The 288,358-nt window shown below is 41.7% G+C and overlaps 9 protein-coding genes, 4 long non-coding RNA genes and 1 pseudogene across 22 annotated transcripts; 8 read left to right on the plus strand and 6 right to left on the minus strand.

The window, feature by feature from the left end:
* Positions 1 to 2,135: 2,135 nt before the first annotated feature.
* LOC139439043 (uncharacterized) lies at positions 2,136 to 88,130 on the minus strand. The gene is made up of 4 exons (XR_011648884.1): positions 87,996 to 88,130; positions 48,237 to 48,429; positions 26,153 to 26,243; positions 2,136 to 7,344 (listed from the first exon to the last, which is right to left on the minus strand). It is a non-coding gene; the product is annotated as an uncharacterized lncRNA (long non-coding RNA).
* TAS2R39 (taste 2 receptor member 39) lies at positions 8,890 to 9,874 on the plus strand. Its single transcript, XM_023583375.1, is given in 3 exon segments — positions 8,890 to 8,959; positions 8,962 to 9,561; positions 9,564 to 9,874. Coding segments are annotated over 3 exon segments (981 nt in total).
* TAS2R40 (taste 2 receptor member 40) lies at positions 65,051 to 66,155 on the plus strand. Its single transcript, XM_012531219.1, is given in 3 exon segments — positions 65,051 to 65,393; positions 65,396 to 65,791; positions 65,794 to 66,155. Coding segments are annotated over 3 exon segments (1,101 nt in total).
* A 22-nt stretch (positions 88,131 to 88,152) lies between the features above and the next one.
* Positions 88,153 to 93,176, plus strand: GSTK1 (glutathione S-transferase kappa 1). The gene is made up of 8 exons (XM_004474119.5): positions 88,153 to 88,286; positions 88,829 to 88,910; positions 89,092 to 89,220; positions 89,535 to 89,635; positions 89,842 to 89,877; positions 91,953 to 92,069; positions 92,451 to 92,544; positions 92,832 to 93,176. Exons 1-8 carry the CDS (start codon positions 88,215 to 88,217, stop codon positions 92,879 to 92,881), a joined length of 681 nt encoding a protein of 226 aa, XP_004474176.1. The 5' UTR covers positions 88,153 to 88,214; the 3' UTR covers positions 92,882 to 93,176.
* Positions 93,177 to 105,314: 12,138 nt separating this feature from the next.
* LOC131278544 (uncharacterized) lies at positions 105,315 to 115,215 on the minus strand. The gene is made up of 5 exons (XR_011648885.1): positions 115,066 to 115,215; positions 112,832 to 112,870; positions 111,824 to 112,029; positions 110,349 to 110,437; positions 105,315 to 106,575 (listed from the first exon to the last, which is right to left on the minus strand). It is a non-coding gene; the product is annotated as an uncharacterized lncRNA (long non-coding RNA).
* On the plus strand, positions 105,706 to 108,226 carry LOC111759333 (uncharacterized). The gene is made up of 2 exons (XR_009185904.2): positions 105,706 to 105,836; positions 108,028 to 108,226. It is a non-coding gene; the product is annotated as an uncharacterized lncRNA (long non-coding RNA).
* Positions 115,216 to 117,134: 1,919 nt separating the features above from the next.
* On the plus strand, positions 117,135 to 122,887 carry TMEM139 (transmembrane protein 139). Its single transcript, XM_023583379.3, has 2 exons — positions 117,135 to 120,903; positions 121,123 to 122,887. Exons 1-2 carry the CDS (start codon positions 120,578 to 120,580, stop codon positions 121,517 to 121,519), a joined length of 723 nt encoding a protein of 240 aa, XP_023439147.1. The 5' UTR covers positions 117,135 to 120,577; the 3' UTR covers positions 121,520 to 122,887.
* Positions 122,888 to 123,166: 279 nt separating this feature from the next.
* Positions 123,167 to 144,243, plus strand: CASP2 (caspase 2). Of its 4 annotated transcripts, none has more exons than XR_011648886.1 (12): positions 123,167 to 123,354; positions 125,932 to 126,082; positions 126,810 to 126,977; positions 127,128 to 127,209; positions 127,755 to 127,849; positions 128,117 to 128,293; positions 134,347 to 134,475; positions 134,629 to 134,719; positions 134,805 to 134,865; positions 138,085 to 138,234; positions 138,432 to 138,541; positions 138,700 to 141,007. XR_011648886.1 is itself a non-coding variant. In XM_012531227.4 (12 exons), the coding sequence occupies exons 1-11, from the start codon at positions 123,200 to 123,202 to the stop codon at positions 138,829 to 138,831; spliced, it is 1,440 nt and encodes a 479-aa protein (XP_012386681.1). In that variant the 5' UTR covers positions 123,170 to 123,199; the 3' UTR covers positions 138,832 to 138,878; positions 143,985 to 144,121. The 4 variants fall into 4 exon arrangements, 3 of the variants coding, with proteins under 3 accessions (XP_012386681.1, XP_004474182.1, XP_004474181.1); XM_012531227.4 differs by lacking the exon at positions 134,805 to 134,865 and adding an exon at positions 143,985 to 144,121 and having other exon boundaries at positions 123,170 to 123,354; positions 138,700 to 138,878; XM_004474125.5 differs by lacking the exon at positions 134,805 to 134,865 and adding an exon at positions 143,988 to 144,243 and having other exon boundaries at positions 123,171 to 123,354; positions 138,700 to 138,878.
* Positions 144,244 to 147,952: 3,709 nt separating this feature from the next.
* CLCN1 (chloride voltage-gated channel 1) lies at positions 147,953 to 186,054 on the plus strand. The gene is made up of 23 exons (XM_004474133.3): positions 147,953 to 148,213; positions 150,991 to 151,111; positions 151,535 to 151,666; positions 152,285 to 152,413; positions 152,648 to 152,781; positions 154,406 to 154,483; positions 155,597 to 155,675; positions 161,494 to 161,619; positions 162,000 to 162,084; positions 162,324 to 162,425; positions 162,855 to 162,939; positions 163,191 to 163,340; positions 168,494 to 168,563; positions 168,760 to 168,870; positions 170,542 to 170,755; positions 171,007 to 171,140; positions 179,063 to 179,307; positions 179,669 to 179,789; positions 180,115 to 180,197; positions 180,442 to 180,480; positions 183,488 to 183,592; positions 183,688 to 183,774; positions 184,382 to 186,054. The coding sequence occupies exons 1-23, from the start codon at positions 148,034 to 148,036 to the stop codon at positions 184,751 to 184,753; spliced, it is 2,982 nt and encodes a 993-aa protein (XP_004474190.1). The 5' UTR covers positions 147,953 to 148,033; the 3' UTR covers positions 184,754 to 186,054.
* On the minus strand, positions 177,074 to 182,103 carry LOC131278546 (uncharacterized). Its single transcript, XR_009185905.1, has 2 exons — positions 181,971 to 182,103; positions 177,074 to 179,311 (listed from the first exon to the last, which is right to left on the minus strand). It is a non-coding gene; the product is annotated as an uncharacterized lncRNA (long non-coding RNA).
* Positions 186,055 to 186,107: 53 nt separating the features above from the next.
* On the minus strand, positions 186,108 to 217,217 carry FAM131B (family with sequence similarity 131 member B). 3 transcript variants are annotated; one of them, XM_023583378.3, is made up of 8 exons: positions 216,941 to 217,217; positions 216,742 to 216,796; positions 192,823 to 192,932; positions 192,457 to 192,492; positions 192,050 to 192,143; positions 191,568 to 191,765; positions 190,117 to 190,260; positions 186,108 to 189,893 (listed from the first exon to the last, which is right to left on the minus strand). In XM_023583378.3, exons 3-8 carry the CDS (start codon positions 192,874 to 192,876, stop codon positions 189,421 to 189,423), a joined length of 999 nt encoding a protein of 332 aa, XP_023439146.1. In that variant the 5' UTR covers positions 192,877 to 192,932; positions 216,742 to 216,796; positions 216,941 to 217,217; the 3' UTR covers positions 186,108 to 189,420. The 3 variants fall into 3 exon arrangements, with proteins under 3 accessions (XP_023439146.1, XP_012386680.1, XP_004474187.1); XM_012531226.4 differs by lacking the exons at positions 216,742 to 216,796; positions 216,941 to 217,217 and adding an exon at positions 195,447 to 195,629 and having other exon boundaries at positions 186,108 to 188,981; positions 189,465 to 189,893; XM_004474130.4 differs by lacking the exons at positions 216,742 to 216,796; positions 216,941 to 217,217 and adding an exon at positions 195,447 to 195,628.
* Positions 202,412 to 208,178, minus strand: LOC131278545 (transmembrane protein 126A pseudogene; annotated as a pseudogene).
* Positions 216,403 to 226,449, plus strand: ZYX (zyxin). Of its 3 annotated transcripts, none has more exons than XM_058297505.1 (10): positions 216,403 to 216,568; positions 217,554 to 217,773; positions 218,242 to 218,441; positions 218,572 to 218,664; positions 218,779 to 219,300; positions 223,525 to 223,645; positions 223,796 to 223,965; positions 224,090 to 224,268; positions 225,126 to 225,246; positions 225,889 to 226,449. In XM_058297505.1, exons 2-10 carry the CDS (start codon positions 217,566 to 217,568, stop codon positions 225,991 to 225,993), a joined length of 1,719 nt encoding a protein of 572 aa, XP_058153488.1. In that variant the 5' UTR covers positions 216,403 to 216,568; positions 217,554 to 217,565; the 3' UTR covers positions 225,994 to 226,449. The 3 variants fall into 3 exon arrangements, with proteins under 3 accessions (XP_058153488.1, XP_004474197.1, XP_004474198.1); XM_004474140.4 differs by lacking the exon at positions 216,403 to 216,568 and adding an exon at positions 217,194 to 217,402; XM_004474141.5 differs by lacking the exon at positions 216,403 to 216,568 and adding an exon at positions 217,304 to 217,402 and having other exon boundaries at positions 217,551 to 217,773.
* A 79-nt stretch (positions 226,450 to 226,528) lies between these two features.
* Positions 226,529 to 242,403, minus strand: EPHA1 (EPH receptor A1). 3 transcript variants are annotated; one of them, XM_004474137.4, is made up of 18 exons: positions 242,259 to 242,403; positions 241,152 to 241,219; positions 236,861 to 237,142; positions 235,513 to 235,909; positions 235,120 to 235,275; positions 233,621 to 233,965; positions 233,336 to 233,463; positions 232,953 to 233,103; positions 232,440 to 232,536; positions 232,115 to 232,173; positions 231,137 to 231,262; positions 230,142 to 230,327; positions 229,911 to 229,972; positions 229,621 to 229,827; positions 229,274 to 229,423; positions 228,799 to 228,992; positions 227,019 to 227,174; positions 226,529 to 226,928 (listed from the first exon to the last, which is right to left on the minus strand). In XM_004474137.4, the coding sequence occupies exons 1-18, from the start codon at positions 242,338 to 242,340 to the stop codon at positions 226,850 to 226,852; spliced, it is 2,925 nt and encodes a 974-aa protein (XP_004474194.1). In that variant the 5' UTR covers positions 242,341 to 242,403; the 3' UTR covers positions 226,529 to 226,849. The 3 variants fall into 3 exon arrangements, with proteins under 3 accessions (XP_004474194.1, XP_058153487.1, XP_071071425.1); XM_058297504.2 differs by having other exon boundaries at positions 232,440 to 232,578; XM_071215324.1 differs by lacking the exon at positions 233,621 to 233,965 and having other exon boundaries at positions 232,440 to 232,578.
* Positions 242,404 to 288,358: the final 45,955 nt, after the last annotated feature.

Genomic DNA, 288,358 nt, shown 5'->3' on the forward strand with positions numbered 1-288,358 from the left:
TTTATATGGCTACGAGTCTCTAAAAAAGAGTCTGGAGGCTGTCAGAAGGATTGCCCTTATGCACAACTGAGCAGAGCCTAAGAGACAGATAAAGTAGATACAATCCCCAGGTATTGGTTCCTTGGAGGGCTAAAGAGACCCACAGGTTCTATGGTCATGGCAGATGGGGTTCACTGCCATGTCAGATGGCCCTTCTTTGGAGCTGGTGTTTCTGTGTGATGAAACTGGACTCAGCCCCCCAGCGTGGGACATGACACCCGGGGATGAGCCTCCCTGGCACCGAGGGATCACTACCACATATCAGCTGAAGATGCAAATAGAAAAGGACCTTGAATTAAAGGTTCAACACGGATCAGCAGAATATCCCTGTCTACATATAATAACATGACTTCAAAATGCTCTTTGACCTAATGTAAGGGGGAAATGGAAAGGAGAAATGAGAATATAAGGCTATGAGTCTCTAAAAAAGAGTCTGGAGGTTGTCAGAAGGAATGCCCTTATGCACAAATGAGCAGAGTCTGAGAGACAGATAAAGTAGATACAACCCCAGGTATTGGTTCTTTTGAGGAATAAAGAGGCCCACGGGTTCTATGATCATGGCAGATGGGGTTCACTACCATGGCAGATGGCCCTTCTTTGGAGCTGGTGTTTCTGCATGATGGAATTGGACTCCGAGGGGATCTCTTTTCACAAGACTTGCATGCTACTTTAATGGAATTGTAGTTGGTGCTGGGGTTTTACATATATTTAGGGGATTTGAATCTCTGGACTGATAATATGACACCCAGGCCCAGAGCCTCAACAGACTTCAGCTCCTACACTTTGATTTATTGGACTTACCCCACTCAGCTAACATCGAGTTGAAGAAGGTCAACCACCACACCATGGAGCCTAGAGTGTCTACAACTGAAAGCAGGAGGAGTGCATCCAGTATCCATGTGGAATCTAAGCCCCCACTTGACATAGATGTGCAATGGACAAAACCAACCCAATGTCCACAGAGAAAATGTGGAACGGGTGTGGGAAGGGTAGCCATGGTGGCTGCTGGGTTTGGGGAATGGGAGGAAGAGACGAGATGTGGAGGCGTTTTCGGGACGAGGAGATGTCCTGGGCGGTGCTTCATGGACAATTACGGGACATTGTAGATCCACCCAGGGCCCACTGGATGGAACGTGGGAGAGTGTGGGCTATGATGTGGACCACTGACTAGGGGTGCAGTGATACTCAGAGATGTACTTACCAGGTGCAATGGATGAGTCACGAAGATGGGAGAGAGTGTTGCTGTGGGGGGAGTGGGGGGTGGGGGCGGTGGGGTTGAATGGGACTTCATATTTTTTTAATGTAATTTTTAAAAATAAATAAATAATCTATTAAAAAAAAAAAAGAAACTGGACTCAGATGGGATCTCTTTTCATAAGACCTTCATGCTACTTTACTGGAATTGTAGATGGTGTTGGGGTTTAAGATATATTTAGGGGATTTGAATCTCTGGACTGACAGTATGATAGCCAGGCCCTGAGCCTCAACAGACTCCAGATCCTACAATCTGATTTACTGGACTCACCTCACTCAGCTAAGATGGAGTTGAAGAAGGACAACCACCACACCATGGAGCCTAGAGTGCCTACAACTGAAAGCAGGAGGATTACATCCAGTATCCATGTGGAATCTGAGCCTCCTCTTGACATAGAGGTGCAACGGACACAACCAATCCAAGGTCCACAGAGAAAAGGTGGCATTGGAGTGGGAAAAGTGGACATGGTGGCTGATGGGTATGGGGAATGGCAAGAAGAGATGAGATGTGGAGGCGCCTTTGGGACTTGGAGTTGCCCTGGATGGTGCTTCAGGGGCAATCACCAGACATTGTAAATCCTCCCAGGGCCCACTGGATGGAATGGGGGAGAGTATGGGCCATGATGTGGACCGTTGACCATGAGGTGCAGAGATGCCCAGAGATGTACTTACCAAATGCAATGGATGTGTCACGATGATGGGAGTGAATGTTGCTGGGGGGGGGAGTGGTGGGGTGGGGGTGGTGGGGTTGAATGGGACCTCATATTTTTTTTAATGTAATATTTTTACAAAATCAATAAAAATAAAAAATAAAAAAATAAAAAGGCACATGGAACCACAGGGAGTTTATGCATATTGAGTTTATTCCATGCTCTTTCCCTTCCTCTGCTCTCTCTCTGTTTTCTCCTGCTCCTGCTCCACTCTTCTGTTTACATGAGAGCTGCTTTTATGTTACTACTATCAGAAAATATGATTAGTTTTTACAGTCACATACCTATCATGTTACATATACGGATTAGCGGGCTTGTGTGCCGGTTCAGATCAAGTCCATTCCCCAGAAGCTGAGGGCAATTATGCTGTGTCACTGTTTCCTGCATGTGGCCAAGAATTATCCAGCACACTTAGGCCGTTTAACTATTGGGCTCTAGCTCTCCCTACAAAGACACATCCTGACTGAGGTGGGCCACAACTGAATTGAAGTAACCTCATCAAAATATCCTGCTTATAATGGGTTCACCTACAAGAATGGATTAGATTTAAGAACATGTTTTTCTGGGTTATATACAGTTTCCCACCACAGTTACTTACACCTTACAGAGGACACAGATTAAGGAGGCAAGATATTTAAAAACATGAAATAACAGTTAAGACAAACTGAGTCTAAGAGGAATTTCAGGGGAAGGGAATGAAGGAAAAGTCTGAGAAGCAGTATTTAATGATATAATTGCTGGAAGTTTTCTAGTTTTAAACAATATATGTATAATATTAGATCTAAAGCCCCTTCTGAGTGCCAAGCAGAACAAATAAAAATAACAATAAAAGTCCAAAGTAGACACATAGTAGAAAAACTGCAGAAAATCTATACTTGATTACCTACCACAATAGAATTAAAAGAGGACAACTACTGTACCAGTTTGATATTGTCTATGAATTCCAAAAATAGATATTGGATTATGTTTTTAAACTGGTTTATTCCTCTGAGGATATTAGATTGTATTAACTTCAGAGATTTCACTTTTACTTGATTAAGTTATGATTAAGGCTTTGATTGGGCCACATCAGTAGGACGTTGAGGGGGTCAGGACTCACAGAAAAAATGACATGGCAGAGGAGAGGGTTGGAGTTTTTGATGCTAGAGGCCCCAGAAGTAAACACACAGGAGAAGAACACAGAACAGCGATGGTTCCGTGGACACAGCAGAAGCCCCAGGAAGAGAGAGAACCTGATAGTCTATAGCAGATCTTGTGGAGAGAACAGAGCAGCTGAGCCCAGAAATAAACGAGCCCAGGAAGAGAAACATTTAGAAGGAACTGGAAGGCTGAATCCTCACAGATACTGGCAGCCATCTTGCTCCAACACATGTCAACAGACTTTGGTATTGTAAGCAATAATTATTTAAAAATTTTAAAAAAAGCTAAGCAGGGGACTCTTTATGGATATATAAGTATGTTGTAACAATAAAAAAATACATGAGATTGAAAAAAATGACGTAATGAGAGTGATAAGGAATAGGCTTTCAAATTTACCTGCATTAATTTATTTTTAAAAGCCGAGAAAATATGGCATAATGTTAAGATTGATAAAGCTGGTGTTGGATCTATATGTATTCATTACATTATTCTAGGAGAAAATATTAGCAAAGATTATATCTGATAAAGGACTTGTAGCCAGAATATATAGAGTTTTTAAAATTCAGCAATAAGCAAACAACCCAATTAAAAGAGAGAAGGGCAAAAATCTCAATAAATACTTCACCAAAAACTATATTTGGAAAGCAAATAAGCATACAAAAAGATGCTCAACATCATAAGTTATTAGGGAAATGCAAATTATGTTTTTGGCTGTGTCACATTTAAGGGGGGAGGGGGGCATCCTGGGGCCCTGGTATCCCACAGTGGTTTCTAGGGGTTGGGTTTAGGGAAGAGGATGCATACGAAGGGGCAGGATGAAGGAACTTTTGGAGTAATGAAACTGTCCTCATGGTACTTGGGTCATGGATATATGGCTCTATGCATTTGTCAAATGCACAGAAGTGTACACCATAAAGAGTGAATTTTACTGCATGCAAATTTTTTTAAAAATCAGGAGAACACAAAATGGAATGCTGGCTATGAAAATTGAACCTAATTGTTTTAAAATTTTATGACAGGGTCACAATGAAGTGAGTAGAGAAGAACAGAGTTGACCTAAATAACTTTGGAAGCAATTGTTTTGACTAGATAATATAAGGACAAAAGAATTGTACACAAACGCTGGATTCTAGCTGGTAAATTTGTTTCTCATAGGAGTTTGGGTTAGCAATTCAGAAACTACTCTGCATCTGTACTAAGACTGAGCTTAAAATTTCACATACTATAGATGAGAGCCAGGTTTCTTGAGCTTAGAGAAAAAAGTTACAAATAAGCAAACGGGACAATGCCAGAATGAACCCATGGTGCCAGATTAGAGTCAGAAGTGCTACTCTCCAGTTCATTGGACTTACCCAGGTCAGTTAACAGGGAGGTGAGGATGGTCAACTACCACACCAGCGAATGGAGAGTCCACAACAGCAAGCAAGAAAATTCCATTCATCAGCCATGTGGGATCTAAGCCCCATCTTGATTAAGAGATGGAGTGGGCATCGCCATCCCAGGGTCCTCAGGATGAAGGAATAAAATGTGGATTAGAGTGGATTTACTGGTATTCTACTATAGAATTATTGTGACTCTAGCAATAAAAGCAATTATATCATTGCTGTGGAGACAGTGGCTATGGGAGTTGCTGAAGGCAGGGAGAGGGAAAAAGAGGTGTGATATTGGGGCATTTTCGGGACTTGGATTTGTCCTCAAAGATATTTCAGGGACAGATGCGGGACATTATATATCCTGCCATAACCCACTGAATGTACTGGGAGAGAGTGTAAACTACAACGCAAACTATAATCCATGCTGTGTAGTAATGCTCAAAAATGTATTCATCAAATGTAATGAATGTACCACACTAATGAAAGAAGTTGTTGATGTGGGAGGAGTGGGAGGTGTGGGGAGTGGGATATATTGGAAACTCTTATATTTTTAAATGTAACATTTTGTGTGAGCTATGTATCTTTAAAAAAATAATAAAGAGGTATTAGCAAGCACTCATGTATTTTAATATAGATGATGATAAATTTGATGATATATCATGATTAGAGAGGTAGATAGATAGACAGACAGACAGACAGACAGACAGACAGACAGACAGACAGACAGACAGACAGACAGACAGATAGATAGATAGATAGATAGATAGATAGATAGATAGATAGATAGATAGATAGATAGATAGATAGACAGACAGACAGACAGACAGACATATGTATTCATACCTGGGCTAGTATACTGCTGAGACCCTTGAAACAGTGACGTTCCAGAAGCAACAAGCACACCTAGCACACATCTTGTCCCTGAATACCATTCTCAAAAAATCAGAACCTTTTCCTTGGAGAAATGTTTAATTCTAGGGTTGGGACAAGAAAATATACAATAAGAGCCTGGTGTATCCTATGATACCAGAAAGTAAGGATGTGCTTAAGAAAAATGAAGCTATGTCAAAAAGATATTATAACCAACCTGAAAGAGTTTAACAATTGCCAAAGCTTAAACAATTTGAGCAACAAAATAAGTAGCAATAATACTGGATTGTAAACAAGAAAATAAAATATAAAATAAAAATTCATGAGTCACTACTAATACAAATAAAATTGAGTAAATAAATAGAATAGCAGAGAAGAACAACTCATCCTTATAAAAGAAGTGTAATTAATAAATGTGAAAGGAATGAGGAAAATAGAAAATTAGGATATCACAGTAATGTAATAACTCCTGCAGGCAACATCCACTGTTGAATGATAAAATTAGTGGGTAGGAATACTCTACAAAATACTTGACCAGTACTCTTCAAAACTCTCAAGATCACGAAAGAAAAGGAAAGATGAATCTGTAACAGATTTGAGGAGATTAAGGAAACAACTAATTACAATATGGTATCACAGATTGGACATTGGAGCAGAAAAAGGATATTAGTAAGAAAACTAGAGAATTTGAATAAAGGCTACAATTGAGCTTATAGTACTGTACTAGTGTTAATTTCTTAGTTTTGCTCCTTATACCATGGTTATGTAAAATGAGTGAAGGGCTTAAGGGAATTCTCTTTACATCTTTACAACTCTCTATATTTCTACTATGTTTATAATTCATCTCTAAGTCTAAATTATTTTTAAAATAGTAAGTTAAAAAGATAACCCCATAAACCAGACTTGTTTAAGCCATTCTCTGTGTTCTTGATGGTTCAGAGTCCTCTTCATGAGTTTTCCTTGGATACATTCAGGATTTAGTCAGAAAAAATTGGATATGCAATTTAAGATATGGTACAGCAGTTCTACTTTGTGATGATTATCTCTTCACCAGGAAAGCTTACTTCATTCTACCTCAAACTGTCTCTGGGCATTCTCATCAATACTCTCCTTTCCATTGCATGAAGCATCTCTGCCACATGCTGGGACAAGTTCCTTTTCTGAAATGCCTTCAGTGATCTCTGTGAGCCCTTCTCCTGCCCACTGCCTCTCTGCAGCCTCCCAAACACAGCAAAGCCTACCCCTGGCTCAGGTCATTCCAGTCACTGCCATCCCCTCTCTACTTACCCCCAGTATTTCCCTCACAAATGTTTTTACAATAGAACTGCTATGGGCTCACTCAACCTCACTCTTTATGCCTCCACTCTTGACAGAAGAGTAGGACCTGCAAAAAAACAAGATTGATGGAGAGCTAGAGCTACCATTTCTCCTCACATCTCTAATTGTAAAGAATTGTTCTGAGCTGAAGGATCATGAGTAAGGTCACTCCTTAATCTAGCAATATCTCTGTTCTGGCCAAGAGCTCGGTATGCAATACCATGATGAGCAAAACAAATGAAGAAAGGTATCATATTCTCAAGGGAACACATGCCATTTAACCTCACAGTCTTGGAAGCCTGGGTCTGTGGAAAGGGAGGAAAGCTAGCCATAAGCAAAGACCTTTCAATCAAATCAGAGATCCTGCAGCTCTCCAGGACTATTTGTACTAGTGAGTGGAAACAGAGTACAGCAGTTGTTTCATCGTGTGTTCAAGGGGAAATATTCGGAATTCAGAAATAGAGATTTAAAGATGAGACAGTAAAATTCATAATAACTTGTCCAAAACAACTAAACAGGCTTGAAAACTTTCATAAGATTTTTGTCTTGTATAAAGGAAGCGTTAAAGGGAGCAGATGTAGCTCAGTGGTTGAGCACCTGCTTCCCACGTACAAGGTCCTGGGTTCAATCCCTGGGACATCCTAAGGAAAAAAAAAAGAAGCTTTAATTAAAGAAAAGAACAAACATTGTGAGGCACCTCACCCACCAACCCTGCCGTTATTAGAAGTACTTTGTCATCATTATTTTAGATTTATGTACATCCATAAAAGTTAATTTACTCTGAATTGAGAAGTCTATTTTATTATTGTGTGTCCTATGCTTACATTTCAAAAATCAGAAACAACTCCCTCAAGATACAATTGTGATTTTTTTTCCTTACCTCTTTCGGTTTTAGTAGTCCAGAATAGATTGGATGATTTGGGGTATTGTTTTTATCCTAAGATTAGCCTAACTTGTAAAGAAACTGGAGAACTTTTCCTTCATCCCTTATTTTCCTACCATTTTAAAATGAAAGGGAAATTTATGTATGTTTTAATGTCCTTGTTGCTAAAGCAAATACCGTGCAATCAGTTGACTTAAACAACAGGAATTTACTGGCTCATGGTTTTGAGCCTAGAAGTCCAAATCAAGGCCTCATCAAGGCAAAGCTTTCTTCCCCAAAACTGGCATTCTGGGGCTGGCTGCCAGGGATCCTTAGTCCTTGGATCCTCTGCCACATAGCAATGCACATGGCAGCCTTTCTAGCCTCTCATTTCTTTTTTGGGTTCTATTGACCTTTAGCTTCTTGTTTCACATGGCTTTCCCTCTCTGAGTATGAATTTTATTCTGCTTATAAAGAACTCCAGTAATAATATTAAGAACCAACCTGACTGAGATGGGCCACACCTTAATTGAAGGAACTTCATCAAAAGGTCCTATTTAAAATGGCCCCACACACATATAAATGGATTAAGTTTTATAAAAATGTTTTTCTGGGGTACAAAGTTCCAAACCACCATAATGCATAACTAAGTAATTTATTATTTTTAATGGAATTTAATTTGTAAAGAAGGACCTTTCTTTTAATTATTCTTCCCTAAATGGTGAAGACAATATAAAAAATACCATAATAAAAATTGAAGCCACCCTGCATTTAATCTTTGGCATACACAAAATAACCCACCAATTTAGGCATTATCATGTAGTGGATAAGAATATGGACTCCAGGGCCAAATGGCTATTGTTTGAGTCCCAGTTCTAGCAATCTTCAGTGTGTAACATTGACAAAGTTATTTAACCTCTTTATGCCTGTTTCTCAACTGTAAAATGGAGATAATGAAAGTATTCCTTAAAAGGTTGTTGTGAGGTTTACATGTTGTAATAAAGTATCAATCACATAATAAAAGCTATGTATATCTTTGCAATTATTATTACTTTCACTCAATTCCCTTAAGTCAAAAATGAAACTAAGCTAAATGGCAACTTGGTGAATCAATTTAAAAATTAACTCGAGCTATTTGAACTAATAACAACATGTTAAAAAATAGGGAGATGATTAGGAAGAAAAACTTTTCCATCATTTGCATCTCCAGATTTAGAGCTCAGAAGATTTAGAGATAAACAAATACAATGAATTTGGAAATGATACATCAACCGCTTCTACCTATGACATGAATAGAGGGAGATATGAGGACTCTCCCCTTCACATGTTAGGGAAACATTTTCCCTCAGTCACCAAAGAGGAGCGACAACTCAGGATGATGGAAATCTCAACTCCCCAGAAAATGAATTGTCACCACTTCTCATCACCTTCATTTTAACAGCTTTAGGCACTGAATGCATCGTTGGAATCCTCACAAATGGATTCATCATGGCTATAAACGCAGTTGAATAGGTTCAGAAAAAGGCAATTTCCACAAGTGGCAGGATCCTGTTTTTCCTGAGTGTATCCAGAATAACTCTTCAAAGCTTCATGATGCTAGAAATTACCGTCAGCTAGACATTCCCCCGTTTTTATAACCAAGATGCTGTACGTAATGCATTCAAAGCAAGTTTCATGTTCTCAAATTATTGCAGCCTCTGGTTTGCAGCCTGGCTCAGTTTCTTCTACTTTGTGAAGATTGTAGATTTCTCCTATCACCTTTTCCTCAATCTGAAGAGGAGAATTTCTGAGTTGATGCCCTGGCTTCTGTGGCTGTCGGTGTCCATTTCCTTAGGCTACAGCATGCTCTTCCGTCAGGGTATCTACACTGTGTATTGTAATGATTCTTTTTCTATCCCCTCCTCCAACTCCACTATGAAGAAATACTTCACTGAGACCAATATGGTCAACCTGATTCTTCTCTACAACCTGGGGATCTTCATTCCTCTCGTCATGTTCGTCTTCTAGCCACCCTGCTGATTATCTCTCTCAAGAGACACACCCTACACATGGAAAGCAATGCCACTGCCCAGCATGAAGTTATCAAATTTATCAGCTACTTTCTCATTCTTTACATTTTCAATGCAATTGCTCTTTTTGTCTATATGTCCAATACCTTTGATAACAATAGTTCTCGGAATATTTTATGCAAAATCATCATGGCTGCCTACCCTCCTGGTCACTCAGTGCTGGTGATCTTGAACAACCCTGGGCTAAGAAGAGCCTGGAAGAAGCTTCAGCACCAAGTTCATCTTTACCTGAAAGGGTAGACCTGTGACCAACACCAAGGAGTATATAACACCTAGCTGATCAGTCTGCTTTCCCTCTTCTAGACCTCTCTCTTACCTCCTTTTTAGTCCCTGAGATCTGATCCTTTCACCTGATGGGTTTTGTTTTTTTTTTTTGGTATTGAAGATTGATCTTAACTTCTCTCTTATTTCTTTGTGATCCTTAAAATATTCTTTAGCTATGCCTTCTCTATCTACCTCCCATTGCTATTCCTAAACATTGATTCTCTAGGGGAGATTTTTTAAAATACTAATACCCAGGCCTTACCTTAGATCAATTAAGTCAGAGTTTCTGGTGTTGGAATTCAGACATTTTTAAATCTTTACCAAGTGATTCTAATGTTCATCCAGAGTTAATATAGGTACCAGTTTTGAGGCAGATTCTGCAATTTGGGCTCCTAATAACTCTTCTCTTTCCCCCTCCGTGTGTTTTTTTTTTAAAGATTTATTTATTTATTTATTTCCCCCTTCTCTCCCCTGCCCCCAGTTGTCTGCTTCTCTGTGTCTATTCACTGCGTAAAAAAGTTCTTCTATGATCACTTCTATCCTTATCAGCAGCACCAGGAATGTTTCTTTTTGTTGTGTCATCTTGTGTCAGCTCTCCATGTGTGTGGCACCATTTTTGGGCAGGCTGCACTTTCTTTCATGCTGGGCGGCTCTCCTCACAGGGTGCACTCCTTGCGCATGGGGCATCCTTATGTGGGGGACACCCCTGCGTGGTAGGGAACTCCTTGCGTGCATCAGCACTGCTCATGGGCCAGCTCCACACGGGTCAAGGAGGCCCAGAATTTGAACCGTAGACCTCCCATGGGGTAGGAATATGCCCTATCCATTGGGCCAAGTCTGCTTCCCCTCCATGTGCTTTTGGGAAAATGTCAGCTGAGGGTGGATACTGGACATAATAGATTCAAATTATTCAAGAAGCCGTCTGAGCAGAAGTTGGAAATGCATTTTTTTCCATCCTCCAAAGACATAATCTGAATAATTTGGAAATAGCTATCAAAATTATAGTGCATAAAACATGCTTCAACCTAAAAATCACTAAGAATTTTTCTATAAGATCTAGTCATACATATGCAAAAATAGGTATAGAAGGGTCTTCATTGCATGTTGTTCATTAATTAGGGAATTAGGGGACTAGTATATCCATGAAATAGACTATTACGTAACCACTTCTAAAATGAGATAAATTCACGTGTTCTGAAAGAAAAGGCCTCCAATATATTTTTAAGTGCCAAAATGAACTATTTCGTGATTCCATTTATGTTTCTTTTTTAAGGTAAAATATATGTATATTGTTTGTGTATGTGTGTAAAGTTTCTGGGGGGAATCCACCAAAATCAATTAACAGAGCACTTTTGACATTGTCTGGAGATCATTGAAGCATTTGTACTTAATTTTATACCTTTCTGCATTCTTTGAACTATTTAGAATATATATATATAAATGTCAAAATTTTAAAAGATTTATATTGTTTTTTTATTAGAGAGCTAATTAAGGAAAGGTTTGAGGAAGAGGACTATGCATCTTAATTTGTTGATTAAGGCTCTCACTATATTTTTATAAAAAATGCAAACTTCCAAAACTTGAAATTTAAATATCTCATTCATCTCACACTAGCTCCCATTTTTCCATTTTATTTGCTCAAGAACTGCCATGGAAAAGCCACAGACTTTCAATCCATTGACACTTCTACTGTCTCTGTCCATCTACCAGGCTCCTCCTGAAAAAAAACACTTGCAGTATTCACAGAGAAATAAGATATATCTGAGATTTGCTTTAAATAATCCAGTAGAGAGTAAGGAGTGGGGAGTGAAAAGGTTTAGGTTAGTCATACGTTGGTTTTTCAACAAGGTTTTAGGTACATGGGAATTCTATATACTATTCTTTCTACTTAGGGGTATGTTTTTTAAAGTGCTAATACTTTTTAAAATAAATGAACAATAAAATAATTTAATTTCCGAACTCCACCACCTCTCTACATCCTTCATATGGCATAATCCCATCTAGATGAACCCCATTGTTTAAATAACCAGATGAACCTATGTCTCTACAAATTCATGTTCTTCCATCTCAAATGAGTAGCAGCACGGGGTATTCCCACTCTGTATTTGCCTAGTGACGTCATCTGTTACTAAACATAATGACTATCTCATATCTTTTCTTTAATACTCAAACCTCCAATTTCTTTCCTCCCTTCCTCATTTTCAATTGATGAACTTGTATTTTCCCTCTTTAATAGAAGCCATTAAAAGGACATTCCTTGATCTTCCCATCAGCGAACCTACAAAACATCCCTGTAGGGGTTTGGAGCTATACATACCCCCAGAAAAACATGTCTGTAAGTTTAATCCATTCCTGTGGGTGTGAACCCATTTTAAGTAGGACCTTTTAATGATGTTACTTCCGTTAAGGCAAAGTCCATCTCAGTCTGGATGGGTCTTATTTCTACTATTGTAGTCCTTAATAAGCAGAATGAAATTCAGACAGAAAGAGAGAAAACCATAGGAAGAAGCTGAAATTCAATGGAACCCAGAAAAGAATGGAGACACCAGGAGAGGTCTCTTCAAATGGCAGTACTTTATTGTTTACTTAGCTTTTGTACTTATATTTTTCAGAGGAAAAAATACTACTGTAAATTGTAAATAGTCAATACAAAACTGTATTGTATGCAGACCTGTGACTGTTAGCATCCTCATCTTGGAAGAACAGATAAATAAAGTATATTTACTATATGAAAAAAAAAAAGCATGAGCAAATAAATTCCCATTGTTTAAGCTGAACCACTGCATGGTAGTTACTTGAGTAGCCTAGAAAGCTAAACAATCCCTAATATTTCAGTAGAAAAAGAACCCCCCTATGAGGAAATTAATTAGACATGTTTAAACTATTTTTCTTCTCCATTATTTCTTTTCCCTCCAAAGTTTCATTTTTCTTTGTATTTTACTTCCTTTCTTTTATGATTGAGGCCTTTCCCTCATTTCCTGAATTAATTTATAGGACAATCTGTAAACATGGACCCCTTTCCAGGAGTCCTCACTGAGCTAAAGACTTAGCTGCATTAGCCAGTATTCCTCACATGTGCCATCCTTAAAAATCTACCAAGAAATAATATGATTTTGTTGGTACTGTGCAAGCCTTCCAGGAAGGAAGGAACATGACTGTTTAAGGTATGAGTGTTAGACATCACTATTTGTGATTTGACTCCTGTACAGGATTTGGTGTAGTTAAAAAAAAGAAAAGAAAAAGATTTGATATCCAACTGATGGCATACCTCCTCGTACCTTAATAAAATGGATTTTGAATAATATATTGGATACTGAGAAAACTGGTTGGCATAATTCATAGACATCTTTTCCTATCTCCTCATTCTCAGGGGCTTAAGACATTAAATAAACAACTATCAAAACGTAGCCATGGGAAGCTGGAAACAGAACATCAAAGCTATCAGTAAACCCCCTGTGAGAAAAGATTTATGGGAAATGATTCTGTTTCTCATGGAACAGCTCCGAACCAACCTAGTAACAGATAATTTGGGAATAATTTTATATGTCACATATCACAATTGTCACTATTTTCTGATAATACTGTGATATTTTGTGTTCTTGTGAAATAGCCTCATTGTTAAAAAGCTATTAAAAGCATTGTAAATCAAATTCTCATATAGTGATTTTTTAAATGAGATTGTCAATACTTAGAAAAAATAATAATACTAATTTTTAAATCTCCCTTCCAAAGAAATTTACAGAAGTGAAATTAGAGGTGTTTGGAATTTTTTAAAAATTATTATTGTCAAAATAATATTGTCTTTTGTCCAAAAAAAAAATCAAATACTAAAAAGTATTTCATGAAAAAGCAACTATCTCCTGCCTCTCCCCAGTAACCCTCCCCAGAAGCAATATTTCTACCAATTTCCATCTTCCCAGAAGCAACATTTCTACCAATTTCCAGCTTCAGTTTTTGTGGTTCTTACTATGATAGCTCCAAATACATATAAAAATATGTAAATACGTCTACATTGATTTACCCATTTGCAGGTAATATTTATTGACTCATCACTGTAGACAATGAGGAGTTAAGTGCAAGTTACATTGCCTTCAAATTATTTGCCCTTGTCTTTCTCCCAAATTTTGAGAGTCACATTACTATTTTTAGTTCTTATTCTGGTTACCTTTAAATTGTTGAATGACAATTTTAGGTTTCAATTTCTTGTTCCACTAGTCAATTCCTCTTAACTCCACGATATGCAAAAAACTATATTAAATTCCATTTCTTTCCTACCACTTCTTTTTACTTCTCTACCTTTTAACTTCTGAAGCAATGTTTTCCTTCTACATTATCAGTTTATTTGATAACCATCATACACTATTGTGTAACTCTAGTTCAGTTGTGTGTGCTTAATCTGTAAATTTATTTTAAATTTGGAAAACCAATAAGCAGAATTTCTAATATTTTTACTAAAATTATTATTGGATTCAGGACCAAATATTGTTTTCCTCTAGTTCAAGGGCACAATCCATGGAACCAGCTAGAATGCTTCTAAAATAAAATCAAATGTACTTTATTTTCTTACACTACATCATTTACTCAGCAGTATGCAAGAGTTTAGTTAGGGTTTGTGATAATCCTCCTCAATTGCCTTCTTTTTCATTGTTTAGACCCTCACTTCTCACACACAAAAAAATAAGTATATGTCCTTACTGCATAAAAGTAATGCAGTTTTCAATGATGCTACTACCTATTGGATATAATACCCTTTTTTTCAAGAAACAATTTTTACAATCCTTTATTCTCTTGTTCCAATCTCTTTTTTTCATATAATAAACTTTATTTTAAAGAGGTTTTAGATTACAGAAAAATTGTATTGGAAGTATAAGGGATTCCCAAATAACCCACCCTCTTCACCCCCACATCTTCCCCTATTAATAACATCTTTTTATTTTAAGGAGGTACTGGGAATTGAACCCAGGACCTCATCATATGGGAAGCAGGCACTCAACAACTGAGCTACACCTGCAACCCTAACATCTTACAGTAGTGTGGTACAGTTGTTACAATTGATGAATTAATATTGAAGCATTGCTACTAACCAAGGTCTGTAGTTTACATTGTGGCTAACGCTTAATTCCAATATCCTAAAAATGCTCTATGTTCTACCTATTATTCCCTCAGAAACTCTGGTCTTTGTATCAATGTTATACATTCTTCTGTTACTACAATATTAATAAGTTTACTTTGTCCATGGTTGCATTCACCCCGTATGTTTGTTCATTCCTCAACCTTGAGGATTTGGGGATGAAGACACCTGCTCTGCCTCAGATTGAAAGAAGGCTTAGATTTTATGGGGCAGATGGATGGAACTCTTATTCCAATCTTGAATATTGGCTCCTATTCTGGACTCACAGCTGTTATCATTGGAAATTCCTTCACTGAATTTCTTGGTAACATTCAACTGTTTCCCAGATCCCATGTATAACGCTTTATTATTTCCTCCCTTTCTAACCAGAAAACATCCTTGAGTAACTTCCTCAGAAAGTTTACATGAGAAGGTAAACTCCCTGAGTCTTGAATATTCTGGAAATGTTTTTATTTTGCCCTCACTCGTTTTTGCTAGTTTGGCTGAGTATATAATTTTAGATCTGAAATCATTTCTCTTAAAAACTTAGAATAGAAGGGAAGCGGACTTGGCCCAATGGATGGGGCATCTGCCTACCACATGGCAGGTCTGCAGTTCAAACCCCGGGCCTCCTTGACCCGTGTGGAGCTGGCCCATGCGCAGTTCTAACGCGCGCAAGGAGTGCCCTGCCATGCAGGGGTGTCCCCCGCATAGGGGAGCCCCACGCGCAAGGAGTGCACCCTGTGAGGAGAGCAGCCCAGTGTGAAAGAAAGTGCAGCCTGCCCAAGAATGGCACCGCACACATGGAGAGCTGACACAACAAGATGACGCAACAAAAAGAAACACAGAATCCCAGTGCCGCTGATAAGGATAGAAGCAGTCATAGAAGAACACACACAGCAAATGGACACAGAGAGCAGACACAGACACAGACACAGAGAGAGCAGACAACTGGGGGGTGGGGGGAAAGGAAGAGAAATAAATAAAAAATCTTTTAAAAAAAAAACTTAGAAGAAATGTCTTCATTATCATCTAACATTCATTATTACTAAGTGGAATTCTGAAAGCAATCTGTGTGATATTCCTTTGTAGACATGTTTATTTTCTTTCTCTAGGAGTTTTTAGGATCTTCTCTTTATCATTGGTGATTCACTGGTTTGTATTAACACTGTATGGATGGGAGCCGATGTAGCTCAAGCAGTTGAGCACCTGCCTCCCACATGGGAGGCCCCAGGTTCAGTTCCTTGTACCTCCTAAAGAGAAAAGCAAACAAATGAAAAAACCAACACAAGAGAGCCAGTGTCTCAGTGGTTGAGCTCTGGCCTCCCACATAAGAGGTCCTTTGTTCTATCCCCAGTCCTGGTATCTCAAAAGCAAACAAACAAACAAAAACTACATGTAATGGGGAACAGATGTAGCTCAGCGGTTGAGCATCTGCTTCCCATGCACAAGGTCCTGAGTTCAATCTCTAGTACCTTCCTTAAAAAACAACAACAACAACAACAAAAAACCACTGCATGTAATAGTAATTTGGCTACAGCAATTACACAATACCCCATATTTTTTTTATGTAGCATGATGTTTGGAGGCTGGGGAAGGTGCTCCAGAAAGTTTCTAGGGACACATGATCCTGTCAGTCCTACCACCCTTATCATATGGCTCTCTCTTACTCATGCTCACAAGATGTCTGCCCCATATCTAGGTATCACATCTACATTCCAGGCAGAACAAAATCACATGGACACCTTAGCAAGGAAATCTGCAAGAAATTATTTTAACTTTTAATTGGGCATGTTGCCACTGTAAACAAAATTGGGATTTTTTTAAATGAGGAAGGGAGAATGAGAATGACTTAAGGAAATATCAGTGAATGCCTTACTTGATGAAAATTATATAAGATCAGTTTTGGTCCTATCACTCAAAAGACCATGTCTTTCAACAGCACAGAGAAATTTTCTTCTATCTTTAAAAAACTAATTACTTCCCCTCCATTTTCTCTAATCTCACTCCCAGGAACTCTTTTTAACCAGATTTTAGGCCTCCTGAATTAAACATCTGTGTCTCTTATCTTTTTTCTCAACACTGATTTTTGCTTAGAATTCTGGAAGTCCTCTTGACTTCATCATCATATTTTTATTGAAATCACATATTTGTTTAATTTTAGGTCATATTTTTAATTTCCAAAAGCTTCTTCCTATTTATGAATTATTTGTTTTTAATAACATCCTGTTCTTACCTTATCATCTGTAAATATCTTTACAGTTACAGAATACAATATCTTCTGTAACTTCTCTGAAGATATAAATTACTATTACATTTAAGTGGTATTCTTTGATTTTTATTTCTTCAGGGGTCATTTATTTTGAGTGTTTATCTTGGTCTTTCAGTCTGTGTGTGGACTTTGCTCCTATTTTTGATAACCTGTGCTTATAATTCATAAAGGAAAGTGAAAGACTGTATTCCATAAATAAGTATCCTTCTCCAACAGGACATTCTCCTGAATGGAAGGGCTGATTGGGAGCTCAGTGTGATACCGAGTCATCCTGATGTACTGGCTTCTCTTTTCTGTATATGTGTGGGGATTCCAACATGAGTCTGGAAACTCCAAATGCCATAGTAAGAAAATATTTAATCTACGTGACAATACCCACAGTAGAAGCCCTACCCTTTCCTGGAAATGTATTCCATTTCTCAAGAAAAAAATAGGAAAAACAGCAGAGTCCCAAAATATATGAAGCAAATACTGCTGTTTGAAGGGATAAAATAATAGTTATTCATTAATAGTAGATTTTAATATACCACTTTCAATAATGGGCAGAACATCTAAGCAGAAGATCAATAAGGAAATACAAGATTTAGACAATACTCTAAACCAACTAGACGCAACAAATATGTACAGACCACTTTATCCAACAACAGAATATATATCCTCCTCAAATTCAGAGGGATCATTTAGGATAGATCTTATCTTAGGTCACAAAAGGGTCTCAATAAATTAAAAAATATTGAAATCATACAATGTATCTTTTCTGGGCACAGTGGAATGAAGCTACAAATCAATAACACAGGAAGAAAAGGAAAATTCACTAATACATGGAAAGTAAACTATATATTCTCAAACGACCAATGGGTTAAAAAGGAAATCACTATGGAAATAAGGAAATATCAGGAGGCGAATGAAAATAAAAATACAACTTACTAAAACTTATGGGATATAGCAAAGGCAGTGCTAAGAGGGAAATTTATAGCTCTAAATGCTTATGTTAATAAGAAGAAAGATTTCAAATCTGAGACCTAACCTCAAAACTGGAAGAACTAGAAAAAGAAGAGTGAACTGAACCCAAAGCAAGCAGAAGGAAGGAAATAACAAAGGTAAAATTGGAGGTAATCAAAATGGGTAATGAAAAATACAATAGAATCAACAAAACCGAAAGTTGGTCCTTGGAAAAGACCAATAAAATTGACAAAACTTTAGCTAAACTGATGAAAAAAAGAGAGTGGGCACAGATGAATAAAATCAGAAATGAAAAAGGGGAACACTTCTACCAATCAGGCTGAAATAAAAAGGCACATAAGAGGATACTACGAACAACTGTATGACAATGAAGTAGATAACCTATATGAAATGGACATATTCCTAGAAATACACAAACTACTGACACTGACAAGAAGAAATAGAAGATCTCAACAAATCAGTCACTAGTAAAGAAACTGAATCAATAATCAAAAACTTCCCAGTAAAGAAAAGCCCAGACTAGATGGCTTCAGGTGAATTTTAGCAAATATTGTAAGAATTAACACCAATCCTGCTCAATCTCTTCTAAAAATTTGAAGAGGAGGAAACATTACCTAATTCATTCTATGAGGCCATCATCATCCTCATATCAAAGCCAGGTAAAGATACCACAAGATAAAATTACACACCAATATTTCTTATGAATATAGATACAAAAATTCTGAACAAAATCCTAGCAAACCAAATCCAACAGCACATTAAAAGAAGTATACATCATTATCAAGTGGGATTTATCTCAAGTGTGCAAGGGTAGTTCAACATATGAAAATCAATTATTGTTACACACCACATGAACAGAATGAAGGGAAAAAACCTACATGATAATCTCAGTTGATGCAGGAAAGGTACTTAACAAAATCCAGCACCCCTTCTTGATAATTCCATTTGCAATAGCAAATGAAAGAATCAAAGATTCAGGAATAAATCTAATGAAAACTATAAAGGACTTGCACACAGAAAACTATAAAACATTGCTAATAGAAATCAAAGAAGATCTGAATAGATGGAATCCATTTTCATAGATCAGAAGACTAAATATTGTTAAGATGTCAATTCTTACAGATGATTTACAGATTCAATGCAATCCCAATCAAAATTCCAGCAAACTTCTTTGCAGAAATCGAAAAATCTACCATCAAATTTATATTGAAAGGTACGGGGCTCCTGATAGTTAAAGCCATCTTGAAAAAAGAAGGTAAAAATTGGAGGAATCAGACTTCCTGATCTTAAAACATATTACAAGCCACAGTAATCATAACAACATGGTAATGGCATAAAAACAGACATATAGATCAATGGAATCAGACTGAGAGTTCAGAAATCAACCCTCATATTTATGGCCAACTGATTGTTTTATAAGGACACAAAGACTATTTGTGGTGGTCTGGAAATCTGTGTACCCCAGAAAATCATGTTTTTAACCTAATTCATTCCTGTGGGTGTAAACCTATTGTAAATAGACCTTTTGATGAGGTTCCTTCAGTTAACATGTGGCCCAGGGTGGGTCTTTTCCTCTTATTGGAGTCTTTTATAAATGGGATGAACACAATAAGAGGGAGAAAAAGCCACAGAAGCAAAAAGCTGAAATCAAAGAAACCTGGAAGAGAAGGGAGACACCAGCAAACACGACCATATGCTTTGCCATATGGCAGAGGAGCCAAGGATTGCTGAAAGCTGGTTTTGGGAAGAAGGCATTACCTGGATGATGCCTTGATTTGGACATTTTCCCAGACTCTAACCATAAGGAAATAAATTTCCTCTGTTTAAGCCAATGCATTTCACTGTATCTGCTATAAAAAGCCTAGGAAACTAAAACAACTTTCAATTGGGAAAAAAAATATTCTTTTCAACAAATGGTGCTGGGAAAATTGGATCTGCGTTTGCAAAAGAATGAATACCCCTATCTCATATCTTACACAAATCTCAACTTAAAATAGATCTAAGACCTAAATATAAAAGCAAGAACTATCAAATTTCTGGAAGAAAATGATGAGACACATGTTCAGGACTTTGTGTTAGAAAGGATTCCTTAGACTTTACACCCAAAGCACAAGCAAAAAAAAAAAAAGTAGATAAATGGGACCTCATCAAAATTTAAAATTTTTGAGTATCAAAAGATTTTATTGTGATTGTAAAACAGCAACCTATACAATGGGAGAAAATATTTGGAAACAACATTTCCAATAAGGGTTTAATATCCAGATTATGTAAATAAATCCTTCAACCAAACAACAAAAAGATAAACAACCCAATTTTCAAAATGGGCAAAAAGCTTGACTAGATATGTCTCTAAAAATGACATACAAATGGCCAAAAAGCACATGAAAAGATGATCAACATCATTAGCCATTAGAGAAATGAAAATCAAAACCATGATGAGAAAGCATTTCACACTCACTATACTGGCTACTATTTTTTTTATGGAAAATTACATGTATTGGAGAGGATGTAGAGAAATAGGAACAGTCATTCATTGCTGGTGATAGGTAAAACAATGCAGACACTGTGAAAGACAGTTTGGCAGTTCCTCAGCAAGTTAGGTATAGAATTGCCATATGATCCAACAAGCCCACATCTAAGTATACACTCAAAAGAATTATAAGCTAGAAACTAGAACAGATATTTGCACATCAACGTTCATAGCAACTTTGTTCACAATTGTCAAAAGATGGAAACAACCTAAGTGTTATCAACTGAAAAATGGGTAAATGTGGCATATATATACAACAGAATATTTTTCAGTCCTAAAAAGTAATGAAACTCTGATACAAGAGACAGCATGGATGAACCCTGAAAACACCATGTTCAGTAATAAGCTAGACACAAAAAACAAACATGGGAAGCAAATTTGGCTCAACTGATAGAATGTCCACCTACCATATGGGAGGTCCAGGGTTCAAACCCAGGGCCTCCTTGACCCATGTGGAGCTGGCCCATGCACAGTGCTGATATGTGCAAGGAGTGCCATGCCATGCAGGGGTGTCCCCCACCTAGGGGAGCCACACACACAAGGAGTGCGCCCTGCAAGAAGAGCCATCCCACGTAAAAAAGCACGGTCTGCCCAGGAGTAGCACCACACACATGGAGAGCTAATGCAGCAAGATGATGAAACAAAAAGATACAGACTCCCGGTGCCGCTGACAAGAATGCAAGCAGACACAGAAGAACACAAAGCGAAGGACACAGAGAGCAGACAATGGGTTGCGGGTGGGGGGGGGAATAAATTTAAAAATAAATCTTTAAAAAAAAAACACAAATATTGTATGATCTTACTGATATGAAATAATTAGAATAAGCAAACTCATAAGAGTCAGAACCTAGTATATAGGTCACCAGAGAATGAGGTCGGGAACAGGGTAGAAAGGCTTCAAATGTACAGAGTTTCCATTTGGGATAATAGAAAAGTTTGGTGGTAGATGGTGGTGATGGTAGCACAACACTGGAAAATAATTAACAGCACTAAATTATATATTTAAATGTGGTTAAAAGTTGAAACTTTAGGTTGTATGTATGTTACTAGAATAAAAACTTTTTAAACAAATACATGGAACTGAAGATGGAGGATTAGATAGACACAGGACTCACTTCTCTCCAAAAAAAAAAAAAAAAGATAGAAAACAGGTATAAATGGCCTAGAAAAAAAAAAAAAAATTAGGATTTAGGGCACCAGAGGAAAGCTGGACACCACCCAGAAGAGAGAAGGGCAAAGGAAAAGAATGTTGATTGGAAAACTCAGTGAGTGAGTAAAAGCTGCAGTTGCAGCTGCCAGTGTCCACCCACCCCCGCCCCTCCCCTCAGAGCAGGCAGCTTTGAATTCTCCAGCCTCTGGCAAGTGGCTGCAGACAGACAGGGGCCAGAGGGGGCTACCTCACCAGGAAAGGGAAGAAAGAGGGATGCAGCCTAAGGCTGACTCAGCTTTAGACCAACAAATTTGGTCTGCTGTGCCCCACAAGCCCTTCCAGATCAGGTGGGGCTGTGCTGTTGTTTGCCCTGGGAGCCAGAGGGGACAAATGAGAGCCAATGTTCACAGCACCTCCTTTACTGAACTGAACTGGTTGTTGAGGACACAGAGGAGAGTGGAATTATTTCCTACCTGGGAAAAGGGAGGGAGCTGCCAGCAAAGTTTGGAGAACAGGCTCTGAGCAAGCTTGATTTGCCAGGCTCTGAATAGCCTTGAAACAGGATTCTCTGTAACATTGTTACATGTGGCAGCAAACACATTCCACCCAGGGTTTGAACTGAGAGGGCTAATGCAGAGGTGAAGCAAGGAGGTGAATGCAAGGAAATTGAAAGTAAATAAATAAAGAGGCTTTTTCCCGCCTTTACAGCCTCTCTCCCCAGGCCCTTGGAAGTGAGTCTCGCCCATTACTGGGTCCATGGCCCAGATTTTAGCAACTAATTGGGTATAAACCTAAGGAGCTATAATAGGTTGAGCCAAGAATCAAAGAATAGGCAGGAACACACAGCCTCTTGCCACTAAATCCGTACACGAGAGAGAAATTGAGTATCAGAGTAGATGCCTAGACATCAGCATAAAATTACAAGCCATGCTAAAAACTTGGAAGATATGGCCAAAGCAAAGTAATATATCAAAGGCCCAGATGAGACACAGGATCTGAGACAACAAAGCTTAGGGCTAATCAGGGCAGAATTGTTAAAAACGTTGTAAATGTTTGGAAATGAATAGAAATGGTTAAAGCATATCATGGTGTTTATAGCAATGCTATTGTATGGGTAGGACAGTGGTTGGAAAAGGAAAGTCTAAGGTCATGTATATTACTAGAAGAGAAGCTAAAAAATGTAACTTGGGACTATACAGCATAGTGAAACTTAAAGTGAAATATAAATATGGGTAATATTGTATATATAAGATTGTTTTTCTTTGAAACTGAACAAATGTACATTAATGTTATAAAATGTTAATCTCAGGAAAAAAATACAACCAAAGCAAAATATGAAAAAAAAAGAATCATGGAACTTCACAGCACAAATAGTGAATTCTAAGTTAAATGATAGACTATGGTTAATAGTGTTGTGGAATTTAAGAGAAGTTTAATTATTTGAGTATAGAGAGGCCAGGACTCAGGAATGATTTTGAGAAGGAAAAATGTTTTATTGACGGCCGGCCGGACTCGGGAGCTTTCTGTTTGAATCCCGAGCCCCGAACAAGATTTTTAAACGTCTTTTATACAGAGAGGAAAGGCCAAATGGTCTCTTTGTTTCAGTTCTCAATAGGCTTCAATTAGCATATATCTCTTCTACATCTTAGGTAAGCTTTTAGCAAGGACTCTAGACATTTTAGATAAGCTTTGGTTTTTGCATTTCTCTTAAATACTTAAAGTTTATAGCCTTTGCTTTGTTAAACATTTCTTGGGACTGGAGCCTGCTGTCACTATCTCTAAGGGCAGGACTGCAGCCTCTTACCATTCTACACCCACAAGTCAAACAACTTAGTTATTTCTGAAGAGACACAAGTCAAACAGCTTAGTTATTTCTGAAGAGACAAAGAGCCTTCCACCCATAGCCTACATCATTAGTACAATTATAAAAATGTTTTTTCATCAATTGTATCAAATGTACCACACCATTGTAAGATGTTGATAATAGGGTGGTATATGAGAATCCTATATTTATACACAATTATTCTGTACACCTCACAACTTCTCTAATAAAATAATAGAATCAAAAACAATTGTCAAAGTGGGAACTGCGAATAGTTCTGAATAATCATTGATGCAGCTGTATGATAGGCAGAATTTTAATAATGCCTCTTGTTTAGCTCCATGCCTCTCTTCCACTATCCAAACCCATATACCCTATATCATGTGCCCTGAGCTTCCAGCAGGCTAATCAACCACCATATTTTCAGAAGCCCACCAGGAACATATTCTGAGCATCCTCTACTCTACCTCATGCACAGTAAACTTCCACTGACAGTCTACCTCCAAGAAATCTCTAGAGTGTTCTTGGCCAGCCTCGCTCCTTCCTCTTCATTATTGCCGGATTACTCCCCTTTGTACTATTTTACTTTTTACTTAGTGGCATCTCAGAAGAAAAGGGAGGCAAGTGGATTTTTCTGGTCTACTTTCTAATATCATAAATCTAAAGCATAACTTTTTTTTTTTAATTCTACAAGAACCTCTAGGTTTATTTCAGAATATTAATCTCTGGTGCCTAAAAAGTTTTATCATAAACCATCTTAATCTGGAGTCATAAAAATATCTCAAACTCATTTTTGTGAGTGAAGTCTTGAGCTGACACATTAACTCCATTGATAACAAGCTTGTTTTATGCTCGTGCATTTTCTCACCTGTTACTAGAACTGCTCTTTCCATTATGTTCCATTTCTGCCTCAAACTAATGATAAAATGGCAGTTCCCTTTTCTTACTGGCAAAAATTGGTTCCATGGGAAACTTCCAGAAAGCTTAAGTTAGTATAGGGCTGATGTAGGGCTTCAGAGGTAAGATTTCTATCAATAAGTATTCCTAAATACTTAGGAATTTTCAGAAGAAGAAAACATCTATATATGGGCACTCAGCATCCCCTCTATAAATCTATGTACATGCCTCTTGCCATTATCTCAGGAATTCTTTCACTGATAAGAACAAACACACACAAGAAAAATATTAAAGCAGAATATAGGTCACCTTAGCCAGCACTCACTTGTGACCAGTCACTAAGAAGACATGATGGCAGATTTTCTGGGAAAGCTTGCTCCTATTACCACAAAGACACTTCTCCAACCATCAAATGGATTGTAATGAAGAAGACAGCTACAGAATAAATTCTGTACAAAAGCGGAGCCAAATGACAGGGAGAACAATCAAGAGAAGGGGCAATCCAAGGGAAAAGATAAAGTGACATACTGAACATAGGTTTCACAAGTGATGGAAAAACGGATTGTAAGCAGTGAGTCCTCCAGGAAGAATCACATCTCTGGGAACTGGATTTTGGTCTGGAGACCATAACAAACAATCTTCTGCCTTTAGCAAGTAAGCCAGGCTCAAAGCAGAAGAGCAAAATCTTGAGTGGATGAGTGTAACATGAAATGACTGAGTTTACCCCGAACTACTAAATTGCATTTCCTCTCATTAGGTAGATGGGGGGGGGGTCACTATATGGAAATTAATTATTAAAATTTTTAAAAGTGTTTTTACACACTTGATTTGTAAATTGAAAATCTCATGCCTACTTTATGTGGAAGCTCATCAGGAATTTCAAAATATTCTCATGGTACTTATATCTGCACATAGACAATTCTAAACCCTAGTCTAGAATTTGGAGTAAAGATGTCTCTGGACAAGGCCCATGACTAGAAAGAGATGAGAAGTCCAAGAAGTGCTGTGCATAGGTGAATTTGGCAGGCTAAAGTCACTCGTATGAGAAATATAAATGAATTATCATGAAACTGAGTTTGAAAGAGAATAGCAGAATGCTTAAAATTCCCAAAGTAGATCCATTGCACACTTGTCTCTCACTCTGCATGCTCTTCCATGAACAATGTCCTCTACTCTTGTGGCTTCAATTCCCCCCCAACAAGCCAATAGCTTCCAAATCTCTCTGTACCCTAGACCACACTCCTGAGCTCCAGGCCCTCTCTACCTCTAGAGTTCTTTCTCCTAGAATCTTATTTTCTGGTCCCAGATTTTTGCTAACTTAATGACTCTGTCTCTACTGTCCTCTTCCTTCCAAATGAAAGCTCTTTCAGTTCTAAGAATTATTATGGGCTGGCATTTGCAACTGAGATTAAAAATAACCCCTACTAAACTGTCTGTAAAATATGCTTTCCTGAAAACCTGCAGGCCTCCAAATGCAAATCAGAGTAAGCCAACTGCCACCAACACTTACCAGGGAAAACTGCCATTTGCATCTGCTTTCCAAATATCCAAATGACTGCAAATAAATCAGTGGCTCATTCAAACCAGAACATGGCCGCAATCTGAAAGTGCAAGTAGAGGTAGATTTGTAAGGGGGAGTGAAAAGGACACAGAACTGGAAGTTGGGGCTCATGACTGCTAGCCCTCCCGCTTCACTCAAAGATATCTTCCTGTGCCCTTATTAATTACAGCCCTCATTTTAATAATGTCATCTTTGCCAGTGACACATTTTCAGGCCTGGGTGAAACAGAAGTGATTTTACTGAAAACTGCTGATATATTGTGTATATTTGTCAGCCAAATGGGTGCTGATGCAAAGTACCAGAAATCTCTTGGCTTTTTTAAAGCATTTTTATTTGGGGTAAAAGTTTACAGTTACAAGGCCCTCAAGAATTCAACTTAAGATACCAGAAGAGGCATTTTCCCACTCAAGTTCATTGTCATATGTTGAAGCAAGATGGTTGCCAATCTCTGGGAGGGTTTAGCCTTCCTCTTCCTCTTAAGAGCCCTCTGTGAGCTCATCATCTTTCTAACTCAGCTGTAGGCTGGAGGGTTCATTTCTTTTCAGGCCTTCTCAGCTGCTCAGGGCTCTGGTCTCTTCTGTTGCAAATAATCAGGCGAATGGCTCAGCTCTCCCCTCCCCGGGGCTTTAGCTGTTTGAGCCTTCTCCTTTCTGTCACATAACAGGACCGAAATTACCAAGTTCTCTCCTCTTCTTCTGTGTGTCTTCTTGAGTAAGTGTCCATTTATATAGTCCACCAAGGGTGTGGAGACTTAAACTGAGTTATACCCTACTGACATGGTCAAACCAAAGCCCTAACTTAACATAATTTAATCAAAGATATCTCAGCTGAATCTAATACAATCAAAGGGGCTCACACCCAGAAGAAAAGACCAGTTTATAAGCATTATCTTTCTTTTTGGAATTCATAAATAATATCAAACTTCTACATTGTGATAGAATAGCCAATCATTGACATCAAATAGAAACAAAATCCAGTTTGATCTCACTTAGGAAACAGATTTTCCTGAAAGCACCTCTATCCACACACTTTAATGCAATAATTCCCTTTGCATTAATTATCTGGTTCCCAAATATCATATCATATCATCATATCAAAAATAATTTTTAAAAACCTGTTTCCTTTCTAATATTTTAAATTCTGATCAGGCTTTCCCTAATGGACTATGAACCCTCTTCTGCAGCTTTAACTTCTTGTCTATACTTTCCCACTTAGCAACTCTCCAAAGTATCTGTATTGGTCTAGATTAGGTTAGGCTATGCTGCAAAACACACATGATCCTAATCCTAATGTCCTTGTTTTTAAGGAACATATTTGAAATATTTAGTGGTATTTAGTCAGAAACATATTCTCTTCAGCAAGAAATTTATTTTTTAATAAATAAATATATATATATACACACACATCTTTGTAGAGTCAGTAAAGAATCAAGCAATACAGTAAAATGTTAACTTTTGGGTAAACTGAGGGAAGGGTATATAGGAATCTTGATGCTTTTCTCGTAACTTCTCTGTAAGTCTGAAATTAAGTTAAAATAAAAAGTTAAAAGAAATATTACCTTAGTATTATGAATTTAATTTAAAAGGAAATATGATCTATGAGACCATACTCTATAGGTTATAAAGTGCTGTAAAATATTTTTAAACTTTTTAGTACTTGACATATCCTATTAGATTCATTTTTCCTTAAAAGAAAGCAGTTTGACATTACTTATGAATTCCAATAAGAAATATAGATCATGTTTGTAAATTGGTCTGTTCCTCTGGCATGATAACCCTTTAAATGAATTAGACCCCCTTGGGTATGAAACAGATGCTCATGGAGAAGGAGAACACAGAAGCAAATACACAGGAAGAGAGAGTGGCTCCATAGACATGGACCCCGGAAGAGAGATGAGACTGATAGTCTGCAGCTGACCTTGTGAAGAGAACAGAACAGCTGAGCCTAGAAAGAAACGAGTCCTGGAGAAAGAGATGAGCCTTATGCCAGCCTACAGCTGAGACTGGAAGAAGCTGGTACCGTGGAGCCTTAAGAGGAAGGAGAAAGGCTGAACCCTTGGAGACATTGCCCGCCATCTTGCATCAACACATGGCAACAGACTTTGGGTGAAAAAGTACCTCTAATAGTACCTTGAGTTGGATTCTTTAGGGCCTTGCAATTATAAGCTTCCACCCCAAATAAATACCATTTATAAGAGCCAACAGAATTCTGGTACTTTGCCTCAGCACCCCTTTTGGCTGACTAATACAGATATAAAGGAATCTTGGTGCTTTTCTGTTAAGTCTAAAATTAAGTCAAAATAAAAAGTTAAAATTTTACTTGGTGAACTTAAAAGGAAATATAATCTATGAGAACATGTTCTATAAGTTATAAAGTGGTATACAATGTTTTTAAATTTTTTAATATTTAACATATCCAATTAGATTCATTTTTCCTTAAAAGAAATCCTAATGTTTCAATAGCTTAAAAACACATTTAATTTTTGCTTATACAAATTCCTCTTCAGGTGCAGGAACTCTGAGGGCAGCTATGTTCCATATGGCATCTGAAAGATCCAGGCTTTTTAAAGCTAATGTCCCACCAACTCAATCGAGGCCCCAGCAGTCACTTTAGCTGGAGAAGGGAGCCTGTGGACCTGTCACACTTGCTGTTCTATGTGTTGGCATGAAAATTACAAATCTCCTTACACTTACAGCCCATTGGTCAAAGCTAATCACATGCCTCTACCTAACAGTAAAGGGATTGGGGAATGCAAAGAATGCCATGGAGTATTTGTCCTGTCTCTGCCCCAGTATCTTTTTTACACAGCCATTTTTGGTGCTCTAGTATCTAAAAAAGAAAAAGAAAAAATGTCCCTCACCCCAAATCTCTATATTCCTTCCTATGGAAGAACTGTTAATAGAATATATTTTCCATTTTTGAATTCTTAAAATGGTTATTAGAATTATGTACAAATACATCACCTTTAATTAAAAAATATAAATAATTTTGGTTTGGGCCTAATGCTTGGCACTACCGTTTTTAGTCTTTGTGATAACCTGCCCAACTGTATTCCCAGGCCAGTAGTGAAAGAAGCAGCCTTATTCAGCCACAAGTGAAGAAACTTAGCTTTAGCTATCCAACTGGTGTTCTGAGCAAAGTCACAAATGTTTTCTGGTTATAGTTTTAGGGCTTAGGAAAGCCATATATGTACAAGTTGAGAAGCATTTTAAAATTTGATACATAGCTGCAGAGATGCAAGCCCTGCCTCTCTCCTTGTGGTGACAGATGCCCAAGCTTTTCCTCCCAGCATAGATTTAAAATATTGTCTAGTTATTCTTCCCCACAAGAACATTGGTAGTTACTGGTCTGGTCTTCCCACCTGTCTCTCTTCTACCTCTTATCCCAATTTCTAAGCTAAGAGGAAAAATCAGTCAGTACTCCTGAGAAAATAGGGAAAACTGTGATTTTCCTGAGTCATCTCAGTCTCCTTATACAGATTAGCTTAACACCCAGCAACCTCTCCCTCTCTGGGCAGAAGGTCTTTCTGGTCAGAGAAGTGATGCAGTAGGATTGCAAAATTTGCTCTCCCCCAAATCATTTTGTACCAGATTTATTAAATGAGCTGGATTCTGGGACACCGGCAGGAATATTTTTTTCTCTTTCCATTATTGCCTTCATTTATACCTTTTAAGAACTTCATTTGGCAACCTTCCAGGTAGATCCCATGACTTTTCAAAAACATAAAATTGTTATTTCCAAGTGAAAAAGTTCAGTTCTGTTGTAATCAAAATCATTCTTCTCACATCTAATTTAAAGGGTCTCTCCCTCTCTAGTTAGGCCTGAGCCAGAGTCTACTCCTGTTCCAACAACGGAAAAGGGTGGGCGTGATCTGTTTTTCTCACCCTCCTTTCCCATTTGCTCAGCTGTTTCCAGTTCCTGGGAGGAGGCAAAGGGAAGACAGAAGTAGAAAGAATAGGGTATTACTTAACAAGTGCTAGTGTAATTTGGCTTCTCAATGCCTTCTGATAGGCATGTATTCAAATACTGACTATGGCAGAGCAGAAAAATGCCCTCCAAAGATGTTCATGCCTTAACCCCCAGAACCTATGAATGTGTTGCCTTATATTGATATAGCCTGTGCATTAAAATCAAAATTATTTCCAAGAGTACCTAGTCTCCAAGATGGCCAAATAAGTAATAAAGGCCCTACAGTCTTTGAATGTTCAGAAGGGATGTGAGACTGAATGTGTATTCAGGGCTGCCTCCAGACAATGTGGAGCTATGCTAATCCAAACTGGCTTGGATGTGGAGAATATGTAACTCACCTGGAGGAAATAACCTATCTGATACTAAGATCTGAAGAACCTAACCAAAGGTCTGTTTACCATCACTGTTAGTCTTCCTAATCCTATATCCTCTGTATAAAAGGGTCTGGAAAAGGCTGTTCGGGGCTCGGTTTTTATTAGGACAAGAGTCCGCCGAGCCCGGCCGGTCGAAATAAACCAACTTCCTTCTCAGTATTCTCTCGTGTCCTGGCCTTCGAAACCGCGCCTATCCGAATTTCTCCACTACAATATGGCAAAAGAGACTTTGCCTTTGTGATTAAATTAAGGAGCTTCAGATGGAAAAATTATCCTGGATTATCTGGACGGACCCAATGTAATCCCAAGGGCCCTTATAAGAAGATCAGAGTCAGAGAAGATGTGATGATAGAAGCAGAGGTTGAAGTGTTGCTGTTGCTAGAAGAAGGTCACATGACAAGGAATGAGAGCAACCTTGAGAAGATGGAAAAGAAATGGAAAGGAATTCTCCACTAGAGGTCCCAAAAGGAATACAGCCCTGCCAACCCATTAATTTTAGCCTACTGAAACCCATGATGGACTTCTGACCTTCAGAATTGTAAGATAATAAATTTGTGTTGTTTTAAGCCACTATGTTTGTGGAAATTGATTATGGCACTCATATGAAACTACTGATGTGGGCTATGGGAGGGAGGCTCTTTGTCTCTTCAGAGATAACCTAAACTATCTGTGATTTGTGGGTGTGGGGTGATAAAAAGTCTGCAGTCCTGCCCCTGGTGACTATGGCAAGGACTTCAGTCCCAGGAAACAGTTTAACAATGCAAGGTCTATAAAGTTTAAGTATTCAGGGGAAATGCAAACCAAATATGCTAAAAGCTTATCTAGAATGCCTGAGGTCCATGCTAAAAGCTTACCTAAGATACACTAATTCAAGCCTATTGAGAACTGAAACAAAAGGACCAGTTGGCCTTTGCTCTCTGTATAAAAGGGACTCAAAAATCTTGTTCCAGATTTGGGATTGAAACAGAAAGCTCCCGAGTCCGGCCAGCCGTCAATAAACCATTTTTCCTTCTCAAAATCATTCCTGAGTCCTGGCCTCTCTATACTCAAATAATTGAACCTCTCTCAAATTCTACAACACTACTAATACACTAACTTTTTTGTGAGGCACTTTTGCTTGTTTTTCCAGATCTCCATAGCAGGATTCTTGGTAACGCACCATTCTCTAAATTAGCCCTTCTCAACCAGGGACCATTTTGTCCCACCCTCTCCCCAGGGGATATTTGGCAATGTCTGGAGACATTCTGGGCAGTCACAACTCAAGGGAAGTATTACTCGCATCTAAAGGGTAGAGGCCAAAGATGTTGCTAAACAGCCTACAATGCGCAGGATAATCCCCCAACCCCCAATGAAGAATTAGCTGATCTGCAATGTAAATAATGCAAGATTGAAAAACCCTGATCTAAAGCAAGCAAAGAACACTGTGATCTCTTCCCTTCACGTCCAAAGGCAGACACCTTCAAGAAGATTCTTTCAAAATAACTTGAGCCTGATTAGCTTCTACAGAATGTGCCTGGAGGAAAAAAGCATTACCCTTCTTTGTTTGACCAAACCACAGAAGTTCAGGCAACCCCTATGCCACCTGTTGTTGTTCTTTGACATCAAAAACAGCTCCAGGCAGCCCCTTTCTTTCAGGTTTCACCAGGCAAGAGTTAGGCATCAATCTTTAGAATGATTCTGTCCTCCAAACTCTAGGACAGTGGTTCTCAACCAGAGGCCATTTGCCCCCAGGGGACATTTGACAATGTCTGGAGACATTTGAGCTGACACAACATGGGGAGGACTGTTGCTACTAACATTCTAGCAGGTAGTGGCCATTGATACAACTAAACATTCCACAAAACACAAGACAGCCCCCACAATTATCGAGAATTACCAAGCCCAAAGTATTAATCCCAAAGTTGAGAACCCCAGCTCTAGGGAATCCATGTCAGGTTCTCCCAAGAACTCTCTCATACTCAGATCAGTTAGCATACAGAGCAGGTCTGTGAATAAGACGCAGATCTCCCTTTCTGCCATGTGTCTTGACTTTACTAGTGATTTTCTTGAAGTTCCCAATCACACTTGTCTTTAAAGGAGTGGGCAGAGAGTAAAGCATTCTAGGGCAGAGGGTAAAGCATTCTAGGGCAGGGGTTCTTAACCAGGAGTCTGGAAGTTTGAAGTGAAATTAAAAAAAAAATTCTTGGGGGACATTGGTGTATGATTTATTTATTAAATAATACACAGTATAGTTTGGGCTTAGTAAGAGATCCATGGTTTTCATCTATCAAAGAGGTCCATGGAACAAAAAAGGTTAAGAACCCCTGTTCTAGGGAGAGGGACAGGAAAAGCTGTATTGCTCTCCTCTTATGCACTTTCCCTTTGAAGAATCCTCTCTTTTATGTAGATTGTAGGTAGGAGATGAACCAAGTATCCTCTTTCTAGATTATGTGACCACTTATCCCCAACTATCCTTAACTTGAGGAGCTCAGCAAAAACTGAATTTATGGTCAAAAGAGTTGTAAGGAAAATGCCAAGACCTAAAGAGAAAGAGTTTGGTGTGCAAATGATATTTTGGGGAAGCATGAAAAACGTAAAAGTCTCAGTGGAGGACACAGGGTTGCATAGTTCATGTTTGGGGAGCTAATATTATACCTTGATGGAAATATGACTGTATGTAAGCAGAGATGCTTCCATCACAAACAAAAAATAAAAATAAAAATTCTAGCCTTTTTCTCTTGTTAAAAAAAGAAAAAACTTCAGGAGTCCATTTACCATCCTATTGCATAACTTTCCTAACACATTACATTTAGGGTATTGTTAGAGTTCAAAGATGTCCCTGTTCACTAATTCTGCAGGGAAGAATTGTAGGCAAACATTTTTCTGGAGTAATGATGGTATTCATTTTCTGAATGTGTCTTTCACCAAAATTTGTAGAATTTAGGTGAGTAAAGACACTAATATTGTGTGGATAAGAGAAAGGTACATAAAAACAGAAGAGAGAACAAGAAAGGTTTGTGAGCTCCATTCATTCATTCAACAAATATTCTACTAAAATGTTATATTCTCACAGAAAACTTCCCTGACCACAAAGTTTAAATAACCCTACCACCGCTATGCCCAATTTCTCTATATCCCCTTTGTTGGGGAAAAACAGCGTTCGCTGGGACAGGGAGACTGACTGACCACAGGCAGAAAATGTATTTATTGAGAGGCTCTCCCAACAGAGAGGGTCTGAAGAGAGACTTCAGCCTACTCATGGAAGGTGCAGATGTGAATTTATACTTCAACCAGCCGGGAAATGCTAGTGCATAGGGAGGGGTTTTAGATCCAGAGTACAGCCTGGGGTCAATAAAGAGTTGTAAAAGTGAATTCTCTTTATGTATGGCTTGTGGGTGGTAGGCTAGGAAGTAGGGTTTTCTTGGAATGCAGGATGGTTTGGTGGCCTGGAAGGGATGGGGGTCCTTATCTACTCCATTCCCACTGCAATATGGCTCATTCTTGGGGGACGAGACCGCTGTCTTCCACACATAGGCAGCTTGCTCAGTCCATCGGAATGGAGCCACAACCTTACCACCTGGTAATCACTGCAAACCTCTAACACCCTCATACTACTTTTTTTAAATTGAGCTATATAACTCCATACCATTACATTCACCCTTTTAAAATCTACAATTCAGTGGCTTTTAGAATATTCATAGAGTTGTGCAACTGAGGCAGGCTAGTTTAGGCAAAAGGAAGACAAGTCTAAGACCTGGCAAAAAAACAAGGCCTTGAAACACAAGGCCATGGAACATCATCTGGAAACCCCCTGAGGGAAAGACACCACCTAGGAGGCTTCCAGAAGAACCCTAGGAGAAACCGTCCACAAGAACCCTGTTTGGAATAAGATTTTAACAGGGGTCAAGGGAAAGCCCCAGATATCCTCAGGGGGCTCATCATTGGGCCCCCTGGGGAACTGACGGGTGAGGTAACCAATCAGAACAGCAACAGCTGGGGCCCCTTCCCCAAACATTAGCAAGGGTAGCAGTAATTAATAGTTTAAAAAGTAACCACACAATCCAAATCTCTCTCTGCCTAGAGCAGCCCATGTCTATACCTGGGAATATATAATGTTATTTTCTCTCGTTTCTGTTCTCTTCTCCCATTTTCTCAATAAATTATTGGCCTAACTAAATTGGCATGTTCTTAATTTCTTTTGTGTAACATAACCAAGAACCTAGAGGAATCCAGCATCCCCCGATTTCCTCCAGTTTCATTTGGCATGCCCCCAGGAGTCCTAGAGGCAGGTAACTTTCCCCAACCCCAGAAATTATAGCCTGTTCAGTGCCCTATTTAGTTATCCATTTTAAATGGGATCCCCTACAAGCCCCGACAGGATGTAACCCCAGGCCCAGGGCGGGGGCTGGGGCATGAGACCCCTCCACATCTCAACCGCACACCCAGGCTTGTTGGGCCCAGACCCTGGCCCGGAGAGTGGGGATGCAGGATGGGGCCACAAAGCAGCGTCTGGCCAGGACAGGGTACTGGGTTGGGCTTTAGGAGCACTGGGGCTGCCTTTTCTGGCACTGACGGGGTGTCCCCACTCTAACGACCTGGCTTTTTGGGCAGCTGGCCCCACACTGAGCACTGGCAGCCACCATCTTCTCCTGCCATTGTCCCTTGGCAGCATCGGCAGTGATGGCAGAGAACCGGGAGCTTGTGCTCCTTCTGGGGACCTGGGCCTCATTCGCGTGCCTGCCCGGACCTTGTCAGCTCACCTTCCTACCTACCTCACCCAGCTCCCCGGTCTGGGATGGGGGAGAGAGCAGCGGCGGGCAGGGCTGAGATGGGTACCATGGGGCAGAGTTCCCTTTCCCTGGGGGCTCACAAGGCAGGGGGCTGCATCTATATTTCAACTCCAGTCCACTTTGAATCTTCTTACTATTGAATTCCTCATTTGGGGTTTGTAAAACACCTTGGAAAGTCTTAGAAACTGGAAATACATTTGCTAGGGACGCTTTGGTCCTACCCACAGCTCAGGGAGGTTCTGTTCCTTCCCCACCCCGGGAAGGCCCTGGTTTTGCCTCAGGGCTGCGAGGTTGTTGGCTGGAACAATTATTCCTTAATCTCTTAGTGAACCTTTAATGTTTGGTTTAACTGGGAAACTCCCAGCCAGGGCCATAAAATAAGGCTGCTTATATAGGCAAGCCAGCCTGTTTTCCAGAAAGAATCACGTTATTTTGGGAGCCTCAGTTGGGGGGGGGAGCAGCTCCAAACATCTCCTACTAACCCGGATTGGCAGCTTTAGTCCAAAACCCAGGTTTGGACATCTGCCAAGACCTAGTTCTGCCATGGGGATACCCAACGGTACAGCTGAATTCTCAGGATTCTGAGAGCAAAACAATGACTCAAAATATCCCCCAAACCCCATGCGACCCCTGAGCAGTCGGCATCCCTTACCTTCTTAGAGGGACAAGTATTTAGGGAGCCTCAGTTTGGAGTGTAAAAATTTAGTCAGACTCCAACTCTGGGATGCCAGATCGACTGACAAACTCTTCTTCATTCTTCCCAGAATAATGGGTATGGTCTCTAGCATTCCAGCAGACTTCCCACAGGGGTGTCTTTTCAGGAACTGGGAGGGACAACTTGACTACTGATAGCCTATGTGGCCACAGTATGGCTGAGAGTGGCCTCTGCATGGAATCCTGAATTCCAGTTAAACCTGTGTGAGAGAAAAGGAGAGGACAGGCAGATTTGAGGGCCAGAGACCAAGTGGTCATGTCTCCTTAAAGGGATGAGGAAATGCACTACCAAAACCAGTCAATTATAAATAAGCTCAGGGAGATTACTCAGGCAGAACCTAGAAATGCAGCCGGTCTATTTCAGATACCCATAGAAAGCTGCAGAAACTTACCCTGGGCCCTCGAACTTCCATTAACTCCCTTTTAGAAACAGCCTTCTCAGTAGAGTCCATGCCACCAAGATGGAGAGAGTGAGGAGTGCAGGCCTAGGGCCCAGAAACAGCTTCCTATGAAGGAGCCAATTACTTGGTCCTAGCCTGCGCCGGACCTTTCTAAACTCGGCTGTGCCTAATAAGAGGAGTAAATGGGGATCAAGATCTAGGCCGTTCCCTACACCTCTCTCCTGTAAAATAAGGAACCTCCTCATAAGTCTTTAATTAAGATTTAAAAGTTCCTAGAAAATGGCTTCCATCAGGTCTTTCTCCATGCTAAGGGTATAAAATTCTCTCTTCGGTTCTAATCTGAGCATAACTGTGTTTAACTTTTAAATCTGTGTTTAACTTTGTCAATCTGCTTGTGCTAGGGAATCAGATTTGGGGTTCACCTGTTACAAATTGGATAAGACTGAATTTATTTCCAATTGACAATGATAAAATAAGTCTTTAAATGCCAAAATTATCTTGCAGTTGGATTTGACATATAAGAGAAATCAAGTGAAATTAGCTCAACTGCTGGAAAAGCATGGAAACTTAGCAACATTGCTACCAATAAAATCATTTTAGTTAATAAACAAAAGTGCCCAATTTGCTTTAAAGTAAAAACTTACTGGAAACTGTAACTAAGGATTCAGGTCATTATAAAGATGCCTTTATATTATAAAACAGAAGAAGGATAACATCTGAAATTGCTATAACTGGGTGGGTTTAGCCTAGAATCTACTATAGTAATAGTAATTCTAAACTGAGTTGCCTTTGCTTATGGTTATTTCAAGGCTGGCCTCGCCTTTGACCGTAACTACTCTATTACCCAATTTGTAGCATGGCAACTTCTGCCCTCTATGGCTCGGGGGAAGGCAATTTTGATTCACCCCCATCTTTCTCCTGTCCTTCCATAGGTATTATAACCACGCTTTCTTTCAAACTCCAGATATGGACTAAATTGCTGCCTGATGGAATTTTCAACCTTTGGGGTTAGATATCCACTCTTCCAGTCCAGTGGCCACCAGAGTTCTGTTATCTCCAAAGCCTGGGGAGTGGGGAAGACCTCCAACCTTGAGTGTTGAGGTTCCTAAAAGCAGCAATTCATGAGATAACCAGTTTCCCTGAGGCTTCAATGACCTCAATGAGTATATACTAGAATTAGTGTTTTTCATCCAAGGTCTGCCAAAGTCAAAATGGGAAATAAGCAAAGTTCTGAAGTAGAGGAAAATTGTATTTTAAAGCATTAGGGACATTTTGGTTAGAAGTCAATAATTAAAGAATAAAATGCTTGTACAAAACTGCATGGTCACAGTGCAGATTAATTAGAAATAGCCTTCAAAGAGATCTTTTAAATGTTACCTGACAGTTAAACTTATATTGTAAGAGAATGAAAATTATAAGTAACATTAGTAAGCTGAGTGTTTCTCTAACTATTTGCATCTGCCTGTTTGTTCAGTGCATATCTTCATACATCAGGATGGTAATATCAAATTAACAAATGAAGATTCTTAAAAGACTTCTATGCAATTTGTAAAATTAAATATGTACTTACATGTGTGAATGGTATTCCTGGAGCCCAAATTAAGGTAAACAGGATGGAAAGGTCATAAAGAAATTTGGATATAGAAACTATTGGGAAAGGGGGAAAGTTTTTCCTAAGCTCTTTGACAGACCCAGCTCCCAGGGCCTTCTCTTTGCAAGAGCTCTGAGAGTTGGGCTAGGTGTGGCAGATTAAAACTCTATCTTCTAGACTAGGGAATTAAGAATCAGTTTGCCCTGTAGTTCCCCAATTTAAAACTTTTACCAGCCTTAAAATAAGGGCGGTTAATAATCTTATTACCAAATTTCAGTAAGTAAAGGAAAAGTCCTTGAAAGCTTTGGAAAGATCTTTTCTAAATTATAATTAAAACAAATTAAACAGTTTTAATACATTCCAGAACCTAGCAGTCAGTATGCTTTTAAGATTATTCACAGTTTTAGAATTTTATTAAAGAAAAGAGGTTTTAAGCTTCCTGTAAAGGAAGAAAAAAGAATATTCCTGGCATAAACTATAGTGGTTTTAATTTTATTTAGCTTGGGTGTAATCTCCCTAGGTTTATAGGATACTAATAAAATAAATCAACATTATATGTATTAAATCTTTATGATGATGAAAGCTGTAAATTGATGTTTAATATAATTAAGTTAAAAGAAAGAAAAGTCAATCTCTCCTCTCTTAAATGGATAAAGTCAGTTTCACTTGTTGCTAATTGTAATTTAATAAGCTTATTCTAAGGTAAAAACCAGTATATGTGGTTATGATTAATTATAAGGAGTTTGTAAAAGCATCTTCTAAACTGAAGCATATAAATGCTTCCAGGAAGCATTTTATTAATTATTAATTTTATTAATAATTAATTCCAGGAAGATATTATTAATTAGAAACCTAAATTGTTATTAACAAAAAGTAACTTCATAACAGGGAAACCTGCCAGAGACTACCTCAATCTGCATATTAAAGTGATGGTAAAGAAATGATAACCTTGATTCCATTGGGAATCTTAGGTTTTCACAAAATAATGGAGAAAGTAGTTTTTCCTGTGCCGCTAAAGTAAAATACCTGTTAATTAATGTAATCATGATGAAAGCATAGAAGTAAAAAGCAAATACTAAAATAGTTAAGTTCATTTGATATGTTATACATTGCATTGGCAGTGTTTACAAAGTGTACAAAAATTAAGAGATAAATTTCAATATTGTCAAACTTTCTTGTGCATTCGAGCCAAGCCCAAATACCCTGCATGGTGCCTCTCTATTTGAGCTATTGGCTAGGTTAGTCACTGACCCCTAAAACAATAAAAGTATCTACTGTGTCTCTGGTTATGCTCCTGCAGCAGCCAACAATGGCTCAATATGGCCAGAAAAACAATGGATATTGTATCCAACTGGTTATGTTTCATAGTGCTGAAGGGTGTTATGCACCAGGCTGGTGAAACACTGGAGCCTTACCTTCCTGTCCTCTCTCTACGATCAGCAGTGTTGTAGCATGCTGGCTATGTGAAGGGCATACCAAGTGGAGCAATGATTACCAGAGAAATGTAAGTAGAATGTAAACACAATTGGCATTATTGCCTGCCCCCATAGAGAGATAACATGTATGGTCTTGTAACCCTGGAGCTTAGAGCTATTAACTACAGCTCAGTTAATAGATCTATTAACTTGTGGATTAACTGGTATTAAGTACTGTACCTATATAACTGATGAATATAATGATATGTCTTCTATTCTAGATCATATGCAAAGGGATATTGAAGATGTTAAAGGTCTTGGTGAATTTAATTCATTTTATAAGTAATTAATGAATGTGCCTTAAGATAAAGGAATAGCTCTTGAATACTGTATTTTGCTTGCTGTATGCTTGTCTTGTTATTGTCTGTACTGTTTTTGTGAGTTTATGTCTAAGGCAGTGCCTCTCTTCATGCCTCTCCTAACTATCCTAAGCATAACCACTGCAATGGGAAAACTGGGGTTGGCAATTTATACCAAGCCCAGCTTGGTACCACAATCTCTCCCTAGAGTTAACCAATAGCATAAAAGAACTCAAAAAAAAAAAAAGAATGCTTTTTCCCATCAACTTCAGGGGGATGTAGTCTCTAAAAGGCACCTGGCCTTTCCTACACTTGTGGTCCAGTATCCTTTTAGTGGGACCATGTATCTTCAAAATCCTAATTAAGGTTTTTTCTTCCAGAATCAATACCTTATTAGCCACACAGGGATCTCATCCAGCTCCACAATGGTGCCAGATTCATCATCCACCAACCGTGATAGAGCATCAAGAGAGTTTTACACATTGTCAGGTAGGGTCTATGCCCCTAACCAGCAGAAAGTAGTTACAGAAGAATGACCATCATCCCTCAGCATTCCCTTAAGAATAAGGGTGTAAACCCTCTGAGGGGAGAGCTGAGGCAGGCTAGTTTAGGGAAAGGGAAGGTGAATCTAAGACTTGGCAGAAATATATGGCTGCAAAACCCATGGCCATGGAACCCCACGTGGAAACCCCCTGAGGGAAAGGCTGCCACCAAGTAGGCTGCCGGAAGAACCCCCTGAAAACTCAGCCACGAGAACCCCATTTGGAATAAGATTTCATCTGGGGTCAAAGAAAGCCCTGGATATCCTCAAGGGCCCCCATGGGGAACTGATGGGTGTAATCAATCAGAACAGCAACAGCTGGGGCCCCTCCCCCAAACATTAGCAAAGGGAAGACTAGTTAATAGCTTAAAAAGTAATCACACAAGGGAAGTGGCTACGGTTCAATCAGTTGGGCTCCTGTTTACCACATGGGAGGCCCTGGGTTCGCATCCCAGGACCTCTCTGTGAAGGCAGGGAGTGCTGCCAGCCTGCAAGCACCGTGGAGAGCCAACTCAGCAAGGTGATGCCACAAAAAAAGGGAGACAAGGAAAAAAAAACCACAGAAAAGCGCGCAGCAAATGGACACAGAACAGACAACAAGCAAGCCCCAAGGAGGGGGGAGTAAATAAAAAATTTTAAAAAGTAACCACACAAGCAAAATTTCTCTCTCTGCCTGGAGCAACCCGCACATACACCTGGGGATGCATAATCTGTTATTTTCTCCCATTTCTGTTCTCTTCTCCCATTTTCTCAATTAACTACTGGCCTAACTAAACCAGCATGTTCTTAAATTCTTTTATGGAACATAGCTATGGCAGTTTGGTATTGTTTATGAATTCCAAAAATAGATATTGGATTGTGTTTGTAAACTGGTCTGTTTATCTGGGCATACTAGATTGTATTAAATCCAGAGGTTTCACTTTTACTTGATTAAATTATGAATAGGGCTTTGATTCATCTACATTCCCTCTGTGAGTCTCTCCCTTTGGGCAGGGACTCACAGAGAAAATGACACAGCAGAGCTCCAGGAAGGAGAACACAGAGGAAGGAAGATATCTCATTAGACAAGAACCTCTGGTCCAGGAAGAGAGATGAGCATGATAGTCTATAGCTGACCTTGTAAAGAGAACAGAGTAGGTAAGCCCAGAAAGAGGCGAGTCCTGGGAAGAGAGACAAGCCTTATTCTAGCCTACAGCTGAGAATGGAAGGAGCTGGGATCGGGAGCCTTAGGAGGAAGAAGAAGGCTGAACCCATGCAGAGATCAGCAGTCATCTTGCTCCAACATGTGGCAACAGACTTTGGTGAGGGAAGTAACTCACATTTTAGGACCCTGTAACTGTAAGCTTCTATCCCAAATAAATACCCTTTATAAATGCCAACAATTTTCTGGTACTTTGCATCAACACCCCATTGGCTGACTAATGCAGTAGCCACGAACCTAGAGGAAACCATCATCCCCAACTTCCCCCAGCTTCACAACCATCACCACTATCTTAATTCCAGAACGTTTTCATTACTCCATAGCCTTAGCATTTACTACTCATTCTTCCCACCCCGCCCCGTCCCCAACCCCTGTCAACCACTAATCTACTTTCTGTCTATATGAATTTGCTTGTTCTGGACATTTCATTTAAATGGAAGAATAAATATGTGCATGGCATTTTGTGCCTAACATTTCACTTAGCATAAAGTTTTCAAGTTTCATCCATCTTGTACCATATATCAGTCAGTACTTCACTTCCTCTTATGACTGAATAACATTCCATTGTATGGGCATACCACATTTTGTTTATCCATTCTTGAGTTGATGGACATTTGATTTGTTTCCACTTCTTTGGCTATTTTGAATAATGCTGACTTGAACATTTGTATACAAGTTTTTGTGTGCACATATGTTTTCAATTGTCTTGTCCTACATAGGAGTGGAATCTCTGGGTGTCCCAACCCAACTCCTCAAGGGCACAAGTTGAGGCAGTCGTAAGACCAAAGAATGCACAAGGCATTGAGTCAGACATAAGCTTTATTTGGCCTTACGAACAGGAGAGAGTCTCCAGTGGTGGTAGGCTGGAGAACAGAAGTAGTGCTCCACAAAGAGGTAGGAAAATGAGGGGTAATATAAGGGTTTCAGAACAAAGGCATTCCATAGGTTATGGGAACAGTTTCTGCTAGGGTCCTGTGACATGCACATATGGGGCTTGGTGATATTATCACTATGTATGCAGGAAGGAAGTTCACCATTCTGAGGAGATTATGGTTTATGATACTTTCTATACCTCCTTACCTCTCTGGGAAGGGTTGTTAACCTTTGTCTTATGTCTGGGTCATGTAGGCAGTTACATGCTATGGGCTTCATAGGGGAGCCCAGGTCCTGGGTCCCCATAGTGGGTCATGTGGTAATTCTGTGTTAAATTTTGAGGAGCTGCCAAATTGTTTGCCAAAGCATATGCACCATTTTATATTCCACTAGCAATTTCTCTACATCTGCAAGAACACGTGTGTAGCAGTTTGATATTATTGATGAATTCCAAAAGAAACATTGGATTATGTTTGTAAACTGATTTCTCCTCTGGGCATATTAGATTATATTGGATTCATAGGTTTACTTGATTAAGGAATTATGTAAACCTCCTGTGCCAGTAGGGTGTTGAGTCCCTACCCTTTGGTGGGGTGGGGATTCACAGATAAAAGGCATGGCAAAGGACAGAGTTGAGGGTTTTTTGATGTTGGAGTTTTGACGTTGGAGTTTGATGCTGAAGCCTTAAGCTGAAGTCCCAGGAAGTAAGCACACAGAGGAAAAAGAAGCCAGCCCCAGGAAGGGAGGAATGCAGGAAGCCTGAACCCTCACAGATATTGGCAGCCATCTTGCTCCAACATGTGAAAGTAGACTTTGGTGAGGGAAGTAACATGCGTTATGGCCTGGTGTCTGTAAGCATCTACCCCAAATAAATACCCTTTATTAAAACCAACCAATTTATGGTATTTTCCATCAGCACCCCTCTGGCTGACTAATACAATGTGTTACTGTCTGTCTTTTTTCCTCATAGCCATTCTAGTGAGTATGAAGTGGTATTTCGTATGATTAACATTTCCATAATGATTAATGATGTTAAGCAAATTTTTATGTGCTCATTAGCAATTTGTATCTCTTCATTGGAAATATATCTATTCAAGTCCTTTGCCCATTTTTAAAATTGGGTTGTCTTTGCATTGTCGGATTGTAAGAATTCTTACCATATTCTGGATACAAGTCCCTTATCAGATATATGATTTGTAAATATTTTCTCGCATTCTATGGATTGTATTTTCACTTTCTTAATAGTGTCTTTTGAAGTAGAAAATTTGTTAATTTTGATAAGTCCAGTTTATCCAAGTTCACAAAAATCAAGATTTTTTTCTAAGAGCTTTATAGTTTTAGCTGTTTCATCTAGGGCTTTGATCCATTTTTGGTTAATTTTTGTATATGGTATAAGGTAAGTATCCTTTTTGTTCATTCTTTTGCATGTGGATACATTTCCTTTTTGTTCATTCTTTTGCATGTGGATACCAAATGGTACCCAACACCAATGGGTTGAAAAAACTTCTTTCCCCCATTGAATTGTCTTGGTACCCTTGTTGAAAATCAATACTTTATTCCTAAGCACCAAATGAAATTACATCATTTGTTTATTTTATTAAATGCCCTTCCCAACTCCCTCCATCCCCTTCCCCCACCCCCTCCACACACACACAAAGTGAACTGAAAATATTATGAAGACAGGAATTGGTCTCCTTTACTAATTACCTCCACTGCTTGAGACATAAGGAGCTCTTAATAAACATTTGTTGAATGACTGAAAAAAGGAGACTCCAGTTTTGTTTAGAAATAATGGCCTACAGCCATTCCTTAGGTCTTGCACCTCCAAATGGTGAATTCGTGTATTTATACCAGCTCTCAGGTCACCTGTGATACTAATAATATTCTATTATTTTGATGTTTTGGACTCTTTAGAAACAGGGTCTGTAGTCAAATAAAATTAAGCTATTTAAGGAACATTCATTTTATTTGCAATTTTGATTTCACAAACAAATATTCACCACTATTAATGAAAAAAGAAAGACTTTGGCAGTTTGATATGGTTTATGAATTCCAAAAGTAGATATCAGATTATGTTTGTAAACTGGTCTGTACCTGGGCATGTTTAAATTATGATTAGGGCTTTGAATGGGCCACATCAGATTGCTACCTGGCAGAACAGAGGAGTTTGTTGGAGTTTTGAGCTGGAGCTCAGGAAGTAACACACAGGAGAAGAGCACACAGGAGTAGAGACGGCTCATTAGATATGGCAGAAGCCCTGGGGAGAGAGACAGAACCATTGGCCTGATAGACTACAGCTGGCCTTGTGAATAAAGCACAGCAGCTGAGCCTGGAGGGAATCAGAGCCCCAGGAAGAGAGGAATCCAGGAAGCCTGAATTCTTGGCAGCTATTGGCAGCCATCTTGCTACAGCACATGGAAATAGACTTTGGTGAGGGAAGTAACTTATGCTTTATGGCCTGGTAACTTTAAGCTCCTACCCCAAATAAATACCCTTTATAAAAGCCAGCAGATTTCTAGTATTTTGTATCAGCACCCCTTTGGCTGACTAATACAAAGACACTTCCTTAAGAAATAATATGAGTTTTCTCATGAAAACTATCTGAAGTATCTCTGACCATGAGTGCAAAGATTCAGAGCACTCCCTAAAATCAGGTAGGTAAAACTTTTATTCAACTGCCTAAATTAAGACAGGTTTTCAACCGCCTCCTAGTCAGAAAAAAAAACAGTATGAGCTCCTACTGGTGGAAATATTACATAATTGTTCTCTTTTCTGAGAGAAATTCATAAGCTCCATCTTGTGGTGAAAAGTGTTAAGGCAGCTTTATAGCTATCAAAATGAATTACGAGCACAACACATCCATGTAAGAGATCATTGAAAACTCCAGAGACTACAGGACCAAGGACATAAATGGCTATGGGTGAACTTAGCAGATGCAAAAAAAAAAAAAAAAACCTACTGCCAGGAAAACAATCAAACATTACTTTTCTGAACTACAATTGTTACCATACCATATAATGTATACATGTCTGATATTGAAGATTGAATGTTAAATTCAAACTTGAAAAACATATAAGTGAAAAATTCAAACATTTACTTACAATATTTTATTTCACAATTTGTTAACTTTTGTTTCAGAACCAGAAATCTGTCACTTTTTCTTGTGCACCAATATGTCATTTTTAAACTTTATATTTCAAGCAGCAAAATCAATACTAGGAATCATTAAGTAGGAGTGAAATTCAGTTTTACTCAGTTTAGTAATGGAAAAGAGTAGTTCAAAAATATAGGTATTTTGAAACATGGATAGTATCTCTGCTCAATCATTAAGGTATTTGTAGGAGTTTTGGTATTCCGGTGTCACTGTGCTTAATTTTTGGTTTTGAATCACACTGCAAATCATCCTTCACATTAGAGGTAAAAATTGATAAAGGTGCACTGAATAATGGGAGGCTACCTTCACAAAGTTTGAATTCAATAGAACATTTTGAGAAGTCAGTTTTCAGTGGGGCAAAGTTTTACTACATGATTCAAGCCATGAGATATATTCCAGGAAACTAATTCTAACTCAGGAAAATAACTCCATGCCTAATAAATTTCCCCATTACGTTTTTATAACTACTTATGGATGTCTCGGCATTGAAATATTTCAGGTGTTTGTCAACCCAAAAGACCAATTGCTGGTTAACATAGGCAAAGGTTGTTTTCCTCAGATGATGTGAATAAGTTCATTTCTTTCAACCTTGAACAACTCTCCTTGGCACTGCGCTTATGACTAAGCTACCTACCCTACTTGTAGCAAGCAGACTGTGTTACGTGAACAATTCCTCAAACAGCTTCACCAAACTCTGTGGCTCAAGTCCCAGGAGGCGAATTAGTTCACAGGAGCAAGCATTGCGTCTGTGATGTGTTCCATTTTTAACTTCTAAAGAAAGCAATTCCTGCTGAATAATACAGATGGATAGATTTTCTGTGTCCCTCCATAACTTGCCCATGGAACTTAAGTTTATTGTGGCTTCTATCCCAAGAGCAGCCTCTGCAGGCCCACAAACCTCCTGCATTAAATTGTTCAAGTTTCCATTATTCACAAAAAAATAAATTACCTCCTGGTGTTGTGCCTGACATTAGGCATTCTGTCCAAAAGATTTTCAGTTGTAGAAAACTTCTCAGACCCCTAGTGAATAAATAGAGCTAATGGCTACATAACTATTTCTAAATATGGATCCTCATCAGCTGCAATAACAAATGCCACAGGTTTTTAACATTTTTCAACATAACATCTTTTTAATTTCATAGCCACATTTTCAGTACACCATGCAACAGTATTTCTCGTTACACTCATATTTGCATGTGCTTATATCTTTTCAGGATGCACAATTTCCACTACATTCAATAGACTCTCTTTTACAATTTGCTATCTGTGAAGGATTTGATGTCCCAGACAGATTTTTTGCACTCAAACACACAACTGCTTCTTTTATGAGCAACCAAAACAAACTCTATCAGCATTTCAATTCTCTTTTCAGGTTTTTATCATGCATCATTTCCACCAGTCTTTGTCTTACAATGGTTTGTTTCATAATGACATCCAAAATGTTTTCTTAAGTTACTGATGCCCTTTGCTATATAAACATATAGGAAAGGGCTTGACTTTTACAAAGTGGAACACGTGAACCTCATAGTCTATCATCTTTTTCCTACTTCTAATAGAAATATGGGTACAAGAAACATGTTGCTCTCTAACACTACATAGTGGATGTGATTTCCACCAGCCAAAAACTCAGTTTTGCAAAATACATAATTATTTTCTACAACTGAACCTCCAGATTGATTCCAACGTCAGGAATATGCCCTCTTAGTCTTCTCCAGAGAATCATTCAGTCACTTCTACAAGACTTCTAGTCTTCTATCACTCCAGAAATAACCCCAGAACCAGTACTAACCACAAGGGTAAATAGCTCCAAAGGGCAGTGGGTCTCAACACTTATCCCCTGCATAGTAGAATCAGAATGGGGAACTCCAGGGGAAAAAAAAAAAGCCTTAGTGCTTGAGCTCCACCTCAGACAACATTATTCAGAATCTTGGTGGGACATGGCTGTGGGTGTGTTTTAAAAGTCCTTCAACACAACCAATCCAGTGTCCACATAGAAGAGGTGGCATTGGATTGGGAAAAGTGGACATAATGGACAAAGGGTATGGGGAAAGGCAGGAAGAGATGAGAGGTGGAGGCATCTTCGGGACATGGAGCTGCCCTGGATGGTGCTTCAGAGGTAATCACCGGACATTGTAAATCCTCACAGGGCCTACATGATGGAATAGAGGAGAGTATGGGACATGATGTGAACCAATGTATATGAGGTGCAGAGGTGCCCAAAGATGTACTTACCAAATCCAATGGATGTGTCATGATGATGGGAACGAGTGTTGTTGGGGGGGGGGAGAGGGGGGTGGGGGGGTGGGGTTGAATGGGACCTCACATATATATTTTTAATGTAATATTATTACAAAGTCAATAAAAAAAATTAAAAAAAAAAAAAAAAAAAAGTCCTTCAAGTAATTTTAGTAATTTTAATGTGTAGACAGTGTTGAGAAGCATGTCTAAAGAATACAGACAAGAACAGGGGCCAAATACCTACCTGCAGATCTTACTAAGAGGCATCACTACCAGCCCTATTGCAAGCAGCCACCATCCCAACAGCAACCTATACATCTATAAAAGTATATATAAATTAGGGAAGGGAGAGAGGGAGAAGGAGAAAGTTGCTGGAATGGGTAGCAGAGTGGAGATTTCCCAAGAGCCTTCCCTAGAACTCACATGCTACTCACCAGAGAACCAAAAAACGCATGCCTGGTATCCAGATGGTGTGGAGAGCCAGATGGTATATAGGTCAAGGGAGTAACAGCAATCACAAGAAAATGTATACTGTAGCAGCTCAGTTTTGAAGAAGGAGAGAGATGTCTCAGGGCATCCTGTCCTTTCCTAATTCAATTAGATGGGAATCTCAGCTCAAAACTGTGCCTGGGAAAAAGGAGAAGATAAGGATTGAATTAAATATGAGACTAAACTGAACTGAGTATTAATAACCAAGAAAAACTTGGAAATTATGAAACTTGCCCAAGGTATCACTATGGTATGGCAAAGGAGAATCAGCAGCACAGAGCTGAAAACCACAATTGAATTTAAAAAAAGCATATTCATGTTGATTCCCCACTAAGTTGACACTGCTCCATCAACCAATTATACTTTACTGTTTACTTAGTCATATCAGGCTTAACCATTATCTTTGGAGGTTTTCTTAGGATTTCTCCTTCCTGTACTGCTGTGGTGACATCTGTGTCCTTTGGGGATCATGCAGACATAGCACAGGAGATGAGGTGGGGGAGTCTCTTCATGGCCATACATCTGTCCTACTGGCTGTCACTGAGTTGGCCTCACTTTACCTGAACCCACATTTGCAGTGTGATCACTAGAGCCCTTTGGAATCCACTAGCTCTGTCAGTGTTGTGAGATGAATTGTGTCCCCCAAAAGATATGATGTTCTAATTCTCAGTACCTCAGAATGTGACCTTATTTGGAAATGGAGTGGTTACTGATGGAATGAAAGTTAAAATGAGGTCATACAGGGGTAGGGTGGACCCTTAATCTGACTGTTGTCCCAAGAGAGAAGGGGAGAGAAGACACAGACAGACACAGATGGAGGAGACAGCTATGTGACAGCAGAGGCTGAGATTGGGTTATGATACAACCCAAGGAGCACCAAGGATTGCCTGCTAATGCCAGAAGTCTGGAGAGATACATGGAACAGAAACTTCCTTACAGACTTAAGAGAGTACACAGCCCTCTGAGCCCTTGATTTTGGACTTGTGGCTTTCAGAACTATAAGTCAATATATTTCTGTTGTTCTATGACATCCAGTTTGTGGTAATTTGTTGTGGCAGCCCTAGGAAAATAGGACACTCAGCAAACTTCCAAACATGTTCTGTGGCACAAGGAAGGTTTAACAGCTCTTGCAAGTGTGGATGGGCTGTAGAGGCACAGGAGTTTCTGAGTAGTCTTGTGTCTTCAACAGCCCCATGAAGCCATGGAGAGCTAACATGCAGTCTTAACCTGTGCTAACTCTTCCCTGCCTCCTCCTCTCTCATTCCTCTCCTACTTGGAAAAGCATTACTACTTTGTGGGGTTTGGGGGCTAAGAGCAAAGCGGAAAGAAAAATGGTTCCTCTAATCATATATTCCTCCAACTCCCTTCTGTCCTGGACCTGGACCAAAGCTTTTGAATGAAAGTCAAGAATTTGAGACTTCTGGGAAAACGGCATCAAAGTAGGTAGGCAGAGCTCAACTCACCCAGAAAAAAAATTATGGAGAAAGGGCAAAAAGTTACCTGAGGGAGCTGCTTTGGGGTTCTGCAGAACAGGAAAGTGCTGTGCATCATCCAGGAGGGAGTGGAACAGAGAGACAAAGGATTCAAAGGAAAACAGTTACACAGGAGTTCCTCACCCCTGTTGCTGGGAACAGTACATATATCCTACCCTCAAGATAAATAACCTTGGTAAAACCCCTGGATCACTGAAGCCAACTGAGAGGAATAGAATATTCCCTGGGAGGAAGAGGGCTCTGCAGAGGGTGGAGAGTGGTTTCTTTTCAGTGAGTCTGGTCAGCTGAGAACCCTTCGAATCTCAAAAACGAACACAGTCAGCACTGAAGTGGACCCAGGGAGATGGGAGGCAGAATCTGATCAGGCAGGCTATCACACCCAGCCACCCTGGTAGAGAGAGGAACTAAGTCAGTGAGGCAACGGAGACAAGCACCTAACCAGCCTGGATCAAGCAAACTGTTAGAAGACCAACTCCTGAGGGAACAGGGATGGGAAGAACCAGATAAGCTTTCAAAAGCCTACTAAAACTGTAGAGCAGGTATAGCTCAGTGTAGGAATACCTCCCTTACATATACAAGGTCCCTGGTTTGATTCCTGGTCGGTCCTAACAGAAGGGATCTGGGGAATGATTTGCTGGGTTATGAGGCACCCAACTGGCACTTTATGACATGGAACATATAGACTGAGGGTTTTTTTGTTTTAGGCTTTTTTGATGTATATATATTTTTATTCTTTATTTTATTTGCTAAAACCAGGTACCTCACTTGCAGAGGGCAGGTTGCAGGTTGATTAGCTGATGAGCACTGGCAGCCTGAGAAGCTCCCTTGTAGCCTAAGAGGGAAGTGTGTTTTTCCAGGGTTGTTTTGTTGTTGCTGTTTTCGCTCTTGTTTGTTGTCTTTTCCCTTTCTTTGTTTCCTTTTTTCTTTTACTTATTTTTCTATTAATACCTACTTTATTTCTTTTCCTTCCTTCATTTTTCCATCTTCTATCTTCTGTTGCTTTTCTTTCATTCCACCTCTTCTTGTTTGGTCTTCATTTTTTCTTGTTCTCTTTTTTTTTTGTTTTCTCACTCATATTTCTCACCTTTTAATTCATTTTGGTTTTTTTCAATTTTCTTTCTTTTTTAAAAAAATTTTTCTTCTTTAGTTTCTTTTAAATGTTATATTAAAAAGATATGAGGTCAAAAAAAAAAAAAAAGATATGAGGTCCCCATATACCCCTCTCCCCCGCTACCCCACTCCTCCCATATCAAAAACCTCTTCCATCATTGTGGCACATTCACTGCACCTGTGAATACATTTTGGAGCACTGCTGCACCACATGGACAGTGGTCTACATTGCAGTCTACACTCTCCCACAGTCTGCCCAGTGGACCATAGCAGGACACACAACGTCCAGCATCTGTCCCTGCAGCACCACCCAGGACAATTCCAAATCCTGAAAATGCCCCAACATCATGTCTCTTCTTCCCTCTCCCTACCATCAGCAGCTACTGTGGCCACTTTCTGTATCAATACTACAATTTCTTCTGTTACTAATCACAATATTCCCCAGCAGAACACCAGTAAGTCCACTCTAATCCCTACTCTATTCCTCCATCTTATGGACCCTGGGATGGTTATTTCCAGTCCCCCTCTACATCAAGAGGGGCTTAGATTCCACATGGATGATGGATGCAATTTTCCTACTTGCAGTTGTAGGCATTCTTGGCTCCCTGGTGTGGTGGCTGACCTTCACCTCCCTGTTAGCTGGCCAGCGTAAGTCCAATAAACCAGAGGGTAGGAGGTGCAAGTCTGCTGAGGCTCAGGGTCTGGCTGTCACATGGACAGTCCAGAGATTCAGGTATACACCTACCCAAACACCAACCACAGGTCTGGTAAAAGTAACAGAAGAGACATGTGTAGAAAGGTCATATCTGAGACCAACTCCATTACACTCAGGAACACAAACTCCAAAGTAGGGCCAAGTGACATGGCCAGAGCCATCTGCCATGACCACAGAAACTGTGGGTCTCTGTAGCCCTCAGGAGAACCAGTACCTGGGTTTCTATCTACTTTGGCTATGCCTATTTTCTTTCTTGTTTCATTTTTTCTATTCCAAGTTTTTACTCATATTCCACTGTGTTTTTTTATGATTTTTTACTCATATTACTTATTTTCCTGGCCCTTGTACAGTTCCTCTTCTACCTTTATTATTACTATTACTATTATTCTTTTTCTCTTATTATCTCTTTCCTTTTCTCTGGTCCCAACATATTTTTCGAGGGAACACAGACAATTATAAGGATATAGAATAAGGGGAACCAAGTGCCAAAAACAAATCTTACCACAAAATAAGCAACAAAATAAAACCCTAGAGTAGTAGCCATATGGGGTCAAAGTCCTCCCTCAATTAGAGGTGTAGTGGGCATTACCATCCCAGAATCCTCAGGATTGGGGAATGAACTATGGACTAAAGTAGACTTACTAGTATTCTACTATATACTTATTGTGAGCCTAAGAATGGAAGAAATATCATTGATGTGGAGGCAGTGGCCACTGGAGGCTCTGAGGGTAAGGAGAGGGAGGGGCAGGTGTAATGTGGGGGCATTTTTTGGCACTTGGGACTCATCCTGATTGACATTATAATAACAGATACAAGCCATTATATTCTTGCCATAACCTACGGAATTGAGTGGGAGAGAGTATAAACTATAATCCATACTTAGTGGCAATGCTCCAAAATGAGTTTATCAATTACAGTGAATGTACCACACCAATGAAAGATGTTGCTAATGTGGGAGAAAGTGGGAGCTGTGGGGAGCAGGGCAAATGGGAATGCCCTATATATTCTGTGTAACTTTTATGTAATATAAGTATCTTTAAAAAAAATTTTTTTTTAAATGAAAAGAAAAAAAAAAACTAGATAACCAACTTGAATACATCAGTCAGGATAAACAGACTCCAACAAAAATTTACAAGCCATACCAAGAAACAAAAAGATATGGCCCAGCCTAATGAACAAAAACAGGAGGAGATGAAGAACATGGAACAACTAATCAAGGATGTCCAAATAAATACCATCAATCAACTTAATGAAGTGAAGGAAGAGATAAAGGATATTAAGAAGACACTGGATGAACATACTGAGGAAACTGTAAACATAAACAAAAAGATAACAGATCTTGTGGTGATGAATGGCACAATGCAAGAAATAAAAAACACCCTGGAAACATGTAACAGTGGATTTGAACAGGCAGAGGAAAGAACCAGTGATGTCAAATACAGGACACCTGAAATAAGACAAAGCGTAGAACAGATAGATAAAAAGATAGAAAAATCCAGCAGGGACTCAGGGATTTACATGACAACATGAAACATACAAACAAATTCATTATAGGCATCCCAGAGGGAGAAGAGAAGGGAAAGGGAGCAGAAGGAATAATGGAGGAAATAATGCCTGGAAATTTCTCAACTATTTGAGGGACATGGACATACATGTTGTATTAGTCAGCGAAAGGTGTGCTGATGCAAAGTACCAGAAATCGGTTGGCTTTTATAAAGGGTATTTATTTGGGGTAAGAGTTTACAGTTACCAGGCCATAAATCATAAGTTACTTCCCTCACCAAAGTCTCTTGCCACTTGTTGGAACAAGATGGTTGCCAATGTTTGCCAGGGTTCAGGTTTCCTCAGTTCCTCTCTTCCTGGGATTCATTTCTCTCCAGGATTAGCTCCTCTGTTTTCCTCACAAGGTCAGCTGTAGACTGAGATTCTCTAGGCTTTGCCTCTCTCCAAAAGGCCAGCTGTAGACTACTAGGTGAACAACTCTGTCTCTCTCTCCAGGGCTTCTGCTATCTAATGAGTTATGTCTTTTCCTCTGTGTTCTACTCCTATGTGTTCACTTCTTGGGCTCCCACTCTTAAACTCCAACAGCAAAATTCCAACAGCAAAACCTCCAACTCTGTCCTTTGCCATGTCTTTTATCTGTGAGTCCACACCCACCAAGAGGTGGGGACTTAACACCCTACTAATGTGGCCCAATCAAAGCCATAATCATAATTTAATTATGCCCAGGTACAGACCAATCCAGTATCTATTTTTGGAAATCATAACTATATCAAACTGCTACAAATGTCCAGGAAGCACATCAAAAAGTATACCACAAACAGTATAAATGCTAATAGGGCTTCCCCAAGACATGTACTTACCAAATTGCCCAATGCTCAAGTCGAAGAGAGAATACTGAAAGCAGCAAGAGACAAGAGATCCATCACATACAAGGGAATCTTGACAAGGTTAAGTGCTAATTTCTAATTTGAAACCACAGAAGCAAGAAGGCAATGATATGATATAGTTAAGGCACTAAAAGAAAAAAAAAGGTCAGCCAAGAATTCTGTATCCAGCAAAGTTGTCATTCAAAAATGAGGGAGAGTTCAAAATACTCACAGCTAAACAGAAATTAAGAGAATTTGTCAAGAAGAAATCAGCCCTTCAAAAGAGAGTTCTGCAGGTTAACAGGAAAACAGGAGAAAAAGGGTAGGAAGAGAGTTTAGAAAGGAAGATTATTAATAAGAATAACTAAAAAGATAAAAAAAAGAAATTAAAACAACATGGTATTTATAAACCTAAAGAAAATAAAGCTAATGTAAGTAATGCTTTGACAGTAATAACATTAAATGTTAATGGATTAAACTCTCTAATCAAGAAACACAGACTGGCAGAATGGATAAGGAATATGACCTATCTATATGTTTTCTACAAGAAACTCACCTTAGACCCAAGGACAGATAGAGGTTCCAAGTGGATGGTTGCAAAAAGGATTCTACATGCAAATAATAACAAAAAAAGGGAAGGAGTAGCTATGCTAATACTGGACGAAATAGCTTTAAATGTAAAATGATTGTAAGAGACAAAGAATGATACTATATATTAATAAAAGGGGTAATCTATCAAGAAAGAAAAATCAAAAACATTTATGCACCTAACCAGGATGGCTCAAAATACATGAGGCAAACATTGGAAAAACTGATTGGAGAATTAGGTGCCTCTACAATTAAAGTGGGGGATTTTAATATACCATTATTACTGTTAGAACATCTCAACACAGGGTCAGTAAAAAAATAGAGATCTTGAATAATATGTTAGACGATCTAGACCTAATAGACATACATAGAACATTATAACCAAATACAGAGGGATAAATTATACATTCTTCTCAAGTGCACATGGATCATTCTCCAGATAGACCAAAGGCTAGGCCAAAGAAAAACTCTCAATGAATTTAGAAAGATTGAAATATTACAAGGTAATTTCTCTCATCACAGTGGAATGAGGCTGTAAATCAGTAAGGGGCAGAGAACCAGATTAGGCACAAAGATATGACAGTTAAATAACAAACTCTTAAACAACCAGTGGGCCAAGGAGGAAATTACAAAAGAAATCAGTAACTACTTTGAAATGGATGAAAATGACAATACAACATTTCAAAACCTATATGATACAGCAAAAGCAGTGCTGAGAGGGAAATTTATAGCAATAAATGCCTACATTTAAAAATAAGAAAGAGCTAAAATTAAAAAAAAACTAACTGTCTACCTGGAAGAACTAAAAAAAAAAAAAGACAACAAAATAATCCCAAAGCAAGCAAGACAAAAGGAAATAACAAAGATTAGAGCACAGCTAAATGACATTGAAGGTAAGAGAGCACTAGAAAAAATTAACAAACCAAAAGTTGGTTCTTTGAGAAGATTAAAACAATTGACAAACCCTTAGCTAATCTAACAAATTAAAAAAGAAAGAAGGTGCAAATACATAAAATAAGAAACAAGGAAGGGATACCACCACTGATCCCACAGAAATAAAGAGTATCATAAGAGGATAATTTGAAAAATTATATGCAAACAAGGAGAACAATTTAGAGGAAATGGACAAATTCCTAGAAACACACAAGCAGCACACACATTGATGAAAGAATAAATTTATGAACTCAACAGACCAGTCATGAGTAAAGAGATAGAATCAGTCATTAAAATCCTCCCAACTAAGAGCCCAGGATCAGACAGCTTCACAGATAAATTCTACCAAACATTCCAAAAAGAATTAACATCAATCCTGCTTAAACTCCTCCAAAAAACTGAAGTAGAAGGAACATTGCCTAACTCATTCTATGATGCCAACATTACTCTAATACCAAAGCCAAAGATGCCACAAGAAAGGAAAATTACAGACCAATCACTCTAATGACCCTAGATGCTAAAATCCTCAACAAAATATTTGCTAGTCATATTCAACAACACATGAAACAAATTATACACTGTGACCAAGTGGGTTTTATTCCGGGTATGCAAGGATGGTTCAACATAAGAAAATCAATCAATGTAATACACCACATAAGCAGATCGAAAGAAAAAAATTACATGATCATTTCTGTAGATACAGAAAAAGCATTCAACAAAATACAGCACACTTTCCTGATAAAAACACTGCAAAAGACAGGAATAGAAAGGAAACTTTCTGAACATGATAAAGGGTACATATGAAAAACCCACAGTTAAAATCATAAACAATGGTGAAATTCTAAAAGCTTTCCATCTAAGACTGAGAACAAGACAAGCATGCCCCACTATCACTGCTCATGTCTAACATTGTGTTAGAAGTGCTTGTTGAGCACTGAGGCAAGAAAAAGATATAAAATGCATCCAAATTGGAAAGGAAGGAGTGAAAATTTCACTCTTCACAGATGACGTGATCCTATACATAGAAAGCCTTGAGAAATCAACAACAAAGGTTCAAGAGTTGTTAAATGAGTTCAGTAAAATGGCAGGATATAAGATCAACATGCAAAAATCAGTAGCATTTCAGGACACCAATAATTAACAATCTGAGGAGGAATTCAAGGGAAAAAGTTCCATTTACAATAGCAACTAAAAGAATCAAATACCTAGGAATAAACTTAACTAAAGATGTAAAGGACTTGTACAGAGAAAACTACACAATATTGTTAAAGGTAATCAAAGAAGACCTAAAATAAATGGAAGAATATTCTCTGTTCATGGATTAGAAGACTAAACATCATCAAGATGTCTCTCCTACCCAAACTGATTTACAGATTTAACACAATCCCAATAAAAACTACAAAGGCATTTTTTGCTGAATTGGAAAAGCTAATTATGAAACTTATTTGAAGAACAAGGATCCCTGAATAGCCAAAGACATATTGAAAAAGAAAGACAAAATTGGAGGGATCACACTACCTGACTTCAAAACATATTACAAAGCTACAGTAGTGAAAACTGCATGGTATTGGCACAAGGATAGACATACTGACCAATAGAACAGAAATGAGAATTGTGATATAGATCCTTGAATATATGATCAAATGATATTCTAAAAGGCCACCAAGTCCAACAAAATGGGAGACAATGGTCTCTTCAACAAATGATGCTTGGAGATGGATATCCACATCCAAAAGAATGAGAAAGGATCACCATTTCACACGGTATACAAAAATCAACTCCAGATGGATCAAAGATCTAAATATAAGAGCCAAACCCACAAAGCTCCTGAAGGATAATGTAGGGAAGCTTCCATGAGATCTTAAGAAGAAAATGATTTCATAAACTTTACATCCAAAGCTCAAGCAATGAAAGAAAATATAGATAAATGGGACCGCCTCAAAATTAAAAACTTTTGTGCTTCAAAGGAATTTGTCAAGAAAGTGAAAAGGTAGCCTACTCGATGGGAGAAAATATTTGTGAACTATTTATCTGATAAGGGTCTAATATCCAGCATATATAAAGAAATCCTATATCTCAAAAAGAAAAAGAAAAACAACCCATTTTAAAAATGGGCAAGAGATTTGTATATTCACTTCTACAAAGAAGAAATAACAATGGCTAAAAAGCACATGAAAATATGCTCAACATCACTAGCTATTAGGGAAATAAAAATCAAAGCTACAAGGAGATATCATCTTAACATCCATTAGACTGTTGGCTATTAAATAAACAAAGGACTACAAGTGTTGGAGAGGATGTGGAGGAACGGGAACACTCATTCACTGCTGGTGGAATGTAGAATGGTGCAGCCACTGTGGAGTACAATTTGGCAGTTCCTCAGGAAGTTAACTATAGAACTGTCATATAATCCAGCAATCCCACTGCTGCGTATATACCCAGAAGAACTGAAAGCAGAAACTTGAACAGATATAGAACACCAATATTCATAGCAGAATTATTCACTATTGCCCAAAGTTGGAAACAACCCAAATGTCCATCAACAGATGAGTGGATAAGCAAACTGTGGTATATACATACGATGGAATATTACTCAGCTGTAAGAAGGAATGCAGTATTAACACACAGGATAACATGGATGAATCTTGAAGACCTTATGTCAAGTGAAGTAAGTCAAGCACTGATGGAGAAATATTACATGCCCTCAATAATATGACGTAAGCAAATCGAGCAGACTCACAGAGCTAGGTTTACAGGAAACAGAAGGGAAGTGGAGGGTGGTGAGCCGCTACCCATATGGGCAAAATCTATGATAAAGTGGAAGGGTGTGGTTGGGCAGTTGATGGGCATGAGAGTGGTGCAGTGATGTGACTGGGTTCAGCAGTGCTGGTCTGTGAGGGAGTGCGGGGTTCAGGGATTGGGTTGGACTATCCATGGAACTGGGGGGATGGTTGGAGGAAGGAACTGGTGAACTCTGGGGATTTGCAGGTCTGTGGTTAAAACTACAATGTTGAGAATGTATGTTCTTTTGGCAAATATGTCAGGGGAGGGCTACAGGTGTAGGGTATCAAGTGAATATATGAGATAATGCACGCCTGGAGCATGCGCCTATGGAATATGTAAGTGCTCATCTTGTCATAGTGTCCTGCTATGCTCTCAATTAGAGGGACAAGAATCCCTTGCGATTATAGGCACTGCCTAACAAAAGAAAACAGACCAATATGCCAAGTCCTCAATACTATTGCAAATAAGTATGAATCTTAGTCTCCAAAAATTGAAACTTAGTGGTACCATAGATTCCAAGAGGAGGGGGAGGGAAGAATAGAATAGAATAGATGAAATATAGGGCATTTTTAGGGCATTAGAATTATTCTGCATGATCTTGCAGTAACAGATACAAGCCATTTTAAATTTTGTCAAAATCTATAAAAGTGTACAGTCCAAACTGTAAACCACATGTAAATCACTGACCACAGTTAGTAGCAATATTTCAATATTTATACATCACTTGTAACCAATGTACCATTCATATATAAAATATTAATAGGGAAGAGTGGTAACGGGAGAGAGCATTGAGTATATGGAAATCCCCTATATTTTCTATGTGATTTTTCTGTAACCTAAAGTTTCTTTGAAGATAAAATGTAAAAAATAAGACACTGGGGGAATATACAGAAGAAATTGTCACGTACATACAAGACAACAGATCTTGCAATGATGAAAGACACAATGTAAAAATATTTTATATTATTTCAATTTTTATAAGTTTTTTATATTTTTTAAATGTTTATTATCTCATTTATTTATTCATTTTATTTGGTTATTTTGTTGGCTTTGTTTCTGGAAAGGTTTTGGGTCATAGAAGGGTCACAATATGGCTGGGTAGGATCACAGGTGTGGGGTGTTGGTGATGGAAGGACATGTGGGGAGGGGTGAACTTGGGGCATGCCTCTAAGGCATATGAATTTGTTCAAGTGTTCATGGGACATTGTCTTGGTGAGGGAAAACCCACACAATGACTGAAAGAACATTGAATTCCTATCCTGGGGAGTCCTGATACATTCTCTAATAGAATGGCAAGAATCCCCAGAGTACAAGGGCAGTGTCTAGTAAAGGAAGACTAACCATTAAGTCAAGCCCTTGATATTGATGATTGTACTTATGAACCTTTACTTGTGAAATTGAAATTTGGCCTAGTATTATATAGTGCCTAAGAGTTGCCTCCTGAAAATCTCCTTGTTTCTCAAATGTGGTCATTCTATAAGCCAAACCCAGCATATAAGTGCATTAATGACATGGGGCATGACTCTCAAGGATCAGCCTCCCTGGCACTGAGGGATTATTACCAAGCACCAACTAGCAATGCATCCAGAAAAAGACCTTGACCAAAAAGGGGAAATATTAAATGCAAATGAGTCTTTATGGCTAAGAGTTTTCAAAGTGAGTCAGGAGGTCATTCCAGAGGTTACATATATGCACTATTGACAGGATTTCATTGACTGCCACAGTAAACAGTGCCTCAAACAGCAGGGCTCCTGAGGGCTCTAGAGACATCCAGACACTATAAGCAGGATAGACACGCACAAGAATCCAGCACTCTGTCAGTGGGCCTTACTCTGGAATTTATGTTCTCCCATGCAAGAGTTAGATTCATTTATAGTTTCCTACACATGGGTCTTCTGCCCCTTTTATTTGAACCTATAATTAGCACTATACTTGTTAAATGTATGGCCCAGAGACTTAAATCTTTGCTTGGTTCATGTACCACTTGAGCCCTGAATCTCAGCAGAGTTGCAATACCTACTCTCCAGTTCACTGGACTCACCCAGGACAACTGACAAGGAGATGATGATGGACAACACCCATCCTAAAGAACAGACAATGTCTGTAATTGCAAGCAAGATAGTTCCATCCATCTGCCCCAAGAGATCTAAGCCCCTTCTCAATTAGAGAAAGAGTGTGTATTACCATCCCATAATCCTCAAGATTGCAGAATGAACAATGAACTAAAGGAGACTTATTATTATTCTATTATTATTCTAGCAATGGAAGAACTTTTATCATCAATATAAAGGCAGTAGCTACCAGAGGTTCTGGGGGGAGGGAGCGGAAAGAACAGGTGTAATATGAGAGCCTTTTCAGAACATTGGAGTTTGTCCTGCATGACATTGCAATGGTGGATTCATGCCATTACATATTTTGTCATAACCTAAAAAATTGTGTGGGATAGAGTATAAACTATAATGTAAACTATAGTCCACAGTTAGTAGCACTGCTTCAATATGTGTTTATCAATTGTAACAAATGTACCACACTAATGAAAGATGTCGTTAATGTGGGAAAGTGTGAGATGGGGAGAGGATGGAGTATATGGAAATGTTTTATATAACATTTTTTATGTAACATTTATGTACTGTAAAGCATGTTTCAAAATTTTAAAACTATAAATAAATAAATTAAAAATAAATAAATAAATAAATAAATAAATAACTAAATGCCAAGAATTTGAAACCTTTCTTCTTTGGGTCCCCTAAAGATGAGAAAGGAGTTGAGAAGGAAAGTGAATTGGCTCCACACCCCTATAAATATGGTGTTATGAGTGGCTCAGAGGTGGCAGCTTAGACCGTCAGCATGTGCAGAGCCTTAGTGTCTGTTTCCACCTCAATTAACTGCTTTGCTCTCTGCCCTTTCCTGCCCAAGCCTCTCAGGGCTGCTGCAGACACACTCTGTCCATCAGACCCTTCTGTTCTTGCCCCTTAAAATTACAGAATAAAATGAATGAAAAACAACAGAAAATTGTACCAGAACAGTAGAAATCAACACTGATGTGCAAGAAATTTGGGGGCATATTATGTATTGCAAAGTCACATAAGTTGGAACAAAATGAACAAAGAGAGGAGTTTGATGCATTGAAATATGTGAAAGCTGCTAGCAAATACTACCTTCCTCTGTTAGAAGAAGTAACAGAAGTTAATAAGTCTCTAACAGTCAAACCCCTGGCCTCCTTGACCCATGTGGAGCTGGCCCATGTGCAGTGCTGATGCGCGCAAGGAGTGCCATGCCATGCAGGGGTGTCCCCCGCGTAGGGGAGGCCCACACACAAGGAGTGTGCCCCGTAAGGAGAGCAGCCCAGTGCGAAAGAAAGTGCAGCCTGCCCAAGAATGGCACCACATAGATGGAGAGCTGACACAGCGAGATGATGCAAGAAAAACATGGATTCCCAGTGCTGCTGATAAGGATAAAAGAGGTCACAGAAGAACACACAGCAAATGGACACAGAGAGCAGACAACTTGGCGGGGGGGGGGGGGGGGGGGGGTAAGGGGAGAGAAATAAATAAAAAAATAAAATAATCTTTTAAAAAAATGTTCTTGTGCATATCTTTGTGTCAAAATGAGTTTTCATTTCTCTGAATTTTGCAATGGACTGCTTTGTCTGGTGCTAGTTTTATACAAATATGATTTAATAGTAAAAGACAATTTTATTATAACATATATATATATTATATATAATATAATAATAAAATAATAAGTCTCTGACTTCTTTCTTTTAAATAATATGAACCTGGTGTGGAAGAATCCATTTTTATCATCCCTCCATTAATATTAATAAATATATATATATATATAATAGGACAAGCATGCTGGTAAATGGCAACTGGCACTAGGTCTCTGTGTTAAGATACTAGGAACTGATCATTGGTGTGGGGTGTCAGTGATGGGGTATATATGGGAGGAAGTTCACCTGGGCATACATATAAAGTGTATAAATATATTCAAATGTTCATGGGGTATTAATATTGAATTCCCATCCTGTGGAACTCAGCTACATTCTCTAATGGAACAGCAACAATCCTCCATGTAAGTAGCAATGACTAGAGAAGAAGGATGATCCACTGATGGGCTTTTGATATTGAAAACTATTCTTATAAGTCTTTGCTCTTAAAATTGCAACTTAGCCCAGTGTTCTAGGGTACCTAAGAGTTACCTCCTGAGAGTCTCCATGTTGCTCAAATGTTGTCTCTCTCTAAGCCAAACTCAACATATAAATGCATTACCTTCCCCCCAGCATGGGACATGACTCCCAGGGATGAGCCTCCCTGGCACCACAGGATTACTACCAAGCACTGACTGGTGATGCAACTGGAAAAATATCTTAAATAAAAGGGGGGAAAGGTAAAGAGAAATGAGTTTATATGGCTAAGAGACTTCAAAGTGAGTCGAGAGGTCATCAGAGAGGCAAAGCTTATACACGTCTCAGCAGAATCTCATAGACTGCCAAAGTAGATACTACCCCAAATAGTGGGGCTCCTGAGGGCTCTAGAAACACCCAGGTCCTATGGTCATGGCAGACAGCGCCAGAGTTTGGTGCCTTGCCAGTGTGCCTTACTTTGGAGTTTGTGCTCCCAAGTGTGACATAGTTGGACTCAGATGTGACTTCTCTACACATGCCTCTTCTGTCCCTTTTATTTGAACCTATCATTGGTGCTGGAGTTTATAGGTGTACATCCAAGAGACTTGAATTTCTGGGCTATCCATGTGCCAGACAGGCCCTGAGTCTCAGTGTAGTCACAACACCCACTTTCCAGTTCATTGGACTCACCCAGGACAACTAACAAGGAGGTGAGGATGGACAAACACTACACCAAGGAACCAAGTAAGTCAACAACTGCAAGCAAGAAAGTCCCATTCATCAGTCATATGGGATTGAAGCACCATCTCAATTAGAGGTGGAATGGGCATCACCATCCCCAAATCCTCAGGATTGGGGAATAAAATATGAACTAGAGTGGACTCACTGGTATTCTGCTATAGACTTATTGTGATTCTATCAATGGAAGAAATTATATCATTAATATGGAGACAGTGGCCACTGGAGGTGCTGAAGTCAGGGAGAGGGAAAAAGAGGTGTGATATGGGAGCATTTTCAGGACTTAGAATTGTCCTGAATGATATTGCAACGACAGATACATGCCATTATATATCCAGCCATAGCCTACAGAATACAGTGGAAGAGAATGTAAACTACAATGTAAAATATAATCCATGCTTAGTGGCAATGCTCCAAAATGTGTTCATCAATTGCAATGAGTGTATCACACTAATAAAAGAAGTTGTTAATGCGGGGAAAACTGGGAAGTGTCAGGAGTGGGGCATATGGGAATCTCTTATATTTTTTTATGTAACATTTTATATAATCTAAGTATGTTCTAAAAATAAATAAAAAATACATTAGAAAAAAATGACTCTAGGAATTGATGGAGACCATACCAAACTGAAAAGTGAATACTTGTGTAAAATGGGTAGCTACTACTTAGCTTCAGCCAATTCACCATGCAGAATGCAGACCCAATATTGCCAAATTTTCTAATTTTTAAGAGAAGGTAGATTTTTTGTGTGCATGTTTGCAATCTCCTAAGTTTTAAATGTTGGCCAAAAATACACACACACACAAAATGCTGTATTAGGAGTACTGACGCCGTCCAATATTAGCTGGCAAAAAATTAAACACAAATACAGGCCAAATTTGGCCCAGTGGTCACCAGTCTTTAGCTAAGATTGGTTTCTCAATTCTGACTATAATCCATATGACATTTTAGCTTTTTAAAAATACTACATGCCCAGGCCCTATCCCAGATTCTGATTCAGTAGGTCTGGGATGACTCCTGCACACCAATAAATGTTTTTTTTAAGTATCAGAGTCAATTGTGTTTTCTTGCTAGGCTTAAGAAACATGCACCTAAATAAGGAAATTAAATTTCAAATTACAGCTTTTTTGCTACATTTCCCAAGTTCAATACCATGTTCAGAATATTCTAAGCTTTCCCAGGCTAACTTTATCTGATTCCAACCAGCGTTTTCCTTGAGCCTCAAATAACTGAGTGGATCTCAGAAAGCTGTAACTGGTGGTACACGTGCAAACAATAAAAACTTTCTTGTCCTCAGTTAGCCCAAATGACATCCAATTTGGGCCTTTCTGTACACTGCTTGAAGACATTATAATAGCTGCCCTCACTGAAAGAAACCTGATTTTAAGTAAAAGCCGACAGGAATTTCTTATCCATAAAAATGGTGACCATAGGAATATAGACATTTTCCCCTAAATTAGGGAATAAGAGGAAGCAGGAAAAAGCAGATAAAACAAACTTAGTTTTTACAGATAATTGAGCAGGTAACAGAGGTAAGACAAGTAAAAGAAAGGTCATGGGACAGTAGGATTCCTAACCTGGGATTCTTACCCCCGTCAAAAAAACATGGACCTAAAGTAAATAAGGTTTGAAAGTAGTGCAAGGGTGTTTCAAATTCTGTCCAATAAGCTCCTGAAAGCCCAAGACGAATGGGTCTATACAAAAAATGGAGATAGAGCCAGTGACCAGATCCTCTCTGCATTTATTTGCATTTCAAGCCTAACTTAGAGTCATGTGGTAAGCATGAATTAAAAAAATGAAATAACCATTAACTGAGAAAAAAACTTACAGTAACATCAAGTGAGAGTCAGATGATTGCAAAGCAGGTACCAGTTCTCACCGTTCCAACCTGAAAATCCACAGAGGATGGCAACGATGAACACTGACACCATGGATAAAAATACAACAAGGTTTAAAGTCATTTTCACTTTGGTGATCCCTGAAATAGAGTGTATCATTGGCATCATTGGCAACAGTTTCATCACAGTCATTCATGAGGTCAAGTGGGCCAGGGGCAAAAGACTTCCTGTTGGCGACTGCATTCTGTTCATGCTGAGCGTTTTTAGGCTCTTTCTACAAATATGGATGATGCTGGAGAATATTTACAGTCTGCTATTCCAAGACTCTTATAACCAAAATACAGTGTATATACTTTTCCAAGTCATTACTATGTTTCTAGACTATTCTAACATCTGGCTTGCTGCCTGGCTCATGTCTTCTATTGTGTTAGAATCACAAACTTAATTTACCCTTTGTTCCTCATGATGAAGAAGAAAATCATTGGGTGGATACTTTGGCTTCTGACGTTGTCAGTGCTTGTTTCTTTATGCTTCAGCTTTGTTTTCTCTAAAGATATATTCGATGCATATGTGAATAGTTCCATTTCTATCCCATCCTCCAACTCCACTGAGAAAAAGTACTTCTCTAAAACCAACATGCTCAACTTGGTTCTTCTTTATAACTTGGGAATCCTCATTCCTCTCATCTCGTTCATTCTCTCAGCCACCTGGCTGATCGTTTCCCTCAGGAGACACACCCTACACATGGAAAGCAATGCCAATGGCTCCAGGAACCCCACCATGGAGGCTCACAGAGGGGCCATCAAAATTATCACTACTTTCTCATTCTCTACATTTTTAATGCAATTGCTCTTTTTCACTATAAGACCAATATCTTTGATAACAAGAGTTCCTGGAATATTTTATGCAAAATCATCATGGCTGCCTACCCTGCTGGTCACTCAGTGCTGCTGATCTTGAGCAACCCTGGGCTAAGAAGAGCCTGGACACAGCTTCAGCACCAAGTTCATCTTTACCAGAAGGACAGACTCTGTGACTGGAACCCAGAGAGTACCATAGAACCAGGTCCAACCAGCCATGCCTTTTCTTCATCTAGACCTCTCTTCTCACTCATCTTTTCTCCCCCAAACCTGCCATGGCCTTTCTCCTCTGTTAACTGGATCTTACCATGAATATAAGTTGAATTTTTAACTTAAGATTTTATGCAGAAGCTAGACAATTTGAAGATGGATTTATGAAAACATCTTGACTTACGGTCAATCACACCTTGCCCAGGTGTTCTCTCCACTTTCCTCCTTTCTGACCTTAAAGAGAAGCTAACCAGGCATCTCAATTTTCCTGGGACAGCCTCAGTTTATGGCTGTCTGGCATGATTTTCAATTGAGCACCTCTTTAATTCTCCATGATATCCTGGTCTGGATGATAAATTATATGGCCTTGCTACTTAAGGATCACCCACAGTTAGGCAAAAGGAGGAACAAAGCTAGTGAGGAGCACAGCATGCTGTTCGAGAAGTAGGAAGGAAACCAGGATGCCTAAGGAGAAAAGGGATTCAGGAAAGAAGAATTGTACAAAATTATCAAGAGCTGCAGATGTCTCAAGGAAAATGAAGACAAAGAAAAGGCGTTTGTATTTGAATGAAAGGAGGCCATTCACATTAGAGGAGTGAGGGAGGTGGCATCCAGACTGCAGGAACTTCCAAACAGAGAAGGTAATGAAAAAATGGAAGAAGTTTGTAATTTTTGAAGTTTGTTTGGAGATCCTTAAGCATAGCAGGTGGATAGATAGATGGGCAATAAGGTAAATTCTTTTTTGCTTTTTTTTTTTCAAATGGGAAGAGATAAAGTGAGAAGAGAGAAAGGATAAATGAAGGAAAAAGAGTGAAGTGAGCAGAAGTCAAAGGAAAAAGGAAAGAGACCAGAGTGACTGAATCTGTGTTTTGCATAGCTCCTGGCTCTGTGACAATTAGTGCATGTGGCTCCTGTGCCTCCAGGTTTACCGTGTATGGGTTACCTGAAAGAAACTAGTGGGCATTACCTAGGAGTGGCTGCTTGGGAAGAAGGAAACCATTACTATTCATGGCCACTCGAGTGATATAGTCAACATTGTCTCAAAGGGCTATTCACAAAGTAAGACACCCCACCCCTGATATTTTGGAACTAGGAAATTAGAGATTTGGGATTTTCTTTTATTAGGTCATTTTAAAACCATAATTGCTGAGGAAAATGTGGAAAGAGTGTTATTGATCATACTGAACTCAAGTAATTGACAAATGAAAATGTAAGGTCAGTAGCAAAGGGATCTCAAGTACGTATTTCTAAGACAGTTCCTTATTTCCGTAAAATAAAAAAATAAAATTAAAATTCACACATACACACACACATGCATGCATTCCTTTATTGTTCAGGCAGCTTGGAATTTTAATTGGAAGGTAAAATATTTAGGAAAGAATACAATTTGACAGTTTTCTTAAGAAATATTTATTTATATGACTATTAAAGGTTGGCATAGTTGTTAAAACAAAGCAAATTAGATGTTGAAGTTGTGTTCCAACTTACAAAGAATAAAGAATAATAAATTGTTCATTGTTTTCCAAATAATACATACTGATAAAAACGTATACATACCTACTAAGGGTACTTTACTATATCACAGAGAAAAACAGAAAACAGATTTAAAGTTCCCATTTCATTAATATGAACCATGCCAAGATAACAAACCAGATAATCTCTATATATATTCATTATGAAGAAATATCTCATTGTTTGCAAGAGTCAAAGGCAGGCAACAGCTAACAGGAACTTCAAGGATGATGACATCCCTATCAATGATGTATACTGCCATACCTTCAACCAGATGAAGTGTCTCTTCTCCTTCATTATTTGTATAAAATCCACCTAAAGCTTCTAAAACAGGCCAGAATACTCGGTCACCAAATTCTGTCTTTAGACAGAAATCTGAAGTCTTAAATGAGGACAAAAACTGGACTCTCCTGGACTAAAGTCAATAACCAATGCAAAGCCAGGCTTTCTTTTGTGCCAATCTCTTTGCTGAGACTCACCATGCAGGCTCTACATGGCAACTCCCTCCCATCCCCAAGAAAGGCTGAAAGTTATAGCACAAAAGATTTCCTTTCCCCAGAAAGTCACTCTGGACATTCACCTACCATGTGGAATAGCTAAGGGGATTTTGATTGCCAAGAGACCCTATTGTTGAAGCCCAGCAGAGGCAGGGTGTGCCTTCTTTCCTAATGCCTGGGCAAGTCATCTCAAATGAAGACCAGACTCACAGCCAGAACCAATCTAAGGGCTGTGATGTGAAGGGCACCAGATTGTCCCAGAGTCCAACATGATCTTCCCCTTTCAGGTGTGATAAAACTCCACTGTGATTTCTGCTTCCCTTTTGGGTTTACTCTCTAGGAATTCTCTTTTTTTATTCTCTCAGGTAGTCTTTCTTTGGGGATTCTAGGACAGAAACATCCATTTAATAAGGGAATAGACAGCAATAAGTTCAATCAATCTACTAAAACAAGCCTCAGGTTGGGGTTGGAGAGCAGAAGCCAAGGTCAGAAAGTGAGAAGCAATAATGGAAGAAGGGAAGAAAGAAAAACTGAGATCTGGAGACCACCCATTCAATTTGTCTTTCACCATTCACTCTGAAGAGAAATGAAATCCTAACAATGGAAGTGAGAGAGTTGGAAATTCCTTACATACCCAGAAATACTGGTTTGTGGGAGAGGGAGAGGGGAGGATAGAAAGGCTAAGGAGCATCTCTTCAATGTTTGAAGAATGGGAGAGCTCTCTCTGTGTCCCTCTTCAAAATTGGGAAGGACTTCCCCAATAGAGAAGGTGCAAAACTTGTGGGAAAACGCTCACGTCAGGTGTCTTCTGGGTAGAGATAACATTATACTGTTAAAAGTTTCTCTTAGTAGAAGGAGGACACAAGCAATTTGGAGTCTAGGATGTGCCCGGGAAGGCAAGTCTGGGCAGAACACATCAGTAGATAGACCAGTAGTCTGGGATAGGACAAGGAACTGTGAAAGGGAAGGTGTGAAGGTGTTGCGTACTGAAGGCAAGATTGGCAGAGTAGGAGAATTACTCTACTTACAGCTCCTGTCTAGGTCTTTGGAGATTATCCCTGAAAGAATCAAATCAAAAAATCTTCCAAGAGCTTGCAAAAGGAACATTTCTGGGTGGGACTCTTCACAGTTCAGGGTGTGGCACTGAAAAGGTTCTCTGTCTTGTGACGCTAATCTCTCAACCAACCTCACTGGAGAGAAAAGAAAAAAATATATTTATATATATATTCTGATTTCTCTCTTTTGTTTATCCTTATGTTCTTAGTACATTAGTGTCTTGTGAACATTCCTCCCCAGGTGCATTAGGAGAAATAAGAGAAAAGTGATTTAGAAGATAGTACAAAGAGAACAGAATCAGCAAGTCCCTGGGTTTGGCTGTGATGGTGACAATGAGGGGGCCCAAGAGAAAGTACTCCAAGATAAAATGTTAATGGAAAACACTTGGGGCTGCTTGGGCCACTGGTCCCCCACACAGTCTCTGGAGTTAAGAGACATGGGTAAGACAATTCTCTAAAGAAAAAATAAAAATGTCCAAATAAGCACATGAAAAGATGCTGAATATTGTTAGGGAACTGCCAATCAAAATCACAATAAGATACCACTTCACACACACACACACACACACACACAAAGACAGCTAAACTGCAACAGACAAACAATAACAAGTATTGTTGAGTATGTGGAGAATTAGAACATTGCTAGTGGGACCGTGAAATGGTGCAGCCACTTTGGAAAACAGTTTGGCAGTTCCTCAAAAAGTTAAACATACCAATACAAGTCAACAATTCTACTCCTAGATATATACCCAAAAGAACTGAAAACATGCCCACACAAAAACTTTGCACATGAATGTTTATAGAAGCAATGTTCGTTACAGCCTAAAAGTGAAAATAACCCAAAGGTCCATCACCTGATCATTGGATTAGCAAATATGGTATATTCTTTCAATAGAATATTATCTGGCCATAAAAAGGAATGAAGTTCTGATACATGCTACAACATAGATAAACCCTGAAGACATCATGCTAAGTAAAAGAAACTGGAAACAAAGGCCACATATTGTATGATCTCATTTACATGAAATGTCCAGAATAGGCAAATTCATAGAGAAAGAAACTTGACTAGAAGTTGCCAGGGGCTGGGGGAAGAGAGAAATGGAGAGTGAATGCTTATGGTTATAGGGTGATGAGAATATTCTAAAATTAGTGGTTATAATTGTAAATTCTGTGAATATATTAAAAATCACTGAATCATATATCTTAAACAGGTGAATTTTAATGATATGTTAACTATATTTCAATAAAGCTATGATTAAAGAGAGAGAGAGAGAGACCTGGCTTCGGGTCCTGGCTCTGCTACTTACTGATTATGGGGCATGAGCATTTTATTGACTCTCTGAACCACAGTTTCTGTGTCTGTAAAATGGGAATAACAATAATACCTACCTCCTAGGATTATCTCATCTTGAGAAATAAGTGAGATAAAATATTCAGACCTTGTCTAAAACAAAGTAATTTCTCAATAAATATTACTTCTAAGGATTCAAAAGGTAATGGATTCACTAATCCCAAAGGTTTATAAAATAGATAGATAAATAAATAGATGATACATATAGATAGATGATGTCTAGATAGATAGATAGATAGATAGATAGATAAATAGATAGATAGATAATAGAATGATATGGCAAATGGAGCAAAATGTTAAAAGTTGGTGGCTCTGGGTATCTGGGTGGTGGTATGTTGGAATTCTCGCATAGGTTTTTATTACTTTTGCAACTGTCCTGTAAAATCTGAAATTATTTCAAAAAAAATTTTTTTAACTGATGACTGGTTGATTGTGAGAAAGGAAAACAGCTGGAGAACAGGAATATGAGGGAAGCCTACATTTTACTCTTTTGTGTTACATTAGTTTTAAAAACTGCATATACATATTATCTCTCTTGATAATTCTTTAAACATTAAAAAACAAAAAGTAATGGAAGTGAAGCTAAGAGGCAAGTATTCTGGAATACAGATATTCAAAGCAGTCCAGGTACAAAAATGCCTGAGGGCTTTTACAGTCTTATAGCCTGAGGGGCAGAACATGGCCTCTGGTTCAACAGCAGCTCAATAACGTGAGTGGCAGAGGAACCGAGAGGTGCCCTGCCCCGTTCAGCTCCCACATACCCTTCTGAAAGCACAGAAAAACACCTAGTATTCCACGTTTAATGCCTGGCAATTATTTGAGTGTCTATTTTGAACAAAGCAGGCCCCTAGGTCGAGGATCAGCAATCTTCTGTAAAGAGCAGATAATAGATATTTTAGGCTTTGCAGACCATATGCTGTGTCTGTAGCAACTCCTCAACCCTTCTGCAGTAGGGTAAAAGCTGCCACAGGCAATATGTAAATGAGTGGGCATGGCTATGTTCCAATAAAATTTTATTTATGGACACTGAAATTTGAATTTCATATCATTTTCACCTGTCATGAAATATTATTCTCTTTTGATTTTCTTTCAACCATTTAAAAATGCAAAAACCATTCTTGGCCCTTGTATACAAAAGCAAGTGACCAGCTGAATTTGGCCCACAAACTACAGTGTGCTAACTGCACTCAGTATGCTCTCCAAACCTAGGCAGAGTATGCCACCAAACCCCAGTTATGTTTCACTGTGAACCAGGAAAACTTACGAGGACAACATTTTACATGTTTGACCATTGCAACGTTCCCACTATTGTTGCCACTTTTAATCATTTCCCCCCATCTTCCCCCATCCCTTTACAGTCCCTAAAGCACAATCCTTTAGTTCTCTGTAAAAACAAAAAACTAAAACTAATGCACTAGTCCCCCATCCACCATCACCACCAGCACCATGCTGCTAAGGACAAGGACAGATACAGAGCCCCAAATTTGTTCTTAACTAAATTTGTGAAAGATACTACCCTGAAGCTACTCAATCAATAACAATGACTAAAAAGTGGTAAACAGATTCCTATAGGGTGCTTGAGAATGTTTTGAAGGCTACATCTCTTGCTTGGAAATAATCATGCCTCCATAAACCTTCACTGGCAGAAGCAGAACACGAGGCTGTAGGTTTTCCTCGTGGATCTGATCCCACATGGAAATGTTTAAATTGTTGAGTTCTTTTTAAACAATGAAGCAACTGACTGGTTTATCATATGGTGATGGGAAAGGCCTAGAGTCTCTATGACACACAGAAAGAACCTAGACTTTGGTGTCAAAGACCTAGATTTGAGTTCCCATTCTGGGTGATCGTGGAAAAGTCACTTAACCTTTCTCAACCTCAGTTTCTCCATCTGGAAAACAGAGGTAATCATAATGTCTACTTCCCAGAGTGGTTGTGAGGTTTATAGGAAATAATAAATATGCTTGTAATAAACTGTAAACCACCGTACAAATATTAGTGCAAAAATTACTCATTCAGCAAAAATTTATTGAGCATATGACTAAGCACTGGACTAGGTGCTGAGAACTGAGAATTCAAATATTAAGACAACAAAATTTTCACCTTCCAAGAAATTGCAGACTGGGAAGGAACAACCCATTAAATTACAGTGTGGGAAACTCTCCAGTGGAAGACTGCGTATTGTGCCATCAGGGATGTACCTCAAACTTCACTTGTTCACAGTTGAAACTCCTCCCCTCAAGAATGAAATCTGATCTTCTTCCTTTATCTCCTTTGAGAAAACAAAACCAAAAGCAAACACTCTCTCTGAAGTTTAGTCTCACTGGACCAGTTAGGAAAAACCAAGACTGAGAAAGGACGAACTTTTCCACTGAATATCCTTCAGGATTGTGATCAGAGCCTGAGGATGCAAAACAGAAAAGGGTCTCATTACATTCAGTCATCCCCAGGGAAATCTGCTGTTTACATCTCCTGCCTAGAACTCTCGGAGACTGCAAATAAATCCATGGTTTATTCAAACCAGATGTTGAATAAATTGTGGCTGGTGACCCTGAGTGCAGCTGGGACTGTGAGTGATAAAAATGTTTTGCAGAAAGGGGCAATGGGACTCTTATAAGAAGACAGGAGACCGCATCGGATTCCAGTCTGGTTTCTTCTCTGGTTTCTTCTCTTACCTCTTCTCAGTGAAATATGATCAAACATTCATTCTACATATAAAGGTAGTGAGAAAAATTTGCTTGCCTTTGGATTCCAAGTCCCAGAAAATGCCATGGAAAATGAACACTATCATTTGGATGCCTTGCCTAGGCCCTGCAATCACACTCCCACATTTCTTCCTAGCCCTGACCTGGCTCCCCAAGGCACAATGGAACAGCTGCTGGGAGGGTTCTGTGGGGAAGGGGCTGAGAACACTGGATTTTTTATTTGCTGAAACTGGAGATAGAAGGAGCCAGGTTTAAGTCCTCAGATTCCTTTCCCAGCAGTGGGCCTATCCCAGATTCCCTGTTAGCTTGAGGAGTGTCATAACTGGCAATGGGATCAGGAAATACAAAGGGAGGAAAGCATCTTCTCTTGCATTCTTTGAGTGTGTAGAAAGTTCAACCGGGAATAGATAAAAGCAAAGGTAAACACAGGTGGTAAAGAGATTCAGGCTCCAGAAAGCAAAGGTTGTGTGACTCTGCAGTGCTCTGATTTAGGTGTGTTTTAAACACCTAAAGGGCCCCGCCAGTGCCCAGAGAACCTCAGTGAATAAGCCCCAAAGTAGAAGCTGCAAACCTGAAAGTCAATTTACACATTGCGATCTGCTCTCCAAGCTGCTTTTGCCTTTACCTTTCACAAAAAGAAAATATTCATCACATTGGGAGACTAACTCATCTCTCTATTCCCCTGAAACCCTTACCCCAGGAACTCATTCATAGTGCAACATAACAAATGCAAATTGAATCAATCAATTAAAAATAGCAAGATGAGCAACTAGGTAAAGTTATTAGTGCTGAAGTACATTGTTAGCTACATGTTTATATTTTATATTTATATTTTTGACTCACTTGTCAATTCTTCTTAACAATTAGAGCCTAAAATGTATTCAACTTTATGTGAGATTTATCTTAATATAACAAAATTAAATATCACAAAATACTGTTAAATTGGAGATTGCTTTACCTTTTCATTAACTAATCAAATTGCTAAATAATTTTAAATGCCTTTGTCTTTTTACCTTTTCATGAGTTAACTAATTAATTCCTGTGTCTGCATTCTAATAGTTAAGAGTATAATATGCTCATCCAGGCACTGATCATATTAATTCTACTTGCTGACAGAAGTTTTTGTTTTTGTTTTTGTTTTCTGAAGGCTCAGTAAATGAAGAATATGTCTGGCAAGTACTGCTTTGAGGAAGTTATTTGGAAAAGTCAAATCCTATGGAAACAAACACTATCTGAAAAATACCAAAATATATATCATTCTTCTGGTAAAGGTTTATATATTTTCATATATTTCCTCAAATTTTCTTAGTCATGGATGACTTGGACATGAAAAATAAAAATCAACTCAAAGAAGCAGGAGTAAAAGGGAAAATTTTTTATATGATTCAGGGGCTCTCATGGTCCCCATTAAGTTAGTTGCAGGAAATAAGGCTGCGCTCCATGAAAACTGGAAAATCATTAGGCGGTCTCTCTCTCTCTCTCTCTCTCTCTCTCTCTCTCTCTCTCTCTCTCTCTCTCTCTCTCTCTCCTTTGCTCTCTCCCATACACAAACACACACACACACATACATGCCCTCAACTCTCTCACTAAACAGTCTTTAATCTCTCTTTCTCTCTCTGCATCTGTTCCAGGCTCCTCCCTTCAAATCCCTTCCACTGGAAGAACGGTCATTTTTCCATTTTCCCTGATAATTCCAGTTTGCCTGTAGTTTGAGGTTACCATGGTCCCACTCTAAGCAATCTTACAACCCAGTATGCAATACTGTCTGTGGTTTCTGTTCCTTTTAGTTGAAATTCTCATATGATAACCTCACCAGCCCATCTTGAATTAGGTGTCTACTCCTGGTCTAAGGAATTAAAATCAAGAATCCAGATGATATTATCTGAAGCATTATTCCTTCAGGAAGGGCTGTGGAGACATTTCAGTAAATGGGAACATGGGCTGGGATTCCAAACATATATCTTCCCCACCATGAATTCTGTGGGAAATAAACCTCAGGTGTATTCTTATTACACATTATAATATAAATATAGGTTGATAGATTACACTTATAATAACATTGTAATATCTCTCTCAGTTGTTTTTCCTAACTATATTCAATATGAATAAAGGATTTTCTTTTCCCAATTAGGAGTGTGTATGTGTGTGTTTTCTGGAAGAGGTAGGGGCTGAAATTTTAGCACTGTGACTGTGTCCTTTCTCCTAAATGCCACTGTCATTCTTGGTCTGTGATTTGATTCCTTCCAATTGGCCCAAATGTGTTGGTTCTCTGAATTTTACTCTTCCAAATCTGTTTGCCCATCTCAACCATCTTTGAGGCAGATCCTGCTGTGTTTATCTTAAATTCCTCAAAATGGTTCTGCTTGGGTTTTTTGTGGGTTTTTTTGTCTAACTCATCATTTTTAATTTGTGCTCTGTAACATAAACCCTGCGACTGTTTTGTTTTCTTTCTTTATAAAACAGTTGAGCAACCTCACATTTTAAACAGCTCTGATTTAGTCATAAACTACCTATTTCTGTTCAAATACTCATAAAATTTTTAAGTCTTCTTTCAAGACCTCTTTATCCTATTCTTTTCTCCAAAACCAGATTTTAATTACTTTTCAAATTTCTTTTCCAGGTCCCCTGAAGAAAGCCTATAACTGCCTCTGAACTCTTAGTCTTTCTCACCCAGTGAAGTGTTGACAAACTGGCTGGGACAGGAAAGGAGGGGGGTGGTTGGCGGGGTGGGGGTGGGGGTGGCAGTTGCCCTGATTTGTCGCTTTTGCTTATTTCTGTTCTATAAATACTCCACCATGATGGAATTCAAGCTGCCAAAATGATATCTGAATGGGAAGCTGGGAAGAAATGCACACAATCCACACTTTCTAGCTGGTAGGGGCTCCAGCACGCCAGTCCCTCTTCCTCCCAGGCATAATAGCAATATGGTTGAACGTATGGATCTAGAGTCAGACAGCTATTCCTTAGGAGCTATTCCTTGTATTGGCTTTGTGACCTTGGGAAATTTGCTTAACTTCTCTGAGCTTCAATCTTCTCTTCCGTAAAATAGGGATAATAATCTCTGCCTCACGGGGTTATTGTTGAAATGCGCAAAACTCATAAGAGTAGTGCCTGGCATGTAGTAAGTATTTAGGACTGAAAATCAGATTGTGTTCTTTGGATTTATTGCCACTAGATGGCATTCTCCTCATTTTTGTAGGGCAAACCTTTTCTGCAGAGGTATTTGCAACTTGATTTCCAATAAATCTCTACTTTGACTATATGAGTTTACTGAAACTGCTCTTTCATCTTCCAGTTTAAGCAACATAACTTCATTTGAAATTCCATTAGGAATTCAGCTAGTGATCCTTGTTGGTAGCCACATCTAAAGCTCTATGCAGAAGCTACTTTCAATCAAGAGTTGCTTATCTTATTTAGCGATTATAAAAATTAATAAAAGAAATAAAATTAATAAAATTAATAAAAATTAAAACCAAAGCTTCAGTTGTCCCTCTTACAGAAGGGTTAATTCACTGATCTTTGAAGACAAGATGGCTTTAAATCTGACCTTCATTATCATATAATAATTTTTTCCTGCCCAGTCAGTGAAAGGATAAATCAGTTGCACAACAGTTCAGTTCAATAAACACTTACCGAAGAGCTGTATATATGTCATATATTTTGCTAGGTAGTAGGATATAAAGGTTAATAACAATCATATAGAAGCAAGGAATTTTCCTATGAAAAAGTCCACTAGCCTTTCTATTACAAAATATTAAATTTTTAATGAGCCCAACAACTTATTCTAAAACTTAATTAGAATAATAATGGCTCCCAAATACCTCTATTCTCTTAATAATTATTATAACTATTATGTAATTCTATTACAACTATTAATAACTTAATAGCACTAGTATATTATTTAACATACTTAATATGCTGATATAACAGGAAAATGAACATAAAAGCAACCTCATTTATCTATGGGAATTTAAAATATTATAAAGATGAATGATATATAAGTGGGCAAATAATAGATTTTTTATTAAATGACACTGAGATAAAGGTTCACTGTTTGGAGAAAAATAAAATTGGATCCTTCCCTCTTACTTTAATATACAAAGGCAAATACAACTGGGAAAAAGACCTAAATGTAGAAGGTAAAATTATAAAACTAGTAAAAGAAAATATGGAATAACTTTGTGACCAAAGGGTGAGGGATGGCTTATTAATATTAAAACGCCAAAGCTCAAATCATAAGATAAAAATTGGATTTCTGTTCAATGAAAGATACAGGTGACAGTCTGGGAGAAAACATTTACAACATCTAAAAGCTACAAAAGGGAAGCAGGCGTGGCTTGACTGATAGAGTGTTCGTCTACCATATGGGAGGTCCAGGATTTAAACCCAGGGCCTCCTGGCCTGTGCGGTAAGGTGGCCCATGCACAACGCTGCCGTGTGCAAGGAGTGCCCTGCCAAGCAGGGGTGGCCTCCGCATAGGGGAGCCCCACACACAAGGAGTGCACCCCACATTGAGCTGCCCCATGCTACGGAGAGCTGACGCAGCAAGATGATGCAACAAAAAAGAGATACAGATTCCCAGTGCCATCAAGAATGCAAGTGGACACAAAAAAACACACAACAAATGGACACAGAGAACAGACAATGGAAGGGTATGAGAAATAAATAAAATAAATCTTTTTTAAAAAATAAAATAAATAAAAGCTGCAAAAGACCACTAGCTAGACTATACAAGGAAAATGGGCAAATACATACACACATACACACACATACTTACATACAGATAGGCAGAGAAAACCCAAATGGCCAACAAACAGAAGAAATGCTCATCCTCACTTGTAACCAGAAATATGCTAATTAAACAACAAGATACTATTTTACACGCATCAGAATAGCCACAAATTACCAAGTATTGGCAAAGATGTGAAGAAACAAGGACCATGGTGCTGCTGGTAGAAGTGTACAATCACATTGTCATTCTAGAAAGCAATCTGTCAGTACTTGATGAAATAAAATATTCATATATACTTTGACTCAGAGGTCCATCCTGGGTCTGTCCCTGAGGAGAACTCAAGGTTCATAAGGGGACCAAGAAATATAAGGATATTCCTTGAAGCATTATTTGTGGCAGCAGAGGGTTGACAGCACCCCAAACTGGGAGCCTGGATCAATAAAGTGTGAGTGCACACTATAGAATATTATGCAGCAGTTAGGAGCATTGAGCTGGATTAGAAATAGCAACATGGAGAGAATGTCAAGTGAAAAAGAAGCAGAACAAGATCTGTAGCCCAATGTGACATATATGAAATACACCTCAAAAACACACAAACAGCACTATACATTTTAGGAGGTGAAATTCATGTCCAGGGACATGAACAACCACAGTATTGCTAATGTCTGGGAGAGGCATCTAACATAGTAATTAAGAGCATGGCTTCTGGAGCCAGTTCAAATCCTGCCGCTGCCACTTACTTGCTCTGTCACCTTAGGGAAGTCATTTACCCTCTCTGAAAATCAGAAAATGGGAGATTACTATTATATTATTTGTTATTATTTATTATAATATTTAATGTGGTGCTGTTCATTGTTTATGATCATTGTTAATTAATGGTTAAATTAACTATTAATGGGTAATGCTCATTTAAATTGGAGGTAGTAAGGGGTTGCTGTGAGGATTACCTGAATTAATGCTCTTAACATACTTGCAACAGGACCTGACACTTAGTAAATGCTCAATAAATGGCTTTGTTAGTATCAATCAAAATATATGGCAGATCAATAATACAAGTGGGAGGATCAAAGGTTGAAAAGAAAAATATGAATTGGGGAATGATTAACTTAACTATCTCTGTTTCTGACATTAGAACACACACCTACACACACATGCAAACACAGAGCTTTCCCATGCAGACATTTACAATATGGTAAGGAAAACAAATAATAACAATATAATAAGGTAAGGGAATGCACAGGGTAGTACGAGAACACAGAGGAAGGACACCTAGGCTGGCTTGGAGGTCCACAAAGGGATTCTGGGGATAGCAGTCTTTGGGAACAGAATGGTATAGGGCTAAGATTGGGATCTGGGTTAGGATCACATTCTGCCTTTTACTGGTTTGCATGATTTTCAACAAGTTACACACCCACAGTAATGGCACCTAGGAAACATCCATTCCCTATGGATAATTTAGAATTCAAAGACCTAGGAGAACCTCACCATAACCTTGACCATGATTAAGCCTCCTCTCAGTATAGTTCATATCTTCTCAAGAACAATGGCAGGGGGGGGGATCACCAATCATTTATATGTTGTTAACCTAAAGGCCTAAAAGTGCATCTCCTTACTGGTTCCATTGTTTAGAACATGTTAGAGAGTGAGTTGTCTCATTCTTTTATAATCCTGAGCAAAGTAAGGATGCAGAGGATCATGTCCATATCAAATCTTGGAAGCCTTTGCTGACTTTTTTTTTTTAGAGGGTATGGGGGATTGGACCCAGGACCTTGTACATGGGAAGCAGATGCTCAACCACTGAGCTACATCCGCTCCCCACAATTGGGTTTTTTTGTTTGTTTGTTTTTAGGAGATACTGGGGCTTGAACCCAGGAACTTGTACATGGGAAGCAGGTGCTCAACTACTGAGCTACATCTACTCCCCTGTGCTAACTTTTAAAATCAGAAGAAAGTAATTATCAGTCTGAAGCAAAGGGTCTTTTGAACAATTGACTCACAAACTCCTGAAAGCCAGCCCACATGTTTGCACTGGTTCGTACGCTATAGGCTACCAGCTGCTGTGTCAAAAAGAAATCCACGAGGCACATACATTAAATCAGTAGCTAGAATGGTATTTTGTCCTAAGACAGTGGTTCTTGATCTAAGAAAGGGAACCTGGTCACAGAAGAGTTCACAAATCCCAGTTGCAAAACACTCACTAGGTTTGTTCATTTTTCTCATGGAAGGAGCACGAAGATAAAAATACTTGAGTGTCCTGAAATTTGCTTAGGGAGTGACCTCACGAGTAAAGGAGGAAAAGAACATCACAGATATTCCTTAAGGCACAATTCCCATGACCAGAACTGAATAATATGTTTTCTAACAGTTTTGAAGCCAAACTTACGTTAGGGAGAGTAGACAAGGTTCACTCTGAAATTGAGAACATTTCCAAAGTAAATGACCACTAAAGTTTAGTGCTAAGTCCACAGATGCTGGCACCAGATCGAACAGGTTCAACTTCCACCTCCACCACTTTATGGCCTTTTACAAGTTTCCTAATCTCTCCATGCCTCAAATTTCCCTTCAATAAAATGAGGATGGTAATGATAATAGTACTTACTGAACAGCTACTTTGGAGTACAATTTGCCAGTTCCCTAATGTTAAAATAAACTTATCACAGAGCCAGCAATTCCACTCCTAGGTATCTACCCAAGAAAAATGAAAAAATATGTCCACACCAAAATTGGTATGCAAATATTCATATCAGCATTGTTTATAATAGTCAACAAGTGGAAACAATACAAATGCCCATCAACTGGTGAACAGATAAACAGAATGCAGTACATCCATACAGTGGAATATCATTTAGAAATAAAAACTAAAACACTACTGATACATGCTAGATGAACCCAAAAAAAATTATGCTAAGAGAAAAATGCTAGATGCAAAGGAGTACGTATTATATGATTCCATTTATGTGAAATTTCCACACACAGAAAAGACAAATCTATATAGATCAGTAGTTTCCTAAGGATGGGTTTGGGAATGCAATTGATGCAAACTGACACGAAGGAAATTTTGAGGTGAAACATTCTAAGCCTGGATTGTGATGATGGGGTGATGGCTAAGCAAAGGAGAGCTGCCCAGCATGAAAGAAAGTGCAGCCTGCCCAGGAATGGCGCTGCGCACACACGGAGAGCTGACACAACAAGATGACGCAACAAAAAGAAACACAGATTCCCGTGCCGCTGACAACAACAGAAGTGGACAAAGAAGAACACGCAGCAAATAGACACAAAGAACAGACAACTGGGGCAGGGGGGAAGGGGAGAGAAATAAATAAATAAATCTTTTTTAAAAATTTACTAAAAATAATTGAATGGAACACTTACAATAGACGAATTTTTTTTTTTAAAGATTTATTTTTATTTATTTAATTCCCCTCCCCTCCACCGGTTGTCTGTTTTCTGTGTCTTTTTGCTGTGTCTTGTTTCTTGTTTCTTTGTCCGCTTCTGTTGTCGTCAGCGGCACGGGAAGTGTGGGTGGCACCATTCCTAGGCAGGCTGCTCCCTCCTTCGCGCTGGGCGGCTCTCCTTATGGGTGCACTCCCTGCGCGTGGGGCTCCCCTACGCGGGGGACACCCTGCGTGGCGCGGCACTCCTTGCGCGCATCAGCACTGCGCATGGGCCAGCTCCACACGGGTCAAGGAGGCCCGGGGCTTGAACCGCGGACCTCCCATATGGTAGACGGACGCCCTAACCACTGGGCCAAAGTCCGTTTCCCACAATAGACGAATTTTATGGTGTGTAAATTAAACCTCAACAAAGCTGTTTTTAAAAATAGTACCTATCTTACAGGGTTGTAATGATCATTAAATGAGTCAATAGTTATAAAGTGCTTAGAACAGTGTCTGATATGCAGTAAGTGCTATGTGTGTTTGCTAAGAAATAAAAATAAATATTTGTGGCTACATGATTCATCACATGAGTGATCTAGCAGGTCCTGTATGTATGTTCATACACACCACAGAAGGGACTTTTGAGTTACTTAAGCAATGGAATTAATTATCTTCTACAAAATACTTCTCTAAGATCATACTAAGTTTGAGGTCAATCAAGCAGAGCCACCGGTGGAAACTGTTTAATAGGACCCGGCCTCTACCTGCCCCTCTTCAGCCTCATCTCTTTCCATTTCCCTCCTCCCAAATCCTCTCAGCTCCTAGAGAGTCCATGCAATGGGCCTTTACACTTGTTGCTGGCTCTGTGTGGAATATCAGCCTGCTCTCCCTCTCAATGGCCTGACTCCTACATTCCTTCAGGTTCTCCTTTAGGGTCACTTCCCCTGGGAAGCTTACTCTGATTCTTTCTTATTGTAGCCTCCCCCACCACACGCACACACACACATACACACACATATCCATACTTTATATTGAATTTGCCAAACAACGTTTTACTTTTTGATTCCCTCATCAGAGGGTAAACCAAGTGTTTCTATCCCTAAACGCTCAGACCAGTACATGGGACATAAGAAACTCTCAATAAACACTAGTAGATCAATCAAGCAGGGTTGATTTTAACACCCCAGAAGATATTAGGCAATTTCATCATCTCAAAAAGTTTCCTGTAGTCAGTTTTCAATCAATCCCCTCTCTCAGGAGAAACCACTGATCTGCTTTCTGTCTACTCTGGAAATTTCATGCAAATGGAATCATAGAGAACGTAGTCCTTTGTGTCTGCCTTCTTTCATTTAGCATCATATTTGATTTTGACAACTGGGGGAGAGGAGGAATGTAGTTGGCCTCTAGTGAGTAGAGACCAGGGATACTGCTAAACACGCTTCCGTGCACAGAACAGCCCCTCATAACAAAGAATCATCCAATTCAGTATGTCAGCAGGGCAAAGGGTGAGAAACCCTGGGCTAGGAGAATCAAAATGTGACAATGAAACAAATGAATCCTTTTTAAGGCCTGAACGCAAGGGGACTGTTCTCACTAAAGTCTCTAAAAAATATTTCAAAATCCTTTCCCTTCCCACAGCTTGCACTTCATTTCTCTAATAATATTATTCTCAAAGAATTCCCCAAGATGGGAGAAGTATCATTTGGATAATTATCATATCAAGAGAAACTGGGATACTCTGCACAGATCCCCTTCAGAAATAGCCCCCAGCAGCTGGGGGCTGCCAGTAGACAGTCCTGGGCTGCCCACTCAGCTGAAGGGCATCACCTCATAGAAGGTCGGGCTCTGTTCCCAGGCAGCCCACATCCTATGGCTATATAAAGGCCATGCCTCTCACCCTAACTCAGAGCGACTCTAAAGGGCTTCGGAATTCCTGGTGGGGTCGGCTGAGGCCTTTGTGAAGTCTGGATCCCAGCCCAACTTCTCCTTCAGCCCGATCCTGTTCTTCCTTCCCCTTCCAGTCCCTTCCCCTTACAGGTAGTGATCACAAAAGCACTCCCTGCACTCAGACACTAATCTCTGAGTCTGCTTCCCAACTGGGACAGTGTGAAACAACAACTCTGGTTTCTAAAATTGATTGCAAAATGTGAAGATTTTAATATTTTTTCCAGACGTTCTCGACCAACTAATCTATAGTGACAGAATACAGTTCAATGACTGGTTGCATTTGGAGGGCAGGGAGAGGTAGGAGGCAGGGATTCCCAAGGGTCATGAGGAAACTCTGCAGTGATGGATATGTTCACTCTGTAGATAGTGGTAATGGTTTCACAAGTGTGGACATATAGTAAAACTAGTCGAAATATACTCTTTAAATATATGCAGTATTGTAATCAATTATACATCAAAAAGCTGTTTTATATAAAAAAGAAAAGAACAAAAGACATTATCAAAGACTTAAAGAAAGTCTGAGAAATTAAGAAAATGTGTGCATAATCCCTAATATGGCTCTTTTCATTTTTTCCATTTCTTTTGTTTTTGTCCTTATGCATACATAATTAATGAAAGTGTAATTACAGCATATATTAGCTATTCTCAGCTGCTGTCTTGTCACTCTGATGTGTTCTCATGAAATGTGAGATGTTTCAATTAAATTTATTAATCATATTTAAAGTGTCTCAGTTTGCAAAGGTTTACCTATTTTACCATATCACCATACATTCAGAATTAGAACTATAATAATGTTGATTTCACACCATACATTTTAGTATGGTTTCTTAACTGAGAAAGCTAGCACACTGAGACTTTCACAGAATCCTTGGAAAATGTCAAGCATTGAGATCCAGCTGTGTAAATACAGAGTGTATCATGGCAAATATTATATCTTAACTGTTGTGTTATACAAGTTGCTACATGACCTTCATCATTTTCATTTTTCCCTAAACCAAAGTATACAAATGGTAATAAATCATAAAAATAATACCAGTCTTCTTGCAATCCCCATCCCCTTCTGCCAGTACAAGTTCCTAAAGGCAATTTACTTTCTTCCTTCCTTATTTTTTCTTAATCCTTACTTTCTTCTTCATTTCTTCCTCCCTTCCTCTCTCCTTCCCTCCCTCTTCTCCCTTCCTTCCTCCCTCTCTTGCTTCCTCCTTCCCTTCCTTCCTCCCTCCCTTCCTTCCTTTGTACTTTCTCTTTTTTTCTTTCAACAATGTTTAAAAACTTCTAAAGTACAAAAGATATATATATTATTGTATATGTATAATGAAAACTGTCTCCTCTACCCTGTCCCCCAGTCACCTAACTATCCTCATGAAAAGCAACCAGCTTTATCAGGTTTTTATCAGCAATATCAACAAGGATATATGTACATGTGTAAACACAAACATTTACAGAGTGTTTCAACTCTTAAAAAAAGGATAGCAAACCATATGCACTGTCTTACCACTTTTTTTCACTTATTAATATATAGGGCAATAGTCAATACTAATTTATAAAGAACTTCCAAATTTTTTTTAAGTTGCAAAATATTTCATATATTGATTGTTTTGAATTAGTCATTAGTCTCCTATTAATGAACATTTAGCTAGTTTCCAATCTTTTGGCATTTAAATAACTTTATAATACATCATATTGCATGCAGGTAGGAATAGAGCATAAGTTCTAAAAAATGGATTGCTGGATCAAAGAATATGTGCATTTGTAAAGCAGAAAGATATTGCTAAACTCACAGGATAGCCAGAGGTTGTAACAAGTTACATTCTCACTAGTTACACAAAAGAATGACTTTCCACATAGCCCTGCCAACACAATGAGTCATCAAACTTTTTTATCTTTGTCAACTTACTAAACCTAATGCAATTTTAACTCACAATCTTCATAAGCATAGACAAACATTTTCCTAGGTTTGAGAGCCATCTACATGTCCATTTCTCTGAACTACTTTGTTCATATCATTTGCATATTTTTCCATTAGGCATCTGTCCTTTTTCCTCATTGATTTTTGGCTCTTTCCACTTTAGTCTAATTAGCTTTTTGACTGTGACATGGCTGCAACTATTTTTCCTATTGCTGTTTTTTTTGTTTATTGGATTTTGCCAAACAATTTTTTTATTTTATGTAACTGGATGTAATCATCTTTTCTTTTGAGGCTTCTGCACTTGGTATATCAGCTAGCAAGGCTGTTTATATTCCCAGATTTCTTTTTAAAAATTCTTTCCATATGTTCCTTGAGTACTTTGTTGGTTTCTTTATTTGTAATAGCTAAATAGTTGATCCATCTGGAGATGCTCCTGGTGTAAGTTTTGAGGTATGAGTCAAACTGCTTTTTTTAAACTACCCAGTTGTCCCAATTACATTTACTGAATAATCCATCTTTTACCAATTTGAAAAGGCAAGATATTTAAAGGATTTCTGGTTTTAATTATTTAATTCCAAGTTATATGATGATAGCTATATTTGCTGTGTTTCAAATATAGACAATATTCATAGACTTTCTTCTATGAAAGATGAAAAGTTGATTTACACACACATCACCACTTATCTTTTTCCACCAATGTTTGACAATTATATTATGTTTAATTCCTCTATTGGTTACTCTTACTCTTGCCACCTTAAATAATTTATTTACACCACTATTTCTTGTTCCTAAAAATATAATCAATATCTAGATAGCCCCTTGGCAACATGAAGATAATAGCACATAAAAGGGTATATCCTTTTTATTGTTGTCCCCACTCCATATTATCCACAACATAGCCTAGCCACATAATGATGATGATGATGATAATGATCGGGATGAGAATGTGTATGGAGACAGGGTATAGAGACTCAAATGAATGTTTTACAAGCCTATGATTCTTAAAAGAAATATCCATGAGTCTATACAGATATAAATAAATAATTGAATAAATAAATAAATGGGAAGAAGGGACAATTCTCCTTTCAAAAAAATTCCAATAAGCAAATACAGAAAGCACAAGGAAAATGGAAAATCACCACTAGAACCCCACAGTAATAGTTGCAGTAGGCAAAATCCAGTGACGAATGATAAAATTGGTGAGCAACAGTTTAAGGAGCAACAGATTATTGTATAGACTCAGTGTCTTAACCCCACATATTTATTAATTACCATGGTAGTTTTAATATATATCCATAAATTCTTTGCTATGTATCCCTTCAGGAAGTGGACCTAATATACACTCCCCCATCTCACTGACCTCCCTCCAGTGTGGGCTGCACTTAGTGACTTCCTTCCAAAGAATAGAGTATGTAAAGGGGGAAATAGTGAATTTACAGTGGAGAAACTTAGGAGACACCACTTTAACCAAGCCAACCAGGTTAACATCACCAGTAATAGGTCATGTTGATTCATGCACCCCCCTGACATGGTATAAGGAGAAGGAGACTGCCATCTGTATGATAGTTCCTTCAAATCCATAATCCAGTGTAATCACGAGACAACCACATCAGATAAACCCAAATTGAGGGACACTCTACAAAATACCTGACAAATACTGTTCCATAGTGTGGAAGTCATGAAAGACAAGTCATAGATTGGAGGATACTAAAGAGACATGGTGACTAAATTTAATGTGTTGTCCTGGATTAAATCTTCAAACAGAAAAATGACATTAGTGGAAAAACTGGTGAAACCCAAATAAAGTTTGTAATTTAATTAACATTAATATTCCAATGTTGATTTCTTAGTTGTGATCATTGTACCATGGTTACGTAAGATGTTAACATTAGGGGAAGCTGAGTGAAGGGTATAGGGAAATTCTTTTTAGTATCTTTAAAACACTTCTCTAAGTCTAAAATTATTTCCAAATATACAGGTTTTAAAGAATGTGGTCTACTTTTAAAATAAAATTTTCTATTATCAAGTGGAATTAATTCTTGGATACTCTAAAAATTAATATTACTAGATTAAAACAAAGTGTAATTTTTCAATTTCAGAATTGTCAACCAATTAAGTTTGATCTGCAAATAGGTAATGGTAGCATCATTTCTCATTCCATTTGATATGTTCTACTCTATGTACAGCTTTACATTGTGTCTTTGTATTCTGATAGCATGAAGTTATTCTTTTAATAAATACAAATGAGAAGTGGAATCTTTATGATGTGTTTTTCAATTTACAAAAATATTAAAAATAATTTTTTAAAATTGATTCTCATATAATACAAAACATTTTTGCAAATACAAATAGGGCAGACCTTGCCCCATTATCCCTCCAACTTGTTGCAGTGAGGTCTCCCCATCCCCTTCTAGATCTTCTCCCTTTCAGTCGCTTAATAAGATGTACTGTCTAACATGTTCAGGCATTGTGCTAACCTCTGAGAACAACTAACATTTACTGGAGTCATTTCATTCGATACTGCATTCAATCCCGACGACAGCAGATGAGGTAGGTGTTATCATTATCCCCCATTTTTATGAGGTGATGAGGAAACTGAAGTTTAGAGCGGTCAAGTGACTAGCCACAGACACACAGCTAAGAGGTACAACGAGCATCTCAAGCCACCACTTCATTCAAACTCAAACCCAATCCTGGGCAGAGACCCCAAAGCTCGCCTCCCACCGTGCGCGGCGCCAGGAGCTCCCACGCGGGGCCGTCCAGCGCCCTCCCCGCCCCCACCCCACCCCCACCCCACCCCCACCCCGCCTCCACCCCACCCCCACCCCACCCCACTCCCATCCCCACTCCAGCCGACCTGCTGCGCAGCCTCTTGGGCCCGACCTTCCACCTATTTCCCTGCGCCCGGAGGGGGCGTTCTCTCCGCCGAGGTTGCTCAACCAGCTCCGGGGGGCGGGCCAGCAGGGAGGGCCGCGCGCGCGGCGCGTTGTCTGCGCGCTCCGGGGAAAGGAAACTCGCTTCTCTGCGCTTCCGGAGCCGAGCTTGTGCAGCTGTCGCTTGCCTGGAACGGTGCAGCATGGGGCCCCTGCCGCGCACCTTGGAGCTGTTCTACGATGTGTTGTCCCCCTACTCCTGGATGGGTTTCGAGGTGACGCCGGGGGAGCCGCTTCGGCCGGGGCTCGAGGGACGAGGGCAGAGGGAAGGGTACAGGGACAGAGATCTCATGACATTCCTGGCAACTCCGGCGTTAGGGCAAGCAGAAAGCAAACTGGGGTTGAAGGTCACTTTGTGATTTTATACGGGATAGACCCGCTGACTCCAGACAGAGCCTTTATATCCTAGTTTTCCCACAACGCTTGGAAAGAAGAGGAGTAGCTCCAAGAATGGAGAAGAAGTGCGTGGCCTGGCCACCAGTCTTAGCTCACTGATGTCAGTGTTGGGGGATGGGGTGCAGCGCAAGATGGAAATAGCCCACAGGAACAAAGTGGTTTACACCCTATCCTGGATTAGATTTCTAAGAGTGGAAGGAGTTTTGTCATTTCAAACCAATTTAGAGTGGCCTCATAACCCCTGCTCGGCTCAAAGAGCCTCTAGGTAATCTGTTGTCATGAAACACCTCTTCCCCTTCCCTCTGCCACTTTGACTTTTCAGACACAGACAATGGTTCATTGTTTATGTCTGCCTCCGCAGATACTGTGCCGATATCAGAACATCTGGAACATCAAACTGCAGTTGCGCCCCAGCCTCATTGCAGGGATCATGAAAGACAGTGGTATGAAGGGAGCTGCATTTGGGGCAAGGGACAGGTGGAGGAAGAGGCCTGAGGGTGTTGCCCTCTACTGGGTCTTTATGCATGAGCACCTAGTGATTTGCCCTTTGCCTGAAGCCCAGGTAGGGTCCTCCAACGCTTCTTGGGTCTTCCCTCACCAGTGTGCCCAACGTTCCACTTGCAGGAAACACGCCACCAGCTCTGCTTCCCCGGAAAGCCAAATACTTGACTAATGACGTTAAACTCCTGAGTCAGCATATCAAGATCCCCCTCTCTTTCCCCAAGGATTTCTTCTCTGTGATCCTTGAAAAAGGTGAAGAGAGTAACATGCATGTGGGGTATCGGGTGGAGGGTGAGAGTCTTAGCTAGGGTTAGGAAAGAGGGCCTGGGGAGACAAAATTATCTTCTGCATACTTTGGGAAATCTCAGGATCAACTTCTAATGAGCAGAAGGTTGTGGGAAAATAAAGGGGAAAGAGACAAGGAAACATTGGTTGCACAAAATTTGATGAGAGGTTAAGGTTGAATGAGCTCTGAACATTGTCAGAGGTAGGATAGAGCTGATCTTCCACGAGGAAGCAAGCTTGCAAGGGTGGGGGGGCTACCTCTGTGTACCTCTGTCCCACAGGAAGTCTGTCTGCCATGCGTTTCCTCACGGCTGTGAACTTGGAGCACCCAGAGATGCTGGAGAAAGTGTCAAGGGAGCTATGGATGCGCGTCTGGTCACGGGTGATGGCAGGGCTCAGGGAACCCATTTGTTTCCCTGTCTAGACAATGTCCTGACTCAGGTCATCCTAGATGGCTTTCTGACCCTCCTCTGGGCCCATTTCCAGAGTCATGATCTGGTCCTACCCATGTGGCTCACCGCCCTTCTGCCCTTCACCCCCATCGCTTTCCTTGCCATTCCGTCCTGCTGAGTGTTCCCTCCTTCCCAGGATGAAGACATCACGGAGCCCCAGAGCATCCTGGCTGTGAGTATCCCACCTCTGAACCCTCTCCTCTCTTAGAGAGCTGAGAGCAGTTGGCATTTGGGAGCCAGAAGGACATGTTTGTGTTTTGTTTTGTTTTTTATCATTGGGTAGATGAGGTGATAGTTATTTGGGGAGAAAGGATGTCTGTGTTTGAGGGGACAAAATTACTGAAAAGTTGGAACTAAGAGGACTATCAAAAGAATATCTGAAAGGGAAAGTGCAAAAGGAACAAGTAAATAAAATTTATGTAACGAAAGAAGCCAATGGGAAAGAGATGATAAATGTTAAAACCCTCAGAAAGAAGGGAAGAAGTCTTAGCAAGTCTTAGCTCCAAAAACTACAATACAAACCTCACCATCATATCCAGAGTAGAAAGCAGGAGATGGCAGGAAGTTTTAAAAAGACAAAGAGCCAAAACTCAACAAAGCCAGAATGATTTAGATGCCTGAATGAGAACAAATGGAAGAAGCTCAAAACTTTGAAATTTGTGTTAGGCATAGAGAAGTAAATGTTTTCTTAGAAATAAAATCGCAAAATTCAAAACAATATTTTTCCTTTAGTTTGCAAAAGATAGTCTGGTATCTTCAAGTGAAACATATAAAATGGCAGTTAACACAAAAATTAAATATATAAAGTGAAGGCCAACTAATGTATCTTTCCGATTTTTTTTCCTGGAAAGTATATGTGTAATTTTTAGCTTGCCTTATCTCTTAATATTTAACAATCATTTTCCATGTGATTTTATATTTTAATCTCTTTGAATGTATAATTTTTAGTTGCTCCATAGAATTCCCTTCAGTGGACTTTTTTTTCTTTGCTTAATCATTTCCCTATTGTTGAACATTTGGTCTGGGAAACAATTCTCTGATTTAGTCAAGTCAAACGCAATGTTCCCTTACAATTGGCTGCATAACCTCTATTGTCCACGTTCAGGTTATCGTAGTTTTCAACCTTAGCTACACATTAAAATCACCCAGAGCACCTGGGTGCCATCTCCAGAAATTCTGGTGCAATCCTTCTGTGGAATGACCTGAGCACTGGGAATTGTTAAAAGCTCCCAGGGGGAAGCGGCTGTGGCTCAGTCAGATGAGCTCCGGTCTACCATATGGGAGGCCCTCAGTTCGCGTCCCAGCGCCTCCTTGTGAAGGCAGGCTCGCCTGCACTCTGCAGAGCGCTGCCAGGCCAATGCCACGGAGAGCCGACTCAGCAAGGTGATGCAACAAAAAAGAAGGGAAACAAGGGAGAACACAGAAGAGCCTGCAGCGAATGTACACAGAGAGCAGACAGCAAGCAAGCTGCAAGGGGGGAGGGGAAATAAAAATAAATAAGTACAGATGCAGAAGAACATGCAGCGAATGGACAGAGAGAGCAGACAGCACGCAAAAAGTCGCGGGGAGGGAGAATTAAAGAAAAAAAAGCTCCCAGGGAGATTCTAATGTACAGCCAAGGTTGAGAACAGTTGATTTAATAGAAGCAATAAGATCCCAAACTACAACAACACACCCCTTTATCATTTTCTTGAAGCCAGGCAGGTGGTTGCAGCCACCACACTCCCATCTTGGAAATCCTCAGGAAATTCCTCAGGGATCAGAGCCCTTTATTTTAAAAAGCATGAGTATTCAAGGATTCTGAGATGTAAGAAAGAAAGAGCTCTGGACTTGATTTCAGGGAACTTTGACTCTAGTGTTGACTGCTACTAACAAGCAGAGTATCATCTCTGGTCTCCTCATTTATGAAATAAAGTCAGGCTACTTGATTTTTAAGATACTTTCTGAGAAAAAAAAAAGTGGAGCAGCTCTAGCTCAGTGGTTGAGTGTATGCTTCACATGTACAAGGTCTTGGGTTCAATCTCCACTACCAAATTAAAAAATAATAATAATAGTAAGTTTCTCTGACTGTGACTCTGGCACCACTTGCTCTCTCCATCGATAGATAGACCTCCACATCATGGGTGGGTGAAGAACTGCAAGGAAAACTTAGGAGCAGAAATTGAAAGGCCAGAGTTTCCTCCTGAGATTCACACATAAACACATGCTAATGCAGACACAGCTATGTTCCCTGCCATATCCCTCTAGGCTGCAGGGAAGGCTGGAATGTCTGCAGAACAAGCACAAGGGCTTCTGGAAAAGATCTCAACTCCAAAGGTGAAGAATGAGCTCAGGGAAACCACAGAGAAAGCCTGCAAATATGGGGTGAGGAACTTTTTATGTGTTTCTAACTGCTGTCTTGAAAATAGAATCTCTGCTGGGTTTCCATGCTTCTGTCAAAGAGCTCACTCCCTATTTGATTACCCCCTGACTCCCTTAGCCAAACCTCATCCTCTTCCTTCCTTTCCCTGAGCCAAAGGAAAGGAAGGGTAGGAGGTAGACGGTGAGAGGAGAGTTAGGGCATCTGAAAATTTGAAACAGAAAAGTTGCCATGGAGTCATGGAGGCTCTTACCAAACACTTCTAAGCTGTCCTGGCTGCTTTGCTTCTGTGACCCCAAACAAGTATTGATTCCAACCCTTCGACCCCACCCTAATAACCACCTGCTGCATCAACACCCTTTCTATGCTGTAACTGCTTCCTCCAGGCCTTTGGGCTGCCTGTCACAGTGGCCCACATGGATGGCCAAACCCACATGTTATTTGGCTCTGACCGGATGGAGTTGCTGGCATACCTGCTGGGTAAGTTAAAGGCTCAACACTAAGCTGCCCTTGACCCTAACCCCAGCCCTACCCCCAGTACATCAGTTGACCAGAAGGAGGGGTTCAGTGAAAAACACAGTGCTGTTCTTGGTTGAATGGGGAGGGGACAGCTCTCACCTCCATGGGAGAGAAGGAAGCTTTTTGTACCTTAAAGCCAAAGAGGGCTCTTCCTAGAAAACCCCTAGGGCCCTTGAGGGGACAGCCTCTGCTCCCAATACACCTGTGAACAATGTGTGGGTGGGATGGGATTTTTTTTTTTCATCCAGAAGAAAAGTGGATGGGCCCAGTGCCTCCAGCCCCAAATGCCAGACTTTAAGAATACCAGAAGAGAGCAAAACTAGAAAAAAGCAAGTCATTCTCCTCCACCAACTTCTACTCTGGGGCCCTGGGGCCCTGGGGCTCCGATTTCCCTATCTGATTTGAAGTAGCCTCTGTGACCCTGGGATCTGTCTCCCTTTCCCTTAATCCCCGTGGGTTCCAGGGAGGGGGCTGTGTGGTGCATGGCCTTACCATTAGTCTTTGGCTTGCCTTACTTCTGGGCCTCACAAGTGCCTTTCACGGAGCCCCAAACTCTGCTTTCCTACAAAATAAACCTCATGCCATTAAGCAAAGTGTTTCTGGGTCTGTGACTGTCCTGGTGTTGGTATGCTCTTCTTTCTGCGGTCACATCCTGGCCACATCAGGGGTTCTTGAAGAAGGGCTGTTTTGATACTCCTGGCCAGCCCAGCTGCCAGTCTTGCCTCAGGGTTGTATGGATGGAGCAGGAAGCAGTCCCTGCTTCCCTTATACAAAACTCCCTCGGTCTCTCTGTCAGAGACAGAAAACTAAGCTAGATGGACTTTGCCAGCTAACTAATTTGGCATGTACTGTCTTCTGGCCAGTATGATGACTGTGGGACCAGACACTGGGCATGAACAGTAGAGGGAGCCAGAATATGGCGGAACTTTTGTCCAGGTATTTAAAAACTGAGCCCAGCTATTCTGACTATAAGAACTGGGCTGGGCAGCTCAGGGAGACTGGCTGGAGTGGCCATCACCTGGAGAAATGGCTCATCCTTCAACATTTCTTCTCTTGCCCACAGTGCAGAGCCTAAAGAAACCTCTCTGCTTCTTTCACAGGCCTCATGTAATAACCCCTTTTTCTCTCCCACACAGATTTACTGTTTTTCCATTCCCCTGATTATTTCTCTAAAGCTTGTGCCTCTGTGTGCCCACTGTGCATTAATCAGGATGCCTTATGTTTAAATAATATTTTGATTTTTTGAGAACACTTTACTCAGAAGCTGACCCCACATTTGAGAACCAGGTACAGAGCCTTAGGCATAGCTGAGGGGTTTGCAGAGCAGATGCCATCTTTCCCTTAGTCCCGTCCTCTGGCACTTACTCATCTCATATCCCATTTTCCTCTTTACCCCCATCACTTTCTATGTTCTTCCTCTCTCTCTTTTTCTATTATTCCAATATGTCCCAAGATTTGAGGTCATCTTTACCAAGCTTATCTGTGAAGTACATCACCAAATAAGTATTCCTTCCTTCAGATAAGATTTCCTGATATGTACAGGTAATATGCCCTAACTGAAAATATGGGGAAATGTCCAGCCTTTAAAAACATAAGGAAAAATTAAAACAAAATATAACTTGCCATACACACATACCTTGGAGATATTGCAGGTTCAGTGTCAGACCATTGCAATAAAGCGAGTTACAAATTTTTAGATTTCCCAGTGCATATAAAAGTTACGTTTACACTATACTGGAATCTATGTAATAGCATTATTATGCCTATATATATATATATATATATAAAAATCGGGAAACAGATTTGGCCCCAATGGATAGAGCATCCACCTATCACATGGGAAGTCCAGGGTTCAAAGCCAGGGCCTCCTGACCTGGGTGATGAACTGACCCACACGCAGTGCTGATGCGCGCAAGGAGTGTCATGCCACACGGGGGTGTCCCCCATGTAGGGGAGCCGCACATACGTATGTACAAGGAGTGCACCCCATAAGGAGAGCCGCCCAGTGCGAAAAAAGTGCAGCCTGCCCAGGAGTGGTGCCGCACACACGGAGAGCTGACACAGCAAGATGATGCAACAAAATGAGACACAGGGCGGCAGACTTGGCCCAGTGGTTAGGGCATCCATCCAGCACATGGGAGGTCCGTGGTTCAAACCCCGGGCCTCCTTGACCCATGTGGAGCTGGCCCATGTGCAGTGCTGATGCGCGCAAGGAGTGCCTTGCCACACAGGGATGTCCCCCGCATAGGGAGCCCACGCACAAGGAGTGTGCCCCATAGGGAGAGCCGCCCAGCGCGAAAGAAAGTGCAGCCTGCCCAGGAATGGTGCCGCATACAAGGAGAGCTGACACAACAAGATGACGCAACAAAAAGAAACACAGATTCCCCAGGCAGCTGACAACAACAGAAGCAGACGAAGAAGACACAGCAAATAGACACAGAGAACAGACAACCGGGGTGGGGGGGGAAGGGGAGAGAAATAAATAAATAAATAAATAAATAAATAAATAAATAAATCTTAAAAAAAAAAAAGAGACAGATTCCAGGTGCTGCTAACAAGAATACAAGTGGACACAGAAGAACACATAGTGAATGGACAAAGAGAGCAGACAACTGGGGGGCGTGGTGAGGGCATGAAGGGGAGAGAAATAAAAGTTAAAAACCTTTAAAAATATATATATAAAAATATATACATGCCTTAATTAAAATGTGACTCAGAAAACAAACACAAAAATACGACAGAGACACAAAGTGAGCACATGCTGTTGGAAATATGGGCAGAAAGACTTGCTTAACGTGGGGTCACCACAAACCATGAATTCGTAAAAAATGCAATATCTGCAAAATGCAATAAAGCAAAGTGCAATAAAAAGAGATATACCTGTATACCAAAGCTGCAAAAGCATGGTAAGATGAAGACAAGATTTTATGAATAAAGATGCTTAGCTCAGCAATATTTGTAAAAAAATTGTAAACAACTTAAATACCTAACAGCAGGAGGATACTTAAATAAATTATTCCACATCCAGGATGCAATGTTTCATAGCCATCAAAGACTGTATTTGTGAAGAATTTTTAAAACACTGGAAATTCTTAGGATTTCATTGTTACAGTTTCTGACTTCTAAAGCAAATACTATGCCATGGGTTGCTTTAAATTACGGAAATTTATTGGCTCATGGTTTTGAGGTTAGGATAAGTCCAAAATCAAGGTAGCATCAAGGTGATGCTTTCTCCCAGAAGACTGTGCCTTTCTGGAGTTGGCTGCCCAGCCTTGGCTTTTCTATGACACGGCAATACACATAGTGATCTCTCCTGGCGTCTCGTTTCTCTTTGCGGTTCTGTTTGCTTTTCAGCTTCTGGCTGCTCCCTCTGGATTTTTCCATCTTGATTTTAACTCTGCTTAAAAAGGGCTCCAGTTGTCCAGATTAAAGCCCAACCTGGTTCATCTGGGCTACATTTTAAAGGAAGTAACATCTTGAAGAGATCTTATTTATAATATGGCCACACCCACGGAATAGATTACATTTAAGAACATGTTTTTCTGGGGTACATAGCTCCAAACCACCACAATAATATTGATTGGGGAAAAAGAAAAATGAAACTATACAGTTTTGTATTAGTTTCCTGTTGCCACCATAACAAGTTGCCAGAAATTTAGTGACTTAAAACAACACAAATTTATTCTCTTAAAGTTCTGGTGATCAGAGTCTAAAGCTGGTCTCAGTAGACCAAAATCAAGGTGTCTGCTGATTTCTTTCTGCAGGCTCTATGGTAGTGTTTTAGTTTGTCAGGGCTGCTATGAGAAATACCACGGACAGCTTGGCTTAATCAGGAATTCACTGACTCACAGTTTGGAGAGTAGAAGGCTACAATCGATATCACCAGACCATGCCTTATCTGAAGACAGTAGCATTCTGGTGGTGGCTTGCTAGCAATCAATCTCTACCTCCATCACATGGCTCTGTCTCTTGATCTCCTGTGGCTTCTGTTTCCATACCCCAAATTCCTTTGCTTATAAGGAATCCAGTCATAGCGCACCCTACTTCAGTTTGGCCTCATCTTAATAGGATTTTCAAAGATCCCATCTACAAATGAGTTCACATCCACAGGACAGGACCAGGAGTTAGGACTTAAACATGTCTCTATTACAGGGAAAATCCATTCCCTTGCCTTTTTCAGCTTCTAGAGGCCATCTACATTCCTTGACTTGGCCCCTTCCTTGCATCACTCCAACCTCCTGTTTATCCTTACATCTTCTCCTTTCTCCAGTGATCCCCTGCCTCCCTCTTTTAAGGACCCTTGTGATTACCTAAATTCTCTCTTAGGTAATCCAGGATAATGTTTCCGTTTCAAGATCTTAACTTCATCACATCTGCGAAGTTACTTTGCCACATAAGGTACTATGCATAGGTTCTGGTGATTAGGACATGGGCTGCCTTGGAGGGCCATTATTTAGCATACTATAAATATGATCTCAATTATGTCTCTATCGTGATATATAAAATTACATTTCATTACAGTATTTTGGTGATCCTGGAATAAAATATTTCAAAATACTTTACATTTACTTGTATACCTTTTTAATTTCCATTTTAAAAATAATTATTCTGTTAAACAAAAAGGAAATACAAAGATACAGCAAGATTTTAAAGATTCACATTGGGTACAATTGAACACCTTTCCCATTATTTTCTAAATGTATCAATTTATTAACTTTATCCCACCTTTAAGGGGAACAATCTTTTATTGTAGGTGCATATTTCCCATCTTTCTTCAAAGACTTCAGAAATATTCTAGACTAATCATAAAGAAGGTATTCAGTAATATCCCTTACACACATCATCCAGACCATAATTTCTGAACTACCAAGCAGAATACAAAAAGAGAAAGGCGAAAAGTCCCAAAATGTGACAGTATTTTTGTTAAGAGAGCTTCACACTTATTGTTAGTTTCTTCCTCTGCTGCCCTTCTCATTAGTAATTTTCTGGTGGTAATGTAACGTAAAATTTACAGGCAATTTGTTTATACTCAAAATTCAATACAGAATTACTTTCTTACATTATTATTCAAATTCCAAGCTTAGCAAACAGCTTTGGCCTTCAAAACACTTAAAATGTTTTATAAATTAATTTTCTTAGGTAAAATTGCTTACAGAACCAAAACATAGGTGATAATATAAAAATTTTAAAAAGATACCTGCATATGGTCCAGCTCAAAAAAAAGACTTCCAACAGTGACAGACAGCAAGGGATCAAGTGAAAATCCCCCCATTTCTCACTCCTATTCCACCTCTCCAGTTTCTTGTATGTCCTTTCAGAAAATTCCATATTCTTTACATTTATTTCAGGATAATTATAGGTTCACATGCAATTGTGAGAAATAATGCAAAGAGATCCCATATAACCTTCACCTATTTTCCTCTAATGGGAACATCATCAACCTTACTTACATTTCTCCAGTTTTAATGCACTCAATTTTGAATTTCGTTCTAGGAGTTTTATCACATTTGGATTCATATAACAGCCACCACCATGGTCAAAATACAGAACATTTCCATCACAAGAACCCCTCATGCTACCCTTTATAACCATGCCATCTCCCTTTCTTACCACTTCCCTAATCTGTGATAACCACTAATCTGTTCTTATCCCTATAACTTTATCATAACAATGCTATATAAACAGAATCATATGGCATATAACATTTTGAGATAGGCTCATTTCACTCACCATAATTTCCTGAGTTCCATCCAAGCTGTGTTTATCAATAGTTCGTTCCTTTTTATTACTGAATAGGATTCCATGGTGTGGATGCACCAGAGTTTGCTTAATCATTAATGTATCAAGGGACATTTTTATTTGTTCCAGTTTGGGGCATACAAATAAAGTTGCTATGAATATTCATGTACAGGTTTTGGTGTGAACATAAATTTTCATTTCTCTGGGATAAATGCCCGCAAGAAGTGTAATTGCTGGGTCATATGATAAGTACATATTTAGTATTTTAAGAAACTACCTTGCTCTTCCAGGATGACTATACCATTTTACATTCCCAGTAGCAGCATTTGAGTGATCCGTTTTCTCCACATCCTCACCAACACTTGGCACTATCACTACTTTTTATTTTAACCCTTCTATTAAGTGTCTAGTGGATTCACATTGTGTTTTCAATTGCATTTTCCTAATGGCTGATTTTTTTGTCTTTATTTTTTTAATATTACATTAAAAAAATATGAGGTCCCCATATACCCCCCACCCCCTTTACCTCACTCCTCCCCCCATAACAACAATCTCCTCCATCATCATGAGACATTCATTGCATTTGGTGAATACATCTCTGAGCACCGCTGCACCTCATGGTCAATGGTCCACACCATAGCCCACGCTCTCCCACGGTCCACCCAGTGGGCCATGGGACGACATACAATATCTGGTAACTGTCCCTGCAGCACCATCCAGGACAACTCCAAGTCCCGAAAATACCCCCACATCTCATCTCTTCCTCCCACTCCCTACCCCCAGCAGCCACCATAGCCACTTTCTCCACACCAATGCCACATTTTCTTTGATTACTAATCACAATAGTTCATGAATAGAATATCAGTAAGTCCACTCTAATCCATACTCTATTCCTCCATCCTGTGGACCTTGGAATGGTTGTGTCCACTCCACATCTATAACAAGAGGGGGCTTAGATTCCACATGGATGCTGGATAAAATTCTCCTGCTTTCAGTTGCAGGCAGTCTTGGCTCCCTGGTGTGATGGTTGACCTTCTTCACCTCCATGTTAGCTGAGCAGGGTAAGTCTAACAAACCAGAGTGCAGGAGTTGCAAGTCTGTTGAGGCTCAGGGCCTGGCTATCGCATGGTCAGTCCAGAGATTCAGGTCCCCTGGGTATACATTAAACCCCAGCACCAACTACAGTTCCAGTAAAAGTAAAAGGAGAGACTTGTGGACAAAGATCACATCTAAGTCCAGCTCCATCGCACAGAAACACAAACTCCAAAGTAGGGCCAACTGAGATAGAACTGAACTCCATCTGCCACAACCCTAGAACCTGTGGGTCTCTATAGCCCTCAGCAGAACCAATACCTGGGGTTGTATGTACTTTATCTGTCTCTGGGACTCTGCTCAGGTGTGCATAAGGGCAACCCCTCTGATAACCTCCCAGCTCTTCTTGGAGACTCATAGCCATATAAACTCATTTGTCTTTTCCATTTCCCCCTTTGATTCAGGTCAAAAAGCATTTTTAACTCCTGGTATTATATGTAGATTGAGACATTCTGCTGGTCCGAGTTGACCCTTTCATTCAAGGTCATTTTCTAGTTACATCATCAGCTGGTACTTGGTAGTAATCTAATGGCTGATTATGTTGAACATCTTTTCTTGTGCTCATTTGCCATCTAATATTGTCTTCATTTAAATATCTGTTCTTATTTTTTGCCTATGTTCTAAATGGATTTATTGTTTTGAGAAATGTCCATATTTTTCTTAATAGATTTTAACAGAATGTAACAAACTGTAAAAAGACATTTTGAGGCAATGGGGGGGGAGGATAAATGGTGATATTAAGGAATTAATGTTCATATTGTTAATTGTGATAATAGTGGAATGGCTGTGTTAAAAAAAGCTCTCATCTGTTGGAATTGCATTCTGAAATATTTAGTAACATAATGCCTAAGATTTGCTTTTTTTCTTTTTATTTTGAAATTTAGAAAAACACTTTTTAATGTATTTATTTAAAAAAAAAATACAAAGTCCATACAGAGAACTTCAAAATACTCTTATCTCCCCCTACCCCAGATACCCAGTCCACAAATTTTAGCATTTCACACATTTCTGTGTTATCCTACCTGTTTATCTACCTATAAATCTATCTATCTATCAATCCATTTTCTGAACACTTGAGTGTAGGTTGTACACTTCATGCTTCTTGTACATCTAATACTGCCATGTACCTTTCCTAAGAACAAATATATTCACTTATATAACCATCTTAAGTGGAGTTATTAAGTTCAAGAAATTTAACATTGATAAAAAGTTTGCACTCTATATTGCAGTTTTTGCATATGTCTCAAATATGCTTTTCAGACCTTTCTCCTCCCTTGATACAGCCTTTATTAGTCAGCCACCTGGGTGCTGATGCAAAATACCAGAAATCTGCTGGGTGTTATAAAGGGTATTTATTTTTGGTAGGAGCTTACAGATACCAGGCCATAAAGCGTAAGTTACTTCCCTCACCAAAGTCTATTTCCACGTGTTGGAGCAAGATGGCTGCCGACGTCTGTGAGGGTCAGGGCTTCCTGGGTTCCTCTGGACTCAGCTCCTCTGTTTTCTCCACAAGGTCAGCTGTAGAATGTGAGGCTCTCTAGGCTTTGCCTTTCTCTACAAGGTCAGCTGTAGACTTATCAGGCAAATGGCTCTGTCTCTTCCCCTGGGGCTCCAGCTTAAGACTTCAGCATCAAACTCCAATACCAAAACTCCACCATCAAAAACCTCGACTCTGTGCTTTGCCATGCCTTTTATCTGTGAGCTCCCACCCACCAAGGGGTGCTCTACTGGCATACAAGGTTTACATAATTACCTAATCAAGTAAACCTATGAATCCAATATAATTTAATATGCCCAGAGGAGATCAGTTTACAACATAATCCAATATTTCTTTTTGGAATTCATCAATAATATCAAACTGCTACACAGTCCATCCAGGATCATGGATTGCATTTAATTATCATTGTCTCTTTAGTTGATCTTTCTTTTTTTTAATTGTGGGAACATAAACGCAACATAAACTTGCCCATCTCAGCCACTCCCAAGCATACTATTCAGTGGGATTCATCACATTCACAATGTTGCAAGTACCCTCACCACCTTCCATCATTAAAACGTCCCCATGGGAAGCAGATGTGGCTCAAGTGATAGAGATTCCACCTACCATATGGGAGAATACAGGTCTGAGCCCTGAAACCTCTTGGTGAAAAAGAAGAGAAGCATGCCCACACGGTGAGCCAGTGCCCACGTGAGTGCCCACGTGGTAAGCCAGGGCCCAGGTGAGTGCCTGCATGGTGAGCCAGTGCCCGCACAAGTGAATCACACAGCAAGATGAGGAAGCATCAGAAAGAGAGACAAGGGGATAGTCAAGATGAAGTGCAGCAGAAACTAGGAGCTGAGGTGGTACAATTGTCAGGGAACCTCTCTCCACATCAGAGGTCTCCAGGATCGAATCCTGGTGAATCCTAGAGGAGAGAAAATGAAAAGAGAAGACAACACAGACAGCAAAAACAACAGGGTGGGAGGAGGGGGAGTGGAAAAAATAGATAAATAAATAAATCTAAAAAAAAGTCCCTATTTCCCCAAACAGAAACCCTACACACCTTATGTATTATTTTTTAAGATTTATTTTTGCCCACCCCCTCATTGTTTGCATTTGCTATGTCTGTTCATTATGTGCTCATCTTCTTTTTTTTTAAAGCAGCACCAGGAACTGAACCTGGGACCTCCCATGTGGGAGGAAGGCAGCTAATCACTTGAGACACATCTGCTTCCTGCTTTGTTGTGTCTCATGTTTTTCTCCTTGTGTCTCTTGTTGCATCAGCTCACCATGAAAGCCCATTGTACCAGCTCACTGTCTTGTTCATCTTCTTTAGGAGGCACCAGGAACCAAACCTGGGACCTCCATGTGGTAGATGGGAGCTCAATCACTTGAGCCATATCTGCTTCCCCCCCATTATGTATTAACCCTCCATTTCACTTGCCTCCCACCCCTTGCAACCCATACTCTAATTTTTGTCCCTATGAGCTTGCATATTTTCTGATTTTTTTTTTTGTAGTTACTATAGGACTTAAATTTAACATCCTAAATCTATAACAATCTCACTTGGCTTTGGTACCAAATTTATATCAATAGCATATATAAACTGTGTCTCTATACCTCTCCATCCCCCATCTTTATGTAGTTCTTGTCACCAATTACATATTTATACATTATGAGTCCCAAACCATTGATTCATCATTACATTTTATGCATTTGCCTTTTAGATCCTATAGGAACTAAAAAGTGGAAATAGAAATAAAAAATACAAAGCATGTGCATTTATATTTACCCATGTCATTATCCTCACCAGAGATCTTTATTTCTTTATGTGGCTTCTATCTATTATCTATGTTCCTTTCCTTTAAACCTGCAGAGCTCCCTGTAGCATCTCTCATAGGGCTAGTCTAATAATGGCAAACTCAGATTTTGTTATCTAGGCAAGTCTTAATCCTGCCTTCATTTGTGAAAAAGTTTTGCCAAATATAAAATTCATGGTTGGCAAATTTTTGCTTTCAGCACTTCAAATGTGTCATCAACTGCCTACTTGCCTCCATGGTTACTAATGAGAAATCAGCACTTAATGTTATTGATGCTCCCCTAAACATGACATGTTGCTCCTCTCTTGCAGCTTTCAGAATCTCTCCTTATCTTTGACATTAAACAGTATGAATATATTATGTTGTATTGTGGGTCTATTTAGGTTTATCCTGTTTGGAGTTTGTTGAGCATCTTGGGTATGTATATACATGTCTTTCATTAAATATGGAAGTCCTCAGTCATTATTTCTTTAAATATTCTCTCTGCCCCTTTTTCTCTTTCTTCTTTTTCTGGAACTCCAACAATTTGTGTATTGGTTAACTTGGTGGTAATCCACAGCTTTCTCAAACTCAATTTTCTCCATTCTTTCTTCTTTCTTCATTCTTTCATCTTTATTCTCCTCAGGCATAAATCTTCAAATTCACTGATTCCTTCTTCTGCCAGCTCCATTCTGTTGTTGAACCCCTCTAGGGGATTTTGTTTGTTTGTTTTGAGGTACAGGGGGCCAGGGGTTGAACCTGGGACCTCATATGTGGGAAGCTGGTGCTCAACCACTGAGCCACACTGGCTCCCCTGCATTGGTTTTGTCATTTGTTTTGCTTGTTTAAGAGACGCTGGGAACTGAACCTGGGACCTCCCATATGGGAAGCAAGCACCCAACTGTTTGAACTGCATCCATTCCCCTCTAGTGGATTCTTAATTTCTGTTACTGTAGTCTTCAGTTTTGTTAGGTTGATTTTCATAATTTCCATCTCTCTATTGATATTTTCTTTGTGTTCATCTGTTGTTTTCCTGATTTCCTTAAATTCTTTGATTATGTTCTCCTTTAGCTCTTTGAGCATAAATTCTTTTATAGATATGTCTTCTGTGTTCCTGGTCTTGTCCTCCTTATTGATGGTTTCTAATGTTGTTGTTTTTTTAAAAGATTTATTTATTTATTTCTCTCCCCTCTCCCCCATCCTGGTTGTCTGCTCTCTGTGTCTATTTGCTGCGTCTTCTTTGTCCACTTCTGTTGTTGTCAGCGGCACCGGAATCTGTGTTTCTTTTTGTTGTGTCATCTTGTTGTGTCAGCTCTCCATGTGTGTGGCACCATTCCTGGGCAGGCTGCACTTTCTTTCGCGCTGGGCGGCTCTCCTTACGGGGCTCACTCCTTGCGCGTGGGGCTCCCCTGTGCGGGGACACCACTGCATGGCACAGCACTCCTTGCACGCATCAGCACTGCACATGGGCCAGCTCCACACAGGTCAAGGAGGCCCAGGGTTTGAACCATGGACCTCCCATGTGGTAGATGGACGCCCTAACCACTGGGCCAAGTCCACCACCCTCTAATGTTTTATTATTCTTCTTTGCCTGGGCCATTGCTTCCTGTGTCTTTCTTTGTATGTTTTGTAATCTTTTGTTGAAACGTGGACATTTTGATATTTTAATGTGTTATTGATGGAATTTAGACTCTGGGCAATTATTCCTTAAGCTTGTACCCAACTAGGAGATAATAAAGATGAAAATTAAAAAGAAGGAAGAAAAGAAAACACTTTTGCAGTCTTTGACAATTAACCTGTACAGATGCTCTCTTTTGGGGCTTATCCATACAGTGAATTTAGGGAATAGTTCCAGGCCAAAGTGTAGGGAGATTCCTGATCCTTGCTGTGCATCATGCATCTTGTCTTCAGCATGTGCATGTGACCATAGAAATTCCCCTCTCTTCTCCCTCCCCCCACCCTTGACCATTTATAAAGCTATGTATGTCCCCTCTTTCCTAGGACAGGGTTTCCTCATGGTATGTTCTACATCCAGCAATCCCTTGTCCCAGGCAGCCACAACTTTTTATTGTCCCTCAGAGTTCTATAGAAAACTCCATGAGTGCCTTCCTGAGGCAGAGCAAGTTCTGTGATGTCATATCTGCCACAACTGTTCTGACTCAGGCCATCACACAGAGATCGGACCAGACATACTACTTCCAGTATGTACATGAGTGTTACTCTACTCCCTCTGGAACTGGGACCAGGGGTCCACACTGGAGTGTGGGCCAGCTCCATGTTGAGCCAGGAGGGGAGCCAGCAAGGGTGCTAGGAGATCCTACCACATTTCGGTTGCCTTTTCCTTGATCCAGCACTGGCCCTGTTACTTCAACACTTTAATTGTTTTCTGGAGATTTGAAAAAGATGTTTCTGCCAGTCCTTGCTAGTTGTTCAAAGCTGCCCGGGTAACGGAGCCCTAAAGATACTCACTTTGCCATTTTAATCCAGGCTTCCTGAGATTTGCTTTTAAAATACCCCTAACTAGAAAAATAAGAAAAAGAAAAAAGAAAAAAAATACCCCTAATTGGTGTGTAAAGCAGTGAGGGGGTGAAAGGAAAAGATGAAACAAGAATTGCAAAATGTAAGTAACTGTTGGAGAGTTCATTGTACTCTCCTATTTAATTTTTGTTGAAATATCTCCACAACAAAAAAGTTTTACAAAGAGAGAATGTAACAAGACTGTAAATCTGTGATATTGCATGAATTTGCCATATCCCATAATACTATGCACACAGGGCTGGCTCCATGGGCTTGCAGTCTGTACAGTTGCACAAGGCCTTACAATTGCTTTAGTGCTGTGCTGTTGCCGTTTGAAATTTAAGGATCTTTAGATGAGGTCATCCTGGATTTAAGGTGGGTCCTAAACTGATGACTGGAGTCCTTATAAGAGAAAAAAGAAAGATAGGTGGACACAGTAAAGAAAGCTATGTGAAGACAGAAGAAGTGGTTGGAGTTATGCAGCTACAAGCCAGGGAACAAATACCAAGGACTGCCCGCAGGTATCAGAAGCTGGAAAAGACACATATAACGGGTTCTCCTTCACGGCCTCCAGAAGGAACCAGCCCTCCCAACACCTTGAGTTCAGACTTCTGGCTTCCACAACTGTAAGAAAATTAACTTCTATCATTTTAATCCCTCCATCTTGTGGTAATTTGTTACAGCAACCCTAGGAAGTTAATATGCCCTTCATTTGACTATTAGTCCCAAGCACAAGTAAAAGTGGTAGCGGAAAGCAGTAGCCTAACCACCTCAGATCTCAGGGGATGACAGCAATGGAAGCTGGAGGCTAGTCGAGCCACTACTCCTTACCTGTTCCTCTACCTTTAATCTCAGCCTAGAGGGTCCCTTCAGTGTCTTTCTAGAAGGACAGAGGACACAAAAATCCCTGGGCTGAGTCAGACCAACTCCCTCTTGAATCAAGCTCGTGTTCAAGGGTGTGGCAAGTTCTAGTGATGCCAAAGACTGAAAAGAGGTGTGGGGGCAGAGGGACTTGAGGGAGGATCAAGTGATCAAAAGATCATGACTCATTAAATCAGTATTTACTAATTACTAATAAGTGATAAAACAAGTATTTATTGTCTCCTCTATACAATCAATGAGATGGATGTAAAAGGAGTGTAAACCCAGCTCCTATTCTCTTCCATGACTCACTCCTGATCACCCCATTTCTCAACACTGTCTCTCCTCTGAACTCCGGTCCCACTTTGTACCTTGCTGACAGCATTCGTTGCTCTGTACCTTGTCTTACAGTCAGCTATGGGCATGTCTTTTCTCTTCTGGACTGTCAGCTCTATGAGAATGAGTTTCCCATCCACTTTATTTTTATATACACCACAGAATGCCCTGCATAGCAAGTGAAAAACAAAAATTGGTCAAATTCAAGTTTCAATAACTCACCATAGGTCAGGGTATGGGGAAACAGGAACACCGGCAACGTGGGCAGAATGTGAATAATTACAACTTCTTTGAAGGGCAATTTAGCAATATTAATAAAATATTTCACTTTTAGGAATTTTTCCTATTTATATATGGAAATAAAGACATATATAGAAAGCTATTAATTGTAAAATCCTGTAAATAATCTAAATGATTATCAGTTGGAAAGTCATTAAAGAAAGTAATAGAGTAACAGACGTGGCTCAAGCAGTTGAGCTCCTGCCTACCACGTGGGAGGTCTCAGGTTTGGTTCCCGGTGCCTCCTAAAGAACATGAGTAAGACAGCAAGCTGACATGAAAGGCTGGTGCAGCAAGTTGATGGGCTGGTGCAATAAGATGTCACAACAAAGAGACACGAGGAAAACACAATGAGAGATAAAGCAGGGAGCAGAGGTGGCTGAAGCGATTAGGTGCCTCTCCCACATGGGAAGTCCCTGGTTTAGTTCCAATGCCCCCAAAAAGGAAGACAGAATAACGAACAGACACAGGGAATGTAAACCACAAGGGAAGGGGGAGAAATAAACAAATCTTTCAATTAAAAAAAAAGAAAGTAATAGTAGTTACATAAAATAGAAATCACTTAAAAAGAATATAATAGATGGAAATAAATCAGAACAGTAGTCTGAGATTGACTTGGGAAGGGGCATGATCTATGCATATTGATAAGTAACAATCAACAATCAACCCTAACTGGGTTGATGAGGGGAAGAGGAGTCTTTTCCTAAACTGGCGGCTCCTCAATGAAATGAGTTCCCAATAACAGGCTAGTATCTCCTGCTGTTCCCATGCAAATGTGCCACTTACAATCAGATGACAAGTTTGGTTTGGCTGCAATGTCCCTGTCATAACCAAGGCTGGAGGAGCAGGATCGGAAAGAGGTGATAAGCTTAGGCTTAGTTTCACCAATTTACAGATTAGGAACTAAAGGTTAGAAAGGTTAAGAAACTACCAAAGGTGACATAGCTAGTAAATGGAAGACCCGAGACTTGAGGCTATCTCCAAAACACATATACTTAACCATGAAGTCTCCATGTTTTTCATAGTTAGGGGCATATTCATGCGGGGTCCTACTGCCATTATTTAATAAACACAATGCCTTTTTGTCACTCAGCACCAACCACACTCAATTCCTCAAATTCCAGAATAGCTATTTGTGGGTTGGAAATGAATCCTTGAGCTAGAGTGACTGCCTGAACCCCAGTATTTATTCATTTTTTTCCTGATGAGTTTCACACAATATTAAAACTATTGATGAGGGGTGATAATATATATTTACTTTTATGTATTTGAGGATTTAGTATTTGTTGGGAATATTTCCATCTCAGAAATATTGATGCTACTGATGTTTCATATTACCAGGTTTATCCATCTGCTGTACACATTTGGAGGAGCTGTGGCAGTTACCACTGAGGAAAACACACCGAGCTGAGTTAAATGGCTGAGGTTCTGGTTCTAATTAAATAAATCATTTACTTTATCTCAGCTGGTTTCCTCCTCTGTAAAATGAAAATGATAATCAGAGTCATACTACACAATTGTTATTAAATGAGATTGTGTATTTGGACCTGCACAGGTCTATCTCTCTGTTGATCATTTATCTCTATCTATCTATATCTACCTACCATATATTTACATAATTTTCATCAATTGTAACAAAGGTACCACACCAATACAAAGTAACAATGGGGAAGGTAAATGGGAATGATGTGTTTTTTTCTTAATCTTTCTATAAACCTACAATTTATCTAATTAAAATAATAATAACTCAGTAAGATATAAATATATATGCATATTTGCCAGCAACATCCTTCCTGAATAAGTCACCAGCACACTGGGCTTCCAGAGCTGTGCAGTTAAAGGCCATAATAAGTCTTAATTAGCTCATAAAAGATGAACACCATGATACAGAGCCTGCAATCTTAATTTCTCAATCCTGTTCTGTATGCTGAGAATTTTAGTTTATCTTTGGATATTCTCTTCTGCTGCCCTTGCTGTCTGAAGATCAGCTTTTTATTTAGATGCCAACCAATGGGAGAAATAGCATCTAACTACTCCTCCAGAGAAAACCAGAGTAATTATCTCAAAATATCAGAGGGTCATTTTGCTGTTTTATATACGAGACAGGCAATTGCTATAGTTATCATCAAGACAGTGGACGAGAAGGCTGTTGGAGCTGGCAAGGTCACCAAGCCTGCCCAAATAGCTCAGAAAGCCAAATGAATATTATCCATAACAACTGCCACTCCATTCTTAATCAGTGATGGAAGAACATCTCAGAACTGTTGTCCTCAATTGGCTATTTAAGTTTAATAGTAAGAGACTGGTTATTGATAACAATGCATCATAAACTTTCAGAAGGAAAATTATGTTTTGTGGACCATTTGTTTTGTGGATGGGTGATGGTTTTAAGTCTGTTTTTTTTTAATTAAAGAAGCTTTAGATTACATAAATGTTGCATTGAAAATATAGGGGATTCCCATATACCCACTTTTCCTCATTAACAACGTCTTTCATTAACGTAGTACCTTTGTTCCAATTGATGAAAACATATTGAAGCATTGCTACTAACCATGGTCTATAGGTTACATTAAGTTAGTTTTAAAAATCAGTACTAAAATGAAAACAACTTGACCAAAAATCTGTCAGAATATTTTGAGAACTTCTGAAACAGAATTATGAGAAAATAATTACAATTCTTTCATTAAATTTTCATTATTAGGCAGCCAAAAAAGAGTTTTTAGAGTGGAATGATGTAGTGATTAAGAGTCTAGATTCAGGTCTCAGATGGCTTGTTCAAATTTTGACTTCAGACTTTATCAGCTACACAACTTTCTCAAGTTTTTAACCTCTTTGAGATTATCTTGCCTATACAATGGGCATAATAGTAGCAACTATCTCCTATTATATATAAATATTTTAAATATTTAAGGTTACATAATTTCTGTAAAGTATTCAGTACAATGAGCTGTAATACATGTTGGCTACAACCATGAGGCAGACCCACACTAAGAAACAAAATCACAGAAATACAGACAGAGACAAATACAGTGGTAGGCATCCATTACCCCTTACTGGAAGACTTTGCTAGCTCTGTTTCTCCCTATTTCCCCTGCCCTCCCATTTTTGTTCACCATCACCCCCCAAAATGAGCTGGGAATGGAGGATGGGTGAGGTGCTCCAACTTCTAAAACTTTCGTAGAAAGCAGGTCAGTAGAAAGGGGGGATTACAATTGCATTAAGTGGTCACATTCATAATGCTAAGAAACTAAGTGGAAGAAGAAAAGAAAGTGAAGACTTTGGGAAGCAATTTGGCAATATGAATTTAGGGCAATGAGACCTTTCATATTGCTTTCCTCAATAATGGCACTCCTTATCATTCATCCTGAGGAAATACACCAAAGAGAAGAAAAAACTACATGTAAGATGTTCATTGCAGTGTTATTTTTAAAACAGCCTTATTAATTCACCCTTCCAAAGTGTAAAATTCTTTGGACTTTTTTTAGTCTTTTCACTGAGAGGTGCAACCATCACCACTATCTAATTTTAGAACATTATCATCATCCAAAATGAACTCATTAGCTGTCACTCCCCATGTTTCTCTCACCAGCCCTGAGCAACAGTGTTACAACCCATCTCCTGAAGGACACCAACTGGTGAGGCCATGAGACCAGAGAACATACCTGGCATTTGGTCAGACATAAGCTTTATTGAGAATTATGGACAGGAGAGAAACTCTGAAGGTGGCAGTCCAGAGAATGAAGATTGTGCTCTGCAAAGAGATGAGAAAATAAGGGGTAGACATATAAGGGGTTTCAGAATAAGGACATTCCATAGGGTCTGAGAACAGAGTTCCACGAGAAGTATACACATGGGATGTGATGATGTTTTCAGTACGCTCTTAGGAAAGATGTTTACCAAGGATGTTTACTGCTTTGAGAAGATTATAGTTTGTGATATTCATCTATACTTTCTCTCCCCCTTGGGGAGTGTTGTTAACTGTATTAGCTAAAGGGGTGCTGATACAAGGTACCAACAATCTATTGGCATTTATAAAGGGTATTTATTTGGAGTAGAAGCTTACAGTCACAAGGCCATAAAGTATAAATTACTTCCTTACCAAAGTCTGTTGCCACCTGTTGGAGCAAAATGGCTGCTGGTCTCTGAGAGGGTTCAGCCTTCCTCTTCCTCCTAAGGCTTCATGGTCCCAGCTCCTTCCTTTCTCAGCTGTAGGTTTAGCATAAGGCTTGTCTCTCTACCTGGGGTTCATTTCTATCCAGGCTCAACTGCTCTGCTCTCCCCACAAGGCCAGCTGTAAACTATCAGGCAAACAGCTTTTCTCTCTTCCTGGGGCCTCTGTCATGTCTAACGGAGCCTTCTCTCCTTCTCACATATCTGCTTCTCTGTAGGTTTACTTCCCAGGGCCCCAGCATCCAAAATCTCCAATTCTCTCCTCTGCTGTGTCATTTTCTCTGTGAGTTCCTGCCCCCTTGGTGGGTGGGGACTCAATGTCCTACTGATGTGGCTGAATCAAAGTCTTGATCATAGTATAATCAAGTAAAAGTGAAACCTCTGAATCTAATACAATCTGATATGCCCAGAGAAACAGACTAGTATACAAACCTAATCCAATATCTATTTTTGGAATTCATAAATAATATCAAACTGCTACGTTAACCTTTATTTAACTTATATCTAGGTCACATAGGCAGCTACATGCTGAGGAGTTAGGAGGGCTTGGATTCCCACAATCCACCCCCATGTAGCAGCCTATGTTGACCACAGGACAAGTATTGCATCTACATTCCACAGCAACAATATAAAAGACAACAGCTAAAGCTTTACATGTTTCTCAGTGACAATTAGTTCCACCAGGCATAAAAATGGCCAACAGGTAGAACCACCAGGGGGTGTGCTTTACTCTATGTCTAGCCTTATAGTGAAATTACACAACTTGGGGTAACCACGCCACATCACAGATTCCCTCTTGTCATTCCATACAGAAAGGAGTGAACTGATCTACAGTGACAGGCTCAGCTGTTAACCATCCTAAAACAGCAGATCCTAATAAAGGCCGGGGCTTATTCACCTGTTCCCCTACAAGGGAAAAAATATAATTATGAGTCATTGAAAGATGGCAGCTGAATCTCAGTCTTACATGAGAAGATCTTGTTCCAAACTTGTTGATGGGTTGTATTCTGCCATGCCAGCAAGGTGTTCCATGCTGTCCAATTTGCAAAAGTTATGGTCCAAGGAAGGCCAGTAGAACCCAAGGATGATAAGTCTGTGCAAACCCAATACTGGGCTTGATGGTGGGCATGGGCTACTGCCAAAGTCCACTGTAGAGAGGTATTGGCTAGGGCACTACGGGTGAAAAGAAAGATGTTTATGGGGAACGATAAGGGGCAGGTCATACTGGTCTAACAGTATACAAGCAACATTTCCCTTTGTAGATAGTCCACAAACACACACAGAGCCCTAGCTATTATGGCTGTATGCTCACCAGCCTCCTTCCCTACTTCCTATACTAACCTGCCTCAACTACCCCCTCAGAGAGTTCACACCCTTATACTTAAGGGGAGCTGAAGGGCAATGGTCATTCCTGCTGGTAAGGGGCAGAAGACACTGCCTGACGAGGTGTGAAACTCTCTGGCTATTCTATTGAGGTTGAGGGAAGGTTGGTCTGGAACTGCAATTGGAGCTGCATAAAATCCCTGCATCACTAATACCTTCTTCTGGAAGGCATTGATTCTGGAAGAAATATTCTTACATTGGAATTTGAAGATCCATGGTCCTAAAAAAGGATAAAGAAAATGGTGGTAAGTGACCCCAAAAAGGGGGCCAGACATGACATACTGGACCATGGGAATGAGAAAGGCCAGGTGCCTCCAGAGGTTACATCCTCCCAAAGCTGATGGACTTGATCTTGTAAGTTTCAAATGCTGTCTAGGAAACTGCCACCCCCACTTCACACAGTCGTGGTTATGCCTAGAACAGCTAGGAGAAGTATGAGTAGAGGCACTGCTCCAGACATAAACTCACAAAGACAATATAGGCAGCAACAAGATAAGCATATGGTAAGCAAAATAAAGGCAGTACATAAGAGAGCCATTCTTTTATCTTGTAGGCACATTCATTAATTACTTAGACAATGAATTAAGTTTACCAAGACTTTTAACGTGTTCAATATCCCTCTGCATATGATCTAGAATAGAAGAGATATTATCATATTCATCAGATATATAGGTACAATACTTAATACAATCAATACAATAATCAATGCACAAGTTACTCTTTGAGCTTCAGTCAATAGATCTAAACTCCAGGTTTGCAATACCATACATGTTTTCTTTTCATGGGAGCTAGCTATAATGCCAATAGTGTCTGTTTAGGTTCTATTCATATTATCTGGTAATTATTTTGGTATATCCTTTACATAGCCAGTATGCTGCAGCACCTTGGCCCTTGGAGGGAAGCTCCAGTGTTTCACAGGCTGGTGCAGAGCATCCTTCGGCACTGTGAAACAGAGCCAGTTTGGAAGCAATGCCCATTGTAAATCTGGCCACAATGAGCCATCACCAGCTGCTGCAAGAGTCCAAAACAGAGTCCATCCATTTCAGGAGCTATGTCCAGAGATGTGGTAGATATTTTTATTATTTTAGTGGTCAAAGTGACTGACCTAGCCAATAACTCAAATGGAGAGGCACCATGCAGGATACTGGAAGCCTGGTTTGAATGCCCAAGAGAATTTGACAATACTGAAGTCTACCTTTTAATTTTAATATACTTTCTAAATACTTCCAATGTAGTTTATAACATATTAATGGACAACTATGTTTAGTGCTTTAGTACTTTACAATTTACTTCTACACCTTTACCATTATTATATTAATTGACAGGTATTTTACTTTAGCAATATAGGAAAAAACTACTTTCTCCACTATTTATGAAAACTGAAGAATCCCAATGGGATCAAGATTATTTCCCCCTTACCAACACTTTAATATGCAGATTGAGGTGGCCCCTGGCAGTTTTTTTTTCCTGCTATAAAGTAATATTTTGTTATTAATACTAACTCCTAGATTTCTATTTAATAACGATTTCCTGGAATTAGTCACTCACATTATAATCCTTCAGCTTAGAAAATGCTTTTACAAACTTCCCATAACTATCCATAACCACATAGACTACAGCTGCTTCATCTCAAGACAAATTTCACCTTTACAAAACACATTCCCTTACTTAATGTTACCTTCTACAATACCTTTTACAACTTTCTATATTCATTCCAGCCTTGTCTTACATATTTCCACCCTAATTTTGTGAAAACCAGTCATTTTATCTTAGGACAAAGCACATTCCCTTAAACAAATTTACCAAATTTTAGTTAGCATTAACTATGAATTCACTTCCACAAACCTTTTACTTCTTTCTATATCCATTTAAGTCTCACATCCCTCATCCTGTTCTGTGCAGGAAAATAAAATTATTTATTTCCATTTAGGCAAAAACAATTTTTTAAAAGAGGTTTGTACTAATTTCATTAGCCAAAAAACTTACAATCTTCATCGTCTTAAAGATTTAACACATATAATGCTATTATTTCATTAGTATCCTGTAAACCCATGGAGATTACACCCAAGCTAAAGAAAATTGAAACCATTATAGTTTATGCAACAATTGTTCTTTTTTCTTCCTTCCTCCTCAGGAGGCTAAAACCTCTTTTTTCTTCAATAAAATTATAAAATTGTGAATAGTTTTAAAGGCATACTAAGGATCGGATATGGCTCAAGCAGTTGGGCCCCACCTCCAACATGGGAAGTCCTGGGTTTTGGTTCCCAGTGCCTCCTAAAAATGACAAGCAGGTGCCACAACCAGCAAGATGCCACAACTAGCAAACATTGCAACCAGCAGACACCACAACCAACAGATGACACAGCCAGCAGGGAGAAGTGGCTCATGCAGTTGGGCACTTGCCTCCCACATGGGAGGTCCCTGGGTTGGTTTGCAGTGCCTCCAACAGAAGACGAGCAGACAACAAGCAGACAGATGAGGAGCCATTCTGGGGGGGAGAAGGATAAAAAAATTTTTAAAAGGCATACTGACTGCCAAGTTTTGGAATATATTATAGTTGTTTAATTTTTTTTTTTAAACTTAATTTGGTAAAATCTTTCCATAGCATTCAAGGACTTTTTCTTTACTTACTATAATTTGGCCATTGGATTCTTACAGTCATCTCAAATGCTGTTAAAATTTAATTGGGGTAAGTGGATGTGGTTCAAGCAATTGGGCTCCCATCTACCATATGGGAGGTCCCAGGTTTGATTCCTGGAGCCTCCTGGTGAAGGCAAGCTGGCCTGCATGTTGAGCTGGCCTGCACAGAGAGATGACACAACAAACCGGGGAGCTGAGGTGTCTCAAGTGATTGAGAATCTCTCCCATGTCAGAGGATCCTGGGGTCAGTTCCTGGTGTCTCCTAAAGCAAAGATGAGAAGAGAAGACAAGTAGATACAGAAGAACACACAGTGAATGAACACAGAGAGCAGTCAGCAAGTGCAAGCAGCAAGGGAGGGGGAATAAATAAATAAAATAAATCTTTAAAAAAATTTAATTGGGGAATTACAGAACAGACTATACAAAATAAAATTTATAATAAAAAATATATTTCAAAAAAACCAAGATTTATTCTGTAATCTCCCCTCTATCCCTATCAACTTAATTTCCAGGCTTACTAGACAGAATTCTGGGCTAAATTCCCATCACCCCTATCTTTCCACATCCAGCCCATTCCCTTAATTTCCTCAACTAGTTTTACTGGAATTCAGTAAAGGTTAGGAAAAGACTCTGGGGGTAGCATATGCTATAGAAAGACTATGGAAGAATTCAGGGTAAACTTTTTAGTTTCTTTCTTTGATTCAGATTTTATGTGACTTTTTACCCTGTTTGGCTTCTCCAGTTTGGGCTTACCGATATAAGCACCCATTTAATTTTTAGCAATTTGAATAGAGTTCTTTTAAGAATTTTCATTTGCTAATTTAATATTACCACCGGAGGTATGCAAACAGACAAACACAAAAAGAGTTAAGACACACCAAGAGAAACAAAGCTCACTAATTTGACTCCTAATTCTCACTCCTTTGGTATGGCTATGTTCAAGCTCTCCATCATTTCACATCTCTGAATTTTACAGCTTTGAAGATCTCCTCTGCAATCAGTGTTGCCTGAATTATGCAAGCTCATTCTTGGAAACACTTTCATAGTAACCAGCAACCAGTTAGAAATGCTTAAGCAGTATAAATGCAGTTAAGCACTAATTTAGTAGTTTAGACAGACATTGAACACATATTCTGGATTACTCTTCAGGAGTATACTTAGATTCAAAGCTCAGGAGCAAGCTATTGATTCAAAACTGTAAGTTATTTTTTAAAACCTTGATAAAAATTCTGATCAAAATAAAATGTGAATAAAACTTAAAATGGGGAAACGGACTTGGCCCAGTGGTTAGGGCGTCCGTCTACCATATGGGAGGTCCGCGGTTCAAACCCTGGGCCTCCTTGACCCGTGTGCAGCTGGCCCATGCGCAGTGCTGATGCGCGCAAGGAGTGCCCTGCCACGCTGGGGTGTCCCCTGCGTAGGGGAGCCCCACGCGCCAGGAGTGCACCTGTAAGGAGAGCTGCCCAGCGTGAAAGAAAGTGCAGCTTGCCCAGGAATGGCGCCGCCCACACTTCCCGTGCTGCTGAGGACAACAGAAGCAGACAAAGAAACAAGACGCAGCAAACAGACACAGAGAACAGACAACCGGGGGAGGGGAGGGGGATTTAAATAAATAAATAAATCTTTTAAAAAAAAACTTAAAATGCTGTCAAAATAACACATTAAACTCTTCCAGTTTACAGTTTTGCAATGTAACTGATCATCAACTCGATGCAGGCAATTCGTTAAGGAATCTTTCATCTCTGCCTGTGCTAGGACTTACCCCCTTCTAACTTTAACTTCCCTTCTAAGTGGCATACAGAGGCCTTTGCCACTTCTTCTGCCTTGGCAGAGACCCACGAGTCTCCTAACAGTAGTCATTCTATAGATGCCACAATCTGGCAGTCTTCCTTTTCCTTATTTAAGTGCAGCTGCTCTGTTACCTGCTGTTGCATAGCCAGTATACCTGCCAGAGTTTTCTGGGTGTCCCATATTCTCTCATCAGTCCCCACTTGTCCTGGAGGGTAGCCACCCCTACCCACATGGACAATATAGGCCAACCCAGGAATTCCCCTATGGATTCTCCATTCCCTGAGCTCATGTCCGCTACTGTTGATGGTTCTTTGGTCTCCTGACTTGTGGCTCACCAATTGTTACAATCCAACTCCTGAACAGCATGAGTTGGTGAGGCTACAAGACCTGGCACTTAGTTAGGCATAAACTTTATTAGGACTCACGGACAGGAGAGAATCTCTGAAGGTGGTGGTTCAGAGAATGAAGGTAGTGTTCTGCAAAAAGATGAGAAAATGAGGGGTGATATATAAGGGGTTTCAGAACAGGACATTCCATAGCATATGAGAACAAGTTCCTGTGAAGCATACACATGGGGTGTGGTGATATTTTCACCAGGTTCTTAGGAAGGACATTTACAGCTTTGGGAAGATTATAGTTTATGATATCACCTATGAATTCTTTCTCTTCAGGGAGGTTTGTTAATCTTTAGCTCATGTCTAGGTCATGCAGGCAGCTACGTGCCGAGGACTTAGGTGAGCCTGGTTCCCCACAAATAGAAGGCTGCAACTTCTGTCTTTTACAGCATTATTTCTAATGACAAAACAAACAAACAAACAAAAAGACTGAAAGAAATTCAAGGATAATAACTTTAAGTACAAAAATCAAATTATGGCATATCTATCCAAAAATATTATGTAACTGTTAGAAATTTCTACAATAAAGACTGTATCAACGGGTAAAATATAGGGCATAATGTCCAAATTTCTTTAAAGATACAAAATGGTGAATATACTTTGATTACAACAGATGTATATTCTGGTTTGGATATGGATAGACAGATTGCAAAGGAGTATATAAACATTTTAAGTGACCATGTTATGATAATGTGATTATAAATGATTTTTTCCTTTAGCTATTAAATATTTTCATAACATTTTACCTGTCTTTAACAAGTACAATGTTTAAAATCTACTTAAAATTATTAGACTAGAGAATATATTGAAGTGCACAGTCAGCAGCCAACAATCTAGCCTCTCTGATTTGACTTTAGTTCTTATTTCAACTAAGTCTCTCTATTGTTCCCTCCTTTTGGCACTCAAGAGCCTTGAGCTACAAAGTTGTCCTCTCTCTCAGGCTGTGTAACCCCTCACACTGTGGTCCTTCAGGCTTCTGTTCTTTGACCTACTTACCTCCCAGCCTCCCTCCCCATTCCACCCCAGTTTACTCCTTAACAAAATCCCTGTTCTAGTTTGCTAAGGCTGCTGAAAGCAACGTATGAGAAAATGGGCTGACTTTCACAGTGGGAATTTATTAGGATGCAAACTTAAAGTCATCAGGCCATGAAAATGTCCAAATCAAGGCATCAGGTGACACTCTCTCCCTGTAGACTGGCTGCCAGCAATTCTGGACTCTTCTGACAAATAGTAAGGTACATGGTGTCATCTCCCTTCTCCTCTGGGTCTTGTCACTTTCAGCTTCCCGGTTCCCATGGCTTCCTTCTCAGCTTCAGGGGGTTTCCCTGTCTCTCTCCTTATTCATCTTGTTTATAAAGGATTCCAATAAGAGGACTGAGAGCCACCCTGGGTCACGCCTTGCCTTACTGAAGTAATATAAGCAAAGGGCCCCACCTACATAAGGTTCATACCTACAGGAATGGATTACCTTTAAGGACATGATCTCTTCTGGGGCCCATAAAAACCTCAAACTACCCACACCCCCCACTTACTGGGCTTACCAGCAACCCTCAGTCAGTTTCCTCCCATATTAACTGCAGATCATTATCCTTCTGATCTCACTTATACATTTCCTGTTTGAGCTGAATAATAAGGAAGCTGGTGGAACAGTTTCCTCTCTCCATTCCCACTTCCTATAGAGATACACTTCATTTAGATGAGAGCCTTTTTGATACTTCATCCTCACCCTCCCCTTTGTTAAACTGGGACAGAGAATCATCACCACCATAACCCTTGCACGTGCACACACACACACGTACACATACATATATATATATATCCTGTGCTGCGGCAGTCCACTTATGCCCCATTACTGTCCTTGGAGAACCTGGATTCAGTGTGTGTCCCTTTGTCTACAATTCTCTGTCCAGTAGTGACACTCTGAAGGTATGAAGCTGAGCCTTGGCTATCCTTTGGGTTAAGAATAAAGTTTGTCTCCAGTCACTCTCCACCTCCCAGTGCCTACCTCACACAAACTTACTGTGGGACCCGCAACTGAAAAGAATGGGTCCTGGAACTCCCCAGGGTGTTGTGAGGCCAGGTAAAAAGGTAGCTGTCTGATAATGCATTCAACTATGATTACTAGGCACCAAAAATGTGTTAGCAGCAGGATACAGCACTCCTTGCCACATACCATTGCTTCCTGTGGCATAGCACTACGTGATCTAGAGAGATTAAATCAGACATGGTCTCTGCTCCAGTCACAGGGGAGAGACAGGCACAAAATATATTCCTCAAATATAGGACAAACTGCTCAGTAATTAAAATACAATGTGCACAGAGAATAAAGGAGAGGAAAGGTTAATTCTAACTCAGGTCGTAAGTACAAAGATCATGAGGTGGGGGCGGGGAAAATACCGCACTCATTAAGACACTGTTGGGGTGGAGTGAGTAAAAGCAGGAAAAATCGATGTAGGGCAGCTGGAGGTTAGCAGGAGGGAAGAAAGGGGAGGAGGAAGACTGGGCAGGAACTAAGGATTGGGGTGGAGAGGAAGGTGGAGTCAATGGGCTCCACCCCTTCTCCTCCTGCTGCTCCCCCTACAACCTACTTTCTGCAGAGTCTGTCGGAGACAGGTGAGAGAGAATCTTTTAAGGCTGGTGTCAGGGGCCTGAGTGTCATTGGATTGGGGCTTGAATTTAAGAACAGGGATCTGGCCCCACTGTTGAGTCTACCACTCCTTGGTGTATAGAGTTCAAGGATCTCCTGACAGGCTGGTTCAGGTTTATAGGTTATTTAGGCATTCTTGCTGTTTTTCAGAGGAAAGAAAAACCTCCCTCTTTCCTTGGCCTCCCAGCTCCCATGGTGACTCCTGGTTGAAATCTGAGTTAGGGTTGACAGAGGGTGGAGGCACCCAGACGGGTAGGGGGTGTAGAAGAGAACAGGAGCTATCCTGGCCTTTGCTTGTAAGGTTCTTTCTCTTGTAGTTGTGTCCATGTATACTTTCTCCCAATGGAGCACAGATTGAGCAGGGAGGAAATGGGAAGATAGGTATTCAGACAGGGTGTGTGAATCCCCCTTCTCTCCCCATCAGGGGAGATGTAGGGGCTGAGGATGCAGGGGCAACAATAAAGGGCAGGGAATCACCTGGAATCACCTGAATTCCAGACATGCTGGTGTGCAGTGAGGCCCGAGTAAAGAGTAAAGAGTAATAAGTCCAGTCCTAGGCCTGCCCAGGATTGGACCTTGGATGATGTAGAGGGCTAGAGTTGGAAGGGAGACCCCTGGGACAAAGAAAAATAGATAAGAAGCCAGGACCATATCACCATAAACTCTTGCAAGGTCCAGGAGCCTGAACTATTGGACTGGTTTACTGGCTATTCTATCCAAACTGATACCCAAACTGATTCTACCCAAACTGTTCTTTAGTGTGTTCTAAAGGAAATTACAGAGCTGGAGGGAACTCTACAGATTATTTTGGCCATCTATTTGATTTGAGAATGAAGAACCTAAAGCTCAAACAAAAGTATATAATATGATTATTCAGGTATCTGGCACAGCCGTGATGCCAGTTGCTAGTTTAGACACAACAGATATGTGTCTTTTTGCAGGAGCCTGGGGAGGGGCCATGGTGCCAAGCCAGGTGTGGGGGCGATTGGAGAAGCCGATTTTCTTTCTGTGCTGTGCCTCCTTCCTCCTGGGGCTGCTCTTGCTGAGTATACGGTCGGACATCGCCCCTGTTGCTTATTTTTTTCTCACCTTGGGTGGCTTCTTCTTGATTGCCTGCCTCCTTGCCTGTTTTCTGGAACGTAGGCGCCATTCAATGCAGACAGAGAATCCAGGATCCTCGGGAAATGCACGGTGAGTTAAGGGGTGGACAGAATGAGAGGAATACATCTTGACACCATTCTCCCTCAATACCTCCAGTTTCTTGGGCATACAGTCTCTGCTTTCCTTTGTCACTGGTCTCACTGAGAGGTCAGGGGTCAGCAGAGAGGGTCTTCTGCCAATAGCAGATAGGACCAGGGAAAAAGGACTCCTTTCAGGATGCCACTGGTGACCTTATTTTCCCTCCCTCAGGGACAATGAAGCCTTTGAGATGCCAACCTATGTAGAGGCCGTCATGCAGGAATCACAGTGCCGCCCTCAAGAGCTGGATGATCCACCACCCTACAGCAGTGTAATCCCTCCAAGGCTTGAGGAGGGAGAGCCTAGCCTTCCAGAGGAGCCCAGGAGAGCCAGGCGGGAGAGACAAGGAGGCTCAGAGGGGTCTATGAACCAGAAAGGAAGCCCTGGAAGGGCTCCAATCAGCCTTCGGCTTCGGGGACAAAGGGCCATGTCCACTGATCCCAATCTGCAGAGCTTGGGGGTGCCCCCCAAATTGGAGCCTCTTACTCCACCCCCTGCCTATGATGTCAGCTTTGGTCATCCTGATGATGACAATGTTTTCTATGAAAACAACTGGACACCCTCCTAAACTACTCTCCCAGGATATGTCATCTCTCCACATCAGATCCATTCTTTCATTTGACCAACATTTCCCAGTGACTACTATGTGTCAGGAATTATGTTTCTGCCTGAACATCACAAATGAGGACTTGAACCCAGTGGGGGGTCAGGCTATGCTATATCCTTCCCAGCTGAGATGTGGGTGGCAGAGTTTGAGTTTTTCCACAACATTCAAATAGTGACCTTATCCCATATCAAATACTTCCAGAATTAGATTGTAGGTGAGGTGGGTGGTGATGCAGAGAATCTGGAAAAGGAAGAACATTTGAGTGACTACTAAGTTGCTTATCTTCCAGGTGCTTAGCCTCTATTAGAGTCTTAGGCTCTCCAACCTTGTGAGGTATGATTGCCTTCATTTAAAAAATGAGGATTCCAAGGGTCAGAGAAGTTTGATAACTTGCCCAGGGCACACTGCTGGTAAAAAGTGTAGAAATTATTTGAACTCTGCTCATCTGACCCCAAAGTCCATTATGTTTTCAATACAAAGTAATATGAAGACAGACCATCCATACATTCTCAGTCCCTGTCTTGGGTTAACTGCTGACAAGAGGTAGAACTCTTCATATGTACAGAATGGGGACCACCTGTGTCTACAGATAGGGTAGGCAGCGGGTGAACAGGAATACACCAGTGTCCTCTAGGAGCAAAGCTAATCAAAGCTCCAATGGCCCCTTTGCCATGTGGGGAACGGAGGGTAGGCAGCGGGTGAACAGGAATACACCAGTGTCCTCTAGGAGCAAAGCTAATCAAAGCTCCAATGGCCCCTTTGCCATGTGGGGAACGGTTCCTGACCAAGGACAGGAGAGCAGTCTCATCGGCAGGGTTCCCATCCTGTCGGGGTAGCAGTGGAGTAAATTGCCCCAGGTAGAGGAGCTTCCAATTTTGAAACTAGGTGGGTGGGTGTGTCAAAAAAGATAAAATGTGAGTTTCTGGGCAGGAAGTAAGGTAAGCAGAGGAAAGAAGGGACTAGGGTGTGTGTCTAAGACTTCCTCTTGAATCACCTGTTATTAAGTACGGGGGCCACCTGCACAGCATCATTAGTTGTTTCAGCCTCATCACCCTGCATTCTAACCGCTAGGGTATTTACTCCAGCTCCTCTGTCCTGCTTCTTCTGATCCCAAAACGGAAAACCAAATTTGCTGGAATTATGTGCTGCGGCTGTGGGAGCAGCTAAACCACTGGTAACCCCACCTCTTCCCAGCGGGCGCACTCCCCACTCAAGCCCTCAAGCCCTCATTCATTAAGCGGATATTTGTTCAGCGCCTTCTAGTGGTCTGCATGTACTTCTCACCCTGACTCCAATAGCTCAACTTCAATAAAGTGAAAAGTCCGGTCACGCCTTTCTCCATAAAATTACTGACCTAGGCGGGCGGTGTGGGGGTGCTTGGGAGGCGCTGGGGTGGGGCGGCTGCCAGAAGTCGTGATTTCGGCGGGAATCAACGGCCAATCAGATTCCCACTAGGTTACCGCCGTCTCTTCGCTCTTCCCCCGCCCCTTCCTTGTCCGCAAAGTACTTTCCGGATTGGACCGCCGGTCCACCACAAGTGTTCTGCGCCTGCGCACGCACCAGCGCAATGGGGGCGGAGCCGGCCTCACGTAAGGGTAGAGCTGGGGTAAAGTAGGGCGCAAGCGCGCTGGGCGTGGGAGGATGGGGGAGGGACGTGGAGGAAGCGACGGCTTTCGGTTTGTTTGGGTGGGCGGTGCGTGCACTGCCCGGGAAAAGCGGGAAATGGCGGCGCCGAGCGCGGGTTACCGACCCTCCTTCCAGCAAAAGGGGTTAATGGTTTCTGACAGGGGGCGCAGGTAAGTGGGGAGGATCTCAGGGGCCCTCAGTGGGGTTTAGGAAAGGGGAGCCTGGATCCCAGGCTTATGGCCCTGTCCCCCCTCCCCTTGGAGCCCCTGGAAGCAACCGGGGCTGCGCTCCCTCCAAGGGTGGGAGGCCCGGCTGAGCCCTCGGTGCCGGGCAGAGCCTAGTGCAATGCAAAGGCGCGTGGGAGGGTCTCTTGGGCTCGTCCCTCTTGGGTCAAGACTCCCTCAGCTTCTCTTCGTTCAACCTAGGGGTCTCTGAATAAGCGTAGTTCTTTCCAGTCCTGCCAAATTTCGGCTTCTACTAAAACTTCTCTATCCTTTTCTCTGGTTCTTCTATGAGGAACTATACCATATCCCTTTGAAAACCGATAAGACTTTAAACCTCGGGGTTCTGCCTGATGTACATTTGATTTGAATGGAATATTTCTTCACCCGTATTGCTTTGGATAAAATGATCTGATTTTTTCAAAGAAATCAACACAGACATTGAGTAATTTCAGAAGATAATATAACTTTAAGTGTGTCTGTCTCTTGCTCCAGTCATCCCTTTTCTTGGCAGTTAATGTCCCCAGAAGATTAATTTAGGGCTTCAGAACAGGAACCTTGCAGAAGTACACAGATCAAAACTTAAGAGCGTTGTGTCCCTTTCTCCACCTTTTCCAAATGTGTCCTAAAATTCTAGGTGATTGTGATTACTTTTGGAAAGTTCTCATTTGAGACTATCCCCATAATGTGGAATATAAGAAGGAGCAGATTTGTGGAGAATGGGTGATGCTTCAGATGAAAACTAATGAGTTGATTGAAATTTCAAGTCTGGAGTCTGAGAGGGTTCTGAGCTGAGAGTCAGTAAGTTGAGAGCTTGGATGAGATTGCCTAGGGAGAATGTCTTTGTGGGAAGGAGAAAGGGAACAGAAACAAAATCTGATGGAATATCAACATTTAAGGGCAAGTCAAAAGTCTTATAAAGGAAACCAGAATAAAGTAGGCAGAGAGAGGACCTGGAGAAAATGGTGTCATGGAAACCATGGAGAAAGTTTCAGGGACAATGCTACTGGGAAATTAAGGGAGGAAACCTGAATAACCTTGCTCAACGTTGCTTATGAATCCTAAGCCTCCAGCTGTGATGTTATCTTGGGGTTGGCCTAGTCCTTATTTTTAACCGGAGTTGGTATATGTCATCTCTGTTACTACTTTGGTATTCTAAGGTGATTCTTAAACAGGGGTTTTATATTATGTGGTTTTTGTTCTTTACAGCAGGTATTTACTAAAAGCTTGAGATAATAGGATTATTACAATAGAACAGAAACAATAAGTAAAATTTCAAATCTCATTGTCCTAAACCCAAAATTCATTGGCCATTTTCAACCCTGGGAATATTTTACTGATCCCTTCACCCTGCCTAAGTATGTATTTGCTGTCTTCTTGGGTTCACCTCCTCCCAAGACCCTACTGTTTTCTCCCTCCTTGAATCCCTGGCCCAGATCTAGGCCAAGAACATCCTATGGATGCATGGTTTGTCATTGATTCTAAGATGCACTTTTTTCCCCTTGTATTTTAACATCTTTGAACTCATGATGCATATTTAAACAGGTTTCTAGGTTGTAAATTGAAGCTATCCCATATCCCTTTCTCACTGCTGCTGGCCCTTATTATTTCATGTATCTGGAAAGTGACTAAACAAGCTGGTGAGCTCCAGATTAATATAAACTACACAGAGATGATGCATATTGGGAATGAGATTCTTTTATTTCATAAACAGAAGCTGATCTCTTGTGAAACCAGTAGGGAAATTTAACAATAATTGAAATTAAAGACATTCCTAGTGAACCAAATTATCACATAATGCAACCTTTACTTGCTTTAACTCTAACTGATTTCAAGTAATGTTGATTATGGTCATTGATACATATCTACCGTGACTTTCTGTCATGCTTTGTAAGTGTCCAGTTCTTAAAGATTATGGTGATTTCTATGTGTCATTTTGTGTAGACACTTAAATCTTTTTTAAAAATTGCCATTTGTATATAAGTAGGTTAAAGAGAGAGAAAAGTGTGTTTATTTATGCATGTTCTTGTCTGCCTCATTTTTATTTTTTACTAAAGCCAACCATTGACTTGAATCTTAACCACCATCTTACACCTCACCCGGTATTGTATATTTATATTACTTTCAGCTGTCTAGGTAGATAATATAAATTGTTTTCTGGAATGATTCTTGTGATTAAAATTAGTCTGCCAGGTAGAGGAGTATTTTCTTCTCATGGATATATGTGTGTTTGAGTGTGTGTGCGTTATTTTTGTTAAGAAAGATGTTTTCCTTTCCTGGTTGGACCACTGATCTCCAAAGATGTCTCAGTTGAACATGTTTCACAGAGGATTATACATCATTCCCTTATACTCATTGTTACTGCCTAATACACCTTTTATTTTAACGAGATGCAATAAAATATGCTGAATCTTGGTTATTTTAAGTCCTATTCTTTTTGTTCTTCCTACCCACATTTCTTCCACTATATGCTTCCTCTGCCATATCTTGTATTTGACAGCCTTTCCCACTACCTTTTATCTGTAGGATATTGGGAGCATGCGGCATGCATCCTGACCATCAGGAAGCTCTAAAAAAGAACCGAGTGGTGCTGGCCAAACAGTTGTTGCTGAGTGAACTGTTAGAGCACCTTCTGGAGAAGGACATCATCACTTTGGAAATGAGAGAGCTCATCCAGGTATCTAGAGGCAAGAGAGAAGCCAAAAAGATAAATTGGTGGTAGGGAAAGAAACAGTATGGTAAAGTGTGGAAAAGATACAGTGCTTTACTAAGGGAATAGAAATGTCCTTTGTTTTAGTTACTTAGCTGCTAAAACAAATGCCCTTCAATGGATCGACTTAACAGGAATTTATTAACTCACAGTTTCAGAGGCTAGAAAGCTTGCTTCCTGTGGGGTTTGTATCTTCTACTTGCTAAGCAATATTTGGGATTCCTTGGCTTTTCCACCACAAGGCAAGGCATATGGCGGTGTCTTCTCCTTTCTTCACCAGGTTCTTTTGACTTCCACTTTCTTGGTTCTCTTGTGGATTCTCTCTTTGACCTCTGAATAGCCTCTAGTAATAGGAATAAGACCCATCCTAATTGAATTGGGCCACACTTTCAAGAGAAGTAAACTCATCAAATGGACCTATGTACCATGGGCTCATACCCGTAAGAGTGGATTAAGATTAAGAACATATTTTTCTGAAGTCCATAACTGAAGCCACCACACCCTGCCACCTTTAGGACATTTAAAGGAGAAGATACATAGTTCAAGAATAATGAAAAGGACTACACCCGTACATACTTTTCTATAACAGGAATTCTTGATATAGATGATGACACTACTGGGAGACTCATCTGGAGAAATAGTTATAGCTGGACAAGTAAATATCACTTTTATGTTTTTTATTCTTGTATCTTAGGCCAAAGTGGGCAGTTTCAGCCAGAATGTGGAACTCCTCAACTTGCTACCCAAGCGAGGTCCCCAGGCTTTTGATGCCTTCTGTACAGCCTTGAGGGAGACCAAGCAGGGTCACCTGGAGGATCTCTTGCTCACAACCCTCTCTGGTCCTCAGCATATACTCCCACCGGTATGAAACGTTAGAAATGGGGTGTGTTTAGAAGGGTCAGTTTGGTGGGAAAGGAATTTGTGAGGAATGGTGGGAGAGATAAGATGTTTGTTCTTTTTGGACTGGACTGTCTCCCTAAGGCTTGGCATGGTGGGTGCTGATTTCTTACAGTTGAGCTGTGACTACGACTTGAGTCTCCCTTTCCCGGTGTGTGAGTCCTGTCCCCCTCACAAGCAGCTCCGCTTGTCTACAGGTGAGGATTAATGGGATAAAAAGGGTCCCACAGATTGACTTCCCTTTTCTTAACTGGTATCTGGCTTTACCCTAACACAATACCTGTTTTCATTCATATTTGGATTAGTTCCATTAATAAGTTTATTACACTATAGCTGGACACTTTAGATGGGTTATTAGTTGGGTTTGCTTCCCTTCCTTCACAGATGATATTCCTTAAGGTGATTGACCCTTGGAGCAAACTTGTATAGGTAGGAAATTCTTATACATGATTCAGCTGTCTTCTCTATAAAACTTATTTTAGAATGAGAAAAGACTATGCTTTGATAAGCCTTTCAATGAATTGAGTGCCTACTGTATGCAGGCTAAGTGCAGAGAATCCAGTGCAAGTAAAAGGAACGTTCCCTGCCCTCAGGGCGTTTAAAGATTATAGGGGAGTAAGGGAAACCAGTGTTTTATCAAAATCCCAGTTCAAAAGGGTGCCTGAAATTCCAGTGAAGTACTGGTACTGTGATTGATGCTTAGATTTTACACTTGCTTTTTGGCTCTTTGTCTATGCCACAGATACTTTGGAGCACTCCCTAGACAATGGAGATGGTCCTCCCTGCCTTCAGGTGAAGCCTTGTACTCCTGAATTTTATCAAAGGCACTACCAGCTGGTAAGTCTTGCAGAAGGGAAAAAGGAAAAGAGTTGGGAATTAAGACACTTTTCTTGGGCGTCTGAACCTTGTTTGCATAAACATTTCCTTCCTGCTTTATTATTCAGGAAGTCATTGCTGATTAAGTGTCTTCTTTGTGCATCTCTCTGCTTTAACCTGATAGTATTAAGAAGAATATGATGTCTTGGTTTTCTTGAAATTTCTAATCTAGTTGGGGAAGCATAGTTTCTGTCCTTAAGAAGCTCAATCCATCTGGTCTCTCCTCAGGCTTATAGGTTGCAGTCTCGGCCTCGTGGCCTGGCACTGGTGCTGAGCAATGTGCACTTCACTGGAGAGAAAGACCTGGAATTTCGCTCTGGAGGGGATGTGGATCACAGCACTCTAGTCACCCTCTTCAAGCTCTTGGGTTACAACGTCCATTTTCTATATGACCAGACTGCACAGGTACCTGAGATAGGAAAAGCTGATGTAAACTAGAAGGTTGGACAACATTTTGGGACCAGAAACATTTGTAGCTCTTGTGCCTGCTGGAATGTCTTATAAAAGGTTTTTTGTTTGGTTTTGTTTTACTCTGTCCTGCCTCTCCCCTTGCAATCTAGTAAAAAAGGATTAAAGGCTGCTAGCTAAGTCAATGTTGACTTCTCAGGGTAGCTGGGCTTTCATAAAGTAATAATAGTCCAGGGTTGGGTCCCCTTTTATATGTTTAGGAACTTGATTCCTAATCACTCAGGAGATGCTGAGACACTCAGATTCACCCTAAACAACTCAGAAAAATATTTGTAAGCCAGTACTATTGAGAGCATTTACGTCTTGGTTGATATTGCTACTTAGAGTCAAATTTTTGGTCAAAAAATTACTCTAGAGTATAGGTTGCTAGGAGATAGAATGTGGATTGAGAATGGAGCTGATGCTTAATATATGCAGAATTTTTAATTATAAAAGTGAAAATGATTAGAATTGATGGTAGCACATTATAGTAAGTATAACTGCTGATTTATGAATGTGATTGTGGCTGAAAGGGGTAGTCTGGATGTAAATATCAGTTGAAAGGAAGTTAGAGACTAATCTAGGGAATATATAACTGATTTTGGTGGTGGATGAAAATTGTGGTTAATATAAATGTAAGAATGTTCTTTTACAAAGTGCTAAGAATATCGTGATCCATGGGAAAATTACAGCTAATATAACTTATGGACAATAGTTAACAGTATAATATTTCTGCAGCAATGGTAAAGAATTTGTTTCAATTCTAAGGGAAAACAATGGGGTGGTGTAAGAATGTATGGAAATTTTCCTTTTGGCATAATGAAAACATTCTAAAATTAACTGAGGTGATGACAGCACGACTCTGATGAAAATGAGAACCAGTGAGTATACACTTTGAATGATTGTACAAAGCACGGGACTGTATAATGGGGAATCTGGTGGCAGAAGATAGACTGTGGTTAATAGAACAAATATGAGAATGTGCTCTCATGAACTATAACAAATATACAATACTAATACAAGGTATTAGTAGTTGGTTGGGTTGGGGGAAAATAGACCAAATACAAGATATGGGCTATAGTTACTAGTAATATTTTAATATACTATAATAATATTTTAATATAATATTTTAATGATGCTCTCCTATAGTTTGTAACAAATGTTTCACAACAATGGAAGGTGTTGGTGGTGCAGTGATATATGGGAGCCCAGTATGGTGGTAGATGGTAGGCATGTTTGTTTCCAAAGTTTCCAACTTTTACTATATAATTATTATTTATATATGTGCATATATGAATAATAAACTTCAGTAAAAATTTTTTTTAAAAGATTACTTTGGCAGTTGTAGTTCTCGCAAATGAAAGTTTGCTAGAATTAATAAATAATTGAGGCAGTCTAATGAATTAGGTATATGGGGAAATTCCTTTATTTTGTCAGTTATATGGCCACAAGTCATTTCTTAGGGTAGATTTCTTCTGGAATAGATTCCTGCAAATCATAAGCATTTTCATAAGGGGTTATTCCTTATTAACCTCAGCCGAGCTTATTACGACAGTCTTTTTTACCTTAAGATATTACTATTTATAAATCAATATTTCCTTTTTATTTTGGTGCCAGTATATAATAGTACTTTACTGAACTTGCCTTTGGAGTTGTCGGTGGTAAAATTAAAATTTCTATGAGGTTCACTTTGAACTGTTGAGGTAGGTGATCTTTGATTTGTGTTCAGCAGTGTCTATTCTTCCATTTCTGTTTCTCAGCTGTCTGCTGCTGTGAGAATAATTAGTATTTGCTATACTTCTGGTAAGGCCACTTTCATCATTAGGTACATGAGTGTGGCTCTTTTACATGCTGTTTTTGCCAGCTGCCCAGTAATAGCCCATGCAAAGTAGTAAACCTGCCCTTGTTTCAAAGCCATGGCTCCAACAGTTTTCTTAGTTATCAAATATTCAAGTAGGGTACTTTCCTTCGAAGTCTTCTGTTTCATGAAGGGACTAAGGGTACAACATCACTCATAATTCCTACAAAAGGAATTCCTTTTATAAGATCACTTAACAAAATGTATGCTCTGTATTCTTTCTTAGAGGTTTGGGTATAGTCTTTTTTTTTTTTTTTTAATGCCATGATTTCAAAATAGTATGCAATTGATAATGGATCTTACATGTCTGATGTAAAGATATAATATTTAGGCATCAAGTCAACCATATACTGCCTTTTTCAAAGACTTTCCAGTAGATGTGATAGACTCATGGGCCAACTTCATAAAGACCATTCCCATTTAGTGAAATCTGATGCAGATACAGGATCTATTAAATTCTAATTCTAGTTGTATTTTTCTATACCTGGAGTGGCAGTGGAGTTCAGTATTAGCACCTTATAATGAGGGACTATGTTAGTTAACAGATTTTTTAAAATGTTGATAGTGATGAGTTCAGGGAACTTCAATTAAATGAGTGAATGTTAACTTGAGCAAAACCAAAAAAAATATATGTCCCCTTATGTTCTTAAGAGCAAGTAAGATTAGAGACAATGTATTCTACAATAGTTAGGAAGAAGAAACAATTGTCAGGATATATAAGTTCAGAGGTATAAAAGGGGGAGGTGGGACTTCACGTGGTTTTGAGGGATAGAAGCTAGTAAAACAGAAGTGGTAAAGGCATCGTAGGCAGAAAGGAACAGGGTACAGACAAGAAATGTATATTTCGTATTAAGGGACACAGTGGAAAACCCACATGCCTAAGGAAAAGGAGTGCCAAAAATAAGTTTGGACCAGAACACATAGGACCTTGAACGTCTTTCCAAGGGAATTGGACTTCCTCATTTGACACTGGAACACCAGTGTCAAACTTTTTAACAGAAAAGTGATTCATACACAGTGATGATTCTGAAGATTAAAATGACAGTATTAGGGAATGAATGTGGCTCCCAGTTGAGCGTCTTCCTCACCTATGGGAGGTCCCAGGTTCAGACTCCGATGCTTCCTGGGAAAAAAAAAAACAAAAAACAAAAATGAACAGCAAGCAAACAAAGGAAAAAGTTAACTCAGGGAAGCCAGTGTGGCTCATGGGTTGAGTGCTGGCTTCCCATATGGGAGGTCCCAGGTACAATCCCCGTCCCCTGGTACCTTAAAAAAAAAAGTATTGTTAAGAATGAGCTAAAGACTAGTGGCAGGAAATTGAGTTTGGAGATTGTATCAAAATGCAGGTGCAAGGTGGTAAAGGTCTGGACAAGGATATTGTATCTAAGGAATATATGTGAAAGATAGTACAATGGCTTGATTATACTTGGTGGCTTAAATGACTGTGAGGGGAGATGGAAAAATTAACTTTGGAATTGAGGGCCTCAGAGGAATTCAGGGCAAAGGATGTATGCTTGGGAATTACCTGTGCAGGAAAAAATACACTTTAAATGAGAGAGTGTAAGGTCTTTGTCAGAGATTGTAGAATCATAAAAGCAGACAGCCTTAGGACAGACCATGGTTTTAGCTGTCCTTGGCAAAATTCCTATAATCTAATCCAGAGCTATGAAGATTTGGAAATGTGAGGACAGTCAGTTCCTGGCAATGACCAATCAGATTCTTAGGTATAGTTATAAACCAGAGAGTTGCAAAGGGTGTAATAATTTGGTGCATTGTGCATCTGTACAGAATACTGTCTTCCTCGTGGAACCATTCAAGAGACTCAACTTTTTCATCACATAATTACTTGAAGAACTAAGAAACAACCAAAAACATTAAGATTCTCCCCTCCCCTCATCAACCATTTTTTATTTAAGAGATAATTCCATTTAAAAATAGGAAAGAGTATAAGAAGTAGTATATCTTTGGAGAATCTTTTTGCCCTTGATAGTGCTGGAGAGAATACTGTTTTTATTCTTATTGTCCGAATCTGTTCTTAAGTTTTTCTCATTGACATCAGAGTCTTTTGTCATTGCATCTACCTCATGAGAGATTACTGGTTTTAGAATTACAAATATTGTTTATTAAAAATGTGATACATTTTAAAATGACAAATTTCCTATTTATTACCATGTAGTATTGATTTTTCATTTCTGTGTGCATCACAAACTGCTTTAAGAATTTAGGAACAATGTATGCTCCATTCCCTGGAAAATACAGCTATTTGTACAGTTGCGTGCATACAATTTCAGAGAGTTCAGATTGTTTTTCTCTTCTCCTGTGTCCTCCACCTCCCAACCAGAAACATCCAGAAGAGTTAAGAATCCTGCTATTTATAGAAGTACTGTAATTTTATCAGAAAATAAATCTGCAGATCCTATTTTAGGCTATCCTCCTTTTGGAAAAATCCCCTGTAGTGACTAATCCCCATTTATTGATTGGGTTTAGTCTTATTAAATTCAGTTACAGTGTGTGTGTTCTCACTTTCGGCTTTGTTGTCTTCTGTTTACTGACCTAATAGTTTCACTTAGTTCATAATACTTATAAGTAGCTGCCTAAGCATATAGATATTTTATTTCCTTCTTTAGGCAAAATTAGTTTCTTTAATTACATGGTAAATTCTGTATGGTCGGTTCTAGAAGAGCATTGATATTTATGCATTCTCCAGAAATTATATGTTTTTGAAACAAAGGGATTTGGAATATCTTTTACTACCTTATGAGTTTCATTTTTATGGTTGGCTTCTATATAGCCCCCCCAAAAATAAATTTACATGCTTTTTCCAACAAAGCCATTTTCTCCATTGCCAGTTAAATTGCAGACTTTTTAAGTCTTTTATATATAAATTTGTCTTTCCAAACAAATAGATCAGTAGGTCTCAACTAAGTGTGTATCAGAATCACTTTGAGGGCATGTTAAACAGATTGCTGGGCTTCAATTTCAGATTTTCTGATTCAGTAGGTCAGTAGGGTGCAGCACAAGGTTTTCCATGTATTACAGGTTCCTAGGTGTTTTTTTGAGATGGTGTGTGGTAAATGTTAGGTATATGTTCTCTAATTGCCATGCTTAATAGATAGCATATTCATCATCTTTATTATATTTCATTCAAATTAATAAATAGGTAAACTTGTTTTTTCTCTGCATATCTCAGGAAAGATGACTGTTGAGTCATGGAGGAACACATGGGTTTAAAAATTTGTTTCCAATTACTACACTATTGTAATAGGGAATGTTATTCATATATGGCATCTTAGTGTAACATAAATGAGATTCTTAAGGTCTATTACAAAGTTGACCAGTAAAATGTTCCTTTGAAAAAAATTATAACATTATTTCTCTTTAGTAGGCATGCATGTTATGATAATGGCAAATATTTGCAATGTGTGCTAGAACCAGTGATAAGTCTTATTTTCTTTTAAAGTGGAAATTGGAACCTTGAGGGACTAGCTTGTTCACATTTCTGAAACCAAATTCAAAACTAGATCAGTCTGATCCCAATAGTCCATGTGTTTTAATTACTAACTTGTACAGAATCCTTTCCTCACAGTGTGCTCTTCAGTAGACAAAGTGTTTTATATTGACATTTATCACTGTCTCTGGAAATTTACATTCTCAAACAGAAAACAACTCTTATTCTCTATTATCATGATGCTATTATCTGTGACCTTTTGTCACAGAGCAATTTATTTATAAATGAATAAGACATGTTACTTATTCATTCATACATTCACCTGATCGTCCCTCTTGTCCATTTAAATACAAGGGCATTGCTCTAAGGAAGGAGCTGGTTGAATTGGGGAATGGGGTCATAGTTGACTAGCTGGTGATCAACTTCATTACTAACTTGCTTTTATCCAGGAGTTAATACGTCTCAATGAGTGAATTGCATGGAATTATATTCAGAACTTTTTGCCTGAATTTACATGCAGTTTTCATTAAATTTGTAGGTTTCTCTAGTCTCTCATGGGGTGTATGACTTTCCTATCCACCATAGGAATATACAGAAAACATTTTATCTTTTAATAACTTAGGGTTTCAAACAGATATCAAAAAAAAAAAAAAAAAAACTTACACTGACTGCAGTGAACAACACTAAAAAGTGTCTTTCTTCTAGGAAATGCAAGAGAAACTCCAGAATTTTGCAGAGTTACCTGCACACCGTGGCACTGACTCCTGCATAGTGGCACTCCTCTCACATGGTGTGGAGGGTGGCATCTATGGTGTGGATGGCAAACTGCTTCAGGTGTGTGTCATCTCATGGAGGATAGCTGTTGAAACTAGTTTGTTTCACCTCTGTTGTCTACCCTTCTTGCCAGTAATAGCCACTGTTAGGTATTGGGACACTTTAGGAGATTCTACTGACTATCTAACCTCCCTTCTTACTTCTTTCTGGCAGCTGCAAGAGGTTTTTCAGCTCTTTGACAATGCCAACTGCCCAAGCCTACAGAACAAGCCGAAAATGTTCTTCATCCAGGCCTGCCGTGGAGGTGAGTGCCCTGGCAGACCAGCACCTGGGTGGTGGCTCCTGGGCAGCCTCCCACCAGCTCTCACTTTCCTATTTGCTCCTCTCAGGTGCTATTGGATCCCTTGGGCACCTCCTTCTGTTCACTGCTGCCACCGCCTCTCTTGCTCTGTAAGTGTCTCCCAATGCATGGGGTATGCTGGGACTTGGGCAGCCCATGGCTCTCAGGTTGGTCAGCTCTCTGTGCACCACCATATCCTGTTCTTAGGTGTCTTTGCCTTCTTATGAAGTCTTTGCCTTCCTTTCTGAGAACTCTTACTTTTTCTACGCTTACTAATTCTGATACACTTTTTTTTGTTATTCAGGTTAAGGATTTTCTCTCTTTATCTTCTTCCTATCTTTTGTTTCCTTCCTTTTCTTCTCTTTCTGTCTCCTTCCCCTTTCCATTTGTTTTTTCTCTTTCCTTCATTTCTTACCCTTTCCCTTCTCTCCTTTTATTTCCCTTTTCACTGGCACTTACATTCTTGTCTCCTTTCTTCTCTTTATCATTCATATACCATGCAAGATAGCAGTACATAATTCCAATGTCAGCCTTTGACTCTTGCTCTTTTATGAGCTGTTTCTGTCCTTCTTTCTTCCATGTAGTCTGCTTTATGCCTTTAGGAGCCAAGACCCCAGGAATAGGCTCGTAAGACACGCAGGCATGCTTCTCATTCTGGAGGAGAACTGTTTATTAATTAAGAGTTCTAACTGTGGAATCAAATTCAGCCTCCACCACTTACTAGCTCTGTGAAATTAGAGAAGTTACTTGATATCCCTCAACCTCAGTTTCCTCAGAACAAAATATAGATAATTGTTGTACTTACTTCATAAGGTTATTGTGAGGATTAAATGAAATAGTGCATATTAAGGGCTTACTTAGCACAGTACCTGTATATAGTCAATTTCTAGTAAATGCCAACTGTTAACTTATATGCCTTTAAGGGGCATATAGATTGGTTTAACTGTCACCTTGTCCAGACATTCAAATAATTATTTTTAACCTATTGTATGTTCAGAAACAGAAATTAATATACCATTGTTGTTATCTTCCTACCACCACTTCATAATATAATTTTTTAAGGTCCTTCAACATCACTAGGACTATGCTATTAGTTACTGTGCTAATAGTTAACTATCAGGAATACAAAACCAAAAGTAAGCGTGGCCTCTGTCTTTAAGGAACTTACCAGGAAAGTAAAGCAGGCATTCATGAAGTAGCTTAAGAATAGTTTGAAAGCCCCATATAAGCAAGGGCAAACTTTAGTGAGATACAAACTGTACAGATGAAGGAGTACACAATAAGAAATAGATAATTTTAGGTGAGGTTAGTTTGGTGAGATTTTAGACAGAGTTATTCTTAATTTAGATCCAGAATGATAATTTACATAGGTGTAGAGTAGCAGATAGGCCCTTTCATGAGGAAAAGGGAATAAAACATGATAAGCAAGATTAAAAGGATGTGCCCTCCACTCCACCCCTTTAAAAAAAAAAAAGAGATGTGCTGAGCCAGAGGTGTGCCCAGCTCTAATTAAAGCTGGGTATCTCTGTAAGTGTGCAGTGAGATGTGCCTGGTCACATAACGTGGAGCCCAGTTTATAGGCGTTTAGTCACAGCTGAGATTTTGGACTACAGCAGCTAATAGAGAGCTGTTGAGAACTTCAGTAAGAAATATTGTGATAATTTTTTTCTAGAGAAATTATCGTGGCAGGTGCTTCCATAAGGAAAGAGTATGTAAAGGGAAGAACTTATGTTGTGTTCACTGCTGTAGTCTCAGACCAGCTTACTGCCTGACACATGGTAGTACTGATTAAATATTGAATGGATGAAAATCTGCCTAAAAATTGTAGCAGTAGTAAAGGTAGATACTGATATGGGGATAATGTGAAGAAAGAACCATCATAATTTATTAATAGCTCGGAGATGTAAAATTAAGAGAGGAGTTGCCTTTTCCTTCTTTCGGGGGACACAGTCAGTTTAGCCTATTTCCATTAGGGGCCATTACCAGCAAAATAAAATTAAGATGTTCATGGTCATTTTATCCTTCTATATTTCAGAGATATGTACAATATTGGATCTGGATAGGGAGAAATTACTCTCTTCTGGAGTAATCTGAATCTTTTGTTCTGCCTTTCCTGCTTCTTCCTAAAAGTAAATCTTTCAAGGAATGATCAGTAGCCAGTTGTTCCTTTGAAAATTTTATCTCACCTGTCTTCCTGTTGTAATCAGTAGAGTTATTGTCTGTAAAAAGTGCCACCCCATTCAGTTGACTGTCTCCCTATAAGAAGTGTAGGCACTGTGTTGTGGGCAGAGTCTTTTTCTTCACTGTATTACCAGGGCTTGAAATAAAAACAGTGCCTGGAAAATGACAGTTGTTCAATAAATTTTAATTAAATCAGTAAGCCTTGGTTCTTTCCCCCACAATTCTTCAAGCTTCACTTCCTTCCTTTTTAAGCTCTCTTGAATGCTATTCGGAGCAGGAATATTATAGAAGAGTATTTCCTTATTTTTGGTGTATTGAGCTGTGAGCCTTCTCTGTTTTTCCTGCTGCCAGAACCCCTACTCCCACAAAACAACAACAAAAATAAAACTACGTCTTGGGAAAGAGGAGGTTTGGATCATGAGGTTGGGCATGTTCTTGGGTATGTTGAGAAACTAATGCTAAGAATAAATAAATAAAAATATCCTTAAGTTTTTCTCTCTTTTAAGTTTCTTTTTAATCTTGGGTGCCTTTACAGTTTTGTCTTACGAAATGAATAGACATATAACAAGTGACTGAAAAACCATATCAAAAACAGTTTTGAAACAACTGCTCATGCTTAGATTTATAGTTTTAAAAATTAATACATAGATTTGAGGTTGTGATTTTTATATCAGATACAGGTAGGAGTCATCTTTGGTTAGCTAACTAGTATTTCTTGTCTGTATGATGAAAGTAAATGTTACTATTTCATTGTGTACTATAATAAAAAGTACCTTGACTTCTAGGTATATTACTAATGGAACAAGTAAATCACAGATGATTTTTTGTTCCTTTTACAAGGAATATTTAATTTAACACCTTTCCTGTCTTGCACAGTAGTGGAAAATGCTCAGATCATTTCTCTGTACATGTGCATAAGCAGGGGGCCTGGCCTGTAATAGGCACCCCCTGAGTAATGGATGCATGATGGGAGAGGAATGGGAGTAATGGTTTATTTATTATTATTTCTATTCATCAGCCATAGTCGGAGGCAACAACTGGAAATGGTTCTTTCCACTCAAGGTTGTAGGGAACTTGGGCTTCCCTGATACAGGCCCAAGAGAGATGAGGAAATAACTTCTTTGTCCATTCTATTTGCCTTTCTATAGATGAGACAGATCGTGGAGTTGACCAGCAAGATGGAAAGAACCATGCAAGATCCCCTGGGTGTGAGCAGAGTGATGCTGGTAAAGAGGAGTTGCTGAAGATGAGACTACCCACTCGCTCTGACATGATATGTGGCTATGCCTGCCTCAAAGGTATTTTAAGTTGCAGAAATATGATAAGGTAGAGAGTTTAGAGACTACATTCACACACTCTTTTAGACAAACTTTTTTGTCTAGGACTTTATGACTGGGGAGGGTGCACGGGGCTATGGAAGTCTAGATTGGGAAGTTCAGTCACGGGAGAGTATACTGTGACTTTCACACTGTGGTTAAGACTGTCCTGGTTGCAGGTACTGCTGCCATGCGTAACACCAAAAGGGGTTCCTGGTACATTGAAGCCCTCACTCAAGTGTTCTCTGAGAGGGCTTGTGACATGCATGTGGCCGACATGCTTGTTAAGGTAAGTCCATTTAGCTGGTTCCATGAAATATTTCCAACTCCAAATTGCTCTACCTTCCTCTACCCTTGCACTGTTTTTCATAGTCTTTTTATCCTCTCGTTGTGCTGGTATCATGAAACCTCCAAATTTTCAGACTTAGCACCGTTCTGCCTTTCCAGGTGAATGCCCTCATCAAGGAGCGTGAAGGCTATGCCCCTGGCACTGAGTTCCACCGATGCAAGGAGATGTCCGAGTACTGTAGCACTCTGTGCCGTCATCTCTATCTATTCCCAGGACATCCTCCCACGTGATCCCACTTCCCCACCAACTATGCCAAATGGAGGACACTGGACCACAGGTGTGATAGAGCCTTTTTTCTTCAAGACGGACGGTTTCTGTTCTTCCCTCTCAGGGATATGGGAATCTCCCAGGCTTGTTTCATATGCCCATCATCGCTACTTCGAAATATGGGACTCCAGGCCAGCTCCTCCTCTTGTATGAAGCTCTTTCCCTGTAGAGCCATCTCTGGTTGGACTTGTTGCCAGGAATGTTTGGCTGCAGTAACAGAGGCTGGCAAGTGATGTGATGAACACAGTGTCTTTATGGGAGGAGGGTGTGGGTTTCCTTGATGTTTGTGTTCAATTCCAGCCCGTAGGGCTTTTGTAAATCGCACTTGGGTAATTGCATTTATTAGTTTAGTTAAGATGTCTCAGAGATCATCTCCTGTCTTTCTTTCTTATCCCAGACCCCATATTTTCTAGAGCAAGAGTTTGGAAGGTTTCCTAATTTAATATAGGCATTTTTCATTTGGTTTTGAAAAGCCAAGCGTGACTGACTAGAGACACTCTGCTGCTGTGTGTGCTGAAATGACCTATGCATTCCCTTCAGTACTGTAAGGCCACTCAGTTGGAAGGGCAGTCTTTTCAGCTTGGTTAGGGTATGGATGCCTTCAATCTGTAACTCAGTAATCTTTGCCCATGGAAGTTTCAAAGATTTTTTAATTGGTTTTTCTTTCTTGGAGTTTTATTATTGAAACAAGTCTTTCAGAGGGAATCAGCAAGAGGTGAATAAGCGTGGTAGCTTATCCTTATCCTCTGCAGTCTGTCACCATATATTTTTCTATGAAATGACCCTTTTCTCTCCTTTATAATTCTCAATTCCATTCAGTTGGGCTATACTTTATAATTGGACGCATCCTAGTTGTTTTCTCTCTGCTTCCTGTTCATTTCTCCCCCTTGATATTTATTTTATCCTTTCTTCTGCTACCACCAAATCTGTCTATTCCTTCATTGGATCATTTGGCTATTTAATGATATAACGGAGTACCTTATTCCCTTTTCCTTCTTTAGTATTAAACTCTTCTTTGATTTTATATGGCCTTATTGCCCATTCTCATTATTTCTGTCTATTACAGCGTGGATTTTTCCAAACATGTTATTCTTTCAACTTAGAATCCTTTTTTATCTCTGCTTAAAAAAAACAAACCTGTTGAGGCCTTCTTTTCTACTTTCATTCTTAACCCTTTTAATCTGTTCTCTATATATCAGAGTCGTTTTTGGTTTTCTGTTTCTTTTGTTGGTTTTCAGTAGAAAGCTGATCATATCCCTCCCCTTTTTGGAATCCTTTGGCTTCTTAATACCCCTCAAATATATTCCAAGCTCATTAACTTGGCCTAAAAGGGCCTGTGAGATTTGGCCCCTACCTTTATCTGAACCTTTTTTGCTAATTTTCCTCTAAGCTCCAGCCCAGTAGTCTCCTCTCAGATCTCACACATCCTGAGCTCTTTCCTGTCCTAGAGCCATCACAAGCAGTACTCCTGGGTTTCTGAAGATCTCTATTCCCTCACCACTCTTGACTTTTTTGACATCTTTATTCTTCCATTTTTGGCTTAAATGCCACCTTCTTCCGAGGCTATTGCATCTCTGAGCAGTTTTCACTGTGTTTTTAAATATTATATCCCATTTATTTCTGCTTCCCCTACTAGGTTGTAAACTACATGAGGGCAGAAACCTTGTCTTTTTTATTCACCAATATGTTCTCAGTGCCTGGCACTTGGTAGGTCTTCAGTAAATGTTTGTTGAATGAAAGAAGGAAGAAAGCAAGCAAACCAGCCCCCACTGAAACCTACTTTTTGACAGAATTTCCCTTTGCATTTAGTAGTATACGTAGTTTAGTATTTGTACTCTTATTTTTCTATGTATTTTGTTTTATCCAGTGGTATTATTAGTTCCTTGAAGACAAATGTCACATATGAAACAACTTCCTTCATATCTCTCATAGTGCCTAACACAATGCTAGGTCTCTTGTAATTAAGGTGCTTAATTAATATTTGTTCTTTGAGAAAGGTGGTTTGGAGACTTGTTGCCCAAGTCCTGCCCCCGGGTCAGTATATCATGGAAGTACTTGGGTTGTACAACCTTCCCACTTCCCACTGCCAGGATTTTTGTATTGCCATCAGGTGCCAAATAAATGCTATTTATTACCGAATATATGCCTAATGTCTCTGTTACTGTAGGTAATCAGTCTTTTGAAGCCCAGATATTTTCATTTACTTAGGCCTTTAACCATTCCTCACCACCTCACAAGGCATCCCAGAGCTAAAAGACCTTTCTGATTTTATGTCCATGATTGTTTTTATATACAAGTGTGGCCCTATCTCAGTTGGCACGACCATGGGCAGCTACCCAAAATATGCTGAGCTCTGGGATTTCTCATAGTCATATAAGATGGAAGAGTCATTACTAAGCAGTATTAGCTCTGGGTTATTTAGATTTTATAGGGTCGAGGCTGGGGAAACCAGCTGGGCTGGAATAGGAAAATGAGAGACTTGGGGTGCTAGAAATCCATTCCTCACATGGTTCAAGTTGGATTTAAAGATTTCTAGGGTAGGCAAAGATTGTAAGAAAATTCTAGGGAAGCATGGTAAAGATCTAAGCATCAGACTGTGTAGAAGTCGGGAAAGTTTTGGTGTGCAAAGTATCTAAAGTATGTGCCTGGAAAGGCAAGTATGCAGGTGCAGATGGCTACTGAGTTTTAGCAAACGATAGAGTCTATAGAGTATTTTATAGGAAGTACCAGGGATTGAAGCCAGAACCTTTTACATGGGAAGCAGGTGCTCAACCACTGGGCTACACCTGCTCCCTTATAGAGCATTTTGATAGGATACAGATAGTTGTGGGACCTAGGGGAAGAAGTTAGGTTTTTGAGGAAAAATCGAAGGATTAAGACAAGCCAAAGCAAGTCACCAGGTGAAGGAAGGGGAATTGGCTGAAGAAGAACTATTAGGGTAGAAGGGTTTAAAAAATGGTCTGAAACTGACTGGTTGTACTGCATGAAAAAGCACCAGTGGGATAGCCTCAAGGGAAGGTGGGATAATCCAAATGTAAGATTAAGAAATTATGGGAATAGTGGGAGTAAGAAAAGTACCTGTTTTCCAGGACAGGAAAGCTTTTTGTAGCTATTATATGTTGGAGATTTAAAGCAGCATATGTCTCTGAGCCTGAGATTCCATGTCCTTCCCACCCCCGCCCTTGAACAAGGGTATCAGAGGTTGAATTTCACAGCTCTAGTCCCTCCCCACACTGGCTGGTTACTTTCTGCCAGGGGATTCTCTTCTAAAATTATCCCCCCCTCCCTCAGCTGGGGGCTGCCCTTCTTTACTGCCCTTCCCCATCCTTTTTCCTATATAGGGGAAGAAAAAAACAAGAAATGAAACAAATGAAGATATGGCTCAAAGTATGATTTTTAAGAGAAAGGGAATGAAGGAATCCCCATTCCAATCTGCTAAGGAAGAATAAAGAAACAATAGCTACAATTTGTTGAGTGCTTAGTATATGACAGGCACTGTACTTGAATCCGTATGTTTTCTTTTCACCGCAGTTGTACAAGGCAGTCATTCTCCCGTTTTTTCAGAAGAGGAAAATGAGGCTCAGAGACTTCCAGTTATACAAAAGATGAAACTATAAGTTATATGACTAAGGACATGGACTCTAGAATCAAGTAGATGTAGTTTTGAATGCTGGGCTCTGCCTTTTAAATACCAGTGTCTTTGGCCAAGGTACCTCATTGGACCTCAGTTTCCGCTATGTAGAAATAAGGACCTTAAAAGGTACCGCTGAAGATTAAATGCAATGATGCATGTGAGTCACACAGTGCAAGCAGGTTGTAAGTGCTTGCTAAGTGTTTTTAGCATAATGAGGTTCCATTCGGTTAACTTTCATTGTTTACTATGGGTCAAACACTGTGGTAAGATTTTTACATGCATTATTTTCTTACTGCTTTTCTACATATGAGGAAACTGAGGCCTAATGTGAAACAAGATCTCTCAGCTTGAGTGTGTGCTCTTAACAAGCAGTATTGCTTCTTTCTTTTTCCCTGTATGAGATTTTTTTTCGCACTCCTTGTTTACTGGGTTCCAAGTTTTTCCCATTAAACTGGGAGAATGAAACCGTTACCCAAAACCTTCATTCCATTTTAACCAAATTAGGTAGAGATTTTGGGCAAAAGTATATTATCTTTGAAAAGCCATAAGGGAGAATCATCTGCCAAGTGTTACAGGGAAGGCCTAAAATACAGGGCATTAAAAAGGACTGAAGTATTTTAAAAGATGAATGTAAGGCAAGGTCAAATAAGTAAAGAAAAAATGATTAGCAGTGACATACACTACAAAGAAAAAGTGTCTTTAGAGGAAGTTACAGCTGCCTGGATGAAATTTCAGAAAGTAGGTAGGCATGAATTCAGTACTAGGCCAGATGTACAGCAGGAAGTGATGAGTGGAAAACGCACTTTTAGGGAATTTAATGGTAGTTATTGCTCAGTAGGTTGGGAAGACTGGACTTGAGAAGAAGTGGAGTCCGAAAACAAGGGTGTAGTCCAGAAAGGAAATTCATGCTTAAATTTATTTGAGGATGCCAGAGGGCTATTTCATATACAGTCACCTATTGCCTCAACACAGAGCTTTTTACTCCACGTTATATCCTGTACTTTCCTCAGCCTTACTTCAAATAGCAATTCCATAGGTCTTAACCTGTTAGTATCATGGACTACATGAGAATCTATTTAAAACCCTAGAAGAATACATATCACAAGCATGCTTGTGAATTGCTTCCAAATTTTGGAGCTTCACAGGATTCCTAGAACCCCATCTTTGGCCCTCCAAGCAAGAACCTAAGCAGTAGGCCAGGCAGATTTTGGGGGGGCAGGGCATAGTTTATATTTTATTTTCTTGTCTTGCAGGATGATAACCCATGAGTTGTGTTTGTTTTATTTTGTTTTTTTTTTTTAGTTGTTAAATTGTTCAAGTGTCGTGGTTTGGAGTTGTATGTTCCCCAGGAAAAAATGTTCTTAAACTTAATCCATTTCTGTGGGTGTGAACCCATTGTAAGTAGGACCGTTTGGTGAGGCTACTTCAGTTAAGGTTTGGTCCAGGATGGGTCTTAATCCTGTTACTGGTGTCCTTTATAAGCAGACTGAAATTCAGAGAGAGAGAGAAAGCCAAAGGAAGCAAGAAGTTGAAATTCAGTGGAACCCAGAGGAGAACTGAGAGGACAGAAGAGGCCACCATGTGCATTGCCTTTTGAAGAAATAAGGACCAAGGATTGCTGCAGCCAGCCCCAGAATACCACATTCTTCAGGGGAAAAGCATCACCTATATGACTTTTTTGATTTAGACCTTCTCTTAGCCTCAAAACCGTGAGCTAATAAATTCCCATTATTTAAACCAACCCATTGCATGGTATTTACTTGAGCAGCCAAGGAAGCTAAAACACCAAGTAAAATGTAGACACTTTATTTTTTTTAAGTATTATGTGGCATCCATATTCATTGCAAAGGTAATTACTGAAATTTTCAAAATATCAAATAAGCAATATACATATTTTGTTCAGTCTTGGCTTGGTTCCTGTATAATGTTATTCACATGTATTCCCTGCGCCAATGTACTTCAAAATGGGGACTCTTGAAAGTCAAACCCAGTGATGTCTTAATTTCAAAGATGACACAGCAGCTAACCTTGAACCTAGCTTGTTGCTTAAGTCCTAGAAATTATGTCTTCCGATGTCATATAAAGAATTGCATTTCTGAAAAATAAAATTGGGCTTTAGATGTCTTTTAAACAGGCCAAGTCTCCAAGCTTTCCACCCCCATGGTACCCACACCAAGCTCAAATATGCTTTCCCTTGTGTGTCCAAATACACCTCCAGGAGCTGAAAAGGCCCTGCTTTGGGAGTTCCATTATAGAAATTGTGAAGAACCATACTCAATCCAATTAAAGCCAGTAGATAATTTTTTGTTGTTGTTGTTAAAAAAAAAGTGAGCATGAATTGGCAAAGGTGAAAATGATTCTATAAAACTACGTTTTCAAAATTCCGTTCAAAGATGTTTAAGACTGAAGGGAGTCATAAAAACTGTTACACATGATTCCTGTATGAGAAAAATGTTCTTCATGTACAGTGGCACTGAGCTCTAATATGTGGAACCAAGGAAAGGCAGAGCAGTGATAAGATCCAGCTCTCTTTTTCTAACAGATATTCAAGACCTTATGGATGTGTGTCTGGTGGGTATTAATATTCCCTCCTTGTACTTAAAAAAGAATTTAAATAGTGAATTTGTATGGTAATAAAAAATCTGCAGCCCTTAAAGTCTATAAAGGAAGATTTTTGTCTCATCAGGGATAGGGTGGGATGCATATAATGGTAGACACTAAAGGCTGGTCCAGCCTAATTCAGGCCAGAGCAGTTAAAAAAAAAAAAGGCAATCTGGATTCTCAGTTTGAGACCCACTACCAGAATGGCCCACTGAGGCAGGAAAAGGAGCCAGCCAATAGTATGTCACCAGAGAGGGCAACTATCATAGTGAGTTGTGTCATGACTTGGGGTCTTAAATGCTGGACATGAAACCTTTTATCTAACTCAAAGTGAATGTCTTCACATATCCTGTGCACATTTCTGAATAGCAGTTTCTAGGGTGTGGAGGATTATTACTTTGGTGAGATTTTTCCCTCATAAAAAGATGGTGATGGAACCCTGGAGAGATGACACCAAAGCAGAACTCCAGGAGGGGTGGGACTGGGTGAGAGTTGGAAAGCACTTCACAGCTCTCTTCTTGTCTGGCTGAGTCCCACAAACCCTTATAGGTGCCGAGAAGAGCTTTGCAGTACAGATAATAGCAGTCCACGTCCCACAGGGCATCCATGGAGAAGATGAAGCAGCAGCCCATTCTGCATCCCAGCAGGCCCAGGATCCCACAGGACAGGCAGGTGAGGGCACTGTTGTAAGGACAGCACATCTGGACCTGGCAGTCAAAGAGAGAGGGTCTTCTGGACAAACAGTCTGCATGACAATAGCACTGGCCTTGGGGGCAGGCACTGGCTGGGTCTAGTACACAAGGGGTCATGCCTTTCCCATCAGGACCTGTTACCAGGCCAGTGATCAGCCCAGGCATGGGCAGTGGAGGCATGGAGAAGTAACTGTTAAGGGCCACCATCTCTTTGTGGGGTGGGAGCACAGTTGGCATGGAGGAAGACTCTTCAGCTGTCTGGCATGGTTCTGGAATCATTTTACCTTCAGAGCCTATGGATCACTAATCTCAACCCATGAGATTTTGTTTTAGCTATTCCTAACCTTTAACAGAAGATATTTATACTTATAACCTTGCCCTCCAGCATGAGCAGCCTGTGCATTTCCTTGATCCTCCTCTAATTTCAAAATCTTGTTTTTAGAATGGCAGTTGGTCCCCCCTTTCTAGACCGCACACTTGGTATGGTGTGAAGGCTGTCCCAGTTTCACTCATTTCTGCCTTAGAACCTCAGAATCCATGACCAGGCTGCTGTGTTTTAGGGATCTGACTTTCACATATTTACGTCTTGGATTATTAGGTTCCTGCAGAAACTTTACTTTCAGCAGTGCCATACTCCACAAACAAGTGAAGTCTGGCTTTTCTGTTTCTGAGACCCTCAGGAATCTAACTTCACCAATGGCTCTCTATTTTCTTTATTAGGAAATTCTTCCTTTCATCTTACACCAATCCCTTATATCTCTTTACTTATTTTCTGCCCACCAAGAAGGTAGATATCACAGAACCTTCAATCCCTCAAATCATCACAAATTTATAGTCTTAGTGGGTATGTTATAGGCATTGAGGCTTGGAGGGTTTATGTTGAAAAAGGTATTGTTAATGGTTTCCATCTTCCCACTTGTTTTAGATTGTTTCATTTAACCAAGATCAAAATTAAAATGTAGACCAGATTGTTGATGATTCTGCAGACTCTGAATTTGGACTGTTATGGGATAGACTCTGCTTGTGAAGTATCCTAAACTACACTTTGGCTCTAATTTATAACTTCTCTTTTTCCACTAATCCCTTGCTCATCTAAATGGAGGAGGAGTTTACAGGGAAAGGAATGTCCTAGGAAAGTTGATGAGAAAAGCATGATACCAGATAAAGTTGTGTGACGTTGGCCAAAAATTATTTATTGACTCAAAAAGGGAAGACTAGCAGAGTGTACTTCCCTATCATCTTTTATGTTTGTCAGGCTCATCAGGAGAAATCCTCGCTCCCATCCCACTTCCACCACCCACAGGCCTCTGGCCTTCCCCTTTTCACCTGTTATCTAACCTATGTAATAATAATGAATGGTGGGTACTCCACAGTCGAAATGGTAGCTCAGTTCCCCCTACCCCTACCCCAGAAATCTGGGCTGGTCATGTCTAAGATACATATCAGTCTGGGAAAAGGGAGAAATCCCAGAACCCAAGGCTATATCTTCCTGCTTCCCACACCTAGTAGGTGATAAGGATGGGGCCAAGAGGAGGTCCCAAAGCATTGGCAGCCTCTGGCAAACTGAGAAAAGGCAGCGACCTGGACCAGGAAACTGAAAATTGTATGGGTTGGGAAGGCTGGTCAGACAGAATATGATACAAATGAAAACTAAATATTGGGAAGATACAGAGCTCGGAGCAGCTAAACAGGGAGAGATGATGGCAGAGAGGCACCAGCTGCTATCCCAGGTAAGTTACTCTCCAGAGCATTTAAAGACCTTAGAATCATTCTATCCAGCATCTCACCCCTCACCTTTAAGCGACTCAAGAAAAGAGGTGGAAAAATTAGAGGATTTAACTACAGATAAGGTCTTTGGGATCAGTTAGGTTTGAGCGTATACTAAGCATGTTTTCACCCTGGTCTGGGCAATATTTATAAAGGGACCAACGACATGGGCTGGAAGCCTACGAGGGATTAAGAAGGGCTCTGTGAAGGGAATTCCCTGCGGGGCTGTCCCTCAGGTTCTCTTCCCAACCCCCAACCCCACACTGCTCTCACACCTGCTTCGACCCCAAGCAGATCAAATGTGGCCCTGTGGGGGGGTAGTGTCATGTGATGGAGAGGTGGCTATAAATAGCTGGGGGTGGGCATGCTGCCCCAGACGCCTTGGGGACAAGCAAGAGGAGAAGCTTAAGGAGCTGTACTGGGGGGAGAACAGGGGCAAGGAGGCCAAGGCCTGGCCCAGGGGGAGGGAAAATGGAACGTTCCAAGTCACAGCGACTTGGGGGCGAACAAAGCTGGTGGGGCAGTGCCCCCCAGTACCAATATATGCCCGTTGAACACTGCACCAGCTACGGACTGCCCACTGAGAAAGGGAGCCTTCAGCGCAGGCTCCAAAAGGATGCAAGCTCCCGTCCCAACACCCACCCCACACAGGTAAAGTCCTAAGGGGAGTGAGAAAGGGTAGACTAGAAAGGGTGCTGGAATGGCTTGGTGAGAATTAGGTATTAGGTAAAAAGCTGGGGCAGTGTGTGTCTGTGTGCAGTGTGTGTCTGTGTGTTTAACTTAATAGTACATGACAGTGTGCTAAAAAAATGAAAATCCTTCAAAGGTCTGGGCTCATACAACCACCTTAATATAAGCTTATGAAATATACATACTTTTATAAATGCCTTTGCTAACGAATAAACAAATCATGGGGAAACAACAGAAGCACACATGCATGCATAGCAAGTGCTTATGTAATGTGCATTAAGTGATTTGCGTAGGAGCTCCACCTCTGTGCTGCCTGCTGCTTCTTACACCCTCTCGCACATGCAGATTCCATCAGATTTCTCCCACCCAGACCCCCAGCAGCACACACATAAATAAACACTTCTGCAGAAGGTAGAAGAGAGGACTTGGGATAAGTAGAGAAAAACTGAATTGCAGATAAATGACTAGAGATATGAGCAGAACAAATATAACCAATGTTTTGTGGGGAGATTGACCAAGTACAAACCTATTAAGTGTTGAGGGCGTGGAAAGGTGCAGCTATCCCAGAGAGAGGAGTTTTCAAACTAATTAGAGGTTTCCAGGGACAAATATTCCAGGGTTTTGGGATTGGTGGGTTCCAGACATCTAGAAAAGAAATGGGGTGGCACAACTAAAGGAAATGTGAAATTATTGTGAAAAGGTATACAGATTATGATTAGTAAGTAAATGTACCTCTCACTCCAAGGAATGCGGAGGGCAACAAAAGGATAGAGTGTGTCTGAGGGAACAAGAAATCAGAATGTATTCATGTTTTAGCTAATGGGGAGCCTAAGTTTCCTTTAGGTTTAGGGGGATTAAGGAAAGGACTGGGAAATTGTGGGGTGTCTGTGCAGGTGATTTCAGTTTTGTGGATCAAGAGGATCCAGCCTTGGCCACAGATTGGTTCCTAAGAGTAGCTCCTAAGGGCAGCATTGGAATCCTTTGGGAGTATGGACATAAAAGTTAGTGTGGGCAGGAATAGTGGTTAGAGGATTCCTGGAGAAAGTGTGTCTGAACAAGGCCTTTGAACACTGTAGAAGTTAATGGAAAGACTGATACTCAGAGCCCTGTGCTCATTCTCACCTGCATAGATGGTCATATCTGGGTGGGGCAGCAAATTGAGTGAAAATGCAATTATGGCACTTTCTGGGAACAGTGAGGAAACCGAACAAGCCAGCATGAAGCTTCTCGTTGGAGAGGAATGGTAACATACCTTGGGAAGGAGTTGGACTGGTTTCCACAAGGCCCTGAGAAAAAAGGAGTTTGCATTTCAGTTTTTGTTTAACTTTTATTATGGGAAATTTCAAATTTACACAGAAATAGAATGGCATAATGAGTCCCAAAGTAACTGTTACCAGCTTCAGCAGTTATCAATACTTTGTCAATGGTCTTTCTTCCATCCTTCCTATTCCCACCCACACCCCTACACACACATACATACACAGACTGGAGTTTTTTTGTTTTTTGTTGTTTTTAAACAAATCTCAAAACATCATATCACTTTCAGACTTGGATTTTGATTTCTCCATTCCCTTCCCTAACCCTACTCTGGTGTGGCAGTTAGTGCTGAACCAGTCAGAACAGATTTGGCTCTTTTTATCTTTTCCCAGCCCAGGTTTTAATATGAAGCACTCCCCTTCCTGATCTCCACCAGTCTGGGCCCTACGGGAGATGAGCCAGCCTGCAAAGAACGTGTGCTGAGCTCCAGTGGTGGTGTCTTCTCTCTCTAGGTCCCAGCAAGGTTATGGAGGGAAACAATCACTAACCTCGTTTCAGAAGTGCAAAGAGCCACAAGCAGGGAAATTAGTGTGTATCTGTCCAGGACTGAAGCATGAACTGTGCTGCTCATATTGTAAAATCAGATCTTTTCTACCCAGGCTTTTCCAGATTCAGCTACATGGCCTGGCCTGGCCTGACCCTGGCCCCAGCCCCAGAGGATGGAGTTAGTATAGTTGGGGGTGGTGAAGGCTAAAAGTGGATAGAGGGGGTGCTGCCAGATCTGAGGGATGCTTTTTCTGCCCTCTTCACATTTTGATGGGTATCTGATTATCTTACTCTGGAAAGAAGTGAATTGACCTGCCTTATCAGGTCTGGTTCCTATTTGTGCATATAAGCACTGAGGACTGAGGTGGATAGGCTCTATCCAAGCTTGCTGGAAGGATCTGAGTTGCCTCAAGTAAGGCTAGATGTACCAGGCAAGGTACAGCCAAGATTCAATTGCTGTCCAGGCCAGAACGTCCTCACCCTGTCCATATTATTATCCCTAGGAGGTGGTCAGTGCAGAGAGGTCTGGGGAAGTTGTAGAAAGAGACTGAGAAATAGAAGACATAGTGACACATAAAATGGCTAATTGATACACTATCCAGTCCTTTATCTGTTTTGGGGTCAAAATTAGCCTTGATGAAGGCTGCCATAGACCAGTTTGAGTACAGATTGAGGAATGAATGGAGAAAGGGTGGGGATAGATGGAAGAGGGGAGAAAATAGCAAATGGACAAATGGAGAATGGTGACTTGAGGTCAGGGATAATCACAAACAAAGTAATCCTATATACAGCCACCAACACTTGGGATTTTTAAAAGCTATTTCTCTTTTTTTTTTTTTTTTTTTCCCCTCTCCTGTGAGTCTATGTGCTTCCCTCTATTTTTTTTTCCCCTTTCTCTTCAACAAGAGAAAATTTACCATTCTCCTTCTGGGCAGATCTATGGGCATCACAAAGAACAATTCTCAGACAAGGAGCAAGACGTGAGGATGCCCAAGCAGATGGGCTCCACTGATACCCTGGACAACAAGGATGAGGATCACTATTCTAAATGTCAAGGTGATGGAAACTGAGAAATAAAAGAATCTAGTAGACGGAGGTTCAGAGATTAGGAAAGTAACTTGGATGTCCCATTGTTGCACATAACCTCATAGGCCTCCCACACCCCGCACCCTCCCACCTTCCTCCCCACCCCCACAAAAGCCTTCCTCCAAGTATTAAGGAAAAGGCATTCCTCCCTACCATCTCACTTTGCCTTGTTGCCTACTATCCCTCCCCCCACCCCCAAGAAGCAAGAGTTTTGGAAAGGAATTCAAGTATCCAATTGAGAACTGGACTTTGAAGGGGCAGGAGCAGCGAGTAGCAGAGACTGAAGAGTGAATAAGACATAGAGAAAAGATCCTAAAGTCCCAATTCCTCCTTTCCACTCCCCAGTAGTAACTGGTTAGCTGCTTTTCTTTTTTTACTCCCTTTTCTTCCTAGATTGTCTCCACCGCCTGGGACACGTTATAAGAAGAAAATTAGGGGAAGACTGGATCTTTCTGGTGCTTCTGGGACTACTTATGGCTCTGGTTAGCTGGAGCATGGATTACGTCAGTGCCAAAAGCCTTCAGGGTATGTTTAATCTGGCCTTTACCCTCAGCCTCTCCTAACACTGAGGCCATTTCCAGAACTTCTGCTCTAGGGTAAGCTAGATGTATTTGGGGAGAGAGTATGTTCACAGAGAGGGCATCAGGTGAGACGCTGGCCCTGGACAAGACTAGATCCAGATCCATTTCTCATACCCCTTCCAACAACCACCCAACCTGTGCGTGCCCCTTGGATAGGGTAGCCAACTCATCCCGGCTTTCACAGGATTTTCCAGGTTTTAGCACTAAAATCCAAAGTTCCAAGAGCCTTCCCAGTCCTGGCCACATTGGGGTCATTAGTCACCCTGTGGTCTCTAATGTACTTGCAGTCACAGGACTTGGGTTGTGATTTGCAGCATTACCACTTCCAGATGGTGGGAACTCGAACAAGTCACTTCACCTCACACAACTCAGGCTTCCTATATCTAAAGTGAGAACAGTGCCAGCTTGTGAGGGTTGAGTGGGATAACCCAGGCATGAGAATGCATCCTGTAAACTTTTGTGCTGTGAACATGCAAGTGCTGGTGAAGTTATCATCAACCACTCACCTACACTCTGTGTCTCTTTGTCAACTGCGATTAACCCTCAGCATGTGTCTCTCTAGCCTACAAGTGGACCTACTATCAGATGCAGCCCAGCCTTCCTCTGCAGTTCCTGGCCTGGGTCACCTTCCCACTTATCCTCATCCTCTTCAGTGCCCTCTTTTGCCACCTCATCTCTCCACAAGCTGTTGGTGAGAACTTCCCGCTGCACTCCTACTCCCCATGCCATCAACATGGTCTTCTTGTGTAGACCATTCCACTCTGGGTTCCTCCCTTCACTCACAGCCCTTTCATCCACTTTGCCATAGTCTTCCTCACTGCAACCCTCTTCAGCCATCCCCAATCCCTATTTCTACTTTCTGGATGTTCACCTCCCTCTAACCTCCAGCTTTAACCCGCACATGATCAATTTTTAATTGTTATAGGCTCTGGAATTCCTGAAATGAAGACAATACTTCGGGGGGTTATCCTGAAGGAATATCTCACCCTCAAAGCCTTTGTGGCCAAGGTTGTTGCACTGACTGCTGGGCTGGGCAGTGGCATCCCTGTGGGCAAAGAGGTAGGTCCAAGAGTTCCTGAGGTGTGAGTGGGGAGAGACACTCAGGTGACACAGAACAGAGGGGATACTCTGGGATAAGTAGACCATGGAAGACAGAGACTAAAATCATGGCCAAGAGACATTCAGTAAGGAACTATATCAAAAGCTACTAGTCCTGGAGTAGGAGGACAAAGATGTCAGACCTGGGAGGTCTTTAAAGCTGAGTCTCTCAACCTAGGCATTATTACCATTTGGGGTTGGATAATTCTTTGTCGGGGGGTGGGGGGTGGGTTTCCTGTGCATCGTAGGATGTTCAGCAGCATCCCTGGCCTCAACCCCATCCAGTTGCAACCCCCAGTTGTGACAACCAGAATGTCTCCAGACATTGCCAAGTGTCCCCTGGGGACAAAATCAGTCCTTGTTGAGAACCACTGCCTTAGAGATAATCCAGAACTATCCATTGTATGAATATGTGGCAACTGAGACCCAAAACGATGCAGGGTTTTCTTCAAGGTTACATGCTTAGGTCTCCTTTAGTTCTGTGTTCATGCCCATTCTTACCCTGCTACAGTCAATGCTCTGCACAGCAACCAGAGTAATTTCTTGAAAATGAAAACAGCTCACATCTGACTTCTGGTCAAGAACTTCTAATGGCTTTCCGTTCGACTTAAAATAAAATATGAATTTCTTACTGTGGCCTGCAGGCCTATGGCGATTTGGCTCCTCTCTATCCATCTGGTCTTCTTTCCTTCCAGGCTGCCCCCGTTTACTGTGTTCAAGTCACAAGACCTTCTTTCTGTCCTGTGACAACTCCAAGCATGTCCCCCTTCTCAGGCCCTCTGCACTTGCTAGTCCCTCAGCCAAAACCACTCTTCCTCCTGACGTTCACTTTGTTGAAGGCACCCCTCAATTAAAACCTGCTCAGGAAGTGGACTTGGCCCAATGGATAGGGTGTCCGCCTACCACATGGGAGGTCCGAGGTTCAAACCCCGGGCCTCCTTGACCCATGTGGAACTGGCCTGTGCGCAGTGCTGATGTGCGCAAGGAGTGCCCTGTCACGCAGGGGTGTCCCCCGCGTATGGGAGCCCCACGCAGAAGGAGTGCACCCCGTAAGGAGAGCCACCCAGCGCGAAAAAAAGTACAGCCTGCCCAAGAATGGCGCCACACCCACAGAGAGCTGACATAACAAGATAATGCAACAAAAAGAAACACAGATTCCCAGTGCCGCTGATAAGGATAGAAGCAGACACAGAAGAATGCACAGCGAATGGACACAGAGAGCAGACAACTAGGAGGTGGGGGAGAGAAATAAATAAATAAATCTTTAAAAAAAAAAAAACGCCTGCTCACGGAGGCCTCTTTATCCAAATATATCCCCCATCCCACCTGGCCTGTCTCTCTATTCCCTTATGCTCCTTTATTTTCTTCATGGCCTGCAGATTATCAGAACTGATAATATACTGGTTTTATCCTCTCCTTTCATCTCTGGGGTGAAGCTCCCTGAGGACAGAAATTCAGTCTTACCTCTGTATTTCCAGCATCTGGTACAATGCCTGGCATAATAAATCCTAGTGGAGTGGATGATGACTACAAAGCCTCCCATCTGGATCTCTTGCTCCTCACCCCTTTCTCTCCTTTCTTCCAGGGCCCATTTGTGCACATTGCCAGCATCTGTGCTGCTGTCCTCAGCAAGTTTATGTCTGTGTTCTGTGGGGTATATGAGGTAAGGTTGAGAAACTGAAACGAAGGAGGGGCCAGTTGTGTGTCCGGGGTGGAGGGAGGGCTGCCTTTGCTCTGGGCTGGCCATGATGCTGAAGTGGGGCATTGCACTAATCCAGGCTCCTTATTTTCCATCCACCACCCCCACCCATCTACTGTAGCCACATAACACCTCTGTTTAGTCTATGTCTGCCCTTGTATGCCCATCTATTTTTGATTCTGTGCCCCTACTTTGCAGCCTATACCATGGTCTGCTCTCATGCTAGCCCTGCAAACCCACACTGCCTCCATGTGTCAATTCCACTTCCCAATCACATTTCCCTCTTGTGCATCCCCATCCTTTTGTAGTTCCTGATCCTCCCACCCTGTCTCCCTTACCTATGACCCACATGCCCCATCCCCCCACCTTCCTTGCCCTGCGTGCTTCTCTGTTGCAGACCGTGCCTGGGCAGCTTGATCTCCTGGTGTCAGCCTGTGCAGTGGGCGTGGGATGCTGCTTTGCAGCCCCTATCGGAGGCAAGTTTCACTTCCTCCCTATCCCTGTTGCCTGAGCAAAATTAGGATGGGGGGTTTGGGTGGCTGCCAGAAGCTTTGGAGGGGGGCTCACTGAATGGACTGGTGGGTGGGCATCCAGGGAGTGACCAAGGATTGCAGCCCCTGGATTCCAGGCACTCATAGTCTCCTGACAAAGGGCTGTGTGTTCTCTTGAGACTCGTTGCTTTCCATGCAAGGTTTATTGGTACTGACTGTCTGAAGTCATTCTCTGTGTCTCTTGATAGTGCCACTCTTGTCCTGATGCCCCCACCTCCAGGCCCTATCTTGTTATCACTTATTGGCTTACCTGCCAGACATGCATTTGCCTAATTTTATTTCATTTTCTATTTTTGACCTTGCACTATGAAGTCACTTCCTGTTTGCCAAATTCACTGAGTTTCTCTTGGCTTAGGGGCTAGATGGCTCCTGGAGTCACAGGGGGAGATAGGACCTCTTTGGTTCTCTGTGATTTAGGCCTCTCATTCTGCCTTATTCCCCAACCCTGCTTGTTCTCCTTTCCTCTATCTACCCATCCCTTCCCTACCTCTCCCATCTGTCTCTTTATCTGTCTTTCCCCTAGTAGCAGCCATACTATTATACTGATATGCTGACAGTGGGCTGTGCTGTAGGAGTTGGCTGTTGTTTTGGGACACCACTTGGAGGCAAGTGATTTACCCCCTTCCAGAGCCATTTCTGACCTTGTGCCTGACCTTGCCCTTAAAAGTTTTTGTCAGCCTTCTCAAACGCTTGCATTGCCAATTTACATTATAATAATAAGAGCTAACTATTAGTGAGCATTTACTATATGCAAGGCCATGTCCTAAATCCTTTACATTTAATCCTTCGAAAAGCTGAATGAGACAGCTTTATAGATGAGAGAGATGAGAAACCTAAATTACAGAGCAGGTAAGTGACTTGAGCAAGGTCTTTCAGTTAGTAAATTGTAGAGATAGGAATAGAAATTGAGGTAGTCTCTATGCCTCCACTACTTACACTAACATTTATTTTCAATGTTGAATAAATTTGCCCTGCACTTATTAAATCTTCTAAATGAATTCTAGGCACTTTCTTCTCCAAACTTATATTTTGCTGTGTTTCTAGGCACTTTCTTCTCCAAACTTGTATTTTGCTGTGTTTTAGTTAAAGACCTAAGAGTTTGGTGGACCATATTTAGATTATTGATAAACTTTAAATGAGGACTACGGATGGGAATTAAAGGATAAATTCCTTAAGAGCAATTTAAAATTGAATGTCTTTCTATGTGAATAAGGAAAACTGATTTTTCAGATTATTTTCCTTATCATGGATAACCAATAAATGGACACAGTCCGAGAAAGCAGTAATATTTGTTTATTTGCCAATCAAAATTAGTTTTCACCAGATTAAAAGAGCAGGGATTATTTGGATCATTCATTGGATTTATTGGTGATAAAAAGAACACCAAGTTTACAATGAAGAAACAAAATTGCAGGAAGGGCATATGCTCCTTTAAAAACACCAGCCGTTCTAGGTATCTTTTCAATTATAAAACTGTAATCAGTTCATTGGTAGAGGAGTCTTCAAGATAGCTAAAAATGATTAGGCTCAGGAATAATACATGGATACAAGGGTAAATTTTGATGCTATCTTATACTAACACCATGCCTATGCATACAGCATAAGCAGATCAAGTTAGCAAATGCATTAGTTAGCATCCTGTTTGCACTTCTGTTGCCAGCTCTAGTCATTAAAGTCATTAGTCCCTGCCAATGAAGGATCGTGTGTTTGAATTTCTACACACATTGAATGTTCATACCTACATTTTTACCCACTTTTGCCTTTATTCACTCTTTAATCTTACAAATCCAGAAGGTCTACAGATATTTTTAGACAGGAATATATTTTTAATCAGCTGGATTCTTTTAAGGTGAAGAGAATCTGGATTTTCTGAATGAGTCTGGAATTTCTGGAATGAATGAATAATGAAGAAGATTCTTTATGGTCCTATGTAGCGTATAGGGAAGATAAAGACCATAGGAATATTACATACAAAACATTACTCTTGAACAAGAAATTGTTAAGCACTGAAAAGTTGTCAAGAAGCCATACTCAGTTTGTTTGTATTAAGTGACAAATCATGACAGTATTTACATGTGGCATTACTTGCTTGTTTTTTTCTATGAATGTGTAATTCCTAAGAAAAAATTAGTATTAAGATATTTTATCCACTATGTAGTCAACTCTTAATTTTTTTACACCAGTGAAGGAAAGATAATTCAGCATTCATCAAAAACAACAAACATTTATTTTGCTTCTGTTATGTGCTAGACACTGTGCTGGATCCTGTGCTCTCAAGGTGCTCACGGTTGAGAGGGGAGACAGGCAGGCAAATAGATCACAGCCCATTCAAATAAGAGTTTCAATGGCAGCCTGTGCAAAGTGTAGCTTGAACCTTCTTCTAAGCTGCTTGGGGTAGCCAATGAAACTTTACACAAGAGGTAGTGCTTGATCTGAGACTTAAATAATAAGCAGGAGTTTGCAAAGAAGATGGTGAAGACAGAGTTTTCTGGACAGAGGAAAGAACTTTGTGAAGTCAAACTTTGGAGAACTATAAGGACAGTAGATGAATATTGCTAGAGAATATAGGATAAGAGTAATAGGAAATGAGTCTGCATAGCAAATGGGGGCTGTATTAGTCAGCCAAAGGGGTGCTGATGCAAAATACCAGAAATTGGTTGGTTTTTATAAAGGCTGTTTATTTGGGGCAGGAGCTCACAGATATCAGGCTGTAAAGCATAAGTTACTTCCCTCACCAAAGTCTATTTGGAGCAAGATGGCTACTGACGTCAGCATTCCTGGGGCTTGCTTTACTCTGCCTTCAAGGTTCCTTTCTTCCCAGGGCTTGCTTCTTCCTGGGCTCAGGGTTCCTCTTTTCCTGGGCCTGGCTTCTCTTTCTTCTGTGGGCTTACTTCTTGGGGCTCCAGCTTAAGGCTTCAGCATCAAACTCCAACATCAAAACTCCAAAATCAGAAACCCTCACATCAAAAACCCCAACTCTGTTCTTTACCATGCCTTTTATCTGTGAGTCTCCACTCACCAAGGGGTGGGGACTCCATGCCCTAATGATAGCTCAGTCATGCCCAGGTACAGATCAAATTACAAACAAAATCCAATATTTCTTTTTGGAGTTCATCAATTATATCAAACTACTACAGGAGCCAAACCATGAAGAGCATGGTAGACATTGCAAAAGAATGTAGACTTTATTCTCTAGGCCGGAATTTGCCAAGATGTTTTTGACAGAACACAGTTCCTCTTGGTGTTTTTAGATGTAATGTACAGAAAATAAAAACAATAACAGCAACAACAATAAGATCAAAATAGATGTAACATGTCAAAAAGGTTTCAAGATCAAAGAAATTTGAAAATGTTAAGTAGATTTTTTAAAAACTGGAAAAGTTAGAATATTTAATATGCTAACATGCATTTTTAATATCCAAAAAGGGTCTATCTGGAACAGCATTTCCCACAGAACTCCTTTTGTAAGGACCTTCTCATGAGACTAATAGTATCTCATGGATCTGACTTTGGGAACCAATGTCACAACAAAGGGGAACCATGGATGAATTTTGAACAAGGAAAAGACATAGGCAGCTTTGCTTGTTTGCCCAGTCCCTTTGGCAGCTGTGTGCAGGATAGAATTGACCTGTGGGGGCTGGAGTCAACAAGATTAATAAGAAAACTATTGCCATAGTCCTGATTCTGGATGATGAGAGCCTGAACTGGGGCAGAAACAGAAGAGATGGAGAAGAGGATGATAATATTAGTGATACAAAGCAAAATTAACAGGACCTGGTGCTTGACTTTTATGTAAAGATATGAGAAATAAGAGAAAAGGAGGAATCTAGGCTAACTTCAGGGTTTCTAACCTGGGCATTTGGATGGATAGTGTTGTTAGTAACCACTATAGAGAATATAGAAGTGAAACAAGTCTGGGGGAAATTTATACATTTCACTTTGAATACACTGAATTGAAGTTCCTATGACATATTCAGGTGATATTAAGTAGGTAGCTAGTGGCAAACTGAAGCTCAGGAAACAGATCTGGGCTGAAAGCATAGCTTTGCTGATCAGTAGCATATAAGCACATAAGTGGTGGTCAAAGCCATGGAAACAAGTGAAATGGACAGAGTATATCTATGAGTAGCAAGAGTTGTTGATTGAAGACAAAACTCTGGGCTGGGCAGAGGCAAAGGAGCCAATAGAGAAGACAGAGAGTGGAAGGAAAGAAAAAAGTTATATAGAGCCTTGGAGACTAAAGAGTTTCCAAAAACTGTTTCTGTGTTTTTTCATTTTTTCTTTTAGTAACACATTTTCTGTTTGGCTCATGCTACTATGAAAATCAGTTGTCATTCCTGAGTATACAGTGACAGACTGTTAGGGAAAGTGTCCCAGAACTACATCATGGGAAAGAAAATCTTCCCTGGGATTTTTTAAAAAATTGTTGTAAAATGTCCATAACTTGGATGGCTTACACCCAGACAAATCAAAGCTGACTTTGGTTTTGTTACTGGTAAAGAAAAGGGGAGACTTGCTCCTCCTGATTCCCCACTGTGTTGAATTCTTCTTTGAGGCAAAGGATGCAGCTGCCTTACCTGATGTGATTTGAGGAGCAGAGGCAGAAGGGGTGGTTGGCAAAGGTCTCTGTAACAGATTACCCATTCACTTGCTCCGTTTTCTGAAATTCCACCCATTCTAGTCTCTTCTGTTCTCTTTCTTACTTATCCTATCCTTTCTTATCCTATCCTATCAATTCAAAGAACAGGTATTGAGCACTGATTCTGTGCCAGGCACTGTGCTAGGTGTTGGCTTACAAGGAACTTTCAGTCCCATGGAGAACTCAGAAATATAAGCAAATAATTAGTTCCGAGAGTTATAAGTGCTCCAATAGTCCAAAATTCTGAGAGAGCATGCATGAGGGACCGACTGTTATCTACCTGAAGAGGACCAGGATGGCTTCCCAGAGAAAATGACATTTGACTGACCATTAGGAACCCTCTGCCAAAATGCAATAGCTACTCTGTGAGAGAGTAGCTATTAGGCCACCATCCCCTTGGCATGAACGATATACTGTAAGAAATAATAATATAAGTAGTGTTATCACTTATTGAAGAGAGGGCGGAAGTCCTGTGGGAGTCAAGTATGTGACTTTGAATATAGAGCAGGTGGGAAGAAGATGGCTAGGGCATGAGATGCTACTGAGGAGGGAGGCAGGTAGGGGTGTTAGGCAGGCCAGCAACTATTCACCATGTGGAGAAAGGAAAATGCTGGAAACAACCCTTGTCTAGCTCCTGATTTTTTCCTTGAGAACAGGCCTCTTTTCTATTTCTCTAATTACATGTTGCATTTCTTCAGTCCCTTTTCCTTGTTATTGATAAAATGAGGCAGAGCCAGGTTTTTAGGTAATTTTGTTGTCAATTTTTTGTTTTTTACTTTGCACCTAATCAAAGTACACCCCCTTCGTTCTTAAAATATTTAAAGAATGCTCCTTTGCATCTATTGAAAATTGCTTTTTATACCATCTTTACCTTTCCATACTTTACGAACTCTCGCTATTTTACTCTACATCGACCTCCCTGTTTTCTGCTTCAGCATCTACACTAAGAAACAGTATAGTGTAGGACTACTAATTGGCTTTCCTTTCACTTTACCCATCTTTCTTAAGCATGATTGTGTTTAACCTCCACACCGTCATTACTCTGCTGTGGTCTTTTTTTATTATTATTGTCTTTTTTTGTTTAAGATACATAAATGACAAAAATGTTACATTAAAAAATATTAGAGGTTCCCATATACCCCACTCCCCACACCCCCCACTCCTCCCACATTGACAAGCTTTGATCTTTTTAGGTAGGTTTTTACTATTTCTTTTTAAAATGAATACTTTGTTTTCTTTTCTTGCCATATTGAGCTTTCATAGGCTCTTAAAAAGCCTCCTCCTATTCATTTTTCTTCTTTCTTCCAAGGAAATTGCCCCAGGATATTTGGTATATGAGGGGAGGTAGGAATGATTGGAGGAGGATGCTAAGGAGAGTCCTGGTAACTTCTGAGCTCTGCTTGGCAACTGGTGAGAACCTTCTTTCGAAGCTCTCTCTCTCAACTTTTCTGCAGAACTTTTTCAACTATCTTTAAATCCCTGCAGATATATTATAGTTGTAATTCCCACCCAACACCCTCCTCTCCCGACTTGCTAAGGGATGGATAGGGCTTTGCCACCTGATCCTCATGTTTGGGATTTAAACCATATCCCTGGCCTGTGAAATATCCTAGCATGACCAAGTAGCTGGTCTAGAGCATGGGATTCTAAGAGATCATTACTTTTCACCACTGTTTTCTCCCAGATTCATGTTCCAGCAAATATTCTTCAGGCTCCAGGGTGGGAAGTATAGGAGAGAACTTTTCACTTTTGTGGACCTGACTGTTAATTCCATGCCCCTGTAGGAGTACTATTTAGCATCGAGGTCACCTCTACCTATTTTGCTGTTCGGAACTACTGGCGGGGATTCTTTGCAGCCACATTCAGTGCCTTTGTTTTCCGTGTGCTAGCAGTATGGAACAAGGATGCTGGTAACGGAGTTGGGGATGGAGGGGAGGGCGGAGGCAAGGGGAAGGACTGGGGTAGATGTTGTGAAATAAGGATGTTGGTAACTGAGCGTGGAGGGAAGCTCTGCAGGGGTAGTTCAGAAAGGGAATAGGTGGACATTATTTGAGAAGTTGACCCAAGGCCCAAAAAATGGAGACTGGAGTCGGGGTAGGGTGGGATGTACATAAAACAAGGGTTTGGTAGGTGAGTAGCAGTAGTGCATAGAATAAGGACATTGAATGAAAAAGGAGAAATTGTGATTGAAGGAATTAGGAAGCAAGGAATTAATCCTTAAAACTGATTACGTCTATGTCTCCCTTTTTTGGGTTTCTGTGATGTTCCCACCACAATCCTTGGCATATAGTCACCATCACTGCTCTGTTCAGAACCAATTTCCGCATGGATTTCCCCTTTGACCTGCAGGAACTCCCAGCCTTTGCTGTCATTGGGTCAGTGGGGGCCCCTCCTCTGGGAGTGGTGAGCAGGGAGAGGGGTGAAGCTTTGGATTGGAAGAGATCCAAACTGGGAAGAAGGTGGGGTGGGCATAGATAAAGTATAAATTAATAGGGGAAGGTGGGTAGGAAGGGAAGGTGGATGTCTGGCTTTTGTTTTCCCACAATGGCCAGGTCAGAGAGATAAACTTTTCATTTCTGTAACCAGGTTCCAACTCTGTAACTTATACCCTCAGGATTTGCTGTGGATTCCTGGGAGCTGTATTTGTATATCTGCATCGCCAGGTCATGCTTGGTATCCGAAAGCACAAGGCCCTCAGCCAGTTCCTTGCTAAACAGTGAGTCACTGCCTTTTTCTTGCCCTGCCCATTTAGCCTGCCTTCTCCCAGAGTTCCTCCATTTTTCTTTGTGGAAGGCATTAATGTCTCTAGATTGCTTACATAAAAATATTAGGCTTGGGAGTGGGTGGAGCTCAGGGTGGAGCACCTGCTTCGCATGTACGAGGTTCCGGGTTCAATCTCTGGTATCTCCTATATATGTATATTTATATATATATATAATATTAGGAGGCCTGATGCTGGGTGGGGGATGAAGGGTAGTATGGCTTCTCCTTTAAAAATTATTTTTTTGGTGAAGAGAATGTTCTTTATTTAAAGACATGAGACGACATTTGACTACTTTTGCCATCCCTTTTAACAAAAGGGAGGAGGTTCAGTGTGATGTTCAGTGTGACTTTGCTAAATTAGTTAACTCCGTTTCTTTCTCAGCCGCCTTCTGTATCCTGGAATTGTTACCTTTGTCATTGCGTCATTCACCTTTCCACCAGGAATGGGCCAGTTCATGGCTGGAGAGGTCAGTTACAAGCGTGTCTGAGAGCAGCAAGGTCAGTGAGTACATGGTTCAGTTACTAAGCCAGGACTTGGGCCACATGGAAAAGAGGAAACAGTACAGATATCCTCAGGTTGCTGAGCATATATGGTTTTGCCCAAGAGTAAAGGGCAAAGGGACTCTTGAATAATGAGACTGAAGGAGCAGTTATCTGAAAACAGGAAGTATGGTATATATCTGGAGAACCTTCCCCCATTTGCCTCTTTCTCTCATAGCTGATGCCTCGTGAAGCCATTAGTACTCTGTTTGACAACAATACATGGGTAAAACATGTGGGTGACCCTGAAAGCCTGGGCCAGTCATCTGTGTGGATCCACCCCCAAGTCAACGTTGTCATCATCATCTTACTCTTCTTTATCATGAAGGTAAAGCTCCCTACACAGCTGACCCCGTAAACCTCTACCAGTTTCCAACCTAGGAACCCATGGTTTGCAGAGGGAAGGAAGGGGTATAACTTCATCTGGTCTTCATCCAACCTAAAAAGAGCTATTTTGGAAACCATGGCATAATTAAGTCATTTGTCAATAGGAACAAACCAGTATCTGGGATAATTGCTCCATTCATGTCAACTTAATGGTGTTTGACATAATTATTATAACCCTTCTAATGGTTCTGTTTGTTAAATTATTAATGCATTACTGCAGCCAAGTAAACAAGGACAAGAATTTAGCATATAGATAACTGTATAAAAACCTCAGATAAATTAACAACTCCCTCCACACAATTAAGTACCCTGTGACTTGCACACCTACACATCTGTTTTTCCCCATTCTTGTAGGTAATCTGTATTCCACAATTACAAAAGAGATTAAAATATTTAAATAAATCTTATTAGTGACTATAAATAAGTTTTACAAATATTATTATTCTCTATTTAGTGAGGCTATAAGGGTTTTGCCATCTTCAAATCATTCTCTCCTAGCTTCAGTTTAGAAACAAAAGCTATCTCTTTTATATCAGGTCTTTTTCATATCCCTCCATCAAGGATCATGTATTTATAGACTTTTCAATTTCTGCTTTTTACAAGGATATTTTTATTTCCACCCCTGATTGTGACTTCTATTACAATTCCTGATTCCCACCCCCTTTTTTTGCTAACTACCTTTTTACTAATAGTATATCTTGCCTAAATAATCCAGCATTTTCCTCTATATATAAGGACTGTCATTTAAAAATCTGTCCACACTGAACTTTCAAGTTCTTGAATACCTTGCTATTAACTTATTTTTTACGTATCTACATTTTCCCAGTATATGAGTCACTAGTTTGTATTTATATTGCAATACCTATAGTGGGTTTATTTATTCATTAATTCAACAAATATTATTGAGTACCTACTATGTATCAAGTACTAATGCTTGATAGTTGATCTTTAGCTAAATTTATCCTTATAGTTGAAAAGTTATTTAAAAATATCCTTTTTAGTTTTTTGTGGCACCATTCTTGGGCAGGCTGCACTTTATTTCGTGCTGGGCAGCTCTCCCTACAGGGCGCACTCCTTGCACCTTGGGCTCCCCTACGCGGGGGACACTTCTGCATGGCATGGCACTCCGTGCATGCATCAGCACTGCACACAGGCCAGCTCCACACAGGTTAAGGAGGCCTGGGGTTTGAACCGTGGACCTCCCATGTGGTAGACCACTGGGCCAAGTCCACTTCCCCCACCCTTATTTTTGAAAGGAAGTTTTCTTTCAGATATAAAATTCTTGGTTGTCAGTTTTTTACTTTCAGCACTTTAAATATGTCTTCCCACTGCCTTTATGCCTTCATGGTTTCTGATGAGAAATTGGCATTTAAACTTATTGAGGCTCCCTTGTATATGACATGTTGCTTCTCTCTTCTGGCTTTCAGAATTCTCTCTTTATCTTTGACATTCGACTTTAAGATTAAAAGTTGTGTTGGTCTATATGGGTTTATCCTGTTTGAAGTTTGTTGATCATCTTTGTTGATGTATATGTCCATGCCTTTCACTAAATTTGGGAAGTTTTCAGCCATTATTTATTTGAATGTTCTCTTGGCCCCTTTCTTTCTTCTCCTTCTGGGACTCCTACCATGTCTGCATTGGTACATATGATGGCGTCTAAGGTTCCTCAGACTGTTCACTTTTTTATTTTTTATTTTTTATTTTTTTAAAGAGCTTTAGATTACATAAATGTTACATGAAAAATATAGGGGTCTGGGAAGCAGATATGGCTCAAGTGATAAGGCCTCCACTTACCATATGGGAGGATCTGGGTTCAATCCCTGGGGCCTCCTGGTGAAAAAGAAGAAGAGAGAGCATGCCTGTGCAGTGAGCCCATGCCCATGTGGTGAGCCAGTGCCTGTGCAGTGAGCCAGTGTCCGCATGGCAAGCTGAGTGCCTGCGCAGCAAGCTGAGTGCCCGCATGGTGAGCCAGTGCCTGTGCACCAAGCTGAGCACCCATGCTGTGAGCCAGTGCCCATGCAAGTGAGTTATGCAGCAAGATGATGATGCAACGGAAGAGAGACAAAAGAGAGAGTCAAGGTGAAACACAGCAGAGACCAGGAACTGAGATGGCACAATTGACAGGGAACCTCTCTCTACATCAGAGGTCCCCAGGATTGAATCCTGGTGAATCCTAGAGGAGAAAGATGAGAAGAGAAGACAAAAAGAGAAATAGATACAGAAGATTACAAAGCAAATGGACACCAACAGCAAACTACAGCAGGGCGGGGAAGGGGGAGGGGAAGAAAAGGAAAAAAAAATAAAGGCATTACATAAAAAAGAATATATATATATGTCTGTTCACTTTTCTTCATTCCTCTTTCTATTCCTCAGACTAGATGATTCCAATTGTCTTATCTTCAAGTTATTGATTCTTTCTTGTGCCCGCTCCAATTTGCTATTGAACCCCTCTAAGGAATTTTTAATTTCTCTTATTGTGTTCTTCAGTTCTGTTTGGTTCTTTTTCATAATTTCCATCTCTCTATTGATATTCTCTCTGTACTTATTTATTATTTTCCTGATTTCCTTTAGTTCTTTGTCTATATTTTCCTTTAGTTCTTTGAGCATTGTTAAGACCATTTATTTTCAAAGTCTGTGTGGAATATCCAAGATCTGATTCTCATCTTTGATGGTTTCTAATGTCTTCATCTTATCCAGAGCCATCAATTCCTGCTTCTTTGTATGTTTTGTCTTTATATATCTTAATGTGTTATCACTGAAATTTAGTTCTCTAGTACTGGTATTTAAAACCTTGGGAATTATTTGTATTCCACATCACTTACACTGCTTTTGAATCTTTTCTTTGATATGCCAATAGCTCTAAAAGTTTGCTAATCTCATGAATCATTCTTGGCACTATAGAAGTTGAAAAGTTCCATGCTCTCTTATCTTGGTACTGTTTTTACACATATCTTGGAAGATAATCTCAACTTTATCCTCTGAAATCAAACCTATCAGTCACTTATTATCTCTATTACTCTAGATTTCAGATTAACTTGAGTCTGCAAAACCTCTTACGGCTTTCATGTACTTATTCCAAAGAGATAGTATAAAAAAGTTCAAAGAGTCTCAAACTGTTAAATATCAGAATCATTTAAGAAGCTTGTTAAACTGCAAGTGTCATGAACCCCATCTCCAGATACCTGATTTAGTAGGCTGCACAGTCATGCACCTTCATTTTAAACAACTTCTTAGGGTAAGCATTATCATTAGGTGTTTTAGCAATATTAGCTTTGAGAAGTTTTTCTGCTTTGCATGAATAGCATTTGACTAATCTACCTTCTTTCTTTCCTTCCTTCCATCTTACCTAATTACTTACCTACCTATCTATCTACTACTTACGTACCTCCCTCCCTATCCATCTACTGTCTTAGTTTGCCTGTGCTGCTATCACAAATACAACAAACTGGTTTTGCGGCTGGAAGAGGTCACAAAAGTAAGATATCAGCAAGGGTTGCTTTCTCCCAGCATCTGTAGTGTCCTGGTGCTGGCTGCTGGCAATCATTATGGTTCCTTGACTTGTATTTCTGTGCCAGCACATGGTGATGTCTTCTCCTTTCTGGCTTCTGTGATTTCTGGATTCTCTTTATAAGTCCTCCAATAATATGGATTAAGACTCACCCTTAATCAGCAGGCCATGCCTTAACTGAAAATATCTTGAAAACTCATATTTAAAGTGGATTCAGTCCCACAGATATGAGGATTAAGATTAAGAACCTATTAGTTGGGGTACATAATTCAACTGACCACACTTACTAACCTACCCAAATCCTACTTGCCTTTATTGAGTGTTGTGCTGGTACAGAGAAAAGGCAGAGATAGCAAGGTGCCCTCTGTGTCCTCAAGGAATTCTCAGTTTATATTCTTTTCATCTGTACACTTAACCTTGTAGTTCTGAGCTTGTTTTTAAAAGTCCTATTCAAACATGAAGACATACATATGTTTTGTCTGATATCTGGGCTTCTGGGATGAACCATCTCAGTATCTTAGTGACTGCCTCTTGAGGTCAGCCCTGGCTCTGGGAAATTCTTTCTAAAGTTCATAAAATTAAGAAATTTATTTCTTATTAGGTTACAATGCAATTGTTGCAGTTTTTAGATTGTAAATACTTTGATCCTGGCATTTTTCCCTGACTTTTAGCTGCTACTATCTTGTATGTAGTTTGAGACCCTTTTCTAAGATTTGCTTATTTATTTTGAAAGTGATATATAAAACTCTGTTTAATTTATATATGTCTCATAATTTTATTCTTTTTACAGATCTTTCAAAAGTTCAACCACAATTCCTTTTTATATAACTCCTCGATTCTTTTGCATTCTTTGCCATAGAATGTGCCTATCTCTTTTGCTAAAATAGTCCCAATTTCTATTGAAATAATACCTGATAAAGTTGACATTAGAGATCTTTTCTGTTACATTGATTGACTTGTCTGGCTTTTTTACTTTGCGCTTCCAGTATGGCTAGGACAGACCTGATTTTCTGATCCTTTGTTTAAGGTAGCTTAATGTCAAAGGGAATGGGTCAGGCAGGACAAACTTCACATCAAGGTTTGTAAATGACTATATAAAGTCTATATTAGTCCCACAGTAAGTCACAAAATCTTTAAGGTATCTATCACTTAAAGCTGGGGTTCCTTTTCAGAAATGTAACACTGACCGAGAATATGTATCCTCCAGCATCAAGAGTTTCAGGCTGTTCTGCTGAAGTGAATTTTCTGGGTTAAGTTGGTATATGGGCTAGGATCTTTCTGGGCAGTGAAACATGTGTCTTCTGGGGCTCTACTTCCTGTTCTGGATTGCCTAAAGGTAAATATAGTTAGCTTTCTGGGAGAACTTTTTGATAATGTTTTCTTTGCTGTGCTCTTAGAGAGCTTCATGGTTTTTTATTCTGAAAGAAGGGTGACAGACAAAAAGACTTCAAGAAGGTTGAAGGCTTCAATTAGCTCTTCCAGGATTTCTGTGACTCATTAAGAGGGAGGGAGACTAGTGGAAAGGAAATTGAGTATGTGTGTTGTGGGAAGAGGAGAGGGTATTCTGATGCCTCTTTTTGCCCTAGTTCTGGATGTCCATCATAGCCACCACTATGCCCATACCCTGCGGAGGTTTCATGCCTGTGTTTGTGCTAGGTAAGTTCTGATGGGAAGCCTTTGCTCTTACAGATAGCTGGAATTTAGGGTACTAGAAGAATAAGGAAAGACCTGAAATATTGGGGGTTTATATTTGGTCTTATGGTAAAAAGAAAGAATTGGTTTAGGTCTGAAAATCTAGAGGATAAGGAGATTAGGTGTCTCAACATCTTCCCTTTTTCCATCTTTTCTCCAGGAGCTGCATTTGGAAGGCTGGTAGGAGAGATCATGGCCATGCTTTTCCCTGATGGTATCTTATTTGATGGCATCATCTACAAAATCCTACCTGGAGGCTATGCAGTAATTGGTGAGACACAGTACCATCTTTCTATAACTAAACATTGAGTACCCCAACTCTCACACTCAGACTCTCCCCTGACATCTTTATTCCAGGCTACTTAACTCTGGTTTTAATTTAATACTGTTTAATTTGACTTTTATTCAAATAAGCAACCCTTGATTCTGACTCTCATTAGCTATTTTTTAACTTCTTTGAACTTAGTTTCCTCAGGCAAACTAAGAGATTTGGGGAAATAAATAAGACAATAAGGATAAAACACCTAGGATTGTGCCCAGATGTTTGCTAATGGTTTTTTTCTTTCTTTCCTAAGACTTATGGAAACAGCAATGCCAGTGACTGGCTTAGACACTCCAAACCTGCAGATATGCTAATACTGATAGGATTTAAGAGCACAGGACTAAATGCTAAGAAACGTGGACTTTAGATGTAGCTCTGCCACTTGTCACCTGGATGACCATGGACCAAGTTAGCTACCTTTTTGGGCCTTAGTTGCCTTTTTCTAAAATAATTTCCTAGATATCTTACAGCTCTAACATTTTGAGAGTCTATGATAATCCTTTTTTATTAAATTTATTGTCCTGTCAAACTAAGGGCCATGCCTAGCACAATGATCAATATAATCTCCAGATTTATTATGCTACATCCCTTCCTCCCTTCTTCATCAATGTCCAATGACATCTAAGGCCATGCCTCCTCTAGACATTGAAGCATTAGTCAGCTTTTTAGCTCATAGGGTGACCCTACTCCTTCATCAAGGTGGCTTTCTAAGAGTCCCTTTCCTGTCATCTACTCTTATTCTTCATCGTCATCCCTCTTAAGTATCCCTCTCCATCCTTCCTGGTGTACATTTCCCGATACACATGTCCCCAATGATAGTTTTTGTCCCAAAGTATATTGTATGCACTATTCAGTAGTGTCATTCCTTCCAATAGTTCCCTTTCATTACTTTTCCTTATTCTATCATGCCTGCCTTCTCCAGCATTTTTTCCCAAAATTATAACTCCCTCATATTTAGTGTAGTTAATGCACATGGAACTATTTTGATTGGTGGAAAAGTGTAAGCAGAATTAAATAAGACAGATTCTACCAGCAAAGAGTTTTAGAATCATAAAATTTTAGATCCACATTATCATAGAAATCATTTAATTGACCCTTTCACCTTACAGATGAGAACAAAGGATTCCAGAGGAATTAAGCTCCATTCAGACAGTTGAAAAATAATGGTATCAGGATTTAATGTAGGTCTCATTTCTCTAAGTCCACAGCAACAAATCCTGGGTTTTCACACTATTCAGTCATTAATTGTAAGCATTAAAACTTGAAGCTCAAGGTAAAAAGCCATACTGCATTTCAAAATGCTCAATTAAGAGTGATCCAAACTTTCAAAAGTGAGCAGTGGCTAGGATATCACTATCTTCATTTTGTAAGTGAAGATTTTGGTACACACAAAGATTCTGTGACTTGACAGGGATCATAGAATGAGGTCAAAACTATTATTCCCTAAGAGTTTAGCAATCTAGGCCCTACTCTTGAAAAATCGTCATCTCAGATGTGTTGGTGCCAACCAGGGTCATATATTCCCACTCTTATGTCATTTCCATCACATCCTGATGTGTTTCCCCCATGCCAACTATGGCAGCACTAATCTACATGGTATATTCGTGTGTCTCATTCTAGGAGCAGCAGCACTGACTGGTGCAGTGTCCCACACAGTCTCCACAGCTGTGATTTGCTTCGAATTAACGGGTCAGATTGCTCACATCCTACCCATGATGGTGGCTGTTATCTTGGCCAACATGGTGGCTCAAAGCCTGCAGCCCTCCCTCTATGACAGCATCATTCAGGTCAAGAAGCTGCCCTACTTGCCTGATCTTGGTTGGAACCAACTCAGGTCAGGGGCACTAGCTGGAATTAGTTCAGATTTGATGGGGTAGGGATAGGAGGTTCTGAGGTTGACATTGAGATTAGGGTCAATGTTTGGTAGCATATTTTGTTTTGTTTTTCATTTATTTTTGTACTCTCATGTACTTGATAAATACTGTGAGTGATCAAATGCATGACAAGTCTGATGGGAGGAATGGAAGGAAAAGTAAAGGGACAGGCATATGGTGGGGCTAACTAACCCTGTTTTCTCCCTCTTAGCAAATTCACAATCTTTGTTGAGGACATCATGGTACGTGACGTGAAGTTTGTTTCAGCTTCTTGCACATATGGAGAGTTGCAAACCCTTCTCCAGACCACCACAGTCAAGACTTTACCACTGGTTGATTCAAAAGGTCAGTGGGAAGGAAAGAAGCAGACTCCTGAGCTAGTGACCATAACAGGATTTACATAAAAGTAGAGGAGGCACTGGTATATGCTTGTCTTTGGGGGCTGTTCAGTCTGCTAGAAGAGGCCCAGTCTGTGCTCCTTAGAAACCATGTTCATCCTCAAGAAAAAAAAAATGAAGCCATAACACATGCCAAGAAGACAGTTAAAAATTCTGTTAAAGAAATAAATCTTATGGCCCCTTACATGGTTCCCTTTGATACCGAGCTAAACCATACTCTTTCCTTAATGCCTGTCTTAAAGATGAAACTGTTATGTATATAGGAGGTGAATCGTTTTAACAGTGATTCTGCACTTTCCTTCCTTCACCATCCTTTCTGCCTACCTTTGGTACTTAATCCTACTTTGTATTATTTCTATGGTGTACATATCTTTGTCTTGTCTTTGTTATTAGATTGGATATTTCTTGTGGATAAGGACTTTAACTTCTGTCTCCCCCAAATTACCTTGCTATAAAATTTACTAGATATTAATTCTTCCCTAATGTCTGAATACATGAATTAGTACAATACAGAAAAATCATATAGGACCATTTAGAACCATTAAAATTGTTAGGATTTCACATAATCCAGGTATCCAATTGTTAAAGTTAGATTAGTTCTAATTTCTTCCAAAAGCCCAAGTACCTTCTAAGCACCTTTTTTTAAAAAAGGGTTTTATTTATTTAGCCCCACCCCCCAGCCCCATTGTTTGCACTCTCTGTCTGCTCTCTGTCCATTTGCTGTGTGCTCTCTTTGTTTGCTCATCTTCTCTTTGTGGGACAGAGGTGCTCAATCGCTTGAGACACCTCAGCTCCCTGCTAAATACCTTTTGTTTTGTTTTGTTTCAGAGTTTTGTTTGTTTGCTTGTTTAACAAATCAATTTTAGTGATACATATTAATAAGGAATGAAATCCATCCAAAGTGTACAGTCAGTAGTATTTGGTATAAACAAATAGTTGTGCATTAATCAATTCAGTCATTATTAGAGCATTTTCATTATTCCAATAATAATAATAAACAAAAACTCATCACCTCTCAATCTCCTTTTTTTAAAATTTTATTTATTTATTGTCCCTATCCCCTGTCCCCAGGCCCCCCCCCCCCATTGTTTGCATTCACTGCCTGCTCTCTGTGTCTGTTTGTTGTGTGCTCATCTTCTTCTTAGGAGGCACCAGGAACCAAACCTGGGACTTCCATGGGGTAGGCAAGTGTCCAGTTGCTTGAACCACATCCACTTTCCCTCTCAATCTCTCGATGGTTCTCCCACCATACATAGCTGCTATTCTGTTTCTGACTATCTAATTTATTTGTATTTATATTTTGTATAGGTGGAATCAAGCAATATGTAGTAGCTTGTGTCTAGTTTCTTTCCCTTAATATATTTCCTCTATTTTTTTTTTACTCTTCCTGGAAGATTATTAATATATTACTATAAACTTCTGTCCATAGTATGCTTTGGTTATATTTTTGCCTGATATTAACATCTTGTAACATTAACATACATTTGTACAATATCAAAGAAAAGCATCTCATATACGTAATATAATTAATTCATATGTCACATGAGGTTTCACTATGTCATACAGTCCCATGCTATTTTTTCTGCTTTCCTTCTAGTAATATATGTGACCTTCGACTTTCCCTCTCAACCACTGTCATACCCATATAATAGCACTGCTAGTTACAAACTCTATGGTAGTGCTTTTACCTTTGTTATTCATTTCCAAAAATTAATAAGCAAATTTTTTTACCAGTTCTGCACAGAGTAACCCTCAGATTTACATTCTCTAACCTCATTCTATTTTCTGGTGACCTATATTCTAGTTGTTAACTCCCTGAGTTTACAGAATATATTTAGTTCATAATAGCACAATCATCCAGTATTGGTCCTTTTGTGTCTGGCTTGCCTCACTGGATATACTGTCCTCCAGGTTCATCCATATTGTCACATGCCTCACGACTTCATTTCTTCTTACAGCTACATAATATTCCATTGTATGTATACTCAATTTGTTCATGCATTCATCAGTTGACAGACACATGGGTTGTTTCCATCTTTTATTTTATTTTTTTAAAGATTTATTTATTTATTTAATTCCACCCCCCACCCCGGTTGTCTGTTCTCCGTGTCTATTTGCTGCATCTTGTTTTTTTGTCCACTTCTTTTGTTGTCAGCGGCACGGGAAGTGTGGGCGGCGCCATTCCTGGGCAGGCTGCACTTTCGTTCGCTCTGGACGGCTCTCCTTACGGGGCGCACTCTTTGCATATGGGGCTCCCCTACGCGGGGGACACCCCTGCATGGCAGGGCACTCCTTGCATGCATCAGCACTGCGCATGGGCCAGCTCCACACGAGTCAAGGAGGCCCGGGGTTTGAACCACGGACCTCCCATGTGGTAGACGGACGCCCTAACCACTGGGCCAAGTCCGTTTCCCTCCATCTTTTAAATATTGTGAATAATGTCATTATGAATATTTGTGTGCAGCTATCTGTTCGTGTTGCTGCTTTTAGTTCTTCTGAGTATATACCTAGCAGTGATATTTCTGGTTCACACGGTAGATCTATACCTAACTTCCTTAGGAACTACCAAACAGACTTCTACAGTGGCTATACCAGTCTACATTCCCATCAACAGTGAATAAGTGTTCCTATCTCTCCACATATTCTCCAACACTTGCAGTTTTCCAACTTTTTAATAGTGGTCATTCTAATAGGTGTGAAATGATATCTCATTATAGTTTTGATTTGTATTTCCGTAATCACTAGTGACATTGAATGTTTTTTTCACCATTTGTATTTCTTCTTTGGACAAATGTCTATTCAAGTCTTTTGCTCATTTTTTAATTAGATAGTTTGTCTTTTTACTGTTGAGTTGTAGCATCTCTTTATTTTATTTTTTAATTTATTTCTCTCCTCTTCCCTGCCTTCCCCACCCCAGTTGTCTGCTCTCTGTGTCCATTCACTCTATGTTCTTCTGTGTTCACTTGTATTCTTGTTAGCAGCACCAAGAATCTGTGTCACATTTTGTTGTATCATCTTGCTGTGTCAGGTCTCCATGTGTGCGGCACCATTCCTGGGCAGGCTGCACTTTTTTTTTTTTCCACACTGGGCTGCTCTCCTTACGGGGCACACTCCTTGCATGTGGGGTTCCCCTATGCGGGGGACACACCTGCGTGGCACAGCAGTCCTTGTGTCACCAGCACTGTGCTTGGGCCAGTTCATCACATGGGTCAGGAGGCTCTGGGTTTGAACCTTGGACCTCCCATATGGTAGGCGGATGTCCTATCCGTTGGGCCACCTCCACTTCCTGTGTAGCATCTCTTTCTATATTATGGATATTAAACCCTTATCAGATATGTGACTTCAAATATTTTCTGCCATTGAGTTGGCTGCCTTTTCACACCTTTGACGTACAGTAGTGTTTAATTTTGAGGAAGTCCCATTTATCTATTTTTTCTTTTGTTACTCATGCTTTGGATGTAAGGTCCAAGAAACCACCACCTACCACAAAATCTTAAAGATGTTTCCCTACATTTTCTTCTAGTAGTTTTATGGTCCAGGCTTTTATATTTAGGTCTTTGATCCATTTTGAGTTGATTCTTATAGGGAGTAAGATTGGGGTTCTCTGTCATTCTTTTGGTTGTGGATATCCAGTTGTCCCAGCACCATTTGTTGAAGAGACTATTTTGTCCCAATAATGTGGTCTTGGTAGGTTTGTTAAATCTAGTTAGCTGTAGAGGTGATAGTTTATTTCTGGACTCTCAATTCTATTCCAGTGATGAATGTGTCTCTCTTTATGCCAGTACCATGCTGTTTTGACCACTGTACCTTTCAAGTATGTTTCAAGGTCAGGCAGTGAAAGTCCTTCCATGTTGTTCTTCTTTTCTAGGATGCTTTTGGATTTTTGAATGCCTTTTCCCTTCCAAATAAATTTGGATTGCCTTTTCTACTTCTGTAAAGTAGGCTGATGGAATTTTGGTTTGTATTGCATTGAGTCTGTAAATCAGTTTGAGCAGGATTGACAACCTCACAATATTTCATCTTCCAATTCATGAACACAGAATGTCTATCCATTTGTTTAGGTTTTACTTGATTTCTTTTAGCATTGTTTTGTAGTTTTCTGAATATAGGTCCTGTACATCTTTGATTAAATTGATTTCTAGATATTTGAGTCTTTTTGTTGCTATTGTAAATGGAATTTGTGTCCTAATTTCACCCTCAGATTGTTCAATACTAGTGTACAGAAACATTACTGAATTTTGCATACTCCGCTTACAAGATACATCCTGCCACTTTGCTGAATTCGTTTATTAGGTCAAGTAGCTTTGTCATAGACATTTCAGAATTTTCTAAATATAGGATCATATCAGTGACTAGTGGGAGTTTCACTTCCTCTTTTCTGATTTGGATGTCTTTTATTTTTTCTTGTCTAACTGCTCTAGCTAGAAATTCTAACACAATATTGAATAACACTGGTGACAGTGGGCATCCTTGTCTTGTTCCTGATCTTGGAGGAAAAGCTTTCAACCTTTTCCCATTGAGTACGATGTTGGCTGTGAGTTTTTCATAGACGTTCTTTATCATATTGAGGAACTTTCCTTCTATTCCTATCTTTTGAAGAGTTTTTATCAAGAAACAATGCTGGATTTTGTTGAATGCCTTTTCTGTGTTGTTCGAAATTATTGTGTGTGTGTTTTCCCTTCAATTTGTTAATGTGGTATCTAACATTAATTGATTTTCTTATATTGAACCACACTTACAAACCAGGAATAAACCCCATTTGGTCATGGTGTATCATTCCTTTGATATGTCTTTGGATTCTATTTGCAAGTGTTTTGTTGAGAATTTTTGCATCTATGTTCATTAAAGAGATTGGTCTGTAATTTTCTTTTCTTGTGGTATCTTTATCTGCTTTGGTATTAGGGCAATGTTGGCTTCATAAAATGTGTTTGGTAATTTTCCCTCCTCTTCAATTTTTTTAGAAGAGTTTATAACAGGGTTAGTGTTAATTCTTCTTGAAATGCTTGGTAGAATTCATCTGTGAAGTCATCTGGTCCTGGACTTTTTTTGTTGGGAGATTTTTAATGGCTGTTTCAATCTCTTTAACTGTGTTTGGTTTGTTGAGTTCTTGTATTTTCTGTAGCGTCTGTAGCATTTCTAGGAATTTGTCCATTTCATCTAGATTGTCTCATTTGTTCGCATACAGAGTCTCATAATATCATCTTATGATCCTTTTCATTTCTGTGGGGTCAGTTGTAACTTTTCCCCTGTCATTACTGATTTGTTTATTTGCATCTTCTCTTTTTTTCTTTGTTGGTCTAGTTAAGGGTTTCTCAATTTTATTGATCTTCTCAAAGAACCAGCTTTTGGTTTTGTTGATTTTCTCTATTGCTTTTTGGTTTCATTTAGTTCTGCTATAATCTTTAGTATGTCTTTCCTTCTGCTTGCTTTGGAATTGGTTTGCTGTTTGTTTGTTTTTTTTCTAGTTTCTCCAGTTGTTATGTTAGGTCTTTGGTTTTAGCTCTTTCTTCTTTTATAATATAAGCATTTAGGGTTATAAATTTCCCTCTCAGTACTGCCTTTGCTCTAGCCCATAAGTTTTTTGTTTTGTTTTATTTTTTGAGGTACCGGGGATTGAACCCAGGACCTTGTACATGGGAAACTTAACCACTGAGCAATATCTGCTCCCCTATCCCATAAGTTTTGATAAATTGTGTTCTTGTTTTATTTGTCTCAATATATTTACTAATTTACCTTACAATTTATTCTTCAACCCATTAATTGTTGAGGAATGTGTTGTTTAGCCTCCACACATTAGTGAATTTTCCCCTTTCCCGTCTATTATTGATTTCCAGTTTCATTCCATTATCATCTAAGAAGATGTTTTGTATAATTTTGATCTTTTTCTATTTATTGAGACCTGCTTTGTGCCCCAACATGTGGTCTATCCTGGAGAAAGATCCGTGAACACTTGAGAAGAATGTATAACCCACTGATGTGGGATGCAGCCTCTGCACATGTCTCTTAGGTCGAGCTTGTTTCCAAGTTCTTGTTTTTCAAGTTCTCTGTTTCCTTGTTGATCTTCTGTCTAGTTGTTCAGTCTACTGATGTGAGGGGTGTGTTGATGTCTCCAATTATTATTGTAGAGATATCTATTTCTCCCTTTAGTTTTGCCAGAGTTTGCCTCATGTGTTTTGGGGCACCCTGGTTAGGTGCATAGATATTTCTGACTGTTATTTCTTCCTGGTGGATTGTCCCTTTTATTAATATATAATGACCTTCATAATCTCATAACTTTTTTGCATTTAAAGTTTGTTTTGTCCAATATTAATATAGCCACCCCTGCTTATATTTTTGGTTACTGCTTGCATGGAGTATTTTTTCCAGCCTTTCATTTTTAATCAATTTATATATGCCTGAGTCTAAGGTGAGTCTCCTATATGCAGCATATGGATGGCTCTTTTTTTTATCCATTCTGTAAGCCTATTTCTTTTTATTGGGGAGTTTAATCCATTCACATTGAATGATATTACTGTAACTGCATTATTTACTTTCACCATTATATTCCTTGGCTTTCAAATGTCATATTTCATCTGTCTTTTTACTCTTTTGGTTATCCTTTCTGCTAGTCTTGCCTTCTACACTTTCCTGCATCTGTCTTTTTACTCTTTTGGTTATCCTTTCTGCTAGTCTTGCCTTCTATACTTTCTTGCAAGCTTCTCTCTCCTGTCTTTTTCTTTCAGGCTGTAAGGCTCCCTTTTTACGCTTTCTGCAAAGATGGATTCTTTTTTACAAACTCTCTTCCTGTTTATTTTTGAATATTTTAAACTCACCTTCATATTTGAAGGACAAATTTTGCTGGATAAAGAATTCTTGGCTGGCAATTTTTCTCTTTCAGTATCTTAATATATGTCATCTTCTTGCCTCCATGGTTTCTGATGAGGAATCTATACTAAGTCTTACTGGGTGTCCCTTATATATATTGGTTTGCTTCTCTTTTGCTGCTCTCAAATTTTTCTCTTTACCTTTGGCATTTGATATTCTTAGTATATGTCTTAGAGTAGGTCTATTTGGGTTTATTCTATTGAGATCCTTTTCCTGTGTCTTTCTCTCTTCTGGGTGGTGTCCAAAACCCTTGACTATTTCTCCCCAGGCCATTTCTGCCTGTCCTCTAGCTATTTTTCTGGGAGAGAAGTGAGCCCTGTGTATCTCTAATCTGCTATCTTCCCAGGAGTCCTAAATACCTTTTAAAGCAATGCTTTTCAATGGAGCAGAGTACAGCCAATGATGGGAAGGGTTTTAATAGTAATGATTAAGACTTGACAATTCAACAACAGTGCTGCAATTTATGGCCTTTAAAAGATAATGAAAATGTTAAATATTAGAACCTTATTTCTATAAATATTGCAAAGAACTTCCAAGAAGTAGGCATTTTGTTTATATCCTAGAAGGAACCAGGTAGTTTAGCTCATTCCAGGATAGAAGATCTAATGTTTATATTGCTAGTAGATTTCTTTCAAAGTGTGTTCATATTTCAGCTCATTTGAATGGCTTTTAAAATTTCTTTTTATTTGGACAGTGTTGATTTGCCTATTTCAATAGTGGGCTCATCTATTTGGAAGCAGACTATATAAAGGTTTTATCAAAATAAGCACAGATCAGCACCAATTAGTGTACTACCAACTGAGTCCGTAAGTGCTAAATGGATGAAATAAAAGGGACTGAGTATGGTCAATCCTGGAAGACTTGTAATTTTTTAGGAAGAAAGGGTAGAGGCTTAAAAAAGAAAAGGGACCAGTGGGGTTCTATTGTTCCTGACCTGATCCTGCTGAGTAGGTGGAGCTGTAGGTAATTGAGCAGGCCCTCAAGTTCCGTTTGGATTTCCCCCAGATTCGATGATCCTGCTAGGCTCTGTGGAGCGGGCAGAACTACAGTCCCTCCTGCAGCACCACCTGTGTGCTGAGCGGAGGTTACGGGCGGCCCAGGACATGGCAAGGAAGTTGTCAGAATTGCCTTATGATGGGAAGGTGCGGCAGGCTGGGGAGAGGCTCCACGGCATTCAGTCCCAGGGCCGACCAGAGTCCTTTGCCTTTGTGGATGAGGATGAAGATGAGGATCTCTCTGGGAAGACCGAGGTGACTGTGTTGGGAAGGACATGGGGAACACGATAGATCAGAGGCAAAGCAAAAGTAGTCAGCAGGGATCACCAGTGACATCCCTGCCTTTTCCTGGTTGTTGGGCTGGCCTGGTACAGGTGCAAGGAAAGTAGAAGGAGGGAGGGGAAAAACCTGATGGTGAGAAAGCCAGATATTCTGGAACTAGAACCTAATAGACCAGTACCCCAGGGTCTAGAGACTGAAGGAAATAAAGCCCTGAGGCTGATGGTATTGAGAATTCATAGAGATAGAGGAATTCTGAACTGGAGTGGAAGAATAGAACAGTAAAGCACTAGGCAGCCTTTTCTCTGGGACTAAGAATTTTTACTCTTCCTTGCAGCTGCCTCCTCTTTCTCCTTCTCACCCCTTTCTTGCTACTCCACTCTCCCCCGAGGAACCCAATGGGCCCCTGCCCAGCTGCAAGCAACAGCCAGAGGCGCCAGAGGCACCAGAGCCTCAAGGTGAAGATTCTCCCTCCATGCACCCCAACTCATGCCTTGTGGGTTATCTCTGGGCTCACCTCAACCTAAGGACTTCTACTATGTGCAGGCATGGGGCTATGGGGTGGCAGGAAGGGGTTCTTATTCATTGATTTATCATTTTACTATCCCGAGGACTGGGCAGAAAGGGTGAGTTAGGAAGGTAAAGAGAGGGTGTCTATAGAGATGAAGCACCTGGGAGGTGTACCCTTGTGATGCAAAGTATTAAGGACCACTTGGGTGCCCCTGGCCACTTCTTGCCAGGATGGGTATTTGTTTGTTTCTGTCTGCTTATCAGTCCTCTCAGGTCACAGATCCTTTAAGTGCTTCCAGTCCCTGATGCACTGCTTGCTGGGCAGAGCTCATCCCACAAAGAAGAAGACAACCCAGGTGAGAGATATCTTGATGGGGAGGGAGTGGTTATAGGAAATGAGGCTTGTTTTTTGAGAAGTAAGAAACCCTTAATTCTTAAATCAGAAGGGGAGAGATCCCACCGTGGAGAAGGAAGAGAAGGGAATGGATGATGGTTTGGACGGGAGGCATCTATGCCTTTGTCAGGGAGAGGTGGCTATGGTTTCATTCGGAACCAGGGAAGAAAAGGGAAAGGACTTGGACCTATGTCTTTCTTCTCTAGGATCCAACGATTCTAGTGGATAACATGTCACCTGAAGAGGTAAGTAAAGGAGAGATTGTCCTGTCAAATGAAGCTATTGCTATTTTTTTAACCTACTTTATTGTATTATATTAATACTAAATGTGAGTCTAGTTGGGAAGATATTTTGAGGGGTTGGTATGATTATGGAGAGTTTAATGAGAGTGGTAGGCACTTACTCATTTAGGTAGGGGTGGGGAATATGGTGGTGTTCTCAGATAAACTATATTAATTTCAGAAGATGGAAAAAAATTTGACGCCTGCATGCACAAATAAGACCATGATGCTGACATGAGAGGAGTCTTAGCTCTTTTACAAACACTGAAACTAAGATGGGGAAATCAGTGCCTGGTGGAGATTATTATGCTAGATTGTTCAAGGCTCTGATATACTGGGCAACTGGAAAATGTCAGGAAATAAGACTTGAAAGAACGGCAAACTGAAGTCACATAATTACAGGACAAATGCCTAGTTCCTGAAAGAGGCATCTGTCAAATACCTTGAGAGAGAAAACTCAAGCATACTTAATAGGCTTGCTAACCAGGAGTAAACAGAATATGGATCAGTACTTGTGAGCAGGCAGCTAAGCAGTACTGATCAGAGCATACCCTAGGAGTTGGTGGGGAACAATAACAAAAAATCCATTAGTAGCCATGTCATGAAATAAAAGGGAATGCAGGCTCACTGCAAAGGCTGAAAAGGTAGAGCTTTTCACATATGTAGCTAACAAAAATGCATAGTGGATATGCTTTTTAAATAAACATCTAATTGGATATCCAGAATAAATAAATGCTAAAGATTAAAAATACTACATGGTTGGAGGAGAGAGGTGGTGGTGACAAGAGAGAAGGGAAGCCTTCACCTTTTTTTGATGCCCCACCCCACCTTCAAAACACACACACTTCTGATAAATGACTTATGGAAAAATCAAGTAGATAGTGACAAAGGAAAAAGAAAAACTATTATTTCTGCCCACAAACAGGAATCAGATGGTCCATACATGCAATTATGCTTAGTTGCTAAAACCAATAATAATTTTTCCAAATATACCAAAAGGAGAAAGCCAGCTACATGATTGGTTAGGCTATTTAATGACCACTGAAAATAAAGTGAAGCCAGGGATGAAAAGAAGATAGACCATTTATTTTTACCTTGTATCTTTCCTATGGAAGACATAAAGGAGCTACCAAGTATTCTGTGATTCACTGAGATACTTTGGAAGGATAAGATACACTAGGAGTCAAAATTCAAGATATTTGGAACATGGTTTTCAGATGAGATCAAGATGATACCCTTGACAATATCAAGATGACTTCTGTGAGAATACTGAAGGAATTCAATTATAAGTGGCCAGAAGTCCCTGTTATGACTGGTTTAATGTTCCATACTCTATCCATAAGGAGTATACAGGACTGTGGTTTGTCATCTGTGCTGAGCTATTTCAAGTAGTGGAAAGCATCAGGCCCAACAGCAAGCTTCCTCCTCCCCTTATACAAAAGCAGGAGGTATACCTGGAACACTATCAGCAGTGAAGATTAGAAGTCCAGCTCTTCCTCTTACTTGTATAATCTTGAGCACACCACTTAACAACTCTGTGCCTCTGTTTCTTTATCTGTAAAATGGAGATAATGATAGGCATTTTGTGAGGATTAAGTGAGTTAAGACATGTAAAGCAAATAGAATAATGCTCAGCACAAGCACACTGAGAGTTTTGCTGAAATCATTGCTACTATTGTTACTTTTTAAAGGAAGGTAAAATGGAACTATGGGAGGCCAGAAATGATCTAGAAAGGACCAAGAAGGGCAGGATCAACCAAACCAGGGTTGGCAAGGGTCTAGCCCTATCTTATCTATAAATTCTTTCTACAACATATCTGCTGAGTGGTTGTTGGTCCTGTGCTATGAGAGCAGGCTAAATCTTCTGTGAATTCTTAGTTGAGAAGATCTCTCATGATTACGGTTCCCCAAATCAGGAAAGGGTAGAACGAGTGAGCATAGCCTATGGGCTAAATACTAGATACTAGAAGTAGATGATGGCCTTTGCTGATATCTTTGAAGCTTGAGAGTTGTAGATTTGGCCATATAAAGAATAAATAAAATGCTATACTATTCAAAGGGAAATGATTGAAAAGAGATTTTAGAATATTTTAGAATAATGAAAGCCAGATCTATAGTGGATTATTTGGAATCTTGATTTGGACTTAGGTGTACATATCTGAAGTCAAGGAGGATAGCTGTCCTTTGTGCCTTAATGCCTTTGTCATACTCAGAAAACCCAACTTTGCCCAAGTCAAACTAAGTTTCATAAGATCCAATATGGCTCTTCAAATCCAACATGTATTTGCGATGACCTTATCAAAGACACAAGTTCAAGTTTCTTCCCAATATACAGCCATCAATGCCATACAACACTTAATCTCAAGGACTTTATACCTACTAGCCAGGGGTAAGACAAATGCCAATACAGAATTGAGTATGATCAAAGCCATGAAAAAGAGAGGCCAGAACAAAATGACAAGAATTAAAAAAGGAAAAAAGACCCACACCTGTTGGGTCAGTCAGCACATACAGTATGACAGTGGGGCTGGGGGCAGGTGAAGGGAATCCAGGTGATGAGAAGAGCAAAAGCATGAAAGTATGTTTGAGGAGCAGAAAGCAGCCTGGTCTCACAGGACAAGTGGGTATAATAGGAGAGCAGCAGAAAATAAGGCTGGAAGGATAATGTTGGAAGCAGCAATGGCTTGGAGCAGCAGGGAGTGAAAGATTTGGGGGACTAGAAGAGGGAGGGATATTCTGGGAATGTGAAGGTGAGGGGTGAATTTGGGGCCTAAGGAGGGAGGAGAGGGGAGAGTGCCAGCACGGTTGGTCCCATGGGAAGACTGGAGGCGCACCTAGTGATCTGCAGGATCTGGATAGGTCTTCCAGGATTCTGGACAGGGGCTCAGAGGGCTGTTTGGGGCCAGATCCCAGTATCCAAGTTGAAGGGGGCTCCATGGATAGTGGATGACTACCTTCCTCTGTCCAACAGATTGAGGCGTGGGAGCAGGAACAGCTGAGCCAGCCTGTCTGCTTTGATTGCTGCTGTATTGACCAATCTCCCTTCCAGCTTGTGGAGCAGACAACCCTGCACAAGGCAAGTCTTCCTTGCTGACTGCCCCCAGGCTGTAGGGAGGGGAGAGAGGAGGTAGGGGACAGGGAATGTGCTTGACCTGATGCTCTTTTACACAGACTCACACGCTGTTCTCGCTTCTCGGCCTGCATCTCGCTTACGTGACCAGTATGGGGAAGCTCAGGGGTGTCTTGGCATTAGAGGAGGTAACAGCAATTTGTCCCATTTGAACAGCAGAAGGAAAGGGGCGAGGGGATGGGGGTAGGGGAAAGGATAGTGTTAACATCTCAGAGGTCCCCGAATTTTTCACTATTTCTTATGCAGAGATGGGGGTGGGGAGTGGCAGGAAGCAAGCGGGAGGCCAGAGTCCTAAAGGGAATATAATTCTCTACCCTAGATATGACCCCACAAGATTTTCCATAGAGGGGATGGGTTTGAATGGGGGTTCAGGGTTTATATTTTCATAGAAGTTCTGATGGGGGGAGGGCAGTGGAAAAAGGGAAGACATGGGATGTGGCTAAGAAGCCTGAAGGAGGGTACTGGGAAGAGGTCAAAGGGAGGCTCTCAGTCAGAGTACCTTGAATTCACTGTGAGGCAGGTGGACTTTTTGTCATACCCCCCTTTTAAAAATTTCTCTGTCTTCCTTTGATTATTCTTTGTTGGATCTTTCTGTTTTACTCTTTCTTGTTGCTTTGTATCTTTCTCATTCCTTGTCTTCTTATTTTACTTATTCTTTTCTCCTCTGTTTCTTTCCCACTGCCCTCATCTTCTATTCCCATTATTGTTCCCTCTTTTCCATTTCCTCTACTCCAGCTACAGAAGGCCATTGAGGGGCACACAAAGTCTGGGGTGCAGCTCCGCCCTCCCCTCGCCAGCTTCCGGAACACAACTTCAACTCGAAAGACTCGTGGGGGACCACCCCTTCCTGCTGAGGATTGGAATCTGCCTGAGAATGGAGTTGGGGCCACTGGAGCAGGAAATGTGGCTCCTGCCTCCCCAGAGACCCCAGTGCCTTCCCCCTCCCCAGAGCCCCCTCTCTCTCTAGCTCCAGATAGGGGTGAGGGAGAGATGGAGGAGCTAGAGCTAGTGGAGAGTCCAGGTCCAGAAGAGGAGCTGGCTGACATCTTGCAGGGCCCCAGTCTGCGATCCACTGATGAGGAGGATGAGGATGAATTGATCCTTTGACCTTCTCCCCTGGACCTTCTCTTAAAGACTATCTAGAGGCCCTATGCCAGAGAGTAGATTTGTGTGGGCTAGAATATGTCCTGAAGTTGGGGAGGTCACACCAATACCTTGGATCCTCCTGGGAATTTTAGAATGTAATACTGGTCCTCTTAGAGCAGGAGTCAGAATTTGGGCACTTACTTAGTCCCCTTCCTCCATTCCCAGACAAGTGATTCTGACTCCAGCAAAAGGCCCCTGATATTCCATGGGGCTTCTTGAGTTCCCTATTGTGTGGGAAGGCAGAAATACCCTGACTCTCTCTGCCTCCCTTCAGCATCATCCCTACCCCCAATTCCCCACTGGTCTGATCCCCATTACTTCCTGGCTTTGCCTATCTGATCTACAGTTTCCAGAGAGGCCCAGAATGACTGTGGCCTACAAGTACCATATTAGAGATTGGCCCACCTCATGGCCTCCTTGACTGATAGCCCCAGAATAAGTCTGCAAAACATCGACAAACAGCTTCTCCCAGAGCCTCCCAGTCCTCCCACTTGCCCCACATCCATTCCCCAGTTTTCCTACAGACTCCATCCTGCTCCCACTATCTATCCCCAGGTCAAGGCCATTGCTAGGGCAATAAAAGGCCAATCACATTCTCTCCTCCTTTGTCCCATTTTAAGCAATGAAATGTATATAAAATGACTATCAAGGGCAGCAACCTTCAAGAGAAAAGGTCACCAAAGACTACACTGAAGAGGGCAGTTGCCTTGCTGCCAGCAATCATGCTGCCTCAATGGTATTATGTAACATCATCTGGCAAAAATCCCTTATATTTCACATCACAGTTTCCTTGCCTTCCACTTTCCAGGTTATTTCCTAGAAAACACACCTTCCCCTTCCCCAATATAGCCATTGATTTGTCCTGCCCAAGAGTCAGCTCTGCCCTAGAGCTCCCCTAGCTGGGGCGTCTGCCAAGAACCAAGGCTCAGAGCAGTGAGGTCACTGGGTCACTCAGATACCAACTCCTTCTCAGAGGCTAGTTTGTGTTCCTCTTCTAGGAATGGAAGGTTGGGAGTCCAGTGTAAAGATGGCAGATCTCTTTGATGCTTCCCACATGTCAGGAAATCAGATTCTTCTCCTCCCCAAGCCAGCAACAGGGAGCCAGGTGGTTGTGGTACAGTGCCGTTAGTGTGCCTTTTCTATAAAGTGATGCCAGGTTCACTTAGCATCCTTGCTTCCATACCCAAGGCCTTTCTTCCTCCCTCCCTTCATGCCTCATTTCATTCTGCAGATATGCCCCCTCCAACATTCTCCTCCTTGCCCTCCCATGCCCAGTCTCCTCCATCCCCCAAATAAGACACTCATAGTCAAAGGATGCCAGCACATTCTGTTTAGTGCCATTGAACACAGCCTCTAGCACTCTCCAACAGTATGTCCCTTCCACCTCCCCAGGCCGAGAGAGAGAAAGAGAGAGAGAGAGAGAGACAGTGAGAGAGAGAGAGAAAGAGGGAGAGACAGAGAGAGAGAAAGAAAGAGAGGCTGAAGCCTGGTAGGGGGTCTGGCAGTGGGTGTTCAGGCCCATGCCCATGTGTATATAATCTATAATATTTATATATATATATTTATATATAATTCTCTCTGTAATATATGTCATAGAATCTCTCTTGGGCCTGGGGTGGGAATGTCACACTAAGAAAACATGCTAAGACTGGCCATAAAAATGGATATTCCCCAGACCTGGAAAATGGAGTATGGGATGTTTAGGTGGGGACAAGGAGAAGGAAATCAACTTATTCCCCAATATCCCTTCCTTAAAGCAAGAACAAGAAGGACAGTATGTGGGAAGAGAGGAGGGGGGAGTGGAAGGGGTGGAATGGAAGATTTGGATTTTCCTTTAATAAAGTGAATTGATTAAAAGTGCAACCCTTCCCCCCAAAGAAAATCATTTAGCAAGAGCAGTTTCATTCACAATATATAAAAACAGCCCTGTACCAGGACTGCTGTAAAACGTGCTGCACAGCCTTTAACCCCAAAGGAAAAGCAACCCTCCCCCATCCCCAACAGCCTCTTTCTGCACATGCCCCTTCCCTCCCCCCTAGAATAGGCTAAAAGCAACTCCCCATGCACCCTGCCCCAGCATCAGAGAGGCAGTCCCTCCCTCCAGGAGAGTCCTAAAATGGTCTCAGTCCAGCTCTTTATGTCTTGGCCCTCTTCAAAGTGGGATGGAAGCTCCTTGTCAAAACGTAGATCTCCACCTGACCTTTGGTCTGCAGTGATGTGCCAGCATCCTGGGGATGCCAAGCTCCTGCTCATATTAGATTCCTTCATTTTTTTAAACCTTTTTTTTTTTTTTTTCCTGCAGGGAGTGTTTGGCTCCTTTAGGGAAGAGAGGGAGGAAAGAAAGCTGTTTTAGCCTACCTTTCCTTAACTCCCCAGGCTCCTGAGCAAAAAGGAACTGTAATGAAAGAGCCTCCTCCCTGCATTGGATGTCCATAGTGGGTCTGGGACAGTATACAGGCCACAAAGGGGTAGGGGCACTAACAAGAAAAGAGGATGTATTCATAAAGCAGGTTGGACAAGGAGAGGAAACATGGACCCTGTGGGAAGAGGGTTATGATTATGCAAAACTCCAGGGGCCTGTGGGAGGATGTTCCCCTGGTGGGCATGCTCTGCCTCTTCTCAGACCTCCTAGAAATGAGGTTCTGGTGTCTAGCTGAGTCAGGCCACATTATCCAAAACCAGTGATAGCTTCTACTGTTTAGGCAGCTTTAGATTAGGTGAATGTTCACCTACATTTGCTCACCATGCCTAACTCCTTTATTTCCTCAAATAACCAACATCAGGATAACCATTTTCCCCCTCCCTTGGAAGACATGGGCCCCTGCCTTGTTTGCATTTCAGGACCATGTGTGTATGAATGTAGAAGCTTAGTGGGGTGGGGGTCTGGAGTCATAGAATGGGCAGAAACACCCCAACTCCTCTCAACCTTCTCATTCCAAAGAAATAGAAGCCTCGGGCCTGAGGGGATATTTTGTGCCCAGAGTCTGGGAAAGAGCAACAGTACTCTTTTCCCAGCAGAGGATATAAGTAGTAGAACACTTGGCAGAGTTTGGGTGGGTGAAGGCCAAAAAGAATTGGAACTGGAGCTTTAGATGGGTACAAGGATTGAGGGAAAATATGACATTTAACCTCTTTAGGCTTTGCTCTCCTACCCAAATTCTCCCTTAAGTCAGGAGCTAGGGAATAGGGTACCACTGCCACACATAGGGGTGATATACTCTCTAGCTCTACAGTGCTCCTTCTTCCCTCTACCTTTGTCCCTTGATACCATGATCTTTTTATAGAAGTACTGGGGCTTACTGCTCTGAAGTCCCCACCAGAATTACAGAACTGGGTATGAGACAGCAAGCTGTTTCCTGGGCTTATGCCTCTCTGAAAACCCATCCTGGAATTAAGAATACTCTGATTCTTTTCTCTTCCTCCAGTAAGAGGCCTGGGCTGGGAAGGAGGATACCTGTGAGACTCTTGGGAGTCCTGGGAGGAGCAGAAGAAAGGTCAAAATGAGCCAAGTGCCTATACTGCTCCTCAAACAAACAACTATCCTGGCCTGGGGCCTTGACAGCACCAGACTCCTCCCTCCATCCCACTCAACCCTGAGTCCCCAAGAAGTTATAAAAATGTAGAAAAGGCAAAGAGAAAAGTGTAAACAGCTCCAAAGAATTGGGGAGGAGGATGGGGGAGACACAGCCCTCATGCTTACCGCCCCCTCTGGCCAGGACACCCACATTCTGTGTCAGTATATCTGAGACTGGTGTCCCCCTACCCCGCTCTGGCCAGGGGCTCCCAGAGCAGAGGGTGGAAGAAGGCAGAAAAGGGAAGCAAGAGTTGGAGCAGCCATCCCTGGCTGGGTCCTTCCCCAGATCCTTAGGATCCTCTTTTCAGCCAAGGGATCGTCAAAATCCCAGAACAAGTACCCATATTTGTTCTTGACTTCATCAGTGGCTTTCTTGTATCTGGGATGGCCTTAACATAAAGAATCATATCATTGCCCCCTGTAAATCCCAGCTGCCATATCCACCTCATCCTTGACTCCTGATCTCAGTAGCCAAATTGTCAGCTTACAGCAGATTCTTTACCCTCTGAGGAGACTCGCCCTTTAGGTTGTTTCCCCTGTGCCCATCAAGCCATGTCCAGCAGCCCCTGAGGTCTGTTCTTCATGGTAGGCATGCGTCGGGGTCACACCCAGAGTCTGGAAAAGCAAGAGCAACATGGATAAAGAAGGCATTCAGACAGCCACAGTCAAGGCTCCTGGAAGACTAAATCAGGGAGTGAAGAACTGAGATCCAGTTACAGTCACAGGCTGCCCTGCACTCCTCTCCTCAGGCTAGACACACTGAAGACATGTCAGAGACCCAGAAGCTTCACAGCCATAGGCCCTTCTCCCCCAGCCACGCAAAATTCAAAGACATCCAGTTGCCTGGATCTCAGTTCCCAGACTGGATTCTAGAGGGTAAGCCTGGATAAAATCCCATCACGCTACTCCATTTTCCTGGCCAGGCCTGGAAGCTCCTGGTTTCCTCGCCGTCTTCTGCCCCGGTTTCAGCTGTACTGCTGGGGGAAGGGAGGGTAGTGGTTGCAGCCATGCCCCTCAGGTGGGAGTGGAAGGCAGGGCACAGGGTGAGAGGAAGCTAGTTGTTGGCCTCACCCTCCTCCTCATCAAAGGACTGCACACCTGAGGATGTGACGTCAGATACTTTCCGGCTGAGAGCAGTGGACATCTCGGGGTCTTCTCGTGGAGAAAGTGACTCTAGGTCCCGGCAACCGGCATCTTCTTCCTCCTCAGGGGCCAATGGCCTTTTCTCGTCCTCGGCAGGACCCCTTGCCAAATCCATCTCCTCCACCCCTGGGGCCCAGTCAGTGTCTCCTCCCAGCAAAGGTGGAGTCTCCTGAGCAGAGTATCCTGAAGCAGGCAGGGAAGGCCCCATTTCATGCAAGCTGGGCTGTGAGTCATCAAATGCAGGGCCAAGATAGGATCCTGTGGCTGGAGAGGCAATGAGGGACTGGTCACTTGCTTCCCAAGCATCTGATGACCCCAGGCAATACATGCCCTGGGACACATAGGAGTGAGGCCATCCATCCATGGGGGCTTGAGCTAGGGCATCTGTAAAGAGAATGATGGAAGTCAGTGGAGTCACAGAATATCAAGGCAATCACAGCAGCACAGAGAATTAAGGGCAAGACACTGAGGGACACAGAGTAGAGAGGAAAGCAGGAAAGCTGACTTGAACAGGAAGTCGTAGAAGAACAAAGATGTGAGGAGATAACCTAGATGGTTGGAGTGGGCTCCTAGGCCTCAGGGGTTGGACTCTGGAACTATCACTCACCCTGACTTTCCATCAGCTCCTGGTAGTTGTCACTGTAGTTGCAGCCTAATGGCTCCTGGGTGGAGTTGACACTCATGTCCTCACCATCCATGGAAGACCATGCCATGAGTGTGGCCTCAGAGATAGCAAACTGTTCCATGACACCTGAGAGAAGAAATGTGGTTATCAGAAGATATCTCAGTGAGCCATTAGACACATGCATGAAGTGGGGGAACTTAGTGCAGGGCTGTTTAACAAATAGAATGCAAGCCACTTATGAAATTATAAATTTTCTAGTAGCTGTATTAAAATTTTAAAAGAAACAGGTGAAAATAATTGTATATTTAATCCAATATATGTAAAGATTATCATTGCATTGTGTAACCAATATAAAAATTATTGATATATTTTATATTCTTTTATTCATACTAAATCTTTAAATCTGGTCCCTATTTTCCACTTACAGCACATCTCCATCTGACCTAGCCACATTTCACATTTTCAGTGGCTGCATGTAGCCAGTGGCTACTGTATTGAACAGCACAGCCTTTGTATATGTCCTGAAACAATGCAGAATCACCGGGGAGTTCCCAGAAGTTCAGATTTATGATTCCCAGGGGAAAGAGTTTGGGGTCTTCCGGTGAGACATCTACCAGAAGGGATTGAAATAAGGGATTTCCAGAAGTTTCTCTTTGGAAGTTTTTAAGATTCGTAGCTAGTATTAGGTAGTCCAAGACAGTGGATCTACATGGGAGGTTTTAAGATCAACAGAGCATCTCCAGGGGAGTGGGTTCATGAGGATATAAAGTTGAAAGTACAAAGGACTGGAAGGAAACATGAGGAAAGAATAGTGAGGATGGGTAGACTTGGGGGTCCCTATTCTGGCCAAAGATATGATTAAATTGAAATCTCCATTGCTAGCTGCCCTACCCTCCACTCTCTCCCCACTGATATCTCTCCCACCATTCACATAATCAGCATGAAGATACTTCCCCTTCCTTCTGAGATCTAGCACTCTTTCTAGGTAACTTATTAAGGCCTGCCACTAGGACTTGGGTCCTTGTAGGTACACCACATACCTGTCACTCTACCTATATTAACATTTATATATACTACACTGTCATCGCCCAATTCCTTAGGTCTTCTAGTGGTTGTCACAAGTAATGTGTCCAGTAAGTGAATCCAAGGCTATATGCTAATGGACAAAGGCTAGAAGAGATTCCCATGGTCTTCCTTTTTTTTCCTCTAGAAATGTGACTGGAAGCAGAGTCTTTTGAATCCCAAAGCCACTGTCTTTTTCTTTCTGTATGAAGGGAAACCACGAATTGGGTAGCCCCACAATGTCAGAGAAGTGGTATCTGAGACAGGTGGACCCACAAATCCCATGTGATTCTCATTTTCTGAGATGATGCTAAGAATAAGTTTGAAAGCATTTATGAGAATTAACAAATGAGGGTTCAAGGTAAAAGTACCTGCTAGGAAACGTGCCTCCTTCTCGCCATCGCTGAGGTCAGAGTAAGCATCTGTATCCCTGCGCACGGCCTCATGGCTATGTTGCGGTTGAATGGCTGGTGCCTTCCCCCAGCCTTGCCACTCAATCATGTGGGCCACACGGCCTTGCCCCATGGCTGTGGGCTTTGTCACATGGTCCTTCATGCTTCGAGAGATCCCTAAGGGGCCAGATGTTTCCCAAATTCTCTAAAATGTCACACAACACCCACACCAAATCCTCCCCATGACCCCCACCTGTCCTATGGGACTCCACCCCTCCATTCCCTAGGACTCTATATATGAAGGGTAGCCTGGGGATGGAAAAGACTTGATGGGAAGGGCAAACAGGTTAGAGGTAAAGGCTAATGAAGGTCTTCTTCAGGCTTGAATAAACAGGGAGACCAAGACCACAAGCCTTTCAATATTCTCCCATCTAGGTGCATCCCCAGGTTAGGAGTCTCACCTGAGAAGGATGACTTGGCCAGGGCACCAATGCCATAGGCATTAGAGTTTCGCTTAAGCTTCGGAAGAATGGAAGTGGTGTCCTCCATGGAGAGCTGGGGTAAGGAATGTGGGAGGAAGAGCAGAGGAATAAGAGGGTATAGGGGTGCTTTATATATGGGGGGAGAGTTCATGGTTTCCAGGAGGAAGGATATGAGCGAGGGAGGTGATAAGGCAAGCAATGATAACCAACAGTCCAAAGGTGATGTATTACCCAACTGCCACTGAAAACTGGGAATGGGTAGAGAATCTGAGGGTTCACAGTGCCTGTGGAGTGCAGGGAGCATTGCATTCTATGGCAGGCCTAAGGGAGACTACAAGGAAGGGCAGTTAGGATGGATTGGAGAGGTGGGGCAAAGCTGCACTCACATTGATGCCGTCCCAGGAGAAATCTGTTCGGGTTTGCTGTGAGGAGAAAAGACAAGGGAATGAGTATCCCAGGCACTTCAAGGGACCCAAGTAACCCTACCTACCTCAGAGAGACTTCCCAAAGTGTGTGAAGTAGGGCTGAGATTAACAAAGAGAATTTGGTCTCAGTGTGGAACACTTAGCATGTATTTTGAGTGAAATGGGAGAGATATTCCATGAAGATCTGTTTGAAGAAGTATTGGGATGTTGTGCTGGAATTTAGGAAGATAATTCAAGGATCAGGCAGCTAGGGACTTAGAGGCTTTGATATGATGGTACATGGGTCTTGTGGTTGGGTGAGGGGTAGCCAAATAGTGAAAACCTCACCTCAGTGGATGGGCGATGGAGGCTGCTCCCATGCAGTGAGCTTGTGCTGTCCATGTTGATTTGGTCAACATCCTTCAGGCCCTTCCAGTCCACTGCAATCACCTCATTCCCTGAAGCGGCCAGAGGATTAGTTCCCACTTCACCTCCCTATGCCCCATTTAGCAGGCCCCTACTTGGTCTTTATATATAGGATGCAGAGGTCACAACACTAGAATTAGCCCCTATTGCTAACACCTCTTTTCCAACCTCCATACCCCATTCCTTCTTCAGCTACGGATTTCCTTTTCCATCCACCCTACAGTCCCAAAATTTGTGATGGGGGAAATACAATGCTGATCCCAAATATTCAGTTTTAGTTTAACTAAGATAGCACACTCACTGAAAGTGTTATATGGTCTTTTTGTTGTTTAAATAGAGGGGTGAGAAGTTGAGTTTTAACAGGATAACAATCCTCCATTCTTTCCCGAAGAATCTTTAAGAGTATCCATTTGGGAATTGTGCTTTTCATCTATTATATTTCTACAAATAAGGGCAGACCTTCACTAGAGGAAAGTTTTTCTGTCGTGGGCTTTACTTAATTTGGGGCAGGAGGAATGTATCTTCCCTAGTGAACTCTCCATAAGAATTGGTGAATTTGTCAATTAGCAAGGAGTGGTCAGCCACCCAGAAGCCATGAGAGCAGGGAAAGGTAAGAGAGACTAATAGAATGAGATGGGACATTTCACCTGTTAGGTGACAAGGGCTTAATCAAAGAGGTGGGGGTATGGAGAGGAGAAGGAAAGAAGAGGACTTTTTAAAATAGGAATTAAAAGAATAAGAATTCTAGCTAAAGAAAAGGCAGAAGACAAGGGGAGAGGGTTGAGGGTTTCTGAGGGATGACAGGGAAAGGGGAGGGTCAAGGAGTCAGGTAACTGTTCAGATGAAGCCAGAGCTCTTTCTGAAGAGACCTCCTGCCGGGTAGTGGTTGCTGGAAGTCTTGGAGAAGAACCCTTTGAAAAGTTGTTGAGGGACTCGCCCATCAGGTGACTGCCAGAACCAACTGATCTTATAGAGAGTCTTTCTACACATAAAGTTTTATGATTCTGAGTTTAGGATTAGAAGTCCATTCTTGAGAAGGGGTGCACTGAGTGGATTCTTGAGAATGTGGGGGCATTTTCATGACATAGCTAGTATGAAAGGAAGGGGACTATGGTTAATTTGGCTGAGGGAAGTAGGCTGTCACTTGGGGTTACAGTGGTGTGGCCATGGGTCAGACCAGAGGCTGTGGCTGGGGGAGAAGAGGAAAGATGGACATCTGGTTATAGAGAGCAGGAGTGGGGCAGAGAGCAATCCCTGAGAAGAGAGAGGGGAGAGGGAAGATTGGGAGAGAGGGGAGCGAGGGGAGGTGGCCTTTGTAGAGGAGGGAGAGCTGAGTCAGAGCTGTCGGGGGCAGGGAGAGGGAGGGAAGGAGAATGGGGAGAAGAGGTGAAAGCAGAGGAGGAGGGGGGTATCCATGGAAATAAATCAGGTCTCAGAGAAATTAGGCTTCCGGCGAGTGAGTTTGTTTGGAATAATAATACGAATTATTCTCTCAGCCTGAGGTCACTGGGGTGTGTAGGCGGGAGAAATTGGGAGCTGGAACTAATTTGTTGAGCTGTGAGTGTGAAGTTGGTGCATGGGGTGGGGGTTAAGAGGGCAGTATCGAGGCAAAGGCTAGGGGAGGAGACTATGGGCTGGAGAAGACGAATAAGGAGGCGCCTTTCTTCCCTCCCCCAGTCAAAGGTAAATAAAGAACCCGTCCCGCCCCGCGAGCCCCCGCTGACAGGTGCCTCCAGTCCCGGGTCCTTCCCAGGGCCAGGCCCCACCCTCCCGGAACACGGGTCCGCACCCCTCCAAACCTCCATCCTTTCTTCCTCACCCCCTGCTCCCAGTCCACCGGCTCTTCGCTTCCCACCTCACCCCACCCCAGCCCCTTTCCCTCCAGACTGTACCCCATTCCTCTCCCTGAGGAACCGAGCGTATCCCGCCCCCACCCAAAGGAAAATGCACGTGAACAAAGCATATGGGGGAGGCAGAGCGACTGAAAAAGGCAAAGGAGAGGAAAAGAGATGGGGACAAAACACCGGAGCCAGATGGAGGCGGTGGGGTGGGTGGGGTGAAAAGAGACTCAGGGGCTGAAACGGAGGCGGGGGGTCTTAGAAGGGGTCTGCTCCAGAAATAGAGAGGGGGCTTAAGAAGGCGCAGGGGAAGATATAGTAAAAGCGGATGGCCTGGAGGTGGAGGGATGAGAGGATGGGAGAGTACGGGAGAGAGACGGAGGAGAGAGGAGGTTGATGGAGAGATGATGGAGAGACGGACCGCGCCTGGGGGAGGGCGATGGCTGGAAGCAAGCGGGAGACGGAGAGAACGAAAAGAGCCGAAAGGGATGAGGTCGTGAAGGCGCGAGAGGAGAGCGGGAAGGAGAGAGGAATGGAGCGACCGCGAGGGGACGGAGGGAAAGTGAAGGAGTGAGGCAGGGCACAGCCGGTGGAGGAGAGGCACCCGGAGGGGTGAGGAGAGGGTGGAGGTGGGGGAGGGGGCGGGAGGACGGGACCCGGGGGGCCGAGCCCTGCCTCCTCCGGTCTCCACCCCGCCGCGGTACCCACCCACAGTCCGGGAGCCGATGCAGCCCATGACTCCGGGGGGCCTCCGGGGCCGGGGCCCGGGCCCTCACAGACTCGGGGCGGGCGCCGGGGGGAGCACCGGGAGCCGCGCCGCCGCCCCAGCCGCTCTGCAGCGCCGCGGCTGTCTCCGCTCGGCTCCGCTTCCCCCTCCCCTCTCCATCCCTCCCCGCGGCAGCATCCGTCGCCGCCGCCGCCGCCGCCGCCTGGCTCCTCCGCCCCAGCTCGGCTCCCGGCGGCGCGGGGAGGGGGCGGCCCGGGGATTGGCTGAGCCCGACCCCTCCCCGCCGCTGCCCCCCAGATCCCCGCCGCCGCGCTCCCCCAGCGCTCCGTCTCCCGGGTGCCCAGCCGTCAGCCGTGGCCTCGACCGCGGCTTCTTTCCGTCCGCTCTTCCCCAACCCCACGCCCAGGGCTTCTCCCGGATTCCCGGCTTGGCTCTCCCCGGGGGCTGCTGAGGGAGAATGCCTGGTTTGGGTCTTAAGAGCCGGGGGAAGGACCCAGGACCCGTGGTTATGTTCTGGTTGATCGATTTTGAGGCTCGGGGGTTGGCGATACCCTGAGAGAAAGTGGGGTGAGCACAAAGCCTGGATGAGGGGCCTGGCCACCACATTCTGCAAACACTTGTTTTCTTCCTGGAGGTTGCATCTGGGCCACAAACAGGAGTGTGATTGGATACAGGTTTTGTAGCTCGGCGTTTTTAGTGCGCTATTTGGTCCACCCAAACAGATTGTGAATTGCTTGCAAGGGGGTCATGTATTGTACCTCTCCGTGTTCTGTAAATAGTTGGGAATTCTAGGATGGGGGGTGGAGATGGTGCAGATAATCTTCTCCAGGCCTGATAGCGGGTGGGGCTGTACAGAGAGGATAACAATTCCAGCAATAGCAAAGTTAAAAAGTCAGGCCCTCTGCTAGCAGATATAGTTTTGTGTTTTTTTTAAAGATTTATTTATTTATTTAACACCCCCCCCCTCCCCGGGTTGTCTGTTCTGTGTGTCTATTTGCTGCGTCTTGTTTCTTTGTCGGCTACTGTTGTAGCCAGTGGCATGGGAAGTGTGGGCGGCGCCATTCCTGGGCAGGCTGCACTTTGTTTCTAGCTGGGAGGCTCTCCTTACGAGGTGCACTCCTTGCGCGTGGGGTTCCCCTACAGCGGGGGACACCCCTGCGTGGAGGGGCACTCCTTGCGCTCATCAGCACTGCGCATGGGCCAGCTCCACACGGGTCAAGGAGGCCCGGGGTTTGAACCGTGGACCTCCCATGTGGTAGACGGACGCCCTAACCACTGGGCCAAGTCCATTTCCCATGATATAGTTTTAAACCCAATTTAACCTTTCTAAGCCCTGGTCTTCTCTTCAAACAAGGCAGTAGAGAGGGGAGAATTGCCCTCTGACCAAATGGGGAGTCCCCCTCCCCATATAGCAAAATATCGAGAGAGATAGAGGTCTTAGTTGCAAGGGTCAAATGCGCACTGTATTTACAGCAGGTAAGAAGTCGAGTCCAGAAAAGTCACCTGAGAAAGGGCAAAAAGACCGTTTTGTCTAAGTAGTACTCAGAAAAACCAAAGTGAGAGAGCAGGACAGGTTAGCACTGTGAACAAGGAAGTGCTAATCCAGAGGCGGTCGCTCTCTGCTTCCTTTTATGACCCTGGCTGGGATTAGGCCAGGAGGAGGACAGTGGGCCAGGGCTTCCTTGTGTGAGTTTATAATAGGCACAGAGACCAAGTTCTCTGAGTACAAACTTTTTCACTTTTAGATAACCAGTGGGGCACTAAGCCTTAGGGCTATAACCATTACATTCTGTAGAATACCACATGAGAGATATGGGTGTAGAAGATCTGGGAGATGAGATTATGGAGAGACAACCCAGGTTTGGTCTATATATATGAAGAAATAAACCACATCTTCATCTAAAAAACCATGGGGGAGAAGATAGAATCATCAATTATAGATCTGCTTAGATTAAAAAACAAGCAAACCACAAAACAGTCTTATCCACATACCATACAGTCCATCCAAAGCATACAAAGTGTATAATCACAGAGTTGTGCATTTATCACTACAATTAGTTTTAGAACATTTTCGTTGTTACTAAAAGAAAAATCCCATATCCCTTATACCCACCAATTATTGACACTTAGCATTGGCATAGTACCTTTGTTACAACTGATGAAAGAATATTACAGTATTGCTGTTAACTATAGCCCATAGTTTACATAGTTGTATTTTTTCCATATACCACCCTATTATTAGTACCTTGTAATGATGATGTACATTTGTTCTAGTTTATGTAAGAACATCCTTATATTTTGTCCTATTAACCACAGTCATCATCCACAACACTATGTTATACAGTCCCAGGTTTTATCCTCTAGCTTTCCTTCTAGTGACTTGTATGACCCTAAACTTCTCCTTTCATCCACAATCACATGGGTCTGCTTAGATTTTAGCAATCCAATATAATTGACCACAGGATCTGATTGATACCTCATTTTAACAGGGGAGACAATTACCAAGTACTGTTATGGATTATGGTTATCTAAAAGAAGCATTAAATGGTTTCTGCCCTCATATAACATATTGTCTAGCTGCAAAGGAAAGAAAACGGAGATTGTTCATCAAAACCAAAAGCGAGCCTCCATTGCTTCAGCAATGCTCTCAAACTCCTATTGTTGGAATACAGAAAGAACTGAGAGGGAAATTGCCAGATAGGGAGGTATTGGACCAATTGGCCAACTCTGCGCATATCCTTCCACCTAAAAATGCTCTCCCCTTGGGTTGCTCTCTGATTCCCACCCTCCCTTATTCTGACCCAAGCATGGATACAAAACCCTTAATTTGGTTCCCTAAACACAGCTGAATCAGACTGGATTCACCCAAGTGATTTAAACCAAGTCAACACAGGAGATCCCGGGTCTTGCAGACTCAGTCCTATCCCACATTCAGGTATTTCTGGCACCAAAGAAGGGCAGAAAGTCATAGCCACAGCCCTGGCCAGCTTCCTCCCTGCTTCCTGCAGGCTTCTTGCACAGGGATCCTCTTATTTTAGGGGCATTCTCCTAATCTCTTTACCATCTTCTGAGCCAAGGCCAAGGATTCCAGTTCTGGTGTAATCTGTAACAAACTTCCTGGAGGACAATTTGACAGTATTGATTAAAAAAATCCTTTAAAATGTGCACTACTGCTATTGTTGTGCTATTGCTAAATTGTGACAACAGCTATTCCATTTATAGAAATATTCTCAGGATATACATGAGAATGTGGGCAAAGATTTCATCTGTAGCACTTGACAGAGCACTATGTACATAATAATGAAAGACTGTACACAACCCAGTTGTTCAAAATTTATTAATTTAATAAATTATGGCACATGTCTCTAATAGAATAGTATGCATCCATTAATATTTTATGACAGCATTTCCTGACAGAAAATTATTCAGGATGTATTGTGAAGTTATTAAAAAAACAGGCTATAATTTAAGAATTACAGTACACCAATGTTTGTTTAAAAATTACACTCACATTCTTTTCCTGCCTTTTATCAGGTATTCTATCCCAAGTAATTTCTGGTATTTTCTGAGGAAAGCATATATTCTGCAAATCTCCAACCCCACTCATAGATTACAGTTTGAGCTTCAATGAGATCACAATATTAACCAATCCATTTCCAAAGTCTTAAAATGTAGGACTTTGGCAAAATGCCTTAGTGTGGCTCTGGTACTTCCTAGCCGGTCCCCTTTGGGACACAACCCTGACGAAATTATGCCTCTCTGTTGTTGTCTGGTTCCTGCTTCTAGTCTCCTATGAATGGTTCTTGGACAGAAGAAGCAAAACAAATTCTAAAACAGAGGTTCTTGTCCCAGTGTCCATGGACAGAATCCAAAATCCAGAACCTTGAATAGGAAAATTGTATCTTTATGTTCACTAACTTGTAACTGAAATCCAGCATTTTCTTCAGTAATACATGTAGGCAGCAAACCATGGTAGCATTAGAAGCACTTGTGTCTTTATCACTAATAAAAATCACAGATGTTTATATTACCTAACAATTGTTGCATATTTTTCACAACATACTTCATGATAATATTGAACCTACCTCTAGATTTCATTTCATGCATATATAAAGAAGCAGATATATTACTACAGCACAGTATTATCATTATATCTTTTTTTAAATAAATCTAGCTTTATGAAAAATACACTGATATGTAAAACATTGTGGAGGATTGGCATGGGTCTATAGATCAGCCTGTGCTTTCCTTTCCTTTTTAAAATTTTTATTTTTATTTTTTAAAGATTTATTTATTCATTTCTCTCCCCCTCCCCCCTCATTATCTGTTCTCTGTTTCCATTTGCTGTGCGTTCTTCTTTGTCTGCTTGTTTTCTCTTTTAGGCAGCACCGGGAACTGATCCTGGGACCTTTCTGAATGGGAGATAGATGCTCAATCTCTTGTACTATCTCAGCTGCCTGGTCTGCTGTGTCTCTTATTGTCTCTCCGCTGTGTTTCTTTCTGTTGCATCATCTTGCCATACCAGCTCTCCTCTTGGACCAGTACTCCCGTGCAGGTCAGCACTCCGCTTGAGCTAGCGCACCGCATGGATTGCCAGATTGCCTTCACCAGGAGGCCCTGGGAATCGAATGCTGGTCTTCCCATATGGTAGATGGGAGCCCAATCACTTGAGCCACATCCACTTGCCTAAATTTTTATTTTGGGATCATATATACAACACAAAATTTCCCATTTTAACTACTTTCAGGTGTACAATTCAATCATATTAATTACATTTGCAATTTTGTGCTACTATCACCATGAACCATTACTGAACCTTTTTATTACCCCAAAGAGAAACTCTGTACCCATTAAGCAATAACTTCCTATTGCCCTCCCCCACCCCAGCTCCTGGTAACCTTATTCTACTTTCTGTCTCTATGAATTTCCTTATCTAGGTGTGTCACGTAAGTGGACTCATACAATACTTTCTGAGTCAGGCTTATTTCATTCAACATAATGTCTTCAAGGTTCATTCATATTATAGCTTGTATTAGAACATCATTACTTTTTAAGGCAGAATGATATTTCATTATATGTATATAATACATAGTATTTATCAATTTACCCAGTGACAGGCACTTGGGTTGCTTCCACATTTGGGCTATTGTGAATAATGCTTCTATGAACATTGCTGTACAAATATCTTCTTTTTTTTTTTGAGTCTCTACTTTCAGTTCCCTGGGCATATACCAAGGAGTGGTATTGTAGGGACATATGGTAATTCTATGTTTAACTTTTTAAAGAATCACCAACTGTTTTCCACAGTGACTACACCATTTTACATTCCTTCTTGCAGTGGACCAGGGTTCCAGGGTCCCAATTTCTCCACATCCTCCTCAACACTTTTTACTTCCCCTTAAAAAAAAAAGCCATCCTTGTGGATGTGAAGTAGTATCTCATTGTGGTTTTTATTTGCATTTCCCTAATGATTAATGATGTTAGCATCTTTTCATGTGTTTATTGGCCATTTGTGTATCTTCTCTGGAGAAATGTCTAGTCAAGACCTTGGTCATTTTTAAATGTCTTCTTTCTTTCTTTCTTGAGTTATAGGTGTTCTTTACATATCCTGGATATTAAACTTGTATCAGGTAAAACACTTTGTCTTATTCTGTAGGCTGTCAATTCACTTTTCTTGGTAATGTTCTTTGATGCACAAAAGTTTAATTTTGAAGAAGTCCAATTTATTTTTCTTTTTGTTGCTTTTGCTTTTGGTGTCGTATCTAAGAATTCTTTGCCCAATTCAAGCTTGTAGAGATTTTCTCTTATGTTCCCCCCCCTTTTTTTTTGTTTCACTCTTATTTTAATGTTGTCTATCCATTTTAAGTTAATTTTTGTATATGGTGTGAGGAAGGGACCCAACTTCATTCTTTTGCATGTGGATATCCAGTTTTCCCAGTACCATTTGTTGAAGAGATTATTCTTTCCCCATTGAGTGGACTTGGCATCCTTGTCAAAAATCAATTTGGGGAACAGATGTGGCTCAAGTGGCTGAGTGCCCACCACTGACATGGGAGGCCCAAGTTCAATCCCTGGTGCCCAGTACTTAAAAAAAAAATCAGTTTGCCATACATGTGTGGGTTTATTTCTGAACACTCAATTGCATTCCATTGGAGTATTTATCCTGATGCCAGTGCCATACTATTCTGATTATGGTTAGCTTTGTAATAAGTTTTGAAATCAGGAAGTGCTAGTCTTCCATCTTTGTTTTCCTTTTTTTACAATAATTTTATTTTGATACAATTTGTTTCCTTTGTAATTCTATGTATTTTATTTCATGCATTCATAATTCTGAAAGGGAAACCAGGTCCTTTCCAGAAAGCCAAATGTTGGGAACCCCTCAACTCTAAATGTATATGGGGGTGGTCTCTAATTCTGCAGGGTTGGTCCTGTTAATAGTTCTAATTTAAATGCCCAAGCATTATACTTAACATTCCATTTTGAAGCAGACTTCTCTGAGAACAATTGTGGGTATTTACCTTTTATCTGCAGGACTGAAAGAGCATACCAAAGCTTCGTTCCTCACCGCCCCCCACCCCAAACAAACAACAGCTTAATAAAGTATTTCTTTACTTTAATGGGAGACACTAGATCACATTTAAAGGCCTATGAAAGGATCCAATTGAAGGAGGAGGTTGAAAAGTACAAAAAGAGAGGAAGATTAATCAATACTGAATGTAAGTTCCTAAGGCAGCCATAGAGCATGGGAGCAAAACCCAGGGAGAGCGGAATTAGGCTCAGACAGAGGTAGCCCTGTTTTACTATTCTAGCAGAAGGAGAGATAGGGCAGATGTCGGTAGGTTGCATGTTTCATGTAGGAAAGGATGAGGGAGATCCTGTCTGCTGGCTTCTATTTTCTGAGAAGTAGGAGGCGAAATCATCTGCTGAAAGGCAGGAAACAGGGGAGACAGAGAATAAAATAACAATAAATAATATGCAAATATCATTTTACAGTTGGCAGAGTTTTCAGTTTGTTCTTACAATAACCCTATAAAGCAGACATCATCTTTGCATTGTGGTTGAATATTTGGGGCTTAGAAGTTGACTAGTTTTCTTTTCTCCAAGATCACCCAGCTGGTAAGAAATGGAGCTAGAGCTTAAACTCAGTTCCTCAGCTGGAAAATCCATTATGGATGCTGCAGGAAATAGCTTTATTTATTTGTTTTTAAATTGAGTTAATTGGTTTGGGAAAATTTAATTGATACTCATTTTTTCCACTCTCATCTTTTTTTTTATTAGAATGGGATCATAAGCTAAATAAAGGAATGAATCTATGTTTTTAAATTTTGAAATGGAAAAGCAATTGTCTTTCCTCAGAGTGACTTGCAGCCTCTGCGATAGATCGTTAGTGCTATCACAGTGTACTGATGGCTAGTGTTTCAGATCTTACTTTGCTGTGTCTATGTATCCTATCAGAGTCTCTGTATTTGGGGGCTTCAGGGAGGCTGTTCAAGCTGCTCCCAAGTTCAGTCAACTTTGGGACAGCCCTTAGTAGTTCATAGGAGCCCCTATTTGCTTAAAGCACCAGAGCAGAGGGGCCGATGCTGGAGAAACTTGGTAAATTGTTTGACTGTAGAGTACCTGGAATGGTGTAGCAGTTTGATATGGTTATGAATTCCAAAAATAGGTATTGGATTATGTTTATAATCTGGTCTATTGCTCGGCATGATTGAGTTATGATTAGGGCTTTAATTGGGCCACATCATTAGGGCATTGAGTCCCTGCCCCTTGGTAGGTGGGGATTCACAGATAAAAGGCATAGCAAAGGACAGAGTTGCAGGTTTCTGATGTTGGAGTTTGATACTGAAGTCTGAATCTGGAGCCCCGGGGAAAGAGACAGAGCCATTCGCCTGATAGTCCACAGCTGACCTTGTGGAGATAGGCAAAGCCTAGAGAGCCTCATAGTCTACAACTGTCCTTGTGGAGAAAACAGGAGCTGAGCCCAGAGGAACCCAGGAAGCCTGAACCCTCACAGACATTGGCAGCCATCTTGCTCCAGCACGTGAAAATAGACTTTGGTGAGGGAAGTAACATGTTTTATGGCCTGGTATCTGTAAGCTCCTACCCCAAATAAATACCCTTTATAAAAACCAACCAATTTCTGGTATTTTGCATCAGCATCCCTTTGGCTGACTAATACAAATGGCATACGGTCTGGGTGGCAAACCAGAAGGATTTGAAGCTGAAGATGGATGTGAGGTCTGTATTCTTTTATTTTTTTTAAATTTTTTAAATTTTTTTTTATTTTTACCATTTTATTGTGTACAGATTTGCTTAAAATCAGTGACTTTCTAGGCCAGGTTCAGGTAATTGAAGAGCTTTTATGAGCAGTTTATATTGTCTAGACCCAAGGTATGCTGCAAACACAGTCTGGAGCAAAATGGGAAATAACATCTTTCTAAAGACAGGCTTAGAGATTCTAATCCAGTAAGTTAAGATGTTTCCTCTCTCTGGTAGCACAGCTGAGATGTATCTGGCTGCAAGGCCACCATTCACAGGAATAGCCAAGAAAACAGGGTATAGACTGCCAAAAACAAGACCAACCAGTCCACCCCATGTTACAGTACAGGTCTCACAATTCAGATCACCTGTAGTCAAAGGTAAACTTACAAAACCTTTGTAAGATGCATGTGCTGTCAAAAATGGGATCACTGCCATTGGTAAGCCAGCAGCTATTCGAGCCTGTGTCACATTTAAGACACGTCGAAAAAGACTGTTTGCTATTAGTCCACAGAGAGCAGCATTAAGTCCAATATATGTTGATCTATGCTCAAATAAGTTCCTTTCTACTTCTGGAAGTTGGTTAATTTTTCTGGTTACAATATTTAAAGTTGTTAAGTTTTCCTTGATAGTATTATCTGGTTCTTGATTTTCCATCTTGAACCTTAGGCTCCGCTTCCCTCCGCCGCTGCCTCCCAGCCCTCGGGCCCAGCCTCACGGAGACCTCCGGCGCCCGCACCGCAGGCAGCCGCAGCCATCGTCATTTCTTCAATACTCAGTGGGAAGGATGACACATAGTAGGGTTTAAGTGGTCAGGAGATAGCTGACAAGGGATCCTGTCCTACATAGGGGCAGAATCAGAGCTAAGTCAAGGACATTGGTGGTGGGGTGTTGGTAGTATGTAAGTTGTGTTTGCACAGAGTAGGAATGGGCACGGCATCTGTCCTGGTGATCTGGGTAGTTCTCTTCCCCACCCCTCCCCCCTCCCCACCTCCAGCCAGATTCTGAATAATCAGTAGAAGAGGTTCCTAGCCATTGTTCAGGGGAAGTGTGTTTCCTGGATGGAGCAAGGTCGTGGAGGAAAGAAGGACATCTTGGGGCAGCTAATAACATCAGATCCCAATTTCCATAGCACAGGTTCTCTGGTTTCAATGATGGCTGCTGAGGACATAAAGGCCTCACTTGATCAGTGCCTGATGTGTTGGATTCTGAGGAAGATAAAAGCGTTTAGACTAGCATAGGTCAGTGGTTGTGAGAGTTTAGCTTGTATATGAAGTTTAGGGGAAGCAAATGTGACTCAAACAATTGGGCTCCTGTCTACCATATGGGGGGTCCTGGGTTCAATTTCTAGGGCCTCTCGGTGAAGGCAGAGCTGACCCGCACCACAGACACCTGGCCTGCACTGCGAACTGATACAATAAGATGATGCAACAAAAAAGAGACACAGAGGAAAGACAGTGAGAGCCACAACAAACCAGGGAGCTGAGGCAGCTCAAGCAATTAGGTGCCTCTCTCCCACATCAGAGGTCCCAGGATCAGTTCCCGATGACTCCTAAAGAGAAGACAAGAGGAAAAAGACAAGCAGACACAGAAGAATGCATAGCAAATGGACATAGAGAACAGAAAGCAAGCACAGGTGGTGGTGGGGGGAATAAATAAATTCTTAAAAAAATTTGAAACCTTTCCAAATTATTGGGAATTGAAGGTGAACTCATTCTAATGTGTAGTTAGATAAGGAAATTTGGCAGCTGTGTAAAGGTGGTAAGCAAGCCCACGTGTGAGCAAAAGCCTCCTCCCAAAGCTCACAGTCAGGTCATGATCACTGAATCAACATTTCACAGGATACCATAGCCCCTGTTCAGCTTAGAAAAGTGCCCAGTCAGGTGTTCCCTAGTGCCTCTAGTAGGGTCTATTTTGTAAATTATCAAGGGAGTGGACTTGTTCTGTCTTTTCTCTCAGAAGCAGGCCTGTGGGAAAGCCTGGAAAAGAACCACTTCAGGTTTTGGGGGTCCCATCCAAGCATTTGGATTAGAAAGACCATACCAGGCATTCTGCGCTAATGGGCCCTACACCTCTATCAGAGAAGGGGCGCGTTTGGCTCAGAAGGCTTGGAAGAATGCCCGCACTTTCTTGCTACTTCCTGGCCAGGTCCCAAAGTATACTTTGGGCCTCAGAATACTACATCCAGGTCAAAGGTAGCAGCAGACCAGGCAGGTTGCCAAGACCAGAGAATCAGGACCCAGGGTTTGGGCCATGAGACAGAGGTCAGGTAAGCAAAAAAATCCAGTTCATAAATCCCAGGGAGCTGAACCAGATGGGATCTTCAGAAGCCAAGCAAATACTCAGCACTTACAAAGTCCAGGGCTACTTACAGAGAACAGGAAGGATCAACTATGTAACACACGGCAGTCCTTTGCTCCAGCCTCAGGGACTCCACTCCAGGGAGAACCAGTGAAAACCTGGAATTGGAAGTCTTGTTCCTGACCATCATCAAGAATTGCCTGGCTGGTATTTAAGAGCTCAGAGGTGATGAACAGCAGGTGCCACTTTATACCTCTGGTGCCTTTCTGCCTCCATTGCTTGGACCTCTTTAATCCCCGCCATTATGGCCAGCTTCTCTAAGAGAGCTATCCCATCTTATGCATACAAGGCACCTTCCTCAGGTACTGAAGTCCTGCCTCTGAACAACAGCCTGGTTCCTGGAGCTCTCTTCAGACTTCTCTGCCACTATGATAACTGACAGTCCACCTCTTGGATTCCTGAATATAACCCCTTCCTAGGTTCTCCAAACTTGTGCCCTCCTCAGCTTTGGGGATGTTCTGCAACCTTAGTTTGGCTTCTTCCAGCAAATCCTTGCTTGGACTATGATCTCTTTCTGCTGCAAAATCTAATTGCCTAGAACTTTTTCTACTTTCTTACAACCAAATCAGTGAGTAACTGAAGTATTTCCTTCACAATGGGTGGGTGTACCTCCAGGTCACTACCCTTACCAGTCTGCCATCTCCTTTAAGCAGCCAAACCAAGTCCAGACACAGGACAGTGGAGGCATTTTCTTGACAATTAATTCTATGGAGCAGTGGATATACAGGGGCATTACATACAGATTATGGAATGTTAGCACTGGAAGAGGACTTAGAAATCAAAAGTGTAGCAAAAGTTGATACACTTTTGCAGACAAGGAAAATCTGCCTCAGATTTTTACAGTCACACAGCTAGTAATTGGCTAAACTGGGATCAAAATTTGGGTCCTCTAATTCCTAATCTAGTATTCTTTTCCCTATGCTATGATGCCTCCCCCAATCTGCATGAAATTATTTTTCTATGATTTTTATTATAACACTGAACACTGTTAGTATATGCTTTCAGTCCTCACTCTCTTTGCTCATGTAGATCGAACATATCCTCGTTGACTAAATGAGTCCTTTTAGAGCTAACTGTTGTTCCCTGTGTTTAAGAATGGGTGTGTGATCCTTCCATGAATGTTCAGGACATTGTTTGGTTAAGTTTTTTTCACAGTGATAAGCTGATAATGGACAAGGTGGTGCTCTCCTGGGGTTGGGGTGGGGCGCCATTGAAAGCTGTACACTCACTGTGTCCTTCATGGTTGTCCTGCACTGAGCAGTGCACCCACCCAGGCAGGGAAAGTCTAATAGAGACAGGAAGCTTTGAACTCTCTGTGGTATGTGTGTGTTTCTCTCTAACTTTAAACAACAAGACAAACAAAAAACTACACAATTAAGATATACTCATTTTAGAAAATGTTTAAAATATAGCCAAGCAAAAAGAAGAAAACCAAAGCCCTCACCCTATTTCTCACACTATTAACATTTTGATGTGTTTCCTTTCAAACTTATACACACACACACACACTAGTAGAGGTTGAACCTTATTGCTAAAGGTGAAAACTGTATTGGGGAAGGGGTGCCAGCAATTTCTGCATTATAAAGTGGGAGTTGGAATTTCCCACTTGATTTTTCTCCCCATGTATTTCTCGCTCTTCTTTCATAGCCAAAGTTCTTGAAAGAGCTGCTGACACTCATCTGCTCCATTTCTTCACCTCCACTCACTCCTCAACCCACTCCAATCTGGCGTCTTCGCTGTAGTGAAACAGCTCACACTGAGGACTTCCATATCCTCCATGTCAATAGATTCATCAGAGAGTGTTCATTTTCTCTTACTTGACTCATCAGTAGCATTCCATGTTGCTGATTCTTGTTCTTGAACACTCTTCCCTGGTTTTCCTTCTGCCTTTCTAGCTGCTTGTTCTTTACCTTCTTTGCTAGTTCATCTTATTCATTCATTCATTCCAGATTGCAAGTACTTATTGAGTGCATACCATATGCTAGAACTATTCTAGATGCTGGGGGCCAAAATTCATGCTCTTCTGAGGCTAACAATCTAGTGCAGATGGTGAGAGGAGAGAGCAATGAAGAAATTAAGTAAGTAATATGATATATTTACAGATGATAAGTGCTATGAAGAAAAATAAAGCAAGGGTAGAAGATAATAAATAAAGAAGGCTAGTATTTGTAGTTTTATTTTATTTTTAAGATTTATTTATTTCTCTCCCCTTCCTCCTCAACCCCCCCCGCCCCCCCGCCATTGTCTGTTCTTTGTGTCCATTCATTGCATCTTCTTCTTTGTCTGCTTCTGTTGTTAGCGGCACCGGAATCTGTGTTTCTTTTTGTTGCGTCATCTTGTGGTGTCAGCTCTCCGTGTATGTGGCACCATTCCTGGGCATGCTGCACTTTCTTTTGTGCTGGGTGGCTCTTCTTACAGGGCACACTCCTTGCATGGCAGGGCACTCCTTGCGCGCATCAGCACTGCGCGCCAGCCAGCTCCACACAGGTCAAGGAGGCGCAGGGTTTGAACCGCGGACCTCCCATATGGTAGATGGACTCCCTAACCACTGGACCAAATCTGCTGCCAGTATTTGTAGTTTTAAATATGGTGGTCAGGAATGCATCACTGAGAAAGAGGCATTTAAGCAAAAATATGAAGGAGATGAGGGAATGATCCATGCAGGTGCCTGGGGAAGAACATTCTAGACAGCACGTTCAAGATTCTCAGGTGGAAATGTGCCTTGCACTTTGGAGAAACAGCAAGAGGGCAGTGCGGTTGGAGCAGAATGAGTAGTAGCAGATGAGACCAAAGAGTATGTGGGAGTCATTTGGGAAGGGCCATGTAATCTGCTATAAGAACTTGGTTTTATTCTGAATGAAATGAAGAAGGAGAGTTTTTATCAGAGAAGCAACATGACCTAAGATTAAAGGATCATGCTGGATGCTATACTGACAGTAAATGGTAGGGAGGCAGATATTGCAAAAAATGAATGGAGAGATGATGGAGGCTTTGAGCAATAGGGTGAGAGGTAGTCAGTCACTGGAAATATTTTGAAGACAGAGTCAGCAGGATTTCCTGATGGATGTCAAGTGCCAAAGAAAGAGATGTGTCAAGGATTACTTCCAAATTTTGACCAAAGCCAAAGAATGGAGTTTCTATTAGTCGACATAAGGAAGACAGTAAAACAGCTTTTCGGGGAAGGGTGGGAATTAAGTTTTGGACACATTTAAATTGAAATGTCTTTTGGATTGTCAAGTGGAGATTTTGAATAGGTGGTTGGATATATGAATTGTTAAGGTCACAGGAATGTCCAATATAGAGATATAAATTTGGGAATCATTAGCATATATAAAGATGGCATTTAAAGCCTTGAGACTAGATGTGATTATCAAGGGAGAGCATATATAGAGAGAGCAGAAGTACAAGTACTAAATCCTGGGGCATCCAAGGGGCTAAGGAGATAAGCTGGAGCTAAACAGGAGACTGAGAAACACGGGCAGCAAGCTTGATGGAAGGATATGAGAATGCGGTAGGCTGAAAGTGAAGCAATAAATATTTCATACAGAAGAGAGCAAACAACTGAATCAAATGCAGCTGATGTGTCAAGGAAAGTGGGGTTGAAAATTGTCCTTTGATTTAGCAATAGGGAGGTAATTGCTGACCTTCGTAAGAACAGTTGCAGTGAAGAGGATGGAAAGCAGCAGTTTAAAGGATGATTTGAGTACTTTAAAAGAAGAGAAACTAGAGACAGCAAGTATAGAAAACTCTTTCAAGGAGTTTTGCTGCAAAAAGGAGCAGAGAAAAGTGGGAGTGGAAGCTGTAGGGGGAAATGGAGTTAAGTTTTAAGTTGGGAAAAATAGTAGCATATCTCTAAGCTGATAGGAATGATCTAGTAAAGAAGGAAAAATTGATAATTTGAGAGAAAGGTATTAATGGCTGGAGCAACATCCTTGAGCAGGTGCAAGGAAATAGAATCTAAGGCAAGGGTGTTGGAGATGGTTTTAAGTAGGACTGTGGGTAGTTCATGAGTGTAAGAGGAAAGAAGGTAGAGGGCAGGAATTCAGACTGAGTTGGGAGGTTGGATGTGGGAGGGAGCTTGGTCAAGTTCCTTCGATATGCTTCAATTTTCTCAGTACAACAGGAAGCAAGGTCATCAGCTGCATGTAAGGATGGGGAAGGAGAGGTTGGAGATTTAAAGAGAGAAGGGAAAGTTTAGAAGTCTTCTAGGAGAGTGGGAGAGTGAATGGACAAGAAAAGTTGATATACTTAACAGCAAGTAGAGTTGCTGCATAGCAATTGAGATTCATAGTCATGAATTTTAAAATGCAACCAGTCAGAATGGCTGTGTGTTTTTCTCTAGTTTCAATGATGGCTGCAGGTGTGGAGTTGGTAGAGAGTTGGATTTAATACAGGTTTGGGTTTTGCCAAGTGAGTATTACAGAGTGAGAGAGGTGTGCAAAGGAGTTGAGAGCAGATGCAAGGGAGTGGCTATGATTTTCTAACGAATTTAAACTGGATAAGGAGGGCATGCTGAAGGGAAAGCAGAGAAAAAAAGCTGATAGGATCAATGAATTATAGGTCTCAGTGAGTCCAAAGATTATTAGAGTTAATGTAAAAGAAGGGAGTGAGCTGGAAAGGTATAAATGGTTGGAGAGGAGGTTGCTTAAAATTGAGATTGTGAAGGGGTAACTGAAGGTCTTCTAGAGCCAAAGTGGTAGCCACTACTAATGTGTGAGTGAGTACTGAGCACCGGAAATGGGACTAGTCTCAATTGAGATGTGCTTGTAAGTGTAAAAAACACATCAAGTGGGAAGAGTGGGGTGAGGGGCCTACAAGCTCTACCCACTCGCCTCTCCAGCCTTATCTCACTCCACACTGCACCTCCCTCGCAGGCAGCCCAGCTTTGATTATTTCTATGAGCCCTGCTCACTGCTACTGAGGGTTGTGCCATGCTGCTTCAGCTGCATGGAAGGCATTTCACCTCCCACTCTAACTAGTTAACTCCTACTCAGCTTGCAAATCCCTCCCTTGAGTTCCTAACTAGGTCAAATCTCCTAATTACACATCTATCATATGTATCATATATCATTCCCTTGAGGTCCTTCTAAGAGTTTCACTTTTTACATTTGTTTATGATGCTTTGATTAATATATTTATCTCCCCTGTTAGACTCCCTAAGGACACGGACTCTCCATGAGAGCTAGGATTATGTTTATTTTTGCTCAATATTATATCTCCAGCACCTAACAAAATATCCTGCACATAGTAGGTCCTTAACAAATGTTTATTGAATAAACACATAAATGATTCAAAGTCTTACCATAGCCCTTAAGCTTTACCAACCACAGGGCCTCCCTTGATCTAGTAGGAGCTCTCAGTGGCTCTGCTACTTAGTTTCAATCAATGCATATAAAACCCCCCATTCTTGAGCCAGGCACCATGCTAAGTTTTTTAAAGCATGTTCCGCCTGGGAGCAGATGTGGCTCAAGCGGTTGAGTGCCTGCTTCCCACTGGGAGATCCTGGGTTTGGTTTCAGTACCTCCTGAATAAAACAAAAACAAAGAACAAGCAAAATAAAAGAAAAAACCGACTCAGGCAAGGGGATGTGGTGCGGGTTTCACACATACAAGGTTTTGGGTTCAGTCCCCGGCCCCTGGTACCTCAAAAAAAAGTGTGTTACACCTAAATATTCCTGGGCAAGCTTACTGGGTAAGCTGGTATGTGGATAAATGTCCTCTGGTAGCTTCTCACAGTTGAGTACTAAGCCCGTCTCTCAGCTTGCTCAAGCATGTTGAGAAGTTTGAGAAGGGAGATAACTGAGATTCTTGGGAAACCCCTTTCCTTCTAAGACAGTGACCATTTGCCACATTCATCACATCTCTGGGCGGCAAGGTAAATAACAACAAACTGGGTGGCAGGAAGGACAGGCTGAGGAAGCTTGTGTAAGCCCTGAGGTTTGCTGAAGTGTGCCTGCCCACATCCGGTATCAGATCAGCCTAGTGAGTGTCCTAAATTAAGCCCATCTTCATCAAGGGAATGGAGGAGGGGCTAGAGAAACCCAAGTCCTCATCTCAGGCAACATAGGTCATCTATCTGGATTAACCCCCCTCCCTGAAATGATTTATTTCCTATAGTTCTCAGTTGAGTATTTTCAGTGATAAACACTCCTGCCTCTCGGCCAGGCTCTTGGATTTTGACTTCCTCTGGGTGGGTTCAGGGACAAGGAGGCAGCAGATGCTCCATGAGCGGCTGCCTGAGCCAGCAACCTGCATGTGCTGCAGTCGGTACCTTGCATCTCTTTTTCCTGCCTGCCCTTCGCGGCTCCCTCAGTTGCTGACTCTTTGCCATCTGACCATCTGCCTTGCTCTGCACGCCCCCACCCCCCCTGCACATTTGTGGCTTGCTGACGCGCACAGTGCCTTTGGGTGCCCAGCTGGCCTAGATCTTGGGAAATATGGACTCCTGCCTTCTACTGCTCCTCTGACCTCTGCTTCATCAATGCCCTAGGTAGGTGCTGCTGCTTCCCTGGTCCTGGAGTCCTCACTGCTCTTTCTGAGCATGAGATGATAATGAGGTTTAAAAGGTTAGCAGGCCACTCGGCTATTATATTTAGTGTAGCCACAACAAGCAAGCACTACCGGGGTGGGTGAAAACTTTTTTCTCATCTTAACATTTACTGAAAATACTAAAAATATCTGCTTTGGTGTTTTGTTTTCCCCCCCCCCCCCTCTAGACCAAGAGTCCTTGAGGGCAAGAACTGGTTTTATTTATCTTTATATCCAGAATGCCTAAAATATAGAAGTTATTTGGTAAATAGTGATTGAACTGAGTGAGATTGGGGGGTGGAAGAGAAAAGAGCATAGAGGATGAACTCCAATGTCAGCCTACAGGGCTGACCCTAAAAAAAGGATAAAGGGGCATTTATGGTTGTCAGTGCCTCCCTTCCACTGGGAGAGTTATTCCTGGGCAGAGCAGGAAGCTGCATGGTTGGCCTGAGTCTTAATGCTGGGTTTTGATGAGCCAGAGAGATCCATTCACCAATCACTTCACCCTCACCCCATCACCGCCCCCACTCAACTGCTCCATTATGCCTGCATCCCACAGTTAGAGATTCTTTTGTGCTGCCAAGCACATGCAAGTGGGACTAGGAAACCAGTATTTGGGAGGAAGTGGGAAAACTGCAGACCGTATGTGCCCACTGCTAAGTATTAAGGAAAGTACTCTGATATAGGCAAAAGAGATGCTTGCTTTCTCATTTCACTTCTTTTTTTCAATGGTTAAAAACTGCACATGTTCCTGGGGAAAAATATAATACCATAAAAGAGTATAAAATAAAAGTTTTCTTCCTCCTCCCACTGCTACTCTTTAACATTAACCACTGCTAACAATTCTTTGAGAAGCCTTCTGAAGATGTTTTATTTTACAGAAATGTGTATATACAACTCACATATACAAACACATACGTGCATGTATATACATGCATGCATATATATATATATATAACACACACACATATATATATACACACACACCTAGGTACATATAGGTGAAGGGAATTTGATGGTGTCCCAAGATGGAAGGAGAAAATGGTGGTTCAAGGGTTTAAAGCATTGGGGGAGGCAGACCTGATGAGGCTGTTGATGGACCAGGCTGGGTACCAAAAGCAAGAGAGTGATGGATTTATAAGGATGGGAGAGGAGGTCAGGGGTATCTTAAAATAATAAAATATGAGTGTTGCAAAAAAAAAACACAAAACTTTGCAGTTTAGAAAAAGAAAAATCAAGCATCTAGTTAGTCTCCTTAACTGAAAAATGGAATAGTAATATACATTCCTAAAGGGTATATTGTGAGGATTAAATGGGGGCAAGCATATGTAAAGAATCTCAGAATAGCATCTTTCTTTTCATTTTTTATTTCATTTTTTGTTACCACCTTTGTTTCTTCCTTGACTACTTCAAATTTCTTACTTTATGTTGTGTGCCCTTGCAAAGAAGTTTCGGGTACCTAGTGGATAAAATCCTGGTAGGTTTGTAGGAAAATTTTAAGCGGCAGAAGTCAGTACTCTTACAGATAAAAAAAAAAATACACAAAAATTCCAAGTGGACACTAAGGTGCAACATGATTTGGCTTCCATTCCCTCCCTTATTTCTCTGACCACATCTTCTATATTGGCTCCTTTTCCTCTTGCTGTTCGGTCAAGGTTGCTGTGCCAGAGAGCCCAGGCACGCTTCCATTTTAGGATCTTGGTGGTGGCTTTTCATTCTGCCTAGAATGTTTTTACCTCCGGTAGCCACAGGGCTAACTGCTTTACCTCCTGAAGGTCTCTGCTTAAATGCCATCTTTTCCATGAGGGTTTTCAGCCCCTATTTTAAATGGAACATTGTCTTTTTCTAACAATCTTTCTGTATCTTTATGACTTAGATGTTTTCCCTTTCTCAGCTTATAGCTGGGCTTTATTTCTTCATTGAGTGTGGCAACTTTGTCTTTTAACTGCATTAGTTAGCCCATTTACATTTTATGTTTATTGATATTTTTCAGTTTAAATCTAAAATCTTAACTATTTTTTTATGTTCCACCCATTCTACACTCCTTTTCCTCTTCATTTTTGTCTTCTTTTGGACTGAGAGAATAAATTTATCATTCCATTTACTGCCTTATTAGCTTATCAGTTTCACACTAAAAAAAATAAAAGTGCTCATTGTCTTACTTCCTCTCGTTGCTTGTCCCTTAACTATTGGGCATGCTTAAAGTGGGATCATCTACTTACTGCTTCATTTTACACCTACTACCTGAGGGTATCAATTATGATGGCTTATTTAAGAAAAAGTCTTAAGGATAGTTAGGGCTGCTCTTGTTCATTGTCTGCTTTTTAATAGCATTGACCCTGCAATTCCATTTGAGCCATCCCAGGCTCCTGGGGCAGTAATTCTGTCCTTCTGAGATACTGTGTGTTTCTACTCGTATTTAGAATGGCAGGCTTAAAACTCTTAGCTTTAATATTCTGTATCCCGAATGCTCTTTGTTGTCAGTAAAACCAAACCTGCCTACGCACTCTTCTATTCTTGATTTATTAATAGGTTCAGCTGCCTAACAATTAAACATGCTATATTTTGCACATGCACATTCCTTAAGGACACATTTAGAGGGTAGATGGCTTTTACTCTTATAAAGCTATCTGGAAATCATCTTCCTAACTTTTTTTTCCAAATCGGTATAGTTTGAAGGACTGGCAATGTAAACCCCAAAATACAGTCTCCAACTTGCACAGGGACTCCAGTATCAAATTCCTAACAGATTTTCATAGGGACAGGCCCAGGACTAGCTCACACATGTCAGAGAGAAGGTATGCACGGCATACTTTATGTTATACATGGCCACACATGCTTGTGGCTGGGAGAAATGCTGGCAACAGGTACGATAAGACAGTAAAGAAAAAGAAAGATCAGTGGGGTCTGAGAAGGCAGTGAAGATGGAGACTGAAGAAAGGAAAGGGCATTTCATATACCAAGGCTCATGAGAGATTTGCCTGGGAACTGAGAAGGGTACATATGGGTACCTAGGTAAGAACTTCCATTCTGGGCAGAAATAGGACTTGAATGATAACACTGAATTTTGTATTGCATTTTCAGCTATGCATTTCATCACATCTTCATATAGTGCAATAAAGTAGGTGGATTAAATATCACTAGTCTTTTATATTTGGAGAAAAAGCAGCAGAGATTTAAGAGACTCAACCTGATCTCATTCTGCTCTCTTGTATCCATCATAACTTACTGGCATGAACAATGGAGATTGATCATGAAAATGGAAGGCATCAGGGTACAGGGGAATGAACTATGACATCAGAGGGTCTAGTGGAGACCCCGTTGCTAACTGGGTGCCACCCGGGGCCATTTCTTAAATACTCAGTCCCATATTTCTCACCCAAAAATTTAAGAGTTGAGTCTGGATTATCTCTAAAGCTTGGTTCATCAGCTTGTGAACACTAGCGGATTTGGAGAGCCAGAGACTAGACACACTGAGTAGGGTGTGAACAAGAGGAATGCCTTAGATGGCAGCGAGGACTGGCAGGACAGGATAAGACAAAAGCAAGGCCTTTGGGATGGTATCTTGGAAAGGGTGAAAGGCCACATGACTCCACAGTTTGCCGGTTGTGAGGGTGGAAGAATTCAGGAGGGGTTTGTGTAAGTTTCCACAGTCAAGTTAAAAAAAACAAAAATCCAGGTCCTGTCTTTTTCGGTAGCCTGGAGCAGAGTCAGAGACTGAGGAATCCGGTCATTCCAGTGGGGGGCTCCACGGAGCGCTGTCTCCGAATCCCCTCAGGCCCCACGTTCTCCGATCCGCTCCTCGCGGGGGTGGGTCGCGGAGGGCACTGAGGAACTGTGACCCACGCGCTGCCGGCGTCCGCATCCGTCCTCGGTGGCCCTAAATCCGCTAACTGCTCTCGACCCCGCCCCGCCCTTCCGCTTCCATTCAACTGTCCGCCAGGCCCGAACTCTCCGTGAGTTTAACTGATCCGCTGGCGGGGTCGCGGGTGTTGAGAATTCCTAGAAACCTTAAGAGACTGCCCAGGGTATGACGTTTGTATCATCCAAGAACCCCTGGAGGTTCGCGCTCACACCCACCCAGGTCGCACAGGGGCTTAGGTGGGCGTAGGAGGAGATTCCCACTCACCATCCCCGTCCACTCGAGCCGAGTTCCATCGCGGTCCTGCCAAACCGGGCTGACCCTGAGGGGATTAGGGGTGCGGAGTTGGCGACTGGGAAGGGAGGTCTGGAGCTGCAGCCGGAGGTGGCGGGGACCGGGAACGGCAGGCGCGAAGAGGAAAGGGGACGGGCCGGGGCAGAAGGCACAGCTGGGGCTGTTTCGGTACCTTAGGGGCACCCGCCCGACCTCCGCCGGCTTGACCTGGAGGGGGGACCGTGAGTCAGATCTCCGGCACCCGCGGGTCGGGCTGGGGTGGGGGCAGGTCAGGAAATGACATCAGAGGCCTGTGTTTGGGGAGGGGTGGTCCGCCCCGGCCTGGGGTGCGGGGGCAGTGGCGCGTGGGGCGCGGGCGCGAGGCCCTGAGCGGAGCCCTGGGCCCCGGGCAGGATCCGGGCCCCTTCCTGGGGGAGTTTCCTGCCTCACCCGCCCTCCCCGCTCTCCCCGCCCCCTCTCCGGGCCGCTCCTTGTATGGTCTCGGCGCCGCTCTCTTCCCGCCCCTTCCCTCCCTCCCTCCCTCTTCCCTGCGTCCCTCCCCGCCTGGCTGGAGGCTGCTCGGGACCCGGACGCAGAGTCCGCGGACCCGGCGCTGAGGCGGCCTCCGAGACCCGCGTGTACGCTCCCGCCCGCGGTGAGACGCGGGAGCCGCCCCGCGGCTGCCCCCTGGGAGAGGGCGCTGGGCTCCGGGTTAGGTGGGTGGGGGTCGCGGAGGAGAGCTTGGACCACAAGGGGGTCCTCAGCCCGGCTCGGCGCTGCGTAACCTGGCGACCCGCCCCCAGCAGCCCGGCCTGGCCATGGCGGCCCCCCGCCCGCCCCCCGCGATCTCTGTCTCGGTCTCGGCTCCGGCATTTTACGCCCCTCAGAAGAAGTTCGGCCCGGTGGTGGCCCCAAAGCCCAAAGTGAATCCTTTCCGGCCCGGGGACAGCGAGCCGGTCACGGCGGCTGGGGCCCAGCGCGCACAAATGGGCCGGGTGGGCGAGATCCCCCCGCCGCCCCCGGAAGGTAAGCCGATGGGCTTGGGCGCTGGACCCCTGGTGCTGGGTGGGTGCAGTGGTTTTGGGAGCTCGGGGGTGTCTGGAAAGGTTGTTGCAGAGGGGGCTGGGCGCAGCTACCCTGTCCCGAGCAGATGTTCTTACCTCATCGTGGAGCTCATGGCTAGGAGCCAAGGCTCCTGGGACCGTTCCAAGGCCCCTGCCTGGGGGTGGGAGGCGGGAATGTGGGGCACGAATCTTCCCCTCTGGGAACATTTTCCGAAGTGTAACGGGAGCTGCACCACTCCTCCGCAATGCCCGGAGCCAGTTCCTGATAAGGGGCTCCCAGAGCTCCCTGGGCTCTCTCTCCTTACCCCACACGCCCGGGACCCCCGAGGGAGTTCTTGGGTTGGGGATTGGAGCTGTAAAAGGAGGGGAACTTGGGTAGAAGGGGTGGAAGGACCCGTCTTGATAGACCTCTCTTTTTCTCCTACCCCAGACTTTCCTTTACCCCCTCCTCCACCCCTTGGGGAGAGCGACGATGCGGAGGGTGCTCTGGGAGGTGCCTTCCCACCACCACCTCCCCCGATCGAGGAACCATTCCCCCCTGCGCCTCTGGAGGAGGAGATCTTCCCTTCCCCACCGCCTCCAGTGGAGGAGGAGGTTGGGACTGAGGCCTCCTTATCCCTCCACTCACAGGTAGGGAGAGGCCTGGGACACCCCAAGGGAAGGAGAGGAGTGTCCTTTCTTCGTGTCACCTCGGTTTCCTTGGGGGGTGGGGGGTGGGAACAGAGGGCTGGGATGGGCTCTTTGACCTTTATCCCTGTAGCCCAGGGAGAAGGTGAGCAGTATTGACCTGGAGATCGACTCTCTGTCTTCACTGCTGGATGACATGACCAGGAATGATCCCTTCAAAGCGCGGGTAAGGATCAAGAAGGGAGGAGAAGCAGGGCCCAGGTGAGGAGAGGCTGGAGGTGGTACTGAGGGTGCCATCCTTCTCTAACTGGACTTCTCTCCCCTCTGCCTCCCCTTGTAGGTGTCGTCTGGCTATGTGCCCCCACCCGTTGCTACTCCATTCATTTCCAAGTCCAGTCCTAAGCCCACAACTGGTAGCACAGCACCCTTGCCTCCTTGGAAGGTCCCTTCTAGCTCCCACCCTCTACCCCAGGCTCAGGTGCTGCCTCAGAGCCAGACACAGTTTCATGTCCAACCCCAGGCCAAGCCTCAGGTCCAGTTCCATGTCCAGCATCAGCCCCAGCCCCAGTCTCAGCCAGTGCCTTTGGCTAGTACCCAGCCTCGAGGTCTCCCAACATCATCTGCTCCAGCTCCTAAGTTTTCTCCCGTGACTCCCAGGTTTACTCCTGTGGCCTCCAAGTTCAGCCCTGGAGCCCCAGGTGGATCTGGGTCACAGCCCAATCAGAAACTGGGAACCTCTGAAGCTCCCACTTCCACTGGCACAGGTTCCCCTCAACCCCCAAGTTTCACATATGCTCAGCAGAGGGAGAAGCCTCGTGTACAGGAGAAGCAGCACCCAGTGCCCCCGCCAGCTCAAAACCAGGTGAGGAAGGACAGCAGGACTAGACTAAGAACAGGGGCTCCGGTCAGGGTTAAGTCAGGAGCCAGAGAATGAAGGTGACCTGAGAGAGTCAGAGGGAGGTAGTGATGGGGGATAGCAGTTTTCATCATCTGGGTTAGACCAGTGGGACTATAAGAGACCTAGAGGAAGAGCCTAGCAGGTCTGGTTTGGGTGGGGCCTGATTGGGAGTAGTCAGAGCAGCATAGGCTTTGAATTAGTAAGAGCATTTGGGGAACCTTCCCTTGGGCCTTTGTCCCAGAATGTTAGAGGGGAAAGATGAGATCACCAAGCAAACCTTGGTTCTTCCCCCATCTTGAGTTAATCTCTCCCCTTCTCTCAGGACTCTTACCACCCGAGGGCCCATCTGGTGATAAAGAGTAGCAGCATCAGAAAACACAGGCTGAGTCAGCATTTGTTGAGCACCAGGCACTGTGCTCTGTGGTCAGGAGTTTAGGACACTGGAAGAGATCAATCAAAGAGGTTAAAAGCATGGCAGTCAAATGGACCTGGGATAGAATTCCAGCTTGACTACCTGTAAGCTATGAGACCCTAGTCAAGTTAGGTGAATTTGGAACCTGTTTTCCTTATTTTTAAAACAATGGTGTCTACCTTGTACTATAGTTGTGAAGATAAAGTGAGATAATTCATAGAAAGGGCTGGATTCTGTACCTAACACATACATGCTGAAACTATGAATACTACAGTGCAATAGTAAGATGGTTCCTGCCCTCTCGAATCTGATGATCTAGTTCAGGAGATCAGCTCTTCAGAGCGAAGGAACCCTTACAGTCATCTCTTCTCGGCATCCGTAGAGTTAAATGATAGTGTGAATGTCTGTGTATATACTCATATAAGGAAGAAATGCCAAATGCAGAATCCTGTTACAGGGACTGCGTTATAGGGACTCAGTATTGGGAGTCAGGATGCAAAGCTGCAAGCTAGGAAAGGCTTCATGGAGATGGTCTATGTTTTGAAGGATGACCAGGCCTTAGAAATCGAGAGAGAAGAGGGAAGGGCATTCGGATAGGAATAGCAAAACTCAAGGGCATGAAAACACAGGGGGAGCTTGGAGAATATAAGATTCCTTTGGGAAAATTATAGAGCTATACTTAGAGAAGTAAGTGGGGGAAGAGGAAATTGAATAGCTCACCAAGGGATCTTGTGAGTATTGAGGAGTTATTAATGATTTTTGGGTAGGTGTGTAGCTGGGTTGGAAGGACCAGTGAAAGCAGTGCTTCTGAAGCTTTTTGGAAAGTTTTCCCAGCAGAGGTATGAACCAGTGATAGGGAGGTGAGTGATGTGTGGGTTCACTCCTGGGCTACAGTAACAGTTGAAAGGAAAATAAGGCTCACATGAGAGTTGTTCTCAAAGGAGGACCCTTCAGGACATAGTAACTGATTAGCCATTGGAAGAGGAAGGGGAGGAGTAAAAAACAAAATGCCACAGAAGTTCAGAGCCTGGGTGTGTTGGGGAATGACAGTATTGCTGACAAAATAGAGAAGCCCAGAAGGGGAAATGGTTTGGAGGGGAAGAGGAGGAGTCCAGATGTCACTTTGTACCTTGTTGAGCAAGAGGTTCCAGCGGGACCTTCTTTCAGCTGGACCTGTCATTGGGTTAGAAATGTGGGACCAGGTTTCAGGAGAAGGCCCTAGCCAAGACAAGCACTTTGGTAGTCATGGGCAGTGACTTTTGAAGCAGTATACGCTGATGTGACTCTCCATGGAATGTACAGAGTGAGAATGCAGAGCACCTGGGAAGGAGCTCAGGCAATGCTCCTGTTTATCTGGTGGAGGTGGGAGAATGGCCTAAGGAGTAGGAGGAGCCACTAGTCAGTATAGAATCACAGAAGCCAAGGGAAGAGAATGTGACAACTGAGAACTAACTTAAGGCCAGAGAGAGCACTGTTAGAAATCTCAGATAGCTGTGAGAAGCCAGTTTTTGTCCTGTGGTGGGGACCAATTGTAAAGAGTTGAGGAGAGAGTTGGGGGTGAGAAATGGAGTTGCTTGGATAGCCTCCTCTCCAAGGTTGGAAGTGAAATGAGGGGCTAAGGGAAGACTCTGTATGTGTATGGGGGTGGGTTTTTCAAGGCGGGAGAGAATGACTTGGGTATGCTTGTAAGCTAGGAAAAGGAAGCCAGTGGAGGAAGGGTGGGTGATGCATGACAGAAGGGGCTGTAGTTGGGATGGATTCCTGGAGGAAAGACTGGTGAAGGCCCCCCAGAGGCATCCCCAGACAGCAAGGGCGGTGTTGCTACGGTATTTTCAGTGGAGAGAAAGAAAGATGAGGGAGCTTAAACTGGCTGGCTTCCATCTTCTCAGCAATGTAAGAGGTGAGGTCATCGCCAAGAGCGAGGGGGCGAAGCAGTTGGGGGCTTGAGGAGAGGAGATGGAAAAGGTTTGGAACAGCTGCTGTGGGGAAGGCAACTGGGATTTCACTGAAGCCAAATACCAGACAGGCGAGCTGAGGCTGGAGGGCGTGGAGGGCGCTGCAGTGGTTCGTGAACTCACTCTGCAGTGTTTAGTGATCTCTCCTCCTACTTTCTGCAGCTTGGAGGCAGAAACAGGAAGCGGGTGGTGGTGTGACCCATGGTTGGAGATTGGACCAGATGAGCAATGGAGGCTGAAGGTGGCAAGAGTGGCCAAGAGAGCATTGTGGTCAAGGGGTCAGGCTGGGGGACAAGCAAGAAGGAGACTGGTGGACAAGGCAAATGGAAGTGTTGGGAATAGATTCATTTAGTTGGCATGGATGGTGGAAGGGAGAGGAAGGTGATAGTTAGGAGAGGGTGACCTTGGAGGTAAAGACATTGGTTATTTTTAGGTCCAAGATGTCCCATGGTGGAAGATGGCTGAGATAGAGTGACATTTGGAGCCATTAAGGCTGAGGAGTTAAATGTGGACCTTTAGCCATGACATGGAAGCTGGGAGGCAGAGGGGAAGAATAATGGCTGACTAGAGTGCTTTTGGAAGGACGTGGTACCGTAGGAAGGTGATGTGTCTAAATGTTCCACACTTCCAAAGACATGGAACAGTCATTTGAAAGTGGCAGCAAAGAGCAAGGGCTGGCTAAGTCCCTTTCATAGTGGGGGAGAAAAAAAAAGTGATGTTTACATTGTGGAGGGGGCTTACAGGGAGCACTTGCAGTTAAGGGTGGGAGATGGCAGTTGTGCAAAAGGGTAAATGCCCAAGATCTGGGGATTTTGACTTCCAGGGAACTGTGCTTCCTCAGGCAGAGTGGAAGCAGCTGGGATGCAGTCAGGGATGTGAGGATGGGTGGTGCCAGGGCCCACGGAGGAAGTGGTTTTGGGAGGAGGGAATGAAAGGGCTTTGGCAACTGCAGGTGTTCTAGGAATGAAGGAATCAGGAGACACAACTCTCAGTGGTGGGGGCAACAGTCCTGGCTGGACTTAAACTTGTCCTAGAGAATTGCTCGGGAAATGTTGGTGCAGACCAGACAGCCCCTGCAGTGCCTCCTCGCAGGAGTCCTCGGGGTTACTGACAGTGCCATCTCCAGCCTTCAGCTCCCAGGATCCCCTAAACTGGAGGGGTGGGCTGGTCTCAACAGTGAGTGACCTTCTGGGGAAGGAGCAGAATCAGGTAGTCCAGACTAGGAGGGGTCCCTGGGATCTCAACAAGAGAAGCTGGGAGCAGGGGGAGGCTGGGCACCTGCAGAGAGCCCTTAGGGTTTAACCTGTCATTCCCGCCTGTGTTATATCCTCACGCTGACAGGGGCTGCTCAGCAGCAGGCGGGACGGGTAGGTGTGAGTGCGTGTGTGCACGCACGCAATTGTGTGCCGACCTATTCCATGGGGGGTGATGTATGAGCATGCTCCGTGGAGTTTATGCGTGGCCCTGGCGTGTTCGGTGCTTCAGTGACCTGAGCTGCTGTGTGTGTGGCCTCCGTCCGCTCAGTCGTTCTGAACTGTCTGTGACTGCCCAGGGAGGGTTTGGGCAAAGGGGGTGGAGATGTCCCTGGCTGTACAAGAGCCAGGCTAAGGGGACCCCCCCTTCCCCTTCTGTTGTTTTCATGGTTCTGGTTAGTGAGGGGGACAGGGAGGGAGGATGAGGGGCCTTAAGGAGCAAACCGAGCATCCGGGACATGGGAGGGGAGTTAAGATCTCACTGGAAGAAGGTGGGTAAGCTGACTGGGAAGGACTCCTGGAGGGAGTGGCCCTTGGAGAGAGAGTGAAGAAACTCTTGGGGTTTTAGGTGCCCTCCCCTGGGGCCCCAGGACCTCTGACTCTAAAAGAGGTGGAGGAGCTGGAGCAACTGACCCAGCAGCTGATGCAGGAAATGGAGCATCCTCAGAGGCAGCACGTGGCCGTCAATGGTGAGCCCACTGCCCACCCCACTGGGACGCCTGCCCCGCCGTCACTGTGCTGGTCGGTGCCAGTGGCTCCACTCCCCATCTGAACCAGCTGATCTCCTACGAGCCTGTGTCCTTCCTCCTATTGATTTCCATCTTCTCTGCCCTCCCCAGAGTTATGTGGCCGGTGCCAGCAGCCCCTGGCACGTGCCCAGCCTGCGGTTCGTGCACTGGGGCAGCTGTTCCACATCACCTGCTTTACCTGCCACCAGTGTGAGCAGCAGCTTCAAGGACAGCAGTTCTACAGCCTGGAGGGAGCTTCTTATTGTGAGGGCTGCTATACTGTGAGTCAGGTTGGGGCTGAGGGGCACCCCAGGGGTCAGCCTGGGGGTAGGGGGGGGCGGGGGCACCTTGAAAGCTGGCTGTTGGGTGCCAGGCTCCCGTGAACTCCTACCACTACCACCTCAGGACACCCTGGAGAAGTGCAACACCTGTGGGCAGCCCATCACGGAACGGATGCTGAGGGCCACAGGCAAAGCCTACCACCCGCAGTGCTTCACCTGTGTGGTCTGTGCCTGCCCCCTGGAGGGCACCTCCTTCATTGTGGACCAGGCCAACCGGCCCCACTGCGTCCCTGACTACCACAAGTGAGAACCCACCCACCCCCTGCCAGGCTCTTTTCTGGAAGCCAGCCTGCCACCCTGGTCCCCAGACAGCTTGGAACCCCGGCCTTCCCTTCTGGCCCCACGTCCCATCTGTAGACAGCGGGGACCCCAGCCTAGGCCTTTCCCTCGCCGAGGCTCCTTGTGGGTGTGTCTTGTGCTTAGTGAGATGTGTATGAGTGACTTCATTTCACAGTCAGGGTTCTAAAGGTTCCTTTGGAAAGCAGCTGTTTGGAACACTGGTTTCTCCCTAGAAACAGTATTTACTATAAAGTTGGCTACTTTTTCAGGCCAGAAGGCAAATCCCATAGTGTAGCTAAAGGATGGCAGTAGAAGTGGAGAGCCTAACTCCCACCGTGTGCTCGAGGTCTCCATCCTCAGGATTCCCCCCTGCACGCCAGGCCTGCGCACCCTCCGCACTCGCCAGTGGTCAGGGCAGGGGCACCCACACACCACGCGGGGGGGCCGAGCATCCGGGGATGGGGGGTGGGAGAGGGGCCCTTCTGGGTGTGCGCTGTGGATGGCGGTGGAGTTGACGGAAACCTAGTGGGGAAACGGGGAGTGGCGGTGGCAGAGGTGGTGGGATGGGGCTCTGGCGACAAGAAAGGCAGGAAATTCCTCTTGATAAGGGCCAGTTATGGAGGCCGGGCTTTTGGCCTTTCTCATGAGCTTCACCCATCTAGAGATGTGGGGTGAAAAAGAACATGGACCGAGGACTTGCCCCACGCCACATACCCTCCATCTCCTTACCCTGCACTCTCCCAAGAGTGGATGCAAACCTTGGGTGCCCCCTGGCTGCCCCTGCACTGACTCCCACACCAACCCCTCCCTGCTCCTCACAGGCAGTACGCCCCGAGGTGCTCCGTCTGCGCAGAGCCCATCATGCCTGAGCCCGGCCGGGACGAGACCGTGCGCGTGGTAGCTCTGGACAAGAACTTCCACATGAAGTGTTACAAGTGTGAGGTCAGCCGGCCCCCATTTCCTCAGGGCTGACCCTGGCCATGGAGGTGGAGGGAGCCATTGCTCCCTAGCAAGGGGGTAGAAAGCGCCACTCTACAGGAAATCGGCCTTTTAGTTTTGAGGGAGGCCAGCGGTTGTCACCCACTCCTACCTTGCAGGAAAGGGGGATGTGGGGTTCCTCTGAGGTCCCTTTCAGTTGTGGATAAACCAAGATAGGGCACCGGCCAAGGACATGAGAGAGGAGGATGTGTTTTATTTGGGTCGGGAGAGTGGGAGTCCGTAAGGTTAAAGAAGAACAAAGAGGTCAGAGTGGAGCTGAAGATGGGGTGGAGAGGCCTCCCTACCCTTTATTAGGGTGGCAGTGGGTGGGGAGAGTGGGCCAGGCACTTCAGAAGCAGACCCACCGTCCTCTCACCCTCCTGCAGGAGAGGCCAAGTACAGAAGTGAAAGTGGGTAACTGGAGGAAGTGAGGCTGTGGGGGGACTGGGTGTGGTTGGGGAAGGACACCCATGAGGAGGACTTGCCAATTTGAGCCAATGCAGAATTCGGCCTTCCTAATTGAGACAGGAGCCACGCGGCACTGGGGAGTGGGAGTGGAGCAAGGGTCTGCAGTCCAGTGCTTGCCTGATTCCTCCTTCTCCCCAGGACTGTGGGAAGCCCCTGTCGATTGAGGCTGATGACAATGGCTGCTTCCCCTTGGACGGACACGTGCTTTGTCGGAAGTGCCACACTGCTCGAGCCCAGACCTGAGTAAGGACTGGCCTTCTAGGCTGCGACTCCTTTCCCCGTCATTGGACCACCCGCACTGAGACCAGTCTGCCCCTCCACCCTGCCCTGCCTTACCTCACCTCACCTTGCCTCAGTTATTATTATTTTTTGATGACTAGTCCCTCCCTCCATTCCGAGCCCCACCCCAGCACCCCAAGTGCCCTGATCTGGGGCCCCATCCTTCAGGGATCACCCCCACTCCTCCAAGGACCCCACCTGAAGGAGCACCAGGTTTAGCGTTGCTGCTTGCACTGCTGCCCCGACGCCTTGGCTGGCCCCCTGGGCAGCCTCTGTACTCTGCTTGCTGAGGGCGGGGAGATGCCCTGGTCCTCCGGGAGGCCGAGCCGGCCTGAGGGCCTGGACATTCCTGCCTTCCTCATGCTGCCAGGTTGTGGCTAGGGCTACAAATAAAGTGTTGTTGTTTTTTTTTTTTCAGAATTCTTAGTAGACTATTTGTTGTGCCTTACAGCTCTCATGGATGGGATGGAAGGGATAGAGGGATAAAAAAAATCAGGGGTAAGGGTGAAAACTCAGTTCTTGTTTATTTACAAAAATATATATGTATATTTATATCTATAGATATTAAACCCTCCCCCACCCTCCTCCCAATAATTACCCTTTTGCTTCTACCCCTACCTCTCTGCTTAAAAAAGCAAAGAGGAGCCCAAGATCCAGAGGCAAGTTCCTCCCGGACGGGTGGGCAGGAGCAGCACCAGTGGCCCACTTCTGGTAGGTTAAGGGAAGGGGCATGGGGGACCATGGCCCCATCCCTGCTCCCTGAGGACGGGGTCGGGGAGGGGAGGGCTCAGCAGTGTCTTTCCCTGCGCTGGGCAGCTGCTCAGTCCTTGAATCCCTGAATACTGCACAGAATGCGCTTCTGGTGTCCTGGTATCGTGATCCCCATCTGTGTTAGGTCTCTGTAGGTGAGGAAAGGGTGTGAGTCTGTGGGGTCAAGCCCCAGGAGCCCTCCCTTTCCCCTCCTGCCCCTGGGGGAGCCAGGTCCTCACTCGGCAGTCAGCTCCAGCACACACTCCATGGTGTCCAGCCCGGCGGAGCGGAAGTGCAGGATGTAGCGTTTCATTCGTATGGACTCGAGCCACTCAGCGACACTTCGATAGGGGATCCCATCTGAGCCACTCAGGCTGGGCAGGCGAAGGGTCACCCTACGGGAGATGGGGCTGTGTCACTCGGGATGCCGGGGCTGCCTCCAGCCTTCTGGGAACCCTGTAGTCAGCGGTTGAGTTATGTGTCTGGGCAACAGAGATTATCTAGGACTTTGTGGATTAGCCTGGCCATTGTCTGAACCCATTTCCTGGCCTGTTTCCTGGTGTGCTCCCAGCAGCGGGCAGGCTGACCATCCTGCTAAATTGGTAGAACTAGGGAAAGTGGAAGCCCTGGAAGTTCCTAATAGATTAGTACCACCAGCCCATCACCCACTGAGAGCAGCCATTTCTGGGCGCCTGAGCTGGGGCTGGTGAAAACCTGAAAGGATCAACTATCCCAGCTGAGAGGAAGCCGCGTCCTGCCCTTCTTTTAGGTGGCCGTTTGAGTTCTGGGAGCAGCCCTTGCTTGCCACCTTCAACCTCGGCTGTTATTCTTGCACTCTGACACCCACAATACAATGAGTGTTCCTGTACTCAAACTAGCCAGAGCCAAAAACCATTAGCAAAGTAAATCTGCTGGGAGAAAAATATCCAACATTCCAGAAAGATTAGCACATGCAGTCTCCAGTGTACAAGGGAGTTATGTTCCAAAAGATAGTTTCAAAAGTTGGAACTTGGAACACATTTTCTCATAGAAACAAGGTTATATATGGTGGTTTGATACAGAGGCCAATACACCAGGGCTGTTTTACCCGATAAAGTACTCCAAGTTCAGCCTTGGCCCTCTCTCCCACCTTCCCTCCTCTGCCAGTTTCCCTCTCTGGCAGTGCTTTTGATAAAACACAATTCTGACATGGCACTCACTCCCATGGACGGTGTTTAAAACTGGCCCACAGTTCCTCTGTGCACTCAGGATAAAGTCCAAACTTCTCAGCAGAGCTGGTCCTCTGTGCCCTGATCCCTGCGACCTCTCTGGCTTTCTCTGGCTGCTGCCCCTGACCTGGCTGCTGCCGTCATCTTGCACTGTTTACAACCTGCCCACCCTCAGCTCCCCCAGCCATGCTGGCCACTTGATCTGGGAACCTTCCCAGATCCCTCAAGGCTGCCCTTGCCCTGTCATAACGCCCCACTGTCCAGTGTTGGCCTGTTTGTCTGTCTTCCCTACACCAGTTTAACCAACCAAGCTCCTTGGAGATGTCAGGTCTTAAACCCTTCTAAATCTCCAATGTCCAGGATGGAGCTTGGCACACAGTAGGTTCTCCAAAGTTTGTTGAATGAATGAGCCTTTTCTTAGTATGCAGGGATATTTCTAGGGAGAAGAGTCCCAGTCCAGGCCACAGAAACTCTGTCCAGAGATGTGGTTTTGGCAGAAGTATAGAGCTTTTTTGGGTAATCGAAAGCTGACCCCTTTAAGTAGTACCTTTAAAAATCTTGTGCTTCCTGTGCATCATCTGTCTCAGTGTGTTTGCTTCCTATCTTCTATCAGACTAGGAGCTCTTAATGGTGGGACCACATCTCCGACAAAGGGGACTCTCCCCAAGGGCAAGTACTGTGGTTCTGCCTCACACACTGGACGCTGTCCAGGGCCCTGGAGGCCCTGCACTCGGTGGATGTGGCTGAATGTCTACTTCCATTCTTCCAAATCTGCCCTCCAAATTTCCTTGCCCTCCCCCAGCATGGTTACCTGGGATCAAAGTTGGCAATGGTCCGGAGGGAGTGGGGATTGGTAAGCAATTGCTCTAGATGTGCCTGCAGCTGGTGGAAGTGGGGCCGCCGGGCACGGTCATAGGCCCAGCAGTTCTTCATGAGTTCATACACAGGGGCAGGGCAGTCCACGGGAGGGGGCAGCCGGTACCCATCCTCAATGCTCTTCATTACCTGCAGGCAGGGGAGAGGGAAGGGATGCCCCAGGTAGGGAGCTAACCTGGTTGCCCAGGTGATACCCGTGTTCACACAAGATCACTACATTTGAGCCCTAAGTCAGTCCTGACCAGGTAGGGGTAACAAAGAGAACAGGGCAAGAGGTGAAGGGCGTTTGAGTGCGGAAAAATTGCATGTCAGGGCAAAGAAATACAGCTATTTGAAGGATTTGGGGAGGAGATGAGGGGAAGTAGCGGTGTGAGTAAGGGATGACATGGGGAGGAATATCCTGAGCTTACCTCCTGATTACTCATTTCCCCATAGGGCTTGTCACCAAAGCTCAGCACCTCCCACATCACAATCCCAAAGCTCCACACATCACTGGCAGTGGTGAAGAGCCGATGGGCAATGGCTTCAGGGGCTGTCCAACGGATGGGGATCTTTCCTCCCTAATGCGGCATGGGGGACAGAAAGGAACTGTCTTTCAGGGCATGGAGGAGGATAAAAGATAAACACATGGGAAGGGGATAGAAAGTCACTGTATCTTCATGAGTATGAATCCCTGTACATGTGCATGTATGACTACATGCATGGCATGTAATTTGTGTGTGTGTGTGAACATAGAGTGTACATGCAGGGAGCTAACCTGAGTTTCATAGGTGCCATCAAAGTTGTCCAGGAGGCGGGTCAGGCCAAAGTCAGACACCTTGCAGCACAGGCTCTGACTCACCAAGATGTTCCTGGCGGCCAGGTCCCGGTGGACATAATTGTGGTCACTGAGGTAGCTCATGCCAGCTGCTATGCCCTGCAGCATGGCCACCAGCTGCCCAGCTACCAGCTGGTCCTCCCGCTCCTGCAGCAGGGTGAGGGGGGCGAGTTAGGTGATGGGCAAGGTCTCTTCTTCTCAGACCCAGAGCCAATGCCCACCCTCCTCACCCTCAGGAAGGCATCCAGGGCTCCATTCTCCATAAACTCCGTGATGATCATGATGGGCTTTCCTGAGACAAAGAGCACACATCATCATGGCAGTCTCCCTCCCATCTATTCCCAGAGCCAGACTTCCTGCCGTTGGCAGCTTACCCTCCCTCCCTTCTGATGATCTCGCCCCCTCCTTCCTGTACTGCCCCTATCCCTATCACACGTTCTCTTGGAGACCACCCATCATACTCTTTGTGACAACGCCTTCCAGATGCAGAATGTGCGGGTGGTTGAACTGGCCCATGATAGTTGCCTCTCGAAGGAAGTTCCACCACTGACCATCTGGAGATGTGTCTTTCAAGGTCTTAATGGCCACAGTCTTGCAGTCCTGGCTGGGGAGCCTTAGCGTTCCTCGATAAACTTCCCCAAACTCTCCTGGGTGGAAGGGAAACAGGGTCAGGTCCCAGTGTACTTTCAAGCTCCTCCAGGAGGACAGCCAGGGATATCCCCCCGTCCTCCACTTCTTTCGTTCTCTGTGGAGGATCATAGGACTGGTCTTGGGCTGTACTTCCTGGGGGATGAAGCAGAAATCTGCAATAGGAGTGAAGCCCACTGTCTCCCAGTGTTGACATGGTTCTTATGGAGCCTGCAGGATTGGTTGCAGTAAATGGTGCACAGGTATCATGCAGGGGTGCCAGGGCTTGTGCGTGGAGGCAGGGCAGCCCAGGGCCAGGGCAGAAGCAATGGGGAGGGCTGATCATTGCTGCCTCTCTCCTGTGAGCTCTTCAGTCACAGCTCGGCCGGCTTGGCTGCACAATTGGCAAGGACACTGCCAAGCTTTGTTCTCTGCTCAGATCCATTTCCTATGGTGACCCAAGGGACCAGGGCAGCCCAAGGACACTAGGCCCCTGGTGGGGTGGAATGCGGGGTAAGGGAGACTCTGAATTTCCCCACATTTAGGAAACATCTGAGAACCTGATCATAGGTACATCAACACCTCTATTAACAAAGAAGCTTAATAACCACAGAAGATAACCATGTAGGAGGCAGAGGGCTGCTCCAGGAGCCCAGATAAAGAAGTTATAGCCAATATGACAGTATACAGAGGAGGGCAGAGAATGAACTCATCTGCTGGGCCAGCTGGGCTCCACAGGGAAGGACCGCAGGCTAGAACGAAGGGACCTGCTGGTAGCTCAGTGCTGCCACATGCAGGGGATGGGCCGTGGGTGCAAGTCAGCGCTCACCTTCCCCAATGACGGTGCCCACCATCAGCCAGGCTGGATCTAGCTCCTGTGTAAAGTCCAGAGCTCCCTGGGCTGGGTCCTCATAGGCCTGGAGGTCCACATAAGGCTTCAGCCAGAGCTTGTCCTCTGTGGAGAGAGCAGGGAGGCCTCAGTGCCCTAACTCCAGAGCTCAGGAGTGTTGGGAGGGCAGGGAGGGGCAAGGAGCAAGGGCCAGGAGTAGACACTTGGTTCCAGGCTCCAGACTTCTCTCCTCCTTGAGGTGACTCCTCTTTGGGCTGAAGTGGGGGGAAAGACTACCCACAGCAACTGAGTCTCCACATTCTAGCCTTCCTCCCTCCTGTCTAGCCTCAAAGTTCCCATGTCCTCACTTCCTAATGTCTAGAGTAGCGGGACAGAACACACACTGGGTTAGTGCCCCGTTCCCCTTTTCCTTGCTGTTTGGGGCTCATAGAGCATTGCCCAATCTTCCCATGGCTCACTGACCCCTTTTAAATTCCTTGCCCTTCCTCCTCACCCCTGCTCCCCATATTCCTCCACTCAGGCACACCTCATTCACATACTCAGACAGAGTCGCATTCTGCATTCCCACCCTCACTGCTTGCATGGGCCACTGACCCCTCATTTTGTGGGGCACTTAATGAAGTGACAAGCAGGAAGCCCACATGTCTCAGGGACCTCAAGGATCCCACAGGACAACCCCCCTTCTGCCCAGCTCCAGCCCTCAGCACAGGCCGGTTAGAAAGGGGATGGCTGCCCAGAGGCCACGGTGACCGTACAGTAGCAGCAACAGCTGACAGATAATTACATCAGAGCCACTGGGGGGCCGGCAGGACAAAGTTAATTAAATAAAGTTAATTAGGTAGCAAAACCGAAGAACCCTAGGGACAATGAACCCCCCTTACACCTCCAGAGTTAGCCTTGCCACCGGGGGCCCCTTGATCCCTTCTCAGGACCCCTGCCCAGGGGCTCCTGACTCACCGCGGTCCACATGGGTGACGCGGTCGCGCTGCCTCTGCTGCCGTTGTCGCTGAGATCTCCTGTGGGGGTGGGGGTGGGGGAGCAGCTTCTCAGGGTCCCAGGCCCACCCGAGAGGCCCTGCATTCTGGAGACCCAATGGGCTCTGGCTGAATTTTCTCCAGAAGACAACAGGGGGTGAGGGTGTAGGGTAGGTGTGGGACACGAACTTTTACCAAAAAGGGGGGCGGGGGGGAAGAGTCATCAGGGCTTTAGGCAGGGGCACATGACTGTGCAGAGGGACTCAGAAGGGGGCTGGGGAGGGGGCATGAGGTCCGACGGCCAGCACCTTGAACGGAAGACAAGAATGCCGAGCAGCAGAGCCACGCCAAGCAGCACTCCAAAGATGATGGCTACGATCTCTCCGCCAGTCAGGCCCCTGGACACTGTAGGCACATCAAAGTCCGGGGGAGTCCAGAGTCCATGGGCTTAAAAGGGCAGGACTTTGGGTATATCCTCGAGGTGGGTTTCAGCTATGCGTGTACCCTCAGTGTGTGTGAGTGTGCATGTGCTTGTGTGAGGAAGCATGTGGAAGGGCCCTCGCACACCTTGGAACTGCCTATGGGTGAGCACTAAACTGAGGGATGAGATTTGACAGGCTACTGACTAGCTGGCAGGCGAGAACGTGCGCCTGAGCTCACTACCGGAGGGGGCCTGGTATGAGCCTGTGTGGGCTCATCTCCTGAGGCAGCTTCTGTGTGCATGTGCACAACGTGTGCCTTTGTGTCACTGACTGGAATTGAGATGCCTTGGTGGGAAGACATGTCTGTCTGTGTTTGGGGTAGGACACAGAGCAGCTCACCTGGTGGGCTGGTTCGAAACTCGTGGTCAGGGGAGAAAGGGCCGGGGCCCAGCGGGGTCAGTGTTCGTACTCTGACAATGTACGTGGTGTCTGGCTGCAGTTCGGTCAGCAAGACCCTGGGTTCTAGAACCTTCTGGTGCCTCTCTTCGTCCTGTGGATGAAACTCCTGTTAACTGGGTCATGTCCAGCCCCACTTGGGTGGATGGGACAGGCAGTCTTGGGAGCAGAGAATGGTAAGGACAGCTCTTTGTAGATTCTTGTCCCAAGAAAGCCCTTCAGTTTACTTTGTAATCGTTTTTTTCCACATCCCCAACACCAGGCTAGGGCCACTGGGGTGTGCCCAGGCATCGACACTGGAGACAGCCTCTTAGTAGCATCCTGACCTGGTTCAGCACATGCAGCTCGTAGCTCAGGTTGCCCCCGGGAGTACGAGGCCAGGACCCTGCCCAGGTCAGCTCCAGCTGCCGTGGTTCTTTTCTCACCAGTCTCAGAGAGAGGCCTGACATCGACTCTGGGAATCGGGAGGGTAAAAGTTGGATTTGAAAGGAAAGAGGAAATAACTGAAGGAGCTTTCCAATTGCCTTCTGCCCATCAATTTGTCCTTGTGGAGCTTAAGCCCTTCTGGATTCTTCCAGGTCCCTGCCCTGGGCCCTCCCTGGCCCCCTCACCTGCATGGCCCATGCCGATGCTGAGTGAGGCGCTGGCATGGCTGGATGTGCCCAGCCCTGACACTCCATTTTGGGCTTCAACGTTAAAGGTGTAGTTGGCATAGGGTTTGAGGCCGTCGACACGCACAGCAGGCACAGTGAGCCCGCTGGCCCCCGGAGAGAAGTGCACACTTCCGCCGCAGGGCTGGCAGGGCCCCCCGTCCAGGGCCGTTCCCTGACACTGGGAACAGCCCACACTGTAGCTGACATCCTGACGTCCTCCCATGTCTGCGGGGGGTTCCCAGCGCAGGGAGAGCTGAGTTCCCAAAACAGAGAAGCTCAGGTTTCGGGGGGCTGAGGGGGAACCTGTGGGAAAGTAGGAGCTGTCAGTAGAAGCTGACTTCATTTTCACCCAAGCTGCTGACCACCTACTTCCTCCAACCATCTCAGTTCTTGAAAGTCTGAGATCCTTTGAAGGCCTTGTGGGGATTTTTTTTTTCTTTTTTTAAAAATTGAAGTACATTCTTCATAAACGAACACACATAAACATAAGTGTATAGTAAAGATTGTGAACTTACAAAATAAACATACATAACATCACACAAGGGTCTCATACATCACCCCTCCACCAACTCTTTGCATTGGTGTGAAACATTTGTTACAAACTATGCAAGAGCATTGTCAAAATATTACCACCAACTATATTCCTTCTCTTACATTTGGTGTATTTTTCTCCCAGCCCATGGTACTTTTTAAAATGTATTTTTGTTACAGACATTGTGAACTTGCAAAACAATCATACAGATGTATAGATTTCCCATACAACTCCACACCCTGGTGGAATATTTGTTACAGATGATGAGATAATATCATCAGATTATTACTACCAATCACAGTCCATAGCATACATTTGACACACTTTTTCTATACACCTTCATTATCAACAAAGTATAGATTGGCATTAATGCAAGAATATTAGAGTATTGCTGTTAATCACAGTCTGTAGGTCACACCGATTGTAGTTTTCCCATGTTTCTCCATATTACCATCACCCTGCAATAGTGATGTACATCTGCTCTAGCTAACAGAAGGACTCTCTCGCATTTGTACCCTTAACCACAATTCTCAACCGCCTGTGTGATGCAGTCCCTAGATTATTCTTTAGCTTTCTTTCTATTGACATTTACTTCCCCAGACTACCTTTTTCAGTCACAATCCCATTTATAAACCAGTTGCTGATCACTATAATGTGTTACCATCAATTCTATGCAACTCCACACTTTTACAGTCAAGTTAATTAAAACTTCTATCTACATTAAGCATCCTTGTGGGAATATTTGATTGCTACTGAAGCTCAACCACATCCCTGCATTCTCTCCAGAAGAAATGGGAGATGGGAGGAATTGTGTCTGACAGTTTCCAACAAGTGAAAAACTCTGGAAAATTCTGACCCTGACAAAGGCTCAGCAAATATCCTATACCTCCCCACAGACAGCCAGACCCCTACCCCTTGGACTCACGTGTGCAGGCCACCTGGGGGCCCTCCCCGGGCGCTCTGTAGTGGCTGCTTTCACAGGTACAGATGGTGGCTCCCTCAGACTCGGCTGTGCTGTGTTTGGGACACTTGTGACAAAGGGGTGTGTCCATGTCGGCCCGGTAGGAGCCACTAGGGCAGGCTGAAGAAAGAACACAGCAGAGCCATGGGTTTCCAATTTTCTACAGGCAGAATGACTCCCAACTCCCAGCCCAGTCCCATTATCTGAAACACCTCTGCATATGTAGCCCAAGGGCTCCTGGACACTCAGTTTAAAAATCACTGATATGGAGCACCAACTTCCTTCTCTACCCTTGGCACCCCCAGACGCTTTCCCTTGGTGGATCCCCTATAGGCTCTCAAACACCTCCTCCCTTACCAAGGCATGCCTCACTGCCCTCCTCGTAGCCAGGCTGGCAGTGGCATTGCCCCACGGGCACCAACCATTCGCCGTCGGGGCTGCAGTGCATGCGGGGCATGCCTGAGGGGCCGGGGCTGGCCTGGGCGTGAGGCAAGCAGGTCCCGGCCACTTCTATCAGCCCTTCGGGTCCTGGGAGAGTGTCGGGGAATCGGGCCAATCCCTGCACAGCCTCAGGGCAGCGCTGGTAGAAAACACGGACAGACACCAGGGCCACACAAGCACCAGGGTTGTGGAAAGCAAGGTAGAGGCCACGGTGGGTCAGGCGGCCCAATGAGCAGCGCTCCACATTCAGTTTCATTGCGCCAGATGCAAGATCTCGAGTAGTGAAGCTCTGGTCTGCGGCCACTGTGGTCACCTGGGAAGAAGGTGAGAAGCAGAGGGGAGCAAAGTTGTGCTTCAGGCTCCCATACTGAAAACAGTTGTTTGCTTAACACTTTGCAATGTCCAAACCCATGAACTGATGGCTTGCTAAGTGTGAGGTACTGGATTAAACATTTTTGGTGTGTTATGTTATTTAACCCATGCTCTAATCCTATGAGGTAGGATGGATTACCATCTCCTGTTTAACAGATGAGCAAGCTAAGACTAAGAGAAGTTAAAAACCTTGCAGCTATTAAGTGATGGGGCCAGGACTGGAACCCAGACAGTGGGGCTCCCACATAATTTCTTCCTCTCTGAGGGGTTCCAAACTCAGTGCCAAAAAGTGATTAGTTACAAAGTGTGTTGTAATTTACTTATTACTAACAATGAACTTTGCAACATTTTCTCTTTGGAAGAAGACAAAAATACGTCATATAAAAATACCCTCACTCTTTTCCATTCCAGTATGTTTTCTTGAATAGGGAAAAAAAGGGATGGTATTAGAGATAGCCAGCAGGGAATTATATTACTGACTACACAACTCTAGCCATACTCATAGAAGTGTGCCACACATGAACGTCATGGGTACTGAGAGAAAAAGTCTGAATAGCTCTGGACTATGCTAGCCTGCCCCCCCAAGGACATGCTGTTTTCTCAACACAAACCTCTAAAATAGATAAGGCAAGTACTTTTACCATCTCCATTTTATGACAAGGAAACAAAGCTCAAAGAGGTTAAGTGATGCATCCCAAGTCGGTACACAGGAGAAATTCTATTTAAAGCTGGCCCTTCTGATTTCTAATTCCATGTTCTTTTCATCATTCCACACCTAGATTCTCTTCTTATTTTGACCACACTCTCTTTTTCTTAGCTGAGCAGGGTCACGGGTAAGGAGTCAGGCTGGGATCGGCATCAGAACCAAAATGACTCAGAGGGGAAGCAGCACCTTTTGGAACAAGGGCCTTCGAAGCTGAATGCCCACGTCCTGGTCACTCTCCATGTACAGAAGGTTGAAGGTCTCCTTGCAGCTCAGAGGCCCTGTGCCCTGAGGGAAACTCTTGCAGTCCCGGACAGTGAACTGCAGCTCCACATGGACACGAGAAGCCTCCTCCCCCCGGTAGATCCAATTGGAGCGAAGCCAGTGGTCAGTGTCTCCGCCTTCTTTCCTTGGGCAGTCCTGGTACATGTATAAAGGTGTCCCGTTCAGGATCTGCTGCACCTCATTCCACTGGGAGAGGAAAATCAGAGTCAGGAATGGGGTCACCACCTGCTCCCCACACCCATTTTCTAGAGGTGCTGGAGAGGAAGCCAATGTCAGAGCCCCCCAGACTCACCCTAACTTCTGCCCTCTCTTCATCCCTCAGTCCCAGGATAAAAGGTTAAGCTTTTAGGGTCCTGGGATTTATTTAGAGTAAAAGAGGCCAAGACAGCACCCCCTTAAATCCCCAGCCTGCCCAAGTCCCCTATAATTAATCCACTCCAGTTGTGAGAGTATGAACACAAACTTTTACCTCTTTCATCAGTAGGGCTATTAGGTACCCAAATTCAGATTTTTGTACAAAAAGATCATTCACAAAACCCTTCTGCCTATTTGTTCAGAGAAGAGGAGACTTATGTTTATTAAAGTCCCTGATCTACTGGGGGACAAGGAAAGGTAGAGAGCTCTTCTGTCAAGGAGAATCCCACTCCAACATTCCCTCCAGTATGGACTTCTATCAAAATGAATAATTGCCCAAGTTGGCTGGACTCCTAGACATCACCTAAGCCACCCTCTTAATTTCTATTACATTAAAACTTTTTTTTTAAAAAACTTAGTGATAACAAGGGCTGACATTAACATTGTGCTTACCATGGGCCAGTCTCTGTTCTAAGCAGTTTCCGTGAGGAAACTGAGGCACAGAGATGTTAAGTGACTTGGTATTAAAGGGGAGGCACTCTAGCTTGAATTTATGCCCTTATGTGCTTAATATATGTACCTATGCCTCTATGTGCTTATTATAAAGTATCAGAGAATAAAGACTTACATATACTAAAAAGTGAAAGTTACCTCCTCCTTTCACTCCCATCCCAGAGAAAGTCAGTCTTAATTTGGAGTAAAACTTTAGAGACTACTTTCAATGCTTCTAGATTTTAATGTTTCTTTGTTGATTTTAATATAAATGGGATCAGACAATAACTTACTTTTTAAAAAAATAACTCTTTTTGAAAGATGTTCACATGAGTATATATAGATCTAACTTATTCTTTTTAATAATTCGTAAAGTAGTATTTCATTGTGTGGGTGTACCATAATTCATTTAACCATTCGTCTATTGTTGGATACTTAGTTTCTTTTCTGTTTTTTTAAGATGAATTGTACAGATTTTGTAAGACGTCTGTAGAACTGCTTTATCAAAGGATATATAAATTTTATAGTAAGATATTGCCAAATTATCCTCCAAAAAGGCTTTATTACTTTACACTTCCAACAACAATGCATGAGTGCCCATTTTCTCAAAACTAACACTGCATATTTATTGATTGATTTATCTTGCCAATCCTAAGGACAAAACACAGCATTTTTAATTTACATTTCTTTGAGCAGGAGACTGCACATGGTTTTCTGTTGTTAGTTGGTCATTTGTATTTTCACACAATTATCTGGTCATAATTTTTGCCCAGTATTCTATTATTATTTTTGATTATTCATTTGGATGAGCTTTTTTTCATGTGAAAGAAATTAACTGCTGTAGAAATTTTGCTTAAAAATGCATGTTTCAAATATTTTCTCCAGGTCTGCCACATGCCACTTAATTTTGTTAATGGTATTTTTCATATTAACATACCTGTAAAATTTTTACATAACATTTATAGTCATTTCCTTTATGATTCCTAGGTTTGTGTTTTGCTTGGGAAGCTCTCCCATCCCAAGATAATAAAGATCTTCTCATATTTTGTCCTTGTATTTTTGTAAGTCTGGTTTTTAGGTTTGATTTTTAATTTCCCTAGAATTTAATTTTTTTGTATAGTGTGAAATGGAGATGAAACTACCTTTAAAAAATTTTTGGACTTCCAATTGTTAATTTATTGACTCATACATATCTTCCACATTGATTTACAATTCCAGTTTTATCACACACTAAGATCTCATGTATGTGACTCTGGTTTTGGGCTTTCTATTCTATTCCACTGACCTGTGTATTCTTGTGCAATACCCCGCATTTTAATTACAGTTGCTGGATAGCACGTTCTGCTATCTGGTAGGACAACTCCCCCATTTTGTTGTTCTTCCAGATGAATTGAAGAAAGAGGTTCTCAAATTCTATAAAATATCCCATTCATATTTTGGTTGCCACTTCCTTAATCTGTAGAGAGGAGACAGAGGTCCTTGCCATGAGGCAGGTCTCCTGTCTTTTACACCACTATTGCTCAGGGACTTTTGTCACTACAACCTCTCAACTCTGGGAAAAGGCAAGAAAAGCACTCTTACCTAAGAATTTGGGGTCATGTGGAGCAGGGGCAGAAATATAAGCTGCATTAAGGCACATATTCCATATTATGTTAGAGAATTCAAAGATGAGGCAAGGGGTGTTAAAAGGTCCTGAGGTTGGAATGATAAAAGGCTCCTAGGGCCAGTTGCTAAGAGGAAGCTGTAATGAGGAAGCCCAAGTGGCAGGCATGGGATGGGGTGGTCAGGTGGGCAGAATGGTGGGTGGTTAATGTAGGGTTTATTAGCCTGATTGCCACAGCAGCAGCTGGAGCCAGGAAAAGCAGATGTTCCCAGCTGTAACTCGCCTTCTCTAGTTCCTACAGTGACAGATGGGGGAGAACCAGTTGCCCAGGATCAGCAGTAAGGATCCTTTCACTTATCAGCTGCAACCTGGGTACACTGCAGGGAACCTGGGCCTAAGTGTGTGTTTGTATGTCTGTGTGTCTGTTGAAAGATGGAAAGAAGGAAAGGGGACAGGGAAGATAGTGCGACCATGTGACTGCTGGTTGCTTTCTGGACCTACTAGAATAAGGATTTTTGCCTGGAGCTTAGAAAGGGACCTTGCTTCCACTCCAGCTCAAGAGTTATTTGGGTGAGGGTGGCAGGGGTACAATGAGGGCCCGTGGGAGCCAGCAGATGGACCTGCAACCACAGTTGTGGGCTGATTATGTGGTTTATGGGATGAGGCGCCTATTAGGGCAGGTCTAATTCAGGATTTCTCAAGCAGCCCCTCCTGTAGGATACATTATGGTTTAGTCTATTAACTCTAATTACAGGCCACTCTGTGGGAGAGCAGAGAATGGAGCCTGGAAACAAGGACTCAGAGGGGAAGAAAGCAAGTTACCCAACTCCAGAAATAGAGGCTGAATTGAGGTCCCAATTCCTGGAGAAGGGAAGGGAACACAGAGAGCATGGGGACCAGGCCAGAGGAGAGAGGCCTGAGGCCAAAATCCTAGAGGTTTAGGTAACTGGGGCAGCCTCCAGTGGTTCTGTGGCTAGCACTGCTGACTGCAGAGATGAGCTTTCTGCACTGGGACCTGTGTCTGCTCTCTTAGCCTCTCCCTACCTTCGACCTCTACTCACTGGGCCTGGGCAATATCTAAGGAGGGAAGGGACTTGGAGCTGGCTGTTACTTGCTCAGACAGTCTCAAACAGCTGGGATGCAAGGTGAGCATGGAGCCTAACGGGAGGTATGGAGTGTACACCAAAGGATAGGGACCATCAGGTAGCAGCTTGTAAATTTGAGGGAATGAAAATCCGCTTGAAAAATGTGATGAGCGCTTTGGCTCATCTTCCCAGAAAAAAAATGTTCACATACATATATACAATTTAGAATATACTTTTATGGGGTCCCCTGGACCTCTGAAACACATCCATGCAACTCCTTTAGGGATGGATGAACCTCAGATTGAAAACACTTTTCTGGTGCTTCTGTCCATCTCCAAGCAAGGCAGTGGTCTTAGCCCTAAGCCACATCCATTTCCTCCCTGGGGAAAGTGGGCTCAGAGCTTGCAGTTCTCATAAGCATTTACCCCTCCCTTTCAGGGGCAGGGAGGGAGTGCAGCAGGCCACTGAAGCACCCCCCCCCCCACAGGGCCCCCCCATGTCTCATTCAGGAGGCTCTGACTCAGCCTCCGCTTACTTCCCCCTCCGCCCCCCCAAGGAGACACTTCCAGTTTTTCCTGCTCTTTCCTCTGTTCCTCCACCCACCTCTCCACCCCATTTCCCACTATCCTCTTCCTAGGTCCTTCCTTCCCCTGACACTTACCCCTTCCTCTGGGGGATCCAGCAGCCAGCCCAACTCTCCCTGTGCCGTTCTTGTGTCCATCAGCGTGACTGAAGGTGGGGAGAAAAGCGGCCTATCACTTTGGGGAGGGGGAAGGCCCTTTGTGCAACCCACATTCTTCATTCGGGACCCCCAGCCCCAGCCTGCAACATCCTGTTCCTAACAACTGTGACTTCCTGAGGCTTAGGGAAGGAAAACAGCCCAGTAATGAGGAGTGAAGAGCTCCAGGGATTATTCTTGGTCTTCCCTCAGAGAGTGTGAAGGAAGGAGGAAGGCAGAGTGGAGCAAGGATCGGGGTGCTAGGCCTTTGAAAGGCAGAGCAGGAAGCATTAGGAAGAGCAGCCAAAGATGTGTGCCCCCTCATTTACCTGAGGCTGGCAAGGCGCAGGGGAACCCACAGGCTGCACAGCTGGAATGGGTTGAGGTAGGAGAGAAGTTCAAATTTAGGGATTTGTGAGTGGAGGAGCAGGTGGACAGAGGACCCCTGAAAGGGGTTTCTGAGTGGCAAGGCTTACTTCCACTTTCAAAGGGCCTGCTTTGATCTGGGATTGGGGGTATGGAGCGGGGTACCAGGTACAGCTCAGAGTCTGGGAAGTGGGGCTAGTAGAGCGGAGAGGGCGTGCAAGCCTTCACAGATAAGGTTCCATCCCTACATCCCGGGAACCCCTGTGCCCCCATCCTAGCCCTTCCCCCAGGAGCCGGTTCCTCTGCCACCTCCTCAAGGCTGGCAAAAGGCAACTTCCCACCCCCGTGTCCGGAGGGTTCAGATCCCTGGTTGGGCATGAGCCTGGCACGGGCTGGGAATGAGGAGACCCCACGATTGCTGGGATGGGGGAGTCCGGGCGCTGCCTCCTCTCAGTGGTCAGAAGCTCACTCCCTGCTCCCAGGCGCAAAGCACCGGTCAGCGGGGGCGGGCGTGACTGACCCGGGAAAGCAGCTGGTTGGGGTTAAAGACCAAAGCCTGGCCAGGCCAGTCGATCGCCTGGCGGCCGGGGAGAGCCGGCCAGGGCCTCCTCAGGAATGCCGGCTCCAGGAGCCCAGGGCGGCCGGGCGGCGGAGGAGGGCGGGGCGCGGGGTGGGGGTCGGTACCTTCCTTGGCGCGCGCCCCCAGGGGCAGCGGGGCGTAGAGCAGAAGCAGCAGCTCGAGTCCCAGGGGCCAGCGCCGCTCCATGGCGACCGGCCGGGACCTGGGACCGCGGCCCGGACCGGACCAGGTCGGGAGGGACTGGGAGGGCCGGGCGGGCCGGGCGGGGGCGGGGGGCGGGGCCAGCGCCGGGGGCGGGGTCCGGCTCTCACCTGGTTCACCTTCTTAAAGGGACAGTAGGGCAGGAAGGAAACTTGTTAGACAGGTAATCAACTTCAAACACCGGAGGCGTCTTGGCCGGAATGAGACTGTGGGTGCCCCCTAGTGGGTGATTTTAGGAAATGACTAAACAGTCCTAATTCTAATCCTACCTCCAACCCAATCTGGACCCAGCAGCCTTTAACCCAATTCTACCTCTGATTTGAACTGCACCCTTGTATTCCCCCCTCTCCCTTTCAGCAGGGCCTGGCACTGTACTAAACACCGCGGAAAGCAGGGGTAAGTAAGGGACAGGATCTGATTCTCCAGTAGGGGAGGCTTAGATGACCCTAATAGAAGGCGATGAAGCCCTTAGAGAAGCACTCGGGAAGGTTGGAAGAAGCAGCAAACCCAGCCAGCGGGGTCACATTAGGTGCGTCGTAAGGGAGATGGTGTGACCTGGGTTTTCAGCGGCAGAGATTGGGAAAGGCATGAGCAAGGGCCTGAAGGCAGGGAGCCCCAAGGTGCTTTCAGGGAGTGGTGATTGGACCTGTTTGACTGCTGGGGCTCAGGGTTTGTCTTGGGAGCCAGGGCAGAAAGGCAGGTGTGGATCAGAGCAGGGAAGATCTCTGTAAACAAGATAGAGTTTGAAACTTGGAGCTGTACAGAGCAGAGGTGGTGGAGAAGGACAGTACTGGCAACCCCCTTTGGGCCTGTCTAGTGATGTCAAGACATGAGCTTTCCTATCCTCTTGGAGACTGCCTTAGATTATTTTTAATCATGTGCATTAAGCTCTGAAAGCATAAAAGAAGAGTAAGGCAGTCCTTGACCTAAACGAGCTACTAGTCTGAGCAGTGATGGGGGCTGGGCCACAAAACAAGCTCACAAATGACTAAAGAGGACAAAAGTGGACCCCAAAAGAGAGGCACACCTGTGGCCAGAGTGGCATGATGGCATCCCACTGAAGCATAGGCAGCAACTGTCACTCCTAATGCCCCTCCTCCTGTACCCTCCCCTGGCTCCATCTCATTTGGGTGAATCATTCAGTTTTTCTATCATGTAAATTGTTGCATGTTTCAGTCTCTGTGGAGAATGGGAGGTGCTGAATTATAGGTGCCTATTTTATTTTTTAAAAAATATTCTCGGGTCTTTTCTTTTTTGGTAAGTATAAGGAAAAAAAGGCCCATAATTTGCCTGACCCAGACTACCCTTGTTGATATAAATAAATATAACCTATGTACGCTTGTTAGAAAATTTATATTGAACAGAAAGAAACAAAATGAAAAGTAAAATCCTCCCTCCTTCCATTGCTGTGCAGAAAGTAAACCACCATCAAATGTTTCTTGTGATTCCTTCCAGGATTCACACACTATCATATGCTTCACCCTCCCTCTCTCCCCCCACTCCCACACACAGGCATGCCTTAAAATTATATATATACATACACTCACACACACATGCTGTTCTGCAGCAGAGGTCTATTTTCTAACGTTAAGCACTTTGGGAAGGAGGAGGCTCTTGTGCTGGCTCATTGGGGTCAGAGTTTTGTGATTTCAGCAGGGAGGAATGGGCCAAGGGTGCAAAGCCAACAGAAGGGGGGAAATGGAACAAGCTTTGGACAATTGCTGCTGGGAAATAAGTCGGACTGTGGTGAGGTAATGCATGTGCTTGTTGCTGTAGTCTGTTAAAATGACAAGACCCCTGGGACTCACGGGGTGGAGGGGGACTGTTCCAGGCAATGGGGGGTGGAGTGTAGAACACGAAAAAGGAGTCTTGCTTTTGTTTTAAGATGGATTCTCTATCCTGGGTCTGAAAATGAAGATTAAAGTCAGCCTTCTATTTCAATTCAGGATGAGCCCAATTTGACTTACCCTCAATATATTTGTTGTGAGAGGAGGCCTGAGACATATGGTATTGTGGTTGAGAGGAGAGTTTGGGGCTCTGTCCTTAACTAGCAATGCAGATTGTGTCAAATTATTTATACTCTCTGCACCTCAGTTTTCTTAGAGTTAGATGACCTGTGAGGTCATTTCCAGGGGTGGTTTTGGACCATGGAAAGATGGAGGGATTCAGAGTTAAAAGACTTGGGTCAACTCTTTCAGCTATCTGTGCCTCTGTTTCCTTAGCTATAAAATGGGATTAATCGTGCTTACCTTATAGGGTGGTGTGATGACCAAAAAGGGAGAAAGTGCTATGTTACTGCAAAGGACTGATGGCATCTATGACTTACTGAAGTTCTTCTGGAGGACTTCTGGTAACCAGACCTCCCGGGTTATCCCCAGAGACTAACATCAATTTTTTTCTTTTAAAATAAACTTTATTGAGGAATAATTTGCATGAAGCCCATTGCACCCATTCCAAGTTCGATGAGTTCTGACAAATGCATACACCCTTGTAACCACCACCTCAAACAAGATACCAGATAAAAAAATAACCAATGCAGGGAGGATTGCAATAGGTCTTGCAAATGTTAGAGTGATAACTTCCCTCATAATGCATCATAATAGAAATGTATGGAGAGCAATTTCTCTTTGGTCATCTCTTGCCTCTTCTTGAGATCCAAGCTGCATCCAAACACATTTTTTAATTTAGGGGCTGATATTCTCCTGCTTTTTTCAGGAAACTTTACCCTTGATTCCCTAGAACTTACCTTGCAAATAAATCTGTACAGCAGGACGCAAAAATGAAAATGATGTATCCTTTAGTTGCATGTCGATGTGTTTTCTTTTTTCTTTTTTTTAAAAGATTTATTTATTTATTTCTCTCCACACAGGCCAGCTTGCCTTCGCCCTGGACCTCCTGTATGGTAGAGAGAAGCCCATTCACTTGAGCCACACCCGCTTCCATTTCTCAAGTTTATACTTACAGGATAGAACTGAGATGTAGATGTTCATGACCAGTATCCTTCTACCATTTCCTCCATTTTGCAGTTGAGGAAGCTGAGGCTCAAAAAAGCTAAGTGATGTGCCCAAGATTGCATGGCTATTAAGTGGCAACATTAAATGTTTATAATGGGTAATGTTGCTCTTGACATCTCAGAGAAAATTTCAAACTGCCTTTATCTCAAAATGGCCCCATTTCTGATACGAAGAATTTCAGCTACATAGACAATGTCAGGGGCTTCCCCCTTAGCAAAGTGAAGTGGGCGAAAGAAAGGACATGCAAAAGGCAGGCAGGAGGGGACAACTGAGGCCTGTAGCTGCTCACATACGGCTTCCGCATTTATTTAATGAATTAAAGATCCATTTGGGTTAGCAAAAATTCTCCTTTAAAAATGGAAGTAGAGTCTGAGAAGGTTAAGCCTCTCAGAGACATACTGTCAAGTTGGGTAAACCATGGAAGTTACCCAAGGTAGCAATTCAAGTACAGAAGGTTGAACCTCAGGTCAAGAGATCTTAAAAAATAAGGTGTTCTTTACACAATGTAATACCGTACAGCAATGGGATGAATCAACACACAAGTATGTGAATAAAGCTCACAAATAAAATGGTGAATGAAAGAACCCAGACACCAAAGAATACAGATTAGATGATTCCATTTGATAAAGTAAAAACAGGGAAACTTGGTTTATGAAGTTCGAAGGTAGGATACTGTTTACTTTTTTGGGAGAGAGGGGGTGTTAGTAAAAAAAATAAAAACGAAGAAACAAGCAAAACCATGGAAGTTTCCCTACTTCTTTTGCTTCTTAAAACCCTGAGTGAGGGTTAGGGCTACACACCTAAGAGTCAGGTGGAACTGGGTTCAAATCCTGATTCTACAACTGAGTGACTTTGAACAAGTAACTTAAAACCCCTGTGCCTCAGGTTTTCTCATCTATAAAATGGGACTCATAATACCTTTCTCAATGGGTTGGTGTGTGAAATAAATGAAATAATGTATGTAAAGTACTTGGCAGCATGTGGAGGTGCTATAAAACATGGTAACTATCATTATTCCTGCCTCTGTTGCCTGATGGTAAACCAGGATCAGAGAATAGGTAGGTAAATGAACAGAAGAGAAGGAAAGTCTAAAGTAGGCTAATGAATTATCTAGGCTGTGATCAAAGATGTGTGGAATCAACCAGAAGGCTGTACTAGGGAGGCCTGACTCTTCCCTTCCTGCTGCCCACAGTCTCCTGGATCTTGCTGCTTGCAAGTGCAGACCAGCCCTGACACAGCCAAGCAGAGCTGCTTCGATCTCATCCACCCAGGTCCTTGCTAGGGCACCTGATACTAATCTGATAAATTCATTCCTACTAATGTTCTCATGGTGGTTGCTAACAGCTTATTGGGTTATCCTCCTGGTGATCTGAATTACATTTCAACCAGAGCCTTATGGACACACAAGTCCTTGACCAAGGCTGGGTGTAATTTCACCTTATCCCATGTCAGAAAGGAGCCTGGGGTGGGAAGACCAAGTAAACGTGGTAGCGTTAAGTTCAACGTTGCAGGTGTGAGCCGAACCCTGAAGGCCCACGGCTGGGGGGAGTCAGCAAGTTTTGCTTCCTGGTTGTGGTGAGAATAGGTCCAGATGGCTTGGGTTCTTTCCATGTAAGAAGGAAGAAATTTATTCCTCTGGGAAGCCCCATCAGCTAAGAGGCCTTTGGTTCCCAGGATACCAGAGGAGAGGAAAGTGTCTGGGTTTTGATTTGTCTTGTTAGATGATGTCTTAGGGCCTCTATCAAGAGGACTACTCCTCACCCAGGAGGTGAGTAGCAGGCAGCCCGTGAATTAAAAAGGGTGTTTGGATGGAGCTTGGATCTCAAGGAGAGGCAGGAGAGACTAAAGAAGGAGCTATGAGAAATCACTCTTCATTCATTTAGATTATGATGCATAATGGAAAAAGTATCATTCTAACACTTTCAGGATATATTGCCTTTATTAATTTTTTATCCTGTCTCTATCTGTGCAATATCAAAATCCCCAAAGCATTGTTTGTTTAATGGCCAAATAGCAGAGAAGCTGTGAGGCTGCATTGCATTCAAGGGTAGGTCACAGAGAAGAGGAAACTCAAGTTGAAGAATGGATAGTGGCAGCCACAAGGAAGAGGATAGGCTTTTTGCTGGAGCTGAGGCGAGAGAAGAAGGGAGAAACATAGGAATTAGCATGGGGTTATATATTACATCCCAAGGTATTTAGGTACAAGCCTCCACCTCACCATTTTCCTTTCCCATATTGTAAACAGATCTCATGCCAAAGTAAAATAAAATTAATCCATAATTGTCAAAAGCTTCCTCTCATTTGATTTCTGGAGTGCTGAGATGAAAGCGTGGAGGGGACGTTCAAGTGAAGGGGGTTGTGATTCAAAATGCCTGATGATAATATTTATTTGTCCTAGTGGAAGTCATTGCATTTCTACTTTTAACTTTGTTTGCTTGATGGTTTGAGAAGTTAGTGTTCAACTGAGAAATTAATTCGCTGCACTATACTCGGGCAGGTAGAAGAGAGGGAGAAAGCAAGAGAACAAATGTGTCTCAGTGAACTGGGGCATGTCAGAAATTTAATAAGAACAAGTTGAGACAAGCATTAAACATCAGAATCCCCCTGGGAGCAGAGCTTGGTCCTCGTCAAACTGCTTACTGGTTAGATTTCAGGAGGGGAAGAGCAAAGTCATGTCAGCTGGGTTTAAAATTCAATTTTACTTTAGCTCGCATGAGAGAGGAGAGGGCTAAAACAAACTGTCAACTCTGTTTTCCACATTAGACTAGCATACTTTATTTTAAAACCTACATTTGTATACTTAGTCTGGGCTAGGAGTTCTGGGGAACTAACTGGTAGTAAAAGCAGGGATTTAAAGCCCATAGGTCCCGGTGGGGGAGAGCCCACACATATTGTTTTGTGATTCACCCTGCATTCCAGATGTAATAGAGCATTGTTGCCTTATAAAAGCAGTATTTGAAAAATAATGGCTATTGGCATAAATTTGATTCCTTTTAAATTTTGCTTTGAAGGAGTTATTTATAAAAAGATTCTAATAGGGCATCCTGTAGTTTCCTCTAACAAGTTCTAGTTATAAAGTTACTATTATAAATTTATACACACAGAGACATACAGCTTTGAACATACAAATCCTTTGTTGAGAAATTAAAGTCTTCATCTCTAAATACGTCCTTGAATTTGGAAGGGACCCCAAGCCAGGGGGCATAAACTATGAGCGCCACCTAGTGAGAAGAGTCCGGAACTGCAGTGGAAAAAAATTCCAGGTGTGGTACTGAACAGACCATTTCTGTTTATAAAATCTTGGAATATCATGGGGACTATTTATCAACGTGATATGAAAATGACAGTGGTTTTTCATAGACTGAATTACTATAAAGATGTCTAGGAAAGAGAGAACTGTTCGTTTAGGCTAGTTAGGCTAGAAAGTGGCTTTCTTAGCTGAGTTTAGTCATCCCAGTAATGACACTCTTCTGGTGGGAAGGTGAGGTGCACGCGAGGAAGGAAGGGAGGAAAGGGCTTGCAATGAGTTGTCTTACTTTGAGGGCTTTCTGCTTTGCACACACACACACAGCAGAAACTGAGCGCTCAGAAGGCATTGGCTGGTAAGAAAGGGCAATCACCACTTGTTGCGTGTTCCCTTAAGTTATAAGCGTCTGAGGAAGCCTTCTTATACTGAAGCTGCTATGTCACGGGTAGAGCACTGATAGAAGCAGAGGTGTTTCTTATTCCCTCCTTCCCTCCTTTCTTTTCTTCCCTCCTTCCCTCCCTCCCTCTCTTTTTCTTTCCCTCTCCCTTTTTTCTTTTAATAATCCTGGGGAAGAGTTATTATAGGCCAAAATTAAAACACAATACCTATTGTCCTTTGATAGTGTTTTGTTTGTTTTTGAGAGGCACTGAGGACTAGAGGAAAGGGTGTTTTTGTAGCCGGGGTCCAAACTGACCCGGAATAGAATCCTGGCTTTCTGCCTTGCAATGCAAGACACGGGGCAATTTTCTTAACCTCTCTGAGATGCACCTTTCTCACTTGCCAATGGACCAAGAAGGTTCACTTGCCTTCTTGGACCACCACTGTGGGACCTGGATGCAAAACATAAAGCTATTCCGGTAAGAGGCAGAAGTATAGGGCTGGGAAACCAGGAGGTTATGACAGGAGCAATCTGAGGAAAATTTGGCCTTTGCGTTGGGTCTGGTAGTATGACTTCAATAGGGCATTTTAAGTCATTCATTCAACAAAAGTTTATTGAGTTCCCATTATGAGCTGGAAACTGTTCTACAACTGGGGATGTGTGGGTAAAGAGCAAAACAGAAAAATATCCCTGCCCGCATTGCACTTACATTCCAGGGAGAGGAGCCAGACAGTATATTAAAAAAAAAAAAATCATCCATCTATCTATCTGTCTGTCTTCTATCTTATCTATCTTATTTATCATCTATCTATCTTTCTATTGGTGTGAAATACTGGGAGAAAAATTGAAACGGGCTAAGAAGGATAGGGATTATATGAAGAGGTTTCTATTTTATAGAGATAAGTTTAGTTTTAAGCAGAGCACTGAGGTGAGGGAATGAGTCAAGCAGATTCTCAGAGGTAAAATCAGTTCCATCGGAGGAAACAGCCACCAAGGCCCTGGGACAGGAGACTGGGAGTGCGGGCAAGTGAATGGCAGAACAAGGAGGCCAGTGTTTCTCATCTGAGGAAGCGAGCGGAAGTGTGGTAACAGAGAGGTAATGGGGGGCGGAGCAGCACCTCTAGGGCTTGCCAGGCAAGTTTTAAAGATCTGGGCTTTGACTCTGAGTAAGATAGGCCAGTAGGGAGTTTCAGATCCAAGGAGATGTCAGTTCCAACTTACCTTGTCAAGGGATCACTCCAGCTACAATGTGGAGAATAAATGGGGTTAGGAGTGGGCATCGAGGCAGAAGCAGGGAGACCTGTTGGGGGCTGCTGTCTCAGGTGAGAGATGAGAGGACTTGAGGGAGAATGTGGAGGCCATGGTAGGAGTTGGCTGTGTGGAAGAGGCTGTTTCAGGCCCAGGCAGGCAACAGATTGATAACAGAGAGGTGGGAAGTTGGGAATTATGCAGCATGGTGTGATGAGTTGCGTTGGGGGCAAGGAGGGAGAACTGGGAGTTGAGCTCAGGAAGGCAGTTTGGACTTTCTTCCCTCTATAAAGGGGAGTCAAAGGCTTTGAACATGGGAACCACATGGTCACATAAGTATTTTGAGCTCTGTGGCTGAATGGAGAAATTTGGAGTGGAAGGAATGGAGGAGACTGGAATCCATGAAAAATATTAATGGCCCAGGTAATAAATAATAAGGGTGTAAAGTAGGGCAGTGAGCGGAAAGGAGGGATGGCTATGAAGAGACATTTCGCTTGTAGAATAACAAGCTACATTGCCTGATTAGACGTGGAGGTGTGGGAAGTTAACTGATTCATATAATCATACTGATATAGTTATATTTTAAATGAAAAAACCCCAACTCTCAGTATGAACCTAGGTGGGCTGGTATAAATTGCTGCCCCTCAGAAAACGCTTTAGAGATCATGGTGATCCACCAGGATTTTGTTTGGCTGAGGGAGGTGTGCTGACAGGGCAGACTTTGAGAAAAGGAGTTGGCAGCAGAGAGAGGGAGGCAGGAAATTACAGGGGTCTAGAAGAAGGTAGTTCGAGAAAAGACAAGGGAGTAGGTCAAAGATGTAGCAGGTGCCTTTAAGAGAAGACCCTGGTGAAAATGGCAGCAGTAGTGAAAGGGGACAGTTAGGAAGAGTGCAGGGAGGTGGGGGATTGTCGCCTCCTTCTCCACCTTCTGTAAAATCCAGATCCGTATGTGGAGGGAAGGATGCCACAGTGAGACTGGTCTCCAGAGGAGGGCAGAGAGAATTAGAAAGGCCCTCACCATAGCCAGGTTGTGCTTCTTTCTCGTTTTTGAGAGGACAGTGACTCCTGACTAGGTCAGTCTTTTTGTTTTGTGCAGCTGCTTGTCACCCTGTAGGAGAACAAAATAAATGAAAAAAATTCAGCCAAACTGGTGTTTCTCTGTCTTTTCCTCTGCTTAATGTGCTCCATTCCTGCTGTTTGTGTTTCTAATCCTAATGCTTTGCTCCATGCTCTTACTCTGTCATGGGCCTTGCTTTATTTCTCACAGCAGTTTAGCTTGATTGAAAGTAAAGGTCACTAGCTAACCAGTCCTTTGCTCTCTGGTTCTCTCCATCAGAGCTGATGGCACTGACCATCCTCCCTGTGAGTCTGGCCTTCTGCCAAAGGTTGTATTTGTCCAGAAGAGGCTCTGAAGTTTACTTAGCTCTTTTCTTTTATTTCCTTGTGAGGATTTGTCCATCCTTCCTTTATCCATCTTCCAGCTTGGAACACAGCTCTCACTGTCTGTCTGCAATTCTCAAAACTAAAAAGAAAACTAGTATGATGCCAACGGAATTCTGGCATTTACCTCGTCATTATCGCAGTTATCATTATTTTTATCACCCAGACTTTATGAAGCATCTAATTGTACCTGGCCTGTAGGCAGTGCAATGAAGAGACCTAATTATTGTGCAGAAGCTGTCTTGGCCCTTAGGGGATCGGGAGTCTGAAACCAAGCACCATAGGCTCTCACAGACAAGGCAGGTGACCGACTGGCCGAATGTTACTGGGTAAATCCGAGCTTCCTTTTGCCTTTGATCCCTCCCCCATCCTTTACTAGCTATGAGAGCCTAGGCAAGTCTTTTGATCTCTCTGAGCTTCAAATGGGGATAATAATATCTTTCCTGAAGACAGGAGCAGAAGCACATGGTTTTTCCAGTATTAAGATCCATGATTCTATGAACACTATTTAGTTACGTGATGGTCGCAGAAACAAAGTCACAATCAACCCAGTAGAATTTCAGAATAATTTTTATGCTCCCACAGAAGAGTTCTGAGCTAAGAAGGCAATAATAAAGTAATAAGACAGGACATGTCAAAATTCTTTATGGACATTACAGTGTAGGAAAGTTATACTGGAGAGTTAGTCTCTGCATGCTTCTCCTGACGGTCCTGGGATATCATATTGACAGTTGTTGTTGTTGTTGTTTTTTTGGGTTATTCTATGAGTCAAACACTGTGCTAAGCACTTCACATACATTGTTAATCTTCTTTTTTTTTAAGATTTATTTTTTATCTATTTATTTCTCCCCCCACCCTTGTTTGCACTCACTGTCTGCTCTCTGTGTCCATTTGTTGTGTGCTTGTCTTCTTTTTAGGAGGCACCAGGAACCAAACCCAGGACTTCCCATGTAGGAGGGAGGCACCCATTGGCTTCAGCCATTTCTAGTCCCTGCTTGTGTCTCTCATTGCGTTTCCTCATTGCATTTCCTCGTTGTCATCTTGTTACATCATCTTGTTGCGTCATTTCACTGTGACAGCTTGCTGTCTTGCTTGTATTCTTTAGGAGGCACTGGGAATGGTACTGGAACCTTTCATGAGGTAGGCAGGCATCAAACTACTTGAGCCACATCTGCTTTCCATTTAATCTTTATAAGAACCTTATGTGGTATGCCCAGTTTCAGAACAGGAAACAGAAATCCAAAGAAGCTAAATAACTAGCTCAAGGTCATGCTAATAATGGTAAGGGTGACCTGCAAACTCAGGTGTTTTGACACTAGAACCCATACTCTTAATCTACATTCAACTCTCGTCCACCTATGTGGACATCAAGAATCTTATTTATTTGAAGAGTTTGGCAGTGTTGGTTAGGTTCTAGGGACTCTGAAATTTAGATAGTACAATAAAGAAGGTGACCTCAACTATACTCCTGGAAGGCAATGAACTCACCTTCAGGTTTGGAGAGAGTTGGAGGTGTGTGGCCTCTCATGGGACCCTGGTCTTTGTCATCAAGGAAGATTACTCAGGGTGTCCAGTGCCTGAAATACCTGTTTAAATGTGTCTCCTGGAGAAAGCCTCTTTGGGGACCCAAACAGGTCAATGTGATTACTTGAAAGTCTGAATATCTAAGGCTGTTGAAAAGGCCCCACCCCTCAATCTGGGAGCCACAGCGGCGCCCTGGCAATGAGGTGAGGACGTGGGTGGCCAGAGCAGCTGCTGAGATTGACAGCAACAGCAGGAACCCCCGACAGCTGCTGGAGCAGGACCCCGCAGCAGCTGCCCGGGGGTGTGGGAGGGGCTGGGTTCAGAGACCCACAGACCAAGCTGGCAGGGTACACAGAGCCTAGAGCCATTGTGATATGTCAACTGTTCCCCAGGCTGTTGGGATCTTGAGAAATTACTGTTAAGGCTGCATACAAATTGTCCTTTTATGTTTAAAACATATTCCACCACGTGGACCATATATATATATTCTGGTTTATTGCTGCAGTTGCCTTGCCAAACTGTGAGCTGTAATTTTTCTGTTTTACTCCATAGACAAAGAGTGCTGGAAGTTTCTGAGAGGAGGCCCATTTTATTGATCAGAATCCTTGAGATCACTGTGATTTAGTCACAAGTGACTATGGAATAAAGTGTCTCCTTCTTCCTTAGGGTGCATGGAGCCAGGCGGTTGGTCCAGTAGTTCACTCTAACCTCCCTCTGATACTCCTGCCCCCTTTTGGTAGCCTGGCTGGGGTTCCCTAATGCTCATTAGAATCTGGCCTGGGCCAGAGGGTGGAAGAACAGTTTGGCTCAGTCCTACCTTGATGTCTGCAAAGAAACTGGCCTCACTACATTTGTGTTTAAAGCACGAAACCTGGGTGAAGGTTTAGGTTTCCTCTGTGCTAATGCTGACAACGGGGCTGTTCCTGGAGTAGCAAACCATTGGAATGAACTGTCCATTCCCCACCAGGTTACACTCAGAGGAAGGGTCCACCTGCACTAGTGTGGCCCCTGGATAGAAGTGCTTTCTACTTCTGTCTCTGTGTGTGCAGAGGGATGCCAGATTCTGGCTGTGGCAGAACAGTGCTGTGGTCATCAAGGTGCTGCAGGTCGGGCCCAGAGCATCTCAGGAATGCTGGGCACTGTGAAATCTCACTTGCAGGAGTTGCTGGCTCCCGGGACGTGGTCTGCCTGTGCCAAGAGGCTGCACCTGCAGAAAGCTGACCTGAAGTTCAGGCCAGGGAAATGGGCGTGAAGACCAGAGAGCTCCAGCAGGGCTTTTTTCCAACAAATCTTTTCGCAGTTTTTATTTTAGTAATTTAAAATTATGTGATAAATACCGGCATGCATACTTCTCTTCATATACATTAAAACATTACAAATAAAGTGTCACCACTTGATTACCATTCCAGATTTCATTTCCTAGTAACCATTTGTGGGTTTTTTTGGTAAGCTTTCAGACTTTTCTCCCATCCACTATCAAGTATATATACATATATATGCATAATATTGTTTTGTGTATCTATTATTATATAAATTATGTCAGCTGAATATGATCTATATGTTCTTTTAAACAGTTTTTTTTTCACTCAACTACATGTCTCGATAGTTTTCCATTCTGAGATTAAGCTAATTCTTTTAACTGCTGAGGAGTATTCTGTTGTATGATGTATCTAATTTTTTTCAAAGTAAGATACTTGCTTTATTAATTGCTATCTGCTTACATGGTCTTTGATTTATCTAATTTAATTAAAGATACTGTCAGGACCAATGCCCCCACTTTATAAAAATGTAGGGTAATGGCCCCCCTTACTATGTGAAAATGAAATTCATAATCAATATAACCTACATATATGTGATTAAAAATCAATATAATATCCTAACTATAATTTATGGATAAATATAGAAGTAATTTATAACAAAATGACATCTATTTCAATATATAAATAGCTCAGACATACTGCAGCAGATGACATAACGAAGGAGACAGATGTTCACACCTATATGTAGACTCGTATGGAAGTGACAGCTCTAAAAGAAGACAGATTTAGGTGTGTTTTGTTGGTGACTCAAATACCATGAGTGATGTTGCAATTGATTTCATGATTTTTCTCAAATAAGAAACAACTCTTGGTAAAGATTCAAACTGAACAAAGATCCAACGTCTCTCAATTTATTTGGTGGTTCCATTCCTAGAAAACTTACTATCTATTAAATTGTGCAAAAATTCCTTTGTGTTTATATATAGTGGAGTTGAGTTCTTGGCTCAGATAATTATAAACATGTTTTTCACCTGAATGTCTGGTGAGGCATCCAAAGTCCTTGCTGGAGGGGAAAATTCTTCATTGAGTGAGGTACCTCTGGGCCCCCAACTAATAAATGCCAGTACTAATCCCAAAGATTGTGACAAAAACACCCTGATACATTTGCTAAATATCTCCTGGGGAGTGGTAATGTTCTCATGAAGAAGCAATGATTTAGTGAAAATACTTATTCTTTTTTTTACCCTTTATATCTTTGCTATCATAAGAAAAGCAGTAATACATGCCATTTTGTGCACATGTCGGACAATCATTCAGGAAAAGATAAATCTCTGTAATTTCAACTAAGGGATCCCCACATTTAGGCTACGGCCTGGGGTGTGACTTCTCTGGAGGGTGGCACTTTCTGTTTCACACGGGTGGCTCCCAGCCCTGGGTCAGAGCAGGTTCCACTATGAGTCACTCCAAAGACCCAGAGGCATGGCTTCCCTCCCATCTCTGAGAATTCAGCCCTTCCCTGGGGCAGGCTGCTCTTACCTGCCCTTCTAAGAGAGGTGGCACATTCATGGTTTCAAAGAATCTACCTTATTCTTCTGAGGAGGTCCTCCACAGTGATTCTGGACCCATCTACTACAATTTATCTCATGATTCCTATAGTGAAGATTAATCTCCAGTGGGACAACTGTTTGGTGGGGATACCAGTATTTGCACAAATGACAGTTTCAGGATAGGTGCAAAATTCACGGAAGCTATTATTTATTATTTTTTAATAAATGAGGTATCTTAATTGTAACATTTTGAAAATCATTAATAGCTTGAAGGCATTTCTTAGAGACAGTTCAAGTTGGACTTTTCCCCAGAGAGACTGCTGGAAAGTAAAGAGGTAAAAGTTCTCAAACAATGACTGGGAAAAGAGGAGACTCAGATTCATGGAAGCTCAGGACAGCAGGGAATTTTGAGGATATTTAGTCCCAGGCCTTTGATGCTCATTCTGAGTGAGGGTTTCTTTAGAAAACTACAGATGAAGAATGTTGCAGAATGCCTTGAAAGAAAGAGGACTCAAACATTACAAAGAAACTGTTACAAGATTTTTTTTCCCTAAAAATGAGGAGATATTTTTGGAGTAGGAATGTTGTGGGAATAAGTTTCCCTTCAGAAAAGGAAAACAATAGACAAATTTATGCTTTGTTTCTTTTGCTTCCTATACCTTATCTTTCCTTTGTTGTGCATGTATGTTCTGCTAAATTAATGTAGTGTGCTTAACAATGGATAAAAGTATTTTCATACATATTGCCTCATCAAAAATTCGCAACATTGCCAAGTATACTTTACAAATTGAGGATGAAAAAGGAGAAACTTATCCTAGGTTACATGCCAAGAAAGTGATATAAATAGAATTCAAACCCAAGTCTTCCAAATCTAAATTATGTGTTCTTTACACCTGACCAGCTCTAAATTGATTTAAACCTCTGGAATGTTATGATGCATATTTTATTTTTGTAATTTTCTGTAGAATGTCATGGCGTTTTCTTAGAGTCTCTCTAATGTTTGTCTGCTTGGGCGTATTTACCCATTGCCACCTAGTGGTAAATAAAAAATATAGGAAAGAGGAGAAACGGAGATGAGAAAACACTTGTCAGTGATTCAGAACAGCAATCATGATTCAGAAATTTGAGACTTAATCACCGGAAAATGAAAAGCAGGTAAGTCTGGTTTCTTCGGGCCTCCTCCAGTAAAACAATGTGATAATCATGATAGTTCATTCAGGACAAACGTAGAGTTGCAGTGGCTTCATTAAGTTTTTTTTCTGAGAAAAAACAGAGGCATAGACAGTCTAATAATAAAGGGCAAAATCTGAAGCATATATGGCATTCTGAAATAAGATCAGCACAATGCCAGTCACATACTAGGTTTTCAATATTAGTGCAATTTGAGATTGTATTTTTTTTTCTAGAAATCCTGACTCAATAACTGTGAATAAAAAATATTTTTCTACTCTTACCTTTTCTGCCTTGATCTGAGGGGAAAAACCAATGAATCCAGCGTCCTACCCACCTTGGCACATTCACCTACCCTGTGTTCCTGCACTCACTCTGAAATCTTTCCCCAGTTTCCCCTATTTGGAAATTCTAGCACTTCAGCCATGCTGACTTCCCTCTATTTCCATAATTTCTGCATGTGCAGACAAATGAAAGGACAGGAATTTTCTGTGGGCAATTGTCAGGAGAAACTAGAAGATTAGGAATGATTTTAAAATTTCCTTTCTCCTTCATTGGGTTTAAGAGGAAGTGCATGAGTTTCCAAATCATTTTGGAAACATAGTGCCCTCCTCTTCATTTGCCTTTTTATTTTATCCTGATTGCAGCACTGTCACACTGCTGATAGCGTGTATGTAGGTCAGCTCATGTTGGCCTCACCCTAGGAAGAAGTGTTTCACAATCTGTCATCACCACCACCCTCATGTCTCCAGGAAGGGGTATGAAGATGAATGGTGGGTGGAAACTGTTCGAGGATTGGAAGAGGGACAAGACAGAGGGGGGGTTGGTTGGAAAAGGATCAGGAGAAAAATCATCATTAGAAAATGGAAATCTTGGATTATGAATTTTTTTTTAGCATGATGGTTAAGCCATTTTAGAAACATGACTCATACTGAACTCTACCATTTCTTCCTCCAAATGATTATGAAAAACACATACTTGGAAGATTTTAATAAAATTATGAGTAATATTAGATCATTATTATTCCTGTTTGCTTGAGACAGCAGTCCAATACTTAATTGCCAGAAAGAAATGAATGCTTGCTTCTAGGAGGCACTATTTACAAAAACAAGGAAGAATAATTTGGTTATGTTTGCTTGTAGCCTTCCCCTTGTTGACTTTTCTTCTTCTTTTTTATCTGATAAGTGTTTAATATCCAAAATATATAAAGAAATCTCTCCACTCAGCAATAAAAAGACAATCCAATTACAAAATGGACAAATGACTTGAACAGACATCTTTTCCAAGGAAGAAATACAAATGACTATAAAGTACATGATAAATTGCTCAACATCCATACTTAATAGGGAATTGCAAATCAAATCCACAATGAGGTCATCTCACACCTTATAGTGTGACCACCATTTTAAAAAAAGAAAACTATATGATGTTGGAGAGGATGTGGAAAAAGAGGAACAGTAACTCACTGCTGGTGGGAATGTAAAATGGTGCAACTGCTGTAAAAACTAAATTTTTCTTAAGCTTTTATCAAGCCATATATGCATCTAGTTTATAGACCCAGAGAGTTCTACAAAGTTTGTTTTTAAAACAGTGGCCCTTGCTCCTGTCCTCTTCCATTTCTGCCTTTCCCAAGGCAACCATTTTCATCTCCTTTACTTGATGGTTGTATGTATGTGTACATCTTTGACATTATATATAATACCCATATTACTTTGATTTTTCGGTCTTGGACATTATGGAATATGAAAGCTTAGTTCTTCCTTACCCCTCTTTTCTTTGCAGACCCTTTCTGGTATGATTTGTTAATATAATTTCATTATGAATGTTGGTTAAATCAATATTCAGTGTTCACAGTATTAAAACAATGTAGATACTACTCATGGCTCAAAGATATATTAGATGACAATTCCATTTTCTTTCTTGTAGCAATGTTTGCTTTCTGTTGACTTAATAATTGCCTTGTTTTCTGTTTGTTTTCCATGCTTAAATTCTATTAATAGTCTAAATCTTTCTCAAAAATTTTGAATATAATAGGTTTTCTAAGATTTTATTTGCCTGAGAAATGACTCTCCTGGAGCCTCCTTTCTTGCTCCAATCTAGACTCATCCCCCTCCTTGATGCAGCCCCCTTTCTTTGAAATCTGCCTTTACCATCTTCCTGGTGGTTACATTTGCTTCTTTCTCATCTTGGATCTCTTACTGCCTGTACCCTATATCTACTTTTATCATGGTGTACTCTTTAGCTTTTAAGGAGCATCTTCTCTAATATTTCTCAAAAAGAGAACTCACAGAAAGTGAAGTTGTTTTTGAGGATTAACTTCTCTGAAAAGTCTTTATTTTATTTTTGCACTTGATTATTTAGATAGAGAATTCTGGATGGAGGTAATTTTCCTTTATATTATAGAAGGCATTATTCCATTGCTTTCTACTTTCCAAAGTTACTTTTGAGAAGTCCCAAATCATTCTGATTCCTAATATTTTGTATATACTCTCCCTCAACCCTTTTATCCTTCTCTGGAAAGATCTTCTCTCTATGTTCAGTATTATGAAATTTTATGATGATGGGCTAGACATTTGGTGGGCCTTTTTAATAGGAAAACTCATGTCCTTCAGTTTTGAGAAGTTTTATTCAATTATTTCTTTGATAGTTTTATGCCCATTCATTTATTTTTTTAATTAAAAAATTTATTTGTCTTTTTTTAAAGATACATAGATCACAAAAAATTTTACATTAAAAAATATTAGATCTCCAAAGATGTACAAATGGCCAGAAAGCACACAAAAATTTGCTCAACATCATTAGCCACTAAGGAAATGTAAATCCAAACCAGAGTTAGATACCATTTCACACCCATTTGTATAGCTGTTATTAAAAAAAACAGAAAATAAGTGTGGGAGAGAATGTGCAGAAATAGGAACTCTCATTAATTGTTGGTGGCAATTTAAAATGGGCAGCTGCTATGGATGAAAGTAGGATGAACCTTGAAGACATCGTATTGAGTGAAATAAGCCAGACACAAAAGAACAAATGTTGTATGATGTCTCTGATTTGAAATAATTATAGTAAGCAAACTCCTAGAGTCAGAATCTAGAATATAGGCTCCAAGGGACCAGGAAGGGATACAAAGTGGGAAGTTAAATCTTCAAATGTACAGGATTCCTATTTGGAATGATGAAAATATGGTAATGGATGGTGATGACAGTAACACAACATTGTGAACATAATTAACACTACTGAGGTATATATTATTAAAAGGATATATGTTAGAGTGCATATATGGTAAGATAATAAAAATTTTAAGCAATCCATGAAACTACACCTTACAAACTGTGAAACCTAAGTTAAATCATAGTCTATAGTTAAGAGTACATTTATAAAATTGTAACAAATGTTCCACACTAATTCAAGGTGTTAGTAATATGGTGTTGTATGAGCATTCTGTATTTTATGCATGGTTGCTCTCTCAAATCGTAAATTCTCTAATAAAAAAATCAGTTGACCATAAAAAGAGAGATATATATATATGAGGTTCCCATATATCAAACGCCCCACCACATCCCCACTCCTCCCACATCAGCAACCTCTTCCATCATTGTGGCACAATTCATTGCATTTGGTGAATGCATTTTGGCACACTGTTACACTGCATGGATTATAGTTTACACTCTCCCCCCGTCCATTCAGTGGATTATGGCAGGATATATAATGTCCTGCATCTGTCCCTGCAATATTATTCTGCCCATTTATTATTTCTCTCTTTCTAGAATCCCTATTACTTGGACATTAAATATCTGGGACTAGCATTCTCTTTTATTTTTTAATCTCCAGTTTTTTATTCTCCTTTCTGATATATTTCATAAATTTTATCTTCCAACTTTTAAATTGAGTTTTAAATTTCAGATATCATGTTTTTAATTTCCAAGAGCTCTCTTTTTATAACAAATATTAAATAAGCAGAAACTTTCTGAATCAACTATTTTGAGACTCCAGAGTCCAGTAGAACACTATACAGCATCCAGGGATGGTTTGCCATCCCTAGTAATCATGGTAAATAAGAATAAATTGCTCTCTGAACAGTAGTTACTGAGACCTATCCCCCACCCTCACAGCAGGTAACAGTGAAGGCTGGCTCCTGGCATAGCTTGCTGATAGTAGAGAAGGTCATAAAAATCCAATTCCACAATTGGGGTAGAGGGAAACAGGAAATGCAGACTGTTCATGGCTTTTGATTAGCTACTTCAGTTCACAAGGAGCTGTCTCTGAGGGTGGTTGTTTTTCCTACTCACCCCAGACAAAGGCAACTGAGGGGAGTTAAAGATGGTGTACTTCCTCAGAGCTGCAGCATTGGCTAGGCAGGGGTCAAGTCAACAAAATGCAGTTTTGGGGAGCCATGGAAGAAGCCATTGGCAACCTTTCTGGCCCCTATCTCATTCTCTCCCAGGACAGTTTAGAGTGCTCCCTTTTTGGGTCCATGGGCTTCTTCTGCCTGGGAAAGACTGGCTTGGGAAACTCCTTCTGGCTTGCTCCCATTCCCAGAATTTGCCTCTAGGCAAAAGCAGCTTGAGACAACAAAGGCAGTATAAAGAACAATTGAGGCAGATGTCCTGGGGCAAAGGCTTACCTGCTTTAAGTACTGCAAAAGAAGACCCAAGAGAGAGAGAAGATCTATTTCTCTGAAGTAGAGGACAAATTCAAACTTCTGTAAACAGGGTAACTCCTAAGGCCACTAGCAAGCACAAGCCCAGTATAAGACTCAGGCCCAGAAAAGACAGGTAGGACCTTGCACTTTGCATTCACTTTGGAATGACTGGCCTGATAGGAGGGCTGAACTCTGAGGGAAAGCACCAGGCAACACAAAGTTAATTGTTGCTTAAATTTTCTTAGTTTTGTTAGGTCCTGACACTCAAATAAATCTTTGTCATATCACCAGCTGGTTACAAACTCAAGAAACAGACATCTCAGGGAATAAACCCAGGAGTTAGTATTTTAAAATATTAAAATGTACAGTGTACAAAAATATATTACAAGACATAGAAGTAGGAAATGATGGCCCATCTAAAGTAAGAATATAAAAATACAGAAAACATCAACAAAGAAGACCAGATTGGACATATGTACAAAAACTTAATAAAAAATGATTTTTAATATGCTCAAGAAAATGAAGAAAAATTCAGAGCAAGAACTAAAGGATACCAAGAAACTGTCAATATGCTCATAGAGATGAAGGAAAATTCAGAGAAATAACTAATGGAAATAATGAAAACAATGAATAAACTATGAAAATTTCAGTAAAGAGAAATAAATTTTAAAAAGGAGCCAAAAAGAATTACTGGAGTTGATGACCACAATAGCTGAAGTGAAAAATTCCCAGGAGGGTTTCAAAAGCAGACTGGAGTTAGTAGAAAGCATTAGTGAACTCAAAATAAGATGATTGAAATGAGTCAGGCTGAGGAGAAGAAAGAAAAAAGAATTATAAAAAGTGAAAATAGCCTAAAACACATGTGGGACACCAAGTGTACCAATATACATATTATGAGAATATTTTAAAAAATGGCAGAAAACTTCCCAAACATAGCAAAAGACCTGAATATGCACATCCAAGAACCCAGAGATCACCAAACAGGACACATTTGAAGAAGAATGTGCCCCATTACATATTGCTCAAACTGTCAAAGGCTATGGACAAAGAGAGTATTGAAAGCTGCAAGAAAGAAACAACACATTATGAACAAGGGAGTCCCAATTAGATTAAATTCCAATTTTGTGCCAGAAGCCATAGAGGCAAGAAGGAAGTGGAATGAAATACTTAAAGTGTGGAAAGAAAACAATTGCCCACCAATAATTTTATATCCAGTGAAAATTATCCTCAAAAATGAGGGAGACATTAAGACATTTCCAGGTAAACAAAAGCGGAGGGAGTTCATCACAATCAGGCATGCTCTAAAAACATTACTAAAGGGAGTTCTTTAGACTGAAAGGAAAGGTCACTAGACAGTGCTCAAAGCAGCATAAAGAAATAAAGACCTTCAATAAAGGTAACCATTTGGGTAATTATAAAAGCCAATACTACTGTATTATATCTTTTGGTTTGTAGCTACTTTTCTTATTCTCTACACATGCTAAGATGCAAATGCATGAAAAGTAATGATAAATCTATTGTTTTTGACATACAATATACAAAGATATAAGTGGAACAAGTGAAAAAATGGTGGGAGGGTAAAGAAGGAGAGGAAAAGTATATGTGTATGCTATTGAAATTAGGTTGGTACCAAACCAAATATGATTGTTATATATTTTGGATGTTTAATTTTAACCTATGGTAACCATAAGGAACATAGATGAAAAATATATCCAGATATAAAAGAGAAGACACTCAATATGGTACAACACACACAAAAATAAATAAATATAAAAGTAGGCATTATTAGAAGAACTGAGAAACAAAAAAGGCATAGGACTTACAGAGGCTAAATAGCAAAATGACACAAGGAAGTCCAGCATTATCTGTAGTGACTTTAAATATAAATGGACTAAACTCCCAGTTAAAAGGCAGAGAATAGCAGAATGGATTAAAAAGCATGGCCCAACTATATGCTATCTGCAAAAGACTCACCCTAAATTCAAGTTGGTTGAAAGTGAAAGGATGGAAAAATAAAAAAGCAATCAAAAGAGAGCTGGAGTAGCTATAGTAATATCAGGTAAAATAGACTTTAAGTAAAAAACAGTTATGAGGGACCAAAATAGTCATTATATACTGAGGAAGTGGTCAATTCAACAAGAAGATATATTAATTATAGGTATATATGCAGCCAAAAAGCTGAGTTCCAAAATATGTAAAGCAAATACTGACAGATTTGAAGGGGGAAATGGACAATAATAGAAGGAGACTTTAATACACCACTTTCAATAATGGTGAGAACATCTAGTCAGGAGATCATTAAGTAAATACAAGACTTGAAAGATAGATACTCTACACCAACTAGGGCTAACAGACATAGACAGAACACTTCACCCAAGAATATTCAGTCTTACTGAGTGCACATGTATCATTCTCCAGGACAGACTATATCTTAATTTTTTCAATTAAAAAATATGGAAATCATTCAATATATACTTTCTGACCACAATGGAATGAAGCTAAAAATCAGTAACAGAGATAGGAATGGAAAACTCACAGCTATGTGGAAGTTAAACAATGTACCCTTAAATAACCAGTGGATTAAATAGGAACTCCAAGGGCAATAAAGAAATATCTTAATGCAAATGCAAATGCAAAAACAAAAATGCCAAAACTTAAGGGATGCAGCAAAGGCAGTGTTGAGAGGGAAATTTACAGTTCTAAATGATTACATTAAAAAAGAAGAAAAGGAATAGATCTGACTCAAGCAGTTGAACACTTGCTTCCCACATGGGAGGTCCTGGGTTCAGTAGCCAGTTCTTCCTAAAAACAAAAAACAAATAATAAGCAAACAAACGAACAAACAAACAAAAAAAACAACTCAGGGAAGCTGATATGGCTCAGTGGTTGAGCACCAGTTTCCTACATACAACATCTGGGTTTCAATCCCCAGCCTCAGTACCTAAAAATAAAAGGAAGATTTCAAGTCAGTGACCTAACCTTAAAATTGGAAGAACAAGGAAAAGAAGAGCAAACCAAACCCAAAGCTAGTAGAAGGGAGGAAATAACAAAGATTAGAGTGGAGATAAATGAAATAGAGAATTAAAAAAACCCAATATTCAACAAAACCAAAATTTGGTTCTCCAAAAAGATCAGTAAAATTGACAAATCTTTAGCTAGACTGTTGAAAATAAAAAGAAAGAGGACACAAATAACTGAAATCAGAAATGAAAATGGAGACATTACTACTGAGCCTGCTGAAATAAAAAAGACTATAAGAAAACTATGAACAACTATATGCCAAGTTACATAACACAAATGAAGTGGTCAAATTCCTAGAAATGCAGAAATTACCTACACTGACTCAAGAAGAAATAGAAGACCTCAACAAAACAAAAACTAGTAAAGAGATTGAATCAGTAATAAAAAACCTCCCAGCAAAGAAAATCCTAGGACAGATAACTTTACAGCAGAATTTTACCAAATATTCCAGCAGTGATATTACAATCCTATTCAACTCTTCCAAACATTGAAGAGGAGGAAACACTCCCTAATTCATTCTATGAGGCCAACTTCACCTTCCTACTAAAGTCAGATAAAACTACAAGAAAAGAAAATTACAGACCAATATTTCTTTTGAATATGGATGCAAAAATCATCAACAAAATACTAGCAAACCAAATCCAACAGCACATTAAAAGAATTATATACCATGTACAAGTGGGACTTATCTCAGGTGTACAAGGGTGGTTCAGCATAAGGAAATCAGTTCAAATGTAAGACACCACATTAAGAATGAAGAGGAAAAAATCAAATGATCCTCTCAATTATCGCAGGAAAGGGGTTTGACAAAATCCAGCACCCCTTCTTGATAAAAATACTTAGAAAATTAGGAATAGAAGGAAAGCCCTCAACATGATAAATAATATATATGAAAAGCCCACTGCTAATATCATATTAAATGGTGAAAGATTGAAAGCTTTTCTTCAATGATCAGGAAGACGACAAGGGTACCACTGTCAGTACTGTTATTCAACATGGTTTTGCTCATTCTAACCAGAGGAATTAGGCAAGAAAAAGAAATAAAGGCCCAATTGGAAAGGGAGAAGTAAAACTTGCCCTATTGTAGATGACACAATCCTATGTACAGAAAATCCTGATAAATCCTCAACAAGGCCCCTAGAACTAAAAAATGAATTCTGCAAAATGTTGGGCTACAAGATTAATACCCAAATATTGGTAGTGTTTTTATACGCTAGCAATGAACAGTCAGAAGAGGAAATCAAGAACAAAATTCCATTTACAATAGCAACTAAAAGAATCAAATATTAAGGAAGAGATCTAACTAAGGATGTAGAGGGCCTGTACACAGACAACTACAAAATATTACCAACAGAAATTTTAAAAAGACCCAATAAATGGAAGACAATCTGCTTTTATGGATCAGAAGACTAAATGTTCTTAAGAGGCAAATTACACCCAAAATGATTTATAAATTAACATAATCCCCCCCAAAATTCCAACAATGTTCTTTGCAGAAATGAAAAAAATTAATCATCAAATTTTTATGAAAAGGTTAGGGGTCCTGGAGAGCCAAAGCCATCTTGAAAAAGAAGAATGAATTTGGTGAATTCATACTTCCCAATCTTTAAACTTACTACAAAGCTACAGTAATCAAAACAACATGCTAGTGGTATTGTGCATTGAAAGAGTTTATCACCAAAGTAAACCGACAACATATGTAATGGAAGAAATATTTTGAAACCACATATCTGATAAGGGTTTTTAACATCCAGAATATATAAAGAGATCCTTCAACACAACAAGAAAAATACAACCTAATTTAAAAAAATGGGCATTAAGCATCCATAGTTCTTAATGTACATAAAAGTTTTAATTAAGTTGACTGTAAAAGTGTGGAGATGGATAGAGTTGATAGTAACACATTATAGTGAGTAGCAACTGGTTTATAAATGGGATTGGACCTCACAGGGCCTACATGATGGAATAGAGGAGAGTATGGGCCATGATGTGAACCAATGTATATGAGGTGCAGAGGTGCCCAAAGATGTACTTACCAAATCCAATGGATGTGTCATGATGATGGGAACGAGTGTTGTTGGGGGGGGGGGAGAGGGGGGGGTGGGGGGGTGGGGTTGAATGGGACCTCACATATATATTTTTAATGTAATATTATTACAAAGTCAATAAAAAATAAAAAAATTAAATGGGATTGGAAGTAAATGTCAATAGAAAGAAAGCTAAAGAATAATCTAGGGGCTGAATAACACAGTGAACCCAGAGTTGGTTGAAAATTGTGATTAAGGGTACAAATACCAGAGAGTCCTTCTGTTAGGTAGAGCAGATGTACATCACTATTGCACGGTGATGGGAATATGGAGAAACATGGGAAAACTACAATTGGTGTGACCTATAGACTGTGGTTAACAGCAATACTATAATATTCTTGCATTAATGCCAAGGTATACTGTGTTGATAATGGAGGTGTATGGAAAAAGTGTGCCAAATATATGCTATGGACCATGATTGGTGGTAATAGTTTGATGATATTATCTCATAATTTGTAACAAATGTTTCACCATGTTGTGGGGTTGTATGGGAAATCAACACATCTGTATGATTGTTTTGTATACTCACAATATCTGTAACAAAAATATATTAAAAAATACTATGGGTTGGGAAAAAAATACACCAAATGTAACATAAGGAATATAGTTGGTAGTATATTTTGACAATGCTCTTGCATAGTTTGTAACCAATGTTTCACACCAATGCAAAGAGTTGGTGGAGGGGTGATGTATGAGACCCCTGTGTGATGTTATGTATGTTTATTTTGTAAGTTTGCAATCTTTACTATACATTTATTGTTTATGTGTGTTCATGTATGAATGATATAAAAAAACGTAAAAAAAAATAGGCAAAAGACTTGTATAGACATTTCTTCAAAGAAAATTTACAAATGCCAAAAAGCACATGAAAAAATGCTCAATCTCTTTAGTCATTAAGGAAATGCAAATCAAATTACAATGAGAAACTATTTAAAAACAGAAAATTACAAATGTTGGAGAGGATGTGAAGAAAAAGGAACACTCATTCTTTGTTGGTGGGAATGTAAAATGGTGCAGCTGCTGTGAAAAACATTTTGGCAGTTCCTCAGAAGGTTATGTATTAGATTACCATATTACCCGACAATCTCATTCCTAGGAATATTCCCACAAAAATGGGAAGCAGGGGCTCAAACAGATGTTTGTACATTGATGTTCACAGCAGTATTATTCACAATTGACAAAAGATGGAAGCAACCCAAGTTCCATCAGCTGATGAATGGATAAACAAAATGTGGTATATATATACACAATGGAAAATTATTCAGTCATAAAAAAGAATGAAGTTCTGATACATGCAATAACATGGATAAATCTTGAAGTAAGCCAGACACAAAATCAGATGTATTGTTTGATCTTGCTTATATGAAATCATTAGAATAAACAAATCATAGAATCAGAATCTAGAATATAGGTTAACAGGGGGTGGAGGTGGGAGAAAGGAATAGAGAGTTAAGGCTTAAAACGTACAAAGCTTGGAAAAGTATTTGGAAAAGTTTTAGTAATGGATGGTGGTGATGGTAGCAAGACATTGTGAATGTAATTAACAGTACTGAATTACATATTTGAATGTGATTAGAAGGGAAAATTTTAGATTGTACATATGTTACTAGAATAAAAACTTTTTAAAAAATCCAGGGAACTGAGCATCATAAATAGTGTAGCCTAAGTTAATATGGTCTATAGTTTATAGCAGAACTATAAAAATGTGCTTTCTTAAATTTTATCAAATGTATCAAACCAGTGCAAGGTGTTACTCATAGAGGGGGTATATAGGAATATTGTATTTTATGCATGATTTTTCTGTAAACCCACAACTTCTCTAATTAAAAAAAATTAGACACCTCTTTTTTGTAACATCCAGTCATTTTATATGGTTTCACGATCTCCTCTTAACTCTTTGAGTAAATTAGTAATAATTGGGGAAAGAGTTCTCCTCCTTTCAATTTTTTTTTTCTTGCAAGTAGCTATTTTGTTTTTTGTTTGGGTGTTACTTTCCATTTTAGAGGTTATCCTAAGATTTCCCAAACTCTTTGTTTCCTGCTCATATTAAGTAATGGACTGAAAAAGTAATTTGGAAGCTCTGAACCCATGAGTGGATTGGCTGCCCATGGGCTTTACAGTAGGGTTATGGCTGGACCTATTATTATTATTTTTTAAAGATTTATTTTTTATTTATTTCTCTTCCCTTACCCCCCCTCCCCCCCACCTGGTTGTCTGCTCTCTGTGTCCATTCACTGTGCATTCTTCTGTAACCACTTCTATCCTTATCAGTGGCACCGGGAATCTGTGTTTCTTTTTGTTGCGTCATCTTGCTGTGTCAGCTCTCCGTGTGTGCAGCGCCATTCTTGGGCAGGCTGCACTTTCTCTCATGCTGGGCGACTCTCCTTACAGGGTGCACTCCTTGTGCGTGGGGCTCCCCTACGTGGGGGACATGTGTGCGTGGCAGGGCACTCCTTGCGCGCATCAGCGCTGTGCACGGGCCAGCTCCACACGGGTCAAGGAGGCCCTGGGTTTGAACCGTGGACCTCCCATGTGGTAGACAGATGCCCTTATCCATTGGGTCAAGTCCGCTTCCCTGGACCTATTATTTAAGGAACCTCTGCTATTAGTGTTGTTAGATCTTTCCTCTTGGAGTGTTCAGATTCTCAGAGAGCACTATTCATATTCTCCATGGAAGGTGAAGGCCTGGGTGCCAGTGTTCTGGAAGCCACGTGGGGGAAATTAAATTATCACTTAATTTCTCTGCTTTCTGTATAATACCATTACCTTCAACTGTGTTTGATATATATTAATACATTCAATTCAGAGATCCCGTTTCATCCTCTCCAGAGAATATACATTCAGACTCTTCCTAGGGTGGGGGAGTAGTGGTTGTCCAGCTATGCAAAGGAGGAGAGAAGATCTGGGAATCTAAATCTTAAACTGACTTTTAAAATAATTTTCTCCTAGAAGAAACTGGTACTATAAATCTTGAGTTTTTTTTTAAAAAGATTTATTTATTTATTTCTCTCCCCTTCCCCGCTGCCCCCCCCCCCCAGTTGTCTGCTCTCTCTGTCCATTTGCTGTGTGTTCTTCTGTGTCTGTTGTATTCTTGTCAGCGGCACTTGGAATCTGTGTCTCTTTTTGTTGCATCATCTTGCTGTGTCAGCTCTCCATGTGTGTGGTGCCACTCCTGGGCAGGCTGCACTTTTTTCATGCTGGGTGGTTCTCCTTACGGGGTGCACTCCTTGCATGTGGGGCTTCCCTATGTGGGAACACCCCTGTGTGGCACGGCACTCCTTGCATACATCAGTGCTATGTGTGGGCCAGCTCATCCCACGGGTCCGGGAGGCTCTGGGTTTGAACCTTGGACCTCCCATGTGGTAGGTGGATGCCCTATCCATTGGGCCAAATCCGCTTCCCAAATCTTGAGTTTTAATCAGATTTGTTCTTGGCTCTTCCTAATACTTGCATAGATTTCTGTTTTCTCAAGTCTGCTAAATATTATGCTAACCCTCCATCTACTTTATAGCCTCCCAAATGTTTTCTGTATTCTCATTCTCTCTGTTCTTATGGCTCGATGACTTAATTTTTTTTAAAAACTCCTTTACTGTCAATTTAGAAGGGTTTTGGGTTTGAACTTCTTCTTTCCTTCTTGTTTCCCTTGATCTAGAATAGCAGTTTCAAACTTTTTTCTTTTCTTTCCAGTGTTGTCCTGTCTTTAGCTGACATCTTATGTGGAAGTGCAGTATATAAAGTAGATATAAACAGAAATGCTCTACTTGAAGAGGGAGTGAAGGACCGAGGTTCTACTTTTTCAATTCTCCTTTTACCCTCTCCCTATGAGGAAAAACCCAGACAGCATGCTTTATAAACCACTGATCTAGAAGTGGTTGAACATGATTCATCCCTTCAGTGGACTTCAGATGTCTGAGTGAAGTTTGTGGCATCATAGAAGAAGCTTTGATGTATTCCTTTAGAAATTAATTTTATTGCTTCCAATTGCTTAAATGGTTCAAGATTTAGAGAGTAAGAACTATCCTTGTGAGCTGATAAACCTAAAACAAGAACAAGGCCTAGAGCAACATTGTGCCTGGGAATTTCCTCCTGTCAGCCTTCATGTTACTCAAATGTGGCCAGTCTCGAAGCCAAACTCAGCATGTAAATGCAATGCCTTCCCTCCAGCGTGGGACATGACACCCGGGGATGAGCCTCCCTGGCAACGAGGGACCACTATCAAATACCAACTGATGATGCAACTGGAAAAGGACCTTATATGGAAGGTTCAATGCGGATCAACAGAATATCCATGTCTACATAAAACAACATGACTTTAAAATGCTGTTTGACCTAAAGTAAGGGGGAAATGGAAAGGAGAAATGAGTTTATATGGCTACGAGTTTCTAAAAAAGAGTCTGGAGGCTGGCAGAAGGATTGCCCTAATGCACAACTGAGCAGAGTCAGAGAGACAGATAAAGCAGATACAACCCCCAGATATTGGTTCCTATGAAGGCTAAAGAGACCCATGAGAGTTATGGTCATGGCCGATGGGGTTTACTACCAGGGCAGATGGCCCCTCTCTGGAAATGGTGTTTATGTGTGATGAATCTGGACTCAGATGGGATCTCCCTTCATAAGACTTTCATACTAATCTGCTGGAGGTGCAGTTAACGTTGGGGTTTAAGATATAGTTAGGGGATTTGAATCTCTGGACTGATAATGTGATAGCCAGGTCCCGAGCCTCAACAGACTCCAGCACCTACAATCTGATTTATTGGACTTACCACACTCAGCTAAGATGGAGTTGAAGAAGGACAATCACCACACCATGGAGCCTAGAGTGATTACAACTGAAAATGGGAGGATGGCAGCCAGCATCCATGTGGAATCTGAGCCTCCTCTCGACATAGAGGTGCAATGGACACAACCAATCCAATGTCCACATAGAAGAGGTGGCATTGGATTAGGAAAAGTGGACATGGTGGACGATGGGTATGGGGAAGGGCAGGAAGAGATGAGAGGTGGGGGCGTATTTGGGACGTGGAGCTGCCCTGGATGGCGCCTCGGGGGTGATCACCGGACATCGTGGATCCTCACAGGGCTCACTGGATGGAATGGAGGAGAGTATGGGCCATGATGTGGACCATTGTCTATGAGGTGCAGAGGTGCCCAAAGATGTACTTACCAAATCCAATGGATGTGTCATGATGATGGGAACGGGTGTTGTTGGGGGGGGAGAGGGGGGGTGGGGGGTGGGGTTGAATGGGACCTCACATATATATTTTTAATGTAATATTATTACAAAGTCAATAAAAAAAAATGCTTAAGGAAAAAAAAAAAAAAAAAAAAAAAAGAACTATCCTAAAGACCTGCATTGGAATAAAATTGGATCATTGAAGGCTAACTTCATGATTATAAAGATAACTTAAAAATGTGGTATTTCATTTGACAGGAAAATATGTAAATTTACCTGAGTATTAAATAATATTTAACTATGTTTATACATTTTGATAATTTACCTGAGTATTAAATATTTAACTATGTTTATACATTTTGATAATTAAGGATATTAGAAATTCCCAAGTTTATTTTCAGAAGACTAAAAGTTCTATTTTATACTTGGTTGCTATTTTATACTTGATGGCTATAAATTATTTTTCTAAGTATATGAGTGATAGGATCTCTGTAGGGCCAGAAAAATATTTAAAGATTATTCTTACTCATTACTAAATTTGTGCAAGGCTCAGCTTAATATGTACATGAATTCTAGCCATTAAATGCATTATTTCTTTCTTTTTCTTCCTTCCCCTGGCACAGGCTATCAGTTACTTGATGAAACTATAGAAGGATATGGAAGCATTTATACACTTTAGATCTCTCAAAGGTCCAGTGGGAATCTGAAACCAAGATTTACAAATCCTGTCAAATGAAATATATATTTTCACATATTTCTAAGTGACTTAATGTTTTCTTTTTTTTTTCATAGATATTTTTTTTAGGAGATACCAGGGGTGGAACCCAGGACCTCATACATGGGAAGCAGAAGCTCAACCACTGAGATATAGTCACTCCCCAGTGACAATTAGTTTTTGTTTGTTTGTTTTTAGGAGGTACCTGGAATCAAACCTGGGATCTCGTACATGGGTAGGAGGTGCTCAACCACTTGAACTACATCCATTCCCCCCAATGCATTCTTAAAGGTAATAAGAAAAAAACAAATTAAAAAACAGCCTAATGAATAGAAACAAAAAATTCCTTTACTGATGAAAAGAACCAAAACCAAGAAATTCCAAGTAGCTTTTTGCAAAATCTTGCACATGGAAGACAGCCTCCTGGTGGTACTTGTTTGACATCAGCATCATTTCACAGAGAACTCAGGCACTATCCCATACATACGTATTTATATTGCCAATCATCTACAGAAAAGAATTCATCAGCTACCTTTGCAGGCATGAAACTTTTGAAGAAAAGAGAAATGTGACACAAACTCTTCTGAGAAACACCTAATTTTTGACTGTCATTGCATATTAGGATTCCTTAAAACAACTAAAACTGTTATCCTGTTTGTGGCCTCTTTGTGTGACAGGCTATGAATGGGACATGAAAACTCAATAAGAAATATCTAGTGAAGCATTTAGAAATGGATGAACAGGTGTCTGGGGAAGGGTACTCTTTCAACCTTCTTATAGAAGAGTATTGAAACTGGAGAAAACATTTACTTTGTGAGCTATCAATTGTTGAAAAGGAAAAGTCTTGTGAAAGACTGGCTCTGGCAAAGTGTATGCTTCTCAGACTTGAAGGCTGCCTGAGAACCCACAATGGATACTTCGTTCCATGTGACCACAACAAGGTGTGTGTGCCATGGTCTCAACTTGCTTCTTTATGACATCATGAAGGTGGCCTCTCACCAAAGGATTCTGACAAGAGCCAAAATACTGAGAAACATTCAAAAGGCACTCATCATTCCTGTCTTCAACAAGCAGCAAATAAGAAAACATATAAAGAGTTAAATCAAGTCACCGAAGTTTTGTTGCAAAGCAATTGATCAAACTGTATTATTTTCCCTTTGATATCTGTTGAGAGTTTACTAAAAACAAAACAGCACTTCAAGCAAATTCTGTATGTTAGATGAAACCTCTTTTCCTGAGGTCTCTACTATAAATATTTATCCTCATTTTAATTTCTCTTTAGTCATATCCACCTAAATCTCTACTGTGTGGAATCTTCAATGAGACCATGTAAAGTTGGAGACAAGGTCATTTCTGTGAGGTGTCCTCGTGTGGGTATAGGATCTTGGACACCTGAAGAGGGGATTCCCTTCTCTGTGTTTCCACCCATACCTCTGCTTCTTCTACCTTCCTTCCTTCTTTTCCATTCCTTTTTTTTTTTTTTCTTTTCAAGTTCACACACATTCTTGCCTTTTGACAGCTCACCTCACTTGGACCTTTCCTGATCATTCCTTGCCTATGGATTGGCTGATTTGAACCAGTGTCTCTTTGTGTGGTTTGTGGTAGAGGTAAAATGTAGCATGTGTGAAATCACTTTATAAATTGCAGAGTGTTTTAATAAGCTTATTGTTATTATCTTAAGTATTGTATAGGACAGGGCTCACCCAATGCAAAGCAGTCCATCCCTCTAGGTCAACTTCATCTTGAGTTCCTCTTGCTATGCCTCTCAACTCTTGCCTCCCCTGGCTCTCAAGCCCATTATTGAGATGTCCTTTCTGGGTCTAATATCCCAGTTTCCTTTCTTTTTCTTTCCCTTCTTCTCATCATAACGTACCTACTCATTTCCTTTCTCTCTCATTTCCTCTTAAAAACTGACTAATTTTAATTTGTCAAAAGTTAAGGTGTTCAGTGAATCCTGTGGTGGATGTTGATTGTGGTTAACAGTACAGATGTGAGAATGTTCTATCATAAACTATAACACATGTACAATACTAATACAGGGTGTTAATAATAGGGTGGTTTGGGGGGAAATAAACCTAGTGTAACATATGGACTACAGTTAGCAGTAATATATATATATTTTTTAAAGATTTATTTTTATTTATTTAATTCCCCTCCCCTCCCCTGGTTGTCTGTTTTCTGTGTCTTTTTGTTGCGTCTTGTTTCTTTGTCCGCTTCTGTTGTCGTCAGCGGCATGGGAAAGCAGTAATATTTTGATGTTTTTTCATCACTTGTAACAAATATTCCACATCAATGCAAGGTGGTGAGGTGATGTATGGGAGCCCTGTATGTTATGCATGTTTGTTTTGTAAGCTCACAACTTTTTTAATAAAAAAAGAAGCTAAGGTGTTAATGGTGAACAGAGTTTTTGCTAAAATATCAGGCAAATTCGCATTTTAACTGGAGACTCCTTGAACTCCATTATAGAGACTACCAGTAGAATTTTAGGTACCATGAGAAGTTAGCAGGGGGGAAGTTCTGGTTAGGGAGATTTTTCTTGGTACTTCCAAGCCTTATGCACATGGATTTCTTCCTACTCCACCCATTCAGGAAGAGGATCTTAATACATTATGCTCAGGGTACCGAATTAAAAAAAATATTACTCCAGGACTTCTTATAGAGGTCACTTTGGGGGACAGAAGTGAGAATAAGGACATGTTTTAGGGCAAATTTTGGAAAGCCAATGCATAAAATATGAATAATTTCAATCACTCCTGCTGTCTTTAATCTGTTGACATTTACCTGCATCTGCCTTTGATAAAGAACAGGCAAATATAAGTTATGGAAATCGAGACAGGTGTCTCTGAACTGGAAATGATTTGCATGCAAAGAGATCACAGGAATCTTATTTTCAAATCCTGGGGCGCTGAGGGTGTTCCTTGGTAGCTGGGCTTTTGCATCAATCCAGAGAGAGAGGTTTCTGTATCTCTGGAATCAACAGGGTGACTTGGCCTGAGAAACTCCTTTCCCCTGTGCATGTGTCCTAGTTCTTTGGAATAGGGGCTGCATCTGAGTGAAAGCTCCGTGGAGAAGATGCCCTCTCATCCACATTGCTCTCCATGGTCATCTTTTTCCTGGAGTTCTTGGCTGCAAAGTTGCAGAATGGCTTCATGGTTACTAAGCTGGGCAGTGAGTGGGTGGGATGCTGGGCACTGCTGGTGGTGACACAAATGTGGCCTGCCTCGCTGCCCGGTCCTACCTCTGGGTCCTGAACAACTTCCTTGCCTCCTTTGATTCTTCGTACAAAGAAACAAAGATGCATCCCCTGGGACTTTATAGATACTACTGCTTTCTGACTTACTGCCTGGCTTGCTGTCTTCTACTGTGTAAAGATGTCACCCTTCTCCAGCCCCATCTTCCTCTGGCTCCAGTGGAGGATTTCCCAGTCAGTGCCCATACTGTGTGGTTCCCTGGTCACCTTGGTCTGGCAGCCATTCCCTCAGACTCTGGGAATACAATTCTTGTTCAGATGCTTGCTTTCCAGAATTCCTATGGAAATAACACCCTGGCTTATGAAACAGGATGTTTGGGTGGCACTTTTTCCTGTCTTGGGAAATGCTCGTGTTGCTGAGTCTGTTCCTTCTGTTCCTGGTGTCTATCATCCTGTTCATGTTCTCACTGTGCTAGCACTTGGGACAACTGAGGGACTGCAGGCCTGACCCTCATGATCCTGAACCCAGGTTCACAATGTTGCCCTCAAGCCATTTACCCTCTTCCTCATCCTCTTCACATGGTATTCCCTGTCCCTGATCATTACTATTCTTAAACCCACAATCCTCAAGAATCACTGGCACAGGACCTGGGAAGCAGTGGCCTGCGAGGGTATCTTTCTGACTCTACCATCCTGATGCTAATGAGCCCCAAACTGAGAAGGACCCCAAAAATGAAGCTTTAGAGCCTCAGTGCTTTTGACTCATAGGGCTTTGGAAGGCCTTGGACAAAGGGAAGTTTCACTCCTGAGTTATCAGTATCAATCACCAATCCTGTGATGAACAATTCCATTAGTGACAAGGATGGATAAGGTTTGGACATGGTCCTTTTTTTTGTCATTTCCCTCATTTCCATTCCTTCCATGACCCCATTAATTATTGTTCCATTCCTTTGTGTTCACATCATCCCTTCCCCTACAGCTAGCCCCTTGTCTGTCTCCTCTATCTACTCAACTGGAAGCTACAGTGCTCCAGAATGTATGTGGTTTATATGAATGGTTCAGATCTATATACCCCAGAAAAACTTATTTTTAAACTTACTCCATTCCTGTGGTGTGAACTAATTTTAAGTGGGACTTCAGTTAAAGTGTGGCCCAAATCAGTCAATATGGGTCTTAATCTTATTACTGGAGTCCTTTATTAGCAGAATGAAATTCAGACAGGTAGAGAGAAGGCCATGGGAAGGAAGAAGTCAAAGTCGATGGAACCCAGAAGAGAAAGGCAGGCCAGGAGAGTCATGTGCATGGTTACATAACAAAGGAACCAAGGGCCAAGGATCACCAGCAGCCTGCCTCAGAATGCCTCTTTTTGGGAAGAAAGCACCACCTTGATGATGCCTTCATTTGGCCTTTTCCTACCTCAAAACCATGAGCTAGTAGATTCCCATTGTTTAAGCCAACCCATTGCATGTATTTTCTTTGGAAACCAGAAAACTGAAACAATTGGGGAGGAAATGGAACAGACAGAAACTGTTAGAGTAGGAGTAAATAGGAGTCAATTTCTCTACAACAATTTCAAATCTCTTTGAGTTATGCCAGGTCTAGCGGGCTTATCTCAGAAGTTCTTAATTGGTTGATGTTCTCACTATCCTTTTCCTAGATTGTAGCTCATAAGAGCCCAAAGCTTTTGGTGGCTCCACTTGACTAAAGACATGCCAATATTTCTTATTTACTTTCAAAAGATTTCTGTGTACACTCTCCAGCCTACCTATTTAACCTGATACACCACTATTCCCTTATGTGAATCTTCTGCTGTAGCCAGATTCGCCTAATTATTCTCTAAGTATAGTCACTTTTCTACTTCCTTTACCTATGCTTTAACTCCTTTCTTTCAACATATAAGACAACAATTTTTGTTGCCTCATATTGAGGGGGATGCTGCCACTACTGAACTATTTCGAGAATTCTTGGGATGGGAATAGGATAACATTTAGAACCATAGCCTGGGGGTCATTCTTTTTATTACCCTTGAGAGATTACTAAGTTGAGGACTTCTCATTAGTATTCCTGTCCACATGTTCATGCTTACAATATAAAGAGTAGCCATGAAAATTTAAAAAATTAACAGACTTCGCTTCACCTGAGGTAGGTAAGTCTGAATATGAGAAAGCGAATGAAACAAACACAAACTTCACAAACAACAAATGAATCACCATAAAAAACACATTGCATATTTAAATACAAATAATTATTTACCTTTTGGATGAACTTCATCTGCACAAAACGTATGATCAGTAAATGTTTGTGGTTTATTGCGACGGTTTGCTCGGTCGGTAGAGGTGGGGTCTGGCTGCGGACGAGGGGTTGGTCCCGCTTGGGACGAGGGGTCGGTCCGGCAGCAGACGAGGGGTCGATCTCACAGGGGTTGCGCGGTACGGCTGACGGGGTCGCCCGGCAAAGCCGGCGACGAACTGGGGACAAGGGAGGCCAGGCCCTTGTCAGGGGCTCTCAGGACTGGAGGGCGCACGGCAGAAGAACTACCGCGGAGACAAGGTAAACACGCAAGTCCACTTTATTGAGGGAGAGGCAACAGTTTTATAGGGGCTGGGGAAGGCTGATTGGTCGAAGCCACGCCCTGTTCTGATTGGTTGCCGGAGAAAGGTCAGTGGGCGGTACTGGATGGGGGAGGGGTGGTGATTAGGGATTGGCTGTTGCTGTTGCTGGGGGAAGTGGCAGGGTTTAGTGATTGGTGGCTGCTGTTGCTGGGGTAGAGGGCAGACTGGATTTTTCCGCCCACGCCTGGCTGTTGCTGCTGTCGGGGGGAGGGAAAAGGGCAGACTGGATTTTTCCGCCCTGCGCCTGTGCAGGGAGAAAGAAGAAGAAGGGTGCCGCCCCACAAGGCTCCGGGAGGAGGGGCGGCCGCGGAAGCATGGCTGCCGAGAAGGGGAGACCCGAGGGCACTCTGCGCCCATGCCGAGCTTCCTTCAGGGGTGGCAGTGGGCCCGACCAACCACCCTATTATGGGGGCAGCGGTTTGGAATAGGCCTACCGCGGCCGCTGTCCCTCACCAGGCCAGCAAACCACACTTCAGCCCGAGGGGTGACCGCAGTTTATGATTCATGCATGAAAGCAGATATCAAGTTTGTTGTTGTAGCCCCAGTACCTTTCACAATGTCTGTATGACATATAGGAGATGTGTTATAAATTGTTAAATGTATTGAGGGCAAACTACACATTGCTCCCATTTTATGAGCCATTGAAGGTGTGTGTATGTAAGTGTAGTTCCTGGCATAAAGCTAGTGAAGCTGATAGAGTGGGAGGTAGATGGGAAAGATACGAGTTTCTTAGTATTGGGAGACTTGTGGTTGGCCATACTCCAGAGCTGTGAGCCTAAAGTTTGTCACATTGCTCCACGCTCCAGTAGGAAACAGTCAAATTCCAACTGAAGGAACAGGGGAAAGAAAGGGAGCAGTTAGAACTCTATCCCCTAAAAACTTGCATCATCACAGAAAGGCAGAGTGAATGAATTACCTTAGATAACCTGTCTCTCCTTTACCCAGAAACATGGTGTTCATTATAGCTAGGCTTCTGTTGGAGGAAAAATTCTACCTGGACCTTTCTCCCAGGTTGACTGGAGACTGGAAAGAGATGCTGAGGGTTCTGCATGGTATTCTTTTTGTGGGAGTTCTATGTATGGAACTGGCAGCTTAGGCTGTTGGCCAGGAAGTCAGTGTGCCCCTCAATATTCCCTCACTCTAGTGTTATCTGTTCCTGAGCATTTAATATTAACATATTTGACCCAGAACAAGTTTTGCTTGACTATCTTTTCATGACTTATTAACCTGCTTACTGCCTCTTGAGTAATAGGTGATAAATGCAAGGGGCTGCTATATTATCCACAACAATGTTGACACGGGCAAAGAACAGGCAGAGGAAGGGGAGGCAAACTCATGGGTAGGTGGGACTTTTGGAAACTGTGCCCTGACAATATCTGCATCTCTTCTAAGAAGTAACCTTTTCTCCCTCCTTAGTCTATATGCTCAACAATGACCTAGACTCTGTACTTGGGGAAGCTAGATAGACAACCATATCACCATATCATGCAGGCACCTTCCGCAGCAAATCAGCAAGACAAGACCTTTGAGTCTTGAGATCCATTTGTCCACAGGAGCAATGAATGGAGGCAATATGATTCCAGAACATCCGGTGACTGATAAGAGGGCCATTAACTTGGTTATCATTTTATTCCTATTGTGCCTGGTAGCAGTGGTGGGGAATGGCTTCATCACTGCTGCAAAGGGCACCAAGGGGTTGCTATGGAGAATTCTGTCACTTTGCAAAAAAGTTATTGATCAGTTCTAGGGCACTCTTGCTTCTGTCTGCCGTGGATGGTGATGGAAAAAGCACTTATATTTTCTATGTCCATGCACCTTCCCACACAACCCTGTAATGTAGTTCTCAGCCTTTCAGTGGCACTTCTTGAACACTACCACCTTACGGTTCTCCACCTGGCTTAGTGTCTTCTATTGTGTGCACTGCAAACTTAATGCACCTTATCTTCCTCTGGTAAAAGCTGAAGGTATCTGGGTGGAAAACATGGCTGATTCTTAGCTCTGTAGTGCTCTCTGGTTTGAACACCACCCTATTTTTCATAGGCAACCAGCTCATATATCAGACCTATTTAAATAGAGGTGTGCAACCTTGGAATGTTATTTGAAATAATCTGAGGAGATCATATGAGAAATTATTCTTCCTCCTTCTAAAACTTATTAACTGGGCAGTCCCCACCGTAATCTTTTTCATTGGCATGGTTTTGTTTATCATGCCTCTAAGAAGACACAGGAAGAAGACCCTCCATCTCAGACTTTCTAGATCCCATTGCTCAGGCACACATCAACCTCTCCTGACTCTCATCACCTTTGCCATCCTCTTCTCCTATTTTCTCTCACTGGTGCTTGATGCTGCAAGTATTTTTCCAGCTCAGGAATTTCAATAGGAGGTATGGCAGGTAGTGATTTATCTGTGCATGACAGTCCTCCCCATCATTCTGCTCTTGTATAACCCTAGGCTGAGAGCTGTATACTGGAGAGGGGATACTTCTCAAGGTGTGGGTATCTTGAGTTACTATTGATGAATACCCTCAGAGAGACTCTAACACAGAAGGCATGAGCATAATGGCTTGGGACACTTCTTTCTCTGCTCTTTCTTTCTTTGCCACATTTAATGATTAGAAGAACAACTTCAATGAAATAAGATTTCAAGGTGAAATCTAAGGTCCTGAAATATAGCCTAGCCGAAGTATAGTGTATATGGGCATGTTCTCTGTGGGACTTGATGTGGTCAAAGAATCAGAAAAGTTTTGCTTTCCTTGTCATTATCTCCCAGTGTTTATTGTCCTTTTAGAAACTTGACACAAAGACCTTGACACCTCATGTGATAATTTATCTGCTAACTAAGACTGGAGAAGTTTAGAATTTTAATTTTCTTCTGGGTTCATCCTGTGAACCATATTTTCCTTTTTACCACTTAACTGTGTTTGAACACCTGCTACAGTGAATAGCTCTTACCTTCTGTGAAAGAATTTCTTGTGTGAGAGTTCCTTGTGTCTGAATTTTCTTCACAGAACATGGTATAATTTATGCATTTGTGTGATAGTATGCATTGTTTGGGGATCTGCGTATTCTTGAAGAATTTTTGAGATCCCTCAGTGCTAGAGGTCTATGACTCACATATTTTTATGTTCTCTACAATAGCCTGGTCTATTAGTCTCTTCTGTAAATGTTAATGTCCATGAGTGCAGATATAACTTATTTTTTGTTGATATTGGGCCCTAGAGAAATTTTGTGTGGAGAAGTTCATCCACAGTTCCCTGACACTTACGATTAAAAAGAAAAAGACTTCTGATTTGGTTTGCTGAAGAGTGCCTGGGCTGCTTTTCTGATTTTCCCAGATCTGGTCAACCTTCTGTAAGCTCACTTACCTTTTGAGCCATCTAAATAGAGATCTCTCAACTTCCCTTTATTTCCTTTAAAATCTCTCAGCCCCATTTCCTATTTTTCATCTCTCAGTCCCATATATTAGAAGACATGTCTCTGTTTTTCTTTTCAGGGCTAACATTTGTGCTTCTAGTTCCCCTCCCCCCCCCCGCCTCCTTTCTATCCCCTGCTCAGTCAAGTATCCCCACAATCTGTCAACCCCTCCTTCTTTGTTGCTCTTCTCTTCTTCAACAAATCTGCCTCTTTACTGAAAAAAAAAATTCCTGATCGTCTTACCCTTTCATGTGACTATCTTCCTGTCACTTACTTGCTGTGAGTTTCCTCCTGTTCCCTTACAAGCCTCTTCCACTCCCTCATTCTGCTGAAATGTAATTCTCCAAGGACATTCACGAATTCCTAATCACTAAATATAGTGTTATCATTGGTCATCATCCCTTTATGTCTCTCTAGCATTTGTGTTTCTTGATTTATTTTTTAAAAAACTGATTAAATTATTTTTGCCCAAGTAATATCTGATCTTTGCAGGAAATTTAGTCAAAGGAGAATAAATATCACCCATAATCACCCTCCACATGTCTTCCTGAAATTCTTCTCTTGGTTTTTGTGACACACCTCTGACTTTTCCTTTTGTGTCTTCCCCATTAACTGCTCATCTTCTTGACCCTTGATTCTTTCCTTAGCCAACTCTAGTCTTCCTTTGAGATCATATCTACTTCTTTTTCCTTCATAATACGTTTACTCACATAGCTTCTGTTATGACTTTTAGGTAGTTAAGGAAAGTCTTGACTTTCCTCAATACTCTGCTAGATACTTGCACCTAAGAGTACCCATGAGCACTTGAAATTTAGCTCATCAACTTGTTCAGAACAGATTTCATTCATCTCTTTCTCCTTCCTCTCCTTTCCCATCCAACTCCCTCCATTATTAAGTTAAATATATTTGTTCTATAACTGATGTCCAGTAATTCAGGCTTCCACCCTCTGAGTTAATTTTCACTCCTTACTCACCACGGAGCCTTTGTACCTAATCAGTAACCTATCTTCAAGTGTTGTCTCTGCAATGTCTCCATTACCTTCTCCCCTTTCCTATGGATATTACTTTAGATTGGACTGTCCTCACCTTTCACCATGACTGCTTGAACTTCTTTGCCAACTCGCTCCATCACATCTGCCCCATTTCCTCCATATTCAAACCAGCACTTAAAGATTATTCTTCTGAAGTTATAATCTCCCAAGGCATAACCCACACTCCTGATAACCTCTCAGCAGTCTGTCAAATGAAGCAGAGACCCATAAACTTGACACTCACGGACCTCCCAAATAAGGCAACAATTTTATCTTCCACTTGTCCCGTTCTAGTAGAATCCTATTTTGTGGAAATTTTGCATTATCATTTTTCTGGACTCTCTGGAGCTTTCTTACTGTTATTGTGAAATGTGCTATCTTATCTCCACGTCTACTTGTCAAAACCCTGTTGAATTCCCTCCCACCATATTTAGCTCCTAAAGGTCAATTAAAATGACACCATTTCAATGAAGCTTTCCTGGATGCCCTTTAAGGTATGATCTCTCCCACCTTTGAGAACCTTCTCAATGATGACACAAATCCTGCCTTGTGGTGGTATTATTTGCATACTTGTCATTCTTTCCAGTAGACTTTACACTTCTTGAAGTCACAGGCTGCTGCATACTCTTTCAAGCATCCTCTGAAGCACTTTGCTACATTGAACAGAATTGTTCAATTGCTCCTAGAATCGAGCTGTAACATATGGTACTTTTATCTGTATATTTATCTCTGGACTAACTCTTATATTTTATGCCCATGTTTAAGCTGCATTCCCTTCAATGCCTGGTAGGCTTATTTTTGGAGATCGACCTTATATCATTTCTCTTTGGCATACGAACACTGTAGAAATAATAAATGAGTGCGAGAATAAAATTTGCCTGATTTTGTGATGCCTTTGCTTGCCTTCTTTCTTGCATATTTGCATGTTGCTAAGCAACTGTGAATGGTGGGCATTTAGCTCCTTCCTATGCGAATCTAAGTGAAGTGCCATTTCTCCTCTTTGTAACTGACCCAGTCTTTCTTTCCAAAGAGCTCTATATAAGCCACTCTTTGTTCCTTCCATTCTTGACATCATTTGCTTAGGATAACAGAACATCTACCAGAATCTGAATGATCTCCCCATAGGGACAGTTCCCTTGGAGTTTGAACTCCCAGAGAAAGTAAAAGAGAAACAGGGTTTGCTGCATTTTAAAAGTACTTGGTAACTCATCATCATTAACATTAATTTTTGCCCATAATCTAATTTCACATGTTTTATAATGATGACAGTAATAATATTCATTTACTAAATTCTTATTTTGTGTGAGGCATGGGCTAGGGAATTTACTTATTTAAATACTGCATATACTTAATTCTTAAAAAATATGGCTTATTTAAATACTGCATATACTTCATTCTTAAAGAATACAGAGGTCTCATGGACAGTGAATGATAGAACTGTTATTTTAGTGCTACAATATTTAAAACAGTGTGTACTGATTTAGGGTTACACAAATACACCAACAAGGAGCCCAAATAATAGTTCTTATGGAAAATTTCATATGGTAAGTAAGAATTTTAAATTAGTGGGGAAAAGATGGACCACCTAATAACATTGCAACATATTGGTACTACAATTGGAAAAACAAAATTAAAGTTAGAATTGTCCTAAATTCTAGATAGATTACCTTTAACTAAATCTAAATTAGTTAAGTTAAAAAAAGTTAATTTGTTAAAGAGCCCTGTTTTTTTCTGTAATTCAATTTTTCTTGCATTTTATTCCATAAAATACTGGCTTTAAATTTTACATAAATGTTGACTATGTTCTCCCACTTTTTTGGGATGTCATTGCAGAATGCATATATATCCTTCAGCTTCCAAAAACCAGAGAAGCCCTGTTTTCATAGGCTTTCTTAACAAGACTCAAAATATCAAGTCATAATGGAAATAATTGTTAGATTGACCAAACAAAAATTAAAAACTTTTTAAATAATAAAATGACAGTATAAATGCAAAGACCACTTTTTAATTTTAAAAGATGTTACAGACTGGCAGAAAATATTTACAAACATTTTTAGAAGATTAAAGTTAATGTCTCTAGTATATGAAGAACTACAGATCAATAAGAAAGATACAAGTAAATGAGTAGAATGATAATTCAATGGCAAAAATGGATAATTCACATAGAAGAAAACAGTTTGCCAAGTAAACTTGTGCACAGAAGTTTATCTTCACGGTTGATCAAGGAAGTGCAAATTAAAAAAAACAATGAGAAATTGCCTAAACACACATTTGCCTAAGTTGGTGGTTTCCATGTTCTTTTACTGGAAATCACAAAAAGCAACAAGAATATTGAAAAAACTCTGAAAGCCCCATTTTCAGTGAGAGTAAGAGACAGATAATCCACAAATTTCAAAGTATGTGAAAGCACTGCCAACCACAAATGAGATCAGGTAGAGTCAAGGATGAAAGCAAAAAGAATTATGAAGAGAAGTGAGGACAGATCTAAGGAAAATGCAGGAAAAATATACTTTCTGCATAAAAGAGACTCATTCTGAAAGGTAAAAGCCCCTTAGTAAGTTTATTACGTATTAGTTTACTATAGCTGTATAGCTAATTATCCCAAAACTTAGTGGCTCAAAACAACATTTATCACTTACAGCTTCTGTGGGTTGGGAATCCAGGCATGTGTTAGCTGGGTCTTCTGGATCTGTGCCTTTCACAAGGCTTCAGTCATTTCAGAGCTCAACTGGGAATGCTCCACTTCCTAATTCACTTGTGTGGTTGTGGGAAGGATGCGGTTCCTCATGGATTGTTGGCCGGAGGCATTCTTCAGTTCCTTGCCACACGGCCTATATAGAGCATTTACCCCATCAGCGCGAACAAGTCGAAGGACAATAGGAAGTGCTAGCGAAAGAGAGCAAACCTGCGAGCAAGGCAGAAGACATAGGCTTTTTATTATTATTATTATCTTTCTTTTTTCTAAATATATGAGAGAAGACATAGACTTTTTAAAAAATATAGACTTTTGTAAAGCAATTATTTCTTTCTGTCATTGTTCTTAGATGATAATTAACATGGCAGCCAAAAGAAATGGAGAACTCAGAGAAAATATAATTACTAGAACAAAAAAAATGCCATCCTAAAAGTTAATAGAACTAAAAACAAAAACAAAGAAACAGACATTATAAAAAGTAAAAATCTTTAAAAATGAAAAGCAAAACATAAAATAATGTGTCAGAAATAAGACAAAACATATTGAACATTCAATTAAAAGAAAATGGACTTTATGTTTAAAAGAGAATGATCTTTGGATTGACTAACAAAAGCAAAACACAACTCTGATATTTATAAGAGCCATAAGTAAAACAAATTATTATAGAAAGTTAAAAATAAAAGAATGAAAAATAGTGTGCCTGGTAAATGCAAACAGAAGGAATTTTTATCTAAAATCATTAAATAAAGTTTTAAAGTAGTAATACACAGTTAAAATAAAATTAGTATGAATATCTATATAGCAAATAGCATAGCAACAATATTTATACAGCAAGAATTACAGGACATACAGGAAAATATAGGCAGAAACACTAAAAGTAAAAGACTTGATTTATCACTTTCAAGCAGATGAAAAATAAGTCTGACAAAATAAGTTAGTTCTTTTTGGTAGATATTAAACTGCAGACACTCAGAAAACCCACCTTCTTTGCAAATGCCCATGGGAGAGTCATGAAAACTGCATGAACAAAAATTGTATAAAACAGAAAACTGTAACCCAATATCATTTATGCATACAAAATACTAAGTAAAATATTAGAAACAAAATTCAATAGTGCATTAAAAATTATATCATTACCAAGTAGAATTTAATCTGGGAACGTAAAGATTATTCCATTCTAGGAAATCCATTAATATAAGCTATTATGTTAATAAATCTAAAGGAAAGGAATATAATCATCTCCCAAAATGCTGAAAGAAAATTTACAAAATGTAATATTAATTCTTGACAAAATACTCAAATAATATGGATGAATAATCAATAACATGACAAACACGTCTAACTCAGCTCCATACTTGCATCATAGTTAATGAATTTAGAGGCATCCTTACAAAACCCAAGAGTAAGAAAGGAATGAGCACTACCCTTACTATTTACATTTTCTGGCATTACTAGCCAATGCAATTAAGCAATTAAAAAAATTAGAAAAGGATAATAATGCATATTAATTATGGACTTAGGACAAACGGCACTAAATAGATTGCTCCACTAAATCTCTTATAAGTTCCCCCATAAATTGTTGCAGAGAAACTGACCATATTGAGTGAATTTACTGCAAGAAGCAAGTAGAACTGAGTGGTGCAAGAGATATATTAAAATAAATGCTTTTTGTGACCCCCCCCCAGACCCACTTTACAGAGTTGATGTATCCATCTGCCAGCTGCTGCAGGTGTTGACTGCTGGTGACTCATAGCTGCCCTCTGCTCCCAAAGAATGCCTTTGATTGACAGGAGCCAATGTTATGAAAGGTGTTTAAAAGTTTATGTTATCCTCCACTCCTTGTGGGAGGTTTTGGCTACCAGCTGCTGATGCAGGCTTATAATAGTATGTGACAATCTCTGTGGTGCAATGCATACTCCAGATGTTCCCCATGGGATCAAATGGAGTCTAGATTTATCCTGGAACCATGTTTTTTTTGTCTGGTCTAATTTCCTACTCTGTCAGGCATCTGTTAAATCCCTGCAGTTTTCTCCTTAAAACAACTTCTCAACAAATCACTTGCAGAAAAATCTCTCTCTCAGGCTCTCCTTCTACAGAGCTTGACCTAAGAGGCCTGATCTTCAGTCAGTACTTGAGTTCACTTGGCTATCTTTCCTTGACATGATCATATGGGTGCCAAATTGTCATTTCAAATTTAGTATATCCAAAACTGAACTCCTGATATTTACTGACCCACCATGCCAATCAGCTTTTTTCATTTTTTTTTCCTTTTTTCGTATGTGGCAATTCAATTCTTGTAGTTGCTCAGGACAAAACCTTTTACATTCCACATTCAACCACTCAGTAAATACGATGCTAAACCATTTAACCTGGTATTAAAGCATTTGTAAATGACCTGCTTTAGCATCTGGGGTTTATACATAGCAAGCAGCTCCTTCACTGTGATCAATTGAAAGTCAGCTCTTGATACAAGAGTTTGAAAAAGTTAGGGTTAAGGTTAAGGTTTTAAACACAACCTTTAAAATGAATCTAGAATTTTACCACTTCTCATCACCTTCATTGCTACCACTCTGGTGCAATTCGATATCTTTTGCTTGT

This window comes from Dasypus novemcinctus, chromosome 5 (genome assembly GCF_030445035.2).
Source record: "Dasypus novemcinctus isolate mDasNov1 chromosome 5, mDasNov1.1.hap2, whole genome shotgun sequence".
Taxonomy (NCBI): Eukaryota; Metazoa; Chordata; class Mammalia; order Cingulata; family Dasypodidae; genus Dasypus; species Dasypus novemcinctus.

Coding starts and splice junctions, on each gene's coding strand:
- CLCN1 (XM_004474133.3), top strand. CDS start 148,034: ATGGAACGTTCCAAGTCACAGCGACTTGGGGGCGAACAAAGCTGGTGG. Junction 168,564..168,759: donor CATGCCTGTGTTTGTGCTAG/GTAAGTTCTGAT, acceptor TCTTTTCTCCAG/GAGCTGCATTTGGAAGGCTG. Junction 168,871..170,541: donor TGGAGGCTATGCAGTAATTG/GTGAGACACAGT, acceptor GTCTCATTCTAG/GAGCAGCAGCACTGACTGGT.
- ZYX (XM_058297505.1), top strand. CDS start 217,566: ATGGCGGCCCCCCGCCCGCCCCCCGCGATCTCTGTCTCGGTCTCGGCT. Junction 217,774..218,241: donor CCCCCCGCCGCCCCCGGAAG/GTAAGCCGATGG, acceptor CTCCTACCCCAG/ACTTTCCTTTACCCCCTCCT. Junction 219,301..223,524: donor CCCCGCCAGCTCAAAACCAG/GTGAGGAAGGAC, acceptor TTGGGGTTTTAG/GTGCCCTCCCCTGGGGCCCC.
- CASP2 (XM_012531227.4), top strand. CDS start 123,200: ATGGGGGAGGGACGTGGAGGAAGCGACGGCTTTCGGTTTGTTTGGGTG. Junction 127,850..128,116: donor ATCAAAGGCACTACCAGCTG/GTAAGTCTTGCA, acceptor GTCTCTCCTCAG/GCTTATAGGTTGCAGTCTCG. Junction 128,294..134,346: donor TATATGACCAGACTGCACAG/GTACCTGAGATA, acceptor TCTTTCTTCTAG/GAAATGCAAGAGAAACTCCA.
- GSTK1 (XM_004474119.5), top strand. CDS start 88,215: ATGGGGCCCCTGCCGCGCACCTTGGAGCTGTTCTACGATGTGTTGTCC. Junction 92,070..92,450: donor AGAAAGCCTGCAAATATGGG/GTGAGGAACTTT, acceptor TGCTTCCTCCAG/GCCTTTGGGCTGCCTGTCAC. Junction 92,545..92,831: donor GTTGCTGGCATACCTGCTGG/GTAAGTTAAAGG, acceptor TTTTTCATCCAG/AAGAAAAGTGGATGGGCCCA.
- FAM131B (XM_004474130.4), bottom strand. CDS start 195,474: ATGGGCTGCATCGGCTCCCGGACTGTGG. Junction 192,933..195,446: donor CATCGGCTCCCGGACTGTGG/GTGGGTACCGCG, acceptor TGGCCGCTTCAG/GGAATGAGGTGATTGCAGTG. Junction 190,261..191,567: donor GGAGGCACGTTTCCTAGCAG/GTACTTTTACCT, acceptor TTCTTCTCTCAG/GTGTCATGGAACAGTTTGCT.
- EPHA1 (XM_058297504.2), bottom strand. CDS start 242,340: ATGGAGCGGCGCTGGCCCCTGGGACTCGAGCTGCTGCTTCTGCTCTAC. Junction 229,973..230,141: donor GGAAGGCGTTGTCACAAAGA/GTATGATGGGTG, acceptor TCTTTGTCTCAG/GAAAGCCCATCATGATCATC. Junction 229,828..229,910: donor CCCTGGATGCCTTCCTGAGG/GTGAGGAGGGTG, acceptor ACCCTGCTGCAG/GAGCGGGAGGACCAGCTGGT.
- TMEM139 (XM_023583379.3), top strand. CDS start 120,578: ATGATTATTCAGGTATCTGGCACAGCCGTGATGCCAGTTGCTAGTTTA. Junction 120,904..121,122: donor GGATCCTCGGGAAATGCACG/GTGAGTTAAGGG, acceptor TCCCTCCCTCAG/GGACAATGAAGCCTTTGAGA.